This window comes from Ziziphus jujuba, chromosome 8 (genome assembly GCF_031755915.1).
Source record: "Ziziphus jujuba cultivar Dongzao chromosome 8, ASM3175591v1".
In the NCBI taxonomy this organism is placed as follows: Eukaryota; Viridiplantae; Streptophyta; class Magnoliopsida; order Rosales; family Rhamnaceae; genus Ziziphus; species Ziziphus jujuba.
Genome location: NC_083386.1, coordinates 28,120,595 through 28,382,609, shown reverse-complemented (window position 1 = coordinate 28,382,609; position 262,015 = coordinate 28,120,595). Strand labels below are relative to the sequence as shown.

Sequence of the window (262,015 nt, the reverse complement as noted above, 5' to 3'; positions counted from 1 at the left end):
CTTCATGGACCGTGGATATCTTAATCGATGGGAGTTGTAGCTAGGTTGGCCTGTGGCCTATTGGCTATTGGTGGGTTGCTTACAGTCGCCAAGTATATAGTTGTATGGATTTGGGCATCTTTCGTAAACGTTGATCACCTAAACACTATTTAATTAAATTTTTTGCATGTTGCACATATTAATTAGTTGTCATATAATTATATTATGTTGGACCACAAATTGTTGACCATTATCAAAACATGACATTTTTTATTTTAATTTTTTATGATCAATCTGCCGGTAAGATATCAGAATCTTAAAAGTTTTTTTTTAAAAAAAAAAAAGTTCAAAATCAATATGAAAAATTCGTATGCTACATTTTGCCGCAAGGTCGACCTTGAATTGTTTTTCGTTTTTTTTTTTTTTTTAGTTGGAATTACACGTATAATGTCATTAGCTATATTATACTGGTTTACCTCGTGTATATATATATATATGTTTATGGCTCTCTGTGTCCTTCCAAAAAAAAACTGATTTTAAAGCTTTTATTATCAAATAAGCTAAAAAAAGTATAACAAACTAGTTTTTCAAAATTTTGAAAGCTGCATAGTTGTTATGGATAGTAACTGGAGTGTGCTTTTCAATGCTAAAAAGGTAGCAAAACCCTAGCAGCATTTTTTTTATCAGTCTCTGAGAAACTATATATAGTTTATATATATACATACTATATTGATGGTCGCAGAGGACAATACAATTGAAGAAGACGGTGAGCTCTTTTTTAGACGGCAAATCTAGCAGGGAATGATGGAAATGCCAAGAAGCCGCACAAGATTCTTCATTCTTGGATCTATAATTTCACAGCAGAATGAATGTGACATCTGCAACTGTAACACCCCGTCCCAAATCGCACCGGAATCCGTGCACGTTGACCGAGGTTGACCGTTGACCGTTGACCGAAGGGGGTCAAAAGTTGACTTTTTGACTCGGTGAGAATTTTGAGTTGACTAGGGTACCGTGGCGAAGTGCACGATGCCACGAGTTCGTAGACTGGTAGCACGTCGAAAATGGAGCTACGGTTTGAAAGTTATGGACGAAACAAGTTGCGGTCCAAACTGTCCAAGGGGTGCCGGAGTTGACTTTTTGTTTATGGGGAATTGAGCTTTGACTCATGCATGGTTGTGAAGTGCTCGTCGATACGAGTTCACAGACTAGCGGCACGCTCAAAACGGACATCCGGTTAAAAAGTTATGGACGTTTGAAGTTTACCGGATACCGTATTATTTTAATATTTTTTTTGGGTCGGTGAACAGTGAAACGCCACGTGTCAGTTTCTGATTGGTCCACGTGGCATGAACAGTGTCACGCAGGGTTTTAATTTTGAAAAACTCTCGGGGAAGAGAGAGAAAGAGAGAGAAGAGAGAGAAAGAGAGAGAAGAGAGAGAGAGAGAGCCACCGCCGGCCACCGGATTTTGCCACTGTTCCGGCCGAGTTACTGTACACGCACCGGACAGAAAGCTTGCCCACCTCATTTCCGGCAAAACCTCCAAATTTCACGGCGAACGGCCGCCGGACGCGCCCGGATCGGACGTCCGAAGTTTGGCGGCGATTTTTCCCCCTCCACCGCCGGCCACCGCGAATCGGCACTATTCCGGCCGATATACAGTACACACGCCATACACCCATCATCCTCTCCTCAAGTCCGGCCTACCCACCAAAAATCACGGCCATCGGACCACCGACGCGCCGGGATCGGAGCGTTTTCCGGCGAGGGGTCGAAAATCTTCAAACGGTGATTTCTCCGCCGTCCGACCTCCGTTTTGCTCACTGTCGGTCCCGTTGGATTGCTCTCCTCACGATCTACAAATCTGCAAAATTTCACAGCAAACGGCCACCGCCGGAAAATACTGTTCCGGCGACGGTTGCCGGTGACGTGGCGGCCCGCCGGAAATTACTGTTCCGGCGAGTGCCCGAAAATTCCGGCCAGCTCCAGTCCGCAGTGTTCGACCTCCTGAACCCAAATCCGACTTCCGTTTCCGCCAATTCGCGACGGTTTGGGAGAATTGCGGAGCCGAAACCCGAAAAGCTTCCCGACGAAATTCAAACCCCGTCGGGTACGATCATCGGAAATTAAGACCGGATCTGTGATTAGCATCACTCGAGCTTCGATTCGGTATATGATTCGTAAATTTTAGTTATCGTTTGTGTTTTGACCCCCCGGGTACCGGGTATTATTTACCCGAATAAAATATTAATTTATTTGACTGTCTGTGAATTTTGTTCTAGGAGCACCGGTGAGTCGTAGAATTGATCCCGTAGTGGATCATGGGTTAATTGCGTGCTCCAGGTGAGTGACCCACCTTCAAATTAATTTTGGGGAATTTAATTGATGAATATATTATGTGTGAATGAAATATTTGGAATTTAATTTCTATGTGCCAAATATTTATTGGATTTATTGTAGAATTATTTATGAATTTATTGGATTTAAGAAAATGCGAATTCTACAATTTATGCCATGTGGAATTATTTTATGGTTTTGAGGATTTTGAAATTGGTGTGGTTTTAATGGTAAATTGGGCATGATTTGATTTTCAAATATTTCAAAGAAAATATTTGGTTATATTGGTGATTTCAATTTTTATAAAATATGCCCATGGAATATTATGAGATTTGATTATGATATTTCGAGAAATTATTTATGCTATTGGGAAAATGTGGATATTTGAATTGATGGATTTGGAAGTTGGTGGATTTGAAAATCATGGAATTTATGGTATGGATTATAAGGAAATTGTGGAGAATTTCCCGGTTCAAGCGGATGGATTATGCCCGCTATGCTTATGAAAAATGTGAAATTTGTTTTATGATTTAAATTTATGGATTTTATGATTTTTAGATGCACCGTGCACGTACTGGTGTTCTGATTATGTGATATGGTATATGTGATATGGTATATGTGATATGGTTAGTGTGCACACGGTTGTGATTAGCGCGCAGGTGGGTGTGATTAGCGCGCAGGTGATGTGATTAGCGCGCAGGTGGGTGTGAGTAGCGCGCGGTTGATATTATGAGGGTGTCCTGTGGATGCCATCGGAGAGGGCGGCCACCCCCCTTTGGCCGGGACACCAGGTTAGCAGCGGCGCTGTGGGACGCCACGCGACCGTATGCCGGTTTCTCTCTATAACCTCCTGTCTGGCGGTACCTTGGGACGCTGGGTACTGTTGGCGCCACTGGTATATAGTGGGTGCATCAACTGATTTTTGGAACTGTGTTTTAAAAATAAAATGTTTGGAAACTGTATTGGAAAAATAAAATTAATTATTACTGTTCGGATATTTATTTGATGTCTTGGTTTTCGGGGAATATGGATAAAGGGTTTTGTGAAATTGTTTTAAAAGGGGAACCTTTCCAACTGAGTGAATTGTAAGGGTTTTGAGAGAAAATATTATTTCCAAATAATTATTATTTATACTTATTACTGTGATAATATATGGTATAGTAGTAGGGTCGCTCACTGAGATGATTAGCATCTCACACTCTTAAATTCCGTTCCTCTAGGTACCAGGTTGTCGGTGTTCACTCGGAGCGGACTTGATCTTCCTTGCTGTTTTAGTTCGGCAGTACCCTGTTATTCTTTTATTGCAGTTGTAATATTTCTTTCACTCTTGTTGTATTTATTTTGCACTGGATTACTGTATTTATTTTTTTTAAGTGCTGCAATTTGTGAAATCGATTTGTAGTACTGTGGGAGGAATAAGGGGATAATTTTAGAAGTGTGTTTTCAGTGCAGGGAATTTTGTGGTAAGTAAATCCCTTAGGGGAGGCTCTGCCGGATTTTCCGTTGGAAGGTTCGGTAGGGTTTCCCTGGGATCAGGGCTGTCTAGGGTTCCGGGGAAGGAATTCTGGACGGGTCCTGACAGTTGGTATCAGAGCTCTAGGTTCTAGTATTCCTAAGGGACTGTGCATTGTTGTGCATCCTATCCGTGTTTAATCTCTCGTTTTACCCGTGTGAAAGCGTTCTTTCTGTTTGTCTCGAAGTAAATTCGTTGTCCGAGTTTGAATAACTCTAATCTTCGAGGGTGTCAATTAGGATCATCTAGCCTAACGGGAAATTCCTATGGCCTAGTCGATGGTCGAGGATGCGTTTTCTTTTTGAAGGTCAAGCTTATCATCGTGAATGGTATCCGTTTCGTTCATGGAGGAGAAGGATGATTGCCTAAGGATGTGTGTCGATTGATTTCAAGGCGTCAAAATATTTTCCCGGTCGATTATCAAAATTTAAATGCTTTTCAAAGTGGTATTTGAAATTAAAGGTGTTTTATTCAAGTATTTTTGGTTTGTGCTTGTACATGTATTTGTATGTTATATTGTTTGATATTATACTGCACCATATGGAGGCGGCGAACCAATGTGGTCCATGTAGAGCTAGCCCCATGATCATGTTGCCTACGAGTCCAGGGGATTGGACGGCCAATATAGGCAACCACCCTGGTTTGTATTGGTAGCAGAGTGTCAGCGACAGTTGGAATCATGGATTACGTAACATGTAGAAGGTGTCGTACGTACCTCCATTACAAGCGTGCATATTTTATTTTATGCTATGAATTTTAAGATATGAATTTCAATGTGGAGTTTTAACAATTGCCTATGCAAGTTAGGTATAGTTGAAAAATATATTTTATTATTTGTTTTATGTTATGGTTTTTCCAAAAGCGACTTAAGGTTAAGTATCGCCAGTCGAGAATCCAAAGCAGGGTATCGTTGAGTTCAAAAAGGAGATCTTAAAGGAAGCACGTGATTCAATGTATGCGATACACCCCAAGGGTATAAAGACGTATGGAATGCTCACTGGATGACATGGTGGTTTGGCACGATAGAGGAAGTTGCAAGATCCGAATAAAGGTACTTAGGTCACCGATAAGTAAAAGTAGGGAGATGTAAACATGGATTTCGTGCTTAAACTATCGTTCACAAAGAGAAGGTACGACAGAGTTTAGAGAATCAAGCAAGCTCCGGATAGCGACTAAAGTTCTACTTGGTGGTTGATGAGGTTAATGAGATGAGGATGATTCCTTAAGCATGGTTGGATGTTTAAGCATGGTTATTTTTCATTCTAGAAGCTAAGATCTTGATATCTTATTTCCTTGGAGATTTAAGGTTCGTATTGGTGGTGCTTTATCGATTCAAGGTGGTTGATATTATTGGTGATAATTTACAATGATAAGGAGTATGATTTTTGGGACGGAGTTAGAATTTAAGAAGTGTGGAATACTTTATTGGGTTAAGGATCTAGTGATTTGTTCATAGTATTGGTGGTGATGCTAGAATTAAGATTTAAATTTCTTATTGCTTGAGGTGTGGGTTCATGGAATCTATTTGAAATGGGGGAAACTTAGGGTTTTCAAGAATGGTATTTGGATGTTGAGAATTTTATTCATGACCTTGATGAATTTAGTTAAAAGAAAGATTGATGTTTGTCGAGGTTAAGACTATTGGTTAATCAATGAGGAGCAAGGGTTTGATAATTGTAAGTACTAGGAGGGTAATCGAAGACAAGTGAATTAATCTCAACCTTAACTTGGTGATACCAGTATTTGAGGAAATTAGACTTAAGTTCTAATCTAACCTTTTAAAGTGCTGATCGAGTCACGAGAGTTGGTTGTTGGTTTAAGGATGCATGCTTTAGAAGCACCTTATGGTTAGCGTTCGACTATGACCAAGACTTGCAGATCGTGTTCTCGTGGACCAATTTGAATATCCTTAATTAGTGGGCATGAGAATGAAAGTTGCACAAGAGGAAAGTTAAAGTCACTATTAGGCGTGATGGTAGTGTAGTGATAGTGGATAAGGCCTCTAGTATACTTGCTAAGTTACGCTGCCGACAAGTGGAAGCGAGAAAGCAGACATCGGCATGCAGCGTAATTCATGTGTTGTTGCTACAAAAGAACATCGAATACTTGTCAGTCGAGGAAGCGATGTGGAAACTCGAGGCACTACTTGTATGGAGCCACATGCCAAATCTATACCGACCACAAGAGCCTCAAGTATATTTTCACACAGAAGGAGTTAAATATGAGGCAAAGGCGATGGATGGAGTTGTTAAAGGATTATGACTGTGTGATTGATTATCACCCGGGTAAGGCGAATGTAGTGGCAGATGCCTTGAGTAGGAAGGCTACCGGATCTCTTGCTCACATCCAAGTCATCCAACTACCTCTCATGGTGGAGTTGAAGAAGATGGGGGTGTTAATGCATATGCATCCTTCAGGAGTTCTCATGGCTAGCTTCCAGGTACGACCGGTGTTGGTGGATCGTATAGTAGAGACCCAAATGGAAGATCCTAAGTTGAGGACAATTAAGGGCAAGGTACAAGAAGGTCTTGATCCGGAATTTTCCATAAGGAGGGATGGAGCCCTCGTGTATAAAGGACAACTTTGTGTTCCGGATATTCCAGGACTCAAGAAGGAGATTTTAGAGGAGGCGCACAGCTCGATGTATGCGATGCATCCTGGGAGTACCAAGATGTACCGGACGCTTGTTAAGTATTATTGGTGGATTGGTATGAAGAGAGAAGTGGCAGACTTCGTATTAAAGTGTTTGATTTGTCAACAAGTGAAAGCAGAAAGACAGAAGCCTTCGGGACTACTCCAACCTTTACCGATTCCCGTGTGGAAGTGGGAAGAACTCAATATGGACTTCGTATTCAAGCTTCCTTCCACACCTAGAAGGTACGACGGCATTTGGGTAATCATTGATCGTCTCACCAAGTCGGCACACTTCCTACCGGTACGAGAACATTTTTCACCCGAGAAGTTAGCTTAGTTGTTCGTGCAACGCATTGTAAGTCTTCATGGAGTACCGTTAGCCATCGTCTCCGATCGAGATCCGCGCTTTACTTCACGACTATGGCGGAAATTGGCTGATGCACTAGGAGCAAGACTTAACTACAGCACCGCTTTTCACCCGCAATCTGATGGACAAGCAGAGTGCACAATTCAGACATTAGAAGACCTGCTAAGGTCTTGCATTATGCAGTTTCGTGGTAGCTGGGATGAACAACTGCCATTGATAGAGTTTTGTCCTCCTGCGTACCGTGAGGCGAGAAGGAGAGAGTTCGAGGAACTGCGACAGGGGAACATGACAGTGACCGAGTACGAGAGGAGATTCCGAGAACTATCAGGATTCTGCATGCACCTGATTCCCGACGATCACACGAAGAAGGTGAGGTTCATAGACGGATTGAAAGAGAGCATCGGTTACACCCTTTCTGGATCAGTACATCCCACCTATCAGTCCGCCAGGGATGCAGCGCTCGAGCTAGAGAGACAGGAGGAGATACACAGACCCTCGAGGCGCAGATCATTCGAAGGATCGTATAGCGGAGTACCTCGACAGGGGGCAGCTAAGAAGAGCCATAGCTCAGGCTCAGACAGTGATGGGTTAAGCCCACGAGGCAGATTCCAGAGGAGAGATAGTTATCGCATGCCCCAGCCAGCTCGCCATTCGATCATTGTGGATGCAAGCTCGTATCAGCAGTCACGCATTGGTTCTCCGCGGATTTGTCCACTTTGTAGGGGGAATCATTCTGGGCAGTGTCAGATGGATGGTTTATGCTTTCGGTGTGGGCAGCCAGGCCACATAAGGAGGGATTGCCCTTATGGTAGCGGCAGTGTGCTAGAAGCAGGTCGACGGACACAGCATACGGGGATATTTCCAGGACAGAGTTCCCAGGGAAGTCAGCCAGTAGGAGTTTCTTCGGGATCAGTCCAGCCGTCTGCAGGATCGAGTCGAGGTAGAGGAAGGAGACCCCAGCAGACAAGTCAAGGCCGGGTGTTTGCTATGACGCAGCAGGGAGCCAGGACTACGCCCGACGATTTCACAGATCAAGTGATGGAAGCAGACCTGATCCTGTTGGATCTATCCAGACTTGAAGTAGTGTTGGGCATGGATTAGTTGGCAAGGAACTACTTAGTCGAGGAAGCGACATGGGAGCCCGAAGCGCAGGTGCGTGATCAGAACCCTTGTTTGTTCCAGTGACGCGCGGAAATTTCGAGGACGAAATTTTTGTAAGGGGGGAAGGCTGTAACACCCCGTCCCAAATCGCACCGGAATCCGTGCACGTTGACCGAGGTTGACCGTTGACCGTTGACCGAAGGGGGTCAAAAGTTGACTTTTTGACTCGGTGAGAATTTTGAGTTGACTAGGGTACCGTGGCGAAGTGCACGATGCCACGAGTTCGTAGACTGGTAGCACGTCGAAAATGGAGCTACGGTTTGAAAGTTATGGACGAAACAAGTTGCGGTCCAAACTGTCCAAGGGGTGCCGGAGTTGACTTTTTGTTTATGGGGAATTGAGCTTTGACTCATGCATGGTTGTGAAGTGCTCGTCGATACGAGTTCACAGACTAGCGGCACGCTCAAAACGGACATCCGGTTAAAAAGTTATGGACGTTTGAAGTTTACCGGATACCGTATTATTTTAATATTTTTTTTGGGTCGGTGAACAGTGAAACGCCACGTGTCAGTTTCTGATTGGTCCACGTGGCATGAACAGTGTCACGCAGGGTTTTAATTTTGAAAAACTCTCGGGGAAGAGAGAGAAAGAGAGAGAAGAGAGAGAAAGAGAGAGAAGAGAGAGAGAGAGAGCCACCGCCGGCCACCGGATTTTGCCACTGTTCCGGCCGAGTTACTGTACACGCACCGGACAGAAAGCTTGCCCACCTCATTTCCGGCAAAACCTCCAAATTTCACGGCGAACGGCCGCCGGACGCGCCCGGATCGGACGTCCGAAGTTTGGCGGCGATTTTTCCCCCTCCACCGCCGGCCACCGCGAATCGGCACTATTCCGGCCGATATACAGTACACACGCCATACACCCATCATCCTCTCCTCAAGTCCGGCCTACCCACCAAAAATCACGGCCATCGGACCACCGACGCGCCGGGATCGGAGCGTTTTCCGGCGAGGGGTCGAAAATCTTCAAACGGTGATTTCTCCGCCGTCCGACCTCCGTTTTGCTCACTGTCGGTCCCGTTGGATTGCTCTCCTCACGATCTACAAATCTGCAAAATTTCACAGCAAACGGCCACCGCCGGAAAATACTGTTCCGGCGACGGTTGCCGGTGACGTGGCGGCCCGCCGGAAATTACTGTTCCGGCGAGTGCCCGAAAATTCCGGCCAGCTCCAGTCCGCAGTGTTCGACCTCCTGAACCCAAATCCGACTTCCGTTTCCGCCAATTCGCGACGGTTTGGGAGAATTGCGGAGCCGAAACCCGAAAAGCTTCCCGACGAAATTCAAACCCCGTCGGGTACGATCATCGGAAATTAAGACCGGATCTGTGATTAGCATCACTCGAGCTTCGATTCGGTATATGATTCGTAAATTTTAGTTATCGTTTGTGTTTTGACCCCCCGGGTACCGGGTATTATTTACCCGAATAAAATATTAATTTATTTGACTGTCTGTGAATTTTGTTCTAGGAGCACCGGTGAGTCGTAGAATTGATCCCGTAGTGGATCATGGGTTAATTGCGTGCTCCAGGTGAGTGACCCACCTTCAAATTAATTTTGGGGAATTTAATTGATGAATATATTATGTGTGAATGAAATATTTGGAATTTAATTTCTATGTGCCAAATATTTATTGGATTTATTGTAGAATTATTTATGAATTTATTGGATTTAAGAAAATGCGAATTCTACAATTTATGCCATGTGGAATTATTTTATGGTTTTGAGGATTTTGAAATTGGTGTGGTTTTAATGGTAAATTGGGCATGATTTGATTTTCAAATATTTCAAAGAAAATATTTGGTTATATTGGTGATTTCAATTTTTATAAAATATGCCCATGGAATATTATGAGATTTGATTATGATATTTCGAGAAATTATTTATGCTATTGGGAAAATGTGGATATTTGAATTGATGGATTTGGAAGTTGGTGGATTTGAAAATCATGGAATTTATGGTATGGATTATAAGGAAATTGTGGAGAATTTCCCGGTTCAAGCGGATGGATTATGCCCGCTATGCTTATGAAAAATGTGAAATTTGTTTTATGATTTAAATTTATGGATTTTATGATTTTTAGATGCACCGTGCACGTACTGGTGTTCTGATTATGTGATATGGTATATGTGATATGGTATATGTGATATGGTTAGTGTGCACACGGTTGTGATTAGCGCGCAGGTGGGTGTGATTAGCGCGCAGGTGATGTGATTAGCGCGCAGGTGGGTGTGAGTAGCGCGCGGTTGATATTATGAGGGTGTCCTGTGGATGCCATCGGAGAGGGCGGCCACCCCCCTTTGGCCGGGACACCAGGTTAGCAGCGGCGCTGTGGGACGCCACGCGACCGTATGCCGGTTTCTCTCTATAACCTCCTGTCTGGCGGTACCTTGGGACGCTGGGTACTGTTGGCGCCACTGGTATATAGTGGGTGCATCAACTGATTTTTGGAACTGTGTTTTAAAAATAAAATGTTTGGAAACTGTATTGGAAAAATAAAATTAATTATTACTGTTCGGATATTTATTTGATGTCTTGGTTTTCGGGGAATATGGATAAAGGGTTTTGTGAAATTGTTTTAAAAGGGGAACCTTTCCAACTGAGTGAATTGTAAGGGTTTTGAGAGAAAATATTATTTCCAAATAATTATTATTTATACTTATTACTGTGATAATATATGGTATAGTAGTAGGGTCGCTCACTGAGATGATTAGCATCTCACACTCTTAAATTCCGTTCCTCTAGGTACCAGGTTGTCGGTGTTCACTCGGAGCGGACTTGATCTTCCTTGCTGTTTTAGTTCGGCAGTACCCTGTTATTCTTTTATTGCAGTTGTAATATTTCTTTCACTCTTGTTGTATTTATTTTGCACTGGATTACTGTATTTATTTTTTTTAAGTGCTGCAATTTGTGGAATCGATTTGTAGTACTGTGGGAGGAATAAGGGGATAATTTTAGAAGTGTGTTTTCAGTGCAGGGAATTTTGTGGTAAGTAAATCCCTTAGGGGAGGCTCTGCCGGATTTTCCGTTGGAAGGTTCGGTAGGGTTTTCCTGGGATCAGGGCTGTCTAGGGTTCCGGGGAAGAAATTCTGGACGGGTCCTGACAGCAACTCATAAATTATAGCTTAAATTCACTATGAAGCTTGGAATCTACATCATCATCATTTCTACTAACTTTGTTTATTTCTAGGAATATTTTTGCTAATTAATTTATGTGTTTTGTCCATTAGAATAGGAAGTTAATTATAATATATATACATAGTAAAGATTTCAAGAAAGATTTATGTATTAAATGAACTACTATATAGTTCATTTGTGCTAACCACATCATTCAAATAATAATATGTTATTTAAATAATTTTTATTTTCAAAAAGAATTAAACTTAAATATAAAAGAGAAACTTATAAAATTTAGGTGGGACCAATATTAATTATTGTTAGTGATTGTTTTAACATTTTTTAAAGTTGATTCAAATTTTCATTTGATACAAAGTAGCTTACAACAGCAGGTCATTTTTCATATTTGTATATGTAGACAGAGGTACTAAAGCATTGGAAAAACGATAATGGGAGTTGGAAATTATCCTTTTTTTCAGGCAAATGGGGATTTCAGAGATTTGACTTATAATAAGTTAATTTGGTACGTAATTGATCCCTATAACAACGCCTTTTGTTTTTGTTATATTTAGTAAGATTGTAATCGTATGCATATTTGAATATATGATACTCGTTGCGTCACACGTGACATGGCCTATTGCCTCTTTTCAAAAGGTCTAGCTGTCGTGTAGTTATTTAGTTGGACCAGCTAAAACAAGTTTCATTAATTTTGGGTTTTTCACCTTTTTTTTTTTTTTTTTAATTTTTTATCTTTTTACTTCCCCTTTTCTTTGCCTTCGTACGTTGGCCAAAATTTTATCTTGCTTTATTATCTTTCTACCCCAGTATAATTGGTTTTTTTTTTTTTTTTTTTGGCAATGTTCTACCCCACCATAACCAGTTGAATAAATAATGTACTACTTGTCAACATTGTCATCCTTTAATATAATCATCTATTTGGAGATTGAATTCGATTAACCAAACTACAAAAAGAAAAAATCTTCATTCAAAAGTAGTGAAATGTTTAAATGAAAACACACGTAAAAGGATGGGACTTGAAAAGAAGAAAAAGATGGATTTTAATAATTCATAAAGCTAGATTTTAATAATTCATATAGCTAGCATTTTGCTTTTGAGGAAGGTCAAAATAGAGGTGCAACGGCCACAAACATCTTCATCAATATTTCAACTTTTGCACAGCCCCACAAATCCATAATTCATGTCCTTTCTCAACTTTAGTGTTAGCCATCTTCATCACCGACTGTCATTTTTCCAAATATTAAGCTCGTGTTCGTGTTCTTTCTTCAAGGTCACGTATAATTACATGGTCGACAGATAATTAAAGGTTGATTAATAATTCACAATTTTTTCTCTTAAAAAAAAAAAAAAATATATATATATATATATAAGTGAATTAATAACGTTTGGCATGACTCGCCACTACTCATGAATTGAAATTACGAAGCACAAAGATATCTAGCTACTTCGTCATCAATATAAAAAGTTTCAGGACCCATTTCATTTTATTCATTTATAATTTCTTTGAAAGTTTTATCGAAAATGAATAAACGTTTTGCATGAGTCTCCACTTGTTGTGAATTCGAACAAAAAATGGTGGAAAAGTTAAGAGGACATTGTTGATGATCACGGGATATCAACTTTTCATCCCTGTAATTTGGGTGTGATGCATCGATCTGTATTCAACAGTATCTGAGTTTTGTCACAACAATAGCAAACAATAAAGGTAATGGAGTGACTTCGGTTGATCTGCTCTGTCACGTCATATATATATATATATATATATTTTAAGATTAAAAGCCAATCTTTTAATGAAATGGAACCCACTAAAAAGAAAAAAATAATAATTCATGAACATGATCATGAAATGGAAGCAGTTAATTTACATGTAAATTGAAGGGCAGCTTATGTACCGATTAATTAGTCTACATCAAGAAATGGGGGACCTCTTCATATTCTTTTGGCACCCTTTAGTAATCCAGTACCGTGTATCCACCGAAAAAAAACAAAAACAAAAAAAATCCAGTACTGCTATGTATATGTCCAATGAAATAATTTTTCTTTTCTTTTTGTTTTTTTTTTTTTGGGTCATAATCGAGGTACCCATTTCATGTAATTGATGTGGTTTGATTTTTATATACACCGTATATTGCCTTTTTTTTTTTTTTTAATAAATAAAGTCGATTTCAAGACCCAAGAGATATACATTTTACTGATTATATAGGTCTTTGATAATTGCAGGACCAGTAGATTGATGGAGACACACACACACACACAGAGATATATATATATATATATATATAAAACTATTAATTACGCAGATTATATTCATCAATTAGCTCATATATATATATATAACTATTAATTAAGCATATTATATTCATCAATTAGCGCATATATATGAATTTTTTTTTTTTTAACATAATATGGGTCGGTTTTGCAATTATATATCCAAATGCAGGTAAGAAACATATATAAGTTATTCTTTTACTATATATTATATACACCGTTGAAATTTGTACAAATACTAATAATATATATATATACACACACGTATACATGAAAGGAGGATGATGTTACTTTGCTAAATATATATTATAATTATGGGAGATTTTGACACATATATTAGAGGTAAAACATGTCCAAGGGGTCGGCTATCAAATTTAATAAAAAACAATTATAGGTCTGTAGGGAGGGATGCAACTTGCTTCTTCAGGAGTTAAATAATTATTCTATTTTACACATATTATATATATATATATATATATATATGCTACTCCAAAGAAAGCAAGCTTGAGGATGGAAATCTCATTGATTGCTACGAAAAATAAAAAAATAAAATGATAAAACTATTTTTAATTTTCTCCATTTATTTTCCTCACGTTGAAGATAGAGATAAAATAAAATAAAATCAATCTGTGACTTATTGATTGATAAGAACCCAACTAACATGATAAGCAAGATTACTTACTTGTAGAGTTGTCTTTTGGGAGGACAGTTTACAATTAATATTCAAATTATTCCAAGCGTTTATATATATATATCATTAACAATAATTTTTTTTTTATTATAGATTTATATTCATGGAATAGAGATGTGAATGGTTTATTAATTTCGTTCAACCAGTTATTCTAATTTTTTGTGTAAACTTACCCACACAACTAAAAGAAACTTTCTTAATTGGTAAAATTGATGTCAATCCTCCACGTACAAATAAATAATTACTTTATTAAATTTTGAGAAGAACCATCTGACTATAGGATGGCCTTCAGAGAGTGACATAACCTTGGGGGTCATAGCAGAAAAGATGCATTAGTTAATTGGTAGTCTAATAAACAAGAAACTAAATGATCAGCCTTTCAAGCATATAATACTATTTTAATTAAAAGATATATTAGAGGTAACAAAACATCTATTAAAATATATTTTACCGAATGATGAAATATTATGTTTCTAACAGATAAAATTACATATTATTTTAATAAGGATAAATCTAAAATGATTAAATTTTTTTATTAAAAATTTGATAACTTTTAAATGATTTATCTACTCATGTAATATAAAGTAATATCAATTTAATACCATTAAAAAATTATCACATAATTGATATTAAAATTTTAATACAAAATTTAATACCCCATAACATTGTTCTTTTAATAAATAAATCACCGTGGTAGACGTTGTAGCCTTTTTTGGTGCTCTAGCACTGCTCCTAATCAAATCAATAAAAGATACTCTAAAATCATAAATTTTTAGAGCTAAATTGTTTCTGTCTTCTCTATATTATTAACATATGCGTGTGTGTGTGTGTACATATATATATATATATATATATATATATAACATTCACGTAAAATAATATATGTTTATATATTATCAACATATTTAAATTGAATGAGTTTTATGTTTTGTATTATTTAACTTATTTAAATTCAAGGGATTTTATATATTTCCATATATTTTCTAACTGAACTTCTTGATTGGCCATTGTTTGTAACCTTATAAGCTTCTACAAATTAGCTTATAAAAGAAAAATTAGCTCACAAGCACTTTTAACCATAGTTAAATATAAAATGGCAAATGTTTATAAATCATATTAAAGAAAATGATAAAAGTTCGGCCATAAAATACATAATTTTAGTATTTATAAATTCAATACATGTACATGTGTGTATTATATATTACAGACTAAAAAATACAGAACTAAAAAAAGGGGAATTAAATATATATTAAAATAAATTAATTTTAATTTACAAGATAGAAATATAACAATTATTAATGCAATAATAATTTAATATGTTAAAAATATAAAAATAGTAAATATTTAAAAGACTACAAGAATAAAATAAAAAGTCTTTTTGATGCACATTTCTATGCCGTTGAAAAAGAAAATAAAATAATTAAAAATATTTATTTTTTCAAAAATGTGTTTTAAAAAAAAAATAAAAGACTTTAGCAAAACATGTGATATATTTTTTTGAGAGTTATAATATTTAATTTAAAATTTAAAACTTAAGTTAAAACCTTAAACTAGCCGCACAAGCAAAAGATTTAGAAAAAGTGTTGCCCCTTTCTTTTGAAAAGTGATAAATAATTAAGACTAAAAAAAAAACAAAAAAAAGGGTTAAAGTTCCTGCTGGAAACGAATCCGTCCTGTGTTGGATTTAACTTTTCGTTTCTTTTATTTTCCATCTTTTTTTAGGGTAAATTGTTTTGGTTTTAACTTTTTAACTATTGAGCAACGTGCTTATATTTATACTAAAATCCCAAAAAAGATTTTTTTTTTTTATTTTTTTATATTTTTAGTGTACTATTTAAAATAAAGGTGTTGAGCTTGAAAGCGAAAAGAACAAGTGGGTCGGAAAAAAATTGGTAAAAACAGGCTCTCTAAGGAGATTTCTATATACTGATGCGGTTTCAGTTTGGAGATTGAAAACTTTGAATATCATAAAACAACCTCTCCTTGAACTTACAGACCACGTACTCAACCCCATTGGAGCCAAGCTAAGAAAGCTAAGATCTTTCTCTCAATTTTCATTTCTTTTTAGCATGTTCTAAACGGCGAAAGCTCAGCGACAGACCCCTTTTGGCCATCTTCAGGTCTCTCTAACAGGTTAGCTCTTATCTCTGTGTTTATTGTTTTTAATGGAACTGGGTCTTCTTCTATGTGCTTATAATTTGAATTTTTTCTTATGGTTAATGAAAAAAGAAATGAAAAGGGAGGATATTATTATAATCCCATGTTTTTTTTTTTGGTATGGTGTTTGCTTTGGCTCCCCAAGTGTTTTCTGTCTCGTGCTTCATTCAGATATCCTAAATCCAATTTGTTTCATGCATTTTACCCTTCGGTCAAACGGGGAAGATGGGTCACTGGGTTTATCTCACATTATTGTTTTCAGAATGAAAAAAAAGTTTTGATTTTGATTTTATTTTAGCGTAAACTTCTTGTTAGTAAATTATTAAATTTTGCAGACGAGTCCCAAATGGGAATTCCAAAGCATGATGCTGAGCAGATTCTCATTTTTGCTACATCATGTTTTCAATCGGTAATGATGGTCTCTGAGAGTTTTTTCTGCAGTCGCATTTTGACCGGGTTGCACTTGCACAGTGTTTGGCTGCCAGGAAGATTTGAGATGCTATCATGCTCAATGTCATGCATTAAGTAGTTATAATCCCAGAATATGATCGTACTAGGCATGTGGTCCTAATTCCTACGCAAGAAAGATATATATATATATATATATATATATATATGTTTTTTTGTAAGAGAAATCTAACGCTGATACTTTAATTTTTATCTGCAAGCTAAGTGAGGATCTGAAAATCTCAACTTTGATCATTCTGCCTTCTTCCCAAACGAGCAATAGTGATGCTGAAAAAATTTAGGGTCTTACTACCAGTTCTTTGTAGCACTAGGACGACGATATGGAACTAGCCAAGGAAAGAATTGTAGAACTGTAGAAACATAAACAGGTTCAGAACTAGAAATTTTATGAGCTTGAATAGTAGCCTAAATATGATGCCCATATGCAGATTCTTTTTTGTTTTTGTTTTTCTTTTTTTTTTCCCCTATATGTTTATATTTTTTAAGTAATAATAGTTCAAGTGACAGCTTAAGTCCGTAAGGATTTCTCATATATTTTCTAGTCTTTCAGGGGAGGCTGGAACTGGTGATATAACTATTTTGGCATCAAATTTTTAATAATTTTAAGCAGTTTTGTCATTATTGGAAGGTTCGAGAAACTGAGTTTCTTCTAGCTGAAAAGCAGCAGCTAGTTGCTGTCCCATAAGGATCTGTGGCTAGTGATAGCATACATTATACACAGTTCTGGTAATGTCTACTGGTATGTCTAGCCACTCCTATATTGTGTGGTCTGAATTGGAGTCACAGAGAGGACCTTCCTATATTCTTGCTAGTGGGTGAGACATTACCGATTGGTCTCCTTCAATTCTTGTCATTGGCCTTCGTGTTTTGAGTTCGATTGTCATTATCTTTGCCATCCGAGATGGTTATGGATATACAAATTGACATTACAGTATTTCAAAATTTTTCTCACCCCTCTAATTTCAATTTTTCTTTGGATTTTGACAGGTCTGGCCTTTTCCTCGGTATTATTGGGGTCTTTTTACTTCTTTCTATGAAATTGTATGAATGGGCTGCTATCCCTCAAAGAAAGGTTACGTTCCTGGCTACGAAGAGCCTTCTGTTCTTGCTGCTGAAACACCTTGTGAGTATGCATCAGCATAACTATTTTGTTCTCCTGTAACTTTGTTAGTTTGCTTAGTTTCACAAACGAACCATAATGATCCTCTTTCATGATGTTGCTTATAAATCCATAGCTAGGCTCATCATCTTTCCCTAGGCATCCATGATTATGTCTTATTAAACTAATGATTTAATATCACTTGGGATACCCTTAAGGTAGACTGGACTGTTTAATTAGTTCAAGACACCTGCATCTTTATCTTTCAATTCTCTGGAATAGAATAGTGACTAAATTTTCTTATCATTAAAATTTTCTATGCAACTTATTTGCAGTTAGTGTGAGTGAAGTTGAAGCCTTATATGAGCTTTTCAAGAAATTGAGCAGTTCAATTACTGATGATGGACTTATCCATAAGGTATGTTTTCCATGGTTGCATCTCAAAGTTATTGTTACCTTCATTTTTAGCTGATTACACAAGTGTGCAAAATATGAGTCAATAGAACTTCATCACTTTGTGTATTATCAACTATATACTTGAAATTTTTTCTCCTACTTAATGACAATTTTATAATCCAACTCTTCGACAGGAAGAATTCCAGCTGGCACTCTTCAGGAACAGAAATAGGAGGAATCTGTTTGCAGACAGGGTGTGTGATTCTGGCACCTCTTTCATAGATCAATAGGCCATGCTTAATGTAATAATGAGTCTTTTCTTGGTAGATGGAGACTTCTAAATTTCTGAAAGCAGTGGTGGCTGAAATTTTCACTGTGATTTTGAACTGTTAAGTGCTATAATGGTTTTATTTTTATTGTTTTCTAACTTAATTTTTAAGTTTTTAAATCCTTTTTATCACTTATCAATGATCATGCATTTTTACAGTATAGCATTTGATGATGCCATTCCAGAACTTACTCTTTATTTTTTGGGGGGGTTCTTGTAGATTTTTGATTTATTTGATCTTAAGCGCAATGGAGTTATTGAGTTTGGAGAATTTGTTCGTTCATTGGGGATCTTTCACCCCAACGCACCTGTAGAAGACAAAATTTCATGTAAGATTAAATTTTCCTAATAAAATTCATATGTTCATGCTTCTTATGGTGTCTTTCTCATTTTTAATTATCCACATTATCATCTGCTAAGTTGGTCGTCCTCTTGCAGTTGCTTTTAGATTGTACGACCTGAGACGCACTGGTTACATTGAGCGTGAGGAGGTGAACTATGCAAACTTTTCTCCTTCTCTTGCAGCTTGCATCATGGTTCCTTTTCCATTCTGTTTTCACAGATTGTTTAAAATTGTTTTACATCATAAAAAGGTTTTTCTTTAATTATTTATTTTTGGGAGTTACCGAATATGTTTGTTTTTGTTAATGTATCAACTTAATAACAAAGATATTGCTTTGACCTGAATGTGGCTTTAATGCCTAGCAATTGGTTCAGTACTGACACTGTCTTCTTGGTGGAAGTTTCATGTTTATTAATGTGTAACAATATTTTTATGAAGCTATTTTGCACAACTATGTTGAGAGTTTATCTTGTTATGACAGTTGAAGGAGATGGTGTTGGCGCTTTTGCATGAATCAGAGCTAGTACTTTCAGATGATGTTGTTCAAACAATTGTGGATAAGGTACAAATCCCTCTATATCAAGACCCTTACCCTTTCATGATTCTTTAAGTCAAATGTTTCTGAAGTTGTTTGTTTTTCCCCAGACATTTAGCGATGCAGATTCAAAAGGCGATGGAAGGATTGACCAAGATGAGTGGAAGGAATTTGTTTCAAAACATCCATCTCTACTAAAGAATATGACTCTACCATACTTAAAGTAAGTAATAAATTCTGTTCAAAGTTTGTCGATCTTTATATCAACATGAACTTGACATTGCCTTATTTCTATACTTGTCCAAATTGATAATTCCCTTCTTCATTCCCCGCTCAGAGAAATCTTAACAGGAGTTGAGTTTCATATTTTCTACCGAATTTTAATAACATGAGTCAAAATCCATGACATTTCTCAGGGACATAACCTTGGCATTTCCTAGCTTTGTGATGAGCAGTGAAGTTGAAGATCCAGAAATGTGAGACTGAAATTTACTTCAGGAAGGAATCAATATATCATGTCTTGAGATGCTGGTTGTTTCAAGTCAACTTCAAGGAAGCTAATCTTGACCCTGAAAGATTTCATCTCTGAATCATACTACAAGAACTTGATAAATGAAGCAGAGCTGAAAATTAAGTCACTACTCAAGCTTCAGCCTCTTGTTGCCACCCTCAAATTCTCTACTTCTTCTCAAGTTCAAAGGCTACTATAGAAAAGGTTCAAAAACATTGCACGAACATCACCAATCCAATCCAATCTTCCATTTTATGTTTTTGCGGAATAAGTAAATCTTTGAGTAAAAGTTGAGCTAGAAAGATCTCTATGTATAAGCTATCCTCTCCCTTGATATGACATGGATTCTTCCAAGAATCTTGAACCTCAAACTTCTTTCCAAAAAGGTTTTTCTGTTTTGAAAGCAAGATACAAGAAAACAAACATTACTAAAATAGCAGCTTGCCCCATATTTTGTGAACTTCTTTAATGCCCATTTCATTGAATGTGGGGCTGTTTCATTTTAATTTAGGTTACCAAGAAGAGATGGAGTCCTTAGCAACGATCCAATTACATAGCAATTTTATTATATGTATATGAATGTTATAAGGAATACATAGTATTGGCTTCTGATAAATTATTTCCTCTAGAAAGTGTCAGTATTCAATTTTTCCCACCATAATGTGATCCACGAGGTTTAGTTTGTGGATCAAGGTGGTCCCCACAAAACCCCAAGATAGTGAATTGGATAATTAAAAAACCTGAAGGCAGATAGTATTGGTTCAAAAAGGAAGAGGCACCGCATGAATAGTTTCCATCAAGAAAGTGTTTTCTGTCTGCCATATCTCTAAGCCTTATTTTCCATTTCCCAACGCCTGCCAAAGAAATGGTCCACGCCCATACAAACTTCTTTTTATATGTTCCGCTGCACAGCTAGAGCTATCCTATCTCATTCTCATACTTCTATTATCTCCACCATTTTGCCATTGATATTTGATTGACATAAATTCTGATTTTAGAAGATATGTGATAAAATGGTGTTACTGTTAGATTGTATTTAGTTTGGCTTATCGTATAAATATTTACCTATGCCCAATTTTATATAAAATGTTCAACCAATAAAACAATAATATATCATTTTGCCAGAAAACAATTTGGTACGGTATAAATATCGAAACCAAAGTGTTATTCTACATAAAATTGATGTTTTCAAAAAAAAAAAAAAAAAAAGTAATAATAAAGGAAAAAAAAAAAAAACAATGCTTATCACATACATGAGAACATAGAAATGAATTTGACAAAAATTCTGAATAAAAAAAAATTGAACCAACTATTTTATTGGATTTGTACCCAAATTATTGCAGTATTTGTCTGATGTGTTTCGGTATGGTTCATGTATATGCGGGGCCAGCTTCAGAGAAAAGACGAAAACCAATAAGGTAAGCCAAGAGGAACGTGGCAGATTTTGATTGGGCCAGCAAAACCTATTTAACTAGGGCTGTGCAACTACGTTGGCAACACGTGGCGTGGGACAGTGAATCATCCACACAGTAAAAACAACCCTCCCCACGACACGATTCTTTTTTTGGGCAACCAGAAATTGAAAGTGCTCCAATTTTTCACCCAATTATTATCTGAAACGCGTGGTGGTCACGCTCCTATTGAAGCGAATGGGGTGCACTCGTTTGGAGCTTCAATCATTTGGTCTTGTTCTTAAAGTCACCTTCAAATTCACGGCTTCACTGTTGAGTGTTGACGTAGCACCGAGTTGTCATTGGTCATTTTTCTCTTTCTGTAAAATAAAAAGTAGAAAAAAGAGTACATTTTTTCTACTTTTTATTTTCACCATATCGGAAAAAGAAAAAAAATAGTTGTCGAATATATATATATATATAATTAGGATAATTTTTTAAAAAAACACCAAAAATTATCTTTTTTAAATTTTTGTTTAATTTTCAAATATGAAATATGACTACTATAATTAAAAAAAACCATCTGCCTAGATAATTTGTTAATAGAACTTATCTTTTTCAAAATTTAAAATTTCAATCCAAAAAAAGAATTTTTACTAGGCGACAAATTGGCACTGTGCTTAGCTGAGCTACTCATCGGAATTTTCCTTATTCAATCATGTTATTTATCCATTTCTGTTTGTTTATTTATTTGCATAACGCCATTTTCCAATTATCAATTTTATCGAAAGTAGGAACAAAGATCCAATTAAGGCGGTAAATGTGATGGAAAATTAATTAAAAATAAAAGAAAAGTAGCCAAAGTGGGAAGTGGCGCGTGGAACAAACTTTGATCGATTAAATTTATTTAACCCCTCAGAAATCAAAGAGTAAATAATATTTATTTGTATATTTATTGGAGAGAAGAAAGAAAATGAATGTTCATCATCCGCAGTTTCGTTGATATTCAACGCGTTTCAGGTTCTTCAGAAGTCCAGCTAACAACTAACAACTTAGTGAAAGAGAGAGAGAGAGAGATTAAAATCAAAGCTATCAACTTTGCTTATAGATCTCTTTGGATTTAAAAAAAAACTAATTCGTGCTTTGTATTAATAAAGCGATTGAGTAGTCGTAAAGGGTATAATTTCTCTTCCATATTTTCTTTATTCCTGATTCGAAAACCATTTCAAGTCACTTCCAAGGAATCCATATTTTCTCTTTTCTTCATTTGCTTTCACATGGACGATCGTTTTCATCTCTTTCTCAGGTTCTGGTTTCAATCAAAAAAAGATTTGCCTTTTTTTTTCTTTTCTTTTCCCTCTGTTTCCGAATATGTTACTTTGTAGTATGATTTAACAAAAGTGGGTTGTCTGAGTATGCTTGTTTTGGGTGTGGTGCAGTTTCGTAGCCTGTGATCGGATCCAGTGGATAAAGTCTCACGGTTTTGAGAAGGAACTGATTTGTGGGGTTTCTTAACAGGTAAATTGTTTGTTCTTGATTAATTGTGGGTTTTTAATTTTTTTTCATTTGGGGTGGGCGGTTTATTAACTGTTTTCTCGTTTGCTGTGAAAATGAATGAAAAATCTGATTTTTTTAAAAAATTATTATTATTATTTTCTTGTGGGGGCGTTATTGATTGCTGTTCCATTTAACCCTTTCTTCTTCTGGCCTGCCGTGGGAGAGAGGGAAAAAAGGGGTTATTAAGTCTCAATTAAGTAATTTTTTTTTTCATTTATTTATTTTGTGTTTCCTACAATTGGTCAGGGATTAAAATAAATTTTGTTTCTAATTGGTTTACTCTTGATGGCTGTTGCAGCTTCAATATGTTTGAGGGTCAATTGAGTGGAATTTGTGTTGATGATAATTACTCCAAATACTTTGGGGATTCAATGCTAAGGGACTTTGTGGCAAGGTCTTAAACAATATGATATTTTGCTTTTAAGAGTTTTTTACTTTTGTATTAATTATCCTACATTGCCTGAGCAGCCTAATAGTGGTGGAGATTTTTTGCATTTCAGACTTATGTACTTTGGTGTTTCTGTTGTTCAAATCACTTTTGAATTGATTGGTTTTTGTTTTTTGTCGGACGCTAAATGCAGTTGTCCAAGGAATACCAATTAGCTCATTTGTAATGCAATCATTTGATGACGACAAAAATAAGAAGAAGAAATTGAAGCTTGCGCAATCATTCAATAACGAAATGCCTGTGACCGACACCACTGTTACACAAACCTTGGACGACTGTATACTTTTCCCTGTTGAAGAGATTGTGCAATACCCATTGCCTGGATATGTTGCACCAACTTCAATCAGTTTCAGTCCGGATGATAACATTGTAACTTATCTGTTTAGTCCTGATCACACTTTGAACAGAAAGGTTTTCGCTTTCAATCTCAAATCTTCCAAGCAAGAATTGATTTTTAGTCCCCCAGATGGTGGGCTTGATGAGAGTAATATATCACCAGAAGAGAAGTTGAGGAGGGAAAGATTGAGGGAGCGTGGGTTGGGAGTGACGCGGTATGAATGGTTGAAGACAAGCTCAAAAAAGAAGGCAATCATGGTGCCATTGCCAGGAGGGGTTTGTACTCTTAGCCCTGTAGTAAATTGTTGTTTACACTGTTTTCTTAAATGCATGTAATAATTGTTGTCTGTACTGTTTCCTTTTCATGTTATACCGAGAATATCTGTTCATTCAATTGTTGCATTGTACCTTTAAGCACTGATTTCACTACCTATGATTTGGTAGCTGTCTTTGCATGCACAAAATAGAAAAGTTTGCTCAAATTCTTTTATTTTGTTGGATAAGTATATACTGTGTTTGAAATGCCTCAAAATTTCATGTACTTTCTTTAGTGGCAGCTGATTTATCATTTAGATGGTTATTTATTATGTATTCAGTTTGACCCTAGAGATTGGAGGGTTGGTTTAGGTGCATAGTCAGTAAACAGTTTTAGGCAAATTTACATAAATAGGTTGTTGATGATTATCAAGCTAATTTTGACGATGGAGCTTCTTATAGTTCGACTGGAAAGTTGGATAGAATATTTAGCAGAAGTGCAAATATTGGAACACATGATGTAGTCCTCCTCATGGCTACCTAACTTCATATGATGCTCTTTTCTTTTTGTTGTTATGCATACAAAATTGTATATCTTTATGTTCTCTATCTATCCATTACTCACTACGGACATCAACTTTAAATATTCTACTTGCTTATGATGATTTGTTCTTCTGTTATGGGCAGATCTATTTCCAGGATCTTTCCAGTTTAAAGCCAGAGCTCAAACTTCCTAGCACACCATGTTCACCAATTATTGATCCACATCTATCCCCTGATGGTACAATGCTTGCTTATGTTAGAGACTCTGAGCTGCATGTGCTCAATCTGTTATACAATGAATCAAACCAGTTAACATATGGTGCTATAGGAAACACTTTGGTAAGCTTTATGGGAAATCACATATTTCTTCGTTTGATAAGTTTTTGTTATCATTGATATTGAATGCTGTTCACAACATCAGATTTTTCGAAAAAGTAATGCATGCATTTCAATCATTCCTAAATTCATCTCAACTTCAGTTTTCAGCTTGGGTTTGGTCTGGAAAGAAAGTTAAGCTACTTCAGTTTTAGCTTCTATTTACATGACTCTGGCTTTTTATGTGTTGCAGACCCATGGCCTTGCTGAATATATAGCTCAGGTAAGAACGTCACGTAACAACCCTCCTTCCCTTCCTATATATACAAGTGATATCTTTTTGTTTGCTTCTTGGAACCACTTCATCTTTCTGAGTTTAGAATTTATAGACAAATTATCTGCTTTTGGAAGCAATAAATTGATTCCAAATACTACTGCAGAATGCCTTTATTTATTTATTTTCTGGGTGTTCAATCTCATTTTGTGATATTTGGAATAATTTATATTACAGGAGGAGATGGATAGGAAGAATGGATACTGGTGGTCACTAGACAGCAAATATATGGCATTTACGCAAGTTGATTCTTCTGAGATACCTCTTTTCAGAATTATGCACCAAGGCAAAAGTTCTGTTGGCTTGGAGGCACAAGAAGATCATGCATATCCGTTTGCAGGTGCTTCAAACGTCAAAGTTCGCCTTGGTGTAGTTTCTTCTGCTGGAGGTCCTATTACTTGGATGGATCTTGTCTGTGGTGGAACAGATCAACCGGACAATGAGGAGGAATATTTAGCCAGAGTTAATTGGATGCATGAAAACATATTAGTTGCCCAGGTTTTGAATAGGACCCATACCAAACTCAAGATCCTTAAGTTTGACATCACAACAGGCAAAAGAAAAGTTATACTGGAAGAAGAACAAGGCACATGGATTAATTTACATGACTGCTTCACACCTCTGGACAGAGGAATGAGCAAATTTTCTGGTGGATTTATATGGGCTAGTGAAAAAACAGGATTTAGGCATCTTTATCTTCATGGTGCAAAGGGGAATTGCTTAGGTCCTATCACTGAAGGAGAGTGGATGGTTGAACAAATTGCAGGTGTAAATGAAGCTGCAGGGCTTATATATTTTACTGGAACCTTAGATGGGCCCTTAGAATCTAACCTTTATTGCGCTAAGCTTTTTGTAGATGGAAACCAACCATTGCAGTCCCCAATGAGATTGACTCAGGGCCAGGGGAAACATGTGGTTGTGCTTGATCATCATATGAGGAATTTTGTTGATATCCACGATTGCCTCGGCTCCCCACCTAAGGTTTTGCTTTGCTCTTTACAAGATGGAAGCTTGATAATGCCTCTGTATGAGCAGTCATTTACAATTCCAAGATTCAAAAAGCTTCAGCTTGAGCCTCCGGAGATAGTTCAAATACAGGCTAATGATGGGAGTACGTTATATGGGGCTTTATATAAGCCTGATGAAACAAGATTTGGACCACCACCTTACAAAACATTGATCAGTGTGTATGGTGGACCAAGCGTACAGCTAGTCTGTGATTCTTGGATAAATACAGTTGACATGAGGGCACAGTATCTACGAAGCAAAGGCGTCTTAGTATGGAAGGTCAGTATTCATACCTTCATCTGTCAACCTGATTTTCTATTTCTTTTGTACTTCGATTAAAAAGCATTTAATTGAATGCATTGATGTGAGACATTGTCTCTGTTTATATTTCATTTCTTCTACTAATCACCTAACTAAGATTTAAATATTACAACTCTAATTAGGAGTGAATCCAAAGACTTTTTGAACTAAAGGAACATTATAAATCTTTTGAATCATCAATTTGCTATTTCCCAAGGATTTGTGGTTTTGATCGTTTACTGTTTACAGTTGGACAACAGAGGAACTGCTCGACGTGGACTGAAGTTTGAAGGTGCTCTAAAGTACAAGTTCGGTCGCATTGATGCTGAGGATCAACTAACTGGAGCTGAGTGGCTAATCAAACAGGGGCTGGCAGATGCAAACCGAATCGGGTTGTATGGGTGGAGTTATGGTGGATACCTTTCAGCAATGACTTTGGCCAGATTTCCTGAGGTCTTTCGCTGTGCAGTTTCTGGTGCCCCAGTTACATCATGGGATGGATATGACACATTTTACACCGAGAAGTACATGGGACTGCCATCTGAGAGTGCAGAGACCTATGAATATGGATCTGTGATGCACCATGTTCAGAAGATGAAAGGAAGGCTATTACTTGTGCATGGGATGATTGATGAAAATGTGCATTTTAGGCACACTGCAAGGCTGGTGAATGCACTTGTGGCGGCTGGAAAACCTTATGAACTATTAATATTCCCAGATGAGCGTCACATGCCTCGCCGGCACAGAGACCGGATATATATGGAAGAGAGAATATGGGACTTTATAGAAAGAAATCTTTGAAGTAAGCGTTTTGTGCATATCTTGGTTCTTCTTGTTCTTGGTGGTGGTGATAATGCCAGTTGTAGTAGAATGTAGAGCTTCTTTCATTTTCTTCCAATTGAATTTATTGAATTTTTGTTCCATTTTAGGTTTATCATTAGACATGGTGCTGTTTAAGTTTCGTTCCCAAAATCTTTGTAATAAAATGTAATAACAGAAATAATCATGTATCAAAATATAGAGCCCCATCTAATGAAAATAATCTTGTTAAATTCGCTAAATCAGTTTTCAACCAAGTATCAGATGCCTGAAAGGGATGTGAAGTAAAGTGTGGAATACTTTAAAGCTTTAATCTTTTTTTATTTTGGTTAAAAAGATTGAACCCTTTATCAAATTAAAAGATTAAAAAAAGGCCAAAACCAAAATAAAATAAATAAAAATTAGCTAAAAAAAGAGAGAGTGGAAGACAAGCTGTCAAGGGAGAGAGATTCTGAAAAATGGATTGCCTTCTTTTTATTTCTGCTTTTCTTTTTATGCGATTTGTCTTTGAATTTTTAGGGGAAGATCATCATGATTATGGTGGATTCTGGATTCATAATTGTAGTGTTTTTGTGAATTTAGTACAGTCAGTTTAGAGAGAGAAAGAAAAAAAAAAAAAAAACAATTCTTTTCCAATACTGAGTTTTTATTTTTTTAAATTTTTTGTCGTCTTCTCCAGCTTTTTTCCCTTTAAAATAATAAACTTTTTCCAAGCATGATCATGGAAGTTTAAATATTAAACGGAGCCTGCCACTTTCTCCAGACACATCGTGTGGATTGGCAGGGTTGGAACTGTTATAAAGTTTCTTAATAATCTGGTTTGTCCTTTCCTCACCGACCACTACCATTACGTAATATTCACTGTGCATGATTTGGTGAAGCTAATAATGGTGGGTTCTGGGTAAGCACATGCACATGGAGATCAGTATGTTAAGCTTATCTTTAACCTTTTTACTGGAATTTTTTTGCATATAAAGTTGAAACTTTATTGGTTATATTATAAGCAACTCGATGGCAGAGAAATGGGGCTTTCATTGCCATGAAAGCTACAAAGTTGCAGTTGCCAAGGTTATATATATAAACCCATATATATATATACATATTTTGAGCTAGGTACTGTTTATGGATATGACTTTGGGATTGTTTTACTCACCTAATATGGAATTAATCATTATTTAATTTGTATGTAATTCTATCTAGGACTAGGATAGAGAAGCTTATGGAGAATGACTGATCCAAGAAATGCCTCTGTAACTTAAAAAAGTGTTGGTAATTTTGCAACAGATGAGATCCTCCTGGGGTATGCATCCCTGGATACATTATGCAACCCCATGTTTGTCCACTGCTTAGGAGCTTCACACTTTAGTGGAATCCCATGATTTTAATTATATGGGAACCTGCAGAAAATAGCGGGTTAATTAAGGATTTTAATTAATGCTCTATATTAATGTTTATCTTATTGAACTTCTTCTTGTTCCCCCTTGTTTAGTTATATATGTAAATATATATATATATATATATATATTATATTAAATCATGGTTCAAGTGAGATGGTTAACGTTAAGATGAAACTAGTTCTTGCCTGTCAGATAATATGGTTAGGCTCGATACCTTTTGTTCGAGATTTCAGTTCATCAAAGTAGGGAAAAAAAAAAATACATATATATATATATATATATATATATATATTATTCATGAAGGTTTTAAGAAATTGCTCTTGAAATTTGCAAGAATTGAGAAGACCAAAGTTATTTGAGCTTGTATTCGAGAAATTGGCTAAAAAAGAAAGGTCCTGGTGAACTGATTGTGAAATAAACAAATCATTCTAAAGAATCCTTCGGTTAGGAATAAAGTATCATTTAATCTTGTCTCTCACAAACTTTAAAAAAATGCTTTAATCCCTAAATTTCAGCAAAGCTACATACAATAATGGTAACAATAATGATAATGGGATTTTGGCAGAAGCAGAAGCAACCATTTAAAAGAATTTAAAAAACCATTTTAGATAAAAAATAAAAAATAAAAAATTTTCTTATATATATATATATATATATATTACATCCTAAAAGTGAATTCAACCCCAAAACAAAAATCCAAAATTACAAATTTAACATATATCGATGGAACTAACAGATAACTTTATATTTTTTTTTATTTTTATTTTTTAAAAAGAAAGAAAAGATTTTGTTATGTTGTTGTTGTATTTAAATGCTATTTAATTGATTTTGGCTTGGAGATTATATTAGAATCTAAACATGGGATTCTATTATCTATATATGAAGAAAATCACATCCCGAAATTAAGATAATTCTATAATTGGTTATTATCTAATTAAAATATCATATGTAGATTTTCTCATCCCCATATCATTTTTTTTTTCTTTAAAAAGATCTACAATAGAAATGTGTCTTATAGATATCTCACATAAATAATATAGGCATTGCTCTTAAAAAAATTGTTGTGCAATAGTATAATGTTTAGATGGAAAATATTATTTATCAACGTTGATTAATGATCACAGTAAAAAAATAATAATTTAAATAACTATTGTTAACGTATTCATGGATTTTAGAATAAAAAATAATTTAATTATATATTTTAATTAAAATTTAACACATAAAATAATAACTATTATTAATAATAACAAAAATAGTAAAATGCTGTTTAGATTAAATATTAAACTGATATAATTTAAATATTACAAGAGATCTCTAGTGATATTTCAATACCAAACCCATTATAATAAAGTTTATGGATCTACATCATTTATTAATGTAAATTTAATTTTTATTTATTTTATAATTGATACAGCTTATTAAATTGACTGGGAACTATTGCTTTCTTACGCTGCATTTCCCTACCTTCCTGCAGAATTACATATATATATATATATATATATATATATATATTTTGGATTGAGACCTACTACAGCTTCAAAGCAAAATGTATCTCAATTTTTTTTTGAAAAGCCAAATATATCTCAAAATTGAAAGCAAACGGTTTCATTCAAACTGTAAAATTGAAAAGCAAAAAATCAAAAGAACTTAATTGGTAGACATAATTATATGTATACATATGGATATGGTGGTGGGCAAAAAAAATATATATATAGAAAGGTAGAAGGATCGTTGATGAAAAAAAAAAAATATTGATGTGTATATATATATATATATATATATTAGTATGTAGAAAATAAAATTTTAATAGATGAAAAAAAGTAATTGATAAAATTTGGTGTATAATTGTAATTACAGTTTAATATTATAGAAAAATAGTAATGTGATTAAATAAAATGTATACACACCAATGTTATTTTTTGGCGTATACTATTAGAAAGATAATGTTAAGGTTTAATATTGACATTAACATTCACTTAATGGAGAGTTCATATCAATATCATATTTTAAAAATACTAATGGCACAAAATAGTATTTGTCATTGATAATGCTTTAAAATGAAGGTGTATTTTTAAAGATAACGTTAGACATTATAAAGGTCTTATAAAAAATTAAAATTTTCTAAAAAAAATAAAATATATGAATGATTAATATTTATGAAATATATAATTAATTAATAATTATAAATAATTGTTGAGCATATCAAAAATAATTTTAAAATTTAAATTTATATTTATGCCATATTAACAAATGTTCATAGATGCTATAATATTTTTTTAGAAATTTTTTTTTTCATTCTATTTTACCCAATTTAATTAGTTTTGTTTCGGTTCTTAACAAACAAATTCGCAAGTAAATTACAGATCATCAGTCGAATTAAGTGCTGCCACATACGTAGTAAAAATGGACCCCACTCGGCATCTCATAACTAATCAATTACTAAATATATTCATGCGTAAGTAAAATGAATTGATGATGTGGCAACGACTCATTGGTTCAATCGATGTGGAAGCTCTGTTTAAGGGCCAAGTTCAAAACATGGCTTGGACGACACTTTCCGTTATCTTTAACGCTGTTAGTTCCCCGTCTGATATATATATATATATATATATGCGGAGCAACGTCCTTTCACGTATGTTTTTAATTTACTTTTACAACCCTATTCTGCAAATATCCTTCTGCCTTCCAAATTACGAGAATAACTTTGTCTGTGCGTGAAAACTTTTCTAGAAACGTGTAAATCAATATAATAATGGTTACATTGATTTTTTAAATCATCAAGTATAATCTTTTTTTTTCCAATCCATTAAACAAAGTTTATATCATAAAGTTTTTTTTTTTAATTTTTTTATTTTTATCTTGTACCCGAATATTTTTATTACATATTTTATGTCAATGATAATCTAGTAACATGCTTTAAAAAATAGCTTAAATTTTTTCTTTCTTTCTTTCTTTTATGCAATTGCAATAAAAAAAAAAAAAACATACAAGTAACATTTTCATTAAATAACATATTAATCTACTTTTTGTGTTCGACTCAAATATGAACCTTACTACCAGAGAAAAATAAAACGCCTTCATAGAAAATGCCAAATTGCAGTACAATAAATTCCCTTTTGTTATTCGAGTTTAAGGAGAATTTTATTGCATGCTGATTCATGGATTATTTTAAGAGATTATTAAATTTAAAATTTCATTAATTTAATTAGAGATAACAATTTACCTCATTAGGCTCACACTAACCCACCCTTAATAGAGTGGGATTCCCCGTTTAAACAATGTGCAGGGCAAAAGGGCTTGCCCCAGGGTCAAGACTGAGATAGGGGATTATTATCCTTGCCCCCAATGTCCCATTTATATTATTATATTTATTTATTTTATATTTAAATATGTAGATTTAAATTTATTTTTTTTTACATTTTTTAAATTAAATATCTATATATATATTTACATATTTATAACACAATATATTATATTATATAAGTATCATATTTATATAATATGTTAATTTAAATATGCATATTTCAATACATATTTTATATTAAAATAAAAATAAAAATAGTCTTTTGAAAATATTTTTTAATTTAGATAGGAAAGGGGAATGCTCGCCCAACATTATTTTCCCCACATGGCTTCAAAAGAAGTGGAGAAATGGAAAGGAGACGGGTTTATATTTTAAGGAGAGTGGGAGTGGGGTATGGTGGAGTTCTTTCCAGCTTTATCTTGCTCGATTGCCATTTTTTAAATTTAATATGATAATGATTATATGCATAATGAATTTTATTTTCATTATTCATTAGTATATGAATAATTAATCTGGGTGTGCGGAGAAAAATAAACTTGTGGGGTTGGAATAAATTTTTTTATTTTTAGGATGTGGTGAATAATAAGTTCAAGAACTCACATAATATTTTCAGAACAGAAAAAATTTACGTATTCAAATTTCGTATTTCCAAAACTAACCCCACTAACGGAACATAACGACAGTTTATAAAACTAACGCTGTTAAATAACAGCTCTAAACTTCCTTTCCAAGTCATTGGTCCAACGCTATAAATACCCCATCCAAAATGTCAACACTCTGTTCCAAGTCTTCCTGCCCCACTTTCTCTCTCTAGCTCTGCATTTTTCTCGAGAAAAAAGAAAGCGAGCGAGAAAATTTCGGTTACTCGGGAAAGAATTGGGAAGAAAATCAAGGGTTCTATATCAGCTCCAACGATGGAGATGACAACTGAGATTTTAAGTTTCTCATTCTCATCGCCATTTACCTGAATTTCTTCTCCTATTCCTGTTTTTTTCAGGTAAAAATTTCCTTTCTCTAATTATTATTTTCTTTTTTCTTTTCTTGTTTTCATTTTTTTTTTTTTTTTTGCTTCTTATGTTTGTTAGTGGATGCTTTTTTGTATAATCTTTCTGGATTCTGATAAATGCGAGATAGAAAAAAAAAATAAATGGAATTAATAGGAGATTTGAATTAAGTTATTATTATTAATTGTTGGCGACAATTTGAATTTATTCTTTTTCTTTATAAAAAAAAAAGTACGAAAAAGAAAGATATTTCAAACGATTCGTTAACATTCTCTGCTAAATTATTCTGAAAAGAATATCATGATGGAAAAGAAGAAATTCAGTTGAGCTATGTGTAGAACAGAGTTTTAGTTGCATTGCTTTTTTATTTTTTATTTTTTTTATTATTGCTCTTAAAATTAAAACAGTGCATTTTTTTTTTTTGAAATTTAAACAATGGCGGAATGACAACTAAAGATATTATCTTGGTATTTTCTTTCATTTGCTTTGCTGGAGCAAATTTAGAATTTTATGTCTCTAGGTGTTTATAGAGACTCAGTAATTTATTTATTTATTTTTTTATTTAAAAAAAAAACTGTTGGCAGTAATTTTTTTAAAAAAATATTTGATGGCGGAATTATTGTGCTTTTTTGTAGGTTCTCTGTGTTCCAGCTTACAGAGAAGGTTTTCTATTTCAACATTTGAATAGTGACTCGAACCAGATTCTTTGCGCCACTGGAAGTCTGGAAAGACTTTATAGATCAAAAGAGTCTGACAAAATCCCCAGTTAGGAATACAACAGCTTTGGTTGTCCAGTATTTGTTTTCTTGAAGAACTTTGAATTTGTTCGAAGTTCAAATTTTTGTTAGTTTTAGACTTGCGGAGAGAGGCTTTAGTTCTTGGATACCTTTCTTACGAGTTTTGAGTATCGTAATCAGTTGTATCTCGTTTACGTAAGTTTTCCAGAATGGAGACTCTGATTCTTGAAGTATTCTAGGGGGATTTAAATCTTGTAGATTGATTTTAGTCACTGGGGGTATATATTTAGAGGATAAACAATGTCGATTGCCAGTGTTGCACTTAGTCCAGGATATGAAGAATCTTTGGATTTTCCTGGTAATTTTACCAGTCAATATGGTCCGCCTAATGGTGATTCAATCTTGATTTACCTTAGTGTTGCTGGTTCTGTGATTCCCATGAGAGTTATGGAGTCTGATTCCATTGCTTCTGTGAAGCTGAAAATCCAGGCTTCTAGAGGGTTTTTTGTGAAGAAACAGAAACTGGTATATGATGGAAGAGAACTGGCTCGGAACAATTCTTGTTTCCGTGACTATGGGGTCACCGATGGGAATTTGTTGCATTTGGTACTAAGGCTTTCAGATCTCCAAGCTATTACTGTTAGGACTGTATGTGGGAAGGAGTTTGAGTTCCATGTTGAAAGGAGAAGAAATGTGGGTTATGTGAAGCAGCAGATTGCTGAGAAAGGGAAAGGGTTTGTTGATCTCAAAGATCAAGAGCTGGTATTTGATGGTGAGGAGCTTGAAGATCAGAAACTTATTAATGATATCTGCAAGAGAAACGATGCTGTTATCCACTTGTTGGTTAGAAAATCTGCAAAAGTAAGGGCTAAGCCTATTGAAAAGGATTTTGAAGTGTTAATTGAGGCATCGAATTTATCTAAGAACAGGACTGGCTTAGTTAGAAAATGCCAGCAGAGCTCAGAATTTGTGGGTTGCCGGGTTGTAGAGAAGGAGCCGGTGCAAAAAGATTTCCTTTTGGAACCTCTAATTGTAAATACTAGGGTCAAACTTTCATCACTAACTAAACAGCTTATTAACTCTACTTATGATGGTCTAGACAGAGGCCATGAGCCAGTTCGATCTTCGGATGGATCAGGAGGAGCTTATTTCATGCAAGATTCTTCTGGTCTGAAGTATGTTTCAGTTTTCAAGCCAATTGATGAAGAACCAATGGCTGTGAATAATCCTCAAGGGTTACCCTTGTCACTGGATGGTGAAGGCCTGAAGAAAGGAACTAGGGTAGGAGAAGGTGCATTGAGGGAAGTTGCAGCCTACATTTTAGATCATCCTAGGAGTGGACCTCACTCATTAGATAATAAGGAGAAGGGCTTTGCTGGGGTTCCCCCCACAGTTATGGTTAAGTGCTTGCACCGCAGGTTCAATCATCCAGAAGGTTTTGAGTATTCTACCAAGAATGTTAAGCTTGGGTCACTGCAGATGTTCATGAAGAACAACGGAAGTTGTGAGGATATGGGCCCTCGTGCTTTCCCAGTTGAGGAGGTACACAAGATTTCTGTGTTAGACATAAGGTTGGCAAATGCAGATAGGCATGCTGGGAACATTTTGGTTCACAGAGACATCGAAGGTCGGATTACGCTTATTCCAATTGATCATGGCTATTGCTTGCCAGAGAATGTAAGTCTTTAACCTTTTCTTTAATCAGTGCTCAATTAATTTACTGCTATACTTTGGTCCCTCTGTTATTTAGTTAAAGGATTTCCATTACCTGTAGTATTTGTTTCTATATTTTTGTATTTCCATTTTCATGTTGAAATGGTACCCTGTGCAAGTGTTATTTCTTTCCTTTTCTCAGATGCTACAGATTGACTGTCGGACATTGTTGATGTATGTGGTGGAATATAGTATCTGTAATGTGCAGTCATTATAATATGCATTTCTGTTGGACATTAGCAGTATACATGGACTATACTCAAGTTACAAAATGATAGGCATGCATATAGATTGATGTGCTTGTTGAATTTTTGAGCCATTGCCAGTTTGTTTCACTTACTAGGTAATAGGACATACTGCATGGGAAAAGCGATGCAAGTATATAAATTAATTTTAAAGGTGTGTTATGGCTCATGATTCCTACTGCACTTTTGCTTTTATAGCTTTTTCGAAGGCTTCATTGTGAATGTACCGAATTGTTTCTCTGATGATTTAAAATCATTCCTAAAGATGGGGCAACCTATTGCTTTTGACCTGCAGTGCTTTTTCCCTTTATATTGATGAACTAGAATAAAAATGATTGGCAAACAATTCCTGTTGATAGAATTTTCAGTTTGGTATTGATGTCCTTCCTCTCATTCTTATTTCTAATTGCAGTTTGAAGACTGCACATTTGAATGGCTATACTGGCCACAAGCTCACCAACCTTACTCCCCTGACACTGTTGAATACATCAAATCTCTGGATGCTGAACGGGATATTGAACTCTTGAAGTTTCATGGGTGGGATTTACCACCTCAGTGTGCCCGAAACCTTCGCATTTCCACCATGCTGCTGAAGAAAGGTGTAGAGAGAGCACTCACTCCCTTTGCCATTGGAAGCATCATGTGCAGGGAAACGGTGAAGAAGGAAGCTGTTATTGAGCAGATCATTGAAGAAGCACAAGAGGCTGAGCTCCCAGGGATAAGCGAAGCAGCATTTCTCCAGACTCTGTCATCCATCATGGATCGACGCCTCGATGAACTATTCCCTTAGAGAACAATGTAGTGAATAAGTAGGCTTATCATATATGTGTGCATGTCACTGCACATGATGTATGGACAACGCCTCTCCATCCATGTTTTTTTAATGGGACTGCAGGTTGTTGGTTAGCATTTGGAACTTGTCCGAATCACCCTTCATTTGTGCATGTCACTGCGCATCTCCATCCATGTTTTTAATGGGACTGCGGGTTGTTGGTTGGCATTTGGAACTTGCTGAATCACCTTCATATTGTTCATTTTGTTCATACATAGTAAGACTTAGACCGCTCCTTTTCTCCTTATCTCTCTTCTTTTGACCACTTGGAAACATACATAAACAGTTTCCATAAGAAAATTTCACCGATGGATGTATATTTTTGTCTTTTTGTTTCTTGTTTACTCAAGAATACAGGAAAAGAAGAACACTGGTATTACATTTTTCGTGAAACAAATCTATTTGAACTACGATGTTTAGTGGCAATTATATATATATGAACTTAACAAGTTTGGCATGTTAATCATTGAGGCAAGAAGGGTGTGATTTACATAATATGATGACGTATGTTAATGGACTAGCACTGATTCTTTTTTAATGATAATTATTCTTTATGGATTTAGTGCAGGTTATGATTTTAAAATGGGATAGCATTTATCATCCTATCCAATACGGTGTCTTTTAACATTTTAAAACTTATCAAGATTCGTCTCGCAAAAAGATTCTTTGAGTTGGGCCAAATTATACGTCACAAAAAGAAGTAAGATTCGTCTCGCAAAAAGATTCTTTGAGTTGGGCCAAATTATACGTCACAAAAAGAAGTATACTATGTTGTTGAGACTTCCTTTTTTTACTTTTTCGGCTAACTGAGAGACTTCTACTTTAATTTTAGTTTTCTTTATCCTATATTGTTTTATTTTGCTCTAAAGAGTGCATTACAGGTCATCTTCTTAGGAGGGTACAATGTAGTGAAGACGTAGTTGTAGGAGGTGGTCCTAGTTTTCCCGTACTCTAATCATGCACAATCCTGCTGAACAAAAAATGGTCAATTTCTTGCTTCCAAATCAAACAAGGCGGCCTGTTCTTTTAGCCACTCATTTCTTTGTACCAAATTATGACTGTTTCCAGGGTTTTTAGTTATCTTCATAAAAGCATTTTGCACGATTGACAGCAACAACAATAACAAAAGCACCTAGACCTAATTTTCTCCACAACTAATTTAACATAAATTCTTTGTTCTCGGATACTTTATATTTCTACACCTTTTTATACGTAACATCTTCAAAGTGCAAAATGATGATGTGATAAAATACAGAAAAAATAATTGTGGGAAATGGTATATAAAGAACAAAAAGAAACAAAGTTTTCAATGTATAAATACAGAAAAATCAATATTTCTGAGGGAACATTCTGAAGGGACTAGGCATGTGAGAAAATTGGTGTTTGAAAGCACAGAAAAGGGAAAAAGATAAGGGACGAGAATTCAAAAAGCAAGTTGTATGGATAACAAAATCCCCACCATAGCTGGCTATGCCTTCTCAGGAAGCTCAGGCTGGCAATTTTTCTTGGCTTTTTAACATGTAGAGGAGGGCCATTTCTCAATCACGTTCTTTGGCTCAAAAAGACATGCTAACAAAAAAATTAAACTTTGCTCCATAAAGTTCAAAATTTTGCTGACTTTAATGCATGTTGTCTATTCCGACAGATGGGATTTAAAGGTAGGTTTGCCATCGTGGCAAATTTTTTTGGCCACCCCCCAGTTAATAGTTTCAATGTTTTTTGGTCCTTTTCTCTGGTTGGTTGAGATAGTGTTACCAGATGTATGAATATCATTCGATAGCGACTAAAAATATATTTTTTTTTACTGACATAAATTTTGGACAGTTGGATGAAAGTTCACTCCCTGACTCCCAAAGTACACTTTCAAATTATGATGTAGTATTTTCTGAAAACACTTCAAATGATAAATCTTTAGTGGGAATGAATGTGTTTATTATCTAACGCATTCTTACCTACACTGCAATAATTGTAATGGAAAAATTTAGGGGAGTGCTGCAATATTCTTCTATCTGCTCCTAACTATCAATGGCAAGGGACAAAAAAAAAAGAAAAGGAAATTAAAAGTGGACCCCAGTAGATGGTGGTAGTGACCGGTCAACTATTGGGTTGGCCAATCCCACAATACAATTAACTCGTGGCCCATGAAATTGTGGCCCAAAATAAACTGTTTTACATCCTTTTGTTCACTAACCTATTATGTGGCCCACACATCAATTTTGTTTTTTGGTTTCCTCCACAACCGCCACCGACACCATAAATGCCATTGAATCTAATCCACAACAGTTGAAAGCGAGCACCACCACGAGAAATCCAATAGTGACCAAAGAGTGGAAGATTAAAATATAAAAAGAACAAAAATAAAGAAGAAGGAAATAAAATATATAAAAATGCCATTACTATCCACAAAATATATCACCATCAATGGTCTCATGCACATTGTCTTTTACATTTTTAATCAACTTATTCGATAAAATTACTATAATTCTTCAACTCTATATTAATAACATCGTTGAGTTGAAAAAAAAAAAAAAAAAAAAACAATTCTGCATATTTAAACTATATAATTCATACAATGATACAAGTAAGAAGAAATTATGAGTTTGGACTGACGACATAATAATTTGCCTATAATTCATGTGTAAATAAAATTAATCCGAAAGTCCAGCCAAGAATGCAACCCCTGTAGATGGCAACCAAGATGAACCATATATAAATTGTGCCACCGTAAACTTGCTAGCCTCCACCGTCGACGTTATGACCCGATACCCGGGCCATTTTACCCGTTGACCCACTGCCCCACCCGGCCCAGAATTCATGTATTCACCGTAGTATAATGTATCTAGTGCGAACGCAGCATTCCACTCCAGCCATCCACGTGGATGAATGTGATCACCCATGTAGGATAACATGTACACGGTCCTAGAGTACAACTTCCATGGACGACCCAGATACGTCGAGAAACTACCTTTGGACGCCTCGAGATCCGATGTGGCAAGGATCCTACAAGCGTGGATCGAAATGCCCGTGTTTTGGTTCGGGTCTTTTCGGTTTTGGGCCGTGATGGTGTTCTTCTGCATGGCCATGGGCTTTCGGGCGAACATACTGCAGTTCTGGAACACAACGGCGGCGTTTCCGAAAATGAAGTCGACAGTTCCGTAAACGTCGCACTCGCGGAAGAACTGGCGATTGGAGTGCACGTACAATGTGTCTTGGTATCCTATGACATTGCAGCGATACACCACGGCGTGGTCAGCGCCGACCCGAAGAGCCACGGCTTGGTGTTTAGCAGGCCCGGCCCAGTTCTCGAACGTCATGTCCCGTGCTATGAATCCCGCTCCAGTAGCAGCTGTACAATTAAACAAAAAAACAATGGATAAAAATTAAAAAATCAGTAAATAGTAATAAAAACCCGTGACACAGCCATAAATAATGTGATTAATTCGTAGTTTGAGTACAAAAGCTACTACTTCTACTTTGATAAGATATGTTGCACTGTTTTTTCTTCTTGACGTAAGCTAAATTTCCACAAAATTCCAAACAATCACTAACTTCCAGGTTCGAATAGAAATAAAATACAAAAATTTATAAAATATATATATTTATATATATATTTATTCTCTGTTAAAAAATATATATACATATATATAGTGAATTAAGTGAAAGTAGGAGTGGATGAGGTCGGGTATAAATCATAAAGGAGGAATCTAAGTTTGATGACAGGCCACGTGCGAGTTATACATCTTGCATGCTGATGAGTGATTGTTGATGAGTGGGGACCCACTAGGGCGATTACCTTTCTCTCTCTCTCTCTCTCTCTCTCTCTTTTTTTTGGAGGAAATTATTAATTATATATGAAAACAAAAAAATTATGAAATAAAGAAGGTAAGGAAAGAAATAAAAAAAGGAGGGGAATTTTTACCAAAGGAAGCGGTGTGGAATGTCGTCAATTTATCTTTAACGCTTTTACCACCTGAAATTATGGTTTTGCCCTTGCCATCACCAATAAACATCAAATTTGTTTTTTTTCTTCCAACCTTCAAATTATCTTCTTCGTACCTGCATTTTAGAAATTGTCATTCATTCGCATGATGCTTACTCTGTCATTACTATGCCCATGGTCAATGAACCAATCACCCCAAATAACCAAATTACACTTTTTATTTAATTTTTCTTTTTTTCTATATATATATTTTTTTTGTTCTCGTTTTTTAAACGTAATTTTCCAACTGAATAATAAATAAAAAGTTAAGAGAAAAGCACGAAGTAGCTTTTTGAGTAATACGGATTTACCTTCCTGCCCTCACGTAGATGATCGTCCTCCGATTACTGGACTGAGGAGCTTTCTTGATTGCCTCGGCAATCGTCTTAACCGTTCCGTTTCCGTCTTTGGAAACCACTATGTCCGCCTGAATTTCCGACACCGGCAGAGCCAGCAACTTCCTGTCCTTCCTACCCAACCACCTCGGAAAATCCCCCGCCGCATTCTCCGGCGAAATGTCGGAATCCTCCTCCAGCAGTCTCCTCCTATTCTGTATCGGAACCCCGGAGAAATCGTCGCTATCGCTAGCCGCGAAAATCGCCAAGCAATTGCTCACCAGCTCCGACAAGTCCTTCAACCTCTCCCCCATCTGATCCTTCACATTCCCGCTCAGGTCGGAGAACCCCTCAGTACAGGTGTCCTGATTAGTGAGAGCGGCGCTGAGCCAGGTCATCACGTCCTGTACGGAGCCACCGGATAGCTGCCTGTTGGTGGCGCCGTCGGAGGGGACGACTGAGGTGAGGGATCGGGAGAGGGCTTCGATGGAGTCTTCGAGGAGCTCGACGCAGTCGTCGTAGGCGGAGCGCACGTGGGGGTCCATCTGGAGGTAGGAGATCCCGGAGGAGAGATAGAGGGCCTTGGAGATGTGCTGGAGGGTCATATTGAAGGAGATGTGGACGAGGTCTTGTTCGGACGCGTTGAGAGAGCCAGGGAAGTCGAGGAGCGAGTTCACACACAGGCTCTCGTACCGGGTCTTGCTGCAGGCCCGGGAGATAGCCTGAGTGGGCTTGCGGTGGAGAACGGAGCCAGGGGAACCCGAGGCTTTGGTTCGGACTCCGATGAAGAGCACGGCAGAGATTGCGGAGGCGGCGATTAGAGCAATGGCGAGGACGGAGAGGAAGATGATCTTCTTGCGGTTGCGGACTGGACGAGTGTAGGAAGTTCCTACCTCGGGTTGGGTCAATTGACTCGATGAAGAACCTCCCGGGTCGGATGGTCCGAGTTTGCCGTATCCCATTTTCTCTTCTACGATATTACTTTCTCTGTTTGGAAGTAAAAACTGGAAGAGCAAAGAATGGGGGAAGTGATGAGAATGTTGTGTGTATATATATACAGAAAGAGAGAGAAGGAATGTATATATGTTTAGATAGGAGCTTTCTCTCTGTGTGCATATATGTACGATGGTCGTGTCAAAGTGTAGAGAAGAGAGAGAGAGCGAGAGAGCGAGAGAGCGAGAGAGGAAAATTGGTTGGTGTGAGGTCTATGTCGAAGGCATTAGCTGGCTGCTACTTCAGCAATGCCCACTGGGTCACAAAGAAGAGAGAGAGAGTCTGTGGGAGTGTAATGTTTCTTTCTTTCTTTTGCATCGCACTTGTTTTATTTGTTTTTGTTTTATTTATTTATTTTTTAATAATTAATAATTACACGTTAAATATTTATACTTGGTTTTTAAAGTACTGAGAAGAGGAAGAAGTGGTAGGAATTAGGAAAGATCTTTACATGACACAAGAATTTTTAGTAAAAAGTGAAGGTGAGTGGTTTGATTGGTTCTCTTAGCTCTTAAGCTATTGTGTGTGTGTTGGTTGATCTTTGTAATCTTTAAAAAATTCTTGGGTTTGTTTTAGTGGAAATGGAACTTTTTCCTATTTAAGCTTCTTTTCTTTCTTAATGTAATTTCAAATCTTACTGGGTATGGTGGAATGGAAGGGGGAAAAGGATTGAGTTTTGTATGCTGATAAATTTTTTTTTTGGTTCAAAAAATTAAAGAATCTTTTGAGATGTTCCAATAGATCATCTAAATTTGTATGTTTAATTGGACAGAAATATGAATGATTAATCAATATCCTTGACCTTCAGGGCTCAGTCATACTGCGTGCTTTTACAATATGCCAATAATTTCAATCTTTTTTTTTTTAATTATTTTTTTTTTCACTTTCTTCCCTTGTCCATTATTGGCAAATGGATTCATAAATTCTACCTCTATCAATAAGTGAGTTTTTGGTCAATAAGAATTATGTTCTTAATTGGCATCTATATTTTATTTAATATATGTATGCCCACAAATTAAACAAGAACACGCAGCTCTTGCTATGAGAAAGTAAAAGAGGTAACTCTCAAGTGGTCCAAACAAACTACTATTCTCTGAACTTTCTCACTTGTAATAAGTTTTCTCTTTACCAAGTTCCATCTTTATATACATTCTAGCTTTTGTTTTCTCCATCTTTAACTTAAAGTAAAGAGACTGGTTAAGTAGTTTTATTTAACAGTCCCAAAAGGGTAGAGTTGTGGAAAGTTCCCCCCACTTGTGTTCAGGGAAGGAAAAGCGGTGAATATTTTGTTGGTCATTTTCATTAAATATAATTTTCGTACTATTACAGGAACATTGAAGATTGAAGTGTGCCATTTTAATCATTTCTTGTCAAAATAATAATCTGATTCACCTAGTAATAAAAGCAAAGAGAAAACAACAAAAAAGTTGAAAAGTAAGTTTGCCAATAAAACAATCAACTAGACAACCTGTAGTCATTCACGTAGGCCAATTCGAATTTTTCTTTTTTCTACCCATTTTTTAATTATGCAATCTTTAACTATGTATGAAAGATTCTGTTCAAGGAGTTGAATTTGAAGATATGAAATTGGAATTCTGTATATTATTTCCCATATATATAAGAGCTACGTACCCTGTCTACATATATATTATTTTCAAATCTTGTTTATGGATATATTCGTATTTTTTAACGTCCAAGGTATAGGGTTTCTTTCTATATCAATTCTTTTATTATATATCAATTTTTAAATAGGCCGTTTTGTTCCTTTATGCATTGATTGGCCTATTTGTTTTATACATGGGCTTACACTTATATTTTACTAATTTGAAACGTAATATCATTTTAGTATTGAATATTGAAGATGCGACTTATATATAATTTGTTTCAATTGAAGATGCAAAGTTAGTCGATGACAATAAAGACGACACGAAAAAGTATAACAATAATGCTTATGGGGATAATTCAATAGTAACAATCACTGTCTTCTGGAACAATAATTGAATTTTGAATTGTTTAATTCCAATAAAAAAATAACAATGTTTAATCCTATACATATATGTGGCAGAGATAATATTTATATGTGGATTTGCCAGGGAAGCCCATGTGTGTATTCAATGAAAATCGTTTTATCATTATTTCCACATCTTTTAGCGTCTAAAACATTTATAGAGTTTCTAATACAAAAAATGTAGGCCCTCATACCCTTGGAAACATTTCAATCTTCCAAGTTTTCTCCATGGTCCTAATTCCGTTGGGCACCACAGATATGATCATACATTTAGAATCAAATGTGATCATACATTTAGAATCAAACTTTTTGTTTTTAATTTTTCAAATTTCACATTTTTTTCTTATATATTTTCTTATCTTGTCATAAATATAGTTTGTGAGAAAGTATAATTGTTTTTCTTATATAAATATAAAACTTCTCCACTCCAAATTTCCTATATATAATACTGGTTGACATCCTTTCGCACCACATGCTTTCAGCCTCTTTTTCCTTCATGCCTATCCGTTACCTAATTTTTTTTTTCCCTTTGAAAGAACCAGAATGTGCTCCTCCTCTCTCCTTTGAGGGTGACTTTCTTTAACATTGCCTTTTGTGATTTGGAAACATTTCATACAAGTAATTATTATTATTTTTTTTTCCAAAAGTTAATAAATAAAAATTGACAATTTAAATTGTTGAACTTATTCACAAATATAAAAGAAAAAGGTCGTACAAAAGTGATTACCTATATGAGGAGGCAAACTCTCCGGGGATTCAGAATCGGATCCTATAAGCATATGTCTTAAGTAATAATGGTTATTAATTAAAGTTAGTCAAATGTATTTTATATAAAAATAACAATTAGTTATCAATTAAGAATTGTTTGTATTAAAAAAAAAAAAGTTATTAATTAAGAATTAAGTATGGGAATAGGATGCAACACAGTACATGGCAGTTCACTTTGCAGGGAAAAGTTGGATACACGAATTACTCTGCACGAATATTAATCTATTTGAGAATAAAGAATAAATTGTGGCTAGCTATTAGTACTTCTGATAGCTACTTCTACAGAACTTTTTTTTTTTTTTTTTTGGGGGGGTAATTACCTACTTCTACAGACTTGGACCGGGATACAAGTTGGCAAAATAAATGTACCGAGTAATTTACGAAAATATATATTTTAACTTTAGAAATAAATATTGAAACTTTATCTTTAAGCAATTCATAATTAAATAATAAAACTAATTAATCGGATATATATATATTATCTTCTAGTATGAAAATTAAGTTTAACAAAGAAATTTAATAAGTAAATGGTTATTAAAAGGATTCTTAAAATGCCATTTTTTTTAAATTAAAGAAGAATATAATTATTGAAAATTTTCAGATATATATAATGCTTAAGTTATTCTAAAACAAATAATTAACAACATACATTTTGAAAGACCAAAATAGATCATTTCAGTGATAAAATATTTCTATTTATGCTTATAAAAACATGAATTAAAATCATGAAAATTTTTAAATAGTTTATAAATTAAATAAATTTTTCATATAAAAAAAAAACATACACCTCGGAAAAGGGCAAATGAGTCAAAACAGATATATGGTGGGAATATTATAAAAATATTAATAAATAATATTAAGAAGTAAAATAATGGTCCACAGAGAATCCACCGACAGTATTAGTATTTAGTGAGAATTAAAAAAAAAAAAAAAAGTAATAAATGTAGGAAAAACGCATAAAGTAGAAACCGTTGAGGACTTTGAATGTGCCACGCGCTTGCATGTCCACTAGTACTACTCCTCCTCCTTATTCTCTTAGCTCCTCTCCGTCCTCCACCAAACCAACCCTTCTATTCCCCAAGTCTTCTTGCGCTCTTATGTAATGCCAAGTAAGTGACGCGTCAGCATATCCAAAAAACAAAACCCAAGAAACACATAATTCTTAGTTAAAACAACCGAAACGCGAGTTTGTCAAATCAATTTTATACAATTTTATTAATATTTAAATTGTCAAAATATTTATATTAAATTTTTTTTTTTTACTTTTTCAAAATTTAAATTTTGAAATTATATTATAAATTATCCATTACAATGGCAACATGCGTCTCCAATGGTTGCTGGCAGTTCTCCAATGTTGGAGGTGTTACCTTTTTTTTTTTTTTTTTTTCTCCTTTTCTTTAAGTAAAGAGATTTGAAATTAAAAAAAAAAAAAAAAACTGTAGCCGAAACGATTATTTTATCTTAAGGAGATCGCTGAAGCTAATCTATTGGAGATCAATGAACATTATCTTAAACTTTCATTGGTGGAATCTGCCCTTATCAATCAAGTTCTTTGAAAAAAAGAAATTCAAAAACTTAACTTTTTAATTTGGAAATCAAGTTAAAAATAAAAATAAAAAAACTTAAAAAAAATAAAAAAAATAAAATAATAATAATAATAAAATAAAAGAACCAACGATTCTTCAACAATCTGCTAAAGTTTCCAAGGGCCATGGTCATCCCCGGCAAGTTGCTGGCATTACTTAGTCTTTGGTATAGTGGTGGTCCGACGAGGTGATTTTGCTTTGGTAGAAAATAGATATTTAAAAAAGATATAAATAAACATTAAGATGTTTGATTTCTATGTTAAAAAAATTTATATTATTATAGTTATTTACAATTTTTAAAACCGTATAGAATTTCCTTTTACATTGCAAAAAAGAACTACTCTAATAATTATTTACTCCACCTCATGAAATTTAATTTAATTTCCCAATTTAGTTATGTAAATTTCGTATCTAGTTGGAGCTTTGGAAGATTATAAATTCCAATTTATTTTCTTTTCTGGACGATTTTTGTATCTTACTTTATAATTGGAAAAAAAAAAAAAAGAGTTGTGCCCACAAGAATATTAGAAAAAATTTCTTTGTATATTTCCTGAGAGCCATTTCAATGTAGGTAAAAATTAATAACTTATCACGGAATGTACTTCCAAATTAAGAGGTGTATAAATAATTTCTACTACAACGTACGTACTTACAAGTACATTTCTAGAAATAGAACAAGAACCTTTCGTTATATATCAGTAATTATTAATTATTACTTTTTTTTATATAAATTATTAATTATTACTTTCAAATAATCTTATTCTCTCTGTCCTATTATTTTGCTTTTGTTCCCAAACTGCTTGGTAAGCAAGAAAAATAAAAAAAAGGTACCCAGTGAAGGAAAGTTTGACTTTATAGGGCCAAAGTGGGCAGAGAAAGTAACTTTCTCAGCCATTTGAAAACCATTTGTGTTGGGTAATTCTTTTGGAAAAATCGTGTAGTCTCTTTTACTTTTGGCTTTCTACCTTTTTTGTTTCACTGCTTTACTTACATATAAAGAGCCAGCAGAAGTTGGTAGGCACAATTTGAATTTGAACTTTTTCCACTGACACTAGTTTGGTAATTGGTACTATAAATGAAACCTTTACCCGCCTTTTCTTGTATTTTTCAGTTTATTTGTGTGGTATTGTGCCTAAAACTTTCAACTTTAATTTTAGTGTCAAGCAGCGGCAACTTTTGTAGGCAAAAATGAACCGTGACCATGTATGTCAATATCATGCTTACGCAATTCATAGGTACAATGGTCAGGGCTGTGAAGCTGTTAATTTGGTTGTTCATCTCCAAAAACAAAAAATAAAATAAAATAAAATGTATTTTGTTTTTGTTTAACTATGTGTGCCTCAAGGTGTTAATTTCCACAGGCAAGGGGAAGTGCTACATACCCTCTTTTAATACCTCCTACATTTTTAGTAGCTTTCAGAAATAGTCTTTTTCTTTCACTTTCTCTCCCTCTCCTTGTTTTTTTTTTTTTTTTTTGGGTCGCTAATCAATCATTTATATCGGTCAAATACGTTCATATTGCATATGATTATTCATATATATTTTATTGGGTTATATGTTTTGAAAAAAGTATTTCTTTGATTTCTTCCCACTCGGTAAATAGAATATACATCAAACACAAATTTGTTTTACATTCTAATATCTATTAAAAGCGGAGAAAGCTTTTTAGTTATGTTTAGTCTTCTTGAAAACAATTTAATAGCAAAAGCATTATTTCTTTTGTCAATCTCTCCCCTCTGATAATATATATATATATATATATATATAACAAGATTTCAGACTAAAAAAGAAGAAGGTAGTTTTATACCATATAGTCATAGAACTTTATATACACATATAGCAATTAAAAGTAATATAAAATTCTTTTCATTAAGTCGGCTGGTTCATATGACTTGGGTCAAAGCTTTTGTAGGCGATTAAAATTGAAGAAATTATATAATAATTTGGCTGTCCAAGACCAATTGATCTAAAAAGAAATTGTGTTGGCCACATGTTGCTTAGGAATGGTGTAGCTAAAGAACAGATTAATAATCATGCATGTGCCTGGTTCTATGATGGTAGGGGACAGAGGGCCAAAACCCCCTTTGCCGGTCACATGATTTGTTGTATGATTTATTTGAAATCTACATGTACGTCCACATTTATTGTATTTCAATGATTTTAATTTTGCTTCCTAAGCAATATAATTGACAATTTGTTATTTGATTTGATGCCGCAATTAAATTGGCCATCACATGCGCCTACACTCCCTCCCCTGTTCAAAATCTAATGTTATAACTAGTCGAATTAGGCACATAATTAATTACTTGTTTTACTGCTTGTTGGTAGCTTTCTTAATCCACGTCTAATATACATAAATATAGGGCAATTTCAATGAATCTTAGTTTAATTAATTAATAGCTTAATTAAGAGTACATATAGGTTTACAAACTTATATTTCACGCTACAAGTGAGTTAAACTAATTAAATATTATTGGCCTGATAGATATTTCTTATTGAGTCAATGCATCTACTAAAACAAAACTATATACAATTTTTTAATCATAATTCCGAAAATTCCTATAGAGTGCAACAAATTGCTAGATTGTAGTTCTAGAGCTATCCTTGGAAATGGATGTGGTGAAGAAGAAGAAAGAAGAACATAAGGACAAGAGAAACAGCCTTGGGTTGGGAACTAAGCAATAGGGTTACTGTAATGGATTCGTCGCTGGTCACTTCCTTTTTTAGTTTCCCTGTGTCTTTATATGAATGAAAGGTTTTCGGATGATAATGGATCTCACTTTTTCCTGAATTTTGTCGCCTTCTCTGCCTTTCTAATCTATCTATATACGTCCATAATATTTTGTACTTTTTGGCTGCCTAATTTTACGAATTTATTAACTATTCTAATTAATAATAACAATCTCTCATTTGTCTTGGACATCTGATTTTACACATAAAATACTATATTGCATACATATGTATATAAACAGTGCTACATCTAAACGTACACGTGCATATAAAAATTATGGCAAAAAAAGTTTGGTTTGTTTGGTAAACTGGGGTTGTGAATTTTGCATTAGATTGTGATATGAAATTGTGAACCATGTGATAAGGCTTGGGCTTAGCTGGTATGATAGTATTGGCTGCAGTCCAGATTCGGTATATTTCCATATTCATATTTGGTAATACATTAGCCTGTGGCTATGCCATATATACTCCAAATGATTATAAATGTGTATGCACATAACTTCATTTTGGTCACTCTAACTAATTTGAAAGCATGTAACAATAATAATAATAATTTGAGAGCATTTCAATCGCATTATATATATATATATATATATATATATAATAAAGTAGAATGGCTAGTTGGAAATTGGCAATACTCCAAGCATTGGGTAAATGTGATGTTGATCATAATTATTGATTGGAAAGTCAAAAAATGACCCCAAAAAAAGTGATCATATAAATATTCAGACAGCTTTAATGCGTTACCATATAAATCGATATATAATTAATTAATCATGTTTAAAACATGAACTACAAATCATTATGATGAGTCAAGATGGTTAGGAGTTAAAAACACCATAATTATTATTTATAGCATTTTATGTACGAATGATATTTTTTATATATATAAAAAAAATAAATTATTCTATCGTCCTTAATTAACTGAATGACTTTGAACAAGAAAAAAAAGGCTGGGGGGTGGTTTGCTTGGTGGGGCGGGGGTATTAGTGGTGGGATGTGCAAGGCATTTTTTCTTTTTCTTTTTCAATCCCATTACTAGATCCCAATTATACGTGTGTGTGTGTGTGTGTGGGGGGGGGGGGGGCGGTTTTTGCTATAAAAGGATCATATTCTTTCTATAAGATGAAAATTTAACATTAAAATAATATTTCGTAATGATTAATTTTACATCAGTGCAGATAGATTTGCTCTGTAATTATATTTTATAAAAGAATACGTTGGTGTAAAATTTATCCTTTCAAAATGATGTTTAATGTTAGATTTTTACATTATAAAGATAATTTGATCCTTTCTGTAACAAAATGGTATATGTATATATATATATATATATATATTTACACCCAAAAAATTTATGATATTTAGCATTTGAACAAGTGAAGCAATCTTTCATTTTTATTTATTTTTCTCCTTTTAGGGGCTCTTGAATGCATGGAGTGGTCTTCTATTACTATAATTATTAATTAATAAAATTTGACAGAATACCTTATCATTATGATTATTATTTTTTGACAGAGCAGAATGTATACTTAATTTTGTAATACAAAAATAACCATTTCATCTGACCCATTTTTTCTAAGTCTTTTAATAATTCTTCAGATAGTTGCACATATATAATGTATATGTATGTATATGTGTATGTATATATATGTGTATGTTCAGACATTAATTTCTCTAATAATAAGCAACATATATTATTATTATTATTTTATTTTTTTCATGTAACTTCTCTGACATAGTTTCAAGTCAATTAGTCTCACTCTTTTTTCCCAAGGAAGTAAACTTTGCTGTAATAATTAATTTGTTGCAAATTATTTAGCCACCATATGATTATTCTTCTGTATTTAATTATCCTCTTAAATGCACATTCAGTATGATTAATACAAGTTTCCAGCAAATTTCTCTTGCACAATCAATTAGTGGGTCAATCTTATTTGTGGATGAAGCATTCAAATAATATTCTCAGATAATATGTGTCGCATGACCATTGCAGGATCCTTTGGGTCCTTGAAAGCAAACATTTTTCTAACTTACCCATTACCAATCAATTACCCTCACTATCAAAAAAAAAATAATAATAAATAAAAAAATAAAACTCTCACCATCAAACCCAAGTTATGATTTTTTTGTTTTTTGGAAGTCGTTATCTTATTCATTAGTCCTAATTAACAAACATTTTGATAACGATAATAGTGAAATGAAGATTATTTTAATTAGAATTGGATGAAAGTTTCTCTCTTTTTTTGATAGACAGGCTTAAGCAATGTTTTCTTTTCATTTTTTAAAAAACAAAAAGAAAAAGAAAAAGAAGAAATTTCAGTCCCTTGCTTCCCTGGCTAGAACAATAATCCAATTTGTGTCCCTTTCAGTATATACAATAGTGGACACAAACTTTAATTGCAACTCCAATCAAACATTAATTTATTTAAAATCACTTTTGTGGACTTTAGACTTTTTATGGTAGGGTGCTGGATATGTCTTAATCCAACAACTTAGTTAAGGACGGCTTAAACTTTTTTTCAAAATTTACATTTCCAAGAAAAATTAAAAATGGAAAAGAAAGTGAACATCATGAAAGGGATTTCTGAACCATATAAATTTTTTTTTTCTCTTAAGCTATAATTACAGTATTATAAGTACTTTTCTAAAAGGTCGGTGGCATGAATAACTTTTAACAAGAAAAAAGTGATGGTAAAAGAAGCATCAATTGTTATTCAAATCACAAATCATGGTAAAATCCAAAAGGTTTGAAAAGTATTTAATTAAGATTAGTGCTTTTTTTTCCTTATTCAAGCCTCACCAAATCAACACCTGTCCTTTATTATTCGTGATAATTCTAGAGTGATTATCACCCTGAATAAGTCTGAAGAAAATTTATAGCCTTTTTATCTTTTTGTTTGATTGATTGATAATATAGATCTTTTTTTTTTTTTAATATATATATATATATATATTTTCCACAAATTTACTCCCAAAAGGCTAAAAAATCCTTCGTCAATTGCAATAAAGATACCCACCTAATTGTGCCAAAATTTCTTTTTGTTTAGTAATTTTTCATGCCCTATTTGGATCAGACACCACTTTTTTTCAGATTGAATGGAATTGTAGGGTGAAAAAACAAGAAAGAGAAGAAGATATTGAAGAAAACAAGCAAGATTAGGACATATGATAGATTTTGCTTTTAATGAATGTATATATAAAATCATATATATCCTCTCTGGCTAAACAAATAACCTATGAGAAGGGAAAATGTGGCCCATAATGAATTAGTGATGTTTTATGCACCCTCAAGTGGACCATATTATGGAACAAACTTCGCGCATATATAGACATTATAATTTTGGCTTCAATCTCATTCACTTTTTGCATTATTGTGAACATGCTTATTAGTCAATTATACTGTATGCTATAGATCTTAAACAATCTTAGTGGGCAATTTATGTGTGTCCATTTATATACACTTTTATTTCCATAGAGAGATAGATAGGGGGTCCATTGGAATTAGTTCAAGCGTCACATACTCGAAATTTAATTAGGTTTTCACAAAATGTGTTTATTCTAAAAAAAGATACACATAGAGATCGAGTTCACAGAATAAAGTAGTTTGCCCACGAGTAGTTTTTTGCTTTGTAAAGGAAAATGTTGAACTATAAAAGCTATTATATTAGGATTCTCCTTCCTTTTCCTGGTTTCCACCATCTTCTAATTCAGTTAGGACAACCCAAAAAAAAAAAAAAAAAATTTACAGAAAGAAACAAAGAAAGAAAGGAAGAAAACATGTTGTCCTACTCTAGAATCAGCTTTAGCTATTTTCGGTGCCTTGCTAAACAGGTAGGTCAAACCCATCAATTTCTCTTAACTAAGCAACATATAGAAAGAAATTGAAAAAAACTTACTATTTTTCATTAGTATGCGTCCACCTAAATTATTCAGAAGTGAGCCAAAGTGAGGCACATTTGGATGGGGAAAACTTTTGTAGCTGTAGTAAATTTGATTACCTTTTTTAATTGACAATATTACTATTCATACTATATAAGTATACTTAATTGGCTTCAATATTATAGATTGATCAAATCCCAGTGTTGAGAAAGAAAAAGAAGAAGCTTTTTTCCCACTTATTGAAGAGAAAATTCTTCAAATTTTATTTTTATTCTTAAAAAAATTAATTAATTATAAAACTGAATATTGAAAAATGAATAGTTTAGAAAAACGAAATTTTGGGCTCGAAGCCTCCTAAAGTAGTACTCGGCCTCCTAAAGTAGTACTCGGTCATTAGGCGGGCTACAGGTACAGTTCCACCCCAATCTAAGATGAGGCCTAACATAACGAATTTGGCACAAGACCAGTTCTCTTGGACCGGCTACTCCCAAAATTCATTTGTATTTCTTTATTTATTTTTATGACTAAGAAGAATCATTAGCATTCACCAAAATAAATAAAAATAAAAAACGATCATTAGCGTTGAGTGATCACTAATCCTGCCTACAGACTACAAGGCCTAAGTAAACTATTCAAAGGAACGCCGACTATTTGCAGCAAGTAAAATGTTACCAGTGCTTCCATACAGGGGCATCCTAACCAGTTCTAGTCTACTTCAACAAGATTTAAATCTCTACCATCCCAGTGATTCAATTTGAGGAATGTAATAATTGAGGCACTGCAACATTGCAAGTTTTACATGCCCTTGAGGACTTAATGGGGCATCCATGTAAGAAGGCTAGAAAGCAAAAATTTTGACCAGCACTTCAATGTCATATAGACTATTCTCTTGGTCTAGAAAGTTCGGAAAAAGACACTTCGATGAGCCGCTGGTCATGAAGTCTTTGTTGCAGATGTCTGGAGTAATAACAAATTGTGACAAACAACAACATTCTCACTCTTCGGTTTCTGAATCCAGAACAGGGAGGATGCTCAAAGCTGAAGAACCGAGGTGCATGCCCCGGACTATGCCTCCATAGCTAACATTAATCCTGTGGCATAGCAATGAGATGGAATCCCATAATGCAGTTCTTCCCTGGGAATACAAAAAACACTACTGTTAGGCATTTCGATGAAATACATATCCCAGGATTTAATATACGGCTGGTAGCTTGTATATTTTACTATGCAATATGCATTCAAATGCAAGCACCCACTCATGCACGCATGGTACAACACAAAAAATTAGAAGGGGTAGCCTTATTCCTTAAATCAACCTCAAACCCTAGCAAACTCTATCTACTCTTCATTCTCTCTGACCATGATTTCCACCTTGAACCAAATATCCTTGAGTCAGAACACTAACACTCATGCAAGTCCCAACACAATGCTAACTGCCAGTCCGCAAGACCTTGAAACCCAGCATTGGTCTTACTCAACCTTGACTCTTAACACAAACCTGAACCTCAAAACGAACCACAACCCTACCCTACATCAAGCATATTGAGACCACACCTAGGATCCATCAATTAATTTAGCAGACATGCATTCCGTCTTCCAGGTTGTCAAACAAGAAGTCAATACATATCCCCCCTCTACAATAATGGTGGTATATATATTCACTATAATAAGGCATATCCAATTAATTACCTACCTGAAGGGAAAACTGCAACTTCTTATCCCAGTACAAGGCAAAAATCGGGGGACTCTGTCTTCCAACAACCAAAACACAAGCACCTACATGAAGAGTAGAAGGCACAGCAGAAATAACCGCTACGTACTTTTCAGGAAACCTTTCTCTTGGGGGTAGAACTCCCAAGAATAATGGATTTTTGCTAGACTGGCCTCCAGCATAAGATGTGGGATCTACATGTAACATCCATTTTGGGTGCTCTAAAAAAGCACAAAACAAATACAGGAGCAAGTGTGAATCAGTTGGAAGCTCTGAACTCCAGTTCTTGTTCTTTTTATCAAAAATCTCTCCAGTTCCAAGGTACTCATAATTCTTCAAGCAGGTTCCTTCAGCAAGCTCTGTGAAACTCAGCAAACAGGCAATTCAGTTTATCTTAAAAGGCTAAATAGTATATACAACAATGAAATTACCACTACATATATGAGCTGCTTATGGAGACCATGACGTGGTGATACGCATATCAAGCTGCTAATTACCTCGTATCCTTCTTACTGTATATTCTGCCCGAACACTGCTTTGGGGTAGCAAACCTTTAACCCATTCTCCTTTAATCAGTGCTCGAAGCCTTTGGTGTTCAGAGATGGCATCCACACATTCCTGCATTAGAGGGACCATGGGATTCTGCTGAGGGGACTGTTGCAGGTTGGCTTGATGCAATTTGGCTGCATATAATGGCCAAACCCACATTGGCTCGTCAACAAACATCTTTACCAAAAATAATCCAGCCACACTAGACATGAAAATTGATAAAACAAAGAAAAAGAGAATACATGAAAAGTAATATAGTTCACAAGCAACTTACGTGTGGAAGCATCAAGAGCCTGGAGAAGAGAAGCTCGTAACTGATGCAAAAGTCCATCTTCATCAAGGGTTAAAGTCGGTTGCCATTCCTTAGTCCGATCAACTGAGGACACAGTAGCTGTTCCACTAGTAGGTAAATCACTTCCAAGTTCACTAACTGTGATTGATATGCCAAGTTTAGCTGCTGCTTGCATTACCTATAATTATAGAAATTTTAGAGGAATAAACATAAAATATATATATAGTATATAATTCATATAGAACCTAGGTGCTACTCGTCATCTCATTATATTTCAAATAGTTTTTGGAACCCACATGACTTCATGCTTAATAACAATAACCAAACAGCAGCATGGACCATTGTTATTGGGGAAAATAATAAAAAAAATAAAAAATAAAAAATAAAAAATAAAATAAAATGAAGGGAAAAAGGTGATAGTTATGACGAGAGACCTGAATATGACTTGTTTTGATCTTGTTAAATAGAGGATTAAGCAAAATTGAAGAGAACCATTGCCTAAGGCGGTCACGCCATTGCTCAATTTGAGGATAAACGCCCAAATGCTCAAATGCATTAATAGATTCTTCCATGGACATAGGTGGAGGTAACTCTCCCTCTCCTTTCTTAGGTGGAGTGTTGAATTTCTGAGAACCTGGAGACATCCTCACAGGCCTCAATGGTGTACTCCTTGTAGTTCCAGATGTATTAGCTGAAGTGGTGATGGTGTTAGGACTGGTAACACCAAAGCCTCTGATGGTGGGGGGTGGAGTTGTCAATTTCGCAGCTGATTCAGTAATTTTCTCATCTACTTCTGCCAAAAACTGTTCTAGCTTCTCTTCTGAAGTTACATCTCTTGCAGAGGTTCGCTTACTTGACCAAGGGGTATTTATTACAGAATCCAGCCCTGGTGAATTGTGCACAGAAGACAGAGGTGAAGCAGATCCTGGGACTAGATACAAAGAAGACGAAGAATTTGGTGATTTGGAAGGGCTGCCGATAGAATGCATCTTGTTTCCACCGCTGGAGGTGGACTTCCCAGTATTGATTCTAGATGAACGGTTTGAACTGTTTATTGGCTGATGAAGTGGAACAAGAACATCTGAAGGAGAAGACGCTGAGTGGGGCTTGGATTTGGGTGGCTTCTTCGAAGATTCAAATACAACTTGTTCAGACTTTGGCTTTATACCCAAAAGCCCTAGTTGACGATTTGTAAGGTGTAGTTGATCCTTAGTTTCTTTAGAGGGAGATATGAATGCACTGACACTATTTTTCGCTCGACGCAATGAGATGGCTTTGAAGAGTGCAATTATAGTTCCCAAAAACACTATGCCCAAGAAACCCTGCATTGCTTTGACAAATAAATCTGGAGGACAAAGGAACAATTTTCAATAAGAACTATATATCAGAGTGGTAAGTTTAACATTGCAAGGTCAAATAAAGAAACACCGCTGCAATTCGATTTAAGATAACTTACACGCTGTCTCCTTGGAATCAGTTTTAAGCTTCAAATTGTCGATGAACCCATGTTCCCTTCAGCAAGTCAAGGCCAAAACAAATAAAAAAATTCATGTTAGCAACATAGAATTCAGCACTAAAGGAATTGACACCAACCAAGGTCTATAAGCATACAATTTCAGTTTGAAATCCTAGTTAGATAGGCAAAGGACAAAGAAGAATGGACAATAAGATCCTTTTAAAAATAGAGAAAAAAAAAAAAAATCCGAAACTCAACCTAGTTCTAAACTTTAAGGAGCGATTAGTCAGATATTAATTTTCATGGCCAAACAATGAGTATGAGCATGTATGACTCAAATTGGTAAACAACGAACAAAAATCAAAATTATTGCGCAAAATAGTAATATCTTCGCTTAAACCCTCGCAAAACCCTAACTCACAGCCTTGTGTGCAGGAAAAAAGAAAAAAAGAAAAAAAGAAAGCTATTTCAGAAGAAAGATACTTAGGAAGATTCAATACACAGCGGCAATAAAGAAACAGTATGAGAAACCCTGACATTTGAAATGTAGGTGGGGCAGAGAGAGAGAGAGTAAAATTTGTACCCGGAGAAGATGGCGAGGAGAGCCAAAGCTGAGGCGGAGGAGAAGGAAAAGATGCAGACGAGAGTGGATTTGGAAGGCTGAAGACTATTGGCAGTAAGAGCAGCAGAGAATGCAGGGTTCTCGTACACCGTGAACTTCGAGTGGGGCTTCAATGGAGCCGACGACCCCATATTTCTCGCACCTCCTCCAACGGCTTCCATGGCTGTGATATTTGTGCCTATGAAGACGGGGAAAGTATTGGTTTTCAAACTAAAATTACAATTATGTCTTAAATACTTTTTAGAATAATAAAACATTTAAATATTCAAGTATATATTTTAATACTTATGGACTATCGTCTTACTCTTAGGCCATATAAATAATTATTTATAAATTAGGTGATTAAATTTTTGGTTTTAAAATTAAAATCAAAGAAAACTAAAAACGTATTACTTATTTACATTTAAAATCTTAAATTTCCATGAAAATGGTTTTGAAGAATCATTTTTCTTCGATAAACATCAAGAATAATTTATTATGCACATATTAATGCATTTACACAACCTATACTCTACATATATCAAGAAGATAATAGAGTGTAATTTATTCACCAAAAAAAAAGACATACAGTGTTTGTATCATTTCTTAGCACTGTATATATTCTAATTCAGTTTTTTTTTTTTTTTTTTTTTTTTTTTTTTGGGCCTATAATTCAGTTTCTTCTTTCTCATGGTTTCCTGATGAGTTGTTTGTATATCCTTTAAAATTCTTCTGGTTTGGTATCTTTAATTCTTCAGTTGAAGTAATTACAAAATAATGCCTCTTATTTTGTTGTTTCCAACATAAACTTAATCAAATTTCACAAAAATTAGATCTAAAAACAAACATGTCTAACCAAATTTCACAAATCCCCTGAAAAACAGAACGTAAAAACCTTTAATCAAAGTAATTGAACCTTTCTAAGTCAAAAATCAATGAAAGAGGCCAGGTACCAGACAATGAAATGGATTTTACATTTTATCTCATAGAATTTGGATGCATTTAATATAAGCACACTAAAGAAAGATAATGAAACGGGGTCTCCATGTAACAACTAAATCTCACACAAAATTAAATGAAATCCAAAAGAAAACTAGTGTAATATAGTGCAAAGATGCATGTTTCCACTATAATATAATATAATACCAAACATAAACAAAATCTCTCATGACTAGGACAAACTATTGGTTTTCAATCGTCCTCTCATGCTATATCAAGCTCATCAAACGACTCTTCGAGTTCCACATTCACTTCAGTACTAATTGATGCTATTTCTAATGGCTGCTGGTACTCTCTGTTATTGTAAAAGGATATCTTCTTAATCAAAATGGCATCAGGAAGGTCTAGACCCTTGTACTTGTCCAATTCAATATCATTACCATTAACCCCGTACAGGTCATAACCAAGAGCATAATCCCCAGGGTTTAAAAAACTCCCTAGATATGTTGTAATGTTAAAAATTGTATCATTCTTTCCAAAATCTGAAACACGAGCAACCTGCACATAAGCTAAAGTATATTTTGATCCACCACCCTCATTGACTGGTGCCAAAAATATAATGTCCACATCTAGGACAACATTTTCCACTAGCTGCCTGCTTATAAGGACAGACTTGAAGGGTGTCTCCAATAATGATCAGCATCCAAGCAACACTGCCACGAGGTAATAGGGTCGAGTAACGCAATGCCTTTGGTCACTTTAGTGCAAATCACAGGTGGTCCAAGATTTCCAAGACTCTTTGCGATATTGGGAGGTAGACAGATCAAATCTTCATGACATACAGGACTTATCTCCACAGAGAAAGTACACTTATAATTATAGTAATTATATTTCGGATCATGGCATACAAGTTGTTTGTCATTTCGACTCTTTGCTGGAGCAACTTCACCAATGAAATCCACAAACTTAACAGCCCGACCGCAGTTCGAGAAGAAGAAGTAGATTCCCTGTTCCATATGCTCAATTTTTATGGCAGTGGCAGCAGCGCCGTGCTCTAAAATGAGCTGCTCCCGATTACAAGAAAAAAAAGGAAAATGTGCGTCTGTGAGGAACATGCTGGCGGAGTTACACAACTGCTGCTGCATACTGTTACGTGTTGGTTTGTAGTACCCTTGAACAAGACTCACACATATGTTCTTGCTGAACATACTCTACAATATAAGATTGTTCAGGTACTGCTCTACCATTAACAGCCTCTCTCTGATCTTTGAGCTTGACCTTGATCCCTTTGGAGTGAGGTTCATTCCAAATGAATTCAGCATGGACCAGCCTGCCTCTGTTTAAACTTTTCAATCTCATACGGGACAAAAGGCTAAGAGCTCCTTCGATTCAAATTGGGCCTTGATCCAAGTTCTTGGTGGCTATGCAAGTACGTATCATAATCTGGGCAAATGCTTTGTAAACGATGTGTGATATCGACATCCCATAGATGATGGAAATTGGGTTCTTTATAAAGGTTCAAGCCCAATAAAAGGAACACTAAGCCTCAAGCTCAAACTACATGGCCGAGCATGTTTGTCGGCTGGATGTCTTCTATTGTTATGGGCCGCCAATTAAAATATCTCTCTCTTTCGATTAATTCGGTAGACATTCCATTAATGGGAGTTCTTTATATCTGTTTCAAAGCAAAAAATGAATAAATAAATGTTTTTTGCCGTATGCATCATGTCTGAAATGCATGACCTATATGACCAAAAAAAAAAAAAAAACAGAAATGCATGAACTAACTTGGAATGAAATTGTTAAATGAATAATAAAATGGATTTAATTATTATATAAACATTTTACATAACTCATGGGTCATGACAGGATAAGAAAACAAAAAAAAAAAAAAAAAAATCTTATGGATTGGTCATGAAAGTTGTATTAACTACCTTATATTTATCAAACTTACTTCACAATCTTTTTACGTAGCATCAGCTCCACATGATTTCAAACATCTTCTTTCCTTTAAAACGCTGGTCTTTTGCAGTATTCTTACCATCCCCATTTCTTTTTGTTCCTTTCTTGCTCTCTTCTTCTTCTTCTTCTTCCTTTTTTTTTTTTTTTTTTTTTTTTTCTTTTTTCTTCCCCTGAGTTTCTAGCGAATCACTATCACTTTGTTTTGGTTAATTTCTGGTTTTGTCTTTGATAAAATTTTCTCACATGCAGTGTAAACCAGCTTGTTTATTTTAAGGCAAAGTATTTCCTTTTGTTTTTAACTTTTTGCCTTCACTTTCCCAATTTTATATTCAAGAAAGGGCGAGCTACAATTTCCAAATTTTACATTTACCTATTTTCCTTCTAAGCGCCCTGTTTTGAGAAAGGGATTTTAAATTATTTTTTTTTAAATTTAAAAACCAAAAAGTACATTTTTTTTATCACACATAATCAAATACTTAGCTATGTTTAGATTCAGAAAATCATGTTTTTTTAAAGGTTGTGGATTAATTAATCCAAGATTAAAATACATATAGACGAAGCAGCCTAACTCAATTGGTTGAGCGCTGCTATCCAAGCCAAGACGTGTTGGGTTAGAGTCATGGGATGGGGTGGGCATAGGGGACAGCAAAAAAAAAAAAAAAAAATATATATATATATATATATATATATACAAACCATCATGTGAACATTTTCTGGCACCCAAACCTTTTCAATCAAATTTATAGATTAAAATCTCTCAATTAGTCCAAAATTTAGGAACCACAAAGAGCTCCCAATCAAAAAAAATACAAAAAGAAATTAAGCCCACTCAGCCAAAACAGATGCAGCCAAGCACCAAGAAAGCAGAACAACATTTGCACCAACATGAAGGCTTGAATTGTTTTGCATCTTTAAATTTATAAAATAAAATTAGCCGCAAGTAGATCAACAAGAGACATATGAATCAAAATTCAGACAGGCTGCAGTTAAAAACACCTTCTACAATCATAGTATTTGGCCTATCATCATTGCAAACATTGGAAATTCCTACTCCAGTTGCAATCCCAATTGGAGATGTCAAGGGAAAGAAAAGTGCCATTACTACAACGGCTCGAGGCTTGAACTTTGCCCAAGAAAAAAGAGTACCAAAAGAACCATATATTAGTTCATGTGTATTACAATGTTCGGGCCACAAAAGTTTGTACTTTCTCATATACCAAACACAAACATATTCACTAGGGAAAATGAATAATACATATATTTATTCAAAAATGTAGTTGTGTTTGATTGTAGCACAACATTCTTATTCAATTTCATTTTTGTAATGTAGCATATGATTTTATTTTTATCTCTGGTTCCTACATCATTGTAAAAATTATTGGAATTGTGATGTACTGGTTCCATTACTCCAATAAAACAGAAAATGAAAATCAAATCGGGATTGAGAAAGTTCTTTCAGGATTACCGAGCTCTAAAGCCTACAAGGTACTGTTACGCTGATATTGAGAGATAGTTTAAGGATAATAAAGGCCAAGGAGGTTATGGTTCTGTCTTCAAAGCAATGCTTTCCGATGAGGTTATTAAAGCGATTAAACTTCTCAATAATTTCAAGGAAAATGGAGACTAGTTTATCAATGAAGCAGGATCAATAGGGACAATCCACCATGTTAATGTGGCTTCTGTTCTGATGGAGTAAGAAAAGCTCTGGTTTATGAGTTCTTACCAAATGGATCACTAGAGAAATATATGTTCTCTTCAGACGGCGACATGCACAGAACCATAGTCTTGGTTGGGAGAAGCTTCATGATATAGGTCTAGGCATTGCCAAGGGCATTGATTATTATCTTCATCAAGGGTGATATCCACTAATATCCATCTTGATATCAAACCCCATGCACTCTATAATGGATGTTATTTCTGAGTTCGATTAAAACAAAATATGCATGTATTATTCATGACAATGTTTAACTTTTATAGCAGTAATAAATTTGATTGCCTTCTTGACAATATATTATCTACATTATATAAGAACATTAAATTAAATTAACTCTAATAATAGGGGTAAGGCAGAATTCAGCTAACCAACATGTCAAAGCTAGCAAAATAGTGAGGAATTAATATCAAGTAATGAACTAGAGTATATTAGATTTAAAATCATGTAGTTGTGTATTTTGAATTGAATTATCTGTTGAAGAATGCATCTTCTTGTTGTATAAGAAAAATAGAACAAAAATTAATAGAAACTCTTATACCATGAGCATAAATATTTTATAAAATTCAAGGCCAGTTCGTTCAAGCCAAATTAATTTATACAATTAATATGCTAAATCATGTTTCTAAAACGTTAAAGTTTACATTCAAAGTTAAAATTTCAAAAAAGTATCACATATAATAATTATTTAGTTGGTTTAATTTACTCTAGAATAAGTCATTGATTTTCCGAATAGGAATAAAGAATTCAAAGAAGGGAATATGGACTATGTATGTTGTTCGAGAATCGAGTATTTAGTTGAGGAGGTATTTATAAAGACAAACAAAAAACAATATTTGAATTTTGGTATTTACATGGGAATACTTGAAAATTACAAAAATGAAAAGAAAAGAAAATTGTAACGCTGGGCCTCTTACAGAATATGATGGGCCAGACTTTCATAGTTGGACTGGCCTGGAAGTTAGTTTGAATGGACGGGCCATGTAGTAAGATACTTTTTCCGGTCCAAGAGATATCCGACCGAATTGTAGTCCAAGTCCCGGACAATCGTAAAGAGACAACAATTTGACACCAGAGGGGTTTTCTTGGACTGGCTAGGGGCCACTCCTATTTTATTTAAAGTTTTTGTTGTGTTTTTCATTGTTTGTGGCCCATTCATTTTTCCCAGTAAAAAACACAAAAATTGGAATTAAAGCATCAAAAACATCTTGAATTAGCAAAAACTATTGAAATAGATTCTTAATTGTATAAATATTTGACTCTACTTAATGCTATTTATTGGGTTATCTCCTATATAAAATAATAAAAGATAAAAAGCAATCAAGCTTGTTCTTCATAGATTTCAAAATATGAGAAAAGGAACTTTCCAATCACTTTCTGTATCTAAATTAGTCAATCGGTTGTCAACGTACAGCAGTAGACAACCACAGCCAACCATGGAACTTTATTCTAGATAACGTACATCGACAAGCTTCTTCCATGAAAGTGCAATTGTATTGTATTTTTTTCCACTTACATTTTTTAAATATTGTGTTTTTTTCATCCAGTTGTCGAAGATTCCCAATCAGATTGAATTTGTTTAAGCTTTCAATCCCAATATTTTTCATTAACGTTGGTGGGGTATGCATGTATAGTGTCTATTGGATGATCACGGAATTGAAGATAGAGAGCTAACTAAATTAAGCTAATGATTTTGATTGCCGACATCTTATTACTGCTCATACTTTGGTGGTGCTCGTGGACTCATTAAAGCTCTTGAATTAACACATTAAAATCCACCTTCCAGGAAAATTCAGAGTTCACATTTTTGGTGATGAACAGATAATTAAAACTCTATGAGAGAAAGAAAATTAAAAAGTTGTACGCATCTTTGATATTTGAGCAAGATGACCCACAAACTGGTCAAAGTTCAGAGCACCATCTTAGGATCTTAAAATTTGCTGGGTATCAATGGAGACTAAGATGCACGCCCTGGTTTTCCTCTCTCTGTTTCTCTTGGTCACTGTAAATACTGCAGGGAAAGGAACAGACGCAGATGAGTGCAAGCCAACAAGATGCAAACACAATGGACCAGCCATTAAATTCCCATTTTGGCTAAGAAATCGGCAACCACCGCACTGTGGCTATACCGGCTTTGAACTTTCCTGCACCACCACCAAGAAGAAGCACACGGTGTTGGAGCTCCCAAGTTCAGTGAAGCTTTTTGTAAAGCATATCAACTACACAACACAGCAGATTCAAGTATATGACCCACATAGTTGCCTCCCAAAACAGCTTCAACGCCTCAATATTTCTGCATCTCCTTTCCAGTTTGTGGTTGTTGATGAATCCAGAAACTCACTGGACTCCTTCTCCTTCTTTAATTGTTCTTCAGGTAAGCAGGGGTACAATAGTTCAATTTTCCCTTGCTTGAGCACCCATGGCTACCAAGTCCAAGCATATTCAGATAGATATACTACACTATTGGGGTTATTGCCTCCTCCTCCTTGCAGGAAGATGTATGACACAGCACCAATTCCTAGAGATATAATAGAATCCATGAAACATGATTTTTATCTAAGTTGGTCCAACCCAATGTGCAACAAGTGTGCAGCAAAAGGCTTGGAATGTAGATTGGACGGAAACGGCACAGAAAGTCAAACACGATGTTTCTACATTCCCAACAAAGATAAAGGTAAACTTTCACTTTCTATATAGCTCTTTCTAGATTCTAAGTCATTTTTCAACTTTCTACTTATATTCTTTCACCAGTAGCTTGAAACCTATGATTTATTTTGTCTTTGACAGGTACAGAATCAAGAAAGCTGGTGATTACAGGTAAAAGTTGTATGCTTGAACTAAATTTTCATTTTTTTGTTTTCTTAAGGATCATTTTTGATGGGGAATATTTTTCTTTTGTATGCAGGTCCAATCTTAGGTTCCTTCCTCCTTGTACTAATCAGTATTGGAATCTATTGGTTCCATCACTCCAATAAAACAGAAAAAGAAAATCAGATGAAGATTAAGAAGTTCTTGGAGGACTACAAGGCTCTAAAGCCCACAAGATACACTTATGCTGATCTTAAGAGAATAACAAATCAGTTCAAAGATAGAATAGGCCAAGGAGGTTATGGAATTGTATTCAAAGGAAAGCTTTCTAATGAAGTGACAGTAGCTGTCAAGCTCCTCAACAATTTCAAGGGAAATGGAGACGAGTTTATAAATGAAGTGCGATCAATGGGGAGAATCCACCATGTGAATGTGGCTCGGTTGGTTGGCTTCTGTGCTGATGGAGTTAGACGAGCTCTGGTTTATGAGTTCCTACAAAATGGATCACTAGACAAGTACATATTCTCTGCAGATGGCCAAAGACAGAGCCGAAATCTTGGTTGGGAGAAGCTTTACGACATAGCTTTAGGCATAGCCAAGGGCATTGATTACCTTCATCAAGGTTGCGATCAACGAATCATCCATCTTGATATCAAACCCCATAATGTCTTGTTAGACAAAAACTTCAATCCTAAAATGTCTGATTTTGGTATGGCAAAGTTGTACCCTAAAGAACAAAGTTCTATTTCTATGACTGCAGCTAGAGGGACCATAGGTTATATTGCACCTGAAGTCTTTTCTAGAAACTTTAGACATGTGTCATACAAATCAGATGTTTATAGTTTTGGAATGTTATTGCTTGAAATTGTCGGTGGAAGGAAGAATATGGATGTAAATGATGAGAACTCAAGCCAAGGATACTTTCCTGAATGGGTTTATAATCGTTTGAATAGAGAAGAAGACCTTGAAATGGAAAATGTAGATGAGAGACAGTCCAAGATGATAAAGAAACTTAGTATAGTGGGACTTTGGTGCATCCAGTGGTACCCAGTAGATCGTCCATCAATGAACAAAGTTGTGCGAATGTTTGAAGGAGACAAGGATCTGGTGATGCCCCAAAATCCATTTGCTTCAAATGATTCAGCCAAGAGGAGTTCTACAGCGCCTAGCAAAGTCAGACACTCTTCACTAGATATCATCTCAGAATCGGATTGAAAAGTATGGGCAGTGATACACATAATTCAATTGATTGCCTTTTTCTTCTGAAAGAAGGTGTCATTAAATTCATTAAGTAGCAATACATTTATATATATATATATATATATGTATATATTTGCCTAAGGTGGATTAATGTATTAAATCAATCTAAGAAACTGCTAATTTAGTTAGAGACAAATATTCTCTCTTCATACCAGCTTTGCAAGTGATTTGACAATAATGTGTAAATATAAGGGACATTATATAACAAATCATAATTTTAATAATTACCAACTATCCAAATATACTGGTGAAAAAGTCGATGTAAATTAGCAGGGTGCAAAATACAAGTATAAATTTACATTGGCCTCTGGACAAATGATGAATTTATTCAAGGATTCTAAGCCCTAAAACATTGATGGGTTAACAAAACAGAACATGAATATGCAGAAAATCATACACAATCAAAGATTAAATTTGGAAACTATACACGATTAGGTATTAAGGCGTCTCAATAATGGCCCATGATTTACACCATACTATGGTTGCTATGCTGATAAATATATCTACTATTAATCTTCATTTGTCATCTCTTGAGGATATAGAAAAGGTTTGGAAGGCATTCGGAGGAACTCCACCTCTCCTTCAAGCATCTCTAACACTTTTCCCATGGAAGGACGATCTACAGGCTTCATTTGTATGCACCAAAACGCAACAATGAGCAATTTCCTCACGATTCTTTTCTCACCCTCGGTGACATCTCCCAGTTCCAAGTTTTCTCCTTGATTGACTCTGTCATAAATCCATGACGGGAAGTATATCTTACTCGTATGCTCTGTAAATGCATTTACATTCTTTCTTCTCCCAACTATTTCCATCAACAACATTCCAAAACTATATACATCAGCCTTGCAAGAGATGCCCCCAATGTTTTTGTAAAATAGCTCTGGAGCAATGTATCCTAATGTTCCTCTTGCTGCTGTAAGAGAGACAATACTATCATCTACCGGGTATAGTTTAGCAAGCCCAAAATCTGAAATTTTGGGGACAAAATTTTCATCAAGAAGAATATTGTGCGGCTTGATATCAAAATGTAGAATTTGCTTGTCACATCCCCGATGCAAGTATTCAATTCCTCGAGCAACTCCAACTGCAATATCATACATTGTCTTTCGATTTAAGGAAACATTCTTTCCCTTATTAGGAAATATAAATGCATCTAAAGATCCATTTGGCATGAAGTCATATACAAGAGCTCGTTTTGAACCATCAACACAAAATCCAATAAGTCGGGCCACATTAACATGATGAATCCTACCAATAGTGGCAACTTCGTTAATGAAATCCTGCCCTTTAGCTTTTGATTTGATCAACACTTTTATGGCTACAGGATGACCACTTTGGAGCTTTCCTTTATACACCAAGCCATATCCCCCTTCACCTAATTTTCACTTGAATCCTTTAGTCATTCGCTTAATTTGTAAGTAGGAGTACCTAATAGGCATCAAATTATTGTGACTATGGAGAAACTCTTCAAGTGTATCATCAAGAGATAAATGTCTCCGTCTCAATTTGTATATGCAAATTGCGAGAAGAAATAAGAAGCCCACTGATGTTTTTCCTAAAGTTATTGCTCCTTCACGCATAAAAAAAGATTGAAAAAAGAAAAAAGAAAAATTAGTATGATGTGGCCTTAAAGACTGTTCCATCTGAATTTTAAAGCTTCATACATTTAAACACATCAATTTACTGCATCTTTCACAAACAATGAGGCTAGGTAGACATTTTAATCTCAGCATTTGGAAGAAATTTACACACACATATAAATTCATACATGATTAACTATGAATTTCAGACAACAATGTCTATATGACAGCAGAGATAGCAAAATTTAGCCTTACCTAAAGATATGATGCAATCAATTAGTTGTCCTGTCAGACAAATCCAAATAGGAAGAAACTCAAACCATGAGAATTGAGAAGGCATAGTTAAGATATTATTCATATTGACACAACAATTGATAACAATGAAGTCCAAAATGCTTACTTTTATGGTGCCACCATAGCTTCCTAAAAAAAATCTCAATCCTTCAAATAAAAAAGAAAAAAAAGAAAACCTCAATCATAAGTTGGTAAAGACAAATAACAAAAAGCATTGAGAATATCAGGAGCTCATACCTCCTGGTCAATGGCAACGGACGGCATGGTTTAGATCTAACTGAAGGATAAAAATTAAACCCCATCTCTAAATTTTGACAAATTTCAACAACTGTCTTGTTTTTGATATTAAAAGTGGCTGCAGGCAACGAGGCTTGAACATAGCACGACTCACGAATATCTGATAACGATGAATAAGAAGGTAAAATATACAAGTAGGAGTTGGGGGAAAAGGAAGAGCTAGTGATATTGAAACAAGAAGACGCATCTATATATTTAGGAGATTTAACCGGTTTGATGCAATTCAAAAGCGAAATATAAGAAACCGAATAATAATCAACATGGTAATTACAAGGCAACCGAGTGAGAGACAGAGGAATATTTGTGTCTTGATTGGCGTTTACTAGTTGGATCGAAGGGTAATAATGATCATAAGAAATGTTGAGGACATAGAATTTGAGAGAGTAGAGGTTGAAAATAGTGAGGTTGTTCTTGTGGTCGCATGAGAGCTCAAACCTTGTGTCTCCACAATGGGGTGGATCATGTTTCAGTCGGAAAGGGTAGCTGATGTTAAGGATGTCTCCACATGAAGAAGGCAGGCATTCCTTGGATTTTTTTCCCTCTGCTAATGAAGCTCCAAAGTGAAAAACAAGAACCAGGACCAAAATACTTAGTAAAGTAATTAGATTTTCCCTTGACATGGTTATGATGAATCAGAGATAATAACCTTCTGAGTTCCAAAATCTCAGAGAGTACCACTGCATTACAGTGGTCTATGCAAGAAAGACTTTTGTAAGTCAAAGTCAACTCTTATACCATTTTTTACATGGAAAAAATATATATATTTTTTTTTCCTCTAGCGTCCGAATTAGTTTTATTTTTTTCATTAAAAGTCCCTTATTCATATTTTAAAAAAAATATAAATAATTTAATGGATATTTCGTTATTTATAGCATTATTATTAAAAAACCATAATACGATTCATACTCTGAAATATTTAAAAAAATTAGGAAATAAGAATAATTGTTGTGGGCCTGTCGTGGAAATGGGACTAGAAAATTCATGACCTGTGAAATCGTGAGATTGGATTTGAGCCTCTTTAAGGAGAAGCTTGGATGCTTATAACGGGATATGGGTAAACAAGTTGGCCCAAGATTGAGTTCCTAGGGCTAAAAATACTAGCCCAGTCTAAGATCGGGACTAATTGTAGTCCATGTCCTGGACAATGGCTAACAATTTGGCCCAAGTGTTCATCTTGGACTTTCAAGGAGTGGCACCCTCCTCTTTATGGAAATTTTTTGTTGAGTTTTTTAATTGTTTATGTCCTTCTATTTCTCTTTCATATCAAACACACAAAATTGATTTTTCTTTTCTTTTTTTTTTTCGCGGAATAAAAAAAGAAACACACAAAATTGTTGCTGTCAAAAAAACAAAATCATAAAATTGGAATTAAAGCATCAAACACGTCTTGAAGTACCATTATTCCATTTCTTTTTTCCTATGAAAAAAACATAAAGATTTTCCTTGAAAACAAGCAATGCTTGAGAATGAAAAAGGGATCAATTATATAAATGTATGAGTTTTATTTTAATAATGTTTTCTTGGGTTATTTCCTTTTTTTTTTTTTTTTTAATCATTTGAGTTATCTCCTTAATAAAATATTACAAGATAAAAGCAATCGAGCTTGTTCTTCATAAATTAAAAAATAATTGAATTTCATAATTATTTATGACCCCCCTTTGTCCAAATTACCATATACAGTGCATACATATAAATTTAAACAAAACTAGTTTCCAAATAAAATCACTCGAATAATATGTGGTTGTTTTCACTAAATGTATCCATTCAAAATGTATGATTGGACTGGGATCACTAATAGAATCGCATTGATAAATGATGCAATAAATGCGTCGCACAAAATAAATAATGACATATCGTATGGAGTCGCCTAACATCATGTCGTTAAGCCATAGGACAATAAGCGATGCATCATTAGAGTCACCTATTTTTGAGTTTTTAGCGACTCAAATTGATTTTTACCGATGCATCATAAGAATCACCTATTTTTAAATTTTTAGCGACTCAGATAGATTTTTAGCGACGCACCATAAGAGTTACCTATCTTTGCATTTTTAGCGATGTATATTTATTTTTAGCTAAGCATCATAAAAGTAACCTATCTTTGAGTTTTTAGCGACTCAGATAGATTTTTAGCAACGCACCAGGAGAGTCGTCTATCGTTGAGTTTTTAGCGACGCATGCTAACAATCCACTTATAGCGACACATTATTTAGCAATGCTTCACCACAATATCGCTAAAAATGTATTAGCGACTTTTTTAAAGTATCGCTAAATATATGAGTCGCTAAAAATAGCAAATTAAAGGTCATCAAATATGTTAGGCGACTTTGTTATGTATTAATGCGTCGCCCCTTTTTTTTTTTTTTTTTTTTTTTCTAATTTTACATTTTTTTTATTTTGTGAAAATTGATTAAAAGAGTAAAAATAAATAAATAATTGAAATACAAAAAAACTAAAACTAGATCCATCCAAAATAATTAGAATACAAAAATTTAAAATAAATATTTTTCATAACAAATTAATTATCAAATAAATTAAATATTATCTCATTGACATATTTTTACATAATTTGTAAACTATTGTAACTTTTCATAACAAATTTAATATTAATTAAACTTCCATGAATGCATACTCATTGAAATGGAAGTTGACATCCTCTTATTGACGATATTATAACCCCATACTGTATATGGAAAAATTAAAAAATTTATTAACACTTATGCAAAATAAATAAAATATTAATAATTATTAAATTTATAATTTAGTATAATATTACCTTCTTAAAATTTGACGAGGCACATTTCTCCTCATTAAAAGTGGAAAACACATAATGAAGCGGATCAAAAAAATAATTTAATGAATAATAATAAATGTTATAAATATTACTTAAAACATAAGTTAATAAATATACGTACCAATTTATTTAGAAGATATTGTTTATCCATATCCCCTCACAGTCATTACCAACATAGCCACTTTCACATTCATCTTGATTATCATTTTCATCAACACTTGGCAATTGTATGGCAAATGGACTGTGAGCCATCATAGTATCGCTAAGAACATCTTCTTCAACCAATTCTTCTTCAACAAAAGTACAATGTCGTGGTGGAGTTAAAACAATAGACCATCTCGAATCAAGTTGATCTTCAATATAAAATATTTGCTGAACTTGTGAAGCCATGATGAATGGGTCATATTTATATCCAATTTTATTAAAGTTAACACATGTAATCCCCATCTCATCAACATACTGTCATCACATGACTCACCATGTCAAATCCATCGCCGATAGTTGACATCAAATCCATTCCAATATATATGGCTTTTAATATCCCTAATAGTATGGATTTTCATATTCCCACATTGCATCCAAGGACACCGTATGGCATTACAATTATTGGCATTCTCCATGCTAAATTTCAAAAATTCATTCACCCCCTTAACAAAATCGCTTGAGGTTCTATATTTTGTTATTGACGATTTATCCATTTCCCTACCAATCTAAACAGAACAATGTCAAACAATATCACAAACAAATTATCGACAAAAGCAAGATTAAGAAAATCCAGTGAACCTCCACAAAAGTAAGATTAAGAAAACCCAGCGAACTTAATCTCCAGTTATAATGAAAAAATAAATAAATAAAAAATAACCCAACCCACCACATGTCATCACCAATCATAAAAAAAAAAAAAGAAACTCACCGAAACCATGGAGATGAAGAAAGAAGAAGCCAAGCTAACCATGACGGCGATACAGAGAAATCCAACTTCTAGACAGCAATGTAGGCAAATGGAAACTTAAACCCGAATATTGCACTCTACAAGTCTCTCTGAGATTGCTTCCAATTCCAACATCTATTAGGTAGTGTACTAACATCTATTTTGTGAAAAGACATGGTATTCAAAGGCCCGCGTAAAATTTTAATACGCGCCAAAAATTTTCAGAAAATGGCAAAACAGGCGATCCATTTAAATAAACTGTGTCGTTAAAGGTTAGACATGACAACGGATTAGGCGACGCAATAACATTTTTAGAGTTGCCTTTTTTTTTTTTTAATCCTTTTAATTTTTTTTCCAAATACGGTTTATTTTCTATTTAAACTTGCAAGTCTCTTAAATTGTAATTTTTTTTTAACAAACTAGAGGAAACGGCAACGCATTGTCTTCAGATAGCATCGCTTATTCTTTTATTTATGTTTTTTCACCCTTTAAATAGGATTTTGTCCTTTATTTGAGTTTAAAATTTGCATTTGTTTTTAAAATATGCAACTCTCATAAATGTTTCTGTTATGTCTCCAAAATTTTAAGAACAGGCGATGCAGTTGCATTTAAAAGAGTCGCCTTATACCATAGTATTTAAAATTTGTTTTTAAGCTTTAATTAGTTTTTTAAAATTTCATCTATAAATATTTTCATTTAGCATTCTAATGAACATCAATTCCATTGATCTAAAAATAGAAAACAGTTTTATCAATGTTCTTTTCAATCATTCACATATACGTGTATACACGAAATACAAAAACACATCTCTCACAACCTAATTTGAGATAGGATATACCAATTGTAAATTGATCTAATGCAACAAAGACTTATAGTCCAATCGCTCGACGTAAGTATGTTCAACAAGATAAACTTTCAGGTTTTTGGGTATCAATGATAGTTTATTTGAATTTAAGATTTCGAATAGATTAAATTTTTTTGTTTTATTTTGAAATAACAAGTGACGCATTAAATGATACATGGGTCACCAGATAATTTAAGGCAAACCATTCTAAAGGGAACAGGCGATGCATCAGCTTCATTCCGAGTCGCCTGTATCTTTTTTTTTTTTTTTTTTTAATCAATCTGATTTTCTTACAACTTCAAATAACCAGTGAAAATATTTAAGCAACATAAATAAGCTGGTATTTTTTCTTTTCTTTTTATTTTTTTTCATCATATTAACAGGCGACACAGATGCTTCGTTACGGGTCGTCTGTTGCCTTTTATTTTTTAGTTTTAAAATCAATCTGGTTTCTTTCAACTTCAAATAACCAGTAAAAATATGTAAGCAATATACCTTAGTTGATTTTTTTTTTTTTTAAAGATAAAATGAACAAGCGAGGCAGATCCTTCATTACACTTTGCCTATTCTCATTTTTTTTTTTTAGTCAATCTGATTTTCTTTCAATTTCAAATAAACAGTGAAAATATTTAAGCAATATAACAAAACTATTTTTTTTTTAAAAGATATTGGTAACAGGCAATGCACAGACATCACTATGCGTCGCCGGTTATCTTTTTTTTTTTTTTTAATCAATCTAGTTTTATTTCAACTTCAAATAACTAGTAAAAATATTTAAATAACATAATTGAGCTGGTTTTTTTGTTGTTACCAATATTTGGGATATTGGTAACAAGCGACGCACAAGCTTCATTATATATCGCCTCTTCCTTTTTTTTTTTTTTTGGTTCTTTTAATCAATTTAATTTTATGTCAACTAAAAATAACCAGTGAAAATATTAGAGCAACATAACTGAGCTGATTTTTTTTTTTTTTTAAGATTTTGGTAATAGGCGACGGACAATGTACGTCACCTGTCACCAAAATCATTGTGCGTCGCCTATTATTAAAATCTTAAAAACAATAAAAAAAAAACCCAGTTAAGTTGTGTTGCTCTAATATTTTCAATGGTTATTTATAGTTGAAATAAAATTAGATTGGCTAAAAGAATAAAAAGAAAAAAAAAAGAAAAAAGGAGAACAGGCGATGCACAATTTACATTGTGAGTCAACTGTTACCAAAATCTTAAAAATAAAAAATAAAAAAAAACCAGCTCAATTATGTTGCTATAATATTTTCACTGGTTATTTGAAATTGAAATAACATTAGATTGATTAAAAGAATAAACAAAAAGAAAAAAAAAAAAAAAAACCAGAATAGGCAACACATAATGAAGTATGTGCGTCTCCTATTACAAATATCCTTAAAAAAAAAAAAACAGTTTAGTTATGTTATTCTAATATTTTCATTGTTTATTTGTAGTTGAAATAAAATTAAATTGATTAAAAGAATAAAAAAAAAAAGGAGAACAGGCGACGCACAACAAAGCCTGCGCGTCACCTGTTACCAATATCTTAAATTGCAAAAAAAAAAAAAAAAAAAAAAAAACCAGCTCAGTTATATTGCTTAAATATTTTCACTGGTTATTTGAAATTTTAAAGAAAATCAAGTTGATTTAAAAAAATAAAATAAAAGGGGAACATGCGACTAGTAACTATTTTTGTATGTCGCCTGTTACCAATATCTTAAAAAAAAAAAAAATACTATTTAAGAGATTAGCAAGAATAAACTGTACATGAAAAATTATATAATTGAACAACAACCTCATATAAGTAAATTTTGTTATTATGTAAACATAGATAAGTGGATGGTTAATCATTTTTCATGAGTCTAACATTTAAACAATACAATTAAGATAAAATATACGCACAGTATTAAAGGCAACTCTGTTCAGCCGCATATTCAGCGACTCTTAACGGATATGTCGTGTGTTGTTGTTTTTAGCGACCGTTTGACATCAACAGTTTTGGAACACGTCGTATATATATTAAATTTTTACTGACATGTTAATCTCAGAGTCGAAGTTTTATTTTTTCAGACGCGTTTGTTTCGTAACATCGTTAAATGAATATAGCTAGATATCAATTTTCGTATAATGGATATATTTAACTAACCCACCTGCTTAGTTTGATTGTAAAGAGTACGTGCATGTAGAAAATTATGAAGAGGAAGAGTGGAAGACAATATGATAACTAATAACTTCCTCAATTTTCCATGGAGGGCCACTCGCTGTCCGTCAATTTGACGACCTTTTCCGAATTTGTGTGTATTGAATCTTGTTCAGCTCAGCATGATCGTTTCAAGTTTGTTTCAAAGATTTTTTTTTATTTTATTTTTTTATCGTTTTCGATTGGGTTGAGTTTTCAATAATTATAGATTAAAACTTTTGAAAATTCAATCCAATTGGACACTTTTGAATTTTCCAACAATAATGGAAAAGGACCAAGAACAACCCCACTGACTCCCAATAAATCGCAAGAGTAATATTTTTATTTTATTTATTTATTTTTTTGTTTTGTTTTGGTAGAATCAAGACTAATATTAAAATACCAAATAAATATATCAAATATCATATATTAATATTTTATTAATTAATGTGGTAATATAATTTGGTTATTGATAAATATAACTAAATATAAACTAATTAAATATTAACATAATTTTTTAATATCTTAAATTTTTTTTTTTAAATGTATCATGACCAAATTATTTTTTCTCTTATGCTGTCCATTTCAATGAATTTTGATTAACAAGTAACAAAGAAAGCCACGAAACGAACCTTGACATTTCCAAGAGGTGAGTCCACTAGTGGGAACATCTAGTCGATCATGATTGAATCTCTTTATTGCCACATCTAACTGGTCAGAATTTCATATTGCTTTTGGTTTTGCTTTTGGCCCTTTTTTCTATTAGAATTGCCACAACTCCAATTAAATTTTTTAATTTTAAACTCTTTAACTGAGATCTCATCCAATGCAATTTACATATTGCAGTGTCGCTGCTCACGGTAAACTTAGAAATAGCTTTAAGAAGAAAATTTCTCTATATACATGCATACAGTTCATAGAAATTTAAGAGATCAATACTTACATGCGTAACGCCTCTGTCCTAAAAAAAACATTAATGAGTTCAATAACAACTCAGTCCTTTTTTTTATTATTATTTTATTAAAACTACCCAGCCCTTGCTATCTTTAAATTTGTTATTTGACTATAGTACTTAATTAATACAAAATAAATCTTTATTATGTAATAATAAAACTAAGTTATTACCAAAATCCATTATCAGCTAAAATCAACATAAAAGCTAATACTTGACACCTCACCCATGTCAGTATGAATGGAAGTAAAGTTGATGGAAGATTGTATACATACAAAGTATCAAAAAGTAAATATACCCCATCAAGTGAGGTTGACAAAGTTTATAAGCCATTTACATTCATGGATTTTAGATTTTGAGGCAAAGGTAATTGTTGTAAATGATTTTATTTTTTTCTTTTAAAAAGTAAATTATATCTCAAATAAAAGCTAATACTTCTTCCCTTTTATCAATTCCATTATGTTTGAGAATGTAAATATCAATAGAACTAGCTCAGTCGAGAACAATTCAGTCATTTGCATCATTTGACATCTCGTCAGGATATAAAAATGGGTTGGAAGGCATTTGAAGGGTCTCAACTTCTGCTTCTAGCATCTCTAGCACCTTTCCCATTGAAGGACGATCCATGGGCTTCATTTGTATGCACCAAAATGCAACAATAAGCAACTTCATCACTATTCGTGTCTCAGCCTCGGTGTCAACTTCCAACTCCAAGTTGTGTCCTTGATTCATTCGGTCATAAATCCATGATGGATAGTATATCTTACTTGAATGTTCTGTGAATGCATTCAGATTCTTTCTTCTTCCCACAATTTCCATCAACATCATTCCAAAACTATACACATCCGCCTTATATGAGATACCACCAATGTTTTTATAGAATAACTCTGGGGCAATATATCCCATTGTTCCTCTTGCTGCAGTGATAGATACAATACTATCATCTACTGGAAACAATTTGGCAAGCCCAAAATCTGAAACTTTAGGGACAAAATTTTGATCAAGAAGAATATTATGTGGCTTGATATCAAAGTGAAGAATTTGCATGTCACACCCTCGATGTAAGTATTCAATTCCTCGAGCAACTCCAATTGCTATGTCATACATTGTCTTCCAACTTAATTGTACACTCTTTTCTTTATTAGAAAAGATAAGATTATCCAAAGATCCATTTGGCATGAACTCATATACAAGAGCTTGTTTTGAACCATCAAAACAAAATCCAATAAGTCGCACCACATTAACATGATGAATCCTTCCGATGGTGGCAACTTCATTGATAAAATCTTGCCCCTTGGCTTTTGACATATTCAACACTTTTATGGCAACAGGATGACCACTTCGGAGCTTTCCTTTGTACACTGCGCCATAGCCCCCTTGACCTAATTTGCTTGTGAATACTTTAGTCATTTGTTTAATTTGTGAGTAGGAGTACCTTATAGGCATCAAATTAGTTTGACTTTGAAGAAATTCTTCAATTGTATCATCCCCAGATAAATGCCTCTGTCTCAATCTGCGCTTGCAAAGTGCAAATAGACACAAAAAGCCTAATAATGTTCTTCCAACAATTATTGCTCCTACACACACAAAAAAAAAGAAAAAAAAAAAAAAAGACACCAAAAAAAATAAATTGTTGCGTGTATAGAACACATCAAGGTAGATAAATAATACATGGATGTGGCACTAAAGATTTTTATTAATCTGTCTCACTTTAATTACGCAATTAATTATACTAACTGGCTTTACACAGTTGCATAAATGTAATGTTTGTAGGGATATTAGTTATATAGCCACGGACTTATAAGCAGTACTTCGCATATGTCATGGCTAAATGGACGTTTTAATCTCAGCAATATATATATATATATGGATGAAATTTTAATAGACAAACAGAAATCAAATTTGCCTTACCTAAGAATATAGCGGAACCAATCACTGTCCCTATCAAGAAGTATGCAAAGATGAACAAACTCATCAACATTCTTGAGACTACAGTTAGATGAATTGATAACAAATGAATATTTAAGTCCAAAAATTCTTACTTCTATGGTTAGACCACAGATAGACGAAAAACATCAACAGATTGATGAAAAATATCTCAATCCTGCGTATTATTCAACCAAATACAGACAACATCAATTAAGTAAATATACAAACGAAGAGAATTTATTTACCAAATACTGAAATTAAACGGCCAGTCCTTGTTTTCAAAATATTAAGTAAACATCACAAATAAAATAAATAAATAAATAGAAATAAAAAAATAAAAAATAAAAACCTGTTTGTATATATATAGGCGTATTTCAGAAGTTGTTACCTCTGTTTCCATGTCAAAGAGTGCAAACCGCAACCGTATTCGGAAGTATGAAATGTAAAGCCCATGAATAAATATTGTTGACAAATTTCAACAATAGTCTTGCCAGTAGTATCAAATTCTGTAGCAGGATACGAAACTTGGACGTAGCACGAGTCCCAATTAATATCGGCTACCAATGAATCGGAAGATAACACATAAAAGTAGGATTTGGGGGAATTAGAAGAGGAGGAGGAATTGAAATTGATGCAAGGGGATGCATCTATATATATAGATGAGTTAACTGCTGGTTCCCTACAATTCACAATTGTAATATAGTTAAAATCACTAAGATAGTAACGAGGCAACTGAATAGGATTGAGAGGAAAATAACACATATTTCCGTCTAGATTTGCGTCTATCACTTGGAGTGAAGAATAATAACATGCTTCTCCATAAGAAATGTTTAGGACATAAAACTTATGAGAATTATTATTCAAGTACAAAGTGGTGCGATTATTCTCGCATGAGAGCTCGAATCTTTTGTCTCCACAATAAGGAGGGTCGACGTCTTTCAGTCGGAAAGGGAAGCTGATGTTACCGATATTTCCACAAGAAGAAGGCAAGCACTGAGCCTTGTTTTTTGCCTCTGCAACTGAAGCTTCAAGGTAGAAACCAAGAGTACTGAGGGCCAAAATCCCGAACATTAATGCAACAACATTATTTTCCCTCGGCATTATCATCATCGGAGAATGATCTCTCGCTCAATAGCACATGAACAATAATATGTTCCTCAGGTTCGGTGTTTATATATCAAATTTGAATGATATTTATTATTGTTAGTGTACAAAGTCTTTTCTTGAAAACTAGACTGTAAAAAACCTTCTATTTATTTGTGGAATTTATTAATTTCGTAAAATAATTTAATTTTCTCAGTTTTTCCTAATTACCCCTCATTCTCTTCCGCTCCAGGCTAGGCACTATCCCAACGGAAAGAGACCACCGACAACCCGACACCTTATTTATGTTAATAGCAACCCCATTAATTGGACCACACCTACTTCATTTTCTTTCTTTTATTATTTCCTAAATTTCTTAGTCTTTCACTCTTTCTTGACCAACTGCTCTCTCTTTTTTTTGTCGTCTGGTGTCCTTTTTCCGAGAATTTTAACTCGAAAGAAAGAAAGGATATGCGTGTTTGAACCATGAAAGGTTGAATTTTCCGAGCGATATTGACAAACTAACTTCACTTTTGAATATTATAAATGCTGGTGGATATATATATATATATATATATATACACGAACACGTATCTATACCATTTTGATATGGTATTGGCCTCACGAGAGAGGTATGAATAGTGATATGATATGTCAATAGCTAGGAAAAAAACAATTTAATCAACTTTTAGAAAGTTGAATCAACCACCAATAATAATTACTTACAAATCTTCACAAAAATTGTATGGATTGTTATTCCACTAGTTAGATTTTATTTTAAAAAAATAATAATAAAAAATATTTAATTGATGTGTCATTAATTAGTTTTGGTAGATTGACACATAGGAATCACATAATAGTTCATTTCCACAAGTCCTTAGAAATCCTTTACCGTTTTAAATCCTAGTACCTGCAATATGCATATAAATTTGTGTGATTTTTTGGCCAATTAGTATGGAAACTAATGTTGTTTTTTAACTCAAGATCATATATTAATATCAGTAATAAAAGAGTTTGAGACTGAAATGCCAGTACAAAAATTTCCACCAGAATAATAATAATAGAGGTCACCATCTACTTTACCAAATATATATATATATATATATTATTTGATTGATTTATATTTAGTTATATTTATTTCTATCGAATAATTATATGTACATACTTAGTAGATAATCTGGTAAATTAAATGGTCATTATAGTGTTCTTCTTTTTACTAAAAAGATTTTTATAGAAGAATAAATTATAACATATTCAATAGCTCTGTAAATTATTATCCATGTGATATAGATATTGTTGAAAGGCCTCCTACTCATGAAATGTGGAATAGATGTTGTTGAAGGGCTTCCTACCGATGAGATGTCTATTTAATAGACACTACTCTCTAATGATTTTCTCTAATTCGCCATTAATTAATGATGTTTTAATTATTTTTCTTCTTTTGAAAATATATATTTTTTATAAAGATTGTTTTTAATAATTTTTTTTTTATAAGCATGTTATTAACTATTTGCTACACTCCACTAGTAGACAATTATCTTAACAGTATTTATTGTTCTTTTACCACATTAACTTGACAAAGCCTTTGCACAAATCTATTAGAGACATTTTTGTTTTTTTGAATAACTCTATTTTTATTATATAACAAAAAAATAATAATAATGGATAGAACAATTAGAAATCCTCTCATAGAATAGTCTAAGTAGTTTACTACTTCAAGCATCATCTAATCAACACCTACCTTTCCATTTCATAATAATTCTATATTCGAATAAACCAAACCTCGAGTGAGATTAGTCGTAGTCGTTGCCGGTCAATATGGGGCATCGACAAGCTTCCATGAAACTGCAAATGGAATGATTTTATATGGAGATTTTTATCTCCATTTTTCTATTGTGTTTATACCTGACTAGTAAACAATGGATCAGAATGTAGATAAGAAAAAGAAGATAGAAGATTAAGATCCATTTTTTTATCCTTTTTATTGTATCATGAATTATCTTTTGTTTTGGACCTTCCCCCCCCCCCCAAAAAAAAAAAAAATTTTGACCTCTATATATTTGGTATTAACATATACAAAAATAAAATAAAAAATAAAAAAACTACTTCTAAAGACCAATCCTAATTTTATTTTTAATGACCATCTTTTTTTCCCCCACAACGTCTATGTCGAAGAAAAATTATAAAATAAAATTATAACTGTTATTGGAAAACAAATATAAAAATAAAATAAATATCTTACAATTCTACGACGTGGGGGAAAATCCTTATAATATCCTAGAATTGAGAAATAGGAGCATTTTTATTTTTATTTTTATTTTTATTTTTTCCCAAATGAATATTTTCATGGGCGTACCCACTTTCCAAAATTTGTTGTTTATCTTCTTCTTCTTCTTGTTTACCATTAGTGGAAAGACAGATGGTGCAGGCCCAGCAGGCCCAGATGATGAATGCAAGCCGATAAGATGCAAACACAATGGACCAGTTATCAGATTCCCATTCCGGCTAAGAGATCGGCAGCCAACCCACTGTGGCTATCCGGGCTTTGAGCTTTCCTGCACCGCCGACAAGGAGAACAGTACGGTGTTGGAGCTACCTAGATCAGTAAAGTTGTTAGTGAAGAATATCAACTACAAAAATCAGCAGATTCAAGTATATGATCCAAATATGTGCTTCCTAAGACAGATTTTAAACCTCAATATTTCTGCTTCTCCGTTCCAATTTCCATTCATCTATGAATTGGAGTCTTTCATCATCTTCAATTGTTCGTCTGGTTATGATTACTATTATGGCCTGATCTCTTGCTTAAGCAACCATGACTACAAAATCATAGCAAAACCATATAAGACTGAAACATCATATTGGGAACTTTCCTCTTGCAAGAAGATGCTTGACATTCCGTCGGTTCCTGACTTCATAATATACGATTATAATCAAAATATTCCTACTAGTTTAGAATGGTCCAAGCCAATGTGCGCAAAGTGTGAAGCGCAAGGCATGGAATGTGTTTTGGATAGAAATAGCAGCCTAGCAACTCAAACCAAATGTCTCTACATTCCCAAGCATAGTACATCTGCAGGTAATTTTTAATCTAATTTGTATGTTAAATATTATTTTAGTTTGTGTGTTAAATATTTTCAGTTCTTATAACTTAATTTTTGAACTGCAATCATTAATTTTCACATTACCAGACAATTGCCTTTTTAAAAACAACAATTAATTCACTCAGACTTGGTATCTCATTCTTCGCCTCCATCTTTTTCCCATTCATTCTTTCGCCAGAGAACCTACCCAAAGATTGAAAATAAAATTTTACCCAAAACAGAAATTACTACGCACCTTTTTTTTTTTTTTTTTTTTTGGGAGTGTAATAACAGGGGGTCTTAAAATTTTAGGAACAGAACATATAATATTAATATATTAATAACATGTTGATGCTTTAGAAACTTGTATATTTTTACTAAAGTATGTGATTTTTCTATCCTAGCTAGTTGATTATATTCTATTTCTAAACTCCATATTGTACAGTACTCTCTTAAAAAATTAAAATAAAATAAAAAAACCTGCATAGGTACCAATTAAAGTGAACTTATTTTGCTGCAGATCACCCAATTAATATCCAAATTATATAGCAAGTGATTCGCGTTCATGGAACATATATATATATATATATATATATAAGGCTATTTCAGCTATCATTGATAGCTGAAAATTATCACTAACTACATAAATCCAGACGTACTATTTGTATTTTTACGACTGCGTACTGTCAATAACACCAAGAACTAATCATTTTGTTTGTCATAGGCAAATCAAGAAAGCTTGTGATTACAGGTACACCTAGTTGTCCACTCAAACTCATTTATATATTTTGTGCACATACGGTTATTTTAAAGATGATGAAATGATTGTTTTGTTTTCACTTTGGGGTATGATATATACTTCGTTGATTTATATATATTGCAGGAATTATTCTATGTTCCTTCCTTCTTGTACTAGTCGGCATTGGAATCTACAGGCTTCATAGCACCAATAAAATAGAAAAAGAAAATCGGCAAAAGATCGAGAAGTTCTTGCAGGATTACAGGGATTTGAAGCCCACTAGATACTCCTACGCTGATATTAAGAGGATAACAAATCAATTCAAAGAAAAACTTGGCCAAGGAGGCTATGGTACTGTCTTCAAAGGAAGAATTTCCAATGATGTCATTGTAGCCGTTAAGATCCTCAACAATTTCAAGGGTCATGGGGACGAGTTTATCAATGAGGTGGGATCAATGGGGACAATCCACCATGTTAATGTGGCTCGTTTGGTTGGCTTCTGTGCCGATGGGGAACAAAGAGCTCTGGTTTATGAGTTCTTATCAAATGGATCACTAGAGAAATATATATTCTCTGCTGATGGCCTGGGGCAGAGGCAGAGCCATAGTCTTGGTTATGACAAGCTTCAAGATATAGCTCTAGGCATAGCCAAGGGGATTGATTATCTTCATCAAGGATGCGATCAACGAATTATCCATCTCGATATCAAACCCCATAATGTCTTGTTAGACCAGAACTTCATTCCCAAAATCTCCGATTTTGGTACGGCAAAGTTGTGTTCTAAGGAACAGAGTGCTGTTTCAATGACTGCAGCTAGAGGGACCATGGGTTACATTGCACCTGAAGTGCTATCTAGGAATTTCGGGAATGTGTCACATAAATCCGATGTTTATAGTTTTGGGATGTTGCTGCTTGAAATTGTTGGAGGAAGGAAGAACATTGATGTCAATGTAGACAACACAAGTCAAGTGTACTATCCAGAATGGGTTTATAAGCATTTGAATAAAGAGGAAGACCCTGGAATGGGAATTGTAGAAGAAGGACAATTCAAGATAATCAAGAAACTCATTATTGTGGGGCTTTGGTGCATCCAGTGGTACCCAGTTAATCGTCCTTCAATGAACAAAGTTGTTCGGATGTTGGAAGGAGATGAAAATGATTTGGTGATGCCCCCGAATCCATTTGCTTCTGCAGATTCATCAAAGCGGAGCTCCACCGCGCTTAAGAGACCAATGCACTCTGCACTGGAAATTATTTCTGAATCAGATTGAATGAACCATATGCAGTTATTTTCTTTTTGTAAAACTTTTAAAAGTATCATTAAGTTTTTGAACTTCTTAAGTGTATCTGTACTGTCCTCGAACACCAAATACATGCCGACTCAATAATGAGACACAGTGTTTATATCAAGTGTTGTTATTGTCATCTGTTGTAATCTTCTGTTACTTGTAGATAAATATGTGTAGACTTGTTAGTCTTATCTTTTGTAACTTGAGTCCTCTATATGTACCAATTCAGTATTCGATACAAGAGTACAGATTTTCTCAAATTTTATCTTTTATACTTATGGCATGGTTTTTGAACATTTACATTGTGAAATCTATCTGATGTTTAGCTTTGATCGTAATATAGTTTGGTTTTGGTACCTTTGGGAATCAGCTCAAAACGTGCACATCATGGACCTGAATCCTCTGTGTTTGTTCCCTATTTGTTTATAATAGCGTTTTTTTTTTCTGTTTTTTTTTTTGGGTTTACATTTCGTTTCAGATATATGTCAATACGAAATTTGTAGCCACAATAAAAAAGGGAAGACATAATATTTGAGATTGAGAAAAGAAAGGGGCCTTTTGAGACATAATATTTGTCATCGAGCTCCTCGGTTGGCTTCACGTAGTCGTCCACAGGATAAGGATATGAATATTGAGGACATAATATTTGAGATTGAGGAAAGAGAGGTACAAAATGGTTCTGTTATTCTCGCATGCCAATTCATGTCTATGGCTATGGATATTTCCACATGAGGAATTACACTCCTTGCGTTTCTTCTTTGCAATACAAGCTTCAAAGCAGAGAGCAAGAACCAGGGCCAAAATCCAAATTGACCTATCTTTCTTAAGTCAGTCAGTCAGTCAACTGAAAAACTTTTCTAAGTCAACTAATTAGCACAATTGCCATGTTATTACTAGTTGCTTTTCATGTTGATTTAGAAAGGTGTGGTGTTGGTAGTTGAAGGATTGAGACCAAAGCAATTAGATATCGTATAAATTCCACTGACGAAAGTTCTCACCCATTAGTCTAATTAATTAAAGTTCAACTTCCACTAGGAGAAAAAAAATGATCAGAAAATTCAACTAATGGAAAATCCTCCCCTCCCTTTCCAATAATGTTTGTGTGGGGTTCAGACGGAGCATTCATTTTTGAGATTATATTGAAAATGGGAAGGATAGATAATAGTAACACCATGACCAGCGTCCTGTTTTTCTCTGTTTTTCCCTTCTCAATGATGATGATGAATGTAGGTATTGCAGGCCTAGATGATGTGTGTAAGCCAATAAGATGCAAAGACAATGGGCCAACAATCAGGTTCCCTTTCTGGCTAAAAGTGGGCAACCGGAGCACTGTGCCTTAGGGCCGTCTAATTGTAAAAGCCTTTATCGAATACTGCTAATAATTTTTTTTTTTAAATTAAATCTTATTTTTTATTTTAAATATAATTTTTTTTTAACTTTTTGAGTTAAACTTTGATAATAAATATTTTGTTTTATTGATAATTAATAATGTATGTGGTAAGTTCCAATCAATTTTGTAAAAATAAATTAAAAAATACACATTAAAACATATACATATATATATATATATATAATGGTTTATTTTTGTATGATGGATAATGATATAATTGAAAAATTGATAACTACAAACATAAATTTATAGATAACAAATATATATATATATATATATATATGTATATAATGAAAATGAACAATATAAAATTATTAAATAAATAATAAATAATAGATAATATAAAATCCTGTTTAATGAAAACTTAAGCAGCCATGGCTACCAAGTTGTAGGAATTGTTTCCAACATCGCATCATATTTCTACCTCTCATCTCTTGCAAGAAGATGTATGACACACGACGGCTTGCTTTTGAATTATCACATGGAATGAATAAGGTCTATCAAAAATGGTCAAAACCTATGTGCGCCAAGTGTACAGCGGAAGGCTGGGAATGTAGATTGGCAGATACAAGTGCTAATAATTGCAGAGAGAGCAGTAGTCCTACTACTCATTGTGTCTTCATCCCCACCAACGAAAATAAAGGTGTGTGTAACTCAATCTCACTAATTATTTCTTTCCACTTGATCGGGGATTTGAAAGAATTTGAACCATTTATTCACTCATCTTTTTGCTACCCTGGCTTAAGTACAACTTTTGCATTTATTCATTCACCATAAGCTTGAGACCTACCATTATTAATTGTCTTTTGACAGGTAGAGAAACAGGATCAAGAAAGCAAGTGGTAACAGGTACATATAAGTTGTCTACTCATGACAGTCATATATTCTTTTCTCTTTCACCTTACGTATATATATATATATATATATATAAGAAGAGGAGAGTATAATTCTTATCGTTATTATTATTATTATTTTATATGCAGGTATAACTATCCTAGGTTCTTTCCTTCTTTTACTAATCGCCATTGACACATGCCGGTTTCGTTACTCCAATAAAACCGAAAAAAGAAAATCAAATCAAGATTGAGAGGTTCTCGTTGGATTACAAAGGTCTAAAGGCTACAAGATATTCTTGTGCTGATATTAAGAGGATAACAAATTAATTCAAGGATTAATTGGGCGAAGGAGGTTATGGAACCGTCTTCAAAGAAATGCCTTCGAATGAGGTTATTGTAGCCGTTAAGCTCCTCAACAATTTCAAGGGCAATGGAGACGAGTTTATTAATGAAGTTAGATCAATGGGGAGAATCCACCATGTGAATGTGGCTCGTTTGGCTGGCTCCTTGCTGATGGGGTAAAAAGAGCTCTGGTTTATGAGTTCTTACCAAATGGGTCGCTAGAGAAATATATATACTCTGCAGACGGCCAGAGGCAGAGCCATAATCTTGGTTGGGAGAAGCTTCATGATATAGCTTAGGCATTGTCAAGGGCATTGATTATCTCCATCAAGGTTGAGATCAACGATTATCCATCTCGTTATCAAACTCCATAATGTCTTGTTAGACCAAAACTTCAATCCCAAGATCTCTGATTTTGGAATGGCCAGGTTGTGTTCTAAGGAACAAATGTTGTTTCAATGCCTGCTGCTAGAGGGACAATAGGGTATATAGCACCTGAAGTGCTATCTAGGGTATATTTGGAAATGCATCGTATAAATTAGATGTTTACAGTTTGGGATGTCGTTGCTAGAAATGAATTGTTGGAGGAAGGAAGAATATGGATGTCCATGTTGAGAACTGAAGTGAAATATACTTTCCTGAGTGGGCCTATAATCGTTTGAGTAGAGAAGAAGACCGTGGCCTGGAAATTGTAGAAGAGGTACAATCCATGATAGTAAGGAAACTAATTATTGTGGGACTTTGGTGTATCCAATGGGATCCAGTAGACCGTCCTTCAATGAACTAAGTCATTCATATGTTGGAAAGAGTAGATGAGAATTTGGAGATGCCATCAAATCCATATGCTTCTGCAGACTCAATGAATAAGGGGAATTACATTATGGCTAGGAGACCCCTGCAGTCGGCATTAGACATTATTTCTGAATCAGATTGAAATAAGCACTTGAATTAATTAGGGGGACAATACCATAAGGTCTATACCTAAAGGATTATTGTGTTATTTCGTAATTAGTCACATGTGGCAATGTTTAATTTCTTCACTGTAAGTCTATAGTGGAATGTGAATAATTTTTATTAAAAGTTTTGCATATGTTGTCTACCATTACTTGCTCTGGCAAAAGATGTAGAGTTCAAATCTCAGTCCTAATATATATAAAAGAAATATAGTTTTGTATGTTAATTACATTTACCATTAGGACAGTACCATAAGGTCTATAACCAAAAGGTTATTGTGTTATTTCAGAATTCATCACATGTGCTTTGTACTTTAATCATTTTCATTGGAAGATTTACATGTTAGTCTCTAGAAAGAAGAGGACAAAATTAGCAAATGGAATGTAAAGCCTTGAAGCTATTTTAGTCAAACAAATGTAGAAGTTGGATTCTTCATAATCAAAGTGGATTAGTCATTATTATTATTATTATTATTTTTTTTTTTTTGGGTAAGAAAAAGGATATGAAAGGAAAAAGAAAAAAAAAAAAAAAAAACTTGGTTTTTTGAATTCTATTCAAAGCAGCGGGTCATACACCAACACACTTCTGTGTGAATTATGATGAAAGATAGCTTTTTCTTTCATACACCAAAAAAGAACAAACAAAAAAGGTCCATCAATCAGTTACTGAAATGAAACACCATGGAACGGTAATGGAAATTGGGGTTCCACCATTGTTCAACTCCATGGGCACGTCTAAAATCTGGTGCTGGAGTCTGATTAATAGTAACAATTGCTGAGGGAAGAAAATTGAACGGCTCTGATTCCTTCCCTAAAGCACCTGAAAATATACTCTCTATGGAATTCTTTAATGCTAATCTCTCTATCTTCCCAGCTCCAATCTCCTCCATCTTCTTCCTATGCTCGAAATACCCAATATATCCTGAACAAATATGATCAGCAGGGTTCAGAAACAGGTAAGGAGACCAAGAAGCTAACACAACAAAAGGGTCTTCTTCTTTGGTGGTATTGCGGTTATTTCGACTTTTCACAACATGACTAAGCCCTGCTTTGACAACACTGCTTGCCATGTGAATCCCATGCTTCACTCTCTCTTCCTTGATCCTCTCTGTTGGAGCAGATATAAATGGTGGATTGAAAAGATACGTTTCAAGTGCAAAACCCATTTTAGTCATACTTTTTCCTGCTTGCAAAGCTATAGCTGAACCTAAAGAGTGTCCAGCCAACCATACGTTTTCAGCTCCAGCTAAAGAAACCATGTTTTGGATTGACTGCATTGCAAGCTGAAACCGAGAGCTCTCGTGGAGCCTGTTGCTGATACACCTGAAATCCAATCTGAGGTCTCTGGATCTTGTGTCTGGTTGAGTTAAGGTTCCGCGAAACGCCATAACATATCTTGGAGCTTTGAGCTCGGAATGTTTGAAGTAAGAAGTTGGGAATTTGGATTCGTAGATCACACCGAAGATAGAATGGTCAACATCGTCTACAAGTACATGGCTTACTTGAAAATGGAAGAATTCCCACCAAGGTGGTGCCAGAGCTTCATGTCCTTGGAGATTTTGCTGCCTGTCTCGTTCTATTTTGTATGCTCCTTCTACCAAACTTGCTGCAACAGTTCTTCTGTGATGTGGGTTTTTCCTGCAGGAACAAAGAAAATTACTACAAGTAAGAATATTTTTTATAGTCATTATTTTATATTTTTGATGAATTAGTATGAGGCAGATCATTTTGTATAGAAAAATGCCATATTTTTTGGTGGACTGGAAAATTTTGAACTACCAGTCCACTGTAGTGAGATGTGAAGGTCCTGAATGGGTGAAAATCTCCATTCCAGAAGGCATTGTTCTTGGACTTTGGTTTTGCTTATTTTATTCCTGATATCCCTCAAAATATATCTTCAAAAGATAGGGAGATAATGACAAAATTATATAAATGGTGTTCTGTAAATTATATCTTTGAAATTAAAATTCAACCCAGCCAAAAATATTATGCAACTCAATAGTAGTAATATACATCAGCAACCAGCTTTCTGTGTTAAAAAAAATAAAAAACAAAAAAGGAAGAAAAAGACATTATTACTTATATTCTCTCAGCAATATTATACGAACTAAATAACCCAACTGAGCTAAGCAAAGGTGACAAAATAAACCAAACCCAAATCACAGGAAGTACACTTCAAATGAGAACAAAAAAGTAAGTCATTCAGTTTTTGGTCTGTATAATAGCAGATGAACAATGGAATCAAAAAAGAAAACTTTCATTATTGCTGATTAAACTGAAATGCTTTTGTGATGTATTAGAAATATACTAGCAGGGAAAGATACAATTATACCGTACAGGAAAGAAGATCTAGTAATGAATACGACTGAAGTATTTTGCCTATCTGAGCTTGTTTCCAGGAGGCAGAGGCAAAGACAGAGAAACCATTGGTAAGGTTTTATGAGAGAGACCAATTCATTGGAGAAAAACATGGAAAATAAACAAATTCAAGTTGCCAAGTTGCCAAATTGCACTTAAACTTCAAGGTCAATGACCAATTTAATACAAAAGTCAATGGTCAGAGTTGCTAGAAATCAAAATGAACATACAAATATTGTACATATAACAGGATGAAGAAAAGCCTTGACATGTCCAAGTTTGGAATATCCTACTGGCAAAAAAATATAAAAGAAAAAAACTTTTTTTTGGGGTGAAAAATAAAAAAAAATAAAAAAAAACCTTGGAATATCCAAACACCGTCTAAATCATATATAGTTAATCATAGAAAGAATTAAATTACAGCTAGCATATAAGCATCAATAGTATAATGTAAATGGACTTTTTGTAATAATCGAAATTCCTTAGAAAGCTGATCTTTTTTTTTATTTTAATAATGTTAGATTTATTAAAATATTTATTAAATTTGTTGATCCAATGATGTAATTAATAATGTAATAATATTTAATTAATTAATTTTTTTAAAATTCATTATTTGTATTTTATATTATGTAAATATATCAATTAATAATATTCTAATATATATTAATTAACAAATAAAATTTAATAAATATTTTAATACATATACATTATTACTTTTCCAATTTATTTCACTTAAACTTTTGACTTGGAAATTAGTATCGGGTAAGATTTGAGAGGGAAAATTACGGATTGATAGACAAAATAATAATTTAATGGCATGATTAACGGAGAGGATAAAGCTCTTTTTTTATTATTATTTTTTTCGCGTGTGAAGTGATTCTTTTTCATGGAAAGTTGACTATGAGATTTCTACTAATGATCGGTTCTACCTAGTTGCTACTAACTAGCCCATAAAAATTCGAAACTAACAATCTGAAGTCTGAAATCACAAGGAAAAAAAGAGAGTTTAACGAAAATATAAAAAAAAAAAAATGGAGGTGCGGGGAATCGAACCCCGTGCCTCTCGCATGCGAAGCGAGCGCTCTACCATATGAGCTACACCCCCAGGTTGTTGGCGCAAGACTAAAACTTATATTAGGTAAATAATTTCGTTTCGCTCTTAAAGAAACACTTTTCTTCCTTTGAAAAAACTTTTTAAAGAAATAATTAAAATTTGTTTTTGATTTGGTAGTTGCAACTTGCAACAATAAATTCCTGTTACTCTTGCAACCACCACGATCCCCCGATTATCTTAATCTTTTTAGAGGGAAGCTACAAACAAAGAAAAGAAATTAAAAGTCCACCCACTCAATTTCCTCTTTCCTTGGGAAACTTGCATTATTCAAAACTATAGACAAAGGGTACATACAGAATTCAATTATTATATTATATATTTTTATAGCCAATCTTATATTTTAAAAAAAATCAAAAAATAATAAATAAGATGCTAATAAATACATTTTAATGGAAGACTAACTATATATCTATATAAATTTGTTTTTGCCTTTCATATCATCCCCTTGAGCATTTTGATACTCCTGGAAGTATGATAGATTCTTTCCATCCCCTCCACCCTTCTTTGCCCTAGAGGTCAGTGGTCATAAGTCACTACCCTGCTTTCAAACTAAAAACCTGCATATTTAGGTGATTTGAAATATATACGGGCAATACTCCAAAATTTATGAATCTTTAAAATTTTAACTTTTAAATTATAGAACTCAATTTCACAAATTGATAAATGAAAAACCGAAATTTAGAGCTTTTTTCCTTCATTTTTTTTTTTTGGGTGAAAATAGAAATTTAAACCGTTAGTGTGCATATACAATTATTCTTCACAATTATTTGAAGTTATGTATTTGGTAGCATTATACAATAATGTTTATATATAGAGAGAGAATTACTATGAAGTGAGATTTCTCACACGGTATGGAGTGAGATGCCGTTACTCTTAACTCCCATTTGATTTGCATTGTACATTTATTTAAAAAAAAAAAAAAAAAAAAACTTGCTATTGCTTTGCCTGGGTTAAATGAAACGGAGCGTGGCACCTATTTTCAAAAAAAAAAAAAAAAAAAAACAGAACATGAAACTGCAGAGAAGAGAAGCTCCCGCACCTCCAGCTCCAGATCCAGAATCCCTAAACCAGCAGCAGCTCAAGCTCACTCTCGTTCTTCTCTGCCGCCAGCGTGCTCCTCTCTGTCGCCCAACACCTCCAGCAGCCACCCCGCACCTCCAGCAACACAGCCGCTTTCAGGTTCTTTCCTTCTCTTCCTCTCTCATTTTGTAATTTTTGGGTATCATCAAACCGATTATACCAAAAGAAAGAATGCTTAGCAGATACGCAAACAATTGATATTGGTTTTGTGCTCTTTTGATCTTTATAGAAAGTGCAAGTTCTATTTATGATTTTTTATTTTCTGCAATTTATTTATGACACTTTGTCTTTTTTTTTTTTTTTTTTTAATTTGGGGCGGTAGGGTGAAGTTTATGTTACTGGATAGTTGATGCATTCTTACTTTTGTGAATAACCAGTTAGTCTTGACTCCGATAGGTGGTTATATATTCCATTATTTAATCTTATTTGTTAATTTTTTCTTTTCGTAGTAATTTCATTTTTACCATCTCTGAGTTAAAAGGGAAGAGACATATTTGATCTCTGTTACGGTATAACGTCTGCTATATTTTATTTTCTGATTGTAATTATTGCTTAATAAGACTATACAAGAGTTGGTTTTATAAATTTGTCCAGGTATGATGCATTACTATATTTCTATTCTAAGTAATTGGGATATGGAACTGCATAAAAGTTTTTTGTCCTGTAGGTTGGGCGTCTCAACTGCATTCAAATATTGTGCATTCTGCTTCTCTTCACATCAGCTTTGTTGTTGCAACAATTTTTTTTGAGCTGCATTGTTGCTTATTGTTGTAGTCTTGTGTTGAACAAAATAGTCTTCTGCAGCTTGCTTGGTGCAAAATAATGTCGGATTATACATGAATGCAAAAGAATGTTTGATAATTGCAGTGAATATAATTGATGCATTTATTGTATGGTTGTTTTTCCATCTGTGTGAGTATAACAGTTCAAGTACAGAGATCTGTGGGCGAATGGTCTATGCGTTGGGTATAAGCTCCTTGTTGATTTTGAATATAGGTCATTTTATAATGTGAAGTGATTGCTGTTAAGTTGGATAATAGTATATAGAAATTTAGGTGTTTCTGTATTTGTATTATGTTCTAGCCCCTTCATTTGAGGAGCTAGTTTAATGATTTGGTCCTGGTGTTGTTGGTTATGTTTTCAGTTTAATTATAATTGTTGTTTAATTTGTCTAAAAGGGTTTTTCTGCAGGTTATGTTTTTTTCTTTTCAACTATTGTTGCAAGGTGGGGATTGACATTTTTATCTGACCCCAGTTACTTTTGAGCAAATAATTTCTATTTAGTTTTCTTATTAATTCTTTAATTCCTTTAATACATATTTTCTGTTTTTGTTTATGGTTAATTTGATTCACCTGGAATGACGGGAGATGTGATGATAGCTTCTGACGCCCAGTTTTACTTGCATGGTTGATGTAATATGCTGTATTTCAATGATAATGATTATCTGATCTCTTCGGTTTTTGAACTTTCTCGTAGTTTTGTTTGAAGTTTTCTCTAGTTTTTAACTCTTTTTACTTCCAGTGTGTTTTAGTTAGTAATATGCAGCATGATATGAGAATGAATGCCCATCAGTTCTGCAGTTGAATGATGTATATTGGCATGCAGTACCATGTCATATATGTTGCATATTTACGCTATATTACTTAACTTATATTCTTGTTTTTTTTTTTTTTTTTTTTTTTTGCTACTGGATCTTCAATCTTGCCCCATGATGATATGTAAATTGGTATCCCCTTGACTGATAAAATTAGCTGGTAACTTGTACTACATTGGTTGTTGATCACACATGCTCCTCTTTGTTAGCAACTTTAATGACTTTGAGGTTTCCTTTTTCCAATAAAGTGGCAGGTAACCTGGACTTTGATGATATGTCAACATCCAGTATAAATGAAAGTGCTTGGCAACAAAAGTGTGCTTATGGTGGTTATATGAAACTGCAGATATCTCGTTCCGAAAAAAATCCAAATAGAAAATTTTGGAAATGCTATAATAATAAGGTAAATATAAAAATTATATATAATATTGTGTTATGAAATTAGTGGATCAATTATTTATTCACCATATGAATGTTATGCAGGATGGTAAATATTGTGGAAAGTTTGTATGGGATGATGAAATACATCGTACACATGGAAACATGAACAAAACGGCGACAGAAATGTTGATTAATGAAATGGTTAGTCTAAATAATAATGTAAGGGAGTTGAATTATACTGCCAAGGGTCTACTTAAAATCTTGACAGAAAAGCAGCAGCATCAATGGAAAAACGACTATGACTGGAGATTTCTAACTGTCATTGTTATAGCTACCATATCAATTTGTTATTTTTATAAGAATATGTAAATTTATTAGAAATGATATGTAATAATTTGTACTTGAAAGTATGTTTGACAATTATTAGAGGAATTTGAAGCAATGTGTAAAAATTGTAAAAATTGATATGTGTAAAAATTGTATTTGATATATGTAAAAATTATTGAACGGTCATACACTGGCAATCAAATAGCAACTTTTATTTTAAAAACAAACAAACAATTACATAACATAGTTTATGAGCCGAAAAATATAAAAGCTATATAACTTAGTTTCCACAAACAAATGCTTACTATCAATATATATGTATATGAAAAATCAGTTTTTATATAATAAGATGAACTAACTTTTATATTTTTCAGATTTAAATATATAATAACAAAAATATAATTATAATTTGAATATGAATAATTCTACAGAAGTTGCTTTAAAAACTACAAAATGTGACATATTACACATAGGTCCAAAAACCAGCATATGTTTAAATAATTAAAGTGACCAAATTACACATAGTTCTCATACATTACACATAGTTTTCATACAACCAGCTTTCAAATTCATATTGATATTCATAATCTCCTATCAATCTTCATGGTCACACAGCTTCCACGATATGACAATTACGATCTTTTTGCACCATGTAAATTTGATCTTACAATAAAAATAACATTATGAGGATTCAAATTACCAGCATAAAAAGTTTATGTCTAGTCATATAGAAGAAATTACCAGCATGAGAAGTTAAGTCATCATCTTCACTTGCCGAATTGGAATTGATGTCTTGGTCATTCATTGTAGATCTATATGATAAAAAAAATAAAATATATATTACAAAGCTGAAAAATTATATGAATAAAATTATCTTGCATATATAAAATTATTTTTTGCTTAATATATATATATATATATATCTAAGAGAGAATCTCATATATTTACCTTTCTTGCAACCGAGGACAATTCCTCTTATCGTGTTGCTGTCCACGAAGTCCACATCCTCGACAAAGGCGTGATTTTGAAACTAACATCTCTTTTACATTTTTAAATCTTTTCCCACATCCTTTTGATCGTACATGTGACGGATTATTAATACTTGGAAGCTTTTTTGTACTTCTTTTGCTAGTTGTTTCTGGCACTGTCATTCCATCACCATTCATTTCTTTAATTTTACCACGTAGCAATTCAATCTCATTCAAAATAAATTTGGTACCCTCAACTGTAAGAGATGCATCATCAATTAAATTAGAACAAACTCGAGATAAACTTGCATGCCTAGTCACCAATGACATATCGTCATGGTCATTCATTTCTTAACCATTGTTATCCCACACTTTACCAATTTTTGCACTTTTTGTCCATCTCCTAAGAATGTATTCGCTTGGCAAAAACATGACTTGTTTAATTCGAAAGTAGGCTAATATATGTCTACATGGAATTCCATTAAAGTTAAATAGCCTACAACTGCATGACACAGAATCTGAAAGTTTATTATATTTAAGCTGTCTATTCCTTGATGAGCAACTTCCATTAGCCTTCCGTACACTATAAAACACAGACTCATCATCTTCAAACGTGCAACTTAAGAAATACGCAGAACTTTCAAATAACTCATCTTGAAAAATTATAAAATTTCTCTTTGTGTAAATTTTCACCATTTGAGTCTCCATTGGGCACATAGTTTTCAACTTTGGTTGCTCATTCACATCAATATGATCTGCAACTAACTCATCATGTCTTTGATGATTAATAGCTCTATTAAAACATACAATAAAGTCCATCAATGAATTTTTGTTTGAGATGTACCTTTTGAAAAATGCATGTGAACTTTCTGCTCTTTGACTGCTCAACATTCCTGCATTGAATATATGATTAAAATAAACAGAAACCCACTTGTTGCGGATTTCATACATTTGGCGCAACCATGTATTATCTCCCAAATTACTATTCTTCAACAACTCAGCCCAACTAGTCTCAAACTCTTCAATAGTCTCCGAGTTACAAATTATATTTTTGAACCAATGATAGTTATCCCGATAAACCATTGTATTTATCTTCTCCGCAAATTTATTCAAAATATGCCAGATACAGTATCGATGACAAGTTGATGGAAGAACTTGAGCAATGTCCTTCGTCATTGTAGGATCTTGATCCGTAATAATCACCTGAGGTGCACCCCTCGGCATTACATCCAACAATTGATTGAATAACCAAATAAAAAATTCGGTTTTTTCACCACTCAACAAAGCACATCCAAAAATAACAGTCTGACCATGATGGTTTACTCCTGCCAATGGAGCAAATATCATATCGTATTTATTCGTGTTGTAAGTTGTGTCAAACACTACTACATCACCATAGAAATGATACGATCTCCTTGCAAAAGGATCTGCCCAGAAGCATCTAACAAGCCTGCTTTCTTCATCGAGTTCACACTTAAAGTAAAAGGTTGGATTTTTTTCTTCCTCAGAAGAAAAAAATTCAATTAACAATTCTGCATCATTATCTTTTTGTTTATCTCTCACCCTCTGTCCATAGTTCCTTATATCTTTCTCAACACATCCGATATTTTGAGGACCATCAGCTTCTATTTCTAGCACCCTTATTTGTTGACACATTGGAATATTTGCTTCTGATAACTGTTGGCTCAAACCTCTTTTTGCAGCTGATACAACTCTATGAGATCTTAACAAATGTATCTTGCTTGGAGTAGCAAGTGCATAGTTATGCTCTTCTACAAATTGACTAACAATCCAATTTGGTCCTGTTTGACTCTTAACCACTGTCATCTTAGCTTTGCAGCCAACTCGAACTAATCCTCGATTCCTTTCACCAGATCTTTGAACTGTATGTTTTTCTTTCTTCTGATAATGTTCATTTGTCTCTCCTTCCTTAAAACACACAAACTGTTTCCATATTAGCTCATTTGTTCCTTTTTTTCTCTTACTAGTACTCATTCTTGCACTAAATCCACATTCTCTTGCATATGCATTGTAAAATTGAAAAGCCTCTTCAATTGTTTGAAATTCTTGTTTAACATTTGGCTTTTTTTGTTCTACAACTTGTGGAGTGTACAATTGAGTTCCAGTGTCGTCTAACATATTGCTGCAAGCAAATTTAGCTTATGTCATTCACATAGCTCTATGTCTATTCAAGAAATACAATGGCAGAAAAATCCAAAAAGCAAAGAAAATAACTATAGTCAAGAACCAAAACATTCACATAGAATTATATGAATCAAACTAATATGACATTAAAAATTTCGTACAGTAAATGTCACACCAATTGTCAAATGCATATCCATGTATGTATATGACTGAATTCACAAGAAACAAGTTTTTATTTCCTACCTTTCACGTAAAAACCATACACCGTACATTTAAGATTATGAGATTTAATGAATATTAGATTTCAAATAACATGCATGGCTGGTGAATTTCAGTTTAATTTTCATAGTTAAACTGCAAACATAACCAGCAACACCAGGACCAAATCATTAAACTAGCTCCTCAAATGAAGGGACTAGAACATAATACAAATACAGAAACACCTAAATTTCTATATACTATTGTCCAACTTAACAGCAATCACTTCACATTATAAAATGACCTATATTCAAAATCAACAAGGAGCTTATACCCATCGTATAGACCATTTGCCCACAGATCTCTGTACTTGAACTGTTATACTAACAAAAATGGAAAAACAACCGTACAATAAATGCATCAATTATATTCACAGCAATTATCAAACATTCTTTTGCATTCATGTATAATCCGGCATTATTTTGCACCAAGCAAGATGCAGAAGACTATTTTGTTCAACACAAGACTACAACAATAAGCAGCAATGCAGCTCAAAAAAAATTGTTGCAACAGCAACGCTGATGTGAAGACAACCAGAATGCAAACCACATGGTCCCCATGATTAGATTTGATATTTGAAGAATTGCTAGGTCATAAAAAAGAATTTTCATAAAATTCCATGCAGAAAAAATTTATAAACGTCCCTCATTACATTACTAACAAGAGATGCACAATATTTGAATGCAGTTGAGACGTCCAACCTACAGGACAAAAAAACGTTTATGCAGTTCCATATCCCAATTACTTAGAACAGAAATACAGTAATGCATCATACCTGGACAAATTTATAAAACCAACTCTACTATAGTCTTATTAAAATTACAATCAGAAAATAAAATATAGCAGAGATGATACCCAAAAATCGCAGAATGAGAGAGGAAGAGAAGGAACGAACCTGAAAGCGGCTGTGTTGCTAGAGGTGCGGGGTGGCTGCTGGAGGTGTTGGGCGGCAGAGAGGAGCACGCTGGCGGCAGAGAAGAACGAGAGTGAGCTTGAGTTGCTGCTGGTTTAGGGATTCTGGATCTGAAGCTGGAGGTGCAGGAGCTTCTATTCTCTGCAGTTTCGTGTTCTGTTTTTTTTTTTTTTTTTTTTTTGAAAATAGGTGCCACGCTCCGTTTCATTTAACCCAGGCAAAGCAACAGCAAGTTTTTTTTTTTCAAAATAAATGTACAGTGCAAATCAAACGAGAGTTAAGAGTAACGGCATCTCACTCCATACAGTGTGAGAAATCTCACTTCATAGCAATTCTCTCTCTCTCTCTCTCTATATATATATATATAAAAAGGCAATCTAATCCATTTAGCATGTAGATAAATTAAATTTAGTCATGACATTTAAAGAAAACAAATCAAAATTTACTAATAGAGATAACTGATACATTAGGAGAGCCAATAAAATCAAAATAAGTAAATATAAAAGTTCTAAAGTAAAAATAAATAAATAAAATGGTAAATATGAAAGTTCATACGTGGAAGGAAATGTACATATATAATTTTGCTAGCACAATAACAAAATAAATTTAGTATGCATTTTAAATATTGGTATGGGAGAGGTGACATAAATTTCTTTTAGAAAATTTGAGGGCTTGTATCGTACCATGAAACCAAGAAAACCAGCTGGGTGCTATTGCCGCACGGTCCCATTGTCATATTTATTCAAAACTAAATTTAGAGCCAGCCTCTCATTTTTCTCCTTTTTCTTATATGGTTTCAATTATTTCTTTTATTTATTTATTTTTTAATATTCTCAGTTAATATTATTTGTCAAGCAATAACAAACTACCATATTATTTAGTATTCAAAATTTGATTAACAAATTTAAATTATTCGTTTGTTAAAAAAAATTAGATTATTCTTCTTTTTTTTTTTTTTTTTTTTAACCACTTTTTGGACATATCCCAAAAGCCTTGCAGCCATCATAGTTTTTTTTGGCAATTTTCAGCCATCATAGTTTGATGAGTCTAAGCTTAACCAAATTTCTAAAACACGGCACATTACCACAAATCACAGTCAGACTGATTTGTCGGAAGATTTATTTATTTTTCTGATTTCTCTGAAGATTTAAGCAACGAACAAAACAAAAGTTATTATCAAGAAAAATAGTTTGGCTGCAAGCAAAATCTTCTTAGGTTATTCCAATGAATTTTTGTCACCATTTTACTTTCTTGGAGAACCAATGCATGAATATGTATCTGTCTGTCCATTTCTGTCAGTTTCAAAATATTATTGGGACATTAAAAAACTCATAAAAACCTCTTAAATATTACAACTATCTAACGAAAACCCTTCAACTTGACCAAAATTACATCTGCCTCCCCTCTCTCCCACCATTTAAAAGAATTTCAAGTGACTTTTCCAGCTTACCATTTTGACCAAAGCCCTGTACTGTAAATTTAGGAGGACAAAAAATCTGCATTCTCCATAGGCTGTTGAAGCCCGGGCCAAAAAAAAAAAAAAAAAAAAAAAAAAAGAGGAAGAAGAAGCAAGCATAGAAGAAAGAAGAGGAAGTAGTGGAAGCAAAGAACAGAGATGAATACGGGCGAGTCGTCACAGCCGTCGTTGTCATGGCCGGCCGGAAAACAGTATCTTAGTCCGGCAGCTCGCTTATTTCATTCGCCGAGATTCAATTGTTATATCATATCAATCCTGGGCTGCAAAACAAACATCAATCCGGACGTTGTTAAAGCTGGTTTAAAACAAACTTTGCTTAAACATCCTCGATTCTCTAGCAAGCTGGTATCTACAAAATTACACTTTACTCCTCCTTATTCTTCTCCGTCCTTTTTTCCTTTTCTTTTTTTTTTTTTAGTTAACTTCTTGAATAAGAAAAATCCTACCCTTTTGTTATTTAGATAGTTCATAAATGTTTTTCACCAAAATAAATAAATAAATAAATAAATAATAGTTCATATATGTTGCATTATTGTCAATTCTATTGGTAGTTGCAAATGGTTAATCACTTTATGATTCATAAAGTACCCTAGCTAACAAAGTTTCACTATCACTTAACAGTAACTGCCAACAAAAAGGGACACGAATAGCAAAATGGTCATTTTTATTTCTATTGGGTGATTTTATCTGATTGTTTTTTTTTTTTTTTTTTGTTTTTTGGGTGAAAATAAAAAGGTTAGCAGTGAAAGGGGGTGTGGAAAAAGAAAATGGACTCGAACGTCGGTAAATCTTGAAGACCATGTTATAGTTCCAAACTTTGATTCGGAAATAGACTCTCCGGATCGTTTTGTAGAAGACTATATTTCCAACATAACGACAACCCCTCTTGACTTTTCAAAACCTTTGTGGGAACTTCATCTCCTAAACGTCAAAACTTCATATGCAGAAGCAGTCGGAGTTTTCAGAATTCACCACTCTGTTGGTGATGGAGCATCTCTCATGTCGCTTCTTCTTGCCTGTACCCGGAAAACCTCTGACCCGGATTCATTGCCTACAGTTCCAACAATGAAGAAACGGACCCGTTCGAGTGATTCAAGCTGGTTTTGGAGGTTTTTATGGGTTATTTGGTCAGTATTAATAGTGATATGGAACACTTTTGTCCATATTGTGTTGTTTTTAGCAACTACTCTGTTTTTGAAAGACACAAAGACTCCCATTAAAGGTGAACTTGGTGTTGAGCTTGCCACCAAGCGATTCGTTCATCGAACGGTTAGTCTTGACCACATAAAGCTGATCAAGAACTCTATGAAATTGGTAGGTGCTTTAGATACTTTAAAATTTATGGAATTCATTTGCTTTTTTTTGGTTTGGATTTTGATTTTGTTAATTTATTTTGATTTGATCTTCTTTTCCTTTTGTGAATGCTTGGATTTTGATTGTTAGAAAGAAAAAAAAGGGGATATAAAAATTTGAGCTATATTTGCTAAAGCACAAAGAATGATGAGGTTCAATTCAATGAGCTTTACCCTTTTTTTTATTTTTTATTTTTTCCCCCTCTTCAATTCGATGAGTTTTACCTTTACAATCTATGGTTTTTCTGCCAAACTCTTTATGGGGAAAAGAGGAAAGTAGATATAGATGAATGCATATAGCTTTTTTATCTTTCACAAGATTTACCATGCTCAATTTCTGGTCCAACTTCTCAAAAATTGCGTACACAAACTGGAGCACTAGAGTGCCTAGTAGTACCAACATTTATGTAAAAATTTTGACTTTTCCCACATTCATTATTGTTCCCAACAACTTTTTTTATTTTTTTATTTATGGCTTAGTTCTTAGAGTATTATACTTACCAGTTATCGCCCAGCATTATGTATATGACTCGAATGTGAATCTTGTTATTATTTTTATGTGAAGGAAAGTGGAAATCCTTTTCAAGGAGTGAAAATTTCGTTTTATCAATTAATCTTTTCATAACCCAAACTTGAGGCACATTGAAAGTAATTTTAAATGAGCTATAATGGCTATAAGTTTATTTTCACATGTAGATAATTCATTTGAAGTGACCAAGTTGCATTTATGTGTTTTCGGATTATCCAAGTAATTTAACCAGGAAAGCATTTAACTAAACTGTGAACCTAAGATACTTTCATGACTTGCAGTCCCAGAATCTCACCTTCAAATTGATCTAGAAAAAAATTCTTACACACTGCCAAACTGATAAAGTTGATGATTTAATCAGACAGTGAATGATGTTATAGTGGGAGTGACACAAGCCAGTCTCTCGAAGTATCTAAACCGCCGATATGGTAAGTTTTCTGTGGGACTATGTTCTTCCCCTGTTATGCCATCTCTTTTTCTTGTTATATGCAGAATGTTGAGGACACCAGTTTGTTATTTCCCTCATTAAATTTTATTATTTTCAGTTCTTCATGTTGTTCAAATTCTTACAATAAATTTCTCAGAGCAAATTTATATAAATTGATAGATTTATTTGTCCTCCAAAACTTTAATCAATTTCTTCATCTTCATTTCCATAAAATTTGTTGTCACACTATTTTAAGGTCATGTCCTTATTGTCTCTTCACTTTGTCAAGTATTACTTGCTCGCTTTTCACATGTTGTAATGTAACATGCATATTGTTTTATTATCCCAGCAGCTCAAAATCAGAAAGATGGAGGATCAAACCATAAGAGAAACAATCTTCCGAAAAGTATTCGCCTTAGAGCAGCTATTCTGATCAACTTAAGACCAACTGTGGGGATTCAGGTGGATTACCTATCCTCGTTACTTTGAGCATAGATCAACATCACATAAATTTTCCAATTTTTCTGTGCTAAAGCGATTCCCACATTGAAATGTTTCATTTTCCCTCTGGTGTTACTCATAAAACAGGATTTAGCAGAGATGATGGCTAAGGATTCCAAAACCAGGTGGGGTAATTGGATTGGATATATACTCGTTCCCTTCACCATTGCTTTGCAAGATGATCCATTGAACTACATTCTTCAAGCCAAAGCTATGATCGATCGAAAAAAGCTGTCGCTTGAAGCTATCTGCACTTTTGCAACAGCCAAACTTATAATCACAACATTTGGAGCTAAGGTACAAAAATATTGCTCTTCCTCAGTATCTTCCCGAAACTAATCAAATTGAAGAAGATTTTAGTTAAAAATCTACGAGAAACTTAACCATTTTTTGCATGAAAATTCACAATTCTTGAACATAAGAAGCAATATTTTATCATTGACAGGTGGCAGGATTCATAGCGCACAGACTTCTTTCTAATACAACAATGGCCTTCTCAAGCCTGGTCGGTCCATTAGAAGATGTTAGCTTTTATGGCCATCCAATAACTTTCATTGCTCCTAGTGTTTATGGTCATCCACACGTAAGTCCAACATAAAATGGAGGTTGATTTGTATCGTAAACAATTTTGTTTCTTATCCAATTATTTTTTTTCCTTCCATTTTTTATGACTTGCAGGCTCTGACAATCCATTTCCAAAGCTATGTGAACAAGATGACTATTGCTTTAGCAGTTGATCCGAGTGTGATTCCTGATCCTCATCAGCTGTTGGATGAAATAGAAGAGTCTCTCAAACTCACTAGGGATGCTGTTGTGAAAAGAGAACTCACCCAAGAACCTGTCTAAGAGACTTGTTCACAGTTTTTATGCCTCTACATTTGGCATAATTTCTTAATGATTATTGAATCGTTTCTTCCAAATATAAATGATAAATTAAATATATCAGATTCTATTGATTACTTTTTTCAATTGTCTGTTATGTTTAATTTTCATTTATATTTTCTCCAAGTTGGTAAAGAAAATGTATCATAAATACTATCTAACAATATATAGAAAGATGCTTCAGGTGATGCTTGATCAAATGGGATTGCATGTATAATATTATAATTTTTTTCTTACTTAGAATTAACTCACTTCAGATAAATATTATTGTATCTAATTGACTTTAGTGGCATAAAGTTAAAAGATACGATGTTGTGGAATTGGATATATGTATTATTCAAGTTATATTGCATTTCACAAATTTTATTCGCTATGAGACATTTGCATATAATAAAATGTAATTAATAAGTTCTCATTTAAACAATGTCACAATGCTATGATATATTTATAATCATTCACCCAAAATAAAAAATAAGAAAATGATATATTTGTAATCAATATACAACTTATGCACTACTGAAATATACATATATATATATATATATATATATATATATATATATATATATATATATATATATATATATATATTACATCAAACGCTTTAAAATAATAAAATACAAAGTCCAATTACAATCATATCTCAAAATAATAACATAAACCCATCCAAATGAAAGCAAAACCCAACCCGGATGGGTAATAATAACATAAACCCATCCAAATGAAAGCAAAACCCAACCCGGATGGGTAAAGGAGATCTATAAAAATCTAGACCCCCTCTAGTCTCTCTCTTTTCTTTTCTTTTCTTTTCTTTTTGGTGAAAGGCCTCTCTAGTGTCTCTACTATTTTTTATTACAACATAAAGCATGAATGAAAATATAAAATCTTTTTCTCCCTATAAAATAATACTAATTTTAATCCGCATAGAATCTATTAGGTATTATTTTGGCAAAAAGAAGTAGATATTATTTTGAAACAGACATATCACAATTTTAAAATATATAATTTTATAATTATACCCAAAAAAAATAATAATTGAGTTCAATTTCAACAGAACATTAAATACATTACATCAATATATAAAAATAGGTGATCTCCAATAACAATCCTCTCGGAAATAGAACTTTCCGTTTTTTTATTTACCCAAAATATATATATATATATATATATATATATCCAACACAAAATCGGTAAAAAATAAATGATTAAATAAATTAAAATTAAAATCCAACTGGAATTAGTAAAGGAAACCCTTTTCCTTTTTGTAAATAAAATAGCACAAGGAAACCTGAAAGTCTAGAACTCTCTACTGTAACAGTATACATAGAGCGCGTCCCAGTAAATCGAAATCGTCTATCCTACGCCCGAAACGAACAACAAGGGACTGTTGCGAACTCAAAAAGTGACCAGAGAGAGTTTCGATTCACCGACACACAACACTCAAACAAACACTCAGTCATGGCCATAATCTCCGACTTCGAAGAGGAGGAGCAGAAACCCAAATCCAAGCCTTCCTCTGCGGCCTCTGCCTCATCGGTCTCTGCGACGCCGTTTACGGCGAGCTTGGATCCCTCAAACCCACTGCAATTTCTCCAGAAAGCTATCGACTTGGTTGCCCAAGAAACCGACTTCCTCGAGAAAGAGACGGCGGAGAAGGAGATTCTCTCCGCCGTGCGCACCGCCAGGCAGAGGAAGGAGAAAAGGAAGGCCGAGGAGAAGAAGGAGAAGGAGGAGAGGAAGAAGCTTGAGACGAAGGAGGAGGTGAAGAAGGAAGCTATGGAAGAGGTTAAGAAGGAGGTTGAAGCTCCGGCCAAGGCCGAGGAGAAAGAAGATAGTGGCGCCAGAGGTACGGATCTTTATTCTTCTTATCTTAAATTTATATTTTGGTGTTTCAGGAAAATTTAGGAATGGGGACCGGTTTGAGAAAAAATTTATGTTTTTCGTGTTTCTTTTTCTTTTCTTTGATCATGGCTTTTTTTTTTTTTTTTTTGTTGGAAATATATAATGCTTGAATTGCTTGAATTTATTAAAAGTTATCCCCTTGCATTGCCATAAATTAATGTAGTAATTTTCTGTTATTATTCTCTTTCATGCTGATTTATTGGTTGTGAAAATAAATTTGAACATAAAAGAAATTCAGCTAAATAGTTGTATTATTTATAGCTAGCTATTCTTGGTATGGTTTCTTTGAGTGTTTTAATTTTGCTTTTTTTAATTGGTTTTTGTTATGTTATTATTGTAAAGCTAAAGCTTATAAGATTTTTTTAGTTCTTGGAAAATCGCAATAGTGGCTTGAGTAGCTGAGTAGAGTGGTGCATGATATTTTTAATCTATATTCTGAGCAATGTATAGAATGATCAACTTTATGAATGTTTCCCAGTTTCTTTTTTGTTTTTGAAAGAGTTGGGGAAGGTCACTCTGAGTATTGTCTGGTTTCCAACATTCTATACTTTGCTTATCAAATATTGGTTTGGTCTAAAGCCTAGTGCTTTACGTCGGAAGTTTACTTCTGTTTGTTATATCTGATATCACATTGGTTCGGAGGTTTATTTTTTTTCCTTTTAAGAGTGCTTTGTCTATCTAAAGAAGGAATAGGAGGATGTGTTTATGCGTGTCAAATTGTGAACAAAACTAGGAGTTAATTTTTTGGAATAGGTGATGAAGTTGAGTTATGAACATTAAGGAAGTAAAACTGAAGTATTATTACGAGGAAAGTGTAAATCTTAGTGTTTTGGTATTTTTATTATTGATATAACTAATAGCAGCAGGCTCCCTTTTGACTTTGCAGAGGATAGCAAAAGTATGAGGTGACCTATTTCGAACCTAACCATGGTGTCACTATTGTCTGGTGATTGATTTACTAGGAGCTCCTTTAGGACCTACCCATCGTCTATGTGAATGATTAAGCTATTAGTCGCTTATAAAATAGAAAAGCCAATTGAGCATTTGATGCTCCAGGGATGTGAGAAGAGAAACAAATGAGTTGGCATTCCTAATGGAAAAAAACAACTAAATGAGTGATCCACACCTGCTTGAAAAACTAACTAATGCACTATCCTTCTCCTCTTCCATTTGAGCATTTGATGCTCCAGGGATGTGAGAAGGGTTACATATGAGTTAGCCATTCCTACTGGAAAAACTAACTAATGGGGTGATCCACTCCTAGTTGAAAACCCAACTAATGCCCAATCCATTCCATCTAGGATAATATCCATCCATAGAAACCATATTCACCTGGAAAGGCTCCAGGTTCCAACAGAAGAGATAATTGATAGGTGACCTATATATACCTTACTGCAAAGGAACCATTTTGAAAGTTTAGGTTTGGTTATTGGATTGTAGGAGAAACAATCAATAGTTTTGTGATTTTTCAAGTTTGATTGTTTTTTCTTCTAGCCCACCTTTTTTCTTTTTTTCCTAAGCTCTTTATTTGCTATTCTTGGTTTATCTAAAGGTTTATTGTTGATGTAAAACTTTAAAAAAAAATGATGTTGAGGCTTCAATGGTGGTTTCTAAGGTTTTTTTTTTTTTTTTTTTTTTTTGATATATAATATTTGAATTTGTTCAAAATAGAATGATTCTTGATGCGGGAAGAGGTTTCTGGAGAAGTGTGTTAATTAGTTTATGTGAAGGGTACACCATGTAATTTTAGGGGTTGGTGTGTAATATTCCCTAAATTATATTACCTGATACAAATGAGTCTTTCCCTGTGTCTGAATATGTGTGCTTCTCTAATTTTTACAAGATCTATGTTGCTTAGCTAAGTCAGTGAAAGCCTTGTGACTGTTGGTAGGGCAAGTGTCTCTCTGATATGGCAGAGGGCAGTTAATTTTCATTTATTTATAATTTGTGTTGATATCTACTGTAGCAATGCATAGTTCTAATGAGAATGGTGTATTTCATTTTTGTCACCTCTTCTGTTATAAAAATTTTAATTATTTTGTCATTTTGTATTTCAATTATTGTAAATTTATTAATTTTTGACATATTAAAATGCTTTGACAGTGCCAAACCGAGGCAATGGTCTTGATTTGGAGAAGTATTCTTGGACCCAGACCCTGCAAGAGGTTACTGTAATTATTCCTGTGCCTCCTGGAACCAAAGCAAGGTTTATTGTATGTGAGATAAAGAAAAAACATCTGAAAGTTGGGCTTAAGGGCCAACCTCCTATCATTGAAGTAAGTATGCCTGATTGCCTATTTTAGTTTTTGTCACACAAGTTATTTTTCCATTGATAACATGTATGTACATATGTGCAGGGGGAGCTTTTCCGACCTATCAAGCCTGATGACAGCTATTGGAGCTTAGGTATGTTATTTCTCACAGAATGCACAAACACTTCCCTTTTTCTTTTTTTCTGTTTTTGTTTTAAATGTTAGTGAGTTAATGTGCAGTAAATTTTGTCAGATTTTTATGTAAATTTTCATACTTTTGCCATGTCTTACGGTGTTTCAACCCTTTTTGCAGAGGATCAGAGTGCTGTCTCTATTCTCTTGACCAAACACGATCAGCTGGAGTGGTGGAAAAGTTTGGTCAAAGGTGATCCTGAAATTGATACTCAAAAGGTTGAACCTGAGTCTAGCAAATTATCTGACTTGGACCCAGAAACAAGGCAGACTGTTGAAAAGATGATGGTATGCCATACACTACCCTTTCTATTTTCTGAAACACTATAAGCACTTTTAGTTGCATAGATTGGAACACTGGATACACTTACATATGCAGATCGGGTGATTGTGGACGTTAGTTAAGTTAATCTTAGTAAGGTGTCCTGTTTCTTTCTGTTGGATTTTGGTATTTTATTGAAGGATTCGAATCTCTATTTTTCTGAGTTTTATTCTGACACAATGAGAAGAAGATTTTCTGAGTTTTGTCTCTGGAATTAGATATTATTGTTAATAGCCCCAAAGACTGTATTGAGAGTATGATGAATTTGTAAATCATCTACACCTCTTGTTTTTTATGCTACTTTCAATGACTCATGTGCATTTTCTGCAGTTTGATCAAAGGCAGAAGTCTATGGGCCTCCCAACTAGTGATGAAATGCAGAAGCAGGAGATTCTGAAGAAATTCATGGCTGAGGTATTCATCTGATCCAACTTTTCTTCCTTATTCAATAAAAACAGTTAAATGCTGTGTCCAGAGAAAGAGAATTATTATGACTGGATAGCAGATTTACTAACATTTTTTGTATTATTATGATCTTCTGCAGCATCCAGAGATGGACTTCTCAAGAGCCAAGATATCTTAAATGGAACCATTTCAACTTGGCTGACCTTTTTGTAGATTTGGGATTAGCTGTTACTTTTTGTCGATGTATTCACGTTTGCGGACCTGGTTTGAACTTTGTTGATATAGGTTGTTTGTTAACAAATTATGGTACAATTTTACTTTTACAAGAAGTCTCAGGAATTTGAATTTAGCGATTTGCAATGAAAAAACTATTTCCTTTGCTGGCCCACCTTCGCAATAAGTTTGGTTGAATGCTTAATATGATTGATATGCTGCATGCATCATACCATGCACCCAGTATAATGCTCTTTAGGTTCGATATGCCTGTGGTGTTCGCTCTTTGTTTTTTTTTTTTTTTTTTTTTTTTTGTTTGGTAATGGTCTGTGGTGGTCATTTTAGCAATTATGGTTCAAATGATAATCATAAAATGGTTTTTCAAATCTGATAGCTTTGGGGTAGTGCTTGGTGCCTGCTACTTTGTCGTTTCTATACTATTTATTATCTTAGTCATGGCAGTAGCACGATGTTTATTCTCTGTGTTCCAGGATTGCAATTTCTACATTTACAAATCCACGACCGTTTCGTTCTTGAAAAAGCACTAACCATCTTACAAGCAGAAAAGTTCAAAAAAATGCAAAGAAATATCATTGGAATCTGGTTGTAATTCTGACTAAAAGTTATGCATAAACATATACACAAAATTCTCATTTTGATGATGGACTAGCTAGACTAGACTATTAAAAAAAAAAAAAAAAACAAAAACAAAACTGAAAACAAAAACAAGAAGACTACTGGAAAGGGTTAGACTAGACTATCGAATAATATGTAATATGATTTCGCGGAAGGTTAAGTGCCAACTAGAAAGAGGGCTTTGTGCAATTTTTGCTTTACCAGATTTTGAATACCTACTACTGGGTCTGAAACTGCTCTGTAAGACCATGTCCCCTCGATGGGCAATCCTCTTAGTCCAATAGTAGTGAGATTGGACACATCTGGAATTGGAGAACAAAGCCTCTAACTTGTATTAAGCGCAGTCATGCTAACACGTGCCCATATATGCCACGTTGGTCGCTCTCACATGCCCCTTTCCATAAAAAGGGAATGGGCTCTGTTGAGGGCACCACCAAAATTGTCTTCTTAGTTGGTAGGGCCTATTCAGAACAAAGCTTTGAAAATGACCTTTTTGTTTTATTGGTCACTCTGTGCTCTTTTTTCTTAAATGCCAAACAAACGTAGCCTTAGGGCTTGGGACAACAAAACCCGTATATCGTTCTCCACCAGCAGGCATTTGGAAAATGGTCCCCTTTGTCCATTTTTTTGCTCTTATACCATATACTTTCATCAAGTGCTAGTATAATTTCTTGGTAAATAAAATGGTTTGGATTCCATTTTCATCCTTTTTTCTTTTTTTTTCTTTTTTCCCCTACTGCTTTTGTTAAAAAAATAAAAAATATATAAAAAAAACTATACTACCAAAAAAAAAAAAAAAAAGAAAACAACAACAACAAAAAAAACCAACCCTTCAATCATATATCAACGATCTACATAAAAAATGGTGTCCATGAATATTTTTCTGTCCTATCAATCTGTACAGTAATTATCAAACATGCTTTCGTAACATTGGAAAAGAAGGGAAAATTTTTATTATGAAAAATTAAATAATTTGAATGAAGAACACAAAACATCCTTTACATATATATATATTATTTTTCTTAATTTTCTGTTGTCATGTATAGATGATTAAACGGCAGGATATGATATTTTATTTTATAAACAATAATGTGAGCATGATGTTATTAACCATTGTGTATAATAAACTAATACTTTTCGATGATAAGAAATGCAAGTATAGGGGAAGTGTCTAATATCAGCCATAATTTTTTTTTCAAAAAAGGTCAATAAATATTATTAATTAGATTAAAATTTATTTCTAATGCAAGATAAGTTGAATATCATTGAGAAAGAGAGTGGCTGAAATAAATTAAAGAAAAGTGGACTATATATATCTGTATCTATATAAAAGTAGGCTTGAAAGTTTCATACTTGGTATAATCTTTTCCTCCATATATATTCTGTGATTCGATGAAGGAGTCATTTTCAATCTTCTACCGTAAACAATTAATAAGATTTTGGCTTCATGGTTTCATTAGTACCTTCTTTTAAGATAGGTTTTACTTGAGCTTCCTCAAGTGGAATAAAGTAACTGGTTGTCTTAATTAATTTTTAATTATTTACCATTTTTAACCTTGTTCTTCCAAAATATCTAAATGATTTGAAAATGACTTATTCCTGCAAGTTTTTTTATTATAATTACAGAGTATAGGCTTAATGACTTATTCCTGCAAGTTTTTTTATTATAATTACAGAGTATAGGCTTACTTTCTCAGACCGAGAAGGATAGGGAAAGAAATAATAAATAATCTACGAGTGGTAGTTGTAATTGATGAGCATGAAAATATAATAATTAGTTGGTTTCGATAACCTATTTTTCTGAAATTTGGTAATCCTTCCATTGTTTTCTTTTGAGTACCATATAAAGGAAATATTCCCATAATACAGCTACAAAAAATAATACAACCAAAAAAAAAAAAAAAAAAAAAAAAACAGCTTCCAATATGATCAAAGTCTGACTAAAAAATGGTAAATTTTTTTTTGATGAATTGGAAAGGTAAATTTTAACATCAAGTCTTGAATTCAAGATTAAAAATTGTTCCAAAAAACTAAAAAAGGGTAATTAATGGCTCCATTACTTCATAATTAGTAGTTTGAAAAGGTGGCTCTAATAATTGTACTGCCATTTCATCTCTAAATTAATGGTTGTAGATCATTCGTATTTAGATAGTTCCACGTGATCCAAAATGACTTTTTACAAGAAAGAAATCAAAATAAATCTAAAAATTGTAAATAATTTGGAAATTAGAAACTGATTGAGCTTCTATTTTAGAGAGAATAAAAAGAGAGAAAATAAATAAAAAGACAAAGGGAAAAATAAAGATACTTCATATGATGATATACCCTTTTTTTGATTGACCCGTCCCTCGTTTTCTCTTTTCAATCTTTAAAAAGTTATTTTTAATTTGAATTTTTGTGAATCGTTGGATATTTGAAAAGTGGCACTAAAAGACACTTGTCGCTTTCACAAAACTCCAAATGGCTCAATAATACATGTCTTACATCTTTATCTCCTGTATGGTCCGCGACACAAGGGACAACATATAAAAATACATGCCCATGACTAATGAATGGGTCAAGCCTATGTACATGTTCAAACAAAGCTTTTGAAAAATGATGATGCATACATAAACATATATATAGATACATATATATATATATATATATATATATATATATATATATATTTTTTTTTTTTTTGGCTTAAGCATACGTAACATATATACATGCTCCACATGTTGGTGTATTTATGTATACGATTGTAAGAATCACATCCGTGTTCAAATTCATAACAACATGCGAAGGTGGATACTCCTATATGACGTGGCATGCCACCTGTCTGTAGATTTGGTTATCTCCAGTTGTCTCAAAGTACAAGTGGATCTCCACCTACAAATGGACGAGGCCTTCGCTTGCCTATGTCCCTTGCAAAGCCCCCGATGTAAATTATTTTGGATTTCGGGGACTGTTTGTACGTGCCAAGTGTGTGATGTATTATTTTGCCAGTCTTCTCAAAGGTCTGTTTTTTCATTGTACTGCAAATATGTATAAGACAATTAATTTGTACTCCACTTTCACAATTCGCAGAACTAGTACTGCCATTTGTTTTTCTTATTTTAATTTGGTGACTATGTTTTTGCTATACTTAGCTGATCGATTAGGTCACTCTGGACAAGCTTTTCTTCATCTTCTTCTTTTTCTTCTCCATTTTTCGTTTTGGTAATAATCACTCTGAAGAAGTTAATTTTGTATGAAGTTTCACATGAAAAGCACCTTTTTTCCAGAAATAATATAGTCTAGCAATAGTTAAACGTCTGAAATAATCTAAATTATACTGAATGATAGGCTTAATTAGTATATTATTTGTAATAAATTGCTTGTGGATTGTTGTTAATTAAAATTGCATTTCTTTATTAGTTCAATCTAGGTTTCAAAAAAGTTATCAGCTGAAATAGACCCACAATTAGAAGATTATTTATTTATTAATTAATCCAGCTAATCAGAAGGGAAGAGTTAATGTGATTAGCTATTTGATTTGAGATATATATTAAAGTTAAAATTTCTATGTGACAAACAAAACTATCGTGTGAAATCCAATCTTGTATTTATCCGACAAGTTGAATAATTAATATTTTTAAGCAGAAAGCAAACAAAAACTAGTTTATTTTATCTGCCAAGAACAAAAATTAATATATGACAAAGCATGAAACGCTGTCAAAATATGACAAGTCATATCATCTAACTTTTGTTGCTCCACTGAGCCACTAATACTTTTTATTGGATGATGATCCTATCACTGCCAATATTTCATGAAAATTTGCCCAGAAAATTTTTATTTTCGGTGGTGAATTTGGACCTCAATTAGTCTGTATAAATTTCAACCTTTTAAATTTACATACATTATATCTGGGATAATTTATTATAATATTCCTAGGGCCGAAAAGTTGTGATCTTTTTTGGTTGCCAAAATTGCTAAATTTTTAATCCACAAATCAAAATTAGACTTTACTTCTATTTATGGAGTTTTAAATAGTTTACATGGGGTAAATTATGGAATTTTGACCTCGAATGTTTTAGCAACAAAACGAGCTTTCGTTTTTATGTACGTCATACTTGTGGTGCCTACAGGATATATCAATTATTAGATTGCAAACAGAGGAAAATGTTCTTTCACTATCGGGATTTTTTTTATTTTTTTATTTATTTATTTTTTTGGGGTTAATATCACTTTCGGGAATTTTAAAACATCTTTTTCAGAAGAAAATAATAACACAGTTTGTAATTTTTTTTGTAACCTTGCGTTGTTGTGAAATACGAGCAATTTTTTTTTTTTTACATATATATAAATAAATATATATATATGTATATATTTCCCTTAAATATCTATATATATATATATATATATATATTTTTTTTTTCCACTTAAATACCCCCTTGAAATTTCTGCGTAACTAATTGAAGTGCAAGAAAATGCCAGTCTCACTAATTATTGTCGTTTTTCGCTTCTTTGTCGCCTTTTAGTCACTTTCTTGGAAGATCATAGTTTTGACATAATTACGTGATTAATTCGAATTTTATGCATTAGTCATGCTTTCAATTTTCCGTATAATTAAAAGACAAAAATTATCTTGCACACAAATTTAAATTATTTCACTTTCTCTCATCTAACTACAAAATTGACTTCAGGATGATTAATTAAGTTGAGTCATTTCACCATTTTAGCCTTAATGTCAAAATCTCTTAAAATTTGTAAAAATAAAAAGCGAGCCCCCCAACCCAATGTAATTTCAGTAAATGGAATTCTAACATGCAACTAAAATCATGATTAAGAAAATGCATCATTTTCACAAAAATATTTTTCTCCTTTAAGTATATATATATATATATAATTTTTTTATTTAAAAAATTTCAGACAAATTTTATCAAAGCCTTTGTTGGAAAGTGTCAAAATTAGTGGAAGTTTGAAAAAATTTTAAAAAATAAAATTTTCATATGTTTGATGATTTTTATGAGGAAAAAATTGTAAGAAAGTAAATATAAAATATGGAAAAATAGAGTAGAAAATGAATTTTCTGAAAAGGTATCATTTTGAAATTTTTTAGAAAAATATTTTTATATGTTTTATTAAAAGATAACTTTATCTTCAAATTTTAAAACATAAATTAATTGGTTAATTGTAAATTCTAAATATGCTGATAGTAACTCCCTCATTACAATAGTTTATTTGTATCTCTTTACTGTTTCGTAGTGTTTTAGTACGCCTTACATTAATTAACAGCATTAAGTATATCATATGATATATTGTATGTGATTATATATTGCTAGTTTTACTATGTTTTTATTATCACTTATAAGGTTATAATTACATTGTTTATTATCCAATATTCAAGTTATATTTTAATTGATTCTTAATATTTTAAATTGTTTAACCATGTAATGTTGATTTTATATTATTAATTTATGGTACAAGTTAGGTTTTGTAAAATGCTTTTAAAAAGGAAAATTTTTCAAAAAAATGAACGTGAGGTCTAGATTAAACAATTTTGAAATTAAATAACTACTTTCATATTATTATTTTATTCTACTTACTGAATCCAATTTCATAGGTTCTCCTAAACCTCAGTTAATGATGCACATTATGTTTGGATACTATTTATTATTATGTTCGTATATTTCGTTGTTTTCGCATCTTTATCTTCGTTACATTCTAGCTACTAATGTATTGTTTCTTTTTTGCACTTTTATGAGATTGTTATTATGTTGTTTTGTTTATTTTTTAACTCGTTTACTTCTTTTATATGCTTTTATGAATTAACCTAATATGTATGTTTTATTTTTATATTTTCCTTCTATTAGATCTTGAGTTAGAATCCTTGTTGGGTTGATTATAAATTACAAAAATTTTATTAAAAGCGTTTATTTTTGTTTTACAATTGGATTATATTCTATTTATGAAGAGACTTTATTGAATTTTTGATACCGATTTAGTAGAATTTTTTTTTTAATAAAACTTATTTTAGACGTCCAAAAATGGTCCCGAAAATGATCCAGTAAAAGATGAATTTATGAAGAGATTTTATTAAATTTTCGATACAGATTCAATGGAATTTTTTCTAAATAAAACTTATTTTAGACGATCAAAAAAGGTCCCGAAAATGGTCCTGTCATACATCTTTTACATCACTCCATTAATTATAATGATTTAGAGAGTTGGGAATTTTGATTATGACTTGTATGCGTAAACTGAACATCAAAAAACTGTAATAAAACTGCAAATTGAGAAACTAATTGATTTAATACATGGTAATAGAGCCAAACATGCCTTAACGCATGCATTTCTGTGGGCGAAAAAGAGTGTCACTTATAATTAACTTTAGTCATTGTCAAACTAGTTATTAAACACCACTCTCCATGACCCTTTCCCACTCGCATATACACATCATATCAATATTAGGTTAATTTTAACATCCAAAAGAATCCAAAAAGTGCCTTCAAGTTCAGGCCATATAAGGGGATGCATAGAGGGCCCCATTTCACCAAAGCAATTCCAATTACAACACCGTCTCTTCAAAAACAAACTACTATCCGACAATCATCTCCAGCTGTTTTTTCTTAATACATACCCCCCGCCCCCCAAATCTCTTTCGACGTTGTATTTTTCTCATCCATATTTTCTGTTCCTTCTTTTTATTTTCTTTTTTTTCATCTACCTCAAGAGCCGAACTTAATTAATTTCCTAGAAAATCAATGAACGTTTTATTTTATTTTAATTTACTCCTACACAATGATTGATACCAAATTCGATTTGAAAACTCTCAGTCCCTCTTCTTGTTTGTTTCTAATTTTTGAAGTTTTCTGTTGAATTTATGGTGTCCTTTGGTAGTTATCATCATCTCAGAAACTGGTCCATGCAGACAGAATTTAATGCATATATATATATATATATATATATATAATGTATGCATTGCCATGTAATTAGATCATTAATGCTTGAACATAATATTTAAAAAAAAAAAAAAAACTGAATCTACTCAAAGGAGGTCACTAATCGCCTGTTCAGCTATAGTTCATGCCATTAATTTTTGCAATGCCCTTTTCCTTCTTTCAGTAATTTTATTACGTCAATTGGAATATGCAGTGCTATGAAAAAAAAAAAAAAAAAAAAAAAAGAAGAAGAAGAAGAAGAAGCTGAAAGTGGTGGCTTTGAGAGTACCTTCTTTATGTAAAGAAAAGTAATTGAGATGCTAAGCAAAAAGAAATTAAAAGGAACTGTCTTAATTCATTTCATCTACTTCATTATCAATCCTCTTCTAAGTCAACCAAATGCAAAATATATAGGATATTATTTAATATAAATATTAAGCTTCACTACTAGCTAATTAAGGGGGGGAAAAAGGTCGGCAGCTAGCACTCTTCCACTATATGTACTGTATCTAATCAAACAAAATTAATTAATTAGGAGAAATAATAATAATCCCCATTATTATTTTATGTCTTAATTCATTGATAGCACTAAAATGGTCCACGAAATTCCTTCTGGCTAAAAAGTTAAGTAGACATATTAATAGCCCATCCATGTACAAATGTTGTGCGCAGACCTTTACGATTTTTTAACTTGCCATGAAAATGGCAGAACTCCTGAGTAATTTTTGCCTTTTTCTTCCATCATGTTCATTCTTTGTCTGCTAAAGTCCACTATCAAATTCTAGCTGCCAAGTGTTGGAAAAGAAATGTGCCACATGGAATCAACCAACTGGATGATACCCTCTCCCTTTCTCCAAAGAGTCCAACGATATCGACATAAATAATATAATAATAATAAATCAAAGAAAAAAATTTTGTACTTTGTGTGTGCCTAAAGCTTTTTGTGAAGGTTCTTATAGAGCTTCCTTCTTTCAATTTCCATTTTTTACCTAATGGGGGAGTTTTAAGGTTTTTATGTACAATGCTATGGGCGATCCCGCAGTGCACATTTCTTACGCTTGTCATTGCCATCCTCCCATAAAAAAGGGCATATACTCCCACTCTTTCTTTTTATGGCCTTAATTGGTTGAAATTCTTTCATCCTTCTTTTTTATTATTATTTTTTTGCTTTACTTTACAGCCCAACTCCATATTCCTCACATGAATTTTTCTTTGGGACTTGAAAGCTATTTGACCTTGATAATAAATAAAGACTATACTTCTGAAAGGGATATCTCTTAGTGGGTTTTTCCTGTACTTCGTTTTGATTTCACATGTCCTTCTTAACATATACTAAAGTTATGTCAAGATTACATCAATATATATGTATAGAGATGCTCTATATCTATAAGGGAAATATTTTTCTAAAAATCATTTCCAGTTTGTAATTGAAGACAATTTGACATGATAAATTGTATGAAGAACATTTTAACTAATAAATTTAAAATTTAAATTTGGTTTGAAATGTGGTGACCAGCTTTAAGCATTTACGATGTTATTATATGTTTTATTATTACGTTGGAAGATAATTTTTCAATGATAAAATTTATCTATGAAAATATTTAGTATTGAATCAAGAATCACTTAATGGACTATTAAAATAACAAAATGCATATTTTATCCCATTCTTGGCATGTTTGGAATATGGGATTATAGTATTGTCTATTTATAATTTTATGTAATCGAATTTGATTAAATTTAGAAGAATTAAATTTGATTGAATTGGATTTAAAATATAGCCTAATCCAGTTTAGATTAAGACTCGTTTTATGTTACTCATTGAAAAGGAAAATAAAACTAAAAAAGGTTATTTGTATTTGTTTTTTATTTTCTTTTACCTTTCGATTCCAAATTAAACTACTTGAAACATTTTTCCTTCTTTTTCGTTTTGCCATCGAAGCATGAAAGTTTGGTTCAGGGTACTTGGAAAAACTAGAAATTAGAAGCATTATTACTTTAATAAAAATCATTACTAGACTATTTATTTGAAATGGGATCTTTTGGAGAATGAATTTATATTTTCTTCCGTTGATAGTTAGTACATAAGGGAGCTTACTTTCGCCCACCTAAAAGATATACATAAATGAACTGGTTTACTTTCAGGTACTCTTAGCTCCTTTTCTTTCTGTTCCAGATTATGCAAGACCTTATGTTCTTTTACTTTATGCTTTGAGTTTGAGAAAAGGACAAAAGTTAGGTTGACGCTTTTCACGTATTATTTTTCTTAATTCCAATTTGCAATGTCGACGAATAGCACTCTCCACAATGGAAGAGAATTTGAATATTTTATCAAATTGGAAGATAGAATCCTATCTCTCTTTCTTTCTTTTTACAGCTAATAATAAATTTATTTTCTATTTTCTAATTTCTATTTTCTTCTCCTTATACAATATAAACAAACTAAAATCTATGAGATATGTATTACTAAGCTTTTAACACAACATCAGATGACGTATTTAGTAATTTAATTTACGTCCAAACTTTTACAGTTTTAAAAAAATTGTTAAAAGGACGTCCCATAACAATATGCCAAAAATTTTTCTCAGTTTAGCTTATATTCTATTTCTACCTTATTAAACTTGGTAGATCTTAATCAGATTTTTCAATGAAAACCAACTTTATCTTAGCATGTTTTTGTTAGAATCCAAGCAGACCTTACTAGGACTTTGAATAAGACCTCCTCTTTGTATATCTGTCTATAGCACAACTGCTCAGCCAACCATGGCTGGTTAATTAATTAAGTATAATTTAACTGAAGAATTTGGTAAATCGTCTTTGATTGTTTTTTTTTTCGTTTTTTTTTTGGTCCTCTTTTTGATCCTTTTGTTATCTTTCCGAATCCAAGCAAGAAATTCAATAGGTCTGATTTGAAAAATAATTTAAAAAATTCTAATAAAGCGTGCGATTTTTTAGCATACAAATTTGATGTGAAAATGTTTATTCAAAAAAATTATTTATATTAAACAAAGGCGCTAGTTTTTTTATTTATTCATTTTGGGTCGTCTAGCAAGGTATAGTCTTTTTTTTTTTTTTTTTTCCAAAAAATCTAACAAAGTAAAAATTTGATAAGATGATGAGAATACAAAAATAAGAGGAACTTGAATGAACTGACCCAACCCAAGTTGCAAGCAAGAAGACAAAGAAGAATGACGACAACTTTGTTTTCTTAGTTATATCATCAAAAGTAGCATCATCAGTCATGTTCTGTTGGGAGGCCAGATTAGGAATTCGCAATATTAGGTTGATGAAACCTACCTCAATCCCTTCTTTCAGACCAATAATGAGTTCTCTCTTTTCCAAATTGTAGGTTGGTTTTTGGCTTTGATTTTGTTTTGATAGAAATGGATTTTTGTTAAATTTTTCATTAGCTGTTTGGAGACATATTAAAATTGATATATTTTAATAATGCTTAAAAATTTATATATTTTTGAATAAATTTAATTTGTGTAAGACTGTCCATGACTAGAATAGTAAAAAATGTGCTTATATATATTTACCATGGTGTTTTGTGCTTTATAACTTTTTTATTATTTTCAACTACTATTGTTCTAGCCATATTTTTATAATATTTTATCATAGGTTGGCAGTTGTTAGATTCTTGTTACTGTTATTGCAATTGACAGTGATCAAGCCTATGGTACCTATCAAGGTTGGCACTGATGGTCCTTATCAAGGTTAGCTCTAAGGGTATCATAGATATATAATAGGTTTTATTTGCATTTTTTTAAAGAGTTTTTTAGAAGAAATTTATTTTTGCCAAAATTAAAAATCCGAAATTTGGAGATAAAAGAATTCAAAGAAAATATAAATATTAGATGAATATATATATATATATATATATATATATGGAAAGAATAGAGTATATAAATTAACAATTTTTTTTTCTTCATTATTCTTGAAACACATATCATAATTAAATATGCAGGAATATGATTTAGACAACGTATATAATAATGCACAGTAAATATCCACAAACAACACATTATCCATAAACAATATAGTTCTAAAAGCTTTTGTTGTATGCTTTGTTTTACCATAAATCAGTTTTTATTTTTCTGATCTTCTCTATTTATTTGTGTTTATTTCATTTTGTTTTGTTTTCCTATTGTTTCTTTTTTTTCCCATAAAAAATTAAAATGCATCCTAAAAAAAACAACATTCATACAAAATTTGGAAAAAAAAAAAAAAAAAACTGAATAGTTTATACAATTTCAAAAAGGTGCTTTTGATAGATTTATTGTTAAAGAATCACAAAATTTAGATTATGTTGTCGAAAATTCAATGGAAGATTTAACTAAAGACTAGATCATGAAAAAAATTTCGACTCAATGAAAACAATGAAAAGATTCAATGATTATTGTAATAGTTTTATTATTATTTGTTCTATTGTTGTGTTTCTAAATAAACCGAAGAAATATAAATAGATAAAACAAAAAGGGCACTTTTTTAAATTTCATGTACGGTACTCTAAATTTCAAGACCGACTCTGGTACTTATCTTATAAAAATTGTTTAAAGAAAATTAGTCTTGTTGGCAAAAGAATTTTTTAAAATAATATTTATATGATATTTTAATATTTGATTTGATTTAATTATAATTAATTAATTTTCATAAATGATTATCGGAATCATTTATTTCGATTAAGTGATGTGTAGGTTTAACATTAGTTTACATCCAAACTCTTACAATTTTAAAAAAAGTTGTTAAAAGGACATCCCATAACAACATGCCAAAAGTTTTTCTCATTTTAGCTTATATTATAAAGCTACTCTATCAATCAAACTTGGTAGATTTTAATTAGATTTTTCAATGAAAACCAACTCTATCTTAGCATGTTCTGGATAGAAACCAAGCAGATCTTACTGGGACTTTGAATAAGACCTCCTCTTTGTGTATCTATCAATAGCACAGCTCCTCAGCCAACCATGACAGGTTACTTAATTAAGTATAATTTAGTTGAAGAATTCGGCAAACCGTCTTTGATTTCTTTTTTTTTTTTTTAGGGGGGGGGGGGTGTTCCTCTTTTTGATCCTTTTATTATCTTTCAGAATCCAAGCAAGTAATTCAATGGTTCTGATTTCAAAAATAAATAAATAAATAAAAAAAGAAAAGAAATTCAATTGCTCTTCTGATAAAGCGTGCGATCTTTTAGCATACAAAGTTTATATGAAAATGCATTTTTTTGATTGACCTTTTTGTGCAGATTCAATTACAATTTGAATTAGCTAGATCATTAATTTTGTATCAGGAAAAACAAATATATATATATTATCTAATGGAGTTAGGAACCTAATTCATCCCACTTGTAATTGATACAATTTAACTTATTAGGCGCTGACATAAAAGTTCAACTATTAAAGTCAAGAGCACGCGGTTAATTAGTTCTTAATTTGAATATACAACAGGATTTTTTTTTTTTTTCTTTTTTGTTCTTTTCTGTAAATATCTTTCAAAGGGTTATGATTTCTTGCTGGATTAGCAAGTAAGGAGTTTGAAGTAGGAGAAACTATTATTTTATGATCAGTCCCCATGCCGTCCACAAATCTTCAAATGTTAATGATTGTAGGTGAAAACTAGTTGGATATGGTACACTATGTCCTCAGATTAAAAGCCTTTACCATGTTTTAAATGATAAGATTTTAATTAATATTTATGCTGTAAATTTTGCCCCAAAGAAAAAAAAAAGAAAAAAAGAAAATCTCTTTTGGCTACAAATTAATAAGTGTTTGTTAAAAAAATATAATTAAAAAAATATATTTTTAAGTCCAAATGAAAATTTTAAAATTTTAAACTTTTTTAAAATATTTATTTTGATTTTGTATGGAAAGCTAAAAAATATCAAAGGAATTGCCATAAACTTTTATAATCTAACAATTAAATATTTTTTAGTTTTTTCAAAAAAAAAAATAATTTATATAAACTTCTTATAAACTAACCGCCAAATATTTATTAACTTTTCAATAATTTTTTTTTACATAAATTCTACGGCCAAGAACTTTTTTAACACAGATTATACCGGATGGACCGAAGTCTTTGTCTGATTTCAATAACACTAACATGTTCTAAATTTGATATTTGGCATTGGAGCAAAAATTAGGGAAATATATTGTTATTCTATATATGTGTGATTACTACTTATTTTTGTCAGCAAATACAATGATAGATTATCCAAACTAGCCTTATCAGTATTATATGATGATTTTTGAATTCTGTAATTAGAATCTTCATGTCAGTACTAGTACGTTCGGATTTTACATATTCAGCTAATAAAAGAGATAAAAAAAATGTCATCTTCTACTATTACCCGATTAATATATTGGAAAAAAAGTACTTTAAACTACAAAATTTTAAATTAAATTTAATTGGTAAATTTTGACAGAATCACCATTAATCACATACAAACAAGAAAATCAAGAATGGACAAGATGGAAACGTAAAAGGAAAGATGAAGTAATTAAAGAGCGATCCAACCACTACTCTTTCTTTGTTGCATGGAATATGGATCTTCTTCCTCCCTTATATGGAGCCGCAATTTTAAGTTGACATAAACGATTCCATATAATGAATGTCATTCGTTCTTTCTTTAAATCTTTTTTAATTTTTTATTTTCCTTTGTGAAGAAAGGAAGGCCTTCCCTTTTTTTTTATATTTTTTGAGTGAACAAGGAAGGCCTTTCAAGGTGTTGGGAAAAAAAAAAAAAAAAAGTAATGCAATATATACATATGCTCCATAAACTTGCTCAGTTTTATTACTCCCAATTTTCATTAATGTAAATACTTAAAAGGGAATCTACTCCTATACTTTTTTTTTAAAAAAAAATGTAAGATAAATTCAATATAATTTTTTTTTTGGCTTCCAATTTAGTTAGACATTTGGTATCCAAATACATGCAAATGGCCCATAAATTGCACAAAAGTAAATTGTTCTTTCCGTGATACTTTAATAATTAAAGATATTATGTCCTTATATTATTTTTGGGAGGGAAGGTGTTATTTTGTTCTTGGTAAAGGGAGGGAAGGTGTTGTTTCCTTATATGAATACATCCAACTTTATTCCCTTTAAATACATATAATTATCAAATGTCTCTTGTATTTTGAAACCCAATAATAATGAATGACATTAATAGATATTAAATTTTTTTGGTAAATATTAACAGATTTGTTTTTTGGTAAAAAAAAATAAATTAAATTAAATGTTAGTTGGTATAGCGGGTAAGAAATTCATAAATTCCTTATATTGTATTAATTGAAACCGTGCCCACTCATTACATTTTTTTCTTTTTTTTTTGGCGGCACCGCTATATCTAATACTATTATAACCATTTTTATTTATTTTTTGGATAAAATCCTGTTAACCATTTTGAGTTATTTTACATCAATTTTATACTCTTATTCATTATATGGAATAAAAAGTTCATCTCCAAAAAAAGAAAAAAAAGATCTAAAATGAATTTTACTATCATATGCCACATATACGTGGAAAATGTGACAAAAATATATTGTACACCTATATGGCCTTTAAGTAGGTTCACAAATATATTACGAAAAGTAAAAGTGGGTTCACAAATATAGGCCACAAAGGTTAGCCAAAAAAAAAAAAAAACAAATATAGGCCACAAAGTGAGTCTAAATTAGAAAGTATATAGGCTATGATTGTATAAATAAGGGTGATTTCCATATGAAACAAAATGGGAAATGCCAATTTCATCAAAAAATGGGAAATGCCAAGTTGCACTTCACATGTAACTGGAAAACTGTCCACGCGTTCCAAGGCGCGTGGGGCCTTCTTCCCTGAGACAGTGAGGTTTATGATACACTGATGACTGATGACCACAGTCCAGCCCACAAACATCTCCAAGTTTTTGGCTTGGTGCAATTCACCCTCTACAAATTGTAGTAAAATACTGAAAAAGAATTAATAATGTTCCACAAGAAAAAATAAATAAATAAATAATAGAAAATAATAAAAATAATATTAAAAATTTGTATTAAAAAAGGAGCATGATAAGAGACATGGGGACAGTGCATTATAAAAATGATGATGCCCTTTTCACACTTTGTCCTTATTATAATATTACATCACCACTCCCAATATTTTGTCAAATTATTATATATATATATTCTCTCTCCTACTAAGTCCTAAATCACCAAGCAGCAAAAGAAACCAACCCATTCCTCTTTGTTCTCTCTTTTTCAACCATTTTGGCTGCTCTGTTTCAGTTTTGCTCTGCTTCTGTTTACTCTGTTTTTGCTCTGTATTTTGAGCAAGTAAAAAATCTTCTTCTTATTGAAACAAAGCGCTGTTTTACTACTTGAAGCTTTGAGCTAAGACAGTGTGTGGTTTTGGGAAATGTATGCAGAGACTGGGCTTTTGTTCCCGTACTTTCAGAATTTCTCTCAAGAGGTTCAACAACTTGAGGAATTCTGCAAAATCCAGAAGTCCAATGCTTTAATGGTACTCTCTTTTCGTCTCTGAAATTAAATAATTTTTTTTTTTTTTTTATGAATGGACACGTATCAGTTTTGTTTTTCTTCTCATTATCTCTACTTTCTCTTCCTTTTACTTCGTGGGTTTTCTTGATCTGCATTTAGTTTGATTTTTTTGTCATGGGTTTGAATTGATTTGCCGGAAGTTGGAGTTTTGGCCTTCACTCTCAATTACCCTCTGTTTGCTTGCTGAGAAAATGAGCGGCAAAAAAAAAGGGAAAGCATGAGGTTTTAAGTAAATCTAGAATTAGAGATGAAAATTTTGAACAAATTTAATAGATTCTTCTTTCAATGCTCAATTTCCTGAGCATCTTGTATTTTGATTGATTTTATTCTTTGTTTGATTCCTTCTCTCTAATTGATGAGAAAACAAGGACAAAAAAAAAAAAAAAAAAAAAGAGAAAAGAAAAGAAAAGAAAAAAAAAATGAAGGGAAAAATAAATTGAGGAACTTTATGATTTACGCGTCTGTGTTTCCACAAAAATGAAAAAGAAAAAGAAAAAAGAATATTTCTTCCTTAATATTTTTTTCATCATTTAGTCGAAGCATACATGGAAACAGCTGGAGTAAGCTTTTTATGCTGGATCTGGAAAAGGATAGAAAAGGCCAAGAAAAAAATATACAAGTCGAAAAAATATATATATATATATATTTTGTTTTTTTTCGGCCGTAGTTTCGTGTTCAATAATCTATCTTCCAGTTTTATAGTTGTGATTTTTGCTTTTCCACCGCACTAACACTAATACTAAAGAAGAAAAAAGTTCTATTTTTTCTTTTTTCTTTCTCATTTTTTTCGCTTTCTTGAAGGCGGGTGTGAAAACATAAAAGTTTTATTCTCCTATATTATATCCATGAATATTTATATTTTGGTCTTTAAAAATTAATTTTTTGAGGATAAGAGGAAAAAGAAAATGACCCTGAAAAAAAAAAAAAGAAAAAAAAAGTATCAACGGATCTATCTTTCACACAAAGCTGCTGGTTTTCATTGCTAAAAGGATCCTCCTTTTTAGTGAGTTTGTATTTTACTCGGTTAAAACCCAAAAAAAAAAAAAAAAAAAGAAAAAGAAAAAAGATATGAAATTCTGGTATGGTATTGGTTTTTACAGAAAATCAACTTTAGGAATGTTTATTTGGTTTTATAATTTTTTATTATATTTTCTGAATTTATAGCAGCTGAAGAATATTAATGACCAGCCTTTCTCAGTATTCTCTCTGTTTCTTTGATGCCCCCAACTTTTGGTTGAATTTTTAGCTTAACAGTGAGCTTCACTGCATGTTTTTCTTTCCTAGTTCTTCCTTGACTGGATTTATGGGAAAATTTTTTGTTCTATTTTCCTTACAAAATGCCAAATACTAAAACCAAGCTTGTGCTATGAACCATAAAGAACGGTCACATCTCTTATGTTGAGCCATCAATTGTGTTGAAATCTGAGACGCCAATCTGAGCATAATTTATGATTGACATGCTATCCTGCTATCTCTTGGTTATTTTGTAAATATGGTTACTGTTATTTTGTTGTAACTATTAAATTTAAGTTTGATTCACTCTAAAATTTGAATAAAATAGTAACCATTAACTATATCTGAATTAACCTGGGGTTATTCACTACTATAACTGATATAAATTTAGAAGCAGTTTGTTTTGTCCTATGAGTACTAATATAATTGCAAAGAAGTAGTGATTTGTTCAGGTGAGTTCTTGGTAGTTGCTAATTTTGTTTTTCCTTTGCCTTTTGCAGGGTGACCTGGTTCAATCCTCTATGATATCAGAGTATGACCTGGGAGGAGAAGGGGATCTATTCAAAGCTCCAGAACCCATTATTGAAGAGCCGGCTGTGAGCCTTGATCCCATGACGGCGGCTATTTCAATGGTATCTTGTGGTGAAGATGTCATCTCCCATCAAGCACTGAAGGTTGCAGACATTGAATCACTTCAAAAGGAGCAGCTTTTAAGTGAGGTCTTTTATGCATGCGAGAAGGATCTGTTTGAAAAAGCAGCAATAGACGCACCGCTTTCTGAAGTCTTGGATATTAAGATCCCAATTTTGAGGGCAGATAATAGCCAAATTCAAGAGGACAAACCTCTTCTTGATGTACCATTTCAGAAAAGTGTCAGCTCGGGATGTTTACACTCAATGGACTGGATGCATGGAGCTGTGACCAAGCCAAGTTTTCTGGATTTTCCTGGAATGGATTTTGGTTCTGTTTATGGTATGCGGCGGGCATTTAGTGAAGGAGACATTAAGGTCAGACTTTATTATTTCATATTGTTTTACCAAATTATTTTTGGGGTTGAGGTAGTTAAACATCTAAAATAAGGTTACAGATAGTATTCTTGACACAGAAAACAGGTTCAGAAAAAATCATGGCTTTGAGACTAAATTTTTTTCTTTTTTTGGGACCAAAGACAAGTCAGATGTTGTTGAAGGTAAGAAAATTGGATAATACGATGGATACACTGACATTAGCCATAAGTATTTTAGGTGGATGGAGCGTCATCAATTATAGAACTATATTAGTGCTTCCCTGTTGTAGTAGGATAATTTACTGGATATTTGAAGAGGGCATGTGTAGTTTCTAAGTCTATATGATTCAAGTTTGCTAAATTGTTAGGTTCATGCTCAATATGAACTCACTCAAATCGTAATTGCATATAATAGCCACCTTTCAGTTAGTAATCTGTCCTAATAGCATGTATGAAGGCCAATCCTGACCATTTGAATGCTCCTCTTAGAAGTGAAGGTTGGGCTAAGAACACAATATGCATGATATACTTGGAGATGCTCAATTTTGATCTAAAACACACCCTACTAGTTTGCTTCAAGAGACACCTTCCACATATTATAATTTTTTAATGTATTGTTCATTACCAATGTTCTTGTTAGTTGTATTGCTTACCGTTGGAAAGGGTAAGTCAATCTGGTAAACTCATTTTCTCTGCATCTGAAAATTGTAACTGGTTGGTTTTGTCTGCATATTCCAACTCATCTGCATGGTATAAGCCAGCAGAGTCTAGTGACTCATTTTTCTACAATTGAGCACTAAACATTTATTGGCATGGTAAAAAAGCCTACGGACTGAGAAATGTTTAGATGTTTCTGGCCATTTCAACAGGATGGGGCTGGGTCATTGATACTGAGTTTTTATGACAGACTCTTGGAAATGGTAACATAAGCCTCATCCACTCTCCCCATGAGAGGCCCTTCATCAGCAACTGCACCTCAGAGGAACGTAGGGAAAAGCTTTCAAGATACAGAACTAAGAAGACGAAGAGGAATTTTGGCAGGAAAATAAAGGTAAAAACAATTGGTAACATTTTTATTTTTTTCCTCCTTAGATATATTATTAGTCTGCAAGCTAATTACGGTAATACAGAAAGTCCTCGTTGAGGATTGCATAGCCATGCAACAGTGCAACGTTTGACTCCTTGATTTTATTCCATACAAATGGAAGAAACAATAATGCAACGTAGTTTGAAGGATTTGCAAATTTTAGACATTCAGTGTAATACATTTTGATCACCTTCACTACAAAAATCGACTTGTATTGTGTGGTTACCTTTTGGGAGTTCTGAAAGTGGTTAAAAATTGTTAGATATAGTTGCTTAATGATTTTCACTATCAGTAAAAGCACTAACTTAAAATACAGCAATATGCCCATAAAGATAACTATTAGCATCATTGATCTAACTCCAACAACTACAAATTGGTTTTTGATAGCTTCAAAAGCATGGTATGTCTTCCCCTCCATGTAGTCATACATGCAGTATGAGGAACCTAATTCTATCTGTTATGTTTCATACTCCGAATCAGAATTCCAGATCAATTTAGCTATGGCATTCATCGATTTACCATATAAAACATACACAATGTGAATGGAAAAATCCGTCATTCCCTCAACATGCTTTGCTTGCCACAAAACAGTCTTGAATTTAAATTTTTCCACTACTTTTACATGTGCTGAGTTCTGCCTATCAGATGATTCCTTACTGAAACCTTTTTATGCTTTGTTTCAGTATGCCTGCAGGAAGGCTCTTGCTGACAGCCAACCAAGGATTCGCGGAAGGTTTGCCAAGACTGAAGAAACCGAAGCCAGGAGACAATAACTGTTGACCAATATGGTATGAAGAAAGGAGGAATGAAGTAGCTAGGTCCGATTATGCAATGGAAGAGAACAGTAGTGCAAATCTGGCATATGGAAGACTTAGTCTACCATACTTCCCCCCCTCCCCCTCCTATTTCTGTAATAACCTCCTCTTTACCTACCGTGAGCAAGTAGAGTTGTAAATAGAGTATGCTAAATAAAAGAGGAAGCCCCAAAAAAAAAAAAAAAAAATGATTTGTACTTGTTCATATAATAGATGTTTATCGAATGCCAATATTAGTGTTTTTCTTTCACTTCTTCTCCTCTTTACAACAAATGGTTTTATGGTCATTCATGGTGTTGCACATCAAAACCAGATTCCTACTATTTTCTGAAAAAATAAAAAAATAAAAAAGCAACAAACTGCAAGTTGCTTACAAGTTGACCTACCTTCTTTCTTGCTTGTTTGGCCAAGCAAGACCAAGTCTATAGAAAGAAAAGAAAAAGACAGAAAAGAAAGAAAAAGAAATGCAATCAACAATCACAATTCTACTTTTCCTGTTTGGAGGTGTTTTGATTTGTCTTGTAATTGAGATGGACAGCTCAGCCTTTCATGCGAAGACAACAAACCATGGGTTATGAGAGCTTGCTAGAACTTGGCACCTTAAGCAGGAATATGCGTCGCTTGGTCATGTGGTTTTCACATTATAAAAACTTGTCTGTCCAAATTGGGGCAGGCCTTTGACCAATTACAAACGAGAGGTATCAACCAAAAACAGTATCATATATTCTTCGATAGCTGTGTTTTATGCGCCTTCTGCTTCAACCCCTTTCTACGCAGACAAAATATTACCCCATCTCTGGCTTGACTTTTCCCCCCTCATCTTGCCTCCTATGAATGTGATGGTTCGTAATTCCCACTTTAGGCAAATTCTAGTTTGAATTCTTCATTACCTTCTTGCTCTGTAGCTCTACTCCATCATGGGTGACGACACATTTGGTGCCTCAGATCTCAGAAACATTAAAAAGTCTCGGATTTGCCAGTAATTCTTATATTTTTGTCTCATTGATAAGAACTGTGTAGTGCATATGTAACATATTAAGCAAAGTAAATTGGCTTAAAATCTTTTTTCATTTTCTGGGGTTACAGGTTCAATTCAAGAACTAATAATAAGCGTGCCCTTATTATTATTATTTACTTTTTGTTTTCATTATTACTTCCATGAACGCAAATCTATCGTTCTTTAGGACCAACTTGATTCAGTACTGATGGAAGGGCAGGCCCATGTAATGGACATTCTGTCACAAAATTCTGCAGTCTATGCAAGATGGTGCAGCTAGAGTTAAAATGTTAATTCATAACTTCTTGAATGAAGCGTAAACAAGCCCCTCCATAGGAAGAAAATCACATAAATACAGAAAATCATTCTTCTATCATATCTAGTACTGTGATTAGTGGAGGATTAGATAGAAAACGATACTTTCTTTAGCCTTAACCACATAATTAGTCTATCTTGATTGGCTTATATTACCTGCCGACTAAAAATTCCAACTTGATGGACCCACGATTCACGAAAGGCTGAAAAATTCTGACATGAATTGAAAGGAAAATTCTAGTAGGAAAATGTTTCTAGATCATACAATAGAATAAAGTCCAACCTTTTTCTAGTACACCCACCATAGATTGAAAGCTCTAACTTAGCTCCTTTCTTTTGTGTCAGATCACTGCCACTGTAGGTTGACAAACTTAGTACTCTGTAATCTTAATAACATTTTTGCAATGTGACTTTCGAGTTTCAACCCATTTTGCATCACATGGATATTAAACCGCCTTTTTCCCTTGTTTATCCAGTCCAGTTTAGAGCCCTCCACAGTGAAAATTTTTAGTGGCTATAAAAGTTCCAATTGTGGTGCACGTCCAAAATTGCAGATTTTTGTTACAGAGAATGCCTGCTTATAGTGTAACAATAAGAAAAAAGTTGTACCCGAAAGACCAATTATTTTGCTTTTGGCAATACTTGAAAAGCCTCTTCTTCTTCCCCAGAATTTAGGCACTGACTATCATCAATATAATTCACCATATAAAGTGAAGGGAAATTTTCAGAAAATTTGCATCGATGTGTTACTATCTAAACATACTTCAACCAAGTATTCCTATTCAGAACGAATCAAAAATGCTCTGACAGGAGGTAATTAGTATAACAAAGTTTCTAATAATAGAAAATTTTGCTAGAATTTCCATGGTTACCAATCATTTTGAACAAACACCGACTCTCGGATTTTAAAAAACACCAAAAAATAAAATAAAGAAGCAAGAGTCGGATTTTAAACCATCATCATAGCTCTTTGTAAACCAGAAAATTAATAAATGCATATACCAAAAAAACTCCATTATACCTTAACCATTTGTTACAAATCCACCCAAAATTACCCCCAAACCCAGAAAAAAATTTGTGGAAAAATTCAATTCCTTAGGACACACCATATATGGTTTGAAGTTTCAATACCATATTTCCAATCCAACCGTCTACGACCCATCCACCAAAACCCACCATGAAATACTTAGCCACCAAAACTTATGAGGAACTTTCTGACAGGGCTGCCCGTTGCTCAGGCGAAACACCGCCTTTTCTCCACCATAAATTTTTCAACAAATCAATAAAACGATTTTAAGGCCAAATCTAGTGACAACTTCACCTAAAAAACTATGTTTCCTCAACAAACTCAGGTTGTACTACTACATGACCCAATTTTTAATTTAGGAAATAAATAGTTTAAATTTTTCAACAAATCAATAAAACCATTTTCAGGCCAAATCTTGTGACAACTTCACCTAAAAAACTTTGTTTCCTCAAACAAACTCAGGATGTACAACTACATGACCCAATTTTTAATTTAGGAAATAAATAGTTTAAATTTTCAGTCATAACAATCCGAGACAGAAAAGCCCAAAAAGCATTAAAAGACATATATGAAAGATCCAACTTTCGGAAACCAACTTTGCACCAATCTAAGATTTCTCTGCCCTCCTAAAGCATATACATGCGCCCCTGAAACATTAAACCCAGCCCATGTTGCTCAACCATACTTCTTTCAGGGCTCACAAACATTTTTCATTTTTTTTTTTTTTTTAAACGCTTAAGGATCATATACTCTTCGCACGTTAAACCCAATAAAATTTCAAGACATATAATTAAGGCACATATAAAATTATTAAGAATTCACATGATCCAACATGCCATCCCTAGTTTTGGATATACCATTAATCATTGCATCAATTAATAATAGTTTATATTAAAAAAAAAAAAAAAAAAAAGAGAAAAGAAAAACCAGCTTTCTTTAGCAATATTTTCTTATCGTTGACCTTCCAGCGTCCACAGATTTTCTGCTTTCTCATCTGGTTCTTTTAAAATATTCATGGCAGCCAAACATTTTTCACTGACAGAGCCAAATCTACCATAACACACCCATCAAGGTATTTATCAATCCTTGAAAGCTTCTACCTTCTCCCCTTCAGATCTAGGCTTGAAAATCCATCCCATTTCGAATTATCTTTCTCAAAGCTTTACCCAAATAAATATATTCCCACATAACACTCTGCCTATGATCGGACTCACTGGACACTGTTCCAAACTCAGTCAAGGGCTTGATTAGACACAAACCCATTCATCAAATTACAAAATCAAACACATAATTCAATAAGAAATAATGGGAAATTATATTTAAAAAAAAAAAAAAGGACCATACACATACCTGCTATATGTGGTGGGAAACTGGACGGTGTTGCCAAATTGGATAAACTAGGACTGGCAAGCTCATGCTTTTTTAATTACAGAGAGGGATTATTTTCGAGCTTGTAGACCCTTTTGGCCTTTCTCGTACGAAAACAAAAATTTGAAAAAGAACTATAAATGGTGGTGAGATTTCTCAGGTCATCCGAGTCGGATTATACATTTTCAAAGTCTCCAAAAATGAACAAAAAATGTAGATAAACAGGGAAAATATCGCAAAAGAAGCAATTTTGAATAATAAGAAAGCGAAAAATTAAGCGAAAGCTAATACCTTTCAGCAAATAGTAGCTTTGGAACACGACCCGTTTAACAGTCCCACCTAAAACGAAGCATCAATGCCCAAAATAACCCTCCAAGAAAATGGGAGAAAAAATTCGTGATTTCCGTTGGTGAATCCTCGTTACTTTTAAAAACCTCCAACAATCTTCTTTTGGTCATACTCGCGGTTTTCAGGACCAAAAAAAAAAAAAAAAAAGAAATCAGACCCACCAATAAAAAGGCATAAAGTTTCAAATAAAATCAAAAAACTCTTCTCTTCCACCTATTGCTCTGTTAAACGCCTTCATTCTCTTCCAAGTTCCAAGCCAAATCACAGAAAAAAAGATTTCTGAAAAACCAAACCCATTATCAATTTTTCGTCGACAAATCTATCCCAAGACACTTTTTGACAACCCAAAATCATATGGAAATTAAATAATTTCAAACAATCACATTGTGCTGCCACTGAAACGTACACTATTCCCAAAAAACGAACTTGCACTTGCAGCGTTGCCATATAACAACAAAGCCCAATATAAAAATTTAACAAAAGCAAAGCAACAATTGGATGAACAAACCATGCGATAAAATTTTTAACGAACTATAGTCGAATTAAATCCAACGTTCACATAAAAAAATTTGAAAAACCAATATAAAGTACAAATTGGTTGCTACATTAAATTTCCAAGTTTCTTGGAACAGATTACATAAACTCCATGATTTCTCTGCTTACAAAAAAAATAAATAAATAAATAAATACCATAGCCACCAAACCAAAATCCAAAAAAGAAAACCCAGCCCATGAAAGAATGTTGCTAAACCAGAATGCCCATCACCATGCTCATGACCTTAGGTCCTTAGCTGAAGAATTGTGCTCTAAACACGTAAGGCGCAAGTTAACCCCTCTCTCTCTCTCCCATCTAATATAACACTTTTACAAGATAACGCCGACCCTCTCTCTCTCTCTCTCTCTCCCTCTCTCTTCTCTCTCCTCTATGCTCTGTCACCACTCACCCGCCCTATAACTCTTTCTCAAAATTTTCGATAAAAATTAAAAAGCTTTCCAAAACTCTAATTTTTACTTATTTTTCCATTTTATTAAACTTCAATTTGTTTATTTAACTTTTTTTCATCTTCTCTCTCTTTCTATCTGTGCTCTGAAGCAGTTAGGGACGAAAAAAAAAAGTTCATCGAACAGATCCCTATTTCTCTTTCAAACTCTTTCGAGAAATTTGATCCTTTTTTCCTCATTCGCTGACACTTCGGTCACTCAATTTTCCATTCCTGTTCTTTAGATTTTACTTTCTTAGTTCTCTGTTTGTTACTTGGGGAATAGAAAAAAAAAAAAAATAGAAAGAAAAGATAAGAAAAGTTTGAACCAAACTCGTTATCCTCTGAATTGCTCTGTTTCTGAGAATATCTGGAAATTAGGGTTTATGGGTGTTCCGAGAATTGGGGTTTTGATGTGAAATCGAAAGGATTTTGGGGGTACTATTATGCGAGCGTTGAGATTTATAGAAGCATTTTGGAATCGAGGATTCGTTGGGGTTTTCTGAATTTCTGCGATAATGATAATTAAGCGGAATTTGAAATCCCAAATGCCGAGTCTGAAACGGTGCAAACTTGGAGACTCAGCGGGTGAGGACGACGACAACACTTCCAGGAAGAAGAGGAAGACTAATGGGTATTACCCTTTGAATCTGCTCGGCGAGGTCGCCGCCGGTATAATCCCCGCGAGCCTTCATGGGTTTATCGGCTCTGTTGCGGCCGAGAAGGGCTTCTCTGCTTCGTGGTGTACACAAGACTCGTGTTTCCCTGAAGTGGAGTCTAAATCAAAGGGTCGAGATTCGACGAGAAGGAAGATTAATGGGAAGGTGGAGGTTTCACGGCCACCTCTTGTGAGAACTTCGAGGGGTCGAGTTCAGGTACTTCCTTCTCGTTTTAACGATTCAGTCATTGAGAATTGGAGGAAAGAAAGTAAGACTAGTTTGCGTGATTATGTTTTTGATGACGAAGTTGAATGTAAGAAGGATAAATTTAGCTTTAGAACGCCAAAAACTTGTAGTGTAAATACCAAAAAGATGCGAAATGAGGAGAGAGTTGGATATAGATATAGGAAATATTCCACATTGTGCGATGACGAGGATGGTGAGGAGGATGGTTACGTGGGCTCTAAGAATTTTGATGTTAGAAAATATTCGAGTTCGAGGAGTTCACTTACATCGGTGCATGAGCAACTGGTTGAAGATGAGAAATGCCCAGCTGACGCAAATGAGGAACTAGTTGATTTGGTTGGAGGTGAGAGGATTTTGGAAGACAGTGGCGAAAGGAAAGACGGGTCGTATGGACCTGAAGACTTTTATTCTAGTGATATAGTGTGGGCAAAGCCAGGGAAAAAAGAGCCTTTTTGGCCTGCCATTGTCATCGACCCGATGTCACAAGCACCTGAGCTAGTTTTGAGGGCTTGCATAGCTGATGCGGCTTGTGTGATGTTCTTTGGGTACTCTGGTAATGAAAATCAAAGGGTATGAACTACTTCCTATGTAGAAGTTATCTAAATTATGGCTTGTGTTGTCATTGTATTAAAAAGAACGTAGCCATTAATTATGATACTTTGATGACGTCAAGCAGGATTATGCGTGGGTTAAGCGGGGGATGATTTTTCCATTTATGGATTTTGTAGACAGGTCTGTGGCTGCAATTTGTATTTTATTTTTTTGTTTATTTTTTACTATTATTTCTGTTCACCACCAATTTGAATTGCAATTTAGATTTATTTTTTGTTCTTGGGCAATATTTTTCGTGATTAGGTTCCAGGGGCAGTCTGAATTGAATGACTGCAAGCCATGTGATTTCCAGATGGCAATAGAGGAGGCGTTTTTGGCTGAACAAGGTTACACGGAGAAATTGATTGCTGATATAAATATGGCTGCTGGGAATCCAGCGTATGATGAATCTATTCTAAGAGGGGTTCAAGAGGCTACTGGTTCAAACCAGGATCCAGACTGTCACTTTCTGAACCAGGTAAGGTTTCTTGTAGTTTCCCACCTTTTATTTTTGAGTGACAGCTACAATGTAAGGCTGAATGAAAATTGATCGAATATCATACAGGAATTATCATTGAAATTGATATTAGCAAAGATTTGTTCGATATCATACCTACTGTTTTGAAAATGCTATAAAGCAAGTAGGACTTCAGTTTTTATACATGTTCCATGGTTTAAAATTTTAATAATCTTTCGTGCTGGCAAACTCCTAGATTGTTGTGCCTTGATTAACCTGTGTTTTCCTTGGGCTCGACATGTATTTCTATTACTATGAAATTCATAAGTGAAGGATGGTTAATTGTGGCATTACCATTATCCTTTTTGTAGTGATGACTCTTCTAAATGTAGCTAAAAGAAGATAGACCTGGTGTGAAACATTTTGTTCTGCTAAAATTTTTCTCAGCAACCCATTGGAGAGAAGATGCTTAACCTTTAATGAAATGCATTTTTCTCCCTTCAATCTTCATTTTTTCTCCATTCAATCTTCATAGTTCATTGAATCTAGCTCTTTCTGTGCAGTATATGGCTGGAAAGAAAACGGAGCCACGAGCCTGTGATGGCTGCGGCTCTAGTCTTCCGTTCAAAATGTCAAAAAAGATGAAGGCTTCAACTCCATCAGGCCCTTTTTTCTGTAAAACATGTGCTAGGGTTCGTACAACCTGCTTTATTCTTTGAACCATTTATTTAGTTTAGTTTTTGGGTGTGAAAATGTGGTGGATTTTTTTATCTTTTGGACTTTTGTTGCAGTTAACAAAATCGAAGCATTATTGTGGCATATGCAAGAAGATTTGGAATCATTCGGACAGTGGAAGTTGGGTGAGGAACCTACAAGTTGCTGGGGTTATTACAATTTTCCTGTATAACTGCTATTGATTATTTAATGTCCTCTTTGGACAGGTTCGCTGTGATGGTTGTAAAGTATGGGTGCATGCCGAATGTGACAAAATTTCAAGTAACCTTTTTAAGGTCTGTCCATCATAGTAAATATCTGATACTTATTTTCTTCTCGCTCTGTATAATGAGATCGTTAAGAGCATTTCAGACTTCCCTGATCAAGTTATTCTGTTCTTGAAGAATTTGGGTGGCACTGATTATTACTGCCCTGCTTGCAAAGCAAAGTTTAATTTTGAATTGTCAGATTCAGAAAGGGGACAACCAAGAGTAAAGTAAGTCTGTAAAGCCCTTTTTTCACTGTGAAAAATCTTTGTTATCAGTATTTTTAATTATCATTATAATGGGAATTATTACTAGTTTGCTAGTGCTGTTTATTGTATTTTTTATTTTTTATTTTTTGTTTTTACAGTAGTTAATTTTCTTTTTGTTCAATTTCTCTATGAATTAGTTGAAGTTCATTTTCTTTCTATCCACGATTATATGTTGCATTTCCAATGAAATTTGAATGCATTATTTCACCTCCTTTTATCTGATGATTATAGTTTCTTATTCAGATGGAGCAAAAATAATGGTCAGTTGGTGCTGCCTAGCAAGGTTACAGTTCTCTGCAATGGTGTGGAAGGCACATATTTTCCAAGTCTTCACTCGTAAGTATAAGGGAATTGATTGAATGATAGCTGGTGGGAGACTGTTGTTCATAAATATTTTGTTGTTTTGTCAATAGTGGTTGAATTCATTGTTTCTCCCTCATTCATTTCAGCCTTTTTGAGGAAATTAAACTTGTGATTACTAGTTGATCTTTTCTTTACTTCTTTACAAGCTTCTTAAATATACATAGTACAAAAAAAATATGGTGAAGCAGTATATTGTTCCAAGTTTTTAGCATATTTTTATTTAGTAGTTGACTTGAATGTTATATCTTAAATATATATATATATATATACATACACATATACAATCTAACAAATATGTCAATTCCATTTCTGTTATTAGAGGATGCAAATTGCTAGTTTGTGAACTTTTAGAGAATATAGCAGTCAGATGTTATTATCCTACCAATATGTCCTGTGGCCTGTTGTCCATGTGCTGGACAGTGGACATTCATATTAGAGCTTGAGCTAGCATCCTTTAAAACCTTAATAGTATTGATTAAAACCTTAGTTAAACCTTTTCTTGATATTAAAATCTGAATTAGCACTTTTTCTTGATATAAATACAAGTTCCTTTGTCTTTATTATAACAAAGAAAAAATGTTTATTTTGATATTTCTTTTGTCCAGAGTTGTTTGCGACTGTGGCTCCTGTGGCTCACGAAAGCAAGCACTTAGTGAATGGGAGCGACATACAGGTTCCAAATCAAGAAATTGGAAGACAAGTGTTAGGGTGAAGGGTTCCATGCTGCCACTGGAACAATGGGTTTGTGGTTTATGTTACCTTGTTCTTTTCATTTTATTCATATTGATTACTTTTTCATCAAAGCACTTTCTTGACATGTTAAGATAGATGTCCAGTACGGAAAGCAGATTCCGTGAGTGTTTGATGCAACCATGATATGATACAGTGAAGTTGTAGTTTAATGTATCTTGTTTGATTTTTGTAGATGTTGCAGTTGGCTGAGTATCATGCTAGTGCTCTTGTGTCTGTTAAACCTCCTAAACGACCTTCTATAAAAGAACGAAAGCAGAAATTGCTTACTTTTTTGCAAGGTATCTTCTCTCTCTCTCTCTCCCTCTCTCTCTAGCTAGTATCGATATTGAAGAGCTTGGCCAATGAGAGCTAACTGTTCATATGCTACTATGATAGAGAAGTATGAACCTGTTTATGCTAAGTGGACAACAGAGCGATGTGCAGTGTGTAGATGGGTTGAAGATTGGGACTATAACAAGATCATCATTTGCAACAGGTATTGTCATTACAACCACTTTCCAAGTATTCACAGCCTAAATATAATGATTTTTGGGCATGTTCTGACATGATAAGTGAATTACTTGGTGAAGTAGACTTTTTGCCCGTCAAGTTGCTTAATGCTAATAATGCATTATTAATCTATAAAGTTTTTATATTTCTATCAGATGTCAAATAGCTGTTCATCAGGAATGCTATGGTGCAAGACATGTTCGAGATTTTACCTCATGGGTTTGCAAAGCATGTGAAACTCCTGAAATCAAGAGAGAATGTTGCCTGTGTCCTGTAAAAGGCAAGTTGTGCACTGTTATTCTCACTTTGTGAATTTTATTTTATTTTATTTTTAATCTATTTTTATTTTTATTTGGTACCCAAAAGAGTTAAAGTAGTTGCCGGTTAATTTTACAGATAACGGGTAAAGTTTGAAGTTTCATCATGCTATAATAAGTTGATATATTTAATGTTATGCCTACCACAGGAGGTGCTCTAAAACCGACTGATGTTGAGACATTGTGGGTTCATGTTACTTGTGCCTGGTTCAGACCAGAAGTCTCTTTTGCTAGTGATGAAAAGATGGAGCCTGCTCTTGGAATCTTGAGTATTCCTTCTAATTCTTTTGTGAAGGTAATTAAGGCAACACTGCTTTTTAGATATTCTAATTCAATTGCATTCATGAGAATTTCCATCATTTAGACCGGAACAATGTTGAACTTTTTAAACCTGATTGAGGATAGTAATTCTTTATCTGGTGAATCTGGTTCCATGAACCGTATAAGAAACTTTCAAATTTGTCATATGTTTGTTTCTTTTTTTTTTTTTTTTTTTTTTTGGGTGGTGTTTTAAAAGAGAAAAACCAATCGGGTTTTTTTAAAAGAATCTTGTGTCTTGTCATCTGGAATTTTTTTTTTGAATTTGCTGATTTAATACAAATACAGTCAATGTGCTTTCAATGAGTCTAATTTACTCATCTTGCCTGCTAAATATTTAGATGATGGAATCTAAACTTTGCCTCTTTTATATGAACTTCAGATTTGTGTTATTTGTAAGCAAATTCATGGTTCATGCACACAATGTTGCAAGTGCTCCACTTATTACCATGCAATGTGTGCGTCAAGGGCAGGATATCGCATGGAGGTGAGTTTCTTCTTGATTTCTGTTTTGGTAGTGCATATGATTACGAGGAACAGTACTGTATATATGTGGATAGAATACTTTATTTCATAAAGTAATTCTTTGAGGGTTGCTTATGTTGTATTATATTGTCAACATTCAAGTATATTTGATATATCATCTATGTATGGAATATCCCAAAATTTATGAGGGCAGAAAGATAAACACGAGGGCTATTATCATGTCCAATGGAATTATCATCATGTTAGTACATTTTTTGTTATTATTGTTGTTGTTGTTGTTGTTTGTGTTTTAAGTGTTAACCAATGGGAATCCGTATCGATGGGATGCATGTCATGGCATAAACCATTATTTGTGAACTTATGGATTGGATATCATATGAAGCATAGTAAAATAATTTGCAAGAGGGACAAAACTATCAATCTTCCTTAAGATTACTTTGTGAAATAACTACAGTATAAAGGTGCATGTATGAAATGTCTAAAGAACAATCTCCATGTCATTGACCTATAGTTCTCCGGTTCAGAATGATCTCTCTTTCTCACTCTTTTGATTTTTACAATTTTTACCAATCATGTCCTGTTACGAACTTTTTTATTTCATATTTCAGTTCAGAATTATCTTTCTTTGTCTCTCTTTTCATTTTTACCAATCATGTCCTGTTACGAACTTTTTTATTTCATATTTCAGCTCAGTATTATCTCTCTGTCTCTCTTTTCATTTTTAAAATTTTTACGAACCATGATCTGTTATGAACTTTTTTATTTCATATTTTAGTTAAAATGATTCTGGAGCAGTCGCATGCATCTTTGTCATTGATCAGATTTCTTATCTATATGTTCTTCCTAAACTTGCAGTTGCACAGCTTGGAAAAGAATGGGAGGCAAATTACAAAAATGGTTTCATATTGTGCTTATCACAGGCAAGAACTTTTTTTTAAAGTTATTTCTAATTCTTACTTATCCTTCAAAAGCAGCAATTTACATTCTGGTGCTTGGGTGCAGGGCTCCAAATCCAGATACTGTCTTAATCATCCAGACTCCCCTAGGTGTTTTTTCAGCCAAAAGCCTTATTCAAAATAAGAAAAAGGCTGGTTCAAGATTAATTTCATCCAATAGAACAAACTCCGAAGAGGTTCCAACCGTTGATTCTACCGAGCTTGAGCCACTATCTGCTGCAAGGTGCCGATTATATAAAAGACCAAAAGATAACAAGAAGGTACCTTATTTATGATGTCTTTCACAGTAATATACATCTTTGTATTGCCAAGAATGCCTATGGTTAGGAACATATCTGCTGCTAGTTGCTTTTTTGGGATGCAGCACAAAGAATCTTTTTACAAATTCAGAATTAGGACATAATATTTGAAACTTGTCATCTTATTTATGCACTACTTGGTGTATACTTGATAATATATCCAAATTAGGTCACAACTTTACGTACCTAATCTTACTCCATCAAATGTGGTTGCCATCGTGAAACCTGATTGTAAACTTTAGTGCATGAAACGATGAACTGATAGGAGAGTTCTAGTATTTCTGCAATATCATTTTTGGCCGTGGTGATTTTTTTTTTCCCTTTCCTCATTATATATTCTTTTCTCATCTTTTTTTTTTTTTTTTTTTTTTTTTTTTTTTTTTTTTTTTTCTGATTGCTAGAGAGTAGAAGGAGAAGCAGTTGCCCACCATGTGATGGGACATTCCCATCATCCCTTGGGAGCAATACGAAATTTGAACTCCTTCAGAGTAAGCCTCTCTAATTTTTAGTCTTTTTCTATTATTTTGATGTGGAATTCGAGAAAAATGAGTCTCAACTTAACACGCTTGAATTTTTTCTTCAATAGGTAATCGAGGAACCTAAATCATTTTCTTCTTTCAGAGAACGACTTTACCACTTGCAGGCAAATCCCCATACTAAATTCTATTTTTGACTTAGTGAATTAATTTTTTTAATTGTTGTATGGATGTGTATATATGATTGCAGAGAACCGAAAACGAACGTGTTTGTTTTGGTAGATCTGGAATACACGGGTGGGGTCTCTTTGCACGTAGAAATATTCAAGAGGGAGAAATGGTATGTATTCTGAAGTTAAACTAATTAAATGTTATTGCAAGCACAAGTTTCTCCCAAATAAAAAGCGTTTGTCTGTCTGCAGGTTCTTGAATATCGTGGGGAGCAGGTGAGGCGTAGCATTGCTGATCTGAGAGAAGCACGCTACAGACAGGAAGGCAAAGACTGCTATGTGAGTTTTAATGTTCATCTGAAATACCCCTTTAGGTTATCTCTTCATTTTTTGACCCTTATTTCCTCGAAACTAACGAGATGCAACATTCTGCAGCTGTTTAAGATCAGTGAAGAAGTGGTGGTGGATGCTACTGATAAAGGAAATATAGCACGCTTAATAAACCATTCGGTGAGTCATTCTGTCTACCTTTGAGGATTCCAATCCTATTATAAATAGCACCTAAAGTAATAGACCATAAAATTTTTCATGAAATGACATCAGCCTTCTTCTCTATTTCATTGATGTGGTATTGATAATGGCAGATGCAGAGACAAATTAAACTTGTTTGGAGGAAGCTGATGTTGATTTGATTTTTGCGTCTTACTGTTGTTGTTTTGTTACTTCACCTAATTATTATAACTGTGACCCTCATTCTTCTGTGCTATTTTCTCCTTCTTTCCACTTTTTACTGTAGTGTATGCCCAACTGCTATGCGAGGATAATGAGTGTTGGCGACGAAGAGAGCCGGATAGTACTTATCGCTAAGACTAACGTATCTTCTGGTGACGAGCTAACGTACTCTCTCTCTCTCTCTCTCTCTCTCTCTCTCTCTCTCTCTCTCTCTCTCTCTCTCTCTCTCTCTCTCTCTCTCTCTCTCTCTCTCTCTCTCTCCGTGTGTTTCATAGGTTATGTTATCGGTTGGTGTTAATTGTTTGTTGCCTCTGGCAGGTATGATTACTTGTTTGACCCCGACGAGCCTGATGAATTCAAAGTCCCTTGTTTATGTAAAGCTCCTAACTGTCGGAAATTCATGAATTAGGATACACAGTTGCACAGCCATTGTTTCTCCGCAAGGAACACTAACCCATCCCCCTTCTTCCGTGGGATCTTACAGTTGCATACTGAATTTGTAATTTTGTCCAGTAAAAAAGAAAAAATGATTAGTATAATCTTCTCTTTTTTTTTTCTTCCCCCTCTTTTTTCTTCCATCATTTTCTTTGGACAAATCTCACAAGCTTAATAAAAGCTTTATATTTGCTGGCTTTTCGGCTCTTTTGTATATTTTGTTCACTGACACTAGCGTAATTCTAATAGAGTGTCTCATTTGTGCATAAGAAATTATACATGCACTGTTGCCCTGATGTACATGTAATTTTAACTTTGTTTTTGTAGCAATTAAACTTCCAAGTAGATTTTGCATTGACTACTGATGAGATGGCATTGAAAATGTAGTTTTAAAGTGGTGTCGCATCATTAACAAGCAAGAGTATAGCACATAAACGATTTCAGGTCTCATGCAATCTTAGATGGAGACAACCCACAAAAAAAAAAAAAAAGGAGGCTCTATATGACGCCCTGTTTTTTGATACATTTTATGAAATATATATATATATATATATATATGTATATATATATTAATTGAAGCAAGTCGGTAATTGTAATTTTGTTGGTTTTTGGGTTTTGTTTACCCTGTCTTTGCTTTTTCTTTTTTTCTTTTTTCAAAGGTTTTCGACGTTTGTCTCTGTCCTCGGTTCTCAGCAAACCAGCACAACATTCCCCTTCAAAATAAAAAAATAAAAAAATAAAAAATAATGAAACAAAATATCTCGAGGACGTTGACGTTGCTAGTGTTTGTTAATTGCCAAGATCTTTTACGGGTATAAGTTTGCGTGAAGACAAAAAATATCTTTCGAAAGATACGAATTTGAAAAGTCCATCCAAATTACTGTGACATAATTACCCCTTTCTTTATTAAAGAGGAAAAAATAAATAAAAAAGAAGATGATAGCGGGGGAGAGAGAGAGAATATTATATGGGAAAAAAAAGGGAAAAAAGGGTATTGAAGTCCTTTTAGAAGTTTCCTTTCCTAAAACAGATATCAACAAATCCTAATTTATCCCCCCCCCCCAAAAAAAAAAAAAAAAAAAAAAAAGAGAAAAAATCCTAAGCCGATTACATATCAATTTGCTAAAATCACAATAACACTAGAAAATGGGAAATAATTGACAGAGAGTCAGACACCCTGTGAATGTTGACCTCTTTTTTTGCTTTTCTCCTAAATGTACTAGAATTTTAAGTGCGTACAACTATATATGTATTTTTTATTTTTTAAATTCCAATTTATTTTCATCTTAAATAATCTGTAATTATTTAACATGCTGATTAACTTAATTAAAATGATAAGTAATAATAACTCAAACGGATAGACTAATTAAGTGTGAAAACCAAATAAAAAAAAAAAAATGTAAGTTGGAGTAAGCAGGTTGACCCTAGTACAACAAGTTTCCTAAAATCTAATAAAATACCAACTCCCCAAGCAAGCAGTTAACAGGTAGACTATATATCAGTCCGAACAAGGCGAGGAAAAGGAAAGAAAGGAGAGAGAGTGTCAAGCTAAGAACCTGAATTCTTCGGACTTTCCTGAAACCTAGCTATTATTATTTTCACTACTTGTTTTCTGTTACTTTGCTTCCTTTTTTTTTTTTTTTTTTATTCTTCTATATATACATTATGAGAGGATAGCTTGGGGTATTTCTATATTGATTCTTTTAAATAAATAAATAAATAAACAGCAAAACATCAACCAGTTTAAGTACCTAAAGATACGATGAAGACAGCGACTACAACGCAGATGATGTTGTTGAGTCAGGAAGATTTCAAGGGATTCAAGTTCAACACCGATCAGTCTGCAGGCATCGATGTTTTGGCCCAAGTCTGCTGCGTTGCTCTGGAGAAATTCAACCGATTGAAGCAACAGCAACAGCAGCAACACCACCAGAATATCAATAATCTAGGGTTTCCACAACAACCGCAACCACAATCGGAAAATCAAGAAAAGGCTTCTTCTTTGAAGAAGACGATCAAAATAGTAAGGAGAGAGAAAAAGGAAGCGGCTCATGATGATCATGATCATGATCAAGAATATCAAGAAACCTATTATCATAGTAATCACGGGCTAAACTTGAGGAAGACTACTTCAAAAAGATCAAGATACGACGACAACGAAGATGACGATTGGGAACACAATGTCGATCCCATGAAGAAGAAGAAGCAGAAGAATGATCCCAAAAGTCGTAGTCGACGAATCGTCAGAGGCTCGAACTTTGTACGGCCGGCTCCGATGGATCCTTACTTTGTCCCGGACCTGCCTGAAATATTCAGGAGAAGAATCGATGAGATGCAGGGAACGGGAATAACGTTGGTGATCCAAAAACAACTAACTGATACTGATTTGAGTCCGGATCACAATAGGTTGTCGATTCCCTTTGCACATGTCAAAGACTGGGATTTCTTGACAGAGATTGAGAAGGCTCGTCTAAGGGCACGAGGAATCATGGAGGTCCCACTGATTGAACCTGAACCGGTAATGAAGTTGACGAACATGAACCTGACTCAATGGGATATGGCCAAGCCTAGCGGGAAGAAGAGCTCCATGTATGTTCTGAGAACCGCCTGGAAACTTGTAGTGAAAGACAATCATCTGCTTCCATATGAAATCGCTCAGGTGTGGTCGTTCCGGGTTCAAGGTACACTTCACATGGCTCTTGTTGTCATCAGTAGGCGGCCACCACCGCCCGCTGTCGGAATGGCTAGTACTAGTGGAGGCAGCAGCAGTGGAGGTAGTGACGGCGCCGGAAGTAGTGGAAGTTCTGGCAGTGGGAACGGTACTGAGAGTGGAAGTGGCCAAATTGCTTCTCAATTTGAAAGCATTGAAGCCGCTTCTCCAGCTTAATTAATTAATTGACTTTAATTAAACTTAATTAATTAGAATATAAATACATATATGTATGTATCTATGTTTAGATACAGGTTGATCATTCATGATGTTTAATTGATGAATTTTGATTTTTGACTTAGATGAGTATATATATATATACATATAATATTCTTCAAGGCAAATATTGCTGAATTAATTGATCTAGTCTTTAATTAATTTGAGATCACAGTTATCATTAATTCTTAAATGTTTGTTAATTAATCTTGCATGATATGATGAGTACTGCTATCTATGTGTTTCATGATGTATGGTTTCCAAATTAATATTATGACTAACAATCTGATTTTCGAGTTGTGGAACCCAAACTTCTTGTTTCTGTTAGAATGTATGACATGCCATGGGTTAATTTATTTAAAAGTAAAAGTTCATTAATGTTCGTTAAATAATTTCCACATTAACCGAACAAGAACAAGAAATATAACTAAAACAAAATTAATAGGAATGAAGAATAAACAATAAAAAAATAAAAGAAGAAAAAACTAAAACTATAAACTGATGCAAAAAAATAAAAAAGATTAAAAAAATGAGGAATAAAAAAAGAAAACAAAGATTAAGAAAATTTATTGGAGATTGGCAATATTGAAAAACGAAGATTAGTGAAAAAATAAAGAAAAAGCTTCTTTTTTTTTTTTTTTTTTTTTTGGTTGATGAAAAAGCAAGGAAAATCATAAATCCTGAGCCCTTTGCTTACTAATTCTCTAAAATCATAACTACATTAAAGAACAAATGACAGATACAGACTGCATGTTAGCCACTTTCAAGAATTATAAGTACGCAATACTCTATATATATATATATATATATATATATATATAATTTTTTTTTTTCGTATTTTAATTTGACCCTAAAAAAATTTGGATAATTTATCTCTAACATGCTGATTAAATTAATTAGATGTTGTCCTCGCAAAAATATCAATAATAATAATAATAATCAGAATGATCAGTACTGAAATTTTGAGAGAGAGAAAGAGAGCGAGTCAGCAGTTTACCCCCTGTACAAGAAGTTTCCTAAAATTTAATAAAATCCCCAAGCAGAATATTTGTTAACGGTAAACTACTTATTAGTTCAAATAAGACAAGAAAAAGGAAGAGAGAGAGAAAAAAGAGAGAGAGGGAGAGAGAGAGTCACACTAAGTGGGTGTAGTGGCGCATTAATTAGAACCCGATTTCTTCGGAGTTTCCTAAACCTAGTGATTCTAATTATTTCCACTACTTGTTTTCTGTTGCTTTGCTTTTTTCCCTATATATATATATACACATTATCATAGGAGAGCTTATGGTATTCTATATTATTTCTTGAAAAAAAGCAGAAAATAGAAAAAATCTACAAGTTCTTGAAGCAATGATGAAGATGATGTTGTTGAGTAAGGAAGATTTCGAGGGATTCAAGTTCAACGCCGATCAGTCTGGCATTGATGTTTTGGCCCAAGTCTGCTGCGTTGCTCTTGAGAAATTCAACCGATTTAACCAGCAGCAGCGACACCACCAGAATATCACTAATCTAGGGTTTCAACAGCAACCACAACCACAATCGGCCGCAGTGGGAAATCAAGAAAAGGCTTTGTCGTCTTCCAAGAAGACAATCAAAATAGTAAGGAAAGAGAGAAAGGAAGTGGCTGATGATGATCTTCATCATGATCAAGAATGTCAAGAAACCCATCATCATCGTAATCACGGGCTAAACTTGAGGAAGACCACTTCTAAAAGATCAAGATACGGCGACAACGAAGATGACGATTGGGAACTCAATGTCGAACCCAAGAAGAAGAAGCAGAAGAATGATCTCAAAAGTCGTAGTCGAAGAATAGTAAGAAGCTCGAACTTTGTACCGCCCGCTCCGATGGATCCAGACTTTGTCCCGGACCTGCCCGAAATATTCAGGAGAAGAATCGATGAGATGCAGGGAACGGCAATAACGTTGGTGATGCAAAAACAACTTACTGATACGGATTTGAGTCCGGATCACAACCGCCTCATGATGCCTTTTACAAAGATCAAAGATTGGGATTTCTTGACGGAGAATGAGAAGGCGGATCTTAGGGCTGAAGGAATCATGGCTGTCCCACTGATCGAACCAGAACCGATAATGAAGTTGACGATCGTGAATATGAGGCAATGGGATATGGCCAAGCCTAGTGGAAAGGCGAGCTCATGTTATGTTCTGAGAACCACGTGGAAACTTGTAGTGAAAGACAACCATCTCCGTCCTCATGAAGTCGCCCAGGTGTGGTCGTTCCGGGTCCATGGTAGACTTCACATGGCTCTTGTTGTCATTAGTAGGCCACCGCCGCCACCTGTGGCTGTCGGAATGGCTAGCACGAGTGGCAGTGGCAGTGGCAGCCGCGGCAGGGGTAGTGACGGCGCTGAAAGTAGTGCAAGTACTGGTGGTGGGAACGGTACTGAGAGTGGAAGTGGCCAAATTACTTCTTAAGTTGGAGACATTGAAGCAGCTCCTGCAGCTTAATTAATTAATTGACCTTGATTAAAGTTAATTAATTAGTATATACATACATGTATATACTTTAATTCTTTGGATTTTAATTTTTTTTTTTTTTTTGGTCGTTTAATCTTTGACTTACATTGAGTAGGTGTATATTTACTTCTTCGTATATAAGACAAATATTCTGGGATTGATGATTTAGCAAAATCGTCTTTTTTATTAATGATCAATTCTTAAATATTGTTGGATATCTTCTTGCATATGATAATAATGTAGATATTATGGCAAAAATCTGAGTTGAAAATCTGTCTGTGACTTCATAATATAAGCTTAAAACTCCTTGATTTTGTTAGACGTACGTGCTTCTTCTCTTTTTGGATTGTTATTAGTCATATATGGGTATACATCTTTTGGAGATCCACTAACATAATAGAATTATTTAAAAGTTAAAAAATTCCGGATAATTAATATTTCGTTATTTCTTACACTATTCCAGTAACCGAACAAGAACAGGAATAATAATAATTACCATGGCAAAACTACAGCACATATAGTTGAACAACTACAGGTACACAATCTTATTATATACATGACAGGAAGTCTTCTTTTATCACGACAAATAGATTTATTTGTGATAATACAGGGTGACATACATCACTAAATAATAATAATAATTAAAGGCAAAAAATTAAGACAAAGGTAAAAATACAGAGTATCCAGTATCCACGATTTTGGATATCTGCAAAATTATCTAAGAATATATCAGCTTTTTTTTTTTTTCTTTTTCTTATTATTATTATTATTATTTTTTTGTTAATACAGTTTTTTTATATACATAATTAATACTTATAGTTAATTATATTTTTTAAATATTTGCAAATATATATTTAATAAGCTTGGTATCGCATAATTAAAGCAAGCCCATAATCATAATATTTTAGAAAAGCTTTGGTTTTCAATCTTTCACGGATCTAGCCAAACTGGGTTTTTTTCCTTTTTCCCTTTTTTTTTTTTTTTTTTTTTTTTTTTGTTTGGTAATTTCCAGCTCTCACCCGATGAATCCAACATTTCCAAACTTATCAAGAATAATAAAAATATTTCTCATCCCTCACCCAATAAACACAATATTTCCCATTTCAAAAATAATACAATAATAATAAACGAGATATCTCGAGGACTTTGACATTATTAATGATCAAGAATTAATTTATTTTTTTATGAACCAATATTAAGTTGATATTAAAAGCTAAAAGTGGAAGCAATGTCAGTACTAGTGCTATACTACTGAAGTTGCTGTAGTGGCCGATAATACTCTTGGATTTCAGTTGCAATTTAATTTAATTTAATTTTTTACTTGATAAGTGTATATATATATATATATATATTTTCGTAAATAAGTACAAATTTTTCCAGACAAAAAATATGTGGATTTGATTTCGTAGTCTTTAATTTGATATTACGGTATTAGTTATGATATAATTATTGGCTATTTTGCCAGATTAATGTTGTTGTTTATGATACAATTTCCTAGTTATGATGTTTGCTTCCCTTTCTTCTTTCTTTTGTTGTCACTGCTACGTTATTCTACATATTACTATTTTCAGGTTCTGAAGATGGCGAAAAATTTTGCAATCTTATTTTTATTTTAGTTTTTGCTAAGAAAAAAGATATTGTAATTAATGCATTATTTTAAAATATTGTCAACTATGAGAATGCCTTACTTGGCAGATATCTGCTTCTTGTTCACGTACATTCTGGTATTAGTCTTGGGTGATTAGAATAATATATATATATATATATAGCTAGTATACCATATATGATTTTTCTACTGATGGAAATCAACATCACAAAGAGACAAAGGTTTACGTTACAATACTTATTAACTAATTTTCAATCAATTCGTCCAAGTCCCATAAGATAATGGTATTTAAATAAAAAATGATAAACAGTATGAAATAAGAAGTGACAAAAACTCTTCCTGCCGTTAGAAACAATTCTTTCTGAATTATGCATTATTTAGTTTAGTATCAAAAACAAGTTGTAAACAAAATCTCAACGAAGAGAAAATATTAAACTCAAAAAGTATAATAGAAGAATGTTATTTCCTGTATTGGATCAATGACTGTAGTTGCTGCCATAGACACAAAATAGAATTGTGTATAGCTTCAAATTTGTCGTTCCCAAATAACTTCGTAGTATTCCCTCTCCTCTCCACAGCATCACTCTGTTTATTACCCAAAACAGGACATAAAGAAACCAAATTATGTACGTGGATTGAAGTGTTTGATCATAAGAACTCGACGCTTTCTTCCAATCCAAGTAGTCATCCATGGAGGATCACCAGAGACCACTCTGTATCCAGCATTTGAGTACAATTTACGAGCACCCAAATCATCTTCATAAGCCCTGAGGACTAGATATTCGAAACCCCATAGAGCTGAAAGCACATCACAAGCTTTTAGCAAAACGGTTGCTATTTTCTTCCTCCTGTTCATTGAAAATCCACAATCATTTTTCAAAACTAACCAGAGCCCAGTAGAAAAAAATCAAGGACTTGTATTGAAAATGGAAATTAATTCGATACCCATTAGAATGAAGTAAAACCTGAAATTGTTCAAAACTGCAATACCGGACACGTAAAGGTATTCCTCTGCATCTGATGGAAGAAGCTCAAGTACATTTTGGTCTCTCAACACTGTGACATCCACAACTCCCACAATTTCTTGTTCTAAGTTGGAATCCTCCTCTGAATTTGGCTCAGCAACCAAACAAGCATACCTATTTGTGTAAAATCCCAATTATATCTTTAATTTACTGTACAAATTTAGTCTTAAAGGTAAGGACCATTTTGATCCAATTCTGTACCTGTTGGGGGGTGAGTTTCTAAGTTTATACAGAAGCGCAGAGAGCACTTCAGCCTGTATACATATATTTCCATGAATCAAACGCAAAAACAGAATCGTCAACAAAATGGAAAACCATAAGTGGAAAATGAGATTGTACAAAACAGAACCTGAAAGAACTGGAAGAAAAAATCGTCAAAGAAAGGCGCAGGTTCATGGAAAGCTTCAGCTTGAACTTGAGCTGCTTTCCTCATCTCTTCTCCCTTGAAAGCCAACCTCCTTACCTTCCAACCATACTCATTCACCAAATACCCAAGTTGATCTGCCATTCCATTAATGGCGGATACTCTTCCATTCCCCACCGAACCCACTTCCTCTGCTGATGAAGTTGAGCTACTACAGCATTGCACCAGGGAATTTCTGTCTCTCTCAAAGTACTCAAAATATCCTTTGCCATTGATCAAATTACTGCCCGTAGCTTGTTTAACGAGTTTATATCCAGATGAAGGGGCTGTATGGAGTGTTCTTGATATGCTGAGGTAGCTTGATAGAAAATGAGCCATATTACGTTCAGCATTTGATATAGTTATTACCGAGGAAATCTTTTACATGTTCCTCAGCTGTTTCTTGTGCTATCCATTTTTAATTTTGTGTAGTTTGTTTATGGGAGAATTATGATGGAAATTTGAGAGGGAGAGATAAGGTATGAAAAATTTTTGTGGTCAAAACTTCTTGTTCGTTATGGGCCAGAAACGGAAGATGCCAAGTGGAGAAGTCTCATCCAACCACGTGGCTTAAGCATGAGCTCGCATGACACTTCACTGGTACTTCCGCCGGGTCGGTACCAGTAGTAGTTGTCATGTTATCATATTACCTTTAAAAGAAAAATAACTTAAAAAGGACAAATATTTTACCCCAAAAAAATTTTAAAAATTTAAAAGGAAAAATATTGATTTACATTTGCATTTTATTTTTATATTTAAGAAACAATTTTTTTTCTTAAACTTTAAATTCAGACAAATATTTATTTTCTTTCAAATTTTACTGTAATTAAATCCTTACTACAATACAGGTTCTGTAGAGTTTTTTCCTATTTAGATAAAATAAATTGGCATCATTTTACCTTGGACGTGTTAAAATCATGTGGCAAGAAATCCTCAAGGCAAATTAATCATCTCCATTTTATTTAAATGGAGATGATCAAGACTCATAGCAAGGGAAGCAAAGAGCATATTCTAATTTTATTTCCTTTCTGAACGGGAGGGGCAACAGAATATGGAGCAAATAAACTTACCAAAAACACAATAAGTAAAACACGGATATAGAAATTGTCTCAATGTGTACTTTCAGGAGAATGATGTATCCGACTTAAAATTATCGACTCAGACTCTTTTGACCCAGAAATCAATGCCTCACAACCCTTGGGAGAACCATCTGGAATACATAATGGACCATTCGTTGCATCACCAAAAGCCACACCACCTTCCTCAGTTTCAAAATCGCCACCGGTATTATCGCTAATTCCTTTCAAATTATCACCAATAGCGGATTGAGTAGTGGTGACAGTGCGTGAAGTAATTTCAACCGATGAGAAGCCATCCACATCAGCTTCCTTCGATTCCACCTGCTGCTGCGGCTGCTTCTCAGAAGATATCACCTCCATTTTCACACCACTGGAAATCGGTTCTGGTTCACCTAGGTTGTCTTGATTATTATCTAGATTTGGCCGTTCCAACTTCGAAGAAGGGCTAATGTGAATATGCAACTCCTCCCTGGGACTTGAAACCCGCTCTGCTGATTTGTCCTCGGCAACATCGGAAGATGGATCTGCGTCTGCTTCTACAATTTTTGAATCTAAATTTGAAATTGGAGCATCCAACATTTCTGCATCTGGTGTTGGGATTGGATCCTCTACTCCTGGGACATCACAATGGACCTGCTCTTCTCCATTCTCCTGATTGGATGCTGAGATAAAATCCAGTGTTCCTCCAGTCACAAATGCTTTCCCACTGGCATCCACCATCTGCTTCTTGTAAAGATCCATTGCCCTCTGCAAGTAAAGAAAAAAAGGAGTCAACCATGGGCTATAGTAAGAATTCATACAGTTTTTCTGACTCTTTCTGGAAATTAGAACTCAGTTTTCCCACCAAGGCACAGGGTATATTCCCTGTCCATGCGACGAATTCTTTTGCCTATTAAATTTGCATGTATATAGGATTCCCTTTCTTCAACTAACAACTCGAATGGCTGAAACCCCACCCATTTGTAAGCTATTTTGAACTGATAACATGACGGGTATTCCAACAACTACTTCTGAGTCATGCACATGCAAGTTCTTTACAAACCAACAACGACTAAAATGCATCAATATAAATTTGTTTAAATCATCCATTACATAAGTTACCTGAAACACAGAATCCTTTATAGGAGGAAAATGTGATGCGATCAACAATGCATTAGAAGATTTCAGTCCAGCCCCTGAACCATCCTGTGACATAAGAAAAGAGGACAGACGGGGGCAAGATACAAAAACATTTAGTAACTCTGGAATAAGATCAACCAAAACAAAGCAAGGAAACAAAGTTTATGCAAGAAATCACTACCTCCAAAATAATATAATCTGTAGTATCTTCATCAACAGCTGTACTCTGATCAATATCAAGTAAGCTCAAACACTGTTCATACACTTCTCCGTTTGCAAGTTCTGCTGAAATGTCAAGCTTCGAAAGATAATGACGGCTTAAACGGGAAACATCATTGGTTGGAGATGTAGCAGGATCAAGTGTCTTCTCATGGATAACTTTAGGCTTAGAATCTTCTGCAGGAGATGTCACAGTGGACCTCACTTCAGCAAGTTTTGCATTAACCCCATTGTCATGATTATCTTCATGATTAAACATCTGACCAGCCTGCCCAGACTCTTCATCCGCCGAAGCCTGCAATTGATGGTCATCTTTATGGGATGGAGAAGACACATCCCGTTTTGCATCACCATTTTGGCCTTTCCACATGTCAGCATTGGATTCCCATCCTCGACCATTCATTGGGTGCCTGCTCTGGTCCCATTCAGATGCTCCGTACATAGGATGCTCATCCCGAAAGGCACCATTATTTCCATCCCATGCATGCAAGTGAGAAGGGCCTGAACCATCCATCATATTCTGCCACCCAAGAGGCCGTAAGTGACCAGAAAACCTCTCAGCATCAGGGATATGATAAGGCATCCCGGCGTGATTCATTTCCATGGAGGGTCTTACACCAAACAATGGAGCAGGAAATTGTGGCATCATTCCTTGGAAACCTCCATGAGGTGGCCCATGTTGGAAAGGAATGAAGCCATTTGGTACTGGTGAAGTCCAGTTTGGAACACCCCTCCAAGCATTATTATGGCCTCTTCCCACATTGGGATCACTACTCCTCCTATATCGCGCACTGGAGTTAACCCGACCATCATCTTCCAATGAACCTATAAATGAAGGGCTGTCAACTCCAGCCCTGAAAGCAGGATTTGGAGAAACCAAAGATGAGTTGGCCTGACTAGTTCGAATGTAAAAGGATGAATCAGCTGGAGAGGACTCATCCACTAAAGGCTTTTCCAAAGGCAAATCTCGATTCAGTCTATCTTCATTAGCACAGAAATCTCTATTGTCAATAGAAGCACTGTTTCTACGTCCTGTCTCTTCAATATCAAGGCTCCGCCTCACACCAGATCGATTCATGTACCTACGGTCAATGCTTGAAGATGAAGGTGATCTCTCCACCAAGCCCAAGGGTGAAGCCTTAGAACTTGAAGACCTTTCATTTGACAGCTCCCCAATTTGGCCATCATCTATTTTATTGGGTTTCTCTACTGACCTGTACTTTGCACCTCTTTCTGATGCTCCAGAAAAACCAGATATATCCCTTGACGGAACTGCTTTGGACCTCTGCTCAGTAATAGAATCCTTATATTTTGAATCTTCAGGATTTAGATGCCTGAAATGACGGCAAAATGACTACAAGTTACTATGGAACTAGTTCTTCAAAGAAGAATAAGGATTGCACATGCTCATCTAGAATGTTATACACAAATTTCAACTACATCAACTCAGATTCATATGTGACATCTTCAAATATTTGGCAAGATTACCAAGTGAATTATTGATACATCACAAGTAGAATTAGGAATCATACAGTTAAAAATTAAATTCCATTTCTACAACATTGTTGATGTTAATATTTTATGGTCATTATCAATCAAAAGTCTAATTTTTACTCCATTGGAGGGTGAGGGAAACAAATATTTAATGCTCACAATATCAAACCCCAGTTTAGGTATCAAGTACGAAATGTGTAGGTGTATGATTGCATGTATTCAAACAAAGAGAAAATTGGTGACAAAATAACACATGGTATGGCAGTAAAACCACCGTAAAGGCCAATAGTGTCTCTACAAAGAGGACAAAAAGTGAAAGATAAACAATTGCATGTTGACGGAAAATTATACTGGTCACTCTCACAAAAATACTTGTTTGAAGAGAACTGCCAAAAAAATATCCATTGAGTCAAACAGAGAGACATAGGGACCTCTCCAAAAATGCTATGCAAGGATACAATATTTGCTAATATGTAACTATGAATAAAATAATTATATATTTTGCATGTTAAAGTTGAGAAATATTATGACAGCTAAGTATGAGGTAATATTTGAAAATACGTGATACTTGATGAGTAAGAAACTTGACATTAAGTTCAAAATACAGCATTGAATAGAATGATGATCACAAAACTTGATAGTATGACACGCCAAAATGCGAGAAACAGAAGAAATTACCTGTACTCATCTACACCAACATGGGAACTAGAGCTTGGGGACATTCTCCTTTTGTTGCTACTCACAGGAGTATCTACATAAGCTTGTCGTGAATGAGATCTTCCCTTACTAATATCTGCCTCAATTCTATCACCACTTAAAGACTTCTTTTCAAGATCAGAATAACGAGCTTTGACAGCTCTAGATTGACTATCATTTAGATCATCATGACCATCTGGAGACCTTCTCTTTCCCCTGCTGCTATCTTTGTATCTGGCAGCACGGTCATCAAGAAGAGAGCCATAGTCCCGATCAAAATCATGATCATGTTCACGGTCGCGATCACGATCTCGATCTCGATTACGCTCTCGATCATGTTCACGATTACGGTCATGATCCTCATCACGCTCGCGTTCATGATCCCAATCCCAATCATGATCACGGTCATGGTCATGGTCATGACCACGATCATAATCACGGTCGCGTTCACGGACGCGATCGCGTTCATGTTCACGGTCATGGTGGCGATTACGGTCACGATCTCGATCCCTAACGAGGTCTAAGTCACGATTTCGATCACGATCACGGTCACCTTCTCCTTTGCGCTCACCATCTAGGAGCTTAGATTTCTTCTGTTGGATTTCTGCAGTAGTGTCATTCTCATCCCTTGAATGCCTATCATCAGACCTGCCGCTAGGATAATCTTTTGAGAAGTGCTCATCTCTTTGCTTCTCCTCTCGGTGCTTATCCCTATCTATATCTTCTCGATGCTTCTCTTTGTACCTTTCATCCTTGCGTTTCTCATCTTTCTGTTTTCCATCCTTTGCAGAATCATCCCTAGAAGACAATCTTCTACTACTAATTTCTCCTGTATCATCTTGATGCTTACCCACATCAACAGAACCATCTCTCCTTTTTCTCATCCGTCTTTCAAGCTGGTTATCTGGTTCGGGACTTCCCAACTCAACATGAACACCCAAATCTGCAATACCACATGAATAGTGATGTAAAACTGGAGTATAAACAAGGGAAGGTTAGAGCAGGTAACATATTAAACAGAAACAAGGTCCACAAATCTTACATAAAAAGGTTATCATGTCAGTAAAATTTTCTAAATGAAAATTCTATTCCTGTCTCCTTGATCAAAATTGGATATGTCTAGCTACATTTATTTACATCTTATCAAGGAATTCATATAACTTCCCAACCACTACATACTTCTGATTCCACTTCTAAATACAATATGCAGTGCCTTTTGACCAAACTTACAAGATCCAGAATATACCATTAACTTTCACACTCCTGCATAAAAAATAAGACAATTGACTGACAACACAGTAATGTATAGTGCTGTTACAGCAAAAATCGATTTAGCAATCACCCAACTTTCATTAAAACTGGGTGGCTTCAAGCCAACTTAGGGGAAGAGCTCAATGCTAAAAATTGAAAATCACAGTTCTATAACATCAGTACAAGACAACAGGGAAAATCAGATGTACAAACTTCTTCAAGATACTATTGGAAATAAATTAAGAACGTTATTTAGGGGGGAAAAACCACCATTGAGGCTGACACTAAAGAAGAAAGGCATTTACACACATGTTTAAATAAATCGTCAGCATAACTCCAACGAAAATATAAAATTACTAAATCCAGTCATGCCACATATATAACTGAGTAAGAAAATGAAAAAAAATAAAATAAAATAAAAAATTCAAATGAAAAGAAATGAAATCCAAGGAAGATAATAGGACTCAGATAAATCAAAAAATATGAAGATTCAATGGGGCAAACACTGCAATCATAAATCCATTGGCATATCCAATAGCATCTGTTGACTTTGCATCTAGAATGAATTTGCCACATCAACCAACGTGAAGTAAAACCATATAGCCTCGAGTAGCCAAGTAACAAGTAATAAATTAGGAGTGCAGTGGGTCCTACAGTAAAGACAGACTTAACATTGTTACATATAAATTATCACATAAAGATAGCTATTCTAGAAAATTGATTCTTACCTTTATGCATTTAAGTTACATCTAAATGAAAAAATTCAACTATGACATTACATATAATAATTTATAGTATATTTATTCTACAAAATTCTCTCTAACAAGCAGTTCTCATGAGCATGGTGTTTACGTGCATCTATCACAAATAGACACTTTCATATGTCTCTTAATAGTAGAATACTTAATATCACCATCAAAACCTAACTTAGGTTTTACCTTAAATTTCCTACTTCTACCTCCAGAAAATATCCTCCTTACTTCATATGCCTGTTGTTCCCAATTCCAAAGTCGCACAGAAAACATTCATGTAACTTTTTCAATAGCGTACCATGCCAAACAATTAAAGATCCCATAAGACTCAATGGTACTCTCCAAAACAACAACAAAATTACCTTATGCAGATTTCTTTAAGTACTGTGAAACAATTTATATGCACAGAGGACAAGATGACGCCCAAGGACATGGGAACAGACATTAAAAGACTTAATCAAACTAGTGAAGAGTGTTGTTCCTTCAAAAGTCCAATCAATACCCAAGTTGGACTTAATTAAGTTTGACAGAATAATTCACAGCTTTTCCAAAAAGCACGCAGATGATAAGATTCAAACTAAAAATTCTTGTAATTTACTTTCTTAGTAAGAGCTTAATAAAAATAAAATAAATAAAATAAAATAAAATAAACTTCTCAAACAAGCAGATCTCTTCATAGCTATTTGTTTCAGTCTGGGCATAAGACACCAGGTTTCATCACTCTTTTTATCTCCATTTCGCAGAGGGCCTTAAATCTCAACAAAATATTTAATAACCAAGAAAATTTTACTTTAAGCACAAATTTGAAATTTCCAGACTTACGGGTGCTCTTCGAATTGATAAAAACGGTTTTAAAAGGTTTAAAAAATCCTTTTAGAATTTGTGAAAAGACTAAAGGCTTCTTAGGAAATACTTTTGTAGAAGACTCATGTCTCACAGGAGCCTTCCCAACTGGACCTTAATTAAAGGCTCAGAAACAGATGTTTGATTAGCACTTTAAAATAGAGGGTAGAAAATATGTAAGTATACAAATTAATTGAATTCAACTGGTATGCAAATCACACTCCAAAATATAGAAGAATAATGACACAAAATAAGACTTCTTCGATACCTTCCTGAGTAATAGATAAACTGCTTAAAATTAATATTCCTACAGAAAACCAAGTTTCATCTGCAGCACTATAGTTTGACTAAGAAGTCAAATTGGGGAGCAAATAACTTATTTGAGGTTACTAAAAGCATACTGGCTATTCTTTGCTAACACTGCCAGCCATATTTTTCACCAACTATTAATCTGTACAGGTCTCAAATTTCTGCCTAAATTACTTCCATCACCAATAGACAGATATTAACAAAACATATTCATTAAAATGCAAAAAGAATTTACGACCCATATTTGTTTGTACTTTGTACAAAAGACATTATGTACTACAGATAATTCATACTCTTACACGATTTATGCTTCCAAATAGGTGTTAGGGCCATAATTCCATCTTAAGGAACCTAAAATATTATTGGTCAAACTATCTGCACTCCTTATTTAACATACAAAGGTAAAAAGCAGTTGTATGTCAATTTTACAAAAGAAAAGGAAAATGAATCACAACTATTACACCTGGAAACTAATGATCAAGGTACCTCGTTGGACATTCAAATATCAAAGAAAAAAAATATATCATGGGCCAGTTAAAAGTAGTTTAAGCAATTAAGCAACCACAATTAATCCATAGAATACAGTAAGCACCACATCAGCATATTAACGACTTGGTTTATCTTCCATAAATTGATCATATCTGAAAATGCTTCAATCTATAGGTAGTATTATATTCAAATAAAAACTATAACATAATGAATAAGAAGACTACCGCTTTCCTAGAAAAATCAAATTCCTTTCTTTAACAATCACTTATCAACCCATAAGATTCTTACTTTCAAGTTCTGGTACGAGAATACATCCTAAGCATTCCTAATACTCCTAAGACTCAAAAAAATAAATAAATGGTAATTGTAAACTACTAACACTGTCGTTACCCAACGGAAATTACAAACAATATAGATCAATCAATAAACCATTCAGTTACCTTACCAGTATTTTCAAGGACTTGCTTCACCGAACGATGTTCATCACCGCCAATCAGTCTCTCACTTCTCCCTTCCTTGCCTTTCTTTTCCCTCTCCCTCTCCCTCTCCCTCTCCCTCTCCCTCTCCCTCTCCCTTTCCCTTTCCCTTTCCTTCTCTCTGTCCCTCTCCAACCCACTACTCTCCCTACCCTCCTTTCGGCTTGAATCCCTGTCTTTATGCCTTCCCTCTCCCTTCCCACTACCACTACTCTTCTTCACCTCCTCACCCTCTTCGTACATTCCCACACTTCCATCTCTCCGCCTACTTTTTGAATCACTTGATACCTTCAACGTCTTCTTCGAGCCCTCTCCGCTGCCTCGGTAATCATCCTCGCCGCCATTCCATCTATCACTTGCTCTGTCATCAAGCTTATCCTTGCGCCGCTTGGACGAAGAACTATAATCCTCTAAATAGTCCCCATTTCCTGAGCCACCACCGTACAAGTCCTTCCCTTCCTTAGAATCAAGCTTCCGCTTGTCACTGGAGCCCGAATCCTTCGAAACCCTAACTCCACCACTACTATCTTCCTTGCTCTTCCGATCCTTCAAGCTTGAATCCTTCTCGGAGTCCGAGTACTCTCGCGCCTCCCTCGAACTATGCTTGCTCGATTTGTGTCGTGAACTCCTCGGCATCACTGCGAAAACACTCCAAAAACCCTAATGAATCCTCCAAAAATTTCAAAATGGAACCCTCAATTTTTTAAATTATCCAACGAAAGAAGAGGTGAGCGCCAAAATACAAAAAATCGAAAACCCTAATTTCTCCAGCCGAGTGATATAGTGCACGTATCGAATAATGAAACCCTAAATTCGAGAGAGAAACTCAATACTTTCTACAATGGAAAACCCTAAGTTTGAGCCTGAAAGAACGGCGACAAAACCTAACCGGAGAAGTTACAGTGCCAGTGGCCGGAATCGGAGAAAACCTACCGTTAGGTTGGAGGCGGGTGGATGAGGTTGGGATCGAAGATGCAAACAATTACAGGAGAGCCAAAGAGAGATTTGGGGTCGGTTGGGGACAAATGTGGAATATTACCATTTGATGTCGTAGAAAGAGAGAGCGCACAAGGACGAAGCTTTTTGGTGTGTTTTTGCTAATCGGAAAGTTAATGAGACTCGGAGACGACTTGGGGGATACAATTGTGTTTCTGACGATTTTGCCTCTGATATTTTGTTATTACTACAAATGGTGCCATTGTGGATTGTGTTTAGACGAACGATAATGATCCCCGATTGGATCACGTTGCAAAGTCAATCAGAATGTGACACGTTGGAACAAAAAAGTCATTTTAACGGGGGAAAGAACTCGGGTATTGCAGAAACCATTTTTCAGATTTCGAATTTGAAGTTCGATTCCTACTTATAAAAAAGAAAAGAAAAAAAGAAACAAAAATAAATAAATAAATAAAGAGTAAATTTTTTGTTTTTGAAAATAAAAAATCATTCTCAAATCAGTTTTTAAAAATTATTTTCAAAAAATAAATAAAAATTAAAAATAAAATAAAAAATTATAATTTTTAAAAAAATTAAAAATACATTGGTTCATTATATTTAGCATTTGAATATTAATAAAGAAGAAGAAGAATAACAATTTAACTCATATAATCCCAAACCGTACATCAACCCTAAAAGTATATTTTTGATTTTTAAAAAATTATTTTTAAATATAATTGATCAAATATTTATTGTTTTTATAAAATTATTTTTATTCTATATTGAAAATAAAAAATAGAAAATATGATAAAAAAAAAATTTAATTTTTCTTTCTCATTTATGTTTATTCTAAATATCCTTTTTTTTGCAATATTGTCTTAGCATATTAAAATGTTCTACCACATCGAAAAAACGAAAAGATTAAAATCTTTTTTTATTTTAAATAATGATTAAAATGTTAAACATTTAATCCAATTCACCAAAAAAAAAATTTGCGTGTAATAAACAAAATAAAAATGAAATAAGAGTACGTGGAAGTGTCAGAACCAAACAGATCTAAAAAGGGCCTCGGTTGCGTGATTTCATGCCACACCATGGATCGGGCCATAGCTTGTATTGTTATTATTTTTGGCCTGCTTTTAAGGGGCAGGCAAGCGTTAATGGTATAGAAGGAGAAAATTCTACATGCTACCTAACAAAAACAGCTTTCTCAAAGTTTCAGCCAAAAAAAAAAAAAAAAAAAAAGAGCTTTCTCAAAGGATTTTTTATTTGTATCATTATTTAAAAATAAATAAATAACTAATCTTTAACAAAGACTTTAAATTCATTTTTATTTTATTTTTTTAACATAAAAGAGTGGTTTGCTTTTTCACATATAAATAGTCAAATTTACTATCCATTTGTATTTTATATTATCTTTTCTTTAGTATTGTATAAGTTTCAACACCACTAAAATAATTTTTTGTTTATAAAAAAATATGTTTAGTATTTTATTTCATAATAAAATAGTTAATACTTATAGATTACATCAAAATAAAAGAGTATAATAAAAGGTTTTATTGATAAAATTTTACTTTTTATCTTTAAAAATGCTATCTTATCCGAAAAATATACTCCCATTAAGATCCTCACTAACTAACAATAATATACCCAACTTTTCCCACATACACAATAATAATAATAATAATAAATAATTAAATTAAAAACCACCAAGAAGATTTAGTAAAGAGTGTTTTTTATTATTATTATTATTAATATAGAAAGTGTTCCATGTATAGGTTCATTTTGGAAATGTGTAAAATATATATATATGCATATCCCTTTATTAATATAAGACAAAAGTCGCTTGAGGGATGAAAATTTAACCTGAATTACCCTATATTCCTAGTAGGATGGGAATTCTTCGATTAATCAAAATAGTGGGATGGGGACGGGGTTAACTTCATTACTCTAAGTTGGGATTGAAGAGAACATATATAACTAAAACTATTGTTTTTTTTTTTTTTTTGGTTATACAATTTTATTGTAGTTTTTATTTTTATGTTTTTTGTTTGAAATGTATATAATAACAATTTTACCAACTTTCTAAATATTATTTTTTAGAAAATTTATTTTTTATGTTTAAATTTTAAATAATAAATAATAAATAATAAATAATAGAGAATGAGGAATCTCCGAATGGTATGGCTGGTCAGGACAGCCCTCCCCCATGTCAAACCCACAAATAACTTTAAAGTCGTTCTTTTTTATATTAAAGTTTATACATGGAATAACTATTCCTAGCAGAATAAAAATAATCATTTCAAAAAAATAAAATATGAAGAAAAAAATTAATAACTAGCACCAAAAAAATTAATTCTTGACATTTATATTTATGTTTATGTTTTTCACATCTTAACTTAAAATTTTGTTCATGTTTAATTAAATATATATATATATATATATATATTTCTTATTTTTTAAATTTAATTTATAATATATATTTTAAAAATATTTTTCTATTTGCATGTATTAAATAGAAAATACATCAAATTTAAAATTCTTAAAAAATATCAATTTTATGTTTACCTTATTTGTATTACAAAAAAAGAAAAATTTTATCATAGGTCAAAGAATAGTTATTCCTTAAGTTTTGATAAAAATAGATTTTTCTTAAAATGGGGGAATGGTTAATTCACAGGGAATATGTATTATTTGATATAAAAACTAATCAAACATAAATGTTTTTAGTCCTATAGAATAGTTACTCCATGGTTCTTCCTTTTCTTACTTACCTAATACGACGCTAAGATTTTTCTTTTCCCACTATTTTTTATATAAAATTTTCATTCATTTTTATTAAATGTACAAAAATAACCTTTTTTCATAAAAGAAAAAAAAAATACTTGAATAACAATAGACATTTAATAAAGAATATTCACCAAAAGAAAATTAATAGAGAATAGTATTTTTGGAAATTTGTATAAAAAGGTAGTGAAAAAAGAAAAAATGGTCGTGTAAAAATTAGGACCCATAACTTCACTATTCATTGAGTTCAATTTACTCCTTTAAAGTTTCTCCAAACAAAATAATAATAATGAAATACAACTTCAAAGTATTTCTGTTTTTTTTTTTTTCTATATTTTGTCATATTTTATAATATTATTTAGCTATTATGATTAATCTTAAACCATTTAATGATTAATAAATCAAATTGAAATTCTTCTTTAAAAATGTTTTCTTTAAAATAAAAGTTTTCAAAAATAAAATGATACTTAGAGTATTTTCAATAGCATATTATTATTTTTAGCAATGCACATTTTTTTTCTTTCTTTTTTGCTTCTTTAATGGGGCATTGCATTTTTTGATAATGTCATTTTTGGTGCCAAATTTGGCAATATAATGGCACCGGATCCCATAATCATAAAGTTTGTAGATCTCATGTTACATATTGAATTAATTAATATTATTTCATTTTTAATGAAAGTGAATTTTATTTATCATTTAATAATACTTATAATTTGATAATATCATTTTTTAACATATATTATTGAAGAACCAAAATTTAACATTGGTATTCTAATTTATTATAAGAGAATTTATGTTAATATTAAAATTTAAAAATATCAATAACAAAAATAACTTTTGTTGGAGATGCTCTTAAAATAACAAATAAAAATTCTTTTAGTCCCTTCGAAACACAAAGTGGTATTAAAACAGCCAAGGCCAAAGTTTGGCTGAAATTTTTAAAATCTGATAAATTTTTTTTTGAACAAAAATGTTGTTAATTAAAACATTAAGAAAACGTTTTTAGGTATAAAAGATTTAAACAAATTGGCCTAGATCTAAAAAAATCTTAAAAAATTAAGAGAAAAAAGCCAAACTACACTTTCATGAATAAGCCGTCCTTGTTGGTAATGATAGAAGATGCCACGTATGATGACGGTCCTCCATTTTATTTTAACGTCGTCGTTTTGGATAAAATCAACTAAATTAACTACAGAAAAATGCTCTAATCAATCAATCGGTTCAATACCTTTCCTAATATAAGGGAGTCAAACACATTAATCATGTGGGTTTTTCTTTTTCTTTTTCTTTCATTTACTTGCAAGGTTGTGTTATTACTGTTTCTTTACTTATCGAATCTTCAAATTCGCAGGCGGTTGGTGGGCTCCACATTACGAATCATCTGTGGACGGTCACGATGAAATCAAAAGGTCCAATCACTTTTGGAGCCTCCACCTCAGAAAGGGGACCCCACAATAATATATGATCGGATTGGATTTGGATTTGGATTTAGAAGAGGAAGAAAGAGAGATGAAGGGGAGATATTTGGGCAAGGCAGACGTAGACATGCGACGGACTCGTTGTTGAACGTTTTCACCATTCTTCGTCACGCAACTCTCACACGCATCCCTCATTCCTTCTGTCTATATATATATTCCGTCGCTTCTCTCGCACTCTTTCTTATTTTCCTTCGTTTTCATTTTATCTGAATTTTCTTTCTCTGGCATCTTTCTTCATGGTTCGGGTAAGTTCCCGAAATGTTTCTCAGGTTTTCTTCTCTGTTTTCTCGTTAATTTGAATTTAGTTTTTGTTTCCGTGAAACCGAAGGAAAATTTAGGAAAACAGGAATTGAACTATGAGCTTTTTCATTTCCTTTTTTTTTTTTTTGGGTGATTTTGCTGAACTTTTTATTCATCTTGATCAGTTTCAACTGTCTATCGTTTAGTTCGTTGAATCTTTTGTATCTGCTTGTTTGACAAGCTGGAATTACAGTAGAAGCGAGAATTACCTCGCTTATTTTCTTTTGTTTCTGATACTGGGAAAGTGTGCTGGAAATGAAAAGTTAATTTGGAGATTTAAAGTCGAACTAGTTAAAGAATAATGCTCTGTTTTGTAAACGAAAAGGATGATGAAAGACGCTGAGTTCTAGCGAAGCAATTTAGAGGCGAAACCTTATGCATCTGAGTTCTAGTTTGAACTTGAGTTGATCTACATGTTTTCTGGTTTCAGAACAAAGCGAGCTTAAATGATCCATAAATAAATTAAATTTTTGTATCTATTTTAGTTTCATGTTTGAGTGATTAATGGAGATTAAATAGGAAAGTTGCTGAATTTTAACTATTTTATTTTCTTTTTTAAATGTTTAGAGTTCTGATCAATGGCAATATGCGGAATTGTTTCAAGTACGAGTTTGGAAAGCATTGAAGTAGCTTTTGGTTGTGGAAATTTGTTGACAAAACTTAATAGGCCTAGTCCTAAGCGATTTATCGGAAAGTCCTCTTTATCCACTCAGAGGTACAGTCGGGGACCGCAATGTTCATTGTCAAGTGGAATATCTTCAGTGGAATCAGAGGAAAATTCTCGGAGTTCTTTGTCATTTTCTCTGGAGGAAGAATCCGTGCACGTTGTGAGGTTCAAGAAGTCTGACTTTAAGATTCTCGACAGTGTCAGTGTTGGCCTTGGTGGTCGGGTATGAGAATATTACTGTGTTTGCGAAAAAATTAAAAGGGTGTTATATGGATTCAATTTCTAAGTTCCTGATTGATTTTGAACTTTTTTGTAGGCCGATGAAGTAGTTTTTGAAGCTATTGTGAAGGATGCTAATAGGTAAATTTATCTTTGTTGTAAAATTGATTTGAAATTCAAGCTTATGCCTAGTAGTATGCAATTGCAGCCCATTGTATAATACAAGAGTTGTTCTTCGACGGCTTACTAGTGCTCAAGCTCAGCGTAGGGGCAAGCGAGCAATTGAGGTTTGGTCGCTTCTGTCTTATTGTTTCGTTTTTTTGGTGGCTTCTTTTGCTACAATCTTCTTATAACCATTTATTGTAATTGTCATCAGGTATTGAAGAAGTTGGTTCGTCGTAAACTTATGTACCATTCTTATTCAATGCAAGTTCATGGTTACATCTCTTCTGCTACAAGTAGTGGCCGTGGCTCATTTACCCTGGTACACAGGGTAGGTCTTTTCCTGTGAAAAATGGATTCTACCACCAATTTAATCTTTTGTGCATAAATTTTCTCGACTAATACTACAATCTCACCAAGAGCATTTTGTGTTTGAAGGAAGGTCTGGTGGACTCCAACTTTCCAAATTTTATTTCTTAACATAATTTACTGCTTTGCATTACATTTATAATGTATGAATAGCCCGCTTTTCAGTCAATAGATCCAATAGTAGTTAAGTCAGTCTTTTACTTATCAGTCAAATTTGGATATATCTAAAGAGTACTGCAAATTATAAGTAAAAGAATAAGAAAGGGTGTTGAGAATGCATTGTTTGTTATTTTTCTTGCAGTATCATGGTAGTTTTTCTTTAAGACATTGGCTTCAACAGTCAGATTGGCTTCCAACCTTGGAAGCTACTCTGGCATTGGATGAGGATTCTGTAAGAAGAGTAGGAGATGACACAGTTGGAGGACCTGAAATTTCACGGCAGTTGCGGCTTATTAGAATATTGATGAGAGATCTCTTGATTGGAGTAAGTGTCTTCTTACTAGTCATAAGTGAATGCAAGGTATCAACTGCTCAATTAATGAATTTATGGCATTTACCTGGCTTATTTTCTTCAGGTGAATTACTTACACAGCCATGGACTTGCCCATACAGAGTTGAGACTGGAGAATGTGCATATAAGCCCAGTAGATAGACATGTTAAAGTAAGCACCGGATTTTTAATGCAAAATATCAAACTTTAGGATTTTATACACAGACATGTAAAGGGGAACAAACTATTCAGATAGCTCATAAAATTTAATTGATAATTCCATTTTCTTTCTTTTTTCCTCTTTCTCCTCCTCAACTCAACCTCCTCCTCCTCCTCCCTCTTTTACCCTTATTGTCTTTTCTTCTTTTCTTTCCTTATTTGTTTTAATCTCTATGAGCTTTCATTTTACAGGTAGGAATACTAGGAAATGCTGCTGACTTTTATGATGATGGTTTAACCAGCACTACTCTGGACAATAACATAGATAGGAGACAAATGATGATTGCTTTCGACATGAGGTATGGTCTGAAGAAAACAAACTAAGATGCAAAATGTTTTAAGTAAGATGTTTCCAGAAGATAAATTTTTATGCTTCTTATGTTTTGTGCATGTTGCGAAGATGTGTCGGATTCATGATGGCAAAAATGGTGTTGCGAGAGCTCATGGATCCTCTAATATTCACAAAGTTCAAAACATTCCTTAAACAGGTATAGCATGTCTATTTTTCTCTTCAACCTTTTGCTTATAAAATGCATACGGTAACCGAATCATGTTATCATGTATTAATTCATTCAACCTGCGCAAATATACAGAACATGGACAGCACTATTTGATTGCTACTCTGGGCTGCGATTGTTGTAATTTACACTTGTGGCTTAAATGCCGTTTGATCATTGCTTGATGCATTTCTCATACTTGCATTTAGGGAAAAGATGGTGCTCAAGATATGAAGCATATTAAGTTTAATGTAGATGGTCAATTGGGTATTAAAGAGAGTCATATTTCTTCTTTATTTACAATAACATGATCTTCTGTTAATGAATTTGAATTTTACATTAATGCCAACTTATGTTGATGTGCAAGTGCAGGGAAATGATCCTTCATGCTTGCGTGAATTTTTATTGCAAATACTTGACAAGAATTCCTCATCTGGAAACGTTGGACTCCAAGTATGCATACATTTAGTAGTAAATGTTGTATCAAGTTTCTCTTCTCCATTCTCATGACAGATATTTGTCTTCTTTCGCAGATACTTGATAGAAACTGGGGTGCAGGTTGGAACCTTCTGTCATTATTGCTTGCAACCGACCCTTCCAGACGAATAAGGTATACCCTTTGTTTTAGCAACTGAAGAATAACTTATGCTTCTGTTTATATATGATGTAGATATTTGCCTATGGAGAGGATAGAACTTTGGGTTCGTAAGTATTACAAAGAATATAACTATGAATATCTGTTGTAGCTCCAAAATGTTTTTTGGTAACAGAATTGGCAATAAATTGTCAATTATATGTTGATGTTAATGCTGTTGATTATATGTTATTGTCATTATATGTATATAAATTGTTCACATTTTTATTGAGAGAACAAATGTCAATTATAACATTTCTCCATGAATGCGTCACAGTTGCTTAGATGCTCTTAGACATCCGTTTCTCTGTGGTCCAAGATGGCGGATTGTTCCTTCCATGGATATCATTAGGTGGAGTCTTGGCTCAACTGCAGTTCGAATCTCAGAGGAATACATATATCGCCAGCCTCAGGTATTATATTAGATCAATCTTTCCCTTTATAAATATATTTTCTTGTAGTTATCTTGATTTATACCCTTTTGAGGCTACAAGTTCTTGTTCTTCTTGCACTAATCTTTTGGAAACTAGACTGCAGAAAGTTGGCAGTTACATAGAAGTATGTTAACTCCTTTTGTTTTTCTGCTCATGCTGCAGCGTAGCAGGCTTGCTCACTTCATTGAAGTAATGGAGGTGCTGAATTCTCATTCTAAGCCAAAGGTGACTAATCATTTCCATTTCTCGTTTCTCTTTTACATTTATGGCTACTCTAACATGTCCAGAATTTGACACGATGCCTTTAGCTTCAATTGCTAATTTACCACTGAGGTTCAGACTTCCAAACAATCACCAAAATTGAGAAATTTTGTTGTAATAGATCTTTTTTTAAAACATTCACCCAGGTGTAATTCTAAAAGATTTAATTTTTGAATTTGTGCTTGCAGAACTGGCTGGAGCTCCTGCCAGGTAAGTGGCGTCTATTATACTGCACTGGGAGGCACATAGGGTTAACCTTCCGACAACCTCCTGCTCGCGTCCTTATTGGCGATGTGCACCTAACAGTGTCAAGAACATCCAACTTAAACACGGACTTATCATTTACCTCTGACATTGGCTTCACAATCATGGTCGGTCAGAACTGGCCTCATAATAAGACCGGAGTGAATGGGAAATTGGAGGTGAACTCATTATTTAGATTAGCAGCAGGTAGACGTCTATACATTAAGGAAAAAAAGACCACGGGGAAGTTTTCCCCTGGTCAATCAACCGAAGATTCATTGGCTCAGAAACTATCAGGTAGGAAATGGAGGAAAGCAGTTCCCTTCAAAGAACTTCCGACAAGCCTATCAGTGGCCAAGCTCACTTCAAGTGACATTGAGGTAACACTGAATCTTGATGAACCTTTAAGTAAAAACATCGATATTGCAAAACTGGTGGTTCAAGAAGTCCGTACACAAGTCCCACCCGAAATGTTTGATTTGTCCGAGCTCGTCTGTGGAACATATGTTGACCCTAGGCTTCTAGTGCTTAGGGGAGTGAACGGTTCAGCACTTCTATTTACAAGGTCATGCTTGGATACTTCAAGATGACGGAATCGTGAAGCGGGATTATTTGTAAATGACTGACATGATTAAATATGATTGCTGCTTTGCTTTCCGACCGACAACCTATCCAGTTTTTTGGTTCTGGCAGTTGATAGCACGTGCCTTTTTTTTTTTTTTTCTTTTTTTTACTTTTTTCTTAATAACGGCAATAAGGGGAGGACCCTCTCAATAGTGACTTTTATTTAATGAAAACCATGTGAGTACGAGGAACAAACAAACAGTAAATAGAGAGAGAGAGAGAGAGAGAGAGGAGAAAAAACAAAAAAAAAAAAAAAAAAAAATCCGTTGAATACTTGTTTTGCATCAATACATTTGATCGTTAACGGGTTAAAAAGAGAAATTGGGAGTGATATAACACCACAAGAATTCTAAATGTAAAATTCTTTTTCCTTTCTCTACTCCACAAATATTGTACATAGAACCTACAATATTCCCGAACATCTTCATCCCAACTGGCTGCCACAGCATGAATAAAACGTCCTCCGGAGTTGAGCCTCAGATGTTAAGTTGTCCAAGCGAGCGGTTTTCCTCCTTTTTTTTTTTTTTTTTTTTTTTTTTTTTTTTTTTTTGTTTTTCGGATCTTGCATGAGATGTTCTGAGCTACCTCTTTCTTTACTTAGATCAGTCCCTGACGTTGCAGATCAGTGTAGGTCTTCTTGTTGTAGATGTTTCCCTCTTTATCTTCATATTCTTCTTCAAGATCTGGGCGCCATTTGTTCACTCCTTGTCTTTCTTGTATCTTTTTCCAGAGCTCTTTCGCTTCCTGCAACATAGAAATTTTTGCTTACACTGATATATGCACCAGTTAATGAATGCACTATGTAATCATCCATAAAATGCTCCTATCAGGTGATATTTACAGCATAAAAATAATCAGCTTAAGCCACAAAAATTCATCTTTTCAACGGTTTCAACCTGACCAAATCATTCATACTGAATTGCTATCATAGGTGAAGTTCACTGTTCAAGAGGCTCCAAATTGACTAAAGTAAATAATCATTCACATCTCCCAAAAAATCTCAAAAGTGTACCTCAATTGATGTGATCTCATTGAAGTTCTTGGTGTTTGGTATGCCAAGACACCGCATCCCATGCTGATGGCGCCATTCCTTGAAATGCCGTTCAAAAGCCCTACGCCCCCAGTAACTGTAGTTCCCGCATATCTCACACTTGAATTCCTGAAATGCATAACAGAGTTGCAATTATGTCAAATCAACAATTTATTACATACACATCTCCAGTAAGACGTGCACAAAAGGAATAGAACCAAAAAGTTATCTGGAGTAAATTATCCCTTTTTTTTGCATAAGACCTAAACAATCACACTTGATAACAATGGAAATCTTAATTGAACAAGTTTAATAGAAATATTACTCGAAGATCCAAGTGTTCGGGAGTAAACTCCTTATATTTGCCAAATAATTAAACAAATATACTTCTGTATCAACAAACTTTTTAAAAAATAGCTTAATAAGCTCCTATATTAAATTTAAATATTACCTGACCAAGCCCATGAAGCTTATAGAGCCAGTAAGGTATAGGCTTCCCATCCCAGCCCATTGGTAACTTCAAGGGATTGTAAATCTGCTGCTCGTCATCATCACTTTCAGTGTCAGCTTGTGTCTCTTCCTGCTAGGCATTGACCCAAGTAAGAAATAGCAATAAATTGAAAAACAAATTACAGCACATATACTACTAAAAGATAACTTGGCATATTCGACCAAAAAAAGTGAGCTACGTAATAGCTTGCACAAAAGTTGTAAATTTGAAGACCATTCAACTCTAAAATCCCTAATACAGCTCAGAAAAGCATTGACTTGCACCTAGCAGAAAGAATAAGACTACTAATTAACCAAAATAAATAAATAAATAAAAATAAAAACAAAAATATTTTTTTTTCTTTTTTTTTTTTTTTTTTGTTTTTTGGTAGAATAATTTTGAAACAACTTATATTACACAAAGTTTCCAAATATCATGCTAACTCAGCTGGTAACCTTCACTCTAGCCGTCTAATGCATTTTAAATTACACATGGCTCACATTTGTGACAAATTTGTTGTTAGTGCTGCAGATCATTCTAGATTTCAAACCACATCTAAACTACCTACAGCTAATGTTATAACTACTTTACCAATGTACACTTAAGGTGCATGTTTGTGTGCATATATAAAAAACAAAAATAAAAATAATATTTTTTTTGTAGAATAATTTTGAAACAACTTATATCACACAAAGTTTCCAAAGATCATGCTAAGTCAGCTGGTGACCTTCATTCTAGCCGTCTAATGCATTTTAAATTACACATGGCTCACATTTGTGACAAATTTGTTGTTAGTGCTGCAGATCATTCTAGATTTCAAACCACATCTAAACTACCTACAGCTAATGTTATAACTACTTTACCAACGTACACTTAAGGTGCATGTTTGTGTGCATATATAGGGAAACCAACTAAACCAAATAGCTGCACCAGAAATGCCTCCAGAAGGTTGAAGTTGACCAAGGGCCACAATGGATGTTCTAAAAACTTGAAACATAAGCAACACTAGGACTATTGGATAGGAATGCCCCCAGAAGGTTGAAGTTGATCAAGGGCTACATTGGACGGGTTCCAAAAAATTGAAACATGAGCAACACTAAAACTATTAGGTGCAGAGATGTCACTGTTTAGTCATTCCCAACTACCAGGTGTTTTACAATCGTACTCGAAAATTGAAAAAGATGAAACACAATGGCAATATCCTCACCTCTTCACGTTCTGCTTCAATTTCCTCGTAAGTCAAAGCCTGCTTCTTCACAACATTGTCCTTTGTTCGTGCAATTGTCTGCATAACATAATAGAAAATATGCAACCCAGTCATAAAAGTCATTAAATGGAACACTTGCAAAATATTTTGTATCTACACTGATCAATGAAGGAGAGATATTTCTGTGACATATTCTAACCTCTTCCAATGAGTCACATAATTTTATTATCTTCGCCTCCATTAAGGCAATTTCTTTCAAATTACTGCCTGCTTCTGGAGCTGCACCAACCCCATTCCGTTCTGAACCACGTGAACCTTTAGCAAAATGCTTCTTGTCCAACTTTTCAAGAGGCATATGCTAAATAAAGGAAATAAAGGCAATATAGAAATAAGTTAAATGCATATTAACAAATTGCTTCAGAAATTGTGAAAGAAAGTGACCTGAATGGTACTCTTATCAAAATTCAGGAAAAGGGTTTGCTCCCAATCAAACAGGTGTTCTGGAAGAAGGATTCAGATTTCAGATCCTGTTTTATACAACTCTGATATAGACTAATGACTAACGGTACATAGTTGGAACTCTTAAAATAAGAGGTTCATCATTTTTCAAGGCATCATTAATAAAGTTGGAATTTGGAACTCCTAAGATAGAAGCATTATTATCTTCCCAATGCCTCTTAAGCAATGAAGTTAGTTAGCGGGTATCTGTAGCATTCTTGTCAACTTAGTTACATAATCCCCATCAAAAATCAAAGACTTTTAGAACATTTCATATTTACATAAATTCATAGCAACTATAACATTAACTAAGGAACCACAGCAAAAGCGAAAATGGATTTAATTTTTATACATAATTCTCCTTAATTCTAGTAACTTATTCTCTTTTTTCTTGCTAAAGTCTAGTGCATAATCACCTTTGTAAGGAAAAGCCTCTCTGCACGTTGCAGCACAGTACCACCCGTCTTTAGTCCTAATGCTCCTAATGCCTGGCATGTGTAAATGCAGAAATGTAATAATGAAATTGTTAAACAAAAAGCAGCTGTAAACTCACCAAATATCAGTCATTGTCACAAAGAAATAGTATTTCAAGTTGAGGCCGAAAGGATCTTGGAAAAACAGGTCAAGCAGTAAATATTTGATTTTGACCCTCTTTTAGAACCCCACGTAAAAATGCACTAAAATAATAAACTATAAGCAGTGTACATTCAAATAACTAAGAGTTCTTAATGCATCAAACAATTCATTTTGTAAGAAATACATCGTAAACATTATCTTAAGCAACTCAAGGACAAATTTATTCCCCTTGTACCACAGAAATGCATTTCATCCCGTTAGCAACTACAATAAAAAATCTGAAAATAGAACAAAAATCAAAACGGTTCCTTCAGTCTGTAAACTTCAAATGCTGCAAAACAATAATTCAACAAGAGAATATAGAAAAACCAATCTAAAGAAAATTTTATGCGGCAAAAATAAAATGTAATAATATGATTACAGAGGATCACACTTACTTCCTTTAACTTTTCAGGACCCACTTCCATCAGCTCTTCAACAGTGCTATAATAATCAAGATCAATTACTGTATGGTCTGAAACATGTCCATTTTCTTGACTATTATCTCCCCATCCTTCTATACTACCATTTGCCCATCGCTCTTCAAATTCCAGTTCAACCTACACAAAGCAACATCTTTTGAAATTTTGATCCTAAGAGAATACGGCATTAGACTGTTACTGTGTTACCAAATACCTTTTATATTTAGTAAAACAGGACTCCAAAGTCAATTACACAACTTGGTTGTAATTGGCTTCTAAAATTTGATCTCCTTCAGATACAATATATGCATGGGATTTCATCTCATACAGAACAACAATCTATAATAATGCCAAACCTTAAATAGCACAAATAAAAGAATTATAAGGAAACATTATATTTCAAAAGCACTTAAAAAATATTTACCCATCAGTTTAGGGAAAATAAAATTTTGCCAAATAAATTACGTAAATATTTTTTATAAAAAAAAAAAAATAAAAAAAAATAAAAAAAAAAAACTTCTATCATCTTTTTTCTTTCTTGATGGAATAATTTCAATAGAGCAAGGATGCCTAAACTATATACAGTGAGTAATGCAAGATAAAGTATTAATAGTAAGTGAACCTTTGAGAACATTCTATCAAGGTCTTGCAAGGGCTCGGTCCGCTGAAAAAGGTATATTAAATACTCCAACAGATTCTCTATATATTCCCTGTATTGTCTGCAGCAAACAAAAAAATAAAAACATCCTCAAATAACACGTAGATGACTACCAGTGGAAAACATAGGTTTGCAGAACAGAAGAGTAGAATGTTCTACCTTGTCGACTTCAGTTTGCGAGGAATTTTATCTGGTTGTGAAAATATATCAAGGTAAGCAGAGTACTCAATAGGCTCTCCAAACTTAGAATTGATATACTGATTGTACAATTCATGCAAGTCAAGATACCTTCCAAAAGCTTCCTGAAAGATAAATTGAAGCAAATTACAGACTTTGCAGGCCATTACACAAAACAAAAAAAAAAAAGGTTCGATATCACAGAGAAAACAAATGTATTGCCTATATGTGTACGAATTATAACTACATATATCAATTTCTTTATCATTTATGAAACTCCTTTTAAGCAATTTACGAGAGCAGACCTCTCCACTGAACTCAATCTGTGGTTCCTCCTTAAGTAGTGCTTCATGCTCCTCAGTAACATCCACAACACGCGCGGCCGGATGCTTTCTATGATATTCACGAATCTGCAAAATTCAAAAATAAAAACATGAAAAGAAAAAAGAACATATATTGAAAAAGCTAAACTCGAAAACTAACAAGAAAATATGAGATTAGTTAACAGCAAAGTTACCTCTTTCAATCTATCATAAAATGCACTAAACACGTTCGTTCCAGAAGCAGTTTGGCCTCCAAGAGCGGCAATCTCATCCTTCCTTGCACTGTCCTTATCTTCATAAATTTCAACCTGAAAAGCATACCATAACAACCAATTAATTTTCAAACATAGTTTCTTTATTTCCTTGAATATTAAAAGTAAATTGTTCCAAGACAATTTGCTCGAACACTGTTTATCTATAAACCACAGCTTCCGTTTCTCGCTAATCTAAGCAAAAATCAATATCAATTCGCTCCCAAAAGCAATAAAATCGCTTCCAGAATGATAATAAAAGAAATGTTATTAGAATCACGCAAGCAAAGAAACAATAAAATTCAAAAGTTTATTTTCCTCGACTATCTCATTCGCCAAACAGAGACTAAAAGAAAAAAGAGAAAAAAAAATCAAAACCAGAAAGCTGGCAGAAGATTTACAAGTCTCTCGGTGGTGGCAGTGATGGTATCGATCATGTGGCGGACTCGGTGGCTCTGGAACAAGCGGTCCTTATTGTTAGATGGATCGTTCTGGAGCTCCTTCACTATGAGCCGCTCAAGCCGCTCCACTTCTTCGTGACCCGCCCGAGTCACTTCCAATAGCGTCGACGACATCTTCGCTTTCCAGCTCAGACCTCTAGACCTTCTGATATATTGGCTCCACAGGACCAATTCGGAATATTGCAGTTAGGGTTTCACTCTCCCAGAAAAAGAGAGAGAAATATTAAGCAGAAGAGTGAAGAAATATCTAGTTTTTAAAAGAGTCGAGGAAACGTCACTACAGAAGACGGCGTATGCATTGTAATTTTTAACCGCGTATTTTCGTTTTGATTAAAACGGCATCCCCAGCAGCGTTTTATCCTTTTAGTGAAAGAAGAGATAGAAATAGAATGAGCTATAGTAATTTGACACGTCATTAGGACGGTCAATAGAAGACCATAACTATTGGTGGATGTAAATATAGAATTCTGGAGACACATACAGAGGATCAACTGAAATAAAAATTACAAAATAATAATAATTGAAATTACTGAACTGGCTCAAAATAAGTAGAGGCTTCTCTGTGACTATGAATTTGCTGCGCTAAGAAGAAGAGAGCTTAGTTTATCAACAATGTGGCAGAAGCTGAACCAATCGCTGTCAGGGGTTGACGATGACGGACGAGAGAGCTTCTTCGATGACGAATCTGACGGCTTGTGCTCTCTTTCTGCTACCCAGGTTCCGTGGCCAAAAAATTAAAAAATAAAAAAAATTGATAAAGATTTCATTTTCAATTCCGAGTTTGTGGGTTTTGCTAATTTTTTGTTGATTTCAGATCCTTATGGTTTTGGGTTTTGACTTTGATTAGAGAATGTACGGTTTCGCTGCGTGCTTGATCGCTGGTCTGGTTCTTATGATTCTGGTATGCGTATACCACTCTTTTTACCATATTCACAGTAATTGGGGAGTGTGCGTCTATACATTGCCATGTGCCAAGAAGCTTAATAACTTTTTTTTCCTAGTAAAATTGCAACTTTTAGCTAATTGATTATACAAAGTTTTGATCGATGTTGAGGTTTTTGGTTTAAATAAACAATTTTTTTATGACTAATGTGGAACCCCAAATAATTTGGTATAAACGTACCTTAGTAAATTATTTGTGCATAGAGAACGACTTTAGCATTCAAGAACATGCTGGGCATGTTTGAATATTAGGGGCTGTTTTGGAGAAGTAGTTTAACAATTGAATGCAACAGTTGCTACCTTGGTTGCTGCTACAGCAAGGAAAAGCACTTATGATGGGCTAGGACAAAACAGAATCAGTTTTAGACTTGTGGTGGATGTGTACGATTTGATCAATATGTATGGGTACGATTTGTATGTAATTTGCCAGTCTTAAAATTGAACTAAAATATATATGAAATACTAAATTTCAAGGCATTTTCTGTTTACAAAGGAAAATACATAATGTTTGAAAACTTTTATGAGCCTATATCATAGGAATTGAGATAGCAAGATCATACCAAAAGAGATTTCTTCATATTCTGACAGAAGTATAGCAATACCTGTTATCAACAACAGATGCTGTCATAAAAAGATGGTGAGTTGAAAATGTTGTTCAGTTTCTTTGTTTGATGCAAAACAGAAGAAGGAAAACGGGAAAGTATTGGTAGTGAGAATTCGTGACTAGAAAAAGAAAGGTATGTAATGACCCAAGAAAAAAAATGTATGTCAAATCTCTAGACGTTAAAGAGATTTCTTTTGCATCATGGGTGAAAATAAAGACTCTTTTCTGCTTGGACACACTAACGGTTACCCAGTTTTATTTTCTTGCAACATGAGTGAGGGGATTTTCTGTTTGCATTTCATGATGGGAAATATTTAATGTAAGGAAAGAAAATTGGTGCAATATAGAATGGAAATTACAATCACTGAAGAGAATAATGTTTTGTTATTTTTTCTGGAGATTTGTGTATGTCAGTCATAAAATGAAAATAATAAAATGATTTCTTGATACCAGAAAGCATTCATTTACAAGTCCTGCTTCTTTTGCAGTCACTGATTGTCTTCGCCAAACCAATCAAATTTGCCATATTATTCACATTTGGCAATGTATTGGCAGTTGGAAGGTAGTTCCACAGGTTTATATCTAGTTTTGATGGTTTACTTTACTATTTATTTACATCTTCAGCAATTTTCTACAAACCCCTCTCCTAAAGAAATCCTCACATGTCCAGTATCATTTATATGGAGTTGTTGTCCAAGGCCTCCTAGTTGTACCCTCTTCTTCCGAAGACAATATTGTCACATATTTCTATCTGTCAACTTATGCATGGCTGTTATTTCATATAAAGCATGAATGAGAAATATTCAACTTATCAACCTATGCACTCCATTATTCTTTATTTCTTCAGGGCACATCTGGATCCAAGTTAACCAAAATTATGCAAGGTCATTCAGATGCTAACCTGTGTTCCTTTTGACAGCACAGCCTTTCTTCTCGGCTTGGGCCAACAAATGAGAATGATGTTTGATTCTGTTCGCATCTATGCAACAGCTATCTATCTTGGATGTGTTGTTATCGCACTCATCTGTGCTTTGTGGGTTAGTATGCAGTATTCATCCTTTGATATAATGCAGAAAGTTGAGTTAAATCTGCAGTCTCGTATGTACTTGACTGGCAATCTCATCTTGGATGGGGAACACTAAAGTTATATCCATCCATTTGTGCTATGAATTAATAGTGGAGACACTAGAGTGTAAAACGCAAGATTGTAAAATTGGAAATGGATTTATACCACTTTTCTTTTGCCTCTTCTTGTCTCCATATACATGAAATAATTCAATTATGTACAAGTATTTTTTCCTTCTTCTTTTCACCCTTGGTTCACATCTTGCAGATTCATAGCAAGATTTTAACAATAGTTGCAATAATAAGTGAGATCTGCGCTCTTTTTTGGTGAGTTTATCATTCTCATTCATTCATCCCTCATGATTCACGACTAGGATGTAGAATTTGGGCTTTCACCAAACAATTTGGGCTTTCATTAAAAAAAAAAAAATGATGTAAAATTTAGACTTTTAGGGGGAAGAGCACACTCATCTCTATCCAAATCAAGTATCAAGCAAACTCTTGTACAACTTTGTGATTCATATTTAGATGCTTCCTATGGATCTCGTTTTTAAACCATTAGTACAGGCACAATATGCCAGCTTGTTTAGATCTAGTTTAGATCACATTAACAACAACAATTTATGCAAGACCACTTATAAGATCTCTGCTTTTTCAGGTATAGTTTGAGTTATATTCCTTTTGCTCGGAGAATGGTGTCCGAATTGATGATCCGTTGGTGTGACACCGAGCTTTAAAACGATGCCATGCAAGGATGTTCAGATAGAGGAGGGTTGAAATTTTTGGAAAGTTGTCGACTCCTTTTTCTTTCTACTGTTTTGAGTTGGATCCTATTTGGCTTGTGATTGCTTTGGGAACATTGTACTTTATCGGCTTGATACTCAACATCTATACATGTATTTCACCTTTTTTTTTCTTCTTTTTTTTTTTTTCCTTTTTCTTAACCTTTTGATTCACTATCCTGCTTTAACAAAATTCCAATATTTACTTTCTACCGGGTCTACACAGAAAGAGCAACCTATTGTGCATCTCTGGATAGAAATCTTCAAAAAAGAAAAAATAAATAATAATAATAATAATAATAAAATACAATAAAATAAAAGGCTTAATGAAGAACCCCAGCATGCGAAACTGGACTGGTAGTCTCTTATACCCAATTGGACCTGATTCAGATTCCAAACAAAGACAGTTTGGGCTTACCAACATTTTCCAACCAACCTACCAATTTCAAGGTTTTTTAAACACAAAAAGCCAACAAGAAAACTCCAAAATGCCAAAAGTTCAGAAGGTTTGTTATCAATGTTTATGCAAGCAAAAGAACAAGCAGTGACGGAAAAAAAAAAACCACAATAATTACGAAACTTGGAAGATCCCCACCCTAAAAAAGGGGCATTCTCTTTCTCCGCCGCCTCGCTTACCGACAACCAAATTTAGAGACCTATGTTGATATGGAAAAAGCATGTGAAAATCCCACACTCAACAACCTTAATGAAACCACCTAACACATGCAAACAGTGTCTGTAACTACCCAAACTTGTTTGCCAAGTCTATTTGAAAACAATATTAACATCACCATCTCTACCTATCCTTTACTTCCATTTCCAGACAAAATTCTCACTCCACGTTTGCATTTACATGCGGGCCATGCCTATTACCTATTAGATCCCCCCAACTTAGCCTCCTTCAATACGCACAGCTTTAACTATGTTTTATCATACGCAATGTCTCTTTCTTTGTTGCTTTCCTGGCCTACCATTCTACTTTACACCCTGTCTATTAGCAGCCTTCCCTTATTGATGAATTGCTTATGATATCACTAAAATTTATTATTAAGTCATCTTGTCTGTTTCCTTCAAACCCATACAGGTTTTAAAGTGCTCATACTTTACATAAAAGTATTACATGTAGATCATGTCATGTCAATGTAATTTCCAATAATCATCTAAACCCAACAATTTTTATTAGTCTTTTGAAACATTAAATAATGCATGTAAATCTAACAGAATAATTGTTGAGTATACCATTATGAATAGCTTGTTATGTATACTACTTTTTCCTGCTTGTTATGTATACTACTTTTTCTTTCTTTACAGCCCTCATCAACAAAGTAATAAGCATTAGTCCATCAAACTCCTAACAAAATATTTCTTTTTTGTAGTGTAAAAGTTACCTTCATTTTAGTTTTATGGTCCTAATAAGCCTAATAAGTGGAAGTATTGCCCAGAAGCCTTTTTTTTTTAAATATAAAGACACATTGAATTGTATAACTCTGGATTTTAGGTCTAGATTCAGTGTCTTCAGGAGCCTATACTAAATCAAATCAGAACAGAATCAGTGACCCACTTGTTGGAAAAACAAAGCATAAATAATTGGAGATGTAAAAGCATTTTATTGTTTACTTTGTTAGTGCTGGGAAAATCCCAAGTCCATTAATCTTCAAACAAACATCACAATCAATGAATAATACAAGCATCATCGCAGTAATCCAGTCCTTCCTTTTGAAAATTTCTTTTTATGGACAATGGAAACAAAATGGAACATTTCAAAAGGTAGGTCTTGACAAATCAAAAAAGTTTAAAGGGAATGAAAATAGGTTGGTAAAAAAAGGTAATTGGGGTTGGTAGAAAATAGTCAATTAACTAATGATGATTGTGACAATGTTTCTTCTTCTTCTTTTTTTTTTTTTTGTTTCTCTTTTATTCTAAATTCTATATTTAATATTTTAATATATAAGATTTAATAAACCAGTTTAATTAGATCCGAAATTAATGCCACTTTTAATACTTTCATCTACCCACTGAATCCCAATTGATGCGGTTCCATGATCAAGACCACAACCACCTACTCCTAACATACAACCTACCACCACCATCTGTCTACTCCTTCCACTTTCACGAGCCAACAGCACCACACCACCATACTAACGCTTAGTGGCTGCCAGGTTTTTCGACCAATTATACTGACAGCTTCATCATCGAGGCCTAAACTCAAAGGAGGTCCAGCACTAGAAGAAAATATACATTATTAACCTTTTCAATAATTGGTAAATTAATAAATAAAAAGATGAATAATATTCAATCTTTTGATGAATTTTCTGAAAAATACAAAAATATTTCGGTTTTTTAATAATTTTTTCTGAAACTCTTTTAAAATCTTATTAACTAAACTTTTACTCGTTTTTCAAGTAAAAAATAATATCATCTTGAGGGTTTTTTTTTAAAAAAAAAAAAAATAAGTTATTCAGTAGCACTATCCTACCATGTCAAGTGCTGATGTGATAAGCATGTCTATTTATACAATGACATGTGGCATGATTTTTTCTTAATCAGTTGACTAAAAACATCTCCAATGTTTCTTTCTATCGAGTCTATATGACATTAATTTTATAAAATGTTCATTTTTATATAGTATTTTTACTATTTAATATATAATATTTTAGACAGTTTCTTTTAAATGAATTCTGTTTAAAATATCTTAAAATACTAATATGTAATTTTTTATTTTAAAATTATATATAATTAAAAAAATCAAAAATCCATATAGAAGTTGGTTTTCTTTTAACAAAAGTTAATAAAAATAAATAAAATACTGACTTAGCCTATTTAACATAACTACTAGAAGTAGATAATGTTCTTCACCGTTTCTATTTCTTTTGTTGCCACATTAGTTTGACAGAACGAATACATAAAACCATTAGAGAAGTTTTTTTAAAACCTTATTTATTTATCTGATATAGTAAAAGATTTTTAATTAGACAAAATTAATATACAAAACCATTAGACATGCTCTAATTCTATTGTTAGATAACACTAACACTCCATCATAAATCATGTAAGATAATAACCACTTTCCAAATATATATACAACTAACCAAGTGTCTGTAAGACTTTTTGGAAAAAAAAAAAAAAAGGCTACAGAATAGTTTTCCATATTCTAAAAGCAATGGCAAGAACAGAAACAAAAAGTACTGTGGAATCATAATTTCTGTTCTTAGAATTAATCCTACATTTTTGTTTAAGAATTGACTTCTATGAGATTGTTATGATGCAATTTGATTAAGGATCCCAAAAGTGTAGGATAAAGATCATTAGTTTCATATGGAACTTTGTCATTGGAGCCACGATATAAATATATATATATATATATATACATACGAATTCACCAAAACAAAAATGTAGTGGCATGCTCTGCAATCTATCAATCTATTTTTCTTAGAGAACAATGTACTGTCTTCTCTCAATATTTTATTTTCTGTTTTGTTAATTTTTGAAACTTTTGAAGTTCTTTACTATAACAAATAAAATTTTGCAATTTTATTGGCTTTAAAATTGATTTACTTTTATTAAAAGGAAATTCAATACATTCGGAATAGTTAGAAAAAATAAGAAATTAAAATTGATTAGTATATGAACAGAAAGTTGCAATTTTTTTTTATTAATATATATTTTTGTTTCTAAAGAAAATTTGATTCATTAAAGATTGAAAAAAATTAATAAAAATAAGATACGAAATATCATGGAAGATTTAGAAAGCGGTGATTATCGTATAAATACATTTTTTCTAAAGAATATCATGGAAGATTTAGAAAGCGATAATTATCCTATAAATACTTTTTTTCTAAACAAAATCTTGAAGATATTTGGTTAATTGGTTGTATGTATATTTGAAAAATGGTAGTTATCCCGTACATGAGTTTAATGTTAATTTGTTATGATATTGTTATAAAAACAATATTTGTTATTTTTGATAAACAATCAACTATGCAATAAATAATAATTTAAATAGATATCATTAAAAAAATTTATTTTCAAAATTTAAATATCAAAATATTAAATATTTTAATTAAAATTTATCACATAAATTAGTAATTATCATCGACATAATAAATAGTAAAACTTGCACCATTATCTAATAATTAAGTTAATAAATTGGTTAAAAATGATGGATGATTTAAAATTCATACCACAGTATAAATTGACAGACCTACCATATCAACACTTGACGTGGTTCCACTGAATAACTTCTTTCGGTTTTTTATCATTAACTTCGCCATTATATTTCTATAAAATAAAAAAATAAAAAATAAAAAAATAAAAAAATAAAAAAAGAAAAAAGAAAAAAAAAGCATTCCTATTATATAATTGATATTTCTTTTATTTTCCTCTTCTTCTTCTTCTTCTTCTTCTTCTTCTTCTTTTTTTTTTTTTTTTTTTTTTTTTTGGGCTTTGGAAGCAAGATAAGTTTGGAAAAGTTTATAAGTAGTGATATAAATGTCATAAAATTAAGAAGAAAAAAACAAAACAAAACAAAACAAAAAAGTACCCAAACCAAGACAATGTGTGATTTGGATTATGCATGTATGAGATTTGGGATCACATGGACGGGATTTCCCTGATTATAAATGGGGCCATCTTTTCTACCTTGGGCGAAAATCTTTTACTTTTTGACTCTTCTTAACGCCTGGCCGAAAAACACCAGTTTCTTTGTGCAATGCGTTAAATCCAACTAAATGGAAAGCACCGTGTCATGACCTAATTACAACTTTTGTAGCCAAACAAATCAAAATGGTACCACTCTCATTGGATGCTCCATCATTCCCGTTTCCCAGACCAAATTACTTTTTTTGGCCAAACATTTGTCTGGCTGTTTGAATCGTAGACCTTATACTCTCCCATCCAAATCAAATAAATCCAAAAATTTCATGGATTGTTATTTATTTATTTATTTATTTTTTATGTATGCACTGTGTAAATAATAAAAAGATGTCTTTCTTCCCCAAAAATATGTATATATATATATATATATATATATATATAAGATATGCTTTTCCACCTCCAAATTAAAAAAATTCACAAATCTTACTAGATTACGATTCCAAATAGCACAATGTCTTTATCCAAGCTTAGTTATAAATTTCACATAATAAAATAATGATGATAAACAAAAAGCCTATATATCAATTGACTTATTGAAAAGAAATTGACATGTTAAAAAATATTCTTGATACAATAAAAAGGTGTTCAAGATCATCACCATGTGTTAGTCAGGATATTTTTTAAAACGGAAAAAAAAAAACAATATATTAAAATGAATTTTAAAATTTATATACATGTAGATAGCGTGCCAACATTTCTTATCAGTGGATGTTCAACCTCATAAAAATCCAAAAATTGCACAATTTTTTTACTCCGAAATTGTCCAATTATAGCATCAATTATTGCATTTAAATAAACAAACCAGTTTTTTTTTTGGGGCAATATATTATTAATAAATAAACAAACTTTAAAGATCATGATCAACCATACCAACATGTCATGTAACAACATGAAAAAATAACAACAATAAAACCGAAAAACCTGTCCATTCATATGACCCACATGCTTTCGCTAATTCCAAATATGCATTTCGTTTTGTTTTGTTTTCTTTTTTTTATTTATTTATTAATAGGGTGCTATTTTGGCATTGCATTGCTAAGTCATAATATAAGAGTACCTTTTTTCCCTGAGTACGTTTTTTTCCTTTTCCTATGGCAAATGATAAATTTTGCTAATGCTTTTTCTTGTCAAATTTCGCATTAAATTTGCAATTGGTTAATTTTGATAATTGTTTTGTATAATAAAATTTGTGGAATTCCATTTATTAATAATAATTTTAATTTTTTAACTATTTTTTAATTGAAAAAAATAATGGAAGCCATTACCATTTTTAAATTATTATAATTTTATTTTTTTATTGATACAAATGGATTCTATCATCATTTAACAATATTTATAATTTAACAATGTTATCTTTTAATATGTATTATTAAATAATTAATATTAAAATTTAATATTGATATTTATTATTAAAAAAAATTCATATCATCATTAAATTTTTAAAATATCAACAAAATAGAATTTATTATTGAAAATGCTAGGATGAAATTGTAATTTTTTTTGGCAGTTTATAGTATTATGTGAACGTTGTAATTTTATTAGCAGTTTATACTTTCATATAAAAAATAGAAAATAAAAAATAAAAAGTTTACACTTTACACTCAGAAAAATGAAAGATACCCACGTCCAAATAACCGCGTGCAAAAGAATCTCCGGCGGGGACGTGTCACATTTTCCACGACTTAAGCAGAAATTCTGATTGGATGTGCCCCACATTGACTAAGATCTTCCACTAATAAAAGGTACGAATAAAAAATAAATAAATAAAAGGTACAAATAAGAGAAGCTTAACCTCAACAGGGTACAAGCGGAGCACGACAGTCAGTGAGGTGGCTCTCTAGTATCTGACCTTTTGAATCCACGAAGGATTAGAAGTCAAGTACCCCTCAACCAATCCAACGGCCAAATATAATTTTATTGACAAAATTTGTTCCATTTTTCACAATAACAATAAATTACTAACTCATTAATTGTGGCAAATTGTAGAAGTAGAAAGTAGAAACATAGTAAACTAGATTTTATTTTATTTTTTAAACGAAAAGTCGATTTTATATATATATATATATTTTCCTTTTAAATTAATCAAAACCATTGACCAAATAATAAGATCTGAGCCATAAAATTGTTGCCGACCTTGAGTGTCATTCGCTATACGCCGCAACCACGTTGGACCGTGACCACTAAACCGCAGACAATGCACATTTGTAAAGCCATAAATGTCGTGTGTTCTCAAGTCTGGAATTTTCTTTTATATAAATTCATACACGGCAACGGCTTCGAGGAGCCGCATTTGTGATCTCAGTGCTTACCTACATATAATACATATAGAGATTTATTATATTTGTACATTATAAATAATATGTATATATATAAAATACACTATTATGTTCATGCATGTTGATGAGTGTGGCTGACATAGGGTTCAATAATAGCTTGTAATCAAATACTAAAGAATTCCATTTGCATATCAAATAAAGAAAGTATTTTCAACTTTCTTAGAGCAGCCCATGGTTTTTAATTTATTATGTTTCTAAGATCCTAGTTTGGAATCAAAAATAATTTTCAACTAGTAAAAAAGAGGAAAATAGAATCTTCCAATTATAATTATAACAAATTCCTATTAATGGAGGCTTTCTTTAGTTTCATGCTATAAGCTTACTAGCTAATTTGAGCAGTTTTTCTTTGACGTTTTGTCAACGTTGGTGTTGTGGGATTCTAATTTGGCAATATGAACCTATGGGCAAGTTTTTTATGAGGTGCCCATATCAGATTTTTGTCCTTTTTTACTTTAATTTGTCTAGGAAAAACACATGGGACCACCAATAATGGAAGGGTTGTGGCTGAGAGAGTCTCACACTATATAAGTGGGTTTGCTTTGAGCATGGGTAGAGATCTTCCAACTCACTATTGTCTGCTTCAGCTAGGTATTTCGTAAATGTCATTGTCATGTATCAGCTGCTAAAAGTTACAAACAGACGTATGGCATTCCAGAGAAAGGTTTACTTGTCAAATTTTGATATGGCAAACTCATAAAGCAAAATCATTAAAGTATGTTACTACTTACTAGGCTGCCTTGAATTAGATACCACTTTGCTTCAAATTGTTTTCTTTCTAGCTGGTTTAAGTATATAAGATATTTGCTTTCCAATAATCTCCATTAAAAAAATTCACTTTTTGGATTTCACATCCATTTCAAAAGAAGTCGTGTTTGATTTGGGGTTTGTTGGTTTGGTCTTGTACATGTGTACTTTAATATATGCAGAAACATTTCGAAAAACTTTCAGATAATTTTTAATTAAAAATTCAAAAAAAGAAAAAGGAAATTACAAATTAAAGATCCACATGGTAAAAATGATAAGGGAACTGAAAAGGGGCCGCTCCTTTAACCCACTCACCTAAATATGAAAAACGTTGAAACGTTTTCCAGACCCAATACTTTTTTCTGAAATTATAATATTAATATTTAACAACATATGTAGAACTTCCAAAGGATATGATCATTAAAGATTTCAACTTTCATCGAATAACCGTCCCACTTGCTATTTAATATGATTTAAATTTTGTGTTCCACGAGATGCTAGCTATTTTTGCTAATAAACAAATATCAATATTTTTTAATGCAGTACCAAGAAAATTTGTCTTTTTTTTTTTGGTTTAAAATATAATTTGCATATATATAGTTAGTGGACAAACAACTGCTTCCAACTAATAGATTTTGTTTTTAATATGTATATGATATTATTTTATAGTCCATTTTGTTGGCATATATTGTCCTATAAATTATTTTACTCAACTACCATCATCAACGAAGCGGTCCAACAATGCTTTTTTTGAACAACTAAGGCAAATAGTTTGTCATGGTGGCCTAAAATAATGATAGTTATACTCCCCGTACCTATTTTGTATATAAATAAATGTTGGTTTTTTTCAATATAAGCTTTCTTTGCGTCCATAATTATGGAACTTGGTGATTTTAAAAAGAGATTAGCATTGGTCAATTGCAATTCTTTTTTATGACGGATCCAACTTTTTTCGTTGTTCTCATTGCTTCTTGAATGTGATGACATGAATAAAAAAATAAATTAAAAGCGGAGTTTACAAAAAATACCGAGAGAGAAACTTGATCTCTTTTGTAGTGTATACATGTACAATTATTATCTTGATTATTTAATCTTTCTTAGTTTTTTATTCGTCGATGAAAGACATGTAAGGAATTCTTTTATTGATGAAGGGGCTTGTGGCTGGTTCGGGATTCCTTACCTCTGGTTTGGATATTTTATTAAATTTTTGATTCCATTGTCAAGCAAAGGCAATAGTTTTATACTATTCTTTTAGTTAACAAGAAAAATAAAAAAATATATATTAAATTTTCTTTTCAATTTATAATATTATTTTCTTCCCTCTGTTAAACATTTTTATTATTAATTGGATATAATTACATGTAATATTAAGTTTATTTCAATATACTGAAAATATGGTTTATTTGATGAGTTACCGGTTTTCTGGTTTTTCTTAAAGGATGTGAAACCTCTCATCTAAGTTTATCCCAATCCTTAAGCAGAGGATTGTTTTGTTATTCGTTCTCTACCCTAGCTAAGTAGTATCTGGAAAAATGTTTGAATTTACATAATATAACATTCTTTAGTAATTTTGACAAGCTTGGCTTCAGCTGTTAATGTAATTATGTAAGAAAAAGCACCATCATAACTTTTAATATAATTAAAGAAAATATAATATATTAATTATATGCATAAGCTTGGGATCCTACTGTTCAAACACGAGTTTGTCTCAAGGATTCTATTTTTTTTATTTTTTGAATTACAACTTGGGGGGTTAGGAGAATTTTCCACCAAGATCAAATTTTAAACTTTGAACATAGGTGTAATTTAAGTGGTTTTAGCATTAGACAAAGCCTATGAGTACAAAGATTCTAAATTACTACTAATTAATAATTACGAATATACACTCAATTTAACTTATGTGGGTCTAATAATTTTGTATTATTTATATTAATTGTAATTATCGGGTATTTTTGATGGTTAGTACAGGAAGTTCAACTTGCAAATTCATATACATGCATCTTCAAAATTTTATTAAAAGCGCTATATATATGCCAACCAAAAAATAGGTGAGATATCTTTGTCATTCAAAAATATATTATATATTGAATATATATATATATATATATATAATTGAATTTCCCATAAACAGAACAACCTGAGCCTCCAATCTCTTTTATTTCATATTTAAATAAGATACTTCATAAAATAAAACATGGCATGAGACACCGTTGAGATACCTCTCTGACTGCAAGGATACTGGATTTTCTTCTTTACTCCTTGGTCTGCATGGTGATCACGTGCGATTAAGTCTATTTAGTCTTACTGTAGATGTACCCTTTGGTTTTTTTTTTTTTTCCCTATATATACAAATCCTTCGTTAGCATAGGGAATCAAGTATAAATTATTGGGTAACTTCAATGTTTTAGTTATTTTTATCTTGGAGTAAATTAATTAAGGTTGAAAACCCCTGTACGTTGCAGTGGGCTTTAGTGGTTAAACTAAAAAACAACTTATATATAAAACAAAAAATTATATATACCTTGTGAATTATCCATTGATCCCCAAATAGTCCACTCAAAAAAGAAACATGGAAATTTGCTTTACTAAAGATAATAATACCTTTCCAAAATATATATATATATATATATATATATGAAAGAATAATCTTTTCGGATGAAAATAATAGGGATAAAAAAAAAATCATAATGTTTCACGATTAAGATGTTCCATCAGTTTCAATTGACTTTTCCAATGTTGGAGGGTCAGCTCACTCAATCATGGAGTTCCATCCACTCATAGCCCGCCTCTGATTTCTTCAACTATTAAGCATCTTTATTTACCCAAAAAAAAAACCCATCAAGCCTCCTCGCTTTGATTTGATTGATTATATGTATTAATAAATGAAACTAGCAAAGAACAAAAACAAAAAGAGCATCCAATAAGATGCTTCGTTGTGGGTTGGAATTCAAGATTTCAGTGACTTCTGGATGAAGCTGTATATTTGCTTAGAAAATGATCGATTTATTAATTATTTTGTTTTTTCACTTCATATTAAAGCAAATTAATTAAACAGAGGAGAATAAGAACATAATCATTGCCGAGTGGGGGGGGGGGGGGGGGGGATATTTCTACCCATCTTTGTGTATGCAAGAAGTACCCATATGCATTCACCAAAAACAAAAAAAAAAAAACAAAAAAAGAAGTACCCATATGCACTTGAATTTAAAAGACACAAAAAGCAGAAAAGATCATTTTTGAAAACGAAAAGTCCTTTTAATTTTTATTGCATTAATTGTTATACTTTTTGGGGTCATTTAAAATATTAAACCATAAAATGTACCAAACACAAATACATTAAAAAAAAAAAAAAAAAAAAAAACACTGCCAACTGCCAATGGTGTCAATAGTCTCACGTACTTTTTGTGTTGTCTTTCAGTGGAAATGTCCCCACAAAGCTTCGCCGACTTGAGCATCCAAACAATAAATCTTCTTTATTATTATTTTTTTCCTCATTTTGCCCAAGAACAAGTAAAAAGATTCTTTGACAACAAATCCATTTTCTGAGGCTCGTAATTTTTGTAGATTTTAATGCTGGCTAGCTAGAATCTTCAACAGGAGAAGAGAAAAGTAAATTAAATTATGAAAACCAGATTCGTTCATATATAAATTAAGATTAAAAAAGAAATTAATACAACCACTAGCATATATTCGTACAAAAGAAAAAGGATCTTCTATATATTTATGTCTAATCATGGGTTAACATGTCTAATCCATGGGTTAACAGGTCTAATATAAGTGTTATTCCATGTAAGTAATATTAATTAATTAATTAAAAGACCCTTTAATTAATTTCGCAATAGCCTCCGGGAAATAATTTTGTTGGGGGTAGGTTGCAAAAGGGACTCTTTATAAAAATATAAATATTAAAACGGTAAACCACGTGGAAGGACGGTAAAGAGTCCTATGTTTTTTCCATTATATTTTAGGAGTTCATGGGGCCCTGAGAGGCTTTACACGTGTTTTGCAAGGGATTCTTTTGAGCTTTTTTTCTTTTATTTTATTTTATTTTTTTGAGCTTCTTGGATATTTGAACTTTAGTCAAATACGATGCCCACTTTTTCCTTTGTCATTATTATTTGTAAATTTTTTTTTTTGTGGTCACTCTTTCTTGTGAATAATTTTTGTGGTCATTAATTGTTAACGAGTTGGGCACTATTAATGATGGAACACACTTGAGTTCATCAATACACCAAAGAAGAACCGTAATTTTATCACAAACTAGATATATATTTATTTTCGTTTAATAAAAGAATTGATAAGAAAAATCTTTCAAAATTATTTTCATCTTCGTTGATTTTCTTCCCAGGTCAGAAATCTTTTACGCATGTGTTAGCACACTCCTAAAAGCGAGAGTGGGTGAGTGAGAGTGGGTGAAGGCGTTCAGTTGGAGTCAAAGTAGAGCACAGGACCACCAAAACTCAAAGTGTCGTCGTTTAGCGGTTTTTCTTTGCTGTTTTCAATCAGAAAAGAAAATGAAAACACATTGCGTTTATCTTGTTGGTTTTCACTTTAAAAGTAAAAGATGATTAGTTATGTATCAATCTGTATTTTCTTATATCATTAGGGAACTGGAATTTTCGATTCAATTTCAGAACAGTTCATGAATTCACAGTCAATATTTACAGACACCTCTCTCTCTCTCTCTCTCTCTCTCTCTCTCTCTCTCTGTGTGCATATAATTTGACAAAAGGACAGAATTGATAGATCTCATTGCCATATCTAATTATTATCTTGCTGCGGAAACGTTCACCACAGCGTAGCTGGCATTGGCACGTGTATGTTTGTCATTGTCCTATTGGGACCATCACTGGCAAGAAAATATCGATAGTACTCCCACTGGACCCACACTCACAGGGTTCTCTTCCTCTCTCTTTCATTATTAATTTTTTTTTTTTTTTGGGTTGGTCAAATTCCCTCCCTTGTTGAACTCGCACTAATGAGCTACAAATCCACTAAATAATAATTAGTTAAAAAATGTTAATTCACGATTCGTTATCTCGTGTGGAGCACGAATCTATATTAATTTTCTTTTTATTTTATTTATATATTTTAAAAATTATAAAAATTTTATAATTTTATAGTTAAAATGATTTTTAAACCTTTTTAATAATTAAAATTTTAAAAAAAATGGAATTTAAATGTTTTATAAATTTTAATATGTTATCAAATTCATATATTTCATCAAAATATTTTTAATTTTCAATAATTAAAATAATTTAAAAAAATTTAATAAAAATTTTTAATGAAAAAAACCATCAAAATATCTTAATAAAAAATAGATTATTAATATGTTTTTTATTTTATGTAAATTTGTATTTATCTTTTTTTTTTATGTAAAAGAATTTATCTAATTGTTTAGATTGATTAATAAAATCCACCATTTTTATTTTTTATTTTTGCAAATTCTTAATTTTAATATGTAATTATGAGTTACTGTGCTTATCGACACTATAAAAAAAATTAAATAGTTTTTTGAACCAATTATTTTTATATAGTTATTCCATAAATTTTTGAGAATTATTAAAAATTAATTGATATGATTTTAAAATAGTTAATATTATTTAATGTTTTAATTATTTTTTTTGGGTAATTTTTTCCACATCTAATAACATTTGTGGAAGAAACATATAAAAATAGATGTTACTATGCTATAGAAGCATAAACTTTTATAACTATCATGTTTACTTCATCTTTGTTTTGAAAACTAAATAAATACCAAAGCATGTCATTGCTGTTATACATTAGATAAACAGAGAAAACCTAAATATCAAATATTAATCATGAAATGGATCTAGAACGTAATAAAACGAAAGTTGCATAAGTAGAAACAAAGTAAAAATGACTAGATATTATTGTGCTTGGATCCTGTATACATCAATCCAATTTAATTAACGGGCCCTGCTAGCTCCCTTTTTTTTTTTCCTCTCCTTTTTCTTTTTGGTAATTGGACCTATTTGGTCCCTGAAATTCAACTTAAATGAAAATCCCCCCAAAAAAAAAAAATCTAGCACTTATGTAGTAGATTTTGTTTTTGTTTGTCGTCTCCAAAGCTTCCAATGGGAACACACTTGTATTTTCCCATATATTTTGCGCGCTCAAATCCATTGTGATATGAAGACTATTGAGGTTTTGGTACATTTATGGTAAGATTTAGCACAAGGTTAGCTTTTTTCTTTTTGGTAAATTAGCACTTAGTTGATCATTGTCCAAAAATAACACGTCATTTGAAGTTAAATCAAATTTAATCCCGATATTTAATTGAATAAACTTTCATTGACCCAAAAGAAATAAATAAAAGAGGTTCATTTTTTTTTCCCTGCATGTCATCCTTACGTAATTGGCATAATTTTCTAATGTGGCCCCTCAACGCAAAAATACATATTAATTAATTATGTTACATAAATATCAATGATGAGACATGCATATCAGGGACAAGAAATTCTAGAATGGTCCTCGACGATTAACAGTTGCTTCACCTACCATCTCTCCCATTGTTTTTCTTTTTTCAACTAACAAAATGAAGGTTGGTGAAGGCTAAGATGCTACCAAGTACTAATTGCATTTTATTTATTTTTTAAAAATCTAATTAAAGAAATATATATATATATATATATATATATATATTAAAAAATGAAGGGACAGGAAAGCAATTGCAGCAATCCTATCAAGTGAGAGCTGTTACCGTAGTTTTATTGTATTTCCCAGCAGTTTTCGTCATCTCGGAGGATACGAGGCCTTCTTGGTTTGGTTTTTGCTTATAAGACCATTATATGACCCACCGTACATCTCGGCAATATATGATAATAAGGAGCTCTTATATATTTCTTCACAAAAACTACCCTAACTTTTTGTATAAATATTTATGATTTAGTCCCTTATATGGCGGTGGTCCTTGTGGGCTGATTAAGACATGGGATTAGGTAGCACAAATGTATGTTGCAATGTTATAATGAGAATGATTAGTCCCTTTGACCACTCTCAACCCCCGCGGCTTTCCTTCCCAATCAAATAAATCAATTTTCTAGATTTTTTCATCTGCCAATAGCCGTTTTTCACCCATAGTAATGTTTATAAAAGTCATTTGAAGCAACCAAGGAAATTAAAAACATGAGAAAGAAAAATTATTGACTTTTAATTGAATTTTTCTAATTTATAATTTAACTTGTAAGAGATTTCTAAAACTTTACCTTTTTGTTAGAAATTTTTGCTTCAAACTCGGACGATTAATTCAAACATATAACGTGGAACGAAAATGAAATAATCAAGAAAATAAAAATAATTAATAAATGCATATGTAATGACATTATTTTTTAATTTTTTTGGTGTGATTGCATTGTTTATACACAACTATATGCTCTAAATAAACTTTATTTATTACACGGGATTATTGATCGAGTATATTTGTTATCCAGTTAATTTTTATTTGATTGACTGTGAATACGCAGTTAGACATATAAACTTTTTCCATAGAGCCATAGACAAAGAGATGTAACTATGACCATTTTAATGAATATTTTCAATCAAATCAAATAATTCAATTGAAGTAGTGCGTCACCACCTTGTTTATATATATATATATATATATATATTTTTTTTTTATTGATTATATATATCTATATATGTATAAACCTTTGTTTTCTGGTGTTATCTCCAAAACTTTTTTTTTTTAATATTTCCAAAATAATTTTAAATGGTACAATATTGACTCTGAATTTAAATTATTAGATTCCGCATCATTTTTTTTTTCTGTTTAAAAGATTCCTCATCAATTTATTAAGCAAATCCAAATTAAAAGTGATTATACTTTTGTAGACTGTTCTCCACATCTGAGAGTTTTTAATATAATCCAACATAAATAACTGTGGTAAGGATTAGCGAGTGATTGAAAAGTGGCATTCTTTTACTGTTGGCCGCGTAAGAAATCAGGTGGCAGCTAAATTACTTATACCATTAGCCGCGTATCTGGTAATTAATGGACTTTCACATTCAATTATTATTGTTAATAACATGTCCATTTTCGTCACTCCGAGCGTCACGATGCGTGGTCAACTGCCCACCTAACCCTTTACGCTTTTCTTGTACCAAAATATCCTCGTTTTTGGCGCTGCATTGCTGCATCCGATGCTCCATTTTCTTTTTTAATTTTATAATTGCTGTTGAAAATGATCAATGCAAACAATTCAAAAGTATTTCTTTAAAATTTCATTATACGGCAATATATTTCGTTTATTTTAAATAAATAATATATATATATATATATATCAGATTTATTGTTTTTCATAATTTAGATTGTTTTTAATCATAATTTAGATATTAAAGCTAATATCATTTGCGCATTTTATATCAATTAATTTTCATTTTCATTTCATTTATTTTCCAATAAGCAAAATTTAATAAATAAAAAGTATACATATATATATATAATATTATTATATATATGGTAAAGAGAAACTAATTCCGAATGCTATACATATATATATATATATTTTCTTTGGCGAGGGGGTTGGGGCGCAAATAAATGGTACACTCATTGTTACTTCATGTATTTAAGAAGGCAGATAAAAAGATTACTTATAAAAGACTTATTTCCTATGGAGGTGACAGGAGCTACATCATTTAAAATGGCTTATAAATATTAAATTTAGTAAGTAAGACGTTTTCTTGAAACTCTTAAGACATTATAATACATGAATATATCGTTTATTATAATTACCATAATTTTTTAATAACTACTACTAGTAGTATCATGAAAACGTGGATTTAATTTTTTTTATTAATATCGTTTATATCTTTTGATATTTGATCCCACATTAAATTATTTCAATTGATATTAAATAATTGAAAATAACTTTGTTAGTAATTTTATGTTAGGTTTACCTACTAAAGAACTAATAGGTTATTATATGTACCTATGGAACAATTTAGTGATAAAAATCACAGTTTTCTTCAGTAACAATTTAAATTAAAATCCTCAATATTTCTATTGGATAAAGAATATAATGCACTTTCTTTTTTTGAAGAAAAAAATATAATACCCTTAAATATTATTTTTGGTAATATACAATTTTCATACGATGATTAATACTATATTAATTATGAGGATTAAACTATCATGATTTTTTTCTTTTAAAATATCCTTGAAATAACATTATTAATTTATGAGATTGCAAAATACATGATAATTAATAGAAAATAAGAAATTAATTATTATTTTTATCAATTTTTAAATAGTATTTCGTCATTGAGTTTATTTGGCCATAAGAAATGATAATATGGTTAAATTATTCAAAAAACGAAGAATAATAATGAAACTGCTTATAATAGTTAATTAAAATTTTTTTATGATTTAAAATGAGTTTTATTAATATTTTAAATATTAAAATTTTTAATTACTAGGTAATGTATATAATTAATTGCCGCATAGATAATGTATAACTTGGAAAAAAATCAGGTGATACCTATCTCTACATTATCCTTCCGTAAAATATTAGTATATGATAAAAAAAATGATTGATATATTTTAAAAATAATTGATGTGATTTAACTTTTAAATTTTTTATTATATTTTTACCACATATTAAAATATCTACAAAAATTATATAAAAATAGATTATTGATTATATAAAATTTGGTCAGCAACCATATGATTTTGTATATAAATTTAAGACATTTTTGATTTTACAACTACTTTTAGAACAAATAATAATATCTAAGAATCTCGTAGAATTTAATATTTCAATAATATAAGAAAACGAGTCGAATAAACTTTTAACAGAAAAATCTCAAAAAACTTTCGGAGAAGATAAGCGATATTTCAGGTCATAAAAATACAAAAGAAAGAAAACGAGAAAAGTGAAAGAAATATTTAGGAATGGCAAATCGGTCATAAATCCAAAGCGACATTTATGGTGTAATATTACTGAAGTACAAAAATACCCCTACTGAACCAACCGAGTCTGGACATAAAGAAACAACTAACTGTCATTTTACAAATTGGAGAAAAATTAATTTCTCAATACAAAAAAAAGAAAAAAGAAAAAAAAAGTAAAATTAATTTCAATTAGATTAAAAAGTCCAATGAATTAAATTTAGTTAAAGAGTATTTTATTATGTGAGAAGGGGGCCCGTCGCGGAGGCTCGGAGCCGAGCCTAATTGGATAAGAAAAGGAAATAGGATAGAACTGAATAACCGTAGGCGGCTTCCAAACCGAAGCCAAACACTGGAAACCCGATTAGAGTTTATCTAATTATCTTATAGTATGGACCCACCATGAGCGGCTGTCGCGTGCCGCATAGAAGATTGTACACGTGGCATAAAAATGAAATCTGAGCTGTCACGTCACTTAAAAAAATTAAAATAGTTAAGAGTGAGGTCGGACTTGGTAAATTTAGCCACTGGTGGTCCCACACATTTCTCTCTCCTCAATGAACAATTTTTTTCAATTTTATTAATTTTCTGTCTAATAATAATACTAATAATTTATTCTCTCTCTCACTAAGATGCTAAGTGTATTTTCTCTATAAAATAGCTCTCTGCTACTCCAGGGAGATCCCAACCGAGCAGAAAGAGGCTCTCTCACGTCGGTGCTCTGCCCACCTCTCCTCTCTCTCTTTCTCTCGCTCGCTTTTCTCTACCCTGCTCCTCTATTTTTTTTTTTCCTCTTAATTTTCGCTCGCTTTCACGGAAAAATCGGTGGCCGTTTCTTCGAGGTCGAGATTTAGAAGCCTAATCTCGAAGATTCTGTTGAAGAAAGATAGGAAGAAGAAGAAGAAAGCATATATATATATATGTATATATATGCTTTTTCCAGCGCGAAAACACCTGCGATTTTGTTAACTTTTCTCAGCCGAATCCTTCGTTTTAAATCCCGAGAAAGTCGATATTAGTTCTCTTCATTCCCTTTGGAATCTTGTGTAGACACTGTGTCGGATTTGGAACAGTTACATAGATCTGTTTATTTCCCTTTGAAGATTAAACAGGGACCTTCAAAATCTCTCTCTTGTTTGGATCTATAAATCTCGTATTTTGTTCTAATTCCTATCTAAATTGGGATAAAATTTTCCAAAGTTTGTATATATTTTAATATATATATATATTTGGAACCGGAAATCTGAAATCGGACTTTTGAATAATGTTGGCAACCCCGGGTTCTGTTATCCAGCTCCGTGCAAAACCATGTCTTACACCTCAGCTAAATGGTAGGCAGCTAACGGGGCTCAGCGGCAGAGTTAGGAGATGCTCTGCTACTAATAAATCCTCGAATGTTGTGGAGAAGAAGTTCTTTGGGACCCGATTAAGGGCGTCCGGATCGGAAAGGCTCCATCTTTGGAGATCCGATGGTCCCGGGCGGTCCCCGAAGCTTCAGGTCGTAGTACGCTCCGCTCTCTCCGCCGTTCCTGACAAGCCTCTCGGCCTCTACGACCCGTCGTTCGATAAGGATTCGTGTGGGGTCGGATTTGTCGCTGAATTGTCCGGCGAAAGCAGCCGCAGAACGGTAAGAAGAAGAAAAATAAATATGCATCAAAGAAATATTAATAATAATAGTAATAGGTTGTGCAGGAGTTCGCTTTTTGTGATAATTAAGTATTTAATTTGGCTTTGTTGAATTTATTTTGTTATCTACAGATTACGGATGCTTTGGAGATGTTGGTGCGTATGTCGCATAGAGGTGCTTGTGGTTGTGAAACGAATACCGGTGATGGAGCTGGTATTCTCGTCGCTCTTCCTCATGAATTCTACAGGGAGGTATGTTTTCTGTTTCTTCTTCCTTTTTTTTTTTTTTTTTTTTTTGGTTCTTTCATTTTTGAATTATACGATAATTGAATTGTATTATTTTTGGCGTTGTTTTACCATTCGGCAAATTGCAAATTTTTTTGGGTTTTTTTAAAAAATTATTTTAATTTAAAAATGTTTATTTCTTTATTGTAATAATACTTTTTTTTTAAATAAAATAAATGTTAACTTCTCTTTCAATTATTAGTTTTAGAAAAGTTTTATTGCAGTTTTTTTTGCCTCCGAAATTTTTCTATTTTTTATTTTTTATTTTTAAAAATGTTTGAGTACTGTTTTCTTTTGGTATTATATACTGGAAGAATAGAGTGGTTAATGATTTGCGATGAGGATTAATTGATTAATTTTCATTTTGAATTTGTGATTAATTACATATACTTCTTAACTAGTTTTGGCGTTTTGGCACTGACTATTTTCTGGTTAATAATTCTTCAGGTCGCCAAGGATGTAGGATTTACCCTTCCACAACCAGGGCAATACGCTGTTGGTATGTTCTTCATGCCAACCTCCGAAAGTCGAAGGAACGAAAGTAGAAATGTATTTACAAAGGTAATTTCACCTTTAATATCTATTAAAGTTTATGTAAAAATTATCCATGGTTTCTTTCATCAACCCAAAATATTTTCCGTTTCTACTGGTGTAGAGATAGTGTCTCATAGAGTCACTATCTATTTTTTTTAGAACTTGTTATGTGTCATCGTTATTGATAATGATAGTATTTCCCATGATTAATGCTAGTTTTAATTATGATTGTGGTTTCCATTATGATACGGCACTCATTTGAAAGTATTTGTTCATGTTTGCAGGTAGCTGAGTCTCTTGGACATACTGTTCTTGGGTGGCGAGTGGTGCCAACTGATAACACAGGATTGGGCAAGTCTGCTTTGCTTACCGAACCTGTGGTGGAGCAAGTGTTCCTTACCCCTTCTCCTAGGTCAAAAGTTGACATTGAGAGCCAGGTTATTATTATCATTATTTTTTTTTAAAATTTTTATTTATATATATTAAATCTATTTTGTTGAGTTACATGAGGGAACATGTCATTTTTTTTTTCCTCTTTGTTTATGTCTTTACCTTAAGGATTTCCGAGTTGGTAGTTTGGCTTGTTGGATGTTTGATCATTCTCATTGTAGGCTGATCATAATATATGTGGCAATTTGAAGATAATTGGATTAGTTTATATATAATATTTTATTCTTTATACATCTATTTAGATAGATACATCGGATGACATCCTTAATCTAATGCTAGACTTGTGATTGTAAAATCTATAAATGTAATGGCAGAGTACAAAATTTTTCTACCTAATTTTTATTTATTCAAGATATGTGCTTTTCTTTCTCTCTAGTCTATCCGGTAATCTTATCCTCAGGAGGAAATATTATGTCTTAGGAGTTCATTTGTTTCTTGTTTTCACGTTCTTCTATCCAGATGTACATACTGAGGAGGCTTTCAATGGTTGCCATTCGAGCTGTACTGAACCTTGAACATGGTGGTGCTAAAGACTTCTACATATGTTCGCTTTCGTCAAGGTGTGTTTTTCAGATAGCTGCCATATTGTTCAAACTAGTTTTCATAGCATTTTCGTGTGGTTAATTCCTTTACCTGATCTATCCAGGACTGTTGTTTACAAAGGTCAGTTGAAGCCAATTCAGGTGAAGGATTACTACTATGCAGATCTTGGCAATGAAAGGTTTACGAGCTACATGGCCCTGGTAAATATATTATCCATTCACTTCTTATCTTTCTCCACTAACTTCATACTCCAACAAACAGCATTGGAACAACCGGTAACTGAAGAGATGCAAGGTTGAGGAATGACTTCTGAGGCATTGAGGTTTGAATGATCTCTTAAGTTCTTCCGCTCCCTTGATTACTAATTGAAATTGATGCTGGATTGGATGCATTGGGTGAGTTGGTAAGAAACCTCATTATCAAGTAAATCATGTTTCCAGAAACTTGGTGCAGTGCTCTCTATGTTGAAGATGAAAATTTTAATTGAGTGGTGGAAAGGAAATTGTGTTTGGTCAAAGAATAGCTTAGGTTTCCATAGTTTTGTACTGGCACTGCACTATACAGTTTCCTAAATTGGCCTGAACACAATTTCATGTGTGGTTTTCGAATTAGTTATCCATTTCCTGAATAAAGTAAAACAGTTAATGACATTCTTTTGTTATTTTGATCACTGATGCACAGATTCACTCTCGATTCTCAACCAATACATTTCCTAGCTGGGATCGTGCTCAGCCTATGCGTGTCTTAGGCCACAATGGAGAAATCAACACGCTTAGAGGAAATGTAAACTGGTATATTCCTAAGAGATATGTTTTGTTTTCTTGAGCTTTACCTTCAAATTCTAGCTTTAATGTTTTCCATATGTTCAACTCAGGATGAAAGCACGTGAGGGACTTTTAAAGTGTAAGGAACTTGGCCTTTCAGCAGATGAATTAAAGATGCTTCTTCCCATTGTGGATGTCAGCTCATCAGATTCAGGTCATAGCTTTATCCTGAGTTTATACATGTTCAATTGATGCATAAATACATGCAATGATCTAGTAGTGACTGTTATGCAATGAAGATGTGAAGAACATACTGATTCTTGGTGGAAGATATTGTCATTTCTGATTTATGAACATGATTTTTCCTATGCAGGAGCATTTGATGGTGTGCTTGAGCTTCTTGTTCGAGCTGGCAGAAGTCTTCCTGAAGCTATTATGATGATGATTCCTGAGGCATGGCAAAATGACAAGAATATGGATCCTCATCGAAAAGCACTATATGAGTACTTCTCGGCTCTCATGGAGCCCTGGGATGGGCCAGCTCTTATATCATGTAACTTTCTTCTAAAAACAATTGTGCACTGAGCTGAAAATTTTGTTTATATTATGATATCTTTGCTTTTTACTTGGGAAATTCAATTGCAGTTACTGATGGACGTTATCTGGGAGCCACTCTGGACCGGAATGGACTGCGGCCAGGTCGCTTCTACATCACCCACAGTGGACGAGTTGTAATGGCCAGTGAAGTTGGTGTAGTAGACATTCCACCTGAAGATATATCTAGGAAAGGGCGACTTAACCCTGGAATGATGCTTTTGGTGGATTTTGAGAATCACAGTGTTGTAGATGACGAGGCTTTGAAGCAGCAGTATTCTCTGGCAAGGCCTTATGGGGAGTGGCTTAAAAAGCAAAAGATTGAGCTTAAAGACATAACTGGTTCTGTTCATGAGTCAGAGAGAGTCCCTCCTGCCATAGCAGGAGTGCTGCCGGTAAGTTTGATGTGAAGGTCCTTGAACGTTTTTATTGCATTTCCTTTGCTAGCAATTTTTACTATGGTGTATTTCATCTTGTGTTTTTTAGGCATCTAATAATGATGAGGACATGGAAAAAATGGGCATTCATGGTCTCTTGGCTCCATTGAAGGCTTTTGGGTATGTAAACATATCTTCTTGATTTCTTTAATTTGTGTGCTTTTAAGGAAATTGTTTATGAATCTTCTCTCTTTGCAGTTACACGGTAGAAGCCCTAGAAATGTTATTGCTTCCCATGGCCAAAGATGGTGTGGAGGCCCTTGGATCAATGGGAAATGATACCCCCTTGGCTGTCATGTCTAATAGGGAAAAGCTCACATTTGAGTACTTCAAGCAAATGTTTGCTCAAGTAACAAATCCACCAATTGATCCTATTAGAGAGAAGATAGTGACTTCTATGGAATGTATGATTGGTCCTGAAGGTGACCTGACAGAAACCACCGAAGAACAGTGTCATCGTCTATCTCTTAAGGGTCCTCTTTTATCCATTGAAGAAATAGAAGCAATTAAAAAGATGAATTATAGAGGTTGGCGAAGCAAAGTTCTAGACATAACTTATTCTAAGAATCGTGGTAGAAAGGGATTGGAGGAGACATTGGATAGGATTTGTGCTGAAGCCCGTGATGCCATTAAAGAAGGATATACCACACTAGTGCTTTCAGACAGAGGTATGATGCTGCAAAATATATATGTATATATCTATATAGATATATATATTTCTTTTACACCTTAAGTTGCATTTAATGAGATTTAAATGGAACTTGCATAAAATATGTCCACTTTGTTTGCTAATTTTGTGGTTTTTATCCTGTGAATTTGTAGCTTTCTCACCAAAGCGTGTTGCTGTAAGCTCCCTCTTGGCTGTTGGGGCAGTTCATCAATATCTAGTTAAAAATCTTGAACGTACCCGAATTGGGTTGATAATTGAATCTGCCGAGCCACGTGAGGTGCACCATTTCTGTACTCTAGTTGGATTTGGTGCTGATGCCATCTGTCCTTACTTGGCTATAGAGGCCATTTGGAGATTGCAGATTGATGGAAAGATACCACCAATCTCTAATGGTGAGATGCACTCAAAGGAGGAGCTGGTTAAGAAATACTTCAAAGCTAGTAATTATGGTATGATGAAAGTTCTTGCCAAAATGGGAATATCAACTTTGGCTTCGTACAAGGGTGCTCAGATTTTTGAAGCCCTGGGTCTTTCATCTGAAGTGATTGAGAGGTGCTTCGCTGGAACTCCAAGTAGAGTTGAAGGTGCGACGTTTGAAATGCTTGCTCGTGATGCACTTCATCTGCATGAGCTGGCATTCCCCTCTCGTGCCTTTCCTCCAGGAAGTGCAGAAGCTGTGGCACTGCCAAATCCAGGAGACTATCATTGGAGAAAAGGTGGTGAGCTTCACCTGAATGACCCTCTTGCTATTGCAAAGCTTCAAGAGGCTGCCAGGACAAATAGTGTGGCTGCTTATAAAGAATACTCTAAGCTTATTCACCAATTGAATAAAGCCTGTAACTTGCGGGGTCTTTTGAAGTTCAAAGACTCAGGGATTAAAGTTCCCCTGGATGAAGTGGAACCTGCCAGTGAGATTGTCAAACGTTTTTGCACTGGAGCCATGAGTTATGGATCCATATCACTCGAGGCGCATACAACGTTGGCTATGGCTATGAATAAGCTTGGAGGAAAATCCAATACAGGTACTTGCAATTATACAATTTTGCCATGATTTTATTCAGAATCAGAATTATTACTTTTTTTTTTTTCAATATTTTTTTATTCTTCTAATATATCAAAAACTATAGAGTTTTGATGGTGGAAGGTCGGGGTTTAACATTAACAAGATTTTTCAAGATTTTTCCAAAATCATGTAATGTTTACAAGGCTATATTTCATTCACTAGGAAATAGTGTATTTTAACTAAGAAAATTATTATTTAAGAGTGAAAACTTTTTCTGTAATTAGTACTGAATTTTTTTGGACAACTTCAATTGTAGGTGAGGGAGGTGAGCAGCCCTCTCGTATGGAGCCTCTTCCAGATGGTTCTAGGAATCCTAAGAGGAGTGCTATCAAGCAGGTTGCTAGTGGGAGATTTGGAGTTTCAAGTTATTACCTTACAAATGCTGATGAACTGCAGATAAAAATGGCTCAGGTAATTATTCCTACACCAATTTCAAACTATTAGGTACTGTTATTGTTTATTTTCTTTCTTTTCCTATTTTCCTATGTTCCTATTCTGTCCCTGTATTCCTATTGGAACGAATGTTCCTCTTGTTTATGGATCTATGTTCATGGCAGATGATGCTGTATCTGCAAAGCACCTCTGGGTGCCTTTGCATCTTTAATTGATTCCTTCATTTGGCATGTGGTGAGGTTAAATGTTAACTGAGTTTGTTTGTTTTCGTGAATTGATTGTATACTGATGTTGGTTTTTAATTGTTGCACAGGGGGCCAAGCCTGGTGAAGGAGGTGAACTTCCGGGACACAAGGTTATAGGTGACATTGCTGTCACCAGGAATTCTACTGCTGGAGTGGGCCTTATCAGCCCACCTCCCCATCATGATATCTACTCAATTGAAGATCTTGCTCAATTAATTCACGATCTTAAGGTTTGTGAACTTGATACTTTGTACTTGTTTGTTGGTATTGTTAATTAACTCCTTGAGTATAGAGTGGTGAAATTGGTTTTGCTACTTAGAAAACATGTAATGCTTTTTTTACTAAGGTCGATTGCATCTGACGTTATTCCATTTGATTTTAGAACTCCAACCCAGGTGCCCGAATCAGTGTCAAGTTAGTATCTGAAGCTGGTGTTGGTGTGGTTGCTAGTGGAGTTGTGAAAGGGCATGCTGATCATGTTCTGATATCAGGTCATGATGGAGGTACAGGAGCCTCTAGATGGACTGGGATCAAGAATGCTGGACTTCCATGGGAACTTGGTTTGGCTGAGACTCATCAGACCTTGGTTGCAAATGATCTTCGTGGTCGCACGATTCTGCAGACTGATGGTCAACTAAAAACTGGAAGAGATGTGGCTATAGCTGCACTTCTTGGAGCAGAAGAGTTTGGCTTTAGCACAGCACCGCTCATAACTCTTGGCTGCATCATGATGCGGAAATGCCACAAAAACACCTGTCCTGTTGGCATTGCTACTCAAGATCCAGTACTCCGGGAGAAATTTGCTGGAGAACCTGAACATGTTATTAACTTTTTCTTTATGATAGCAGAGGAGTTAAGAGAGATAATGTCACAGCTTGGGTTTCGAACTTTAAAAGAGATGGTTGGTCGTTCAGATATGCTTGAAGTTGATAGAGAAGTTACTAGAAGCAATGAGAAGCTGGAGAACATCGACCTATCCCTATTACTTAGACCTGCTGCTGATCTTCGGCCTGATGCTGCCCAGTATTGTGTCCAAAAACAGGATCATGGACTGGACATGGCTCTGGACAATAAACTCATTTCTCTGTCCAAAGCTGCATTAGAAAAGGCTCTTCCTGTGTACATTGATACACAAATCTGCAATGTGAATCGTGCAGTTGGTACTATGCTTAGTCATGAAGTTACCAAGCGCTATCATGCAGCAGGACTTCCTACAGACACCATCCATATCAAATTCAGTGGTAGTGCAGGCCAAAGTCTTGGAGCATTCCTTTGTCCTGGCATCATGCTGGAGCTTGAAGGTGACAGCAATGATTATGTTGGTAAAGGTTTATCAGGTGGAAAGATTGTAGTTTATCCTCCTAGGGAAAGCCAGTTCGATCCAAAAGAAAATATTGTGATTGGTAATGTGGCTCTTTATGGGGCCACAAGTGGCGAGGCATATTTCAATGGAATGGCAGCTGAGAGATTCTGTGTCCGTAATTCAGGGGCTAGGGCAGTTGTGGAAGGTGTTGGTGATCATGGTTGTGAGTACATGACAGGTGGTACTGTCGTTGTGCTTGGGAAAACTGGCAGGAATTTCGCTGCAGGTATGAGTGGTGGTATTGCTTATGTTCTTGATGTGGATGGAAAATTTCGATCTCGATGCAATCCTGAGCTTGTAGATCTTGATAAAGTGGAGGAAGGGGAGGACATTATGACTCTTAGAATGATGATACAGCAGCACCAGCGTCACACAAATAGCCGCTATGCCAGAGAAGTACTAGATGATTTTCAGAATCTTCTGCCTAAATTTATTAAAGTTTTCCCCAGGGAATACAAACGAGTTCTTGCAAGTATGAAAGCAGATGAAGCCTCCAAAGAAGCTGTGGAGGATGCTGCTCAAGAAGCTAACAAGTATGACGATGGGGAGATAATGGAGAAAGATGCTCTTGAAGAACTTAAGAAGATGGCAGCTGCAACTTTAAATGGGAAGTCAAATCAGGTACTAATAATTGGCTCACTGTGAGTAGGATTCTTTCCATCTCTCTCACAAACATATTTTCACAAACATGCACATCACGTTTGGTGGACTTGTATTTTGCCAGAATTTTCTTGTAAGACTTATGGATGATTTCATCTATAACTTTTCTATGGATCTGATGACTGGTTCTTTAAATTTACAGAAGATACAAAAGACTGAAGCACTAAAGAGGCCTAGTCAGGTTTCTGATGCTGTTAAACATCGTGGTTTTATTTCTTACGAGCGTGAGGGTGTTCAATACAGGGATCCTAAAGTTAGGATGAATGATTGGAAGGAAGTCATGGATGAATCAAAACCTGACCCGCTTTTAAAAACGCAATCAGCTCGTTGCATGGATTGCGGCACTCCTTTCTGCCACCAGGTAACTATTACCCTAATGTTTCCATAATTCTTACACTTGTATCTCTTACTTAAGGAGAATATATATTTACGTTGATCTCAATTGGATCTTTGTGTAACCATGCAGGAGAACTCTGGATGTCCTCTTGGCAACAAAATACCTGAGTTCAATGAGTTAGTGTACCAAAATAGGTGGCAAGAAGCTTTGGAGCGACTCCTAGAGACAAATAACTTCCCTGAGTTTACTGGACGAGTCTGCCCAGCCCCTTGTGAAGGTTCTTGTGTTCTGGGTATTATTGAGAACCCTGTATCCATCAAAAGCATTGAATGTGCCATCATTGACAAGGCCTTTGAGGAGGGTTGGATGGTTCCACGGCCTCCCGTAAAAAGATCTGGGTATGTTTTCTTTGAGATTCATTTTTTGATTTTATTGACCTTTGAAAGAAGATGCTATATGTTAAAATATCCATAATGACACTATATTAAAATCAATTATTATGTTCCTTTTTTGCAGGAAAAGGGTTGCCATTGTCGGGAGTGGCCCTTCTGGTTTGGCCGCTGCTGATCAGCTAAATAGGATTGGCCATACGGTGACTGTGTATGAGCGTGCTGATAGAATTGGTGGGCTTATGATGTATGGAGTTCCCAATATGAAGACTGATAAAGTAGATATTGTCCAACGGCGGGTCAACCTTATGGCAGAGGAAGGTGTCAACTTTGTGGTTAATGCTAATATTGGCGCTGACCCATTGCATTCTCTTGATCGACTTAGAGAGGAGAATGACGCCATTATTTTGGCGGTAGGAGCAACAAAACCAAGGTAAGCTATAAGTTAAAAGCTCTAGAAATTGGTATTTCTAAAGTTCTAATTAATCCATCGAGATTCTGTTTACCTAATGAATTAGTATCTAAATGTAATTGAAACTTACTGGTATACATTATTGGTTCCAGGGATCTACCTGTTCCAGGACGAGAGCTATCAGGAGTTCACTTTGCCATGGAATTCCTTCATTCAAACACCAAAAGCTTGCTTGATAGCAATCTCCAGGATGGTAATTACATTTCTGCAAAGGGCAAGAAAGTGGTGGTAATCGGTGGGGGTGACACTGGTACTGATTGCATAGGGACATCCATCCGGCATGGCTGTAGTAGCATGATTAATTTGGAGCTTCTCCCAAGGCCACCACCAACTAGGGCTCCAGGAAACCCATGGCCACAGGTTTTAAATTTTCCCATATATATATATATATATATTGTGTTTATTTATTTACACTAATATTAGATTTCTTATCTATTGCCCCTTCTATTTGGCAGTGGCCACGTATATTCCGTGTAGATTATGGGCATCAGGAAGCAGCTGCTAAATTTGGCAAAGACCCAAGATCCTATGAGGTACTCACTAAGAGATTTATCGGAGATGAGAATGGGGTGGTGAAAGGACTTGAACTGGTACGTGTTCAATGGGAGAAGGATGCCTCTGGAAAGTTTCAGTTCAAAGAGGTGGAGGGTTCCGAGGAGATAATTGAGGCAGACCTAGTTCTATTAGCTATGGGGTTCCTTGGCCCTGAGTCGGTAAGTTTCTCATGTTTCTCAGTATGGTACTAATTTAGCAAGTTCAACTGGTCAAATTTATTTTAATCCATAAGTATGCTTTAAGAGCAATTTTGTAATTAAAAAGTGTTGCTCTCAATTGTTTGTAATATGCATTTTAATCACAAGTCTGCTATATGATACTGTCCCGCTGATAATGGTGTTTGATTTATTTCAGACTATAGCAGAGAAGTTGGGTTTGGAGCGTGACAACCGGTCAAACTTCAAGGCAGACTATGGCCGTTTTGCAACCAATGTGCAAGGAGTCTTTGCTGCTGGGGATTGTCGACGTGGTCAATCCTTGGTAGTGTGGGCTATCTCTGAGGGGCGGCAAGCGGCTGCACAGGTCGACCATTACCTCACAAGAGAAGAAGAAGGAGAAGACCACACCATTAACTCTGGGAATCATGAAGATCTTCTTCTAAATAGGCATCAAGATTTAAACAAGAGGCAGCAAGACAGCGGCAAACACACAGTGATGACGAAAGCAACACAGTGATGAAAAAAGACATGATTTTTCATTAGCACGTGGATATGGTGCTACATATAGATTGGTTTTAGATTACCTCATGGATGACCATCAAGAGATGTTATGTACCCATTACAGAGATGAGTCCATAGAACTTGATGGTTATGCATAAATGAAGTATGAGGTAGCTTCCATGGGTGGGGAGACAAGGTTTAGCATAAAAAGTTGATTTTGTGGATCTAGGTATACGTATCAGAACTTTCATCATGTTTAAATTTACCTAGTCTAGTTGCTTCAATTAAGCTTTTGGGTTTGTTATAAATGAATAATGTACAGTTCAATTTCCCTTTATTGATTTAGAAATCACATAGTGGGAAATTTTTGATAATATTATTATTTTTTTTTTCCCTAAAATCACATGATGGATATTTCTCAGTCTGTTTCTCATGAAGTTGATTTTCTGGTTGGATTTGAGAGTTCAGGCGTGCAAAGTCTTTTAGTTATTCAGTGGATATTTTTGTGTCAGCAAAATTCTACTGTCCAAATTTGTTCGCTTGGTTTGTGCGAGTCGCTAAAGAAAATAGTCTTTGCTCATTCAGAAGATGCCATACCTTATCATACTACTTATTCCTTGCACCAGGCGCTATGTTCCCTGTTCCAAATGGCTATAATTAAAGAATTTAGAACTTCCGAGTCTGTTTTTTCTGGTTCATCAAACGGCTGGTAAAACATAGAACAAAATAAACTTTTATCATTTCTACATTCTTTCATTCCTCTATAGAAACGTAGTCTATACTGCTTCAATCCTTGTTCCGTTTAGTACGATACAAATAGCCTTTTCACCATTAGAAGTAAGAGGTAATAAGTGGAACTTATCAAATACTAGTGTAGGCTCAAGAGAAACCCAATAAAATATTGAAACTGCTGATGTGGAGAATAGCAAATTATTTCAAAGGATATAGCCATGACGGATCTGGACGGCTTAGAAAATATACCTCCGTTATTTATTTATTTTTTTGGTTGAAAATGTACTTCCAGGTACTTGCTTACAATATCAAAGACCAAGTTACAAGCTTTTCTTTTTGATACATATCCAGTCCAAAATCTGGAAAGAAACAGTAAAACTTGAAGATTTCCACACAACGAAATTGAAAAAAATAACAAAAAAAGAAGACATGACGTTCCTTTCATCCTGTTCCTCTGCCGAAAGATCATATACATCCACCCAACTAAAAAACAAAAAGAAAGAATAAAAAAATTGTACAAAAAAATTACCTTTCATGTAAACAAACTTGTTCAAACCTAATTACGTAATATTTACTAGAATTGTTCTCAGGCTTCCCTTGTTTCAACCAAAATTCCACGGTCCATCAATATGCGGAAATTTAGTCATGAAAAGAATTCAAAAGCGCAGAAAACACGCAATATACGGACAGTATATGCACTTGCTAGAAAGAGAGAACTCAGTTATAAACCACACCACTTTAGATGATCTAAAGGACAATATCATACTGTATCTAAATATATTTCAATGCCTAAGGAAGGGGAAAAAAAAAAAAGAAAAAAAGAAAAAGAAACTTTCCTTCATAGATTTTAAAGTCTATAGTTGCGGTTCAGTTTCACATCATCCAAAACCAAGATATTTTGATTGTTGAACCGTAGAAATATATATGACTCACCAGTATTGCCTCTATTTCCCTATCGGTGACAGGGGTGCGTTTTGGTTGAAGGGAAGCTTTCCCTCCCACGGCAGTGTTGATGGGTGGTGCTGGAACATCTGAGCTTGCACTGACCCTCCCATGAGCAGCAGCCCTATTTGTTGTTGCATGTTCAGCTGAACCTACATATAGAATTCAACATACACTTTGAAGAAATTGCAGACAGCAGATAGACAAATAGGAAAGGTAAAGAGAAAACACATTTTCATTGCTCTTCAATAGATTTTTCTTTTTTTTTTTTTTTGGAGTGCTTCATATAAGCCACTCACTATTTCCAAACAAAGAATTTATATTCTATCCCTCTTCCTCCTCCATAACATGTAAGAACGTAACTTCAGGCAATTAGGATAGAATTAAACAGTTAAAATTCCAATATTAAACAGCTGAGACAAAATATAAACCAGAGACTTATAAGCAAATCTTAAAATTGTGCATTTATCAATGTATTTACGGCTTCTAACACATAAAGGTTTGACCAAATTTTCAATTTTTACAATGAAATTGACGAAATTTTGATAACCCATTTCTAATTTTCTGTTCTTTTCGATGTGTGATTGAACAAAACAGCAAGAAACATGTAAAAAATTATTCCTATCAATAAATGGAAGAAATAAAAGACCGAGTAAAAGAATAAAGAGAGAGACCTGAGGATGATGATTTTGAGTGTCTTTTTGGGAATTTAATGCGTGGAATTCTCTTCAAAAGCTGCCCTTCTCCACCCATCTCTTCCTTTCCACAGTCTCTCACTTTACCTTTCTGTCTCTATCTTTCCTTGAACTGCTTTTGTTTCGTTAGAAAGAAAGAAGAAGCTCCATCTAACCATACTAATTTTGTCGGTCCAATTTTTTAGGGCTTTACAACAAAAGGCCTCAAAAAAGGCCCATTGAACCCAGTTTTAAATGCGTTAGTTTTAGTTTGACAATACGGTTTCACCACGTGGCATTCCATTATCCGAACACGATAGCGTACCGACTTCGCTTCTCTCTCTGTATCTCTTAAAGGGTTTCTTTTTCTTTCATTGAATTTCAGTAAAGGAAAGATGGCGAGCAATCTAAGCCGTCGGCTTGTATCAATCACCGATCTCTCAACTCCAAAACTAGTCCTCTCCTTCATCAAATCCGAATCGCTGATTGACTCAGCGAGTCGATCCATGAGCTCAACAGCTCAACAACCTCAACTCCACCAACCAAATCTCAACAAGGACCAAACAGAGACCGTCAAAGAAAATCCCAAAAACGATAACAGAGAAGGTGGAGAAGATAAAGAAGAAGAAGAATATAGGGATCATGTGAATAAGCAGACCGGAGAGATTGGTGGGCCAAGAGGGCCCGAGCCGACACGCTACGGTGATTGGGAGCGAAACGGTCGCTGCTCTGACTTTTGATATTCCATTGCAAGAAAATTTTCTTCCATCAGAAAACGGAGAGATTAGGGGTATTCTCTTTCTATTATGGATAAATAAAAATTTTATGTTTCTTTTTAATTTTTTTTGTTTTTTGTTTTGCTGTTTAAAATAAAATGTAATTTTGTTATAATTTACTTTGGATAATTAATTAATTATCGATAATGTTTTCCCCACATTTTTTCTTCTTTTTTTGTTTTTTTGGAGGAAGGAATTCGAAAATTGTTTTCTCTAACTGGCAAACAACAATGAAGGGACAAAGTTGCGGGACATGGGTTTTTCGTTTGAGTTGGGCTTTTTTTAACTGGAGTTGATATTATGGTCGTACAACATGCAATTGGGTTGGGACTTGGAAATTTCATTTTGTGGTTGTCCTTTTCCCAAGGCCCACCATCTCTAATGGTAGTCTATTTGTTAAGCAAATATGCACCAAATCCAAAATCAGATATTCTTTGCAAGGGAAGTGCGCCTAATTTCAATCATTTACACTTGATCTCAGAGCTTTTTGGCAAGAATCAAACCAAATATGGATTACAGTATAAAAATAGGAAAATTTAGGTGTACGCCAAGTTTGTAGGTTGGAAATGGAAGCACTGAGTTTAGCCAGAATCAAGTGGTGGAATGAATTCCTTCGTGTAGTGGGAATCTTGTAATTGAAGAAAAAATTCCCAGTAGGAAAGAGATTTACGGGTCTAATCCCGTTAAAAAAGTTGATGTTCTGCTCCATTATTTATGCACCATTTACATATAATCAAAGTCAGCTTCAAGTATCAAACATCATATGAAAGCACAGCCATTTTAGAAATTTACAGCAAATTGCAACAGCTGCATCTTATATTTTTATATTGGAAGAAATTATTTTTGGGTTTTAAATTTTTAATTAACAATTATTATGATGAGTGGCACATGACATGAATGGACCGTCTACACCTATTTTGAACTGGTCTCACTAAACTTAAAATATGCCCAAAATTTCACACTCAAAATATTTGGTTCCCATATGGTGATCAACGATGATTTTGGGTCATATTCAACTCCTCTATAAGTCCATCCCAAATTTTCAATGGTGTTATTACTGTTTCATTGGCTAACTGGAGCATAATATACTGCACATTGACTCTTGACTTTGTGTGTGATCTGACCGTTCGATTGATTGAATTTCTCAGAAAACCATTGAGTCTTGACTCCTTCAAGCTTGGTTATGTATGTCAAAGCAGCATGATGTAAAGATTAATCACGCCCTTCTTGGTCAGATGTTTTTTATTGCTATTTGCCAATATTTTAAGGTAGGCAAACTTAAAAAAAGACTATTTCTTATAAATGAAGTCAAATATCTCATAACAGAGTATATATATCGCTGGTCTGCCTTTAGTTGTCTATTCCAAGAACAAGTTAATTTTTGGCAAAAATGGATATTATCATAGTCATCCTTACCTTTATAGTCCTCTTCTTCTTCTCCTTCTCATACCTTGTCACAAGCTTAGAGGTATGCACGGAGGTTGTTTGTGCCAGAGATGAGCCGAAAATCCGGTTCCCTTTCCAGTTAAAGAACCGCCAGCAGGCAGAGTCATGTGGTTATCCGGGGTTCGATTTATCCTGTGACATGAAAAGCCAAACTATACTCAAGCTGCCAAACTCTGGAGAATTCACTGTCCAAGCCATAGACTATGGCACGCAAGAAATATGGATCAATGATCCTAACAATTGTCTACCTAAAAGAATTCTTTCCCTCAATCTTTCGGGTTCTCCTTTTTATGGTGGTTTTTATCAAGATTTTGCATTCTTTAATTGCTCCTCGAGTTATTTGGATTATGGATTGAATCCTATAGCTTGCCTCAGTGGTTCTACCTACACAATATTTGCCACAGCTTCAACTGCTATGGCAAACCTTTTGTCATCGCAATGCTATTCAGTTGGGACTTTTCCTGTTCCTGTTCAGTGGACATTTTATGAGAAAGTAATGTCAGCGGACCTCGGTGAGGATCTCCGGCTAACGTGGGACGTACCAACGTGCGGGAGGTGTGAGTCGCAGGGTGGCCGATGCGGGTACAAGAGCAACTCTAGTCGAGAAATTGTGTGCTCGAATCTTCCTGCAAGTGGTAATTTTTTTATTTTCATATGCTTTTCAAATTATATTCTTGCTCTTTACCCTTTTTTTCTTTTTCTTTTCCCCACTTAAACTAGCTTTAGACTATTAATCTAATTTTTTGCTTTAAGTTGGTAAGCTCTTAGAGAAGTTTATTGGATTATATATTCAAGGTTCTCTTGAAAGAGTGCTGTTTTGGGTGAGATGGGGTTAAGCTTGATTCCTCTGTTCTTGCTTTTTCTTGATTCAAGTCTTAATCTGCTGTTTTATGGATAATCCTGTTGATTAGTTGTTTATAAAGGAAACACCACATAATACAAAACACAAAAAATTAAACAAATGAACTTTTATTTTAGAAAAACAAATGAAAGACTTTTGAAAATGTTCTTGCAGAATTGAGTTGGTATTTTCTCCCTTGCTCTTTCGATTTTTCTCATTATTATTTGTGAAAAGTCGGGCACATCTTGCTGGCCCAACCTGAGTCCTTTGGCTAAGAAAGAAACCAAATAATCAAAACTTAAAGTTAGGATGTGAATATATTATTGTATTATTATATGTTAATGCTCAATGCTTAAAAAGTATGCTTCAGTTTTGAGTATGAGAAGGGTGTAGCTTGATTTTTTTTGTTTTTTTTTTCTTGCTTAAAGTTTAAATTTGCAGTTTAATAGATAATCTGGTAAAAAAGTTTATTTATTTATTTATTTATTTTAAAATATATTAATTAATTATAATTATTATTTTTTAATTTTAATTTTAATCAACGAAACACCGTAAACTACAAAACTTAAAAAACAGATATAAGCTTTCAAAAAAAGTTGATTGAAGATTAAGAAAGAAAGCTAGAATTAGGAATAAGGTTTTTCCTATAAGAAAAAGAGAATGAAGTTTTCATTATGTTTATGTCATATTACAAGTGATTAAGCATTTTGTCTTCCCCTTTTTACCCTGAAAAAGAAGATAAACATTCTCTGCCAGCCTAACCTCCTCCACTTAAGATGTAAGACTAAATCAAACCTCATGCTATAGAGTTGGAAATGCAAGTATTTTATAAAAAAAAAAAAGAAGAGTTGGTATATAAAAATATTTATCATATTCTTAATGTTAATGCCAAATAGCAACTTAGAAGCTGGCTGGTTGTTCAGAGGAATTTTTTTTTTTTTTTTTTTTTTTTTTTTTTTTTTGGGTTCAAGGTCAGATTTTAGACCAGCCTAACAAGGCCCTTTCATTGTTTAATATGAACCATACACGCTGCAAATGGTAGTACAGATAAAGCAAATATATGTTTGAATTTCTTGAACATTATTTATTATTTTGTCAATTGGTTTGGTTTGCTTTGATGGAAATGGGTCGTTGTCCGTAATGCGTAGATATAACCATATATCACCAACACAAAATAATATCTTAATATTGATGTGACATGATCCATTTGATGATAAGTTTATATATTTTATTTTTTATATTATGTATATTTTATTTATTTTAATTGTTTATTAATATTTGTTAATGATAGGTAGAGTCCCTTTCACATATTAATTAATTGTAAATGTTTATAAAGAAAAAAAAATTAAAAACTAATATAATTTTAAATTGGTTTTCATTTTCTATTTATGATTTTTTTTTTCTTTTTACATTTATAGTTAATAGATATATTTAACTACTTTCAATTAAAATTGATAAACTATACATAATTTGGAAAAACAAAAATAAAAATAAAAATAATAAATTTATTATCAAATGAAGCCTAAATTAATATATTAATGTTACTTGTAATGCCTATAACTTTCAAATCATTTTTACTGTATTTTAGTGGCATGCGCTCAAAAAATTATAGTTTTATATAAGCTAGTAATTGACAACCCGATTAACCTTGAATGGTTATTGTATTGCCTAAAGTTTGAAGAAGATGAATTTCTGTGAATTGCATTTTAGTTATTTTTTTTCGTGGTCTGCTCAACTGAATAGCTATTTATTGAAGTGCGTTCAATTCTTTCCACACTCCAATCATGGGTTTTGCTTAGTTGACTTTTTATGTTAGTGCAATTATCCAGACTGGTTTTGTCAACTCTTTCACATATGCACATTGAGAATTATTACTATTAACTTATCGATAAACGTTCTATCAAAAAAAGAAAAAAAAAAAAATTGTTGTTAAACGTGGTCTTCAAGAGTACATCTGATATTCTGCTTTTCTTTTGGTTCCAATATATGGAAGATTAGGATTTTTCTGCATGATAAAGAAATGTTGAACTTATGCAATCAAATCCACTCTTATGTATAATTCTTTATTATTAGACCCTAACTATTTGTTCTATATAAGACATAATTGATATTTTGTGGATCAAATAAAAGTATTTTATAAATTACTTAGATGGTTTGGACCAAGGTGGTTAGTGGTAGGGACAAAATAATATTGTACATGTTAGAAACTAGGGGAACCAAACCATGGGGGCTTGTATCCACTAGCTTTTGAACATAAGAAAAGTGGGGGTTGACTTCCCAGAAAAATAATCCTATAATTTAAGTCAAAAACCTGAAGCAAATGTTTCAAAAACCCAAACTCAATATGTTACTAATAATTATCTTTAATCTAAATTTTAATAGGAATTCCAAGAACTGCCAGATATGCAGTTGCTGTAGGGGTTGGAGTACCGGCAGTGCTGTGCTTTTTTGGGCTTTTATGTTGTCTCTTCGGGAGAGTCAAGTCCATTGCAACGGGGAGACCTCGACCCATTATGGACTTTACTTCTGCAGTGGCTCCACAGCCCACTGTCGTTGCAGGCCTTGATGGGCCAACTCTTGAGTCCTATCCAAAGATAGTTTTGGGTGAAAGTCGGCGATTGCCCAAACCTGAGGATTTAACATGCCCTATTTGCTTGTCGGAGTACAAGCCCAAGGAGACCCTGAAGACCATTCCCGAATGCCAACATTGCTTCCATGCTGATTGTATTGATGGATGGCTACGATTGAATGCCACGTGTCCAATTTGTAGGAAATCTCAACAGCCTTCAGCTTCGGGTCCTGCGGATGTTTGAGTTTTTCCCATACCTCAATTTGTAGAATCTTTATTACCAAGTTTTTTGTATATAAATCATTTTCCATCGGCAAGTTGTAATTTTACTTTCGCTTTTTTTTTTTTTTTTTTTTTTTTGATTTTTTGTTGTGTGTATATATATAAATATATATATATATATAGTACCCCACCCTCTTCCGAAAAGGACAACCAACCCAAAAAAAAAAAAAAAAAAAAAAAAAGAAAAAGAAAAAGAAAAAAAGAAAAAGAAAAAGAAAAGAAACTAATCTTGGTACGTTCTAACGAATACATTCGGTCTTTTGGTGTAAATGAGAAGGCATTTTATTTATTATTATTTTTATTATTTTTTCCACTCATCCAATTTCATCATCTTTGACTTGAAATCTAAATGAATATTCCATCTGAATTTTGTTTATTTATTTATTAAGTTTTGAAATTATACTTGTTAATTATATAGCATCATTTCCTATAGGGACTACAATATTCATCATCAAAAGCAGCTTATTATTAAATATGGGAGACCATAATGGTTCATTAATTTTAAGCATTTTCTTTTCTTTTGCACCCTTAAGTGATTATTTGAGTTTCTATTGACGTAAACAACAATAATCAGATTATTAATTTTCTATGATCTGCATTTAATCTATTAATCATTTAGTAAGGGGAGTCCTCTCAGTAGTATCTTTGAAATTTCACTTGCCTTTCGAGTAGTATTACATAGATACAGTGGGGTAGCAGCAGACGTTGACTAGAAAATTCTTAGAGTCTTCTCAGTAACACCTTTGCAATTTGCTTGAGTAGTATTACATAAATACAGTGGGGTAGCAGCAGATCTTGACTGGAAAATTCTTGTCTTTTCGCTTCCAACCCTTTGATTCTTCAAGATGGTTTTACTCCATTGAAAAATATGTCTACAATTTCAAGTCTCAACACTGATGCGTATTAATCACAAGAAAAAGCGAACCAAAACATTTTAATTTGATATGTGTTTTAAGGGTGACATTTTCTTTTTCATAATTCAACATCATGGTAAGTGCTTATCGGCACATATGCTATATATAATTATTGTATATATATATATATATATATATTGATAATCCCCTATTTATTCTATCCTGATCAATGACTGTGAATTGTACTATAGTAGTAAGAAACTCATTGCTAGGTGATTTGATGGAAGGAGATTGAGGTCATGATAAGTTCGAATTAGGCCATAAGGACACAAAAACAGGGGATTTAATGTTCTGCAGTGGCTTAAAACATCTGCTAACTAAATAGGTTTATTCTTAAGTAGATATATATTGTTGACTATCTTTGCTTAGCTAATAAAAATGTTAATTCCCATTAATTCATTTAGTGGTGTTCTTTCACAATAAATTCAAACTAAAACCAAATTCTACACATTCATTAGAACACAAAATGAATAATCAATTACACAGACTGCTTATTCAGGTATAATTTCCAAATCTTGCTTCATGTTTCCTGCAGGCATATTCACATTCATCCTTTTTGTACCCGTGGAGGCAAAAGGATTAGGAGGCATTGTTAATTTATTTCCTCCTTCCAACATCTGAACCACAGCTTTCATGGAAGGACGATCTCCAGGATGCCATTGGATGCACCAGAGTCCCACAATTGCAAGTTTCTTAGCAATTCTGGCATCTCCCTTATCATCAATATGGATCCTCAGGTCATCTCCATCTTCCAGTAGATTGTATATCCATTCTGGATAGTAAACCTGGTCAGCATTCTCTGTAGTCTCATCTACATTTTTTCTTCCCCCAACCATTTCAAGCAACAGCATTCCGAAACTATAAACATCGGACTTATAAGACACTTTTCCGAAGTTCCTAGAAAATACTTCAGGGGCTATGTACCCCAAGGTCCCCCTTGCTGTAGTCATTGATACCAAACTTTGATCCTTGGAACACAACTTTGCCAGACCAAAATCAGAAATCTTTGGTGTAAAGTTATGATCAAGTAAAACATTATGAGGTTTGATATCAAAATGGAGGATTCTCTGATCGCAGCCTTGGTGAAGATATTCGATTCCTTTAGCTATACCTAGTGTAATATCTAGCATGGTCTCCCAATTGAGAGAATACTTTTTCCCTTGATCAGCAGAGGCTATGTACTTCTGTAGTGAATCATTTGGTAAGAACTCATAAACAAGAGCTCTTCTAAACCCATCAGCACAATATCCAACCAAGCGAACCACATTGACATGGTGAATTCGACCCATGGTGCTCACTTCATTGACAAATTCTTCTCCATTTTCTTTGGAGTTGTTTAGGATCTTCACGGCAACAAGTATGTCATTTGAAAGCTTCCCTTTGAATACTGTTCCATATGCTCCTTCTCCAAGCTTGTCCTTAAATTGGTCCGTAATCTTCTTGATATCAGCATATGAATATCTGGAGGGTTTAAAAGCTCTGTAATCCTCCAAAAATTTTTCAATCCTCAATTGGTTTTCTCTATCCTTTTTATCTTTGCTGTAGACATGATAGATTAATGCTATGATCGCTAGTGTAAGGACAGAGGAACCTACGGTGCCACCTGATCAATACAAAAATTCCAAGTCAAGAACCGTGACATTTTTTAATTAATAACTAATTACAATCAACAAACTCACCTGCAACCACTGCTTTTATTGATACACCTGTAAGAGATAATTAATAAATCAATAAGCTTTCTATGCACATGGAAATTAGTATTAAATAAGTCTGTCAAATATAAATGATTATTTAAGGTGTAAAATCTATTTTCAAGAGGCTTAACCAATACAAATCTTCAGCCTACATGGAAAAGAAAGCTGACTTGATTTTCCACTCGTGATCCAAAACCGACTCTGATGGTTTTGCATCCAATGAAATAAGAACCTACGGTGGATTTTGATATAGAACTGTTGCGTACCTTTTCGTAGACATGCAGTTTCATGTCGAGTGTTGTTGTTCTTGAATTTACATCTGTCACCTTTTGTTTCACAAGCTCCACATTTTGGTTTGGACCATTTTAATTGAACATCATTCGCTTGGTTGTACATTTTAACTGGGCAGCCTGGTAAGTCGTACATCTTGGTACAAGACACATAGGACCGGTCATAGATATCATCAGCAGATTCGATTATATAAATCTGATACTTTGAGTCACCGAGGCAGGAGATCCGAAAGGCGTATCGTAATTCAAGTAATGAAGAGCAATTGAATAGGGTACAGTTGTATGGGTACAAATTGGTGAGTTGGAAAGGAGGAATTGATGGATAGAAGATGTTTAAAAGCAGCTTTTCATAGCAATGATTTGGGTCATAAATATGAATTGACTGTGATTTGTAATCTATGTTTCTTACAAAGAAGTTAATGGGAATTGAATCAATTGAAAGTTCAAGTGCAGTATCATTTGAAGAGGTGCAGGATACAGAGAAGCCAGGATAGCCACAGTAGTCAGGGTGTCTCTGTTTAAGTCGGAAAGGGAATCTGATAGGCGGGCCATTTTCCCTGCAGTACCTTGATTCCGAGCACTCATTCTGGGCTGCTCCTAATCCTATATCTGCCACAACTATGGTCAGCAACAACAACCCAATACAATACTTCGCCATTTCTACACCAACTCTCTCATTTTTTCAGTCCTACCAGACTCTAGAGGAGATGATACAATAAAATTATTGGGGACTATTTGGTTTATCTATACAGCACACTTTTGTCTTTTTCCGTGCAATATTATTAAGTAGACAGACTTGAGATGAGAAGGGCCACGACGGATGACGTGGACTTGTGTGGCTTATAATGAGATTTAAATTTGACGGAACTCTGCGACACTGTACCTATTTTACTAGTGAACGTTTAATTTCGATAGCGACTCAAGCGCGATTATATGTAACACACACAAACAGACAAATCAGTCTTTCTCTCTCTCAAAAGAAAATGGGAAAAGTAAAACTAACTTACCGGCCATATTTGAATTGAGATTTTCTATTTTCAAGAAAAATCTTACAGCCAAAATAGTCTAGAAAAATTAAATTAATTAATTGGTGATGATGCTCTCAATACTGCGAAGCAACTTTTGCGGTAAGTGCAGCTGAAACTTCCTGCTCCAGAATAGATTGCTTTGAACATCTTTCCCTCTGACTACTAAAATACAGTGGTCATCATTCAAAAACACTTTTAGTTAGGTGCTTTTGTGCTAAGAAGGGCAGAAACTGAAACAGCTCTCTCTCTGTCTCTGTCTCTCTCATTTCATGGATAACGTAATTAGGTGCTTGTATGCAGGATTTGCGGCCATTTTGGTACATGTCCTACTCCTCCACAGCAGCACTTGCGTGGGTGGAGATCATGTCAACAATAGCTCCTGTGCTTCTTCTTCTTGTGGAAACGTCCGCGATATAAGGAGCCCATTTCGCCTCATAGGTGATCCTGTAAACTGCGGCGACCACATGTATGAGTTATACTGTGAGAACAACCTCACTGTACTCCATTTATCTTCAGGAAGATACTACGTGCAGGAAATCAATTACACTCGCTGTACAATTCGTCTTGTTGATGCCGGCATTCAGAAAGATAATTGCTCTTCTATCCCTCGCTATACTTTAGCAGTGTATGATGATTTTAATCCATATGATACGACATATGATAGAATTGAAGGCTCAGACCCAGACAACTGGACGACAGTCCAACTAACAAAGCCTATTAGATTTTTAAAATGTGAAAATCCAGTGAGTTCTCCCCTATATGTGAGCGCTGCTCCTTGCATTAATAATGTTACTAATACATCAAGCTCCACTTTAGCGCAATATTCTTATGTTAATATTGGTGGTTTAAGTGTCTCCGAATTGAGGGCTGCCTGTCGGATCGAGCAAATGTCTTTAATAGCATCCAATGGATTAATCCATGAGGAGGATAAAAACAACTTGTTCTATGAAGACGTCCACAATCAGCTGGTATATGGGTTCGAGATCTCTTGGTTGCGAGCACGACAAACTCTAGATCTGCCCAGATGCTACCTCAACCGCTCAAACCAAGTTCAGTGTTTTTCTGACTGCCGTACCTATATTTATATAAGGGATTACCATTTTGATCCAGGTTTTCACTTCGAAGTATGTGCTGATCATCTGAACTTCATACAAAGTAACACCATTTTTCTTGCTTTTCTCAATTATTTTAATAACTTTTTCCTACTTAATCAAAACAACTCTAATTAGATCTTGCCATGAGCTGATATATATTACTTTTATTCATGATTATGTAGGAACATTTTATACGGTTATTGCCTACTTTCTGTGTGAGTATTTCTATTTCTATTAATGCCATTTTATTGCTTAGTTTCTTAATTAATATTGGTATAATTTTTCTTGTCCAGTAATGATTTGAATAATAGCACCTTGTCATTGACAAAAGGCTATTGCCATTAGGCAAAATACCATTATTTTGGAATCCTATATAGAATAAGAAAAGTGCTATATGTTTATTTGTACCTATCATCAATGGGCTCAACAGCTGGCATGATGATTCAATTGGCAGACACTATGGGTATACTTTCAAATAAAACCAATTAACTAATCCTGATGAGAGCTCTATAAATTATCAGCAGCTACAGTCTCATTGGTGATGATTACAGGGTAGTGGTAAATAGTAAAACTCTATGAATAACTAATCCTCATGAGAGCTGATAAGAACTCTCTCTCTCCCAAAATTTTAATTTCAAGTATAAAATTAGATAGGCTCAGCTTATCTCAGCGTATTTATCGAATTGCTTGATGCAATAGGTTCAGCTTCTTTTTGTTCCTTGGTGGTATCAGTTCTAGTATAAGCCAGTTATGTAGCATAGTGCACCAGTTCAATTGATCCAGCATGGTAATTTTCAAAATTTGTAATTGTATTTCTGATTCAATATAGAAAACTAGTAAGGTTTAATCATGATATGATGATGTTAAAGTTGTTATTTCTATATATACAATTATGTCTGGACTTACAGTTCGCATCTGATGATTCTTATCTCTTTGCAGATTATTATTGGCCTGTACTCAAAATTGTTGGTAAGCTCTGTATCTTTCCTTTAACTCTTTATCTTTCCTATGACTATGATTACAAAATCATATGCTAATGTTATAGATGACAGAGGATGATAACAACATAGATCCCAAGTTGTAAATCACATGCAGTAAATCTTGTTATGGGATCTGTCACTTTCAGCTAAGCGAGAACATGAAAATGAATAGTACAACATCAAAATTTGTAATTTTTAATTAATGATTCTCCTTGTGATGTTCCCACTCAGGACCATATATCATAATAAGAACTTTACTGGGGACTTTATTTCCAATGGTGGTTTTGATCTATAGATGGAGAAGAAGGCATTTATCAATGTACGACACCATAGAAGATTTTCTGCAAAGTAATAATAATCTCATGCCTATAAGGTATTCTTATTCAGATATAAAGAAGATGACTAAGGGTTTTGAGGACAAACTGGGCGAAGGAGGTTATGGTTCTGTTTTCAAAGGAAAGCTACGTAGTGGTCGTTTTGTAGCAATCAAGATGTTAGGCAAGTCAAATGCAAATGGTCAAGATTTTATAAATGAGGTTGCCACTATTGGAAGGATTCACCATGCAAATGTGGTGCAACTTATTGGCTTTTGTGTTGAGGGATCAAGACGTGCTTTAGTGTATGAGTTCATGCCAAATGGTTCTCTAGACAAATTCGTACTTTCCAGAGAAGGAAGTGTCTTCTTGAGCTATGGGCAAATGTTTAAAATTTCCCTTGGAGCGGCTCGTGGGATTGGATATTTACATCAAGGTTGTAACATGCAAATTCTGCATTTTGACATTAAGCCTCATAATATTCTCCTTGATGAGAACTTCACACCAAAGGTTTCAGACTTTGGTCTTGCAAAACTTTATCCGATAGACAATAGCATTGTGTCTTTGACAGCAATAAGGGGAACAATCGGATATATGGCTCCCGAGTTGCTTTACAAAAACATTGGAGGTGTCTCCTATAAAGCTGATGTGTATAGTTTTGGAATGTTGTTGTTGGAAAGCATGGGAAAAAGGAAGAATTGCAATGCACCTGCAGAGCTTTCAAGCGAAATGTACTTCCCTGATTGGGTTTACGACCAAGTTAGCAAAGAAAACGACATAGAATTGGAAATTTCCATGGAGAAAGAAAGGAAATTAGAAAAGAAGATGATCATAGTTGCTTTGTGGTGTATACAAATGAGGCCTAGTGATCGTCCCTCAATGAGCGGAGTCATAGAGATGCTTGAAGGAGAAGTTGAAAGCCTGCAATTGCCTCCAAAACCTTTCCTTTTTCCACAAGATACGGAAGCAGAGGATTTCAGAGACACTACAAATTCAGCATGGTCATCAGTACTATCTGGTAATCCTTTAGAGTCTAATCCGCTTTTGAGTCTTGACAAAAATAAAGTAAATTAGTTTGTTCAGAGGGACAACTGTATCAGTACTCGGTTCATTATATTTAAACTGCACTAAACTTTTATTATAAATCATCTTTCACCTATACATTCAATTTTCCATTCAAACTATGTTTATGTATTACAGAAATACAGACTTATTCTAATTGCCTAATTCTTCATCATTTTGTTTCATATTTGAAAGTTGTAATTTTATGCTGAAACGAGCTTTACATATCATATGCTTGACCAAATCAACGCAATGACTTTTAAGTCAGCAAGCAATTCATGGAAAAAAACAAAAAAAAAGAAAGTAATATTGATAAAGGAAAAAGAATAGTTAAGGTTTGGTAATGAATCCAAGGAAAGAAAAAGCAAGCATAACAAACTTTTCATGTAAAGTACCTGAATACTTCCAGCAAATATATTCCACTGACAATGATATAGAGACTTGGAATTTCGAATGATTGTTTTAGAAATATCAAATGAAGGCTTTAAATCAAACTGCACGTCTGTGTATCTTCTAGCCAGCTTCGTTTCTTCATCGCAGCTAATGAATTATAAAGAATGTTGACCTGTGTGGCCACGTTTCTTTCAGATTATTGGCTCATGCTGGTTGTGATTCAATTGAGAGATGGTCAAAGTTAACGTTTCTTTTAAGCATCAGTTATGAAACGGTGCCGTTGCACTTAAGGAAGTGGTTAGGATGAGTCAGCGGTTAGTTTTCTGTTTTGGAGGTTTATAAATAATGGTTTAACTGCAGAAACAGAAAAAACAGATGATAGAAGCAGCTAGTTCTCGATCAAAGTTTTTTTTCTGGTTTTCTCTTTTCTTCTTGTAGCCTCTTTCTCTTTGTATTTCTCTTTCTCTTGGTATTGTTTAGGATCATTCTGGGTGAGTGATTTGTGAGAAAGAGAGAGGTTGTAAAGGGGTTTCTGGTGTGGTTTCTGGGTGTAGAGAATCTGTAAAATCAAGAGAGAAACTGCTGCAAAGGTGTATCTGTTTTGTTCATAGTGCAAGAACTTCTTGGATGGAGTTCACCGAGGATGTAGGTCATTTCTAGACCGAACCTCGTAAAATTTGTGTGTTCTTTGTGTGATTCTTCTTGTTTGTTTCTTTCTATATGCTTGCTGTGATGAGTTTTGTATTGAATTAAGTTTCAATAGCTCACATCAATGATTACTGGACCTCTTGGAAAAGCTAGAACTGTTGAATGTTTGAGGCACATAAATTCCTTGGCAGTTTCATCAATAATCTAAATCGTCATATGCCCTACCTTTCCTAAACTAACCTCAAGACAAATTTAGGAAACTAATTAGACCTTAGAATTCCACCTAAAATATACTTATTATATTAAAAAAGAAAAACAGTAATTGCATTGTAAAAACAAATAATAATGCTTGTCATTTTTATTTCAAAACGATAGAGATGCATAAACTACCGTGTCCCTTAAACAAGGAAGAGAAAAAATATTGGAAAACAGTATGGATATGGACGTTTCTTGGGTTTAAAACTTCAAGCCCTTCTTCTCATAATAGAGAAAAAAAGAAAAAGGAAAAAAAAAAAAAAAGAAGAAGGAAATAGAGCATGAACTAATTATTTGTATACATATATCTATATAGATAACTGTTTTAGATGCAGGCAAGAATCAAAGAAAGAGAGACTACAAATTCAGCATTGTTATCAGTTCTATCAGGTAATCCTTAGGGTGTAATCCACTTTTGAATCTAAACGCAAATAAAGTTACTGAATTACTTTGTTCACAGTGATATATTGGTGCTCAGTTTAATATATTTAAACTTCATTGAAGTTACATTGCACACCATCTTTCATCTACAAATACAATTTTCTATGTTTAGATAATATTTTATTGCATAAAATTCTTCATCATTTTGTTTCATATTTTAAAGTTAATGATATTTTGAGTGGACCAGCTTTATGTTGCTTACACTTGACCGAATCAACGAAATGATTTTCAGGTCAGCAGGCAAATTCATAAGAAAATAATCAAAAAATAAAAATAAAAAGAAGAGTCAAGGTTTGGGAGTGAATCCAAAGAAAGAAAAATTAAGGCCAAACAAAAATTGTCCACCTGATAACGATATGGAGACTTGGAATTTCTAACCCTTACAGAAATATCAAATAAAATCTTTAAACCAAACTCCACGGCTGTGCTTCTTTTAGGCAGCCTCGTTTCTTCTCTGAAGAATATTAAATATGAAGAAAAGTCAAGGAAATATGTAAGGACTCAAAGGGAGGAGAAATAATCATGGAAAAGTTTCAACTGAAGCACTAACAACATGGATATGAATGTTTATTGGGTTCAAAGTTCAACCTCCAATCTCCTAATCTCAAAACAGGGAAATATAAAAAAAAAAAAAAAAAAAAAAGGGAAACATGTCAGTAACTAATTATTTATAATACTGTTTTAGATTTTGTCAAGAATCAAAGAACCAGAGCTTAGGCCAATTATTAGTTATAGGAAGATAATATGAATTTGTCTTTTTATCTCTTCTAACTAATATTTCTTTGTATCCTTTAAGGCCATAGAGATAGAGTCAGCAATACTGGCAGTTGAAAGTAAATGAGCAAATGATACTGCCAAAAACAAGTTCCTGCGGTTAATTAGATTGATCCACAGCATGTAGATTGATGACCAAAGATGAGATTATCTGCAAAGACTTTGACATGAGCCACATATTGCTCATTCCTTGATTTCCCTCAATCGGGAGTGTTCTGTTTCAACTTATACATTAACTTACATACTATGAAACACCCTAGTATTGGAAGAAGAATGATTAAACTTACATTAGTACATGCAACCAAATTGCCGCTGCTAATCTTCATTCTACCTCTTCAATGGCTTCTAACTCAAGGTTCATACGTCTTGCAGGCCTAGGTTTTGTTGAACCTGTAGAACCAAAAGGATTTGGGGGCATGATCAATTTGTCTCCTCCTTCTAGCATTTGAACCACTACTTTCATGGAGGGACGATCCACTGGGTGCCACTGGATACACCAGAGTCCTACAATTGCAAGTTTCTTAGAAATTTTCGCATCTTTCTCTTCCTCAATGTGGATTCGAAGATCTTCTCCTTCTTCTAGCAGATTATATATCCATTCTGGGTAGTAAATTTCACTGGTATTATCTGCTGTCACGTCTGTATTTTTCCTCCCCCCTACCATTTCAAGCAACAACATTCCAAAACTATAAATGTCTGACTTATAGGATACACTGCCGAAGTTTCTAGAGAACACTTCAGGTGCAATGTAACCCATGGTCCCTCTAGCAGTAGTCATTGACACAGTGCTTTGATCCTTGGCACACAACTTGGCCAAACCAAAATCAGAAATTTTTGGAGTAAAGTTGTTGTCTAACAGAACATTATGAGGTTTAATATCGAAGTGGAGGATCCTTTGGTCACATCCTTGGTGAAGGTATTCAATTCCTTTGGCTATACTTAATGCAATATCTTGCAGTCTCTTCCAGCCAAGGAAAGAATCGGAATCTGGTAAAGATATGTACTTCTGCAGTGAACCATTTGGCAGGAACTCGTAAATAAGAGCTCGTCTAAATCCATCAGCACAGAATCCAACCAAACGAACCACATTGACATGGTGAATTCTTCCCATTGTCCCAACCTCATTTATAAACTCTTCCCCATTTCCCTTTGAATTGTTGAGAATCTTCACAGCAACAAAGAAATCAGCAGTGAGTTTCCCTTTATACACTGTTCCATAGGCTCCTTGACCCAACTTGTCCTTGAATTGATTTGTAATCCTCTTAATATCAGAATATGAATATCTGCTTGGTTTCAGAGCCTTGTAGTCCTCTAAAAATCTTTCAATTCTCAGTTGATTCTCTTTTTCCTGTTTGCTAGATCTGTAAGCTCGGTAAGTTATAAGAACAAGTACTACCAGGAAAAATGCACCAAGACTTGCACCTGCAGATAAAAACTTGAGTAAAGATCCCTAACATAATCTGACATTAAACCTATTAAAGATCGACAAAGACAACTCACCAGCAGCCACAATTTTTTTTGATTTATCTGCAAAACACAACAATATTATCAATTATTCATATTTTTGAAATAGATCCATCTCTGCAGCTAAAAGTAAGTTGCAGCCGAGTTTAAAGTCCATGTGTCATAAATTGATAATCTAATAACAGTGATCGATTATGCATAATATCACCCTATAAGAGAATTTTATGAACTACATTTGCTTGACTGAAAGCACTAATACTTAATAGCACAATACACATGGAAATAAAAAGTACAAAACAAAAAACACCTTCTTTTGTTTTGGGTCGAAAACACTGGGTTTCACTTCTGGTGACATTGTTCTTGAACCTACACTTAGTTCCGTCCGCTTCACACTGTCCACAGTGTGGTTCAGACCAACTCAACAGCAGAGTATTATCATGGTGTTTGTTATAGGTATCATAAGGAATACCAGTTCTGTTGAACAACTTTGTGCAACCAACTAGAGGCCATTGTTCGATGGAAAAATAAGATTGAAGGGCATAAACTTGGTAGTTTGGACCACTGAGACAGGGGATCCAACCATTACCTACGTTTCTTTCAATAGCAGAGCAATTGAACAAGGTATAGTCATTCGAACTATCAGCAAAGTCGAAAGGAGAAGCTGATATATTATGATCCTTTAAAAGCTTCCTCAGAAGGCAATTTTCTGGATCATACAATTCAATTTGCTGAGATTTATAATCTATCTTTCTTACAAAGAATGTTGCTGGTATTGGGAGCTCAATAACTGTCTGACCTTTTTGAGTGCAAGACAGGTCAAACCCAGGATACCCACAAGAAACTGATTGGCGGTCTTTAAGCCTGAAGGGGAATCGGATAGGTTGGCGACCGCAAGATTGGACTTCTTCGCAATGATTTTGGCCTCGTCCAAGCTCTATGAGGAAGGTCATCACCAGAAAAACCATGCAAAAGGAATGGACCACCATTTTCAAGGAGACAGCCATTGCTGGTTCTCAGCCTGCTCGTTGGGTTTTCTTACCGGAATTAGATTGCATGGATGTGGTTCTGATTGGCTATAATTTTGCTTTGTTCCAGCGAGGAAGGATGAGAGAAGACTTTGACTTCTATTATTTGGATGAACCAGGTCCAGCAGTGGCCAATTATCTTTTTTTTTCCCAAAACAATTAGGTGGGGGCCATTCTTCAGAGCGGGCCAATTATCTTCAAGTAACAAAAAAGTTTTACTAGGTATTATTATTATTATTATTATTTTTTTATTTTTTTGCTTCCATGACAAAAGGTTTTTTCTATTTCAATATGGTCCAGTAAATTTTCATACGTTGTAAAAAAAAAAAATAAAATAAAAATGATTAATGTAATTTTAAATTAATTAACGTGATTTAATATTTTAATTTTTTTACTCTATTTAAGATATATATCAAGAAATTTATAAAAAATTAATATAAAAATAGGTTTGGACTACGTGATTTTATTTCAAAAGCTTATCTTAATTTCTTCATTATTTAATGAACTTTGACTTCTGAAGAGAGATATCTAAGCTAAAGGCAAGCAAGGTGGCTAGTAGAGTCTGGTTGACAGTTTTTGTTTATTATTATTAATTTTTTGGACAGATTCCTCCAATAATAGCAAAAGAAGCCGGGCAGGCAAACAGAAACAAACGAAATAAAATAAAATTAGAACACGGAGTTGACTGGTCGCCCTTTTCCCCAAATGGAAAACATGAAATATATATTATTGTATTTCCAGTAATACATTTTCTGCTTGTTCTTTCATGGCAGGTTCTCAGATTTAACTTTCAGCGAAAAAGTTTCATTTTATAGTTGCCATTGGATTAACCAGCACCTCCTGCATACCACTGGCAACTTTCTAAGAGGCGAGGATTCTCCCTTACTTTCTTCTCAACAATCATCTTTCTATCAAATGCTATTGAAGGTTTGTTTTAGTCTTTACATGGAAAAACGGTTTCTATAATTCATAAAACGTAGTTATCAAGAAAGTGTGTTTCTCACTTTCTCTCTTCCTAAATAGCTAATGAAATGGTAAAGCTTTCTTATAAGAGACATGATAATAGTTAGCTTGTGTATACAGATGAATCTGAGATCAAGAATAAAAGTATGCGGTTAGTCTTCTCTTCATATTTGACATTTAAAATGTTCCATTTCTATGCAAATAATACAACAGTAATACTCAGTTTTATTATAATGACATTATTTTACTTTCAAACGTTTCGTATACAGTTGTTGGTTTTTAGGAAGTAGGCCAACTTTTTTAAGACTAAGAACTCGTTGAAATACCTGCAGTACAGAAGTAACCAGGTGAAGTAGTGACCTACACTGACATGGTCTATTTTCCAATTTTTTTCCACTTGATTTTCAATCTCTGCCCATTTCCTATTCGACCGTAGAGAATTTTCAGGGCATCCGAAACTTTGGAGTAAACCTTTCCTTTAAAAACAATTTGTTGGCTCCTTTGGCCCAACTTGCCCTCTTTTCCCATAAGTGTGAGAATTTCTACTAGGCGTCGGTGCTCTAAACTCCTCCAAGAGATCTTTCAATTGTCAGTTGTTTTTCCTTATACTTTAAATAGACAGCAAAATGCGTTACCATCAGCCGTTTCTATGTATATACCTGTGTTTGTTGCAAAAGTAACACCCACAGTGATCCAGCAAAGTGAAAAAAAACATTTAGTTTTGGTGCCGCAGATCTTCTTGCCCTTTCATTAAGAATTCTGGTACAAATTGATTTGGACCAATTCTCAGAAGATATATATCATTTCAAATTAAAAATGCTAAGCATGTCTGTACAAGACACTAGGAGAAGGTTACAATATTTGTTAGAGTCAAAACCAGCAGTATGTTTTTGGCCGTTAGGAAAACTACTAAGCCATCTCTGCCAAATTATATTATCTTATCTTTCTGAAGAACAATTAAATAAGATGTAATCCAATATGCCGGCTGCTAACAGTTTGTTTTTTAATTATCATAGCAGGACTTTGTAACTTACCATTGTTGAAATTCCCACAGAAGAGTCTTAAAATGGCATGACTCTGTCAAACTACAGAGGATGAATATGGCAAAACTATTCTCAACTTAATCTGTTAACCTTGACAATTATGTATATATATGTGGAAGCTATTGTTGTTAAGAAAAGCAAGCTCCCTCAATGGATTGTGGAACACCTTTATGTGTAGGATTCACGGCCCTTCTTTTTTTTATTGTATTCCATCAAACTAGCCATGCAAAAGATATAGATCACTATTGTTCCTCTTCCTGTGGCAATATCCACAACATAAGCTACCTTTTTCGACTTCAAAGTGATGCAGACCACTGCGGTGATCTAAAGTACAATCTTTCTTGCGAAAACAACCTTACTGTGTTGTACTTATACTCTGGAAGATACTATGTGCAATCAATAAATTACAGTAACTACACTATCAGACTTGTGGTTCCCAATATTCAGAAGGACAATTGCTCCTCCATTCCTTATTATTCTCTGGCCTCCTACAATTTCAGTGACTTCGAGATACTGTATTATTACATGCAAACTGTGTTGGATTAATGCTCATGGAGCAAGCTAATCCATGATTAGAAGCCTTGATTAATAATGAGCCGTAGGATCCCAAAATTAGCTTATTAATTGCCAGAGCCCATTTAATTGATTATTAAGATACAAGAAGGAGCCCATTAATTGGGCCCAAGGTGTTATTAAACCCTAGGAGGATTAGGGTTAGCAATCTATAAATATACTGTTTACTAGCCTCCAGTTAACAAGTTTAACGTATTATTTTCTAGAGATTTAGAATCTCAGTAGAAAATAAAACACTTTGAGAGAAAAACAGAAACTGTGAGTTTCAGAGGTTTTTTCACATTAATCTTCTTGTTTCTTTTGTGATCAGGTGCGCCCACAGGTAGATCTGTCGCTTAGAGAATAGTTTGGAAGGTTCTACGCTAAAGGTTAGTAAACTTATGGATAATGACATAATTTATTGCACACTTTATTCAATCTCGATCAGGCTTCCGCTGTATATATGATACTAGCAATTGGTATCAGAGCCGTGATTGAATCGGTGTGTGATAAAACGAATCCATTTTTTATTTTTCATGTATATATGATGTATATTAGATATATGGCACCTAGAATTCTATTATTCATGTTATTTATATATTTTTTTTATTATCAATGAATGATTTGGTTTTGGCCTTAATCCATGGTAGATTTTTGCTTGTATATTTTTTTTTTGGGATGTAACAAGGAGGCTAATCATAAGATTAGGGTTTCCTCCTTGATTGATTTACTTATTTATTTTTCCTGCAATTTTATTTGAATTTTTTTTTTATATGTAAATTCGGATTTATTGGAAAAATATGTAAAAGTACCCCAAAAAAACTGTATACTCGTTGCTGTTCATCATTTTTCGTGTGTATTGGAGCTGCATTTTGATAGATCAACATCATAAGAAGTTGAAGGACACGAAGGAGGATCGATGGGAGGAGAATGGTCGCCAGAAACACCTGCATGCGCCCACACGCGTCACTCAAAGCGGATGAGAGTGGGATTCACACGCCTTAATTCATAAGGCGTGTGGAGGCGCGTGCGTGATCTTATTTTGATGATATTTTGTGGGTAGATTCCTTATTTGGGTATCTACCTTCCTGTAAAATTTCATGGTTATCCGAGTTTTGTGTGGTGACTGGCGGCGGTTTTGGTGCTCGAGATCAATAAGGGACTTGTTAGGGTTTTGTGGTTTTTGGGCTAAAAACCCTAGAAACCAATTCTAACTTGGCCCACACCCGATTGACTTGCAAGATCTGAAGAAAAGAAGAAGTACGGGCCAAATATGAAGTTGGGCTTTTTGGGCCTATTGGGCTTGTAATTTTTCTTTTCTAGAAAACCATGGATTAGGGTCTATTAATTATTCTAAGTTTATAATTGTTTAAATTATATAGATATAACATGTGATATATACTTAACATGTCATTTAGAATAAGTGGTGCCATATAATTGCATCATTTGATATATACATGTGCATAATAATATTTGTTTTATCTAGATAATATTATTATGGAAAACCCTAATTAATTAATGTAAAATATTAAATGGGTGAAGGTTTTAAAGAATTAATTTAATTAATTTGAAACCTGCGGGCTCCATTAAGGGTCCAATAATAAAATGGTTATGTGATGCCCCAACGGATAAACATGACCAGATTTTATTCGATTGGATCTAAAATAATTCCAAAATTTTAATAAGGTTGTACGGCCCAACGTTGATAATACTTAGACATTAAAGATAATTTTGAAATTAAAATTAATGGTTCTTATATTCAATTTTAATGACATTAATAATCCTCCCAATGAGGCTCTGTTAGTGTTATTAAAAGCCCAAAGATTATTGAAACAATGGTTGATTTTAAAATTAATTTTGAATGATGTGTGTTTGTGTTATCTGAGAAGGCTTTGTCTAAGGAGGTAGGTTTTTAAGGAGTCTGAGACCCATCTCACCTTTCCTGGGAGCTGACTTGGTAGGACACTATACATATTAGGTTCAAAAAGTTTTAATTTTTTAATCAATTTTGAGTGGTATATTTTGAGGTTATCTAAGAAGGCTTTTTCTAAGGAGGTAGGTCTTTAAGGAGTCTGAGATCCACCTCACCTTTCCTGGGAGCTAACTTAGTAGGACATTAAAATATGCCATGTTGTGTTGATTACGTGTTAATATGTGTGCCTTTTAATTTTCAGCAAATGGCATCCTTTAATCCTCTAGCTACAATTTTGAATCAAAAACCATTGGATGGAAATAACTACGACTTATGGAAAACCAATCTCTATATTGTCCTTGATTTTGAGAGAATTAAATTCATTACAACAACTCCGAAACCCTAGAAGCCCACTGTTAATGCTTCAGAGGAAACTAAGAAGCAATTTGCAGATTGGCAACGGGCAAATATAACAGCTTGCTGTTATATTCTTGCCAGCGTTGTAGAACATTTGCAGAAGCAACTTGATAGTCTGGAGTGTGTATCAGAAATGATTCAGACTCTAGATGGGATGTTTGCTAAAAGTAGCAGTACTGCTAGACAAGCAGCTATAGGGGCATTAATGAACACTCGCATGACTGGAGGAAGTGTGCGGGACCATTGTTTAAAGATGATGGCGCACATCAGTACTGCGGAAGTGATGGGGGCTAAACTGGAACAAGAGATGAAGATAGACATGATCTTGGAATCTCTACCGAATAGCTTTAGTCAGTTCAAAATGAACTATAATATGAACAAACTAAAGCATACTCCTGTTGAACTGATGCACGAGCTTGAGAGTGCTGAAAGGTCTCTCGGGAAGCAAGAAAGTGCTTATCATGCTAAAAGTTCTTCAAAGCCTAAAGGGAAGCCTAAGGGTGGAAAGAAGAACAAGAAACAGAAGGGAACAGGTCCAGCTGTCAAACTGGCTGTAATGAAGAAGCCGAAAGGTAAGTGCTTCAAGTGCGGATAGAAAGGTCACTGGAAGAAGGACTGTTCTAAATCAGGTATGGGTAGTCTAAATGTTGTTGAGACTTGTTTAGTGGATAATTACAATGACAAATGGATCATTGCTTCAGGAGCCACTAACCATGTTTGTTACTCTTTGCAGTGGTTCAAACAAAGCAGCCTACTCAATAAAGGACAAAGAAGCTTGAAGTTGGAAAACAGAGAATATGTCTCCGTAATGGCAGTAGGACTAGTGGAGTTATATTTTGATAATAAAATTTTAAGTTTATTAGACTGTTTATTTGTTCCGGATTTTAAGAAGAATTTGGTTTTCGTTAGTTGTTTAGTTGAATATGGTTTAACAGTACAGTATAATTCATTAGTTTCAATATAGAGTAATAATACTTTTATTTGTTCCGGATTATTGATGAATGGTCTATATTTTTTAACTCCTTTGTCTTATAGTATTAATGCCATTGAAATTAATGATGATGAGCAACTTCCTTATCTAAGAAAAGGAAGGTTTCAAATGAAACCTATCTATGGCATTTGCGATTGGGTCATATTAATTCTAGCAGGATTTATGGTTTGGTTAAAAGTGGAATTTTAAATTCCTTGATCTTTGAACCTATACCAATATGTGAATCATGTTTAGAAGGTAAAATGACAAAGAGGCCTTTCAAGGCCAAAGGAAATCGTGCCACCATACAATTGAAATTGGTACATACTGATGTATGTGGACCAATAAGCGTTCAAGCAAGAGGCGGGTATGAGTATTTTATCACATTTACTGATGACTACTCAAGATATGGTTATGTTTACCTAATGCGCCATAAGTCTGAAGCTTTTGATAAATTTCGAGAGTATAAGGCTGAGGCAGAAAAGCAATTAGGTGTCCATATCAAACAGCTTCGGTCTGATCGAGGCGGTGAATACTTGTCTGGAGAGTTCAAGTCTTACTTGGCTAAAGAGGGGATCATTTCTCAATTATCATCTCCTAGAACGCCCTAGCAAAATGGAGTCTCTAAAAGGAGAAATAGAACCCTTTTAGATATGGTGAGGTCGATGCTTAGTTATTCATCATTACCTGAATCGTTTCGGGGATATGCCTTAGAAACAGCTGTATACATACTAAACTTGGTTCCATCTAAATCTGTTTCAAAGACACCCATAGAATTATGGAAAGGACGCAAGCCCAGCTTAAACCATATTCGGATTTGGGATGCCCCAGCACATGTCTTAGCACAGAAATCTCATAAATTGGAATCTCGTACAGAAATGTGTATGTTTATTGGCTACCCAAAGGAAACGAGAGGTGGAATATTTTATAATCCAAAGGAAAAGAAGGTGATAGTAAGTACTAATGTCACTTTCTTAGAAGAGGATTATATGAACAATTTTAAACCTAAGAGTAAAGTGGTTCTTGAAGGGCTTGACTCAGTTTGAGGTCCACCAAAAACTCCTATTTTTCCACCCCTGTTTCCTGTTGATGTTCAAAGAGGGAAAAATATACAAAATGTACCCGAAGGTGAACAAACACAGGAAATAGCTCAGGACCATATTCAAGAAACTCAAGAACAAGGATATAATGAAGAGATTGATAATCCACTTGAACCACAAAACTTGGATCCTCCTGTACATGTACAATAACCAGTGCAGCAAACTCCTAGTGGGAGAATGATACATAAACTTGCAAGGTATGCCTTGTTAGGAGAGACTTATCAAGTCATTTTGGATAATCCTGATGACGACCCTACCACATACAGAGAGGCATTGAAGGATGTTGATGTGCAAGAATGGAGAAAGGCCATGGACTGTGAGATGGAATCTATGGATTCTAACTTGGTCTGGTCTCTTATAGAAGCACCTAAAGGGGTAAAACCAATTGGATGTAAGTGGATCTACAAGAGAAAGAGAGGACCAAATGGGAAGGTTGAAACCTTTAAAGCTATATTGGTGGAAAAAGGTTACACCCAGAAAGAGGGCATCGATTATGATGAAACCTTTTCGCCAGTAGCCATGCTTAAATCTGTTCGGATTCTCTTAGTTGTAGCAGTAGCTCTCGATTATGAGATCTGGCAAATGGATGTCAAAACAGCTTTTCTAAATGGGAAGCTGGAAAATGACATTTATATGCAGTAACCGGAAGGGTTTATAACAAAAGGTCAAGAGCACATGGTTTGCAAGTTGCATAGGTCTATTTATGGACTTAAGCAAGCATCCAGATCATGGAATATCAGTTTTGATCAAGTTATCAAATTATATGGTTTTGAGAAAAGCCCTGATGAACCATGTGTGTATAAAAAGATTCAAGAAATAGTGGTTGTTTTTCTGGTTCTTTATGTAGATGACATTCTGTTAATTGGAAACAGTGTGAAAGTGTTGTCAGACGTAAAGGGTTACCTGAAACAGCAGTTTGATATGAAGGATTTGGATGAAGCTAACTATATTCTAGGAATCAAACTTTTACGAAACCAGAAGAAGAAGATGTTAGCTCTATCCCAAGCTTCCTACATTGATAAAATAGTGACCAAGTTCGGCATGGAAAATTCCAAAAAAGGACTTCTACCCTTCAAACATGGAATTCATCTTTCTAAGGAGCAATCACAAAAAACTTTTGAAGAGAGAGAACTCCTGAGTAAGAAACCTTATGCTTCGGCTGTTGGTAATCTTATGTATGCAATGCTATGTACAAGGCCAGATATCTGTCATGCGGTAGGAGTAGTAAGCCGGTACCAATCAGACCCTGGAGTAGAACACTGGATTACCGTGAAACATATACTCAAATATTTAAAGAGAATGATGGATTATATGTTGGTGTATTCTAGTGGGAGTCTTGAAACCCTTGGTTATACGGACTCTGATTTTCAAGGGGATATTGATTCTAGCAAATCAACATCAGGATATGTGTTTACCCTAAATGGAGGAGCCATTTGTTAGAGGAGTGTTAAACAGACTTGTGTTGTTGACTTGACAACTGAAGCTGAATATGTAGCTGCATCTAAAGCTGCAAAGGAAGCTGTATGGCTTAAGAAATTTCTTTTGGATCTCCATGTGATATTAAGTGCAGATCGGCCCATTATCCTTTACTGTGATAACAGTGGGGCCGTAGCACAGTCTAAAGAACCCAGGTCTCACAAAAAGCAGAAACACATATTAAAAAAGTACCACTTGATCCGTGATTTCATTGATAGAGGAGATACAGTGGTTACTAAGAGAGCATCTGAAGAGAACCTAGCAGACCTTTTTACTAAGACTCTTCCTGAACATGTGTTTGAGAAGCATGTAAATTGTATGGGTCTTAAGAGGATTCCAGACTTACTTTAGAGTAAGTGGGAGTTGGTTACATTTATGCTCTAGGAGCAAGACTAATTGTAATTTCATTTTCTGATTTAATGTATGGATTTTCAATTCTTATGCACATTTTATTTTATGTATAAGGTCCAGATTAATTATGTAGTATATGATCATATGGATATGTCCATAGAAGACATGGTCATAGGTTCTCATAATTAATGAATTATCTTACAGTTGTTAAATAAAGTTGGGCAATTTATTTAGACTGTAATATTTTATGAAATAATCTGTCTTGATTATTATAAAATATTGGAATGAATTATGGTCATTCTGAGAGGATCGGAAGAGATTTAATTAAGGATAAATTTCTGTGAAATGTATTAATTCTCAGGCGATATTAGATATGTTATTTTTCTTAATCCTGAGTATATTATAAATAGGTAATTAAATGACTATGGTTATTTGAATTATCAATAGGTGAGGTCTATTTTTGAACGGCCAATATCTTGATGATTTGGGAATTATGGTCCTTTGATTGCTAAGTATTTATGAAATATACAAAAAGGAATTTGCATGAAATATCCTCTTGACGTGTTTCGGTACTTGTATGTTGAAAGTCACTGGCCAGTGCATTGGATCTGTTAGAGAAACTGATAAGTTAAGAGAATAAATAATTAATTGATTGACAGAAATTATTATCAATTAATTATTAATATTTTACAAAGGAAAAATACATTTAATATAAATATTATTAATCTTGGAGTTCACATCTGGACTTTTAGTGGAATAGCACCAGATAAGATCACGGTCCCAGGCTTGCTCAGAGTAAGTGGGAGATTGTTGGATTAATGCTCTTGGAGCAAGCTAATCCATGATTAGGAGCCTTGATTAATAATGATCTGTAGGATCCCAAAACTAGCTCATTAATTGACAGAGCCCATTTAATTGATTATTAAGATATAAGAAGGAGCCCATTAATTGGGCCCAAGGTGTTATTAAACCCTAAGAGGATTAGGGTTAGCAATCTATAAATATACTGTTTACTAGCCTCCAGTTAACAAGTTTAACGTATTATTTTCTAGAGATTTAGAATCTCAGTAGAAAATAAAACACCTTGAGAGAAAAACAGAAACTGTGAGTTTAAGAGGTTTTTTCAGATTAATCTTCTTATTCTTTTGTGATCAGGTGCGCCCACACGCAGATCTGTCACTTAGAGAATAGTTTGGAAGGTTCTACGCTAAAGGTTAGTAAACTTATGGATAATGACATAATTTATTGCACACTTTATTCAATCTCGATCAGGCTTCCGCTGTGTATATGATACTAGCAAACTGATCCAGAGAGAAAGACAAGGGTTCTTCCTATTACACGGCCCATAATTTTTTTGGACTATGAAAAGCCAGTGAACTCTTCTGGTTATATAGATACTAATCCTTGTATTTTTTCCTCCAGTTCCTCTGCTTTGTTCTAATTGAAACGTTATTCTTATGTTAAAGTTGGAGGGCTAAGTGCTTCGAATTTAGAGGCTTCCTGTCGTGTAGAGCAAATGACTTTCATAACGTGGAGGGGAAAGATTAACTTGAACAGTTCCTACATAGACATTCATAATGAGCTAGTTTATGGGTTTGAGCTCTCATGGCTGTGGCATTTCTTGAAAGCCGAAGGTGTTTGCTGCTACCTTTTTTTCTCTAAATGTTCTTTTGATAAGCTAATCCCACCGTGCGGTAAGGATTCAAGACTAGAAGATTAGGGATTATCTTCTTAGCTTCCCATGCTTAGCTTAAATAATCTTAGCTTTGAACAATTCAAGAGTCTAAGTGAGCTGATATAATCATCATCTTGAATGGTGCAGATCGTATGGAGATGATTCAAGACTATATTCGAGGTAAGGATTTTTACTTATTTGTAAGGTTCACATTCTTTAATAAATAATCGTATTCCTAGCTAGGATATGTGACTTGCATTGGTCAAAGACAACACAAGGAGTACCAAAGAATTATTTTCTATATAGAAATGAAAATACCTGTTTATACCTACAAAAACTATGATAATAATTGTGGATATGAAGTTGCATTTGATAACATAACTGAGTACTTATAATGACCAATCCTTTTCTTGGTTTTTTCCTTTGCTTTCTGCAGATAATTACAAGCCAGGAGTAATATTCGTTGGTAAGTCCTTTTACTTTCTTTACTGACAAAATATATAATGCTTGTCCTTTACAATTTTGTAAATAAGGAAAACATAACAATCATTCAAGACAGTCACACATATTTTTCCATACCTGAGTTACAACTGGTTGATTTTTGGTTTGCAGCTTGAAATTTTGGCATTTAAATCACATTACTGTTGTGATCCTTAACTACTTAACACCTTAGGGAAGAATGAACAGAAACGTAGGGGGAAAGTAACTATTTGATAGAAACATTAAAATGTAGGACAAGTGTAATTGTATAAGAACTGGTTTAGTATTATGCTAGTACAAAATGTTTGTAGTTAATCACTAGAGAATTGAGGCCTTAAAATACAGCATGTAGCAAATATGCAACAAAAAACACATGCATATTATAATACATATAACACCGTTTATATTATATACATCATGAAGAATTTTTCTTATAAAACACTGTGATTATTAAAATTTCTAGCTAAAATGAAGAAGTTGTGCTAACCAAACTTTGCCCGTGATTCTTTTTGTAACTCTGATGGGGAACCCTATTCTTCGCATCAAGATCATCGCTCGGCTTTGCTTGTTTGATTATCTTTCTGATCTATAAATGGCGAAGACGACATTTGTCAAATTATGACCGTATAGAAGAGTTTCTACAAAGCTATAATAATCTCAAGCCTATAAGATACTCCTATGCAGAAGTTAGAAAGATGATGAAAGGCTTCAAGGAGAAACTGGGTGAAGGAGGCTATGGTTCTGTATACAAAGGAAAACTTCCTAGTGGTCCTTTTGTAGCAATCAAGATGTTGGGTAAATCCAAGGCTAATGGGCAAGAGTTCATTAATGAAGTTGCTACTATTGGAAGGATTCACCATGTCAATGTGGTGCAACTAATAGGATTTTGTGTTGAAGGATCAAACGTGCTTTTATATATAACTTTATGTCTAATGGGTCTCTTGATAAATTTATTTTTTCACAAGATGGAAATGACTCTTTAAGTTGTAAGAAAATAGTTGAAATTTCACTTGGAGTGGCATATGGTATTGAATATCTTCATTAGGGATGCAACATGCAAATTCTGCATTTCGATATTAAACCTCACAACATTCTTCTAGATCAGGAATTTATCCCAAAGGTTTCAGATTTTGGACTAGCAAGATTATGCCCATTGGATAATAGCATTGTGTCTTTAACTGCAGCAAGGGGCACCATAGGATACATAGCTTCAGAGTTGTTCTATAAAAATATTGGAGGAGTTTCTTACAAAGCTGATGTTTATAGTTTTGGAATGTTACTGATAGAAATGGCAAGCAGAAGGAAGAATTTGAATGCACTTGCGGAACACTCAAGCCAAATTTACTTCCCTACATGGATTTACGACCAATTCAATGAAGGAAAAGAGATAGAAATAGGAGATCTGACATAGGAGGAATCAAAAATAATAAAGAAGATGATTATAACAGCATTATGGTGCATACAACTGAAGCCAAATGATCGCCCTCCAATGAATAAAGTCATAGAAATTCTTGAAGGAGAAATTGAAAGCTTGAAAATGCTTCCTAAACCTTTCTTATATCCTCAAGATACGCTTGCAGAGAGTACAAAAGAAACATCAAATTCAACACGACCAATTTCAGATGAAGACTTGTCAGATATTAGTTTGATTTTAAATGAAAACTAGTTAAAATTTACATATACTAGTGCAGATATTTATTGTTCTGTCCTATTTGTAAGTAAAATGGACTTGTATGCTTTTTATTTGAATACACTGTGGAATTTCAGTTGTCAATTTCGCTACCATTGAAATTGTTGTCAAAACGTTTTTTTTTTCCCTATCATTTCTAAACAGCTCTGAGCAAATTGAACAACTTTGTATATATGATTAGCATGCAGCAGAGAAAATCCATAAATTCCATCATATTACATAATAATGATTTTGGGAGATGGTTTAGATTTTTCTTTGACCCAAAAATAAAATAAAAACAAAAACAAAAATCTCAATCATCTCCCAAAATCATTATTTTAGTATGTAAGGGCATGACTGAGATTGAAAGCAAGTCACAGACAATGAACATGTTCTACTTCCTGTATTATCGTGACTAGGGGTGGGTATGGATTGAGTTGGTTCGATTTTGAACCGAAATACAATCCAATCCATACATATCGGTTTTTCTAATTTACAATCCAAACCAAACAATTAAAGCATTAAATCCAAACCAAACCAAACCAAACCATTTATGATCGGTTTGGTTTGGATTGGTCGATCGATTTGAAACTTACTAATTTATAAATATATAATACAAATAAAAAATTTTCCAAATATATAATATAAATAATAAATTATAATTATCCAAATATAAAATACAATTAGAATAATACAACATAGTCTACAATGGAAAATAAAGAAGAAAATATAGCAAATGTTACACATCATGCACTTATTAAATAGCAAACATTAATGTCATCATCTCACTCCTATAAAATTAAATTAAAATTGTTAGAACAAATAATGTAAAATAATATATTCGTCAAAATTCATTCACTCAAGAATCAATGCATAATTCTTTTTTTTTTTAACCTTAAAATTTAGGTAAATCATAAGTCAATCAACGTTGACAGGTTCATTAATTTTAGTTGATTCTGTAAGATCTATAAAGATCAAAACAATAAAATTAGCAATAAATTATATTTAAACATTTATATATATATATATATATATATATATATATATATATATATATATATATATATATATATATATATATATATAAGTAACAATTGGATACAATATATGTAGATATATATATATATATATATATATGATGGAGATATAAAAAATATATATATATTATGGTGATGGTGATGGATTGGTGGTGGGCGGCAACAAAGATAAATGTTTAGTTTAGAATTATAAGTTACAATTTGATTTGGAATTTGAGATATGGGGATATAAAAAAAAAATATATATATATATATATATATTAAAAATTAATATATAAAAATGAAAAAAATATATGAAAATTAATATATAAACATGAAAAAAATAAAAAATATATAATTTTTTAGTTTATAATATATTATTTGGATTGGATTGAATTGAATTAGATTTATATTTTCAATCTATAACCAATCCAATCCATACAATTTATAATATTTTGAATCTAATCCAATATAAAAATCTAATCCAAACTGTTAAAAATGAATTGGATTGGACGGATAGAATTGAATTTTGGCCACACCTAACCGTTACCGATTGAATAATTAAGGTAGGTGCCGCACGGTACGATTGGATGGAAAACTTTGTCTGAACGTTTAAAATGAGCGTTTGTTGAGCCATGAATAATAAATCACCCATTGATAGAAGACCATGCATTCTGCCCCAAATAATTGTCCCAAGTTGGGCCTCCTGAGTTGGGACTAGTTAAGGGGCCTGAGGAAGGACATTATCACTTGTTGATTGCTCTAGTCCCTCCAATAAGCCCATGGCTTTCAAAAGATTAAAGTCGAGTCTAATCAGCTTATGTGAAAATGATAATTGGGCCCAAATTTATAATATATTATCGATTTTTTTGTTTGTTTGTTTAGATTTAGAAAATATCGTAATTTAGCTAATGGTTATATATTGTACATACAAATTTAGACATATTGAGCCCAAATATATTTAAGACCCACTCAGTAGACTAAAGTCATGATAGTCTATTAATTTTTTTTTTAATTTTTATTATTATCATTTGTCTCCATCATATAAGAAATTAACTCCCTTCCTATCTCAAAACTTTTTTGTTTTAAAAAAAAAAAAAAAAGCATTGGAGTTAATGTTAACAATGAGTCCAAAGGTAGGAAAGCCGCCACAAGATTTTCTTGCATAAACAATTTTTTTTTTATTATTATTATTTTTGAAAATTTCCAAGAAATTGCCCAACGAGGGATTCCCCACAAAAACGATTAGATGGAAACTGACATATCCAATATAGTTAATTTTGAATGAAAAAAAGTTTAAAAATCATTATCAAACATGCCAGTCCACATGCAACTGACGTTGGAATAATCAAATCTGGAATAATCAAACCAAGCATCACAACGAAGGTTCTATGAAATTGAGCTTTGTAGAAAATTAGAGAATGATACGTAAAGACTTTAAAAACTGAAGTAAATGCTATTGCTATTGTCATTGAGTAGCACTTGCAACGAAATTGTTTGTATGGACGTGTTTCATTGTTGACTGATCAGGTCAATGGATAATGGGTCCCTCGTATGTGGAAATCCTCCCTCCCCAATTTATAAAAAAATGTTTAAATATTAATCAAAGTAACATCAGGACGAAAGTGATGTGAAATTTATAAGCTTCTAAAAAATAAGAGAATGATGGTAAAGACTTTGAAGTCCATCCATGGCTGTATTATTAGAGGTGAAGTAAATGCTACGGCTAATCTTATAAACCCTTTACCCAACCTATTAAATGAGAAAGTGAATATAACCTTATGAAATTGTTTGTATGGGTGTGTGTTGACTGATCAAATTAATGGATAATGGGTCCTGCCTTCCCAATTTATCAAATTGAGGTTTGACCTCCCATGTCTCCCACCGTGTTAAGAGAAAAAAATATATATATATATATATTTAAGACCCATTCAGAAGACTAAAGTCAAGCTAGTCTATTGATTTATAACTATTATTTGTCTCCATCATATAAGAAATTAACTCCCTATCTCAAAAGTTTTTGGTTGGAAAAAAAAAAAAAAATTCATTGAAGTTAATGTTAACAATGAGTCCAAAGGCAGGAAAGTGACCACAAGTTTTTCTTGCATAAACAAGTTTTTATTTTTTATTTTTTTATTTTTGAAAATTTCCAAGAAATTGCCCAACGGGGCATCCCCACAAAAACGATTAGATGGCAAGAGACATATCCAATATAATTAATTTTGAATGAAAAAAAGGTCCCAAAATCATTATCAAACAGGCCCGTCCACACGCAATTGAAGTTGGAATAATCAAAGCAAGGACATTATCCCTTGTTGAATGCTCTGGTCCCTCCAATAAGCCCATGGCTTTTCAAAAGATTAAAGTCGAGTCTAATCATCTTATGTGAAAATGATAATTGGGCCAAAATTTATAATATATTATCAAATTTTTTGTTTGTTTGTTTGTTTAGATTTAGAATATATTGTAATTTACCTAATGGTTATAGTACATAGAACTTTAGACACATTGAGCCCAAATATATTTAAGACCCACACAGAAGACTAAAGTCATGCTAGTCTATTAATTAATTATTATCATTTGTCTCCATCATATAGGAAATTAACTCCCTTCCTATCTCAAAACTTTTTTGTTAAAAAAAAAAAAAAGAAAAGAAAAAAAAGAAAATGCATTGGAGTTAATGTTAACAATGAGTCCAAATGTAGGAAAGCTGCCATAAGATTTTCTTGCATAAACAAGCTTTTTATTATTATTATTATTATTATTATTTTTTGAAAATTTCCAAGAAATTCCCCAGTGAGGCATTCCCCACAAAAAACGATTAGATGATTAATTTTGAATGAAAAAAAGTTCCCTAAATCATTATCAAACAGGCCAGTCCACATGCAATTGAAGTTGGAATAATCAAAGCAAGCATCACAACGAAGGTTCTACGAAATTGAGCTTTGTAGAAAATTAAAGAATGATACGTAAAGACTTTAAAATCTGAAGTAAATGCTATTGCTAATGTCATTGAGTAGCACTTGCAACGAAATTGTTTGTATGGATGTTTTTCTTCGTTGACTGATCCTGTCAATGGATAATGGGTCCCTTGTATGTGGAAATCCTCCCTCCCCAATTTACAAGAAAAATGTTTAAATATTAATCAAAGTAACATCAGGACGAACGTGATACGAAATTTATAAGCTTCTAAAAAATCATTTACAATATGATGGTAAAGACTTTGAAGTCCATCCATGCCTGTATTATTAGAGTTGAAGTAAATGGTATTGCTAGTCTCATAAACCCTTTACCCGACCTATTAAATGTGAAAGTGACATATAATCTTATGAAATTGTTTGCATTGGCGTGTTTGATCGTTAACTGATCAAGTTAATGCATAATGGGTCCTCCCTTCCCAATTTATCAAATAGAGGTTTGACAAGAATTAAAAAAAATAATAATAATAATAATATTGGAGGTATCAAATAAATGTACAAAGATTTGTATCAAGTGACATATGTCAATATTATATAGATTAACATATTCTCATAATAAATTTTTAAACCGATAAATATAGTTAAATGTAAACCAATTAAATACACATCTTGATATCAAAAGAATTTAGGTGGTAGAAAACTTTGATTGGAAAAATAAAATTTTATGCTTAAAAGTAGCATTCGAGCATATAATGGCTCTGTGAACTATTGTAGTTTTGTTGTCATATTAGAAATATAGTTAAAGATTTAAAAAAAAAAAAAAAAATTCCGACGGTTTTGTCAATATACTTTGTCAAGCTGATTTGACAAAAAAAAAAATTAAATAGATATTGTTAAAAAAATAATTTATTTAAATTGTGTGACTCATCAAAATATTCTTTATCAATATATTTTCTAGAAAAATAGTATTATCATTTTAAGAAAAAAAAAATGTCCCAATTATTAATTAAATTGAGATATCTATAAAATCATTAAAGATTGATTTTTAAATTGAACATCTATTTCATAGACATCTATACTAAATAAACTAGAAAGTCTTGCGGTCTCTGTGTTACATAAATAACAATTTAGGGACTATGTTCTTTGCCAGAAAAGAACACGGCATGCTGTAACCAAAGAAACTGTACACCAATTGGTTGAAGGCTTTGCCATTCAGTTGTGAGCTTACGTGATCACTGATCAAAATGTTTGTTTGTAATTAAATATATTTTTGTAACTAAATTACACAATGATACGATATTTGATCTTAGAAAAGAATATTATTTTCAGAAAGTAGATCTGTATTTATTTAGTATATATATATATTTTTTTCAGAAAGTCTCAACGTTGAATTGTGATCAACTATAGAATGCCCTGAGTCCCAACCATCAGTCACAGCTGCTCTTTTGTCATAAGTCTTATTTTGTGTATGGTACTTATTTTGTGTGTGATAATTTATGTTCCACCTTCCACCAAAGTTTCAACTGGGACTCGTATAACAAGCATAAAAATATAATAATCTCATGTAATAAATTGTTAGGTGACCAACTAACATGAAAATAAAGGCCAGCATGTTCCTTATGGATAGTCTAAAATTGGCAATAACCATTTGTATTTAGTCTAAAACCTTGAGATGAAATCTTCTTCCCTCATTCATAAAAAATAAAAATAATATATATATATATATATATATATATATATATATATATAAATATAGCCAAATGCTTTTTGATAGTTGTTGAGCTCCAGACAACTATATTGCTACATATATTTATATATATATAAGGAACTATCAATAACGCTAATCTTTGTGATGTCTGTCATAATGTCAAATTACCCATTAATATAACACAACTCAAAGTAAGATTTTCTGTTCTTTGATAGATTCCCACTAAAAAGATTGACAATGCAACATGCACACAGACCATAATTTAAACTATGCTCATTCAAAAGTTGTCCAAGTTCCTTGATTTTCAACTTATTCTTTCTGGTGTGCTTGCAAACTGAAGATACTATGAAAAAGAGAGCAGAACGTTTTAGGCTTACAATAAGAGTTCAACAATTAAAATTCTAGTAAAAAAATTGTACTCATTCTTACTCCGCAATTGCTTCTAATTGCGTGTTCACGAGTTTTGCAGCCACCACAGTCCTGGTTGTTTTTGTTGGACCAACAGAGCCAAAAGGATTAGGGGGCACACTTAATTCTTCCTCTGCTTCCAGCATGTGAAGCACAACTTTCATGGAAGGGCGATCCACAGGGTACCACTGGATGCACCATAGCCCTACAATTGCAAGATTCTTTGCAATTTTAGCATCTCCCTCCTTCTCGATGTGGATTCGAAGATCTTCTCCTTCGTCCAGCAGATTATATATCCATTCTGGGTAGTAAATTTCACCCGTGTCCTCTGCTCCAACATCAGTGTTCTTTCTCCCTCCTACCATTTCAAGCAATAACATTCCAAAACTATAAACATCTGACTTATAAGATACTTTCCCAAAGTTCCTAGAGAACACTTCTGGTGCAATGTACCCAATGGTCCCTCTGGCTGTATTCATTGACACCATGCTTTGTTCCTTGGAACACAACTTTGCCAAACCAAAATCTGAAATCTTTGGAGTGAAGTTATGGTCTAGCAATATATTATGAGGTTTTATATCAAAATGTAGGATCTGTTGGTCACACCCCTGGTGAAGATATTCGATTCCTTTGGCTATACCTAAAGCAATATCTTGCAGTTTTTCCCAACCAAGGAAATGATCTGTGTCTGGCAAAGATATGTACTTCTGCAGTGAACCATTTGGTAAGAACTGGTAAACCAGAGCTCGTTGAAATCCATCCGCACAGAATCCAACCAACCGAACCACATTGACATGGTGAATTCGACCCATCGTGCCAACCTCGTTGATAAAGTCCTCTCCATCTCCCTTTGTACTATTGAGGATTTTTACAGCAACAGAACAGTCAGCAGACAGTTTTCCTTTGTATACTGTTCCATAGGCTCCTTGTCCCAACTTGTCCTTGAATTGATCTGTAATCCTCTTAATATCCGCATAGGAATATCTGCTTGGCTTTAGAGCCTTGTAATCCTCCAGAAAACTTTGAATTCTCAGCTCACTCTCTTTTTCCAACTTCTTGATACTATAATCACGATAACCTAAAATGATCACTACTACGAGGACAAATGCACCAATGCATACACCTGCTGCCAAAACTGAGTAAGGATCCAAAATTTTTTAGACATTAAAGATATTGAAACTTGAAAATACCAAGAAAACAACTCACCACTGGCCACAAATTTTCTTGATTCATTTTTACCTGTAAAAGAAATTATAATTAATTAAATCAAACTTTCATGTGTAAGAAATTAATCAATACAATCATGCATGATATATTGGATAGATGCAGTATCTTATAATCATAGAGACACTTGTGCAAGTAAATAAGTTTTTGGTCGATTTGATTAATTGGTCCTATAAAGGTTTACTGGACAAACTGATCATTATATCTGCTAAAATAATTGCTAACATGTACAAACTGGACCCGTATTCACAAATCATCTAATCTTCCAGTACTAATTATGCATCAAAATAAACTTTAAGCAGGAAAGTCCTAGTTCTCAATGATTACATTACGGTACGAAAAATCACCACAAATGTCTTGTAAACTATACAAATGTGATGGAAAAAAAAATACATATATATATATTACCTTGGATTACAGGGAGAAAACATTCCGTTTCAGCTCCTGTGCCATTGCTCTTCAATCGACAACTTTTTTTGTTTCTTTCACAAAGTGTACAATCTGGTTCAAACCATATTAGACTATTTGGGAAATACAGAGTTTTTTTATCTACGATCGAACACTGCACTATGGGCAAATCATCTAAGAAATAACCAGCAGAATCAACGGCATAAATTTGGAAGGTAGGCCCACTAAGGCAAGTAATCATGCCAAAGTTTTCATCGCTATGTTTTTTTCTTTCTAGCGTAGAACAATTTAACAAGAAAAAATTACTGTTTGTTTCATTGAAATGGAAGGGACTAACTGGTAAATGGATATTTGTCAGGGTGCAATTTTCAGGATCGTAAAATTCAAGTTCCTGATTCTCATAACCTATCCAATAAACGTAAAATTTTGTTGGACTATTTGGGAGCTCAAGAACTGTCTGGCGTTTTTCAGTGCAAGAGAGCTCAAAACCAGGATACCCACAATGATCAGGGTGGCGACCTTTAAGCCTGAATGGGAATTTGATATCTTGGTATCCACACCGTTCTACACGTTCGCACGGATTTTGGGCTTCTCCTCCTTCTCCGAGTTGTATGAAGAAGGCCACCAGCAATAACAATATGCAAAACCAAAGGGCCAACATTATTTCCAAGGAAACCAATATCATGTGCTAGCTGGCTAGCAAGGCTGATGGTGTACGCTAATTCTCAATCTGCTTTTTGGTATATGAAAGAGAGATTACATGGCCGTATGCTGGTGGTGGTGGTGGACCGTTAGGTAGAGTCAAAAGAATTGACTTAGCAAAGAAGTCTCCTAGCCGAGCTCTTTGTAATTATTATACTCGTTTAGTTTTCTACTACTTTCGGTGAGAGTGATACTTATAAGTGCGCCTTTCAAGCAAATTAGGCTACAAATTCTGAGCAGCCAACCCCAAAAAAGCAAAAAAGAAAAAAAGAAAATCCTAGCTAGGCTGGCTTCTTGCAGATGATATTATGGAAATTGGAAGATATTCACTGCTGTTGTGTTCATGGAAATTGGCCTTTGTTTTTCTTATTCTCCAGCAAACTTGTAAAGCAAAGCATAATCATCATCATCAGTGTCCCCCTTCTGCGTGTGGCAAAATCCACAACATAAGCTACCCTTTCCGACTCAACGACGATCCAAAGCATTGCGGAGACAAAAGGTACACCCTTTCCTGCGATGCGAACAACCGCACAGTCCTATTATTCTGGAAAGTTCTATGTAGAGGCAATCAATTACAATAACTACACTATCCGACTTGTAGATCCTAATGTTGACAAGGATAATTGCTCCTCTATCCCTTTGTATTCATTGAATAGCTATAATTTCAATGAATGGCATGATCCCTATTCAACCTTCACAAATAGGAATGGCTTCAGGTTGCGACTTTCAGAGGTTGTAGTTTTCTTGAAGTGTGAGAATCCAGTGAATTCTCTACATTACATTGACACCGCTCCTTGGAATCTTGGTACTGGGACTTATAATCCCTCCACCTCTGCTCCGTCCCAAGACGAAAGACATAATTCTTATGTTATGGTCTACGATGACTTCCGACTTCCTCATTATTACGATGAGAAGTACTATTTTGAGCGCCTCGGGTTTGATGATTTGGTAAGTTCCTGCCGTATAGAGCAAGTGGCTTTGAAATCCTGGAGGGGAATGAATATCACCAACACTACTACTTCCTACTCAGATATCCACAATCAGCTACTTTATGGATTTGAGCTTTCTTGGTTTCGATATTACTATAAACGAGGTCGAAGAAGTGTATATTGCCACCAAAACGACACCACCAACAAGGTTGAATGTCTACGTGAATGTGTTTATAACGGAGAAATTCGTACCCGTTGTAGTAAGACTTTTAAAATCTAATTTCAATTTCCCAAAACATAATTTCGTTTACTTCGTTTATTTATGTCAGCATGATTAATATGAATTGCAATGCGTTTTGGAATTTTCAAAATACCACAATTCAGTATGCTCATCATAAAGATAAAAATAAAAATAATATTATCATCTTGCCTTATTTTTTTATTTTTTTTAATTATTTTATTTTGTGCAGACCTTAAAGATACCATTCTGGACTATATTGACGGTGAGTATCATATTCGTGTTTTGCTTCAGGAGCTTCTGGACAAGAAATATTCATTCTGATCCATAGAGACTAAAATGACAATTTTCACATAAAAATATTGCTTCGAAATATACCTTTTTTTTTTTTTTTTTTTTTTCTTGGACAGATCTTAAAGATATACATTCATTGGCTGTGCGAAGACTTTTTTTTTTAAAAATATTTTTACTCTTTTTTTTTTTTTTGTTTTCAATTTTTATTGGCAGCAAATCGCGATAAGGGACTCGTAATAATTAGTAAGATCTTTTATTATTATTACTGTTAAATTTAAGCGACAATTTTTAGCCTCTACTAAAATTCTCACCCTTAATTATCTTTTGGTAACTCTCCAACAGTGCCTCCCTTGTTAGGACCAAGATTGATATTTGGTCTTCCATGTGTGATTGTATTTTTGATCTATAAATGGCGAAGACGGCATTTATCAATGTATGATAGCATTGAAGAATTTCTGCAAAGCCATAACAACCTTATTCCTATAAGGTACTCTTACTCAGACATCAAAAAGATGACTAGTGGCTACAAACACAAATTGGGTGAAGGAGGCTTTGGTTCTGTTTATAAAGGAAAGCTTCGTAGTGGCCATTTTGTAGCAGTTAAGGTGTTGGGGAAATCTAAAGCTAATGGGCAAGAGTTTATCAATGAAGTTGCCACCATAGGAAGGATTCACAATTACAATGTGGTACAACTAATTGGCTTTTGCTTTGAAGGATCAAAGCGTGCTCTTGTATATGAGTTCATGCCTAATGGATCTCTCGATAAATACATTTTCTCTGGAGAAGACAATGAATCCTTAAGTTGCAAAAGAATGTTTGAAATTTCACTTGGAGTTGCTCGTGGTATTCAATATCTTCATCGAGGATGTGAAATGCAAATTTTGCATTTTGATATTAAACCTCACAATATTCTTCTCGATCAGAATTTTGTTCCAAAAGTTTCAGATTTCGGGCTCGCAAGACTATGTCCATTGGAGGAAAGCATTGTGTCCTTAACTGCAGCAAGAGGAACTATTGGATACATAGCACCAGAATTGTTTTACAAAAACATTGGAGGAGTTTCTTACAAAGCAGATGTTTATAGCTTTGGAATGTTGCTTATGGAAATGGCAAGTAGAAGGAAGAATTTAAATGCAGTTGCAGAGCGTTTGAGCCAAATTTACTTTCCTTCCTGGGTATATGATCAATTTAATGAAGGAAATAACATAGAAATATTGAAAGATGCTACAGAAGAGGAATCAAAAATTATAAAGAAGATGGTGATAGTAGCACTATATTGCATACAGTTGATACCGAGTGGTCGCCCATCAATGGACAAGATCGTAGAGATGCTTGAAGGAGAAGTTGAATGCTTAGAAATGCCTCCAAAGCCATTCCTGTATCCACCAGATAAGTCCACGGAGGATGTCCAAGAAACAGCATCAGACGGTGACTCTTCAGAGATCAGTTTGATTCCGAATGCAAATTAATTCAGAGATGTGAATGACACTAGTTGGTTTGGATTTAATTTCCAAGGGAGAGCTAATATATTGTCCATTAGGGGCAGTGTGCCTTGTCTCCATGTATAATATATGGATCAAACCTGATTGTAATTTTTTAATTTCAATACAATGAAATAATTATTGTGTCCATTGCCTTGAATGTGCAGCAGAATATTGTACATGTATTGTTACGGAATTAGGAGAAAAACAAATGGCAACAGAAACAAAGAAATCGAAGAACAAACACACAATTAACGTGGAAACCCTTGACGGGAAAAACCACGGGCAGGGAGAAGCAAATCCAATATCGAAAGATTTGTACAAGGTGAGTCAAATTTCGAGATACCCAAAAAAACCCCCAATGACGGCCGAACAAAAATACAGATATATATATAGTATAGAAGAAACCCTAAAATTGAACAGGTCCATACCACGGGGGCGCTGCCCCCGCACCCCCGTCGGGCTCAGTGGTGGGCTACGATCTCGGGCCTATCGGCCGGAGACCTCCGCTTTCATCACAGAGCCCCCAATTTTTCTCCAAAATTTAGTTTCACCAAATGGGTCGCACCGCGAGCTTTTCGGGTCGGGTCAACAAGAATTCGGGTCACAAACTCTAACAATCTCCACCTTGACACGAATTCCATATAAGGAATGAAAAACATACAAAACTCCAATCTTCGATAAAAGTTGCCATCCTCTTCCACAAAAGCCCCTAAAGGCAAAGCTCAACAACAAACACCAACCAAGTCCAAGCAATGCTCAAACTTGGCTACTGGAAGTGCCTTAGTCATCATGTCAACAGGATTATCATGAGTACTCACCTTGTTGACAACAATATCTCCACGAGCAATAACATCACGTACAAAATGATACCGAACATCTATATGTTTTGTCCTCTCGTGAAACATCTGATCCTTAGTCAGATAGATAGCACTCTGACTATCACAATTGATAACTGTACTCTCCTGCTCAGAGCTCAACTCACCTATCAACCCCCTTAACCAAATAGCTTCTTTCACCGCTTCAGCTATAGCCATATATTCAGCTTCTGTAGTTGATAGTGCAACTGTTGCTTGCAAAACAGACTTCCGACTGATAGAAGTATCTCCAAGAGTAAATACATAACCAGTAGTGGACCTCCTTCTATCAAGGTCCCCAGCAAAATCTGCATCAACATATCCACGTACACCCTCCTTACTTCCACCAAACTCTAAACAAGTGTTAGTAGTGCCTCTCAAGTACCTTAGAATCCACTTGACAGCTTGACAGCTTGCCAGTGTTGTTTGCCAGGATTAGCCATATACGGGCTCACAACACTAACAGCATGTGCAATGTCAGGACGGGTACACACCATAGCATACATCAAACTACCAACAGCACTAGAATAAGGAACATGTGACATATACTCAATATCTCTATCCGACTGTGGTGACATATCAGCAGACAATCTAAAATGAGTAGCTAATGGAGTACTTACAGGTTTAGCGTTCTTCATTCCAAAACGCTCCAGAACTTTCTCAACAAAAGATCTTTGAGTCAAGAAAAGTTTACCTGCAGACTATCTCTCTCAATCTCCATACCAAGAATCTTCTTTGCCGCTCTCAAATCTTTCATCTCAAATTCACCACTCAATTCTGCTTTCAATCTGTTGATATCAGATTTCTTCTTGGCCACTATCAGCATATCATCAACATAAAGCAACAAATAGATAAATGAGCCATCTTCCAACTTCCTAAAATACACACAGCTATCATATTGGCTTCTAGAATAGCCATGGCTAAACATAAACCCATCAAACCGCTTGTACCACTGACGAGGGGATTGCTTCAAACCATACAAGGACCTTTTCAACAAACACACATAATCCTCTTTTCCTTCAACCTCGAAACCTTCGGGTTGCTGCATATAAATTGTCTCCTCAAGCTCACCATGCAAGAAAGCGGTCTTCACATCTAGTTGCTCCAACTCTAAATCATGCATAGCAACTAGCGCTAACAAAGCACGAATACCCCTTCGCTACTAAACGTGCTTTGTACCTCGAATCTTCAACACCAGGGATGCCTTCTTTCTTTTTGTAGACCCACTTGCATCCCACAATCTTCTTACCCTCTGGAGGTAATGCTAACTCCCAAGTGTGGTTCTTATGAAGCGACTCCACCTCTTCCTGCATAGCAATTAACCACTTTGCAGAATCCTCACATGAAATGGCTTCATAATAGTTGCGAGGATCACTGGGACTCTCGATCTCCTGTGCTGCAACACAAGCAAAAGTGACATAGTCAGCTAAACTAGAGGGCTTCTTGATCTCCCTGCGAGGTCTATCCTTGGCAATCGAATGCTCCTGCACCTCCTCAATTCTCTCTTCTTCCACATGAGTGGGTGTCTCAAATGGGCCTGAAACTGAACCATTCTGTGAAGTACTTACTTCTTCCACCCTAAACTCCACCTGCTTTGGCACACTGTCTGAAACAACGGGCTCCCTTTTTGGATGCAGCATTGCCATCTCATCAAACACAACATCCCTGCTAATCACAACCTTAGATGACTTTGGATCAGGAAGCCAAACTCTATATCCTTTTACACCCTGCGGGTAACCAAGAAATATGCCCTTCTTCGATCTAGGCTCAAGCTTACCATCATTAACATGAACATAGGCAGGGCATCCAAATACCTTCAAATCTAGATAATTAGCAGGTTTTCCAGACCATACCTCTTCAGGAGTCTTGCAATCGATTGCTGCTGATGGAGAACGATTCACCAAGTAGCAAGCTGTAGCAGCTGCTTCTGCCCAAAAGTCCTGTGCTAACCCAGAATTCGACAGCATGCATCGGACTTTCTCCATAAGAGTTCTGTTCATCCGCTCAGCCACACCATTTTGCTGCGGAGTTCCTCTAATTGTGAGATGTCTAACGATCCCTTCGTTTCTACAAAACTCATTGAAAACACCATCACAGAACTCCAATCCATTATCTGTACGAAGGCGCTTCACCCTTCTTTCTGTCTGCTTCTCTACCAAAGCTTTCCATTGCTTGAAGATAGCAAATACGTCATTCTTGTGCTTCAAAAAATATACCCAGACCTTCCTGGAGAAATCATCAATGAAGGTCAACATATATCTGCCACCACCCTTAGAAGCAGTATGTGCGGGTCCCCAAAGATCTGAATGAATGTAGTCTAGAGTACCTTTGGTTTTGTGAATTCCAGTACTGAAGCTAACTCTCTTCTGCTTCCCAAACACACAATGTTCACAAAACTCCAATTTCGAGATACTCCGATCACCAAGCAAACTCCGTTTGCTCAACATCGCCAAACCTTTCTCACTCATATGGCCCAATCTCATATGCCACAAACGAGTAACATCCGAATCTGACATGGACACTGAAACAGCAGCCGACCCCATTACCACAGAACCCTGTAGCCTGTATAATGTACCAACCAGGCTAGCTTTCATCACCACCAAAGCACCCTTCAGAACCCTCAAAACTCCACCTCCACCAGCAAAAGAACAACCAGACTTGTCCAAAGCAGATAAAGAAATTAAATTTTTAGACATATCTGGAACGTGACGTACCTCAGATAGTGTTCTGATAATTCCATCATGCATCTTCACCCTTACAGTTCCAATGCCGATGACATAGCAAGGATGATCATCTCCCATCAGCACAACACCTTTATCCACCGGAACATAAGAAGAGAACCAATCCCTATGGAGACAGATGTGAAACGAACAGGCTGAATCCAAAATCCATCCCTGCTTGCCCGAACTATCCTCAGTCACTGAATAAACATCTCCATCTTCAATTTCCTCATGTGCGACACTGGCTTCGGCATGTTCCTTACTCTTTTCATTATTTTTATTCTGAAGCTTACGACATTCAGTTTTGATGTGCCCCTTTTTCTTACAGTAGTGACAAATAAGGTTTCTAAACCTTGACTTCGATCTTGGCCGACTACCACCATTGTTATTTTGATCTCTAGATGATGTTCTACCTCTAACAATCAAACCCTCTCCTCCGGAACTCCCAAAATTATTGTTATCCGAACTGCTGGTCAACTCCTTATCAAACAACTCCTTAGAATATAAGGAAGCTTTCACGTCCTCCAATTTTAGGGTTTTATTACTATAAATCAAAGTCTCCCTAAAATTTTTATACGATGGAGGTAAGGAACGCAGTAGCATTAGGGCCTGATCTTCATCATCATATTTAATGTCCATGTTCGCCAGATCCAACAAAATAGTAGAAAAATCATCTATGTGTGTTTTAATAGATGTACCTTCAACCATAGAAAGGGTGTATAGACGGTGCTTCGCAATCAGTTTCGTTTGTTGTCTTCTGATCAAGGACCTCCCTCAAAACTTCATTGGACAAGCATAGCTGAATGGTGGATAGGGCACGCTCATCAACCTCGGCTTTCTTTTCGGCATCCCACGAAGACGGCATCTGCTCCTTGCCAACCAACGCCTTGTGTAAACCGTTCTGTGTCAAAATCGCCTTCATTTTGACTTGCCACATGGAGAAACTCATGTTGCGCTCAAATTTCTCAATGTCGAACTTTGTTGCCATGATCGAAAGACAAAGAAAAGAAAAACAAATTCCCAAATAGATCGACGCGGCTCTGATACCACTTGTTACGGAATTGGGAGAAAAACAAATGGCAACAGAAACAAAGAAATCGAAGAACAAACACACAATTAACGTGGAAACCCTTGACGGGAAAAACCACGGGCAGGGAGAAGCAAATCCAATATCGAAAGATTTGTACAAGGTGAGCCAAATTTCGAGATACCCAAACAAACCCCCAATGACGGCCGAACAAAAATACAGATATATATATAGTACAGAAGAAACCCTAAAATTGAACAGGTCCATACCGCAGGGGCGCTGCCCCCGCACCCCCGTCGGGCTCAGTGGTAGGCTACGGTCTCGGGCCTATCGGCCCGAGACCTCCGCTTTCACCACAGAGCCCCAAATTTTTCTCCAAAATTTAGTTTCACCAAATGGGTTGCACCGCGAGCTTTTCAGGTCGGGTCAACAAGAATTCGGGTCACAAACTCTAACATGTATAATGTATGAAGGCTTTTTGGTTTCCATTTGCAATGTTGTTAGAAGTGAGTATTCTGATCTGCCTGTCTGAGGTTTTGGTGGGTAAAAATGGTGGCCAATGGCAAAAAATAATATCTCTTTGTCCTTATTTATAGTGTTGCATTTTCTAAAAGATAAATCAATTTGAAAATGGGGAATGCATTATTGGACAATGGAAAGCAGACAAAAAAGGGCACTATGAATTGTTCCCCTGTTTTCAGAGTCATAGGAGCTCCCCTGTTTTCAAAATATTTTGTTAGGATTTTGTTTTATTTTGTCATGGTTATTCGCAAATCATGTATCCTTCTACGACTGTTGGAGAATTACCAAAAGAAATTAAAATTAAGGTTGATAATTTCAATAGCGGGCAAAATCTAATATTTTAAAATAATAATAGAATTTCTTACTAATGATTTTAAGAACCCTGTCGCAATTCACTGCCAATAAAAATAAGAAAGAAATTTAAAAATATTTATAAAAAGAATAGAAGTTATGTAAAAATATTTTAAAAGAAAATTTCTGTCAAATGAAAATCTTAGCTCTCCCCTAAGGCGACTCCAAACCAACCAGTGTTAATGCACGTCTATAAAATAATTTGAATTAGAATCAAAATTGATATGCGAAAAGTTACTGTCCGATGGTGTTTCTTGGACACACTCAGAAGACTTGTCGAGAGGATATAGAAATGGCTTTGGAGGCATTTCTAGGCATTCAACTTCTCCCTCAAGCATCTCTACGATCTTATCCATTGATGGACGATCACTCGGTGTCAACTGTATGCAATGTAGTGCTACTATCACCATCTTCTTCATTATTTTTGTTTCCTCCTCTACTGCATCTTTCAATATTTCAAAAATAATTATATTGATATGTCTGTTTCCATCCAGTGATTTTTGTTGGGAATGCCTTGTTGGCCAATTTCTTGGAAAATTTTAAGAAAAAAAAAAAAAAAACTTGTTTATGCATGAAATTTTGAGATAGGAAGTGAGTTAATTTGTATACGATGGAGGCACATAACAAAAATAAATTAACAGACTAGCCTTTTTTTTTTTTTTTTTTTGGGAAAAAAAAATTAATAGACTAGCTTGACTTTAGTCTTTCGAGTCAAGTTGAGTCTTAAATATATTGGTGCCTATTATGTCTAAATTCTTATATAACGATTAGCTAAATCACAATATATTCGAATCTAAACCTAAAAAAAGGAAATATATATATATATATATATATACACACAAAAAAATACAAAAAAAAAAAAAAAAAACCCAAAAAAAAAAAAACATAAATTTTTGGCCCATTATCATTTTACATAAGGATTAGACCTAGCTTTAATTTTGAAGAGGTATAGACTACTGGAGGGGATTGAAATTCAACAACTTAGACACATAGCGTAAATTGTTGAATGCTCAGTCCCTCCACTAGGCCCAACTTGGAACATCCATCCAAGCTGGTTTTGGCGCAGACTGCAAGGTCTTATTTTAATGGGTGGTTTTGTATTCTTGGCCCAACTAATGCTCATTTAAGATGTTCTGAACATGTTCATAAGTTCTTTGGCGGTGAGTTTCTTTCAATCTCAATCATCTCCCAAAATCATTACTTTATTATTTAATATAATGGAATTCATGGATTTTCTCTGTTGCATGCATGCTAATCAGATAAAGAAAAGTGTTCAGTTTGCTCAGACTTGTTTAGAAATGCAGAAAATAAGTTTTGACAACAATTTCATGGTAGCGAAATTGGCAACTGAATTCCTATAATGTACTTAAATAAAAAGCATTCAAGTTCATTTTACTGTCAAATAGGACAGAATAAATTGAATACTAAACTATTTGCACCAGTATATGTAAATGTTAACTACTTTGCATGTAAAATGAAACTAATATCTTTGAAGAGTCCTCTTCTGATGGTGTTGAATTTGATGTTTCTCTTGTACTCTTTACAGGCGTATCTTGATGATATAACAAAGGTTTGGGAGGCATTTTCAAGATTTCAACTTCTCCTTCAAGCATTTCTATGACTTAATCATTGATGGGCGATCGTTTGGCTTCAGTTGTATGCACCACAATGCTATTATGATCATCTTCTTTATTAGTTTTGGTTCCTCCTCTGTCATATATCCTATTTCTATATCTTTTCCTTCATTTCAAAAAGATTATCTTTTTAGAAAATGCAACATCAGGACAGATATTATTTTTGGCCATTGGCCAGCAATTTTTACCCACCAATGCCGAAGAGAGACAGATCAGAATACTCACCTCTAACAGCACTGCGAATGGAAAC

At 33.8% G+C, this 262,015-nt stretch overlaps 27 protein-coding genes, 3 long non-coding RNA genes, 1 other non-coding gene and 4 pseudogenes across 59 annotated transcripts; 19 read left to right on the top strand and 16 right to left on the bottom strand.

The window, feature by feature from the left end:
- The first annotated feature begins 15,944 nt into the window (after nt 1-15,944).
- Nucleotides 15,945-20,379, top strand: LOC107414799 (calcineurin B-like protein 4). Of its 6 annotated transcripts, none has more exons than XM_048469832.2 (10): nt 15,945-16,215; nt 16,681-16,796; nt 17,695-17,830; nt 18,142-18,224; nt 18,397-18,456; nt 18,751-18,859; nt 18,969-19,021; nt 19,355-19,435; nt 19,519-19,631; nt 19,825-20,379. In XM_048469832.2, the coding sequence occupies exons 3-10, from the start codon at nt 17,755-17,757 to the stop codon at nt 19,886-19,888; spliced, it is 639 nt and encodes a 212-aa protein (XP_048325789.1). In that variant the 5' UTR covers nt 15,945-16,215; nt 16,681-16,796; nt 17,695-17,754; the 3' UTR covers nt 19,889-20,379. The 6 variants fall into 6 exon arrangements, with proteins under 6 accessions (XP_048325789.1, XP_015878485.2, XP_024927953.2 ...); XM_016022999.4 differs by lacking the exon at nt 16,681-16,796 and adding an exon at nt 16,575-16,648; XM_025072185.3 differs by having other exon boundaries at nt 16,575-16,796.
- A 1,809-nt stretch (nt 20,380-22,188) lies between these two features.
- LOC107414785 (uncharacterized) lies at nt 22,189-27,467 on the top strand. 4 transcript variants are annotated; one of them, XM_016022977.4, is made up of 8 exons: nt 22,189-22,487; nt 22,750-22,828; nt 23,166-23,261; nt 23,449-23,927; nt 24,594-24,788; nt 25,018-25,047; nt 25,276-26,385; nt 26,656-27,467. In XM_016022977.4, the coding sequence occupies exons 4-8, from the start codon at nt 23,481-23,483 to the stop codon at nt 27,205-27,207; spliced, it is 2,334 nt and encodes a 777-aa protein (XP_015878463.2). In that variant the 5' UTR covers nt 22,189-22,487; nt 22,750-22,828; nt 23,166-23,261; nt 23,449-23,480; the 3' UTR covers nt 27,208-27,467. The 4 variants fall into 4 exon arrangements, with proteins under 4 accessions (XP_015878463.2, XP_015878462.2, XP_015878465.2 ...); XM_016022976.4 differs by having other exon boundaries at nt 22,189-22,616; XM_016022979.4 differs by lacking the exon at nt 23,166-23,261.
- A 5,228-nt stretch (nt 27,468-32,695) lies between these two features.
- LOC107414791 (phosphatidylinositol 4-kinase gamma 3) lies at nt 32,696-36,867 on the top strand. Its single transcript, XM_016022987.4, has 3 exons — nt 32,696-32,923; nt 33,566-35,344; nt 36,038-36,867. The coding sequence occupies exons 2-3, from the start codon at nt 33,968-33,970 to the stop codon at nt 36,413-36,415; spliced, it is 1,755 nt and encodes a 584-aa protein (XP_015878473.2). The 5' UTR covers nt 32,696-32,923; nt 33,566-33,967; the 3' UTR covers nt 36,416-36,867.
- A 1,959-nt stretch (nt 36,868-38,826) lies between these two features.
- LOC107414790 (probable pectinesterase/pectinesterase inhibitor 34) lies at nt 38,827-41,984 on the bottom strand. The gene is made up of 3 exons (XM_016022986.4): nt 40,748-41,984; nt 40,377-40,513; nt 38,827-39,803 (listed from the first exon to the last, which is right to left on the bottom strand). The coding sequence occupies exons 1-3, from the start codon at nt 41,731-41,733 to the stop codon at nt 39,106-39,108; spliced, it is 1,821 nt and encodes a 606-aa protein (XP_015878472.2). The 5' UTR covers nt 41,734-41,984; the 3' UTR covers nt 38,827-39,105.
- Nucleotides 41,985-53,174: 11,190 nt separating this feature from the next.
- Nucleotides 53,175-57,571, bottom strand: LOC107414771 (uncharacterized). Its single transcript, XM_016022952.4, has 7 exons — nt 57,327-57,571; nt 56,744-56,799; nt 55,722-56,632; nt 55,270-55,465; nt 54,944-55,129; nt 54,429-54,805; nt 53,175-53,870 (listed from the first exon to the last, which is right to left on the bottom strand). The coding sequence occupies exons 1-7, from the start codon at nt 57,524-57,526 to the stop codon at nt 53,730-53,732; spliced, it is 2,067 nt and encodes a 688-aa protein (XP_015878438.2). The 5' UTR covers nt 57,527-57,571; the 3' UTR covers nt 53,175-53,729.
- Nucleotides 57,572-58,547: 976 nt separating this feature from the next.
- LOC107414766 (uncharacterized) lies at nt 58,548-61,344 on the bottom strand (annotated as a pseudogene).
- Nucleotides 61,345-63,297: 1,953 nt separating this feature from the next.
- Nucleotides 63,298-66,251, top strand: LOC107414776 (rust resistance kinase Lr10). Of its 3 annotated transcripts, XM_016022961.4 has the most exons (4): nt 64,191-64,330; nt 64,449-64,630; nt 64,744-64,773; nt 64,862-66,251. In XM_016022961.4, the coding sequence occupies exons 2-4, from the start codon at nt 64,453-64,455 to the stop codon at nt 65,977-65,979; spliced, it is 1,326 nt and encodes a 441-aa protein (XP_015878447.3). In that variant the 5' UTR covers nt 64,191-64,330; nt 64,449-64,452; the 3' UTR covers nt 65,980-66,251. The 3 variants fall into 3 exon arrangements, with proteins under 3 accessions (XP_015878446.3, XP_015878445.3, XP_015878447.3); XM_016022960.4 differs by having other exon boundaries at nt 63,298-64,630; nt 64,750-64,773; XM_016022959.4 differs by having other exon boundaries at nt 63,301-64,630.
- A 30-nt stretch (nt 66,252-66,281) lies between these two features.
- On the bottom strand, nt 66,282-68,892 carry LOC107414793 (rust resistance kinase Lr10-like; annotated as a pseudogene).
- Nucleotides 68,893-76,136: 7,244 nt separating this feature from the next.
- On the bottom strand, nt 76,137-79,129 carry LOC125421477 (LEAF RUST 10 DISEASE-RESISTANCE LOCUS RECEPTOR-LIKE PROTEIN KINASE-like 2.4). The gene is made up of 4 exons (XM_048470634.2): nt 78,223-79,129; nt 77,948-78,009; nt 77,817-77,846; nt 76,137-77,482 (listed from the first exon to the last, which is right to left on the bottom strand). The coding sequence occupies exons 1-4, from the start codon at nt 78,942-78,944 to the stop codon at nt 76,413-76,415; spliced, it is 1,884 nt and encodes a 627-aa protein (XP_048326591.2). The 5' UTR covers nt 78,945-79,129; the 3' UTR covers nt 76,137-76,412.
- A 1,872-nt stretch (nt 79,130-81,001) lies between these two features.
- On the top strand, nt 81,002-84,300 carry LOC107414774 (rust resistance kinase Lr10). Of its 2 annotated transcripts, XM_016022954.4 has the most exons (3): nt 81,015-81,996; nt 82,725-82,751; nt 82,884-84,300. In XM_016022954.4, exons 1-3 carry the CDS (start codon nt 81,252-81,254, stop codon nt 84,008-84,010), a joined length of 1,899 nt encoding a protein of 632 aa, XP_015878440.3. In that variant the 5' UTR covers nt 81,015-81,251; the 3' UTR covers nt 84,011-84,300. The 2 variants fall into 2 exon arrangements, with proteins under 2 accessions (XP_048325464.2, XP_015878440.3); XM_048469507.2 differs by lacking the exon at nt 82,725-82,751 and having other exon boundaries at nt 81,002-81,996.
- A 1,562-nt stretch (nt 84,301-85,862) lies between these two features.
- LOC125421630 (rust resistance kinase Lr10-like) lies at nt 85,863-87,690 on the top strand (annotated as a pseudogene).
- Nucleotides 87,691-88,090: 400 nt separating this feature from the next.
- On the bottom strand, nt 88,091-90,003 carry LOC107414783 (GDSL esterase/lipase At4g10955). Of its 3 annotated transcripts, none has more exons than XM_060820095.1 (3): nt 89,882-90,003; nt 89,329-89,444; nt 88,091-89,187 (listed from the first exon to the last, which is right to left on the bottom strand). In XM_060820095.1, exons 2-3 carry the CDS (start codon nt 89,388-89,390, stop codon nt 88,209-88,211), a joined length of 1,041 nt encoding a protein of 346 aa, XP_060676078.1. In that variant the 5' UTR covers nt 89,391-89,444; nt 89,882-90,003; the 3' UTR covers nt 88,091-88,208. The 3 variants fall into 3 exon arrangements, with proteins under 3 accessions (XP_060676078.1, XP_060676077.1, XP_024927948.3); XM_060820094.1 differs by having other exon boundaries at nt 89,887-90,002; XM_025072180.3 differs by lacking the exon at nt 89,882-90,003 and having other exon boundaries at nt 89,329-89,861.
- A 936-nt stretch (nt 90,004-90,939) lies between these two features.
- On the bottom strand, nt 90,940-91,012 carry TRNAA-CGC (transfer RNA alanine (anticodon CGC)). Its single transcript has one exon. It is a non-coding gene; the product is annotated as a tRNA-Ala (tRNA).
- A 1,002-nt stretch (nt 91,013-92,014) lies between these two features.
- LOC125421497 (uncharacterized) lies at nt 92,015-94,322 on the top strand. The gene is made up of 3 exons (XR_009640123.1): nt 92,015-92,200; nt 93,945-94,099; nt 94,180-94,322. It is a non-coding gene; the product is annotated as an uncharacterized LOC125421497 (long non-coding RNA).
- Nucleotides 94,323-95,723: 1,401 nt separating this feature from the next.
- Nucleotides 95,724-97,511, bottom strand: LOC107414768 (protein FAR1-RELATED SEQUENCE 5-like). The gene is made up of 2 exons (XM_060819895.1): nt 96,936-97,511; nt 95,724-96,875 (listed from the first exon to the last, which is right to left on the bottom strand). The coding sequence occupies exons 1-2, from the start codon at nt 97,509-97,511 to the stop codon at nt 95,724-95,726; spliced, it is 1,728 nt and encodes a 575-aa protein (XP_060675878.1).
- A 2,582-nt stretch (nt 97,512-100,093) lies between these two features.
- LOC107414787 (wax ester synthase/diacylglycerol acyltransferase 6-like) lies at nt 100,094-104,099 on the top strand. 2 transcript variants are annotated; one of them, XM_016022980.4, is made up of 7 exons: nt 100,094-100,510; nt 100,901-101,479; nt 102,408-102,474; nt 102,823-102,935; nt 103,062-103,271; nt 103,420-103,557; nt 103,653-104,099. In XM_016022980.4, the coding sequence occupies exons 1-7, from the start codon at nt 100,304-100,306 to the stop codon at nt 103,818-103,820; spliced, it is 1,482 nt and encodes a 493-aa protein (XP_015878466.3). In that variant the 5' UTR covers nt 100,094-100,303; the 3' UTR covers nt 103,821-104,099. The 2 variants fall into 2 exon arrangements, with proteins under 2 accessions (XP_015878466.3, XP_015878467.3); XM_016022981.4 differs by having other exon boundaries at nt 100,095-100,510; nt 102,826-102,935.
- A 1,027-nt stretch (nt 104,100-105,126) lies between these two features.
- On the top strand, nt 105,127-109,315 carry LOC107414788 (protein BOBBER 1). Its single transcript, XM_016022982.4, has 6 exons — nt 105,127-105,702; nt 107,862-108,034; nt 108,116-108,164; nt 108,324-108,490; nt 108,855-108,938; nt 109,069-109,315. Exons 1-6 carry the CDS (start codon nt 105,315-105,317, stop codon nt 109,105-109,107), a joined length of 900 nt encoding a protein of 299 aa, XP_015878468.2. The 5' UTR covers nt 105,127-105,314; the 3' UTR covers nt 109,108-109,315.
- A 15,539-nt stretch (nt 109,316-124,854) lies between these two features.
- LOC107414762 (uncharacterized) lies at nt 124,855-129,606 on the top strand. 4 transcript variants are annotated; one of them, XR_007239886.2, is made up of 4 exons: nt 124,855-125,177; nt 126,949-127,455; nt 128,324-128,505; nt 129,225-129,606. XR_007239886.2 is itself a non-coding variant. In XM_016022940.4 (4 exons), exons 1-4 carry the CDS (start codon nt 125,073-125,075, stop codon nt 129,312-129,314), a joined length of 846 nt encoding a protein of 281 aa, XP_015878426.1. In that variant the 5' UTR covers nt 124,857-125,072; the 3' UTR covers nt 129,315-129,606. The 4 variants fall into 4 exon arrangements, 3 of the variants coding, with proteins under 3 accessions (XP_015878426.1, XP_015878427.2, XP_048326888.1); XM_016022940.4 differs by having other exon boundaries at nt 124,857-125,177; nt 128,362-128,505; XM_016022941.4 differs by lacking the exon at nt 124,855-125,177 and adding an exon at nt 125,953-126,218 and having other exon boundaries at nt 128,362-128,505.
- A 2,974-nt stretch (nt 129,607-132,580) lies between these two features.
- Nucleotides 132,581-133,977, bottom strand: LOC112490971 (uncharacterized). Of its 2 annotated transcripts, none has more exons than XR_003055232.3 (2): nt 133,046-133,977; nt 132,581-132,937 (listed from the first exon to the last, which is right to left on the bottom strand). It is a non-coding gene; the product is annotated as an uncharacterized LOC112490971 (long non-coding RNA). The 2 variants fall into 2 exon arrangements; XR_003055233.3 differs by having other exon boundaries at nt 132,581-132,915.
- Nucleotides 133,978-134,308: 331 nt separating this feature from the next.
- On the top strand, nt 134,309-143,585 carry LOC107414796 (histone-lysine N-methyltransferase ATX4). Its single transcript, XM_016022992.4, has 23 exons — nt 134,309-135,866; nt 135,973-136,028; nt 136,152-136,365; nt 136,908-137,036; nt 137,136-137,204; nt 137,286-137,354; nt 137,463-137,554; nt 137,837-137,929; nt 138,562-138,697; nt 138,882-138,987; nt 139,085-139,184; nt 139,354-139,478; nt 139,665-139,810; nt 140,216-140,320; nt 141,175-141,239; nt 141,322-141,535; nt 141,976-142,062; nt 142,161-142,217; nt 142,301-142,390; nt 142,473-142,559; nt 142,656-142,730; nt 143,017-143,117; nt 143,271-143,585. Exons 1-23 carry the CDS (start codon nt 134,910-134,912, stop codon nt 143,359-143,361), a joined length of 3,264 nt encoding a protein of 1,087 aa, XP_015878478.1. The 5' UTR covers nt 134,309-134,909; the 3' UTR covers nt 143,362-143,585.
- A 7,155-nt stretch (nt 143,586-150,740) lies between these two features.
- On the bottom strand, nt 150,741-152,291 carry LOC107414582 (GCN5-related N-acetyltransferase 10, chloroplastic). Of its 2 annotated transcripts, none has more exons than XM_016022720.4 (4): nt 151,775-152,288; nt 151,627-151,679; nt 151,366-151,539; nt 150,741-151,248 (listed from the first exon to the last, which is right to left on the bottom strand). In XM_016022720.4, the coding sequence occupies exons 1-4, from the start codon at nt 152,165-152,167 to the stop codon at nt 151,023-151,025; spliced, it is 846 nt and encodes a 281-aa protein (XP_015878206.1). In that variant the 5' UTR covers nt 152,168-152,288; the 3' UTR covers nt 150,741-151,022. The 2 variants fall into 2 exon arrangements, with proteins under 2 accessions (XP_015878206.1, XP_015878207.1); XM_016022721.4 differs by having other exon boundaries at nt 151,111-151,248; nt 151,346-151,539; nt 151,775-152,291.
- A 530-nt stretch (nt 152,292-152,821) lies between these two features.
- Nucleotides 152,822-161,778, bottom strand: LOC107414784 (uncharacterized). Of its 3 annotated transcripts, XM_016022975.4 has the most exons (6): nt 161,489-161,778; nt 160,525-161,193; nt 156,418-157,378; nt 154,208-155,579; nt 154,009-154,092; nt 152,822-153,654 (listed from the first exon to the last, which is right to left on the bottom strand). In XM_016022975.4, the coding sequence occupies exons 2-6, from the start codon at nt 161,189-161,191 to the stop codon at nt 152,938-152,940; spliced, it is 3,801 nt and encodes a 1,266-aa protein (XP_015878461.3). In that variant the 5' UTR covers nt 161,192-161,193; nt 161,489-161,778; the 3' UTR covers nt 152,822-152,937. The 3 variants fall into 3 exon arrangements, with proteins under 3 accessions (XP_015878461.3, XP_015878460.3, XP_024927923.3); XM_016022974.4 differs by having other exon boundaries at nt 160,525-161,778; XM_025072155.3 differs by lacking the exon at nt 161,489-161,778 and having other exon boundaries at nt 160,520-160,659.
- A 4,021-nt stretch (nt 161,779-165,799) lies between these two features.
- On the top strand, nt 165,800-170,918 carry LOC107414798 (probable plastid-lipid-associated protein 14, chloroplastic). 3 transcript variants are annotated; one of them, XM_016022995.4, is made up of 14 exons: nt 165,800-166,025; nt 166,624-166,946; nt 167,040-167,083; nt 167,151-167,229; nt 167,319-167,435; nt 167,775-167,957; nt 168,049-168,135; nt 168,375-168,481; nt 168,583-168,670; nt 169,052-169,132; nt 169,213-169,289; nt 169,591-169,726; nt 169,910-169,972; nt 170,197-170,918. In XM_016022995.4, the coding sequence occupies exons 2-14, from the start codon at nt 166,635-166,637 to the stop codon at nt 170,839-170,841; spliced, it is 2,019 nt and encodes a 672-aa protein (XP_015878481.2). In that variant the 5' UTR covers nt 165,800-166,025; nt 166,624-166,634; the 3' UTR covers nt 170,842-170,918. The 3 variants fall into 3 exon arrangements, with proteins under 3 accessions (XP_015878481.2, XP_015878482.2, XP_048326603.1); XM_016022996.4 differs by having other exon boundaries at nt 165,801-166,001; XM_048470646.2 differs by lacking the exon at nt 165,800-166,025 and having other exon boundaries at nt 166,873-166,946; nt 167,138-167,229.
- Nucleotides 170,919-171,119: 201 nt separating this feature from the next.
- On the bottom strand, nt 171,120-177,258 carry LOC107414800 (splicing factor SF3a60 homolog). Its single transcript, XM_016023001.4, has 12 exons — nt 176,948-177,258; nt 176,490-176,603; nt 176,278-176,382; nt 175,955-176,097; nt 175,760-175,856; nt 175,114-175,275; nt 174,517-174,588; nt 173,802-173,960; nt 173,603-173,680; nt 172,357-172,485; nt 171,888-172,034; nt 171,120-171,619 (listed from the first exon to the last, which is right to left on the bottom strand). The coding sequence occupies exons 1-12, from the start codon at nt 177,119-177,121 to the stop codon at nt 171,473-171,475; spliced, it is 1,527 nt and encodes a 508-aa protein (XP_015878487.1). The 5' UTR covers nt 177,122-177,258; the 3' UTR covers nt 171,120-171,472.
- A 283-nt stretch (nt 177,259-177,541) lies between these two features.
- On the top strand, nt 177,542-180,536 carry LOC107414579 (uncharacterized). The gene is made up of 6 exons (XM_016022716.3): nt 177,542-177,724; nt 177,855-177,908; nt 179,042-179,115; nt 179,473-179,590; nt 179,887-179,945; nt 180,277-180,536. The coding sequence occupies exons 1-6, from the start codon at nt 177,620-177,622 to the stop codon at nt 180,353-180,355; spliced, it is 489 nt and encodes a 162-aa protein (XP_015878202.2). The 5' UTR covers nt 177,542-177,619; the 3' UTR covers nt 180,356-180,536.
- An 18,171-nt stretch (nt 180,537-198,707) lies between these two features.
- LOC107414598 (glutamate synthase [NADH], amyloplastic) lies at nt 198,708-210,503 on the top strand. Of its 3 annotated transcripts, XM_016022739.4 has the most exons (22): nt 198,708-199,670; nt 199,802-199,921; nt 200,402-200,515; nt 200,773-200,925; nt 201,398-201,498; nt 201,585-201,681; nt 202,163-202,272; nt 202,356-202,459; nt 202,619-202,798; nt 202,891-203,234; nt 203,326-203,396; nt 203,475-203,944; nt 204,099-204,968; nt 205,266-205,420; nt 205,716-205,877; nt 206,030-207,631; nt 207,813-208,031; nt 208,137-208,405; nt 208,524-208,829; nt 208,961-209,228; nt 209,324-209,581; nt 209,778-210,503. In XM_016022739.4, exons 1-22 carry the CDS (start codon nt 199,308-199,310, stop codon nt 210,096-210,098), a joined length of 6,657 nt encoding a protein of 2,218 aa, XP_015878225.2. In that variant the 5' UTR covers nt 198,708-199,307; the 3' UTR covers nt 210,099-210,503. The 3 variants fall into 3 exon arrangements, with proteins under 3 accessions (XP_015878225.2, XP_024927194.2, XP_015878226.2); XM_025071426.3 differs by lacking the exons at nt 198,708-199,670; nt 199,802-199,921; nt 200,402-200,515; nt 200,773-200,925; nt 201,398-201,498 and adding an exon at nt 201,743-201,876 and having other exon boundaries at nt 201,585-201,659; XM_016022740.4 differs by lacking the exons at nt 198,708-199,670; nt 199,802-199,921; nt 200,402-200,515; ... (1 more) ...; nt 201,398-201,498; nt 201,585-201,681 and adding an exon at nt 201,744-201,884.
- Nucleotides 210,504-211,050: 547 nt separating this feature from the next.
- Nucleotides 211,051-212,771, bottom strand: LOC107414599 (uncharacterized). 2 transcript variants are annotated; one of them, XM_025071427.3, is made up of 3 exons: nt 212,431-212,771; nt 211,748-211,902; nt 211,051-211,297 (listed from the first exon to the last, which is right to left on the bottom strand). In XM_025071427.3, exons 1-3 carry the CDS (start codon nt 212,507-212,509, stop codon nt 211,280-211,282), a joined length of 252 nt encoding a protein of 83 aa, XP_024927195.3. In that variant the 5' UTR covers nt 212,510-212,771; the 3' UTR covers nt 211,051-211,279. The 2 variants fall into 2 exon arrangements, with proteins under 2 accessions (XP_024927195.3, XP_015878228.3); XM_016022742.4 differs by having other exon boundaries at nt 211,748-211,908; nt 212,431-212,721.
- Nucleotides 212,772-214,483: 1,712 nt separating this feature from the next.
- LOC107414576 (putative RING-H2 finger protein ATL21A) lies at nt 214,484-218,372 on the top strand. Its single transcript, XM_016022714.4, has 2 exons — nt 214,484-215,287; nt 217,876-218,372. Exons 1-2 carry the CDS (start codon nt 214,597-214,599, stop codon nt 218,304-218,306), a joined length of 1,122 nt encoding a protein of 373 aa, XP_015878200.3. The 5' UTR covers nt 214,484-214,596; the 3' UTR covers nt 218,307-218,372.
- Nucleotides 218,373-219,682: 1,310 nt separating this feature from the next.
- LOC107414592 (rust resistance kinase Lr10) lies at nt 219,683-221,981 on the bottom strand. Its single transcript, XM_048469855.2, has 3 exons — nt 221,219-221,981; nt 220,938-220,964; nt 219,683-220,861 (listed from the first exon to the last, which is right to left on the bottom strand). The coding sequence occupies exons 1-3, from the start codon at nt 221,898-221,900 to the stop codon at nt 219,750-219,752; spliced, it is 1,821 nt and encodes a 606-aa protein (XP_048325812.1). The 5' UTR covers nt 221,901-221,981; the 3' UTR covers nt 219,683-219,749.
- Nucleotides 221,982-222,209: 228 nt separating this feature from the next.
- LOC107414587 (LEAF RUST 10 DISEASE-RESISTANCE LOCUS RECEPTOR-LIKE PROTEIN KINASE-like 2.5) lies at nt 222,210-225,892 on the top strand. Its single transcript, XM_016022726.4, has 5 exons — nt 222,210-222,369; nt 222,571-223,425; nt 223,547-223,579; nt 224,304-224,333; nt 224,576-225,892. The coding sequence occupies exons 1-5, from the start codon at nt 222,336-222,338 to the stop codon at nt 225,730-225,732; spliced, it is 2,109 nt and encodes a 702-aa protein (XP_015878212.4). The 5' UTR covers nt 222,210-222,335; the 3' UTR covers nt 225,733-225,892.
- Nucleotides 225,893-227,670: 1,778 nt separating this feature from the next.
- LOC107414590 (rust resistance kinase Lr10) lies at nt 227,671-230,835 on the bottom strand. 3 transcript variants are annotated; one of them, XM_016022732.4, is made up of 4 exons: nt 230,003-230,835; nt 229,732-229,758; nt 228,519-229,653; nt 227,671-227,911 (listed from the first exon to the last, which is right to left on the bottom strand). In XM_016022732.4, exons 1-3 carry the CDS (start codon nt 230,697-230,699, stop codon nt 228,554-228,556), a joined length of 1,824 nt encoding a protein of 607 aa, XP_015878218.2. In that variant the 5' UTR covers nt 230,700-230,835; the 3' UTR covers nt 227,671-227,911; nt 228,519-228,553. The 3 variants fall into 3 exon arrangements, with proteins under 3 accessions (XP_015878218.2, XP_015878217.2, XP_024927218.2); XM_016022731.4 differs by lacking the exon at nt 227,671-227,911 and having other exon boundaries at nt 228,310-229,653; nt 230,003-230,834; XM_025071450.3 differs by lacking the exon at nt 227,671-227,911 and having other exon boundaries at nt 228,310-229,653; nt 230,492-230,834.
- Nucleotides 230,836-231,254: 419 nt separating this feature from the next.
- On the top strand, nt 231,255-233,202 carry LOC107414595 (uncharacterized). The gene is made up of 2 exons (XR_003055082.3): nt 231,255-231,647; nt 231,804-233,202. It is a non-coding gene; the product is annotated as an uncharacterized LOC107414595 (long non-coding RNA).
- An 8,992-nt stretch (nt 233,203-242,194) lies between these two features.
- Nucleotides 242,195-243,198, top strand: LOC107414552 (rust resistance kinase Lr10-like; annotated as a pseudogene).
- Nucleotides 243,199-249,097: 5,899 nt separating this feature from the next.
- On the bottom strand, nt 249,098-251,695 carry LOC107414591 (rust resistance kinase Lr10-like). The gene is made up of 3 exons (XM_060819359.1): nt 251,011-251,695; nt 250,585-250,617; nt 249,098-250,501 (listed from the first exon to the last, which is right to left on the bottom strand). The coding sequence occupies exons 1-3, from the start codon at nt 251,693-251,695 to the stop codon at nt 249,396-249,398; spliced, it is 1,824 nt and encodes a 607-aa protein (XP_060675342.1). The 3' UTR covers nt 249,098-249,395.
- Nucleotides 251,696-252,221: 526 nt separating this feature from the next.
- LOC107414588 (rust resistance kinase Lr10-like) lies at nt 252,222-254,804 on the top strand. Its single transcript, XM_048469852.2, has 4 exons — nt 252,222-252,901; nt 253,112-253,144; nt 253,387-253,416; nt 253,516-254,804. The coding sequence occupies exons 1-4, from the start codon at nt 252,229-252,231 to the stop codon at nt 254,640-254,642; spliced, it is 1,863 nt and encodes a 620-aa protein (XP_048325809.2). The 5' UTR covers nt 252,222-252,228; the 3' UTR covers nt 254,643-254,804.
- Nucleotides 254,805-262,015: the final 7,211 nt, after the last annotated feature.

Excerpts from the sequence above, each read along its gene's own strand:
- LOC107414799 (XM_016022997.4), top strand. The coding sequence starts at position 17,755 with ATGGGCTGCTATCCCTCAAAGAAAGGTTACGTTCCTGGCTACGAAGAG. Across the intron at positions 18,457-18,750 it reads GGAATCTGTTTGCAGACAGG|ATTTTTGATTTATTTGATCT; the intron begins GTGTGTGATTCT and ends GGGTTCTTGTAG. Across the intron at positions 19,022-19,354 it reads GTTACATTGAGCGTGAGGAG|TTGAAGGAGATGGTGTTGGC; the intron begins GTGAACTATGCA and ends TTGTTATGACAG.
- LOC107414785 (XM_016022979.4), top strand. The coding sequence starts at position 23,481 with ATGCAATCATTTGATGACGACAAAAATAAGAAGAAGAAATTGAAGCTT. Across the intron at positions 23,928-24,593 it reads TGGTGCCATTGCCAGGAGGG|ATCTATTTCCAGGATCTTTC; the intron begins GTTTGTACTCTT and ends TGTTATGGGCAG. Across the intron at positions 26,386-26,655 it reads AAGGCGTCTTAGTATGGAAG|TTGGACAACAGAGGAACTGC; the intron begins GTCAGTATTCAT and ends TACTGTTTACAG.
- LOC107414791 (XM_016022987.4), top strand. The coding sequence starts at position 33,968 with ATGTCGATTGCCAGTGTTGCACTTAGTCCAGGATATGAAGAATCTTTG. Across the intron at positions 35,345-36,037 it reads GCTATTGCTTGCCAGAGAAT|TTTGAAGACTGCACATTTGA; the intron begins GTAAGTCTTTAA and ends TTCTAATTGCAG.
- LOC107414790 (XM_016022986.4), bottom strand. The coding sequence starts at position 41,733 with ATGGGATACGGCAAACTCGGACCATCCGACCCGGGAGGTTCTTCATCG. Across the intron at positions 40,514-40,747 it reads ATCTACGTGAGGGCAGGAAG|GTACGAAGAAGATAATTTGA; the intron begins GTAAATCCGTAT and ends TCTAAAATGCAG. Across the intron at positions 39,804-40,376 it reads ATTCCACACCGCTTCCTTTG|CTGCTACTGGAGCGGGATTC; the intron begins GTAAAAATTCCC and ends TTAATTGTACAG.
- LOC107414771 (XM_016022952.4), bottom strand. The coding sequence starts at position 57,526 with ATGGAAGCCGTTGGAGGAGGTGCGAGAAATATGGGGTCGTCGGCTCCA. Across the intron at positions 56,800-57,326 it reads CTCCTCGCCATCTTCTCCGG|GGAACATGGGTTCATCGACA; the intron begins GTACAAATTTTA and ends GACTTGCTGAAG. Across the intron at positions 55,466-55,721 it reads TCAAAACAAGTCATATTCAG|GTAATGCAAGCAGCAGCTAA; the intron begins GTCTCTCGTCAT and ends CTATAATTATAG.
- LOC107414776 (XM_016022959.4), top strand. The coding sequence starts at position 63,907 with ATGGAGACTAAGATGCACGCCCTGGTTTTCCTCTCTCTGTTTCTCTTG. Across the intron at positions 64,631-64,743 it reads CATTCCCAACAAAGATAAAG|GTACAGAATCAAGAAAGCTG; the intron begins GTAAACTTTCAC and ends TGTCTTTGACAG. Across the intron at positions 64,774-64,861 it reads AAGAAAGCTGGTGATTACAG|GTCCAATCTTAGGTTCCTTC; the intron begins GTAAAAGTTGTA and ends TTTTGTATGCAG.
- LOC125421477 (XM_048470634.2), bottom strand. The coding sequence starts at position 78,944 with ATGATGATAATGCCGAGGGAAAATAATGTTGTTGCATTAATGTTCGGG. Across the intron at positions 77,847-77,947 it reads TCTGTGGTCTAACCATAGAA|GGACAGTGATTGGTTCCGCT; the intron begins GTAAGAATTTTT and ends ACTTCTTGATAG. Across the intron at positions 77,483-77,816 it reads TGGTTCCGCTATATTCTTAG|GAGCAATAATTGTTGGAAGA; the intron begins GTAAGGCAAATT and ends TTGTGTGTGTAG.
- LOC107414774 (XM_016022954.4), top strand. The coding sequence starts at position 81,252 with ATGAATATTTTCATGGGCGTACCCACTTTCCAAAATTTGTTGTTTATC. Across the intron at positions 81,997-82,724 it reads CAAGCATAGTACATCTGCAG|GCAAATCAAGAAAGCTTGTG; the intron begins GTAATTTTTAAT and ends TGTTTGTCATAG. Across the intron at positions 82,752-82,883 it reads AAGAAAGCTTGTGATTACAG|GAATTATTCTATGTTCCTTC; the intron begins GTACACCTAGTT and ends TATATATTGCAG.
- LOC107414783 (XM_060820095.1), bottom strand. The coding sequence starts at position 89,390 with ATGCCTTCTGGAATGGAGATTTTCACCCATTCAGGACCTTCACATCTC. Across the intron at positions 89,188-89,328 it reads CATCTCACTACAGTGGACTG|GAAAAACCCACATCACAGAA; the intron begins GTAGTTCAAAAT and ends TTGTTCCTGCAG.
- LOC107414768 (XM_060819895.1), bottom strand. The coding sequence starts at position 97,511 with ATGTTAGACGACACTGGAACTCAATTGTACACTCCACAAGTTGTAGAA. Across the intron at positions 96,876-96,935 it reads TAAGGAACTATGGACAGAGG|GAAGAAAAAAATCCAACCTT; the intron begins GTGAGAGATAAA and ends TTTTCTTCTGAG.
- LOC107414787 (XM_016022980.4), top strand. The coding sequence starts at position 100,304 with ATGAATACGGGCGAGTCGTCACAGCCGTCGTTGTCATGGCCGGCCGGA. Across the intron at positions 100,511-100,900 it reads CTCGATTCTCTAGCAAGCTG|GTTAGCAGTGAAAGGGGGTG; the intron begins GTATCTACAAAA and ends GAAAATAAAAAG. Across the intron at positions 102,936-103,061 it reads GACCAACTGTGGGGATTCAG|GATTTAGCAGAGATGATGGC; the intron begins GTGGATTACCTA and ends CTCATAAAACAG.
- LOC107414788 (XM_016022982.4), top strand. The coding sequence starts at position 105,315 with ATGGCCATAATCTCCGACTTCGAAGAGGAGGAGCAGAAACCCAAATCC. Across the intron at positions 108,035-108,115 it reads GCCAACCTCCTATCATTGAA|GGGGAGCTTTTCCGACCTAT; the intron begins GTAAGTATGCCT and ends ACATATGTGCAG. Across the intron at positions 108,165-108,323 it reads TGACAGCTATTGGAGCTTAG|AGGATCAGAGTGCTGTCTCT; the intron begins GTATGTTATTTC and ends CCCTTTTTGCAG.
- LOC107414762 (XM_016022940.4), top strand. The coding sequence starts at position 125,073 with ATGTATGCAGAGACTGGGCTTTTGTTCCCGTACTTTCAGAATTTCTCT. Across the intron at positions 127,456-128,361 it reads TTAGTGAAGGAGACATTAAG|ACTCTTGGAAATGGTAACAT; the intron begins GTCAGACTTTAT and ends TTTTTATGACAG. Across the intron at positions 128,506-129,224 it reads ATTTTGGCAGGAAAATAAAG|TATGCCTGCAGGAAGGCTCT; the intron begins GTAAAAACAATT and ends GCTTTGTTTCAG.
- LOC107414796 (XM_016022992.4), top strand. The coding sequence starts at position 134,910 with ATGATAATTAAGCGGAATTTGAAATCCCAAATGCCGAGTCTGAAACGG. Across the intron at positions 137,930-138,561 it reads TATTTTCCAAGTCTTCACTC|AGTTGTTTGCGACTGTGGCT; the intron begins GTAAGTATAAGG and ends TCTTTTGTCCAG. Across the intron at positions 142,218-142,300 it reads AACGACTTTACCACTTGCAG|AGAACCGAAAACGAACGTGT; the intron begins GCAAATCCCCAT and ends ATATGATTGCAG.
- LOC107414582 (XM_016022720.4), bottom strand. The coding sequence starts at position 152,167 with ATGGCTCATTTTCTATCAAGCTACCTCAGCATATCAAGAACACTCCAT. Across the intron at positions 151,680-151,774 it reads TTTTCTTCCAGTTCTTTCAG|GCTGAAGTGCTCTCTGCGCT; the intron begins GTTCTGTTTTGT and ends ATATGTATACAG. Across the intron at positions 151,249-151,365 it reads GCAGTTTTGAACAATTTCAG|GAGGAAGAAAATAGCAACCG; the intron begins GTTTTACTTCAT and ends TTCAATGAACAG.
- LOC107414784 (XM_016022974.4), bottom strand. The coding sequence starts at position 161,191 with ATGCCGAGGAGTTCACGACACAAATCGAGCAAGCATAGTTCGAGGGAG. Across the intron at positions 154,093-154,207 it reads CAGATTATATTATTTTGGAG|GATGGTTCAGGGGCTGGACT; the intron begins GTAGTGATTTCT and ends CTTATGTCACAG. Across the intron at positions 153,655-154,008 it reads TAAAGGATTCTGTGTTTCAG|AGGGCAATGGATCTTTACAA; the intron begins GTAACTTATGTA and ends CTTTACTTGCAG.
- LOC107414798 (XM_016022995.4), top strand. The coding sequence starts at position 166,635 with ATGGCAATATGCGGAATTGTTTCAAGTACGAGTTTGGAAAGCATTGAA. Across the intron at positions 167,230-167,318 it reads GGGGCAAGCGAGCAATTGAG|GTATTGAAGAAGTTGGTTCG; the intron begins GTTTGGTCGCTT and ends AATTGTCATCAG. Across the intron at positions 169,133-169,212 it reads CTGGAAACGTTGGACTCCAA|ATACTTGATAGAAACTGGGG; the intron begins GTATGCATACAT and ends CTTCTTTCGCAG.
- LOC107414800 (XM_016023001.4), bottom strand. The coding sequence starts at position 177,121 with ATGTCGTCGACGCTATTGGAAGTGACTCGGGCGGGTCACGAAGAAGTG. Across the intron at positions 173,961-174,516 it reads AGAGGCTTTTCCTTACAAAG|CATATGCCTCTTGAAAAGTT; the intron begins GTGATTATGCAC and ends TCCTTTATTTAG. Across the intron at positions 173,681-173,801 it reads TATGTGACTCATTGGAAGAG|ACAATTGCACGAACAAAGGA; the intron begins GTTAGAATATGT and ends TATGTTATGCAG.
- LOC107414579 (XM_016022716.3), top strand. The coding sequence starts at position 177,620 with ATGTGGCAGAAGCTGAACCAATCGCTGTCAGGGGTTGACGATGACGGA. Across the intron at positions 179,591-179,886 it reads CACTCATCTGTGCTTTGTGG|ATTCATAGCAAGATTTTAAC; the intron begins GTTAGTATGCAG and ends CACATCTTGCAG. Across the intron at positions 179,946-180,276 it reads GAGATCTGCGCTCTTTTTTG|GTATAGTTTGAGTTATATTC; the intron begins GTGAGTTTATCA and ends CTGCTTTTTCAG.
- LOC107414598 (XM_016022739.4), top strand. The coding sequence starts at position 199,308 with ATGTTGGCAACCCCGGGTTCTGTTATCCAGCTCCGTGCAAAACCATGT. Across the intron at positions 200,516-200,772 it reads GTAGAAATGTATTTACAAAG|GTAGCTGAGTCTCTTGGACA; the intron begins GTAATTTCACCT and ends TCATGTTTGCAG. Across the intron at positions 201,682-202,162 it reads TTACGAGCTACATGGCCCTG|ATTCACTCTCGATTCTCAAC; the intron begins GTAAATATATTA and ends ACTGATGCACAG.
- LOC107414599 (XM_016022742.4), bottom strand. The coding sequence starts at position 212,509 with ATGGGTGGAGAAGGGCAGCTTTTGAAGAGAATTCCACGCATTAAATTC. Across the intron at positions 211,909-212,430 it reads CTCAAAATCATCATCCTCAG|GTTCAGCTGAACATGCAACA; the intron begins GTCTCTCTCTTT and ends TTCTATATGTAG.
- LOC107414576 (XM_016022714.4), top strand. The coding sequence starts at position 214,597 with ATGGATATTATCATAGTCATCCTTACCTTTATAGTCCTCTTCTTCTTC. Across the intron at positions 215,288-217,875 it reads CTCGAATCTTCCTGCAAGTG|GAATTCCAAGAACTGCCAGA; the intron begins GTAATTTTTTTA and ends AAATTTTAATAG.
- LOC107414592 (XM_048469855.2), bottom strand. The coding sequence starts at position 221,900 with ATGGCGAAGTATTGTATTGGGTTGTTGTTGCTGACCATAGTTGTGGCA. Across the intron at positions 220,965-221,218 it reads AACTGCATGTCTACGAAAAG|GTGTATCAATAAAAGCAGTG; the intron begins GTACGCAACAGT and ends TATCTCTTACAG. Across the intron at positions 220,862-220,937 it reads AATAAAAGCAGTGGTTGCAG|GTGGCACCGTAGGTTCCTCT; the intron begins GTGAGTTTGTTG and ends TGTATTGATCAG.
- LOC107414587 (XM_016022726.4), top strand. The coding sequence starts at position 222,336 with ATGATGCTCTCAATACTGCGAAGCAACTTTTGCG. Across the intron at positions 223,580-224,303 it reads GGTTATTGCCTACTTTCTGT|ATTATTATTGGCCTGTACTC; the intron begins GTGAGTATTTCT and ends ATCTCTTTGCAG. Across the intron at positions 224,334-224,575 it reads GCCTGTACTCAAAATTGTTG|GACCATATATCATAATAAGA; the intron begins GTAAGCTCTGTA and ends GTTCCCACTCAG.
- LOC107414590 (XM_016022732.4), bottom strand. The coding sequence starts at position 230,699 with ATGGCTGTCTCCTTGAAAATGGTGGTCCATTCCTTTTGCATGGTTTTT. Across the intron at positions 229,759-230,002 it reads TCGACCCAAAACAAAAGAAG|ATAAATCAAAAAAAATTGTG; the intron begins GTGTTTTTTGTT and ends TGTGTTTTGCAG. Across the intron at positions 229,654-229,731 it reads AAAAAAAATTGTGGCTGCTG|GTGCAAGTCTTGGTGCATTT; the intron begins GTGAGTTGTCTT and ends TTTTATCTGCAG.
- LOC107414591 (XM_060819359.1), bottom strand. The coding sequence starts at position 251,695 with ATGATATTGGTTTCCTTGGAAATAATGTTGGCCCTTTGGTTTTGCATA. Across the intron at positions 250,618-251,010 it reads TTTTCTCCCTGTAATCCAAG|GTAAAAATGAATCAAGAAAA; the intron begins GTAATATATATA and ends TTTCTTTTACAG. Across the intron at positions 250,502-250,584 it reads AAGAAAATTTGTGGCCAGTG|GTGTATGCATTGGTGCATTT; the intron begins GTGAGTTGTTTT and ends TTTTGGCAGCAG.
- LOC107414588 (XM_048469852.2), top strand. The coding sequence starts at position 252,229 with ATGCGAACAACCGCACAGTCCTATTATTCTGGAAAGTTCTATGTAGAG. Across the intron at positions 253,145-253,386 it reads CATTCTGGACTATATTGACG|CAAATCGCGATAAGGGACTC; the intron begins GTGAGTATCATA and ends TTTTATTGGCAG. Across the intron at positions 253,417-253,515 it reads TAAGGGACTCGTAATAATTA|TGCCTCCCTTGTTAGGACCA; the intron begins GTAAGATCTTTT and ends ACTCTCCAACAG.